Source organism: Melospiza melodia, chromosome 12 (assembly GCF_035770615.1).
Source record: "Melospiza melodia melodia isolate bMelMel2 chromosome 12, bMelMel2.pri, whole genome shotgun sequence".
NCBI classification, from domain to species: Eukaryota; Metazoa; Chordata; class Aves; order Passeriformes; family Passerellidae; genus Melospiza; species Melospiza melodia.
Genome location: NC_086205.1, coordinates 7,316,075 through 7,582,002, shown reverse-complemented (window position 1 = coordinate 7,582,002; position 265,928 = coordinate 7,316,075). Strand labels below are relative to the sequence as shown.

The following is a 265,928-nucleotide window of genomic DNA, read 5'->3' as shown; positions in this document are numbered from 1 at the left end:
TTCCTCTCTTTTAAAGAAAGTATTTTACCTAGCATAGTTTCTATTTTAACATTTTGTTATAACCTAAAATTATATTTAACACACTACTTAAGAGAATTAATACAGCATCACTTTCTAACACAACGCATATAACATTCATTTTAATATTTGTGAAAAGCCAATCATAAAATACACATTTTTCACAGGGGGTAATTTATTTTTTAATACCAGCAGAGGGAAGGGCCAGGGATTGAGCTGCTCCTCTGATCAGCCCTTCAGGGAGCTCCAGGGCAGCTCAAAGGCTCAGGTGGGTCAAACTGAAGGAGATTGAGCTGCCTGGAGCCGTGTCCAGACGTGCAGCTGCAATTCCTGCAGCTGTAGGAGAGGACAGGGAATCCCCTTATGGTTTTACACGCAGTAAGCTTCTTCTGTTCCTCCCTCGTCCTCCTCCTCCAGTCTTTTTCCCTTAACAGCCTTCAAGTTGTCAAACAGAGCCCAAGAGCAAAGCTGTGATAGGAGGGCAGGCTCTCAGTTTCTCCTGGAATGGACCCAGCACAGGACCCTTGGGAAAGGGGAAACTGCAACAGGAAACAGCAGCCCCATCACTGAACATGTGTTTTCCTGCAGGAAATGTGATTTATTCCCAAGTGGAATCACCAAAGGGTCACTCATGGTTCACTCAGCAGCAGGACCTGTTGAATGGGGGAAAAGAGAAACAGGAATATTTCTCCATGGGCTTCTTTGACTCCTAGTGGGATGGAGAACTGGCAAGAATTTAAAAAATGGTTCTGCAAGGGATGATGGTGCAAAGCATCCTTAATTTAATTTATTTTATTTAATCACCTGCTCAGGATAAAACAAGGGAAGTCTGAGGTCTCCTGTATCTCAGGAGCTGCCATCAGTTGTAGTTGCCTTCAATTTAAGAGGAAACATGAACACAAGAAAGAAAACAGAATTTGCTCCACGGGCAAAAGGGAAAAGCTGAAATGGACAGCTTGATGCCTGAAGGTCAGGGACACCTTCCTACAGCCCAGGGTGCTCCAAGCCCTGTCCAGCCTGGCCTTGGACATCCCAGGGATCCAGGGGCAGCCACAGCTGCTCTGGGCCAGGGCCTCACCTCCCTTGCAGCCAGGAATTTCTTGAGCATATTCCAGCTGTCAGCAATCTCCTGGCTCTTGCCAGGTTTTCTGATGGAAAGCAGGGCTCAAAGAAGACTTCTTTGAAGCCAGGATTAGTTCTGGGTTGTGGTGAGCAGAGCCCTGGGCTTGCTCAGCCACCCTGCTGCCAACACCAGAGGAGTTGGGGCTGTGGGAGATCAGGGAGGTGAGGGAGGCAAAAATCCCCCCAGACTGACAACATGCAACAAGCCTACAGGGATCCAGGTGAGCTGCAGCAAAAACAATTGGGAAAAATTATGTCTTTGGGTTTGGAGGACATTTGATCAAGGATCTAAACACCAATCAGAAGCTCCACAGCAAGAACTTCATAGAGGAGCCCACCTTTGACCCCTCAGTGCCCAAAAGGTGCCCATTTCCTCTGTGGGAATCAGAAGAAAGGAAGGGACAGGATTTAGTGGGAGGCAAACCCACGTTCCTGAGAGTGCAGGGTGGGAAGGGAAAAGGGATTTTTGACTGAACACTGGTATGGATGCTTGTGAGAGCTGCCTGCAAAGGGAGTGGACCTCCTGCTGAAGCCTCAGAGGGTGTGGAAGGCACCAGAACTCACCCAGCCTTCACAGTTAGCACCAACACCTTCATGCTGTTTTCTTTATTACCTGTTTATTATTCGTTTGGTTTCTCAAGTAAGGGTGATGTTTTTCATTTCCTCAACAACTGCTTTCCTTGCCAGGAGCATTTGTTGCACATGTAAAGCCACGGCAAGGACATTCAGATATTCACACACAAGAACAGTTTTTCAAATCCACTGTTGACAGCTCTGGCCTGGCATTACAGTGCTTAACACATCCCTGTTCAGTGAGCAAGGTGCTCTGTCCTCTGCTTCACCCTGATTCCAACAGGCAGCCATGGAGGGGCTTGACAGCTGGCCTGCAAGCAAAGCTGAGTTAATAGAAGAAATAACAATTGATGATTTTTGAGTGTATCCATAGCAAGGAAGAAGACAAGGCCATCAGCATGGAACAGATGAGAAAAGATACATGAAAATTTCTGTAAGCTAAACTACATGCATAAGTAGATGTGTATAGGTGCCTTTTAAATTTCTGTCAAACTTTTGCCAATTACATTGACGTTAATTGCTTTGCACCAATGAATATAATAAGTTATTGTGATGTAGTTAATGACTTAAGATCACGCTTTGTTAAGAGTATATAAACTGGAGAACACGCAGAATAAAAAACTTTTTTCTTCTTGGACCCTGATCACTTGTGTGTGTCACATCCAACCTAACAGTGACATTAGCAGCACAGGAGGGCTCTGTCCTGAGGTGGCTCAGTGTCTTGATTTGGAAAGACAGGAGTGTGCTAAGGAAGCCAGGAGCCTCCCCCGAAATGGAGAATGTAAACCCTCCCCACACCTCCAAATTGTTGTAAATTTTAAATTAAGGGGCTCTCAGGCAAAAATATGGGAGCAGGAAATAACAGTTCTTTAATAGGGAAGAAAATAAAAGGATAAAATAAACAATGCAGTGAACCAAAACAACACTGACAGAGTCAGAACCCAACCTGACACCCTGTGGGTCAGGGTGTTGGTGGCAGTCCCATTGGAATTGTGGCTCAGCCCTCCTGCAGTGTCAGGGGTGGTTCTGTTGGAGCAGGGATCCTGTAGAGAAGGATGGATTCTTCCTCTGGAGATCCAGTGGAAGGAGAGGCAGCTGCTGTTCCTCTGGGAATCCCATGGAGAAGCCGTGCTGGTGTCTCAAAACCTCTGGATTATATCTGGGTAGGAATGCTTGGCTCCTCCCTCCGGGCTCACATCTCCCAGTGGGATGTTATAGTTCTTATCAGCCATGCAGGGACATTCAATAGCTGTTATCAGCAGATGTTCCCTCCCCAGGGAGGAGTGACTGTGGAAGAGATAAGGCAAACTGCCCACTTGACAGAAGACAGCTGCCATACAGATGGTGACAGAACACAATCTGGAACACTGGGTCAGTGGCTGGGCCACAGCCCCTTCCCAGACCCCAGGCAGGGGTGGGCTCTGCCCAGTTCCCTTCCCACAGGCAGGTCCAGCCCAGGCAGCTCCACCTGTGGTCAGGGCTCTTCCTGCTGGGGCTGTAAATGAGGAGGAAGCGGCTGGAGAGGGAAAGCTGCAGCAGGGATCTCATTTCCCCTGCCCTCCCTGCAGCCCTGCTCACAGCCCTCACACTCCTGCTGTTCCCAGGCTGGGGTCTGGGGGCTCCTCTGGATCCACACCACAAGGCTGAGGTGAATTTCCCCTGGGAGAGCAGGAGAACATCTGGATCTCTTGGTCCAGAGTGCTGTGGTATTTTCTGGAGTCCCCCATCATTGGAAGGAAGGAATGATGAATCTGACTCCATGTTCTCAGAAGGCTAATTTATTATTTTATTAAAGAAATATTATATTATATTATATTATATTATATTATATTATATTATATTATATTATATTATATTATATTATATTATATTATATTATATTATATTATATTATATTATTATATTATATTATATTATATTATATTGAAAGGATACAGATAGAAGGCTAAAAGATAATAATGAAAACTCATTACTCTTTCCAGAGCCCCAACACAGCTTGGCCATGATTGGTCATTAAATAAAAACAATTCACATGTTGGATAAACAATCTCCAACCACATCCCAAAGCAGCAGAACACAGGAGAAGCAAATGAGATAATATTGTTTTCCTTTTTCTCTGAGGCTTCTCAGCTTCCCAGGAGAGAAACCCCGGGCAAAGGGATTTTTCCAGAAAATAGGGCAGTGACAGAGCACAGTGTGCAGCAGGATGTGTTGGATGCTGAAGTAGCAGAACCTCATATTCCTGAGCAACTGGAAGCCAACTGCATCCCCTCCCTTGTGGTGCAAGACAGTCCAGATTCTCTGGAGAACATCTGCAGGAGAAGCCAGTGCCCAAAGTCAGGAAATACCTCTGATCCTTTGCCAAGAGTGGCTGTGGCTGCCCCTGGATCCCTGGCAGTGCCCACGGCCAGGCTGGACAGGGCTTGGAGCAGCCTGGGACAGTGGAAGGTGTCCCTGCCCATGGCAGGGGTGGCACGGGATGGGCTTTAATGTCTCTTCCAACCCAAACCATCCTGTGATTCCTCCTAGATCTCCTCAGGGGCTGGAAAGCCCCACAACCAGGTTGCTTTCATCTAGTTTGGACTTTGACTGCAGTTAGAGCTGAAGGAGCTGCCCAAGCTTTTCCCACGGGATTGCCAAATGTGTGGATAAATTGACCTTTGTTGTACTGTACAATAAAATAAACCATTGAAAGCAACAAATCCCCCTGGCCCAGCTACCCCAGCACATTTACCAAAGTCTTTTATTACAGAATCATGGAATGGTTTGGGTGGGAAGGGACATTAAAGGCCATCTTGTTCCACCCCTGCCATGGGCAGGGACACCTTCCACCATCCCAGGTTGCTCCAAGTCCTGTCCAGCCTGGCCTGGAATATTTCCAGGGATCCAGGGGCAGCCACAGCTGCTCTGGGCAACCAGAGAGGGAAGAACTTCTTCCTAATATCAAATCTAAACCTCCTCTCTGTTGGTTTTTATCCTAAAACTCTCAAGGCTGGAGGCTTGAGAAGAAGAAGGTTTGGACAAGTCATTGCTGTGACATCATTCAGGAATGCAAATTTTGACAAAAAAAAAAAAAAATACCCCCATCTGCAGCCCCACAAACTCCCTCCCTGCTGCCTTTCTGCTGAAGAGAAGTGAGTAATTCAGTCACAAACCCAAAGGGAAGTGAAACTGTCTCAGCTCCTTGCAGAGCTCAGCATGTCCCACCCATCTTCCTCTCTGGCCACAAGGGCCAACATCCCTGTGCCACAGCCTGCTCTGGCAGGCAGATGTGGAAGAAAATCACCCTACAAAACCCTCTTTTCCCAGGTTTTCAGCCATGGGGCACAGCATCCCTGCATTTCTAGCAGGTTCCCTGAGGGACCAGGACAAAGCCTGTCTGTGGGTTTTGGGTTTGGAGCTCACTCTTGCACTCAGGACATATCCCTTGGTCTTGGGTAAGAAAAGGAAAATTGCCAGGATATTTCTGTGGGGCTTTAAAACAAACTCTGACACAGGACAGCAGTGTAACAGAGGTGACATCACTGCTGTATCTGAAATGCCATCCCTGGGAGAGGCTGAAAGCAGCTCCAGCTCACTCTGGGACCTGAATCAGCACAGGAGCACAGGAGGGGGAGGTTCAGGCAGACACAGGATCAATATCACAGCTCCCTCCTGCTCTCCACCTTCCTGCACAGCACTCTGGGGTGAGATGGCCACAAAAACCACCTGGTTTCCATCCTGCACCCTCTCCTGAGCCCCACTGATGTTCCAGCTCTGATCCACGCTGCTCATGCTGATTATTTACCCAGGAATAGATCAAACCTTGTGCTGAAGCTGAGATAAGGTCTTTTGGCTGCTTCCAAAGCAAGATCTCTGCTTTGGAATCCAAACCCCTCCACAAGAGCCCGTGGAAGGGGTCAGGTGCTCAATACAGATGGGACCTGGTGTGAGCAAAGTGGCCTCTGTCGCCTGAGCACAGAAAAACGAACAGAAAGCCATCAAAGAAACCCAAAAGGTGATTTGGGAACTGGTAAAAGCTGTACAGCCAGTGGAAGATATCCCTGCCCATGACAGGGGCTGGAAATGGATGAGTCCTTTCCAGACCAAACCAATCTGGATTCCATGAAAAATGCTAACCCCTGCAGGATTTGAATACAATAAAAAAGCATTTTGGCTAGCACCCATTTCCTTACTAGAAGGTTTGTCCAGCACTTTATAAAGCCACATATTGGGGCTGGTAGAGTTTACTGTCTTAGATTGCTTTTTAATAGTGATGGGATATGGCTGAGTTCTCCTAAGCAAAGGAAGCTCCACATTAAAAAAGGCAAAATAAATCAAACAGACATGAAACCACTGCAGGCAGCTCACACCACACCTGCCAGTGCAGGCATGGAGGGAAAATCCCTTCAATTCCTGACTTGGTAAAATTGCAGAAGAATGAACAACACTTATAATATACAATGAGTTTTATTTCAAAATCCCCTTTCAATTACTCTGATTTATTTTTTCAACTGAAATTGGTTTTTTTAAAATAATTTTTTGCTGATATCACTATTTCTTCATCATAAACATCTGAGGGGGAAAAAAGCAAGTATTGGAAAAAGTGGACCTTGAACAGCAACTCTGACATTTTGCTTGAGCCTCTCAAATCCCTTTCAGTCTTTTAAGGTGATCTTGGAGCTTTAGCTCGGTTTGGTGTCACTAAAAATAATTTTCTGAAATGCAAATATTTGCTCAGCCTATTTCAGGATGCAGGGTTCAAATGAAGGAGTGAATTTAAAAAAATTCTATGTCCATCATCCACTTCTGTTGAGGTTTTTTAGTTTGGTTTGGTGTTTGAAAAGAACAGGAAGTAATTGTTAAGGGGGAAGGTTCCACATTAAAAACATTTATTGTACTCAGCACTTGTTTGAGCATAAGTCCCCCACAACTTTGCCCTCTCGTGGGGAAATGGGAGAGTTCCTTTGGTAATCACACAGCTCCATCCAGCAGAAGGAAAAAACTGCTTAAGGGATGAATTAGCAGGTCCAGCAGGAAAAGCTTTCTGTGTTCATTCACTGCTTCATTGATTTTTTCTTTCAATCCCACTTCAGCACAAGGTGGTTTAATGTCACTTACAGAGTCAAGCATGGCCACTGCCAGCCCCCTAAAAACTTGCTTTTTAAATGTACAAAGGATCTTAGTGCAATTTCAATAATGCTGTTTGCTGTCTGCAGATTTCACTGCAAGTAAGTTAAAAAAAAATCACTTACACATCTAAGAGCTATTTATAACATGTAAAAACTGAAATATTCACATGGAAAACTGAAATATTCACATGGAAATACATAGCTTAAGGAATGACTGAGGACTGCTCACCTCTTAAAAACTTTGAAAAAATCAGTTTTGCATGATCAGACTATGATCAGGCCCAGGGTTATTTTAACTCATCGCTGCTGTCATCAACCCAGCCAAAATGGAAGAGGGAAAAAAAAATAGAGGCAGCCATCTGGAAACACACCCAGTGTGCTCAGGGAGTTTAGAAATGTAGATCAGAGATAGGCAGGGAGAAAAGTTGGATTTCTCACTGTCACATGGGGAGGCAGGCAGGGAAGAGCACAGCCACAGCACCGGGGCCATCTGCTCCTGCCTGGCTTTGTCACCTGAAACGTGGCCAGGAGGGACAGGACCAAGGGCCTTTGCCGGGGGAAGGTGCACACAGGGCTCCCAAAAATGTGCACCCACTGCAACCTTCCAGCTGGGACAAAAGCATTTTCCAGGAGGGAGTTTCCCAGCCCACCTTGATTGATCAGTTTGTCAGCGGCACCTGAGGTGTCACACAAGAGGCTCAGGGCCAGCACAAAGTGCCACCAAGGCCAGGAACAGCCTCTGTCCCCAGAGCAGTGACCACATGGAGCTCCTCACCTCCCCAGAGGTATGGCAGGGACAGAGGATTGACTGTTCAGCTGCCAACAGATTTCACAGCACACTCAAACCACAAGGAATTTTGGATTTTATTAAAATGACAGATAAAAGGCTCACTTATCCCGAAATCCTGTAAGAGTCTAAAGCCAAGACCTGCTAATCTGATTGATTTCTGCTATGGGGGCTGTGAACACTTGATGCTCCCCCTGACCAAAGCCCTTAAACCCCTTGTCAGGGCAGGAAAAATACCCCAAACAACTGCTCAGCTGACTCTGAGGTACCTCAGGCTAAAAAAACCAACTCTGCCTTCTTGGCAAACCAGCACAAACCTCTCTGCTCCTGCAGGAGGTGTGTCACAGACATCTTTGATGAAAAATCCTTTCCTTGGGATTTCTCCTCCTGAGAAGCTGGGAGGCCTCAGGAACACAATGTAAACATTGATTATCTGCTGCTGTGGAATGCAACAGGTGCATCTGTGATTGGTCTCATGTTGATTGTTTCTAATTAATGGCCAAACACAGTCAGCTGGCTCAGACTCTGTCCAAGTCACAAGCCTTTGTTATCATTCTTTGCTATTCTATTCTTAGCCAGCCTTCTGATGAAATCCTTTCTTCTATTCTTTTAGTATAGTTTTAATGTAATATATATCATAAAATAATAAATCAGCCTTCTGAAACGTGGAGTCAGATCCTCATCTCTTCCCTCATCCTCAGACCCCTGTGAACACGGTCACAGAGGTGCCAGCCAGGATTTACTGCTTAAAAGCAAACTCTTGGTGCAGAGAGTTTGGAAAGTGCCTCAGAGCTCAAACCCACAATAGTTCTTCCTAAAAGCACTGTGAAATATTGAACTTGCACAGGGAAAGCAAAGGACAGAGCGGGAGGCTGAGGGGGAAGGAGACCCCTGGGGGCAGCAGTGGTGTCCCCACCACCCCATCTCCAGCCCCGAGGCCCCCAGCAGGCAGGAATGCCTTTCCCACAGTCAGGAGAGAGCATCCCTGTTTCAGAGGAGGCAATTTCCCACCAGAGCTGTCAGATCCCTGAGTTTCCAAGCCCTCCTTAAGCAGTCACACAGCCCCAACACCTCTGTCCTCTTGGGGCACCAAACTGCAGCTCCCTTCTTCCCCCCATCTGTGGGGTTCTGCAGGTGCCATTCCAACAATCCACACCAACAGATCCTTCTGAATGATAGCAGAGTTTATTTTAATATTTTGTACAGCCAGCATTGGTCTCCAGGAATAAGTTATAATCTTACACAAGTGAGTCAGCCCAAACCCACCCTTAAGGAATGTTCAACTTTCAGCACTTCTGATTTAGAGGGAAATTATTTAGAGGGTAAGATGCAGTCTGAAGAATGGGAATCAATCTGAATTTGTGATTAAAACTCCTCAGAATTCTCGGGGTTTCCTTGCCTCTAACTGGATCATGGACAACAGCAGAGTTTGCATCTTTCAGGACTGCACTGAGGATACATTCATCCTGGGGACTATTTATTTTCCTAAACTGGGCAGGGTTTTGTTTCCTTTATCCCCAACTCTATGCCCCACGGTTCTGCTCTGCAGACACTTCACAGTCCAGTACAATCAATGCCTGTAACAGATTTGTCCAGATACTTGGATGCCTGTCCCACATCCTTTATTTGGCTGCTCTCAGCACCTCAAACACCTCCACTGCTCACAGCACATTCTGTCTGGTGCAGCAAGAGGAACAGACCTTGATTTGCCTTTCAGCAATGAGCACACAGAACAAATAAATACTTTTAAATCCTTTAAATTGTAACAACTTACACAGTTCCAGGGCAGAGCCTGGTGATCTACCTGGCCAAAAGCACTCCAAGGCAAAGCCTCACTCACTTCCTTGAGGAACAGGGAAGGGGATGAGCAACAGCCCAAGAGGAATTCCTCTTTCTTCCATGCTCAGAGAATTGCCAGTGTCTGGTACCAAGCAACTCACATTCTCTAGCACAAAAAAAAAAAAAAAAACCAAGCAAAAAGAAGTTGGATAAACATTTCCTTTCTCTCTCAAAAAAGCAGCTCTGAAACAGCCCAAGCAGCTCTGGGAGATGCCAACGAGCACAAAACCAGAGTCAGGAGCCAGCCAAGGGTGTCACAGCCTTCCTGTCCTGCTAAAGACCCTCCTAGGGCTCCCTAGAGACCTTCCAGCCTCACAGCAAAGTGGTTCCACCAGGAATTCCCTCCTCACCACACCTGGCAGCTCCCCAGCCTGCACAGGCCAGCACACAGACATGCCTGGGGGGGTCTGGACATGGCTTTGAGAAAATCAGTGAAGAGCACAAACATTAATGTGACCCAGAATCCCCATCAAAGGGCTGGTGAGAGTTTTACTAGTCCTGGGCAGGTGAATGTTGGGGTGCTGGGGGATTTCATTCAGTTAAGAAAGGTTCAGGCAAGCCTTAAAGCTTTATAAAGCCACTGAAGCTGAAAGTAAGGTCTGGTTGCAGAAGCCCAATGGTCCTTCCACATCAAGTTGAGACATCTCACAACAGTGATCAGCAAGTGAGAGAATGCTCTGAAAAGGTGCCATTTTTGACATGGAGAGGAAGGCAGGCTCAGTGCTGTGCTCAGCCTTCCTTCCTGAGGGAAACTCGGGGGGAAAACGTCTTTGTTTCCTACAGAGAACAAACCTGTCACTGAAGCCATGGAAACTTTCACAGGAAACAACCCAAAGCAGCACCTCACTCCACAAGAGCACCCCAAAACACATCACAACAGAACTGCACTGACATGAAGGCTCCACACCTGAACCAGCTGTGTGTTCTGGTGCCAGGGAGGGGGGTGGTTTTGTTTTTCCCCCTTTAAGAAATTCTGTCCCAGTTAGAATAAAGCAAACCCTTTCTTTTTAACTGTTCTTATCAACGTTTTCTTTATATACAATCCTTAAAATACACTTAAAAATAGCTGCACACGTGTTGTATGGTAATACCAGAGAAGGGCAGTTGCACAGACCGTGCCTCTGAGGACACTAAAAACTGTAAATACCCCCAGCTCTGCTCCAGCCCCCATGCTGGCCCCAAGGAGGGAAGGAAGAAGGGAAGGAAGGAAGGAAGGAAGGAACAAGCAGTTTGGAAATGGGAGTCTCTCACAAAACACGCCACTTACAAATCCCAGGGTAATTTCCTCAAGCATTTTTGTATCAAGTCCTTTCAGAAATGTTTGAGGTCACACTGCCATTTTAGCAATAAAATCTGCTGCGACATGCATGTGTCAGCTTCCCACTCAACCAACTGCAGCCCTGAGGATTTTTCTGGCCTGGCAGAAAGAGGAAATGTAACACAAGTTCTGAAGAACGGCTGGTCCTCCGTTTCCAAACTCCATGTGGTTCCCTCGATGGCTCTTGGACACACACCCACACTTTTTTGTTCTTTTTTTTTTCCCTCTAATACACGTTTCCCTCTAACCAACATGCAGATTTCTCCTCCCAAACATCCACATCTCGACGTCCCAACGAGACAATCCATGTCATCCATCCAGAGGCTTTCCCAGGTAGACCAAAGTCACTTCTGTGTTACCATACACAGCAGACACTGCTGGATACAGGCAAACTTTTGGCAGTCCTCTGAAGGCAACTCCCAAGAACTCATAGCCCCTCTCAAACGCTAATGTTTTGTCTTCCATGTCCAGGATCACTCGAATCCTTTCACCTATCTGGAAACAGAGACAGGAGGGAGAGTAAAAATAACACACAGAGAGGGTCAGCATGTTCAGATGGAAACAAAAATAATGCAAAGTGGAACACAGCAGAGAATTTTAAAGCAGGGCTGTCCTGTGTCTCATTATTGATTGCTCTTATGAAGGGAATTTCTCAGTTTCACCATGATCTGAAGCAGGACAGCATCCACCACCTGTCTATGATAATAAACATGACCCTTCCCATATGAACCTGTGAGAGCAGGCACTTTGTGCTGTGTGCTTTGGAAATACTGCAGAGCTCTGGAATCTTTGCAATGGGCTCCAAGTTACCTGAGCCCTGTGTTCAGCTGCTGCAATCACTGAGCAGCAACTGCTCTGTGAGGAGCATCTTTAAAGACAATGGGTTTAAGAAAGACAAGTGCCACCTACAAAAAAATCCCAGAATAGATTAATATGCAGGAGCTGTCGCTGACAGAGGTGTTCCTCCACCAAGGTAAAAGGAAATTTCGGTACAAAATGTAAAATGGAACACCGAAATAAATATATATGCTTGCTCCCTGCATATATCCAGCACACATTATTTCAGATATCAATGAAAGTCCCAGACAACAGGCACAAGCAGAGCAGGCACCACACAAACTCCTGACTCTTCTCCAGCCAGCCCCAGCACTGGGAATTTCTTCTAGCCAACACTAACACACACATGTGTTTCCTGCAAGCACATTTTCTATGAGCAGATCACTGCACAGGTCTTAATAAACACAAAATACATCAAAGGGTCACTGATTTGAACTTTCACACAAAATTTAGGAATATCACATGCAAGGTACTGGACAGATCTTCACCCACAAGTGAAACAAAGTCACAGCACTGGGGGTCACACTGGATTATTTTAAAGGCCTTTCTAACTCATTCTCTGAATAGGAGATGGAAATAACAATGATCCAGTTTAAGTTGTAACAAGAGCAAATCCAGCAGTTGTGTGAGCAGGCAGAATGACAAGACAAGCACTTCTGTAAGGACAAAAAGGTAGGGTGGCCGCTGCTCTTTAACACCCTGAAGTTATCTGAACATCAAATTCCAGATAAGAAATGTCACCCACAGAAGGAAGGTGGCCAGTGGGCAAAGCAGCAGCAATCAGCACTGCTGCAGGTTTCTGCAGGAAAACTCTCACCTAAGCACTAACTTCAGCTCACCCTGCCAGACAACAAAGGGGTACAAGCCCTCAGACACTCACCTTGCTGTGGGGCAAGTTGCTACTTCAGAAAGCTACAACAGTCTTTTCAGGTTTTATTCCAAAAAGCACCACGATGTCAAAGCAGACACCCACAGTACAGGTTTCACACTCAGAGTTTGAGATTAAAGTGTGGGAACAACCCAGGGTGTCAGGTGCACCGAGCACCAGACAGGTGTAGCCTGCACAAGCAGTAAATGAATGGGGGAAAGAGCTCACAAAGTGGAATCATTTGCCTTCTGCAGGGGAGGCAAAGAGACCTTTGAGAGTCACTTAGGAGCAATTCAGCAGCCAGCCGGGACAGCGAGTGACAGCCAGCACCCCCCAGCCCACTCCAAACCCCCTCACCTGATATTTGGGCGCGTTATTGCACTGGGGGAAGCTGCCGTTCACCTCCCCGTTATGCAGCAAGTTATTGTCCACCAGGTTCCAGCCCCAACTCTGGTCGTCGCTGCCCAGCAGGGCCACGTAGCCCTGGCACTGCATGGGGGCGCGCTTGGTGGCGATGCCGATGACGGCCACGGTGCCCAGCGGGCCCTCCCACCACACCTCCCAGGCGTGCCGGCCCTCGCTGAAGCCGATCTTGGTGCGCGCCCCGTCCGTGCTCTGCGCGATGGGGTTGCGGTGCAGCGTGAAGCCGTTCTTCTTGATGTACACGTTCCTCGAGCAGTCGTTGGTGCTGAAGGCGTGGTGGAAGGCACGGACCTGGGCGAGACAAGGCGGGAGGGGGAGATGGACGGCGCTGCGAGCAGCCCGCTCTAGTGGGAGGCGTCCCTTCCAACCCGAACCATTGTGGCTCTAGGAGATAAAACCCTGCGGCGCTCCCCAGCCTCCCGCCCCCTCGGTTTCCAATGGCGGGTGGGCCGGAGGGCTGCGGGGGCGTCCCCGAGCGCCGGGGGAGGCGGTGAGGGGGCGTCCCGGCGGGGCGGGGGTCCCGGCCTCACCTTGCCCTTGTAGGTGGGCACGTTGCAGAGGATGTCGGTGCGCAGGGCCTCCTCGGCCAGGCAGCGGGCGGCCAGGCTGCGCCACACCTCGCTGTTCTCGTCGCCGTGCAGGACGCGGTGCCACAGCTTGCAGACCAGCGCGCAGCTCCGCAGCTCCCGCAGCTCCAGGTACGAGAACACCAGCTCCAACACCCGCCCCGGCAGCCGCCAGCCCGGCCCTCCCCACGACGCCGCGGCCGCCCCGGGGCCGGGCCCGGGGCCGGGCCCCGCCGCCATCGCCCCCCGCGCTGCCCTCGCCCGCCCGGTGTGGCCGGGGCCGCCCGAGGCCCTCACGGCGCGGGGGCGCGCGGCGCCGCCATCTCGGCCGCGGGCACCGCCCCGCGCGTGCGCGGCGGGCGCGGGGGGCCGGCGAGGGGCGGGGGCGGCGGCGGAGCCGAGCGGAGCCCGGGGGAGGCGAGGGGAGCGCGGTGGAGCCGAGGGGCGCTGAGGTGAGAGCTGGGGGCCCCGCGCCTCCCGAGCCCCCCGGGACGGCCCTGGCAGCGCCGCGGGCCGGGCCGAGCTGAGCCGGGCCGGGGGGCGGCCGCAGGGCTGGGCCTGCCGGGACGGGGGCGGTCGGACCGAGCTGCCGCAGGGCCCGGGGGTTGGCGGGGTACGACTCACCTGGGACCCCCGGGGAGCGGCGGCCGCGAATGTGCCCCGATGAGAGCTGCGGGGGAGGTATCGGCCTTCTCTGTAGGGTTATTTGGTCTCCAAGAGCGAAGTTCCTCCTCTGGGGGAATGAATGGGCTCTGGCTGCTCTTTAGATCTGGGTCAACAAAAATCACATGGAAAACATAACGTGGTTGTAAAAAAACAAAAGAAGGTAAAACCACCAGAAACAAGCGTTTGTTGCCCAGTGGTTAAATAAATGCACGGACCTTAGGGCAGCGAAGCGGCTGCTGGGCTGTCACGCAAACCCCATGTGCTTTTATTCGCAGCGTCCCAGTCCCTCCAACACTTTTGTGCTACCATTTTTCGTCCTTATCTTAATTTTCTGCTGATGCGCTGCCCTTAGCAGTGCTGTGACACAGGCTGATGCGGGCAGTCACACCACGGAGGGTTAAGGTTGGTGAGCACCGTGGGTGTGCTCTGAGAGCCAATTAAATATGTTGCAACCTGTTTTAACTTAGTAATACTTCTTTTAAAAAGTATCATTGTGTTATTTAGGTTGGAACAGACCGGTCAGCGCCGTGGTGTCGTGAAAGCTCCGCTTGGGTACTGAGCTGTCCTGAGCTGTGGTGGTGCCCGATTTAACTGGACACGGGAATTTCAGGATGATCTTCTTGCTTGATGCGTTTCTGCTGCAATGACACCAGCAACCACCTCATTCGGGGCTTGTTTTTGTTTGTTCCAGGGTGTCCCTGCAGCATGGCGGTGCGGTGGAGCGGTGGCCATTCCTGCTCCGTGCTGTGCCTGGCCGTGAGCGCGGAAGGGCTGGTGGCCTCCGGCGCCGAGCGGGGCGAGCTGGCGCTCTGGGACGGGGCGGGCTCGGCCGTGGCTCAGCCGCGGCTCCCGCAGGCGGAGGACGTGGCCTCGGTGGTGTTCTCGGCCCGCCGGCCCAGCACGCTGTACGCGGCCCACGGAGAGACCGTCAGCGTGCTGGATGTGCGCTCCCTGCAGGAGCCCCTGCAGCGCTTCCACGTGAACGAGGAGGAGATCAACTGCCTGTCGCTGAACGACGCCGACAGCCTGCTGGCTGCCGCCGATGACTCGGGGGCCATAAAGGTTGTGGACTTGGAAAGCCAGAAAGTCAGCCGGTCCTTGAGGCACTCCAACATCTGCTCGTCTGTTGCCTTCCGACCTCAGCGGCCTCAAAGCCTGGTTTCCTGTGGGCTGGACATGCAGGTGATTTGCATACATGTGCACGGGTATTAATGAAGTGAAACAGTAATTAGCCACCTGTGTAGTGAGGCACCCACAGACTTTCACCGAGCACGAAGGTGGTCAGCCTGCAGTCACTGTGAAGCTCCTCACTATTCTGAAGTAGTTTTGGGGCTATTCTGAAATAATTTTTCCGCTCAGCAGCTTCTGCCCTGCTTTTATCTTCATTGATATTTACAATTCAAAAGTGAATGGGGTGAGGGGAATTCAGAATACACTGCAAAGCTCACTTGTGCTGTATTAGCTCTTTGTTGGACTGAGCAAAACCAGCAGCTGTCCCTAGGGATCAGTTGTGGCTGCAGATGAGATGCAAAGGATGGTGAGGAGAAGACACAGTGCTTGAGGCAGGCAGGTAGAGCAGCATCTTTCCAAGTAGAACATATCACTGTGAAGGCAAGTCATTTTTATCATTTATCCTTTGATCTGTTAGCATCTTGGAAGTATGAAATGTTCTTTGCCATTTAAACCTTCCTATTCTCATCAAGAGGAAACTTTGTCCTTTGCATTCTGAGAAGAGCCATGCTGGGAGTTAAGCCCAGAACAGATATTTTTCAGTAATTTCTTTCCAGTGGTTGAGGCCTGACCACATTCCTGGTTTAGCCCTATATGAAAACTGTCACTTCTCAAAGGTTTCTGTGGTTCCAGTGGTGTCAGGGTGAAGTTTGTGTGACAGCTTTGAGCAGTTTCACCTTCTGTTCTTGAAACCAAAGTACATCTCAAACCCATTAGAGTTGATATTTAGTATAAACTGTATTTTTCTGTGTTAAAGCCATGATGATAGATCCTGTTTGGGAGGAGTAAACACTCAGTCCCTCAGCTGGCTTAATTTTGGTCCCTAAAATGCAGATACACCAGCTTGTGGCTGGAAACTTTTAATCTTTTAATCAGAATTGTAAACATTTATGTACAACTCAGTACAAGTGAGCTGATTCTTTTTTGTGACTTTTTAGTGTTAGTTTCATTTATTGTAGCTCAGCAAGTTGGTTTTGGGGTGAAAGTCAGTATCCCAGAACAGGATTTCATTAGTGTGCTTTTGTACAGTGAAAATAGCATTGTTCTGCATTGAGGCTGCATTTTAAGATCTGTCATTTCCCAAAGGGGAGCTTAGCTGCAGAACTCTGAAGCCCTGTGCTGCCCCATGCCTTTGGACAAGTTATGAGCTCTACAAAACATGTTCTGGGCTTGTCAAACCCTCAGGGAAGCCATGGTTGATGAGAACTGAAATTCAGGTTGCTGGAGTTCTTTCAGGAGTTTTGATGAAGCAGGGGAAATACCATGAGGACAGAAAATACTTAGTTTGCAGAAAGCTCTTCAGCAGTTGATGGATTCATCAGATTGTTGCAGTCCTGTCTCTGATAAAAGCAGGAGTATTTTCTGTAAGCATCACCCAGCCCCTCTGATTTACAGTAAATCACAGTTGTTGTGGAAGTAGTTTTAGTGCAGCAGCCACAGCAGTAACTGAAACAGGAAAGTGACAGGAAATATGTTTCAGATGTTTTAGTGTGATTTGGATCCCAGAAATGCAGAGCCAGGCTCTTTTGTGAACTAAATTTAAAGACTCCTGTACTTATTGGTGATTACTACTGAAGGAGTATTTTTATTAATAACAAATTGAAGCTTAGCTTTATGAAACAAACAGTACACCAGTGCTGCATTAGACTGACTTGTGCTTTTTTGGTCTGTTGCCCTTGAGAGTGCTCATTGTCAATTCAGATCCTACAAAAAGTCTTGAGAGCATTATTTTTAATTCCTCAGCATAAATCTGTAGTGCTTGAACTGCTGTACAAGAGACACAGGATTCTTCACTGGGGGCTTGGATTTGGGGTGGCATTGGAAAAAGAAGTCTAAAAGTACAACCTGCCCCATCTCAGTAGGTAAAGCATGCCCTACTCTATAGCACAAACCAGATCTACCCACTGGATATAAAAATGAATTCAAATATGCCTGTTTAAAAACCACAGCCCCAACTGCTGTTTGCCTTTTGCTGTCCCATTTTTCAGACACGTTTGTGGAAGTGACTATTATAGGCCAAGTAGCAGAGACAGAAATGCAGAATGATAATGATCTCTATTCACTGCTAGGGTTTCCCTGTCCCTCCTTCTCAATAATTGATGTGCAGGATGTCATGATTACTACTGCTGAGATGAATGCAAAAGCTTTTAGAGCAGTGTTTGCATCTCTTCCGTGGTCTAAAGGTCTGAGTCATTGACTGCAGAGTGTGGTGGTGGTGGTGGGGCTTTGCAAAGCAGCCCAGAAAGATTTGCTACATTTATTAGAGCAAGTTTAACCACATGCTTTACACCCCTTGGAGTCACACACAGCCTTTGCTCTGCTAGGACAAGAAGTGTGGTTGCTTATGTTACTATTAAACATCCAATTTGAGTAAAATAAACAAACAATTTTTGGTTTTTTTTCCAGGTGATGCTGTGGAACCTGCAGAAAGTTCGTCCCTTGTGGACCACAAACCTGCAGGAGTGTGAGATGGAGGAAGAGAGCCCCCAGTCAGCTGGGCAGTTCTTCAACCCACCTCTTGCACATTCCCTGTCCGTGGCCTCCTGTGGCAACATCTTCAGCTGTGGAGCTCAGGATGGTAAAGTCCGACTGTTCCGAGTCACTGGGGCCAGGTTTGAGCATGAGCTGGAGTTCCAGGCTCACAGCCTGGGAGTCTCACAGGTGCTCTTTATGCCTGAGGGCTACTGCTTGTTGTCTGGAGGAAATGATGGGAAAGTCTTGCTCTGGGATCTCAGCAGCAACATTGGGAAGCAGCAGAAAAGTCCAGCAAAATCTCTGCACAGGAAAAAGGCCCAAGCAGCTGCTTGCAGCAGAAAAGATGGGAAGCTCAACAAAGCAGCCTCCAATGAACACCCTGCAGTTGTGCCAAAGCTCAGCATTGAGCATGGAGAGAAGGTGAACTGGCTGTCGTGTGCAGAGATCAAAGGCTCCAGGAGAGTGTTGGTTGCTGACCAGAGCAGCTCTGTATCAGTCTATCCATTGCCAGAACCTTAAGGCACCCAGGTGTTACAGAATCTGGGGGATTAAATCACTTCTGAGAGCCAGTTACATGCACTGACAGTGACCTGGGCAGGGAACCCCTCTGGTCCCTGGGAAGGGAAGGGGTTTGCTGTGCACTCCTGGTGTCCCTGGCCTCGTGCTGGTTCTCTGTGGCTCACACAGCCACTCTCTCTTGCAGGGTTGGCAGCTTGCTGCTGGAATTTCAGTGAAACGGGTCTCTATATTTAGGGGTAACATTAGTTCATGGCTAAGCTGACGTAATTAAGGCTGGAGGAGAAAATTAGTGCTCAGGAGACACCCACAATGCCAAGTGAGGCTGCTGAGCAGCAGCAGGGCTGTCACTGGCTCAGCCCTAGGTGGTTTGGGCTGTTGCAGTGCTCTGTGTGATTTCTCCCATAAAGCTGTGTCCCAGCTGGCTTAAACTGGGCATGGTGGAATCTGGTTTTCACCACACTCTGTCAGCAGCTGCATAGACTAGAGATGCATCCATTAACAAGTAATCAAATTTGTTTCCCTGTGGCTGCCAACTGAATTTTTTCACTGCAGCAAAAGAAGGAGCAGGGGAACTGTTACACCTGTTTGCTGGGTCAGCTGTCAGTTAGTTGTGTATATCAGGGAAAAAGAACTATTACACTTGTCTTAATAAATGCTTTCTCTCTCACTCTTCCCTTGTCCTTAGAATCACTCTAATAGTGCCAGACTCACACAAAATTGTGTCCAAAAGTTTGTTGTACCCCCATCACAGGGTGAATACCAAGGGCCAAAGGCACAGCTTCTCCTTAACCAAATACTTCCTGTCTTCCCAAAGGTTTGAAACACAATGAGCAGAACTTGGCTTGCTAGAAGCTTCCCTTCATTTGCAAATTGAAGGTAGGAAGACCTAAGTGGAAATGTTACAGCTCTGGGCATGTTCAGTTCATGCTGGATTTCCCATGAAGTGGGCAAATAATTTTTTAAAAAGGGGATTTTTCCTAGGTTATCCTTATCCTGTCACAGAACTGAATTTCTAGTGCTGGCTGAGGACCTGCTGCACTGGTGGGAGGTTTGGGTTTGTGCTGCTGTGTTTCACCAGCTGGGCTGTTACCAGACTCCTGTTATATTGGAAAAATTTTCAGCTCTTTTTTTTTTTTTTTTTACTTACCCAACTCTGGAATATCATTATCTGGTTGTGCTGCCTCTCTCCACCCTTTATGGAAGAGATTGCAACTGTCTTGGTTTTGCTCAAAGCAGCTCCCTGCAACCAAACACAACTCATTCTCATCCAAATCAGATTTTACCTTCATACCTTTTTAATTATAAAAAACAGGCAATCTGCTTGTACAGCCTTTCCCAGCAGGAAACTTTGGCCCAAGACATGATCTGGTGGGCACAACAGCAAATTGAAGCCAAAACACAGCAATAAAATAAAAAAAGCAGAAAATTGTGGTTACTCCCTTTTGTGTTAGCTGTAAATTAGCTCATCTGTGAAGCCATGGGATCAGTGGGGCAGAGGAAGGGGCTGTGTGGTTCAGTGTGTGACACGGCCATGGACGTGTGTTGGTGCATCCATGACCTATATTTGGATATACAGGCTATAAAAAGCCTGGAACAAACAACCTCCTGCAGGACTCGGATCCCCTGTCCCTGCTGCTGGCTGCAGGAGAGAGGAGTGAGCCCACTCCAGCTTTTATTCCTCCCCTTGGTTCTCCAGGACGATGGCGAAGGGCAGCATCTCCCTGCGCTCCCTGAACGAGACCCTGAACAGGTCCTGGGGGCTGGGGAGGGACAGGGAGGGCTGGGACATGGGACACCCCACCAGGGTCACCTGGGCTTCTCTGGGAACTCCTGTGGGCAGCAGGGTGGGGTGCAAACAGGGAGGGAGGAGCTCATGAACAGGCTCAATGTGTCCTTCACCCATTGGGGAGGAAAGAGGGACAGAGGCAGCAGCTCCATGGTGGTGTTCATTCCCTGGCTGCCATCCTGGCTGTTTGCTGCAGGATTTGGGCAGTTGCTCCATCACACATGGGCTGCAGCTGCATGAGGGCACTTGGGCTGTTCAGCCTGGAGGAGGCTGAGGGGAGACCTCACTGAGGTTTGCAGCTTCTTCATGAGGGGGGAGGAGGACAGACACTGATCCTCCTCCTGTCCACAGTGACAGGACCTGGGGGAATGGCCTTAAGCTGTGTCAGGGGAGGTTTAGGTTGGATATTAGAAAAATGTTCTCCCAGAGCATGGTCAGGCACTGAAGAGGCTTCCCAGGGAATGTCACCAAAGCTCAAGAAGCATTTGGACAATGCTCTCAGGCACAGGGTGGGATTGCTGTGGGGGCCAGCAGTTGGATCCTTGTGGATCCCTTCCAACTCAGTATATTCTGTGTTTCTGTGAAATTCAGGCTTGCTGTTCTAATTGGAGATTTGAGGTGAACTTCTGATTTTTAGACCATGCCTCAGAGTCTGGAGAGTTCAAAGATAGGGAGTAAGTGGTTATCATGAGCAAAAAAAAAAAAAAAAAAACCCAAGAATGGATCTTTCTTAAAAGTTTAAGGAAAGCAAATCACCATCACTGGGGAATCAGGTGGTGCTGATTCACCCTCCATTTCCAAAGCCTGCACTTGGCAGAGGAACGTGACCAACAGGTTCATGGACTTCCTGAAAAACAATCCAGCCTCAGCTGCCCCTGCTGGCACTGCTCCGTGCTGGGCTGTGCAGCAGCAGGCACCAGTGGGGGTGGCTCAGAGCAGACATGAAGATGTGAGCATGGATCTTCAGGAAAAAGAGTGAAAAGAGGGTCTGAAATTCGCAGCAGTTGAAGGCAGGCAGGATACTGTCCCTACTCTCTGGATTTTCACATTACTGGGAGGGTGGTAAGGCCCTGGCACAGAAGCTGTAGCTTCCCCTGCATCCCTGGAAGTGTCCAAGGCCAGATTGGATGGGGTTTGGAGCAACCTGGGATAGGGGAATGTGTCCCTGCCCATGGCAGGGGGTGGAATGAGGTGGGCTTTAAGGTCCTTCCTACCCCAACCATTCTGGGATTCTGTGACATATTACATTTAAAGGCAAACTATGCAGTGTTGAGACATTTAAAAGTCAAATCAGGTGTCAGACATACAACTGTGGTTTACCTGCAGTCAAAAGGATCCCTGTCAAGAGTATCCCAGCTGATGGGATGCAGTATTTCTGCTCAGGAAATGAATGATTATATGTTGACAGACAGGTGACAGACTTGGAAAGAAACTGCTCCTCTTGTTGAGATATTGCTCATACTGTTGGTTCACCCACAGTCTTTGTGACTCTGATTCACACAATGGTGAACACAAAAGTAGCAATTGGAGACCTGACCAGAGGGAGAAACAACTCCTGAAAGAAAAAAGTGAAAATTAATTCTGTGGGAAACTGCTTGGAGAAGTGTGTGTCTAACATACCATGGAGTGAGGGAATGGGGAGAGCTTGGAGAAGTGTGGGATGCTGCACTGGCCTGGAAAATCAAACCCACAGAGTGACAGCTCCAAAATGTCATTTTCTGCAAATGCCTGAATAGCAGAAATAAGGTTTCACATAGAACCACACTTGCAGAGAACTGGGAATGCTGGAGCTTCTACTGCATGGCTTCCAAGCATGTTCTGTGTGCTAATGACAGGAATTTGAAAAGCTTTCTGGTAAAGAATGGGGATGTGGTTTGTGTGTACACTAGTCAGAGGTAGAGGTCACTGACTTAGTGGTAACTTCACTTACACTAAAGGAAAAAGTGTTCAGAGGTCATGATGGAAATGAAAACAGGAGGTTTAATCCATTTCTTCCTCTTTTCATTCCAAACTTAGATCAAGAGGCAGCAGCACTCAGTCTACCAGAATTCACTTACAGCTGTGGGAATTTAGTGTGGATCTACTGTGGTATAACTGAACAGACATTCTTAGATCCAAAATCGGCAAATGCTGAACTGTTTGTTGCTTAAAAATACAGAAGATTAATTTACAGGTAGGCAATAAAAACAATGTTTGAGAGACAAAACTGGTCAAATAGTAAAGCCTTGGACTGGAGGCTGCTGAGGAACTGCTGCACTGAGAGTAACATTAGTGATGAGATCTTAGATAACTTCACTCTGACTTGCAGAGGGGGAAGCTGGAGAATGGGCTGTGAGGAAGCTTATTTACCATGATAAAAAGCTGCAAACCAGCAATTCACCGGGCAGAACACTCATTACCTGACAGCCCAGCTCTGAAAGTCACTCACAGCAAACCCCAACTCACCTCAGTTTCTGCTCTTGCTCTCTCTGTGCCGACAGATTCAATCCAATTATGACACATCAATCCTTCCAGTTCTTCTCAACTCCCTACATTTCTGCATGACACCAGCTTAGTTTTCCAATTAAAGTTCTATTTTTGTCCCAAAATTCTTGCTGAAGAAACAGGAGTCCTACACCAGAAAGAGGAACTTCACCAGGCTGCAGAGGAAGCCTCTAGCCTCAGGAAACAACAGCAAATCGTTAGACAAGGATCTGCACAATCGGCCAGACAATTAATTAAGGGCGGGGATACTTAGTAAAATATGCCACTGTTGAAGTCTTTATTTTCTCCTCATTCAGGTCAGCTGCAGACAGAATCCAAAGAAGGGTTTGGTTTGGAGAAGGGGGAGGCAGGAATAGAGGCCGGCAGGGAGAGGGAGGAGCTGCCGATAGGAAAAAATGGCATTTTTGGTCCATCTCTTATGACAACAGGCATTGAAATACCGTGGGATACATGTGAAAGAATGAGAAAATATTTGAAGGGTTTTGTTTTGGCTTTTTATCTTTTAATGTCATCACCAGCTGCTGAGTACTTTGTCCTTACAGAAGCAGTGGAGCAAACTAGGAATGAAAAAAGGGAAAATATGTAGGTAATAATATTTGCTGATAGTGAAGTTATTGTTAGCTGACACAGCCTGAAGTTTTGCCAGTAAAATAAAAAGAAAAATCACAAAAAATTTTGTAAGGAGTAGGTGATGCTCTGCTAGTAAATCACTATTGACTACATAGTACTGAGATAGTTGTTCAGTACTTAGGAATGAACTTTGAATTATTTATATTAGCTTTCAGATCCTCAGAATTCTCAACAACACACCTCCATGTCAATCAGATAACAGGAAAATGTGGAGAAAACTATGTTTATAAAAACCACCCGCAGTGACAGAAGCCCAGCACACCCTGTCTCCCCAGGAAAGAGAGAAATGGTACAAAAATAAATCCTGGCATTCCCTTGTACCTGGTCTCAGCACAGCAAGTTCTTTTAAACAAGGCAGTTTTCTTCAGCAAAAGTGGAATGGCTTACAACTCAAAACCTCATCTTTATAATTTACAGTTTTAAATAGGAGAAACCACAACAGATACCATGTAATGAAAAAGCAGTTAATAAATACAAGCTATGAAGTAGTTTTTATCACAGTCATTCCATGGAAGGACAGTCCTATTAAAAAAACCACTGTGGGTGGCTTGTATAATTTTTAACCAGACAAGTAATGGTAAGTTCTGCTCAATGTTAAATGAAAATGGTTCAAAAGACATTACAAATAAAAGCATAAATCACCTCAAAATGTGCTAGAGAAAAACCTATGACACTGATAATGCATATGGTTGAGAGCCACAGATATATCTACATACTAATTTTGCAGCTGTATTTGGAGATGTCAGGATCTTTGCACCAGGAAATAGCCAAAAAGAAGTGACAAAACTTTGACTTTTAGTGTTGTTTGCTCTCACAAACCATGGGAGGACCCCCAGAACAGGGTCTGAAGCTGTTCACAATGCAATGCCACAGCAGAAAGCTCCAATTCCTTCTGACATTGCCTTACTGTTGTTTTCCACCGCCCAGAGTAGAAAGCAGGCTGCTGTCCCTGGAGGCTCGGTTCGCTCAGCTGGACTCCAGCCTGCAGAGCCTGGAGCTCGAGTTTGACCGGCAGGAGGAGATGCTGGAGGAGGACCTGAGGCGGGATGTGCCCCGGGCACCTGCGGCCAGGTGAGCTCGGCCAGGGAACAAACCGGGAGAAACGCCAGTCACTTGGTTTTAACATCTTAATGGTAATAAAATGATTATAAAAATAGTAATATAATTAGAGTGGTAATAATTTGGATAAGGAAAATATGAGACAATAAAAACAGAGAGTTACGGATGTTTGGATACCTTTTTCTGGGCAACATGAGCCCGAAAAAGGACACACATTAACAGAGGATTAACCTTAAAAATAATAACCTGTTGCATATTAATCCATCTGTGAAAAATGCATGTATTATATTTTTGCCTTTTCGCAAATATTAAAATGAATATTATATATGTTGTGTTAGAAAGCAATGCTGTATTAATTCTCTTAAGTACTGTGTTAAATATAGGTTTAGGTTACAACAAAATGTTAAAAATAGAAAGGATGCTACGTAAGATACTTTTTTTACAGAAAGGACTCGCAGGGAGATAGCAGCCACAGGACACCTGAATCTTTCAGAGAAAAAGAAATTATTGCCCTCTTATGAGAAGAAACAAACTTCTTCCTGCCTTGAAGGCGCTGTTAGGATTCAGAGGAAGAAGCTGACACTGACCAGACAGAATCCTGTGTTTGAATGGAATTTATGCATCATGTATGAGGTGTATGAATATGCAACAGGTTAATGTTTTTAAGGGTTAATCCTTTGTTAACGGGTGTCCTTTTTCAGGCTCGTGCTGCCCAGAAAATGTACCCGGACGTCCGTAACCCTTTGTTTCTGTTGTCTCATATTGTCCTAATTCAAATTGCCCAAATTGTATTAATATTTTTATAACCATTTTATTACTATTAAACTTTTAAAATTCTAAAAACAAGTGATTGGCGTTTTTCACACATCTCATACATGATGCATAAATTCCATTCAAACACAGGATTCTGTCAGGTCAGTGTCAGCTTCTTCTTCCGAATCCTGACAGCTCTTCAGGGCTGAGCGAGGCAGGGAGAAGTACATTTCTTCTGATAAGAGAGCAATAAATTCGTTTTCTCTGAAAGATTCAGGTGTCCTGTGGCTGCTATCTCGCTGCGAGTCCTTTTTTTTAAAAAAAAGAAATTATCTTCCATAGCATAGTTTCTATTTTAACATTATGTTATAACCTAAAACGATAGTTAACACACTACTTAAGAAAATTAACACAGCATCACTTTTAAACATAACACATCTAATATTCATTTTAATATTTGCAGAAAGCCAATCATAAAATACGCATTTTTCACAAAGCCAGGGAGCGGAGCCCGGCTCCAAGCCCGCCCGGCCTTGGGCACTGCCAGGCCCGGGGCGGCCCCGGTGTCCCGGGCTGGGCACGGCTCCCCGGGCCAGGCTGTGCCAGGCCTCAGCAGCCCCACAGGGAAGGACTCATCCCTGCCATCCCACTAACGCTGCTCCCTGCCTGCGGGAAGCCATTCCCGCCCGACCTGTCACAACAGCCGAGCCCGCCTTCCCTCTGAGAGCCTCTGTGTCCCAGCAGGCTCGGCGGAGCAGGTGGAAGAGCAGAAGGAGGAGACAGAAGAAGAGGAGGGGAAGAAGGAAGGAGGAAAGGAGAAGGAGGAGAAGCAGGAGGCGGAGCCGGAGCCGTGAGGCGGGCGGCGGGAACAGCTCCCGAGTGAGGGGCGGGGCGCAGCGCAGCCGCCATTGCGGGAGCCGCGGCCCTTGGCGGCCTCCGGAGCGGTGGGTGCCGGGTCCGCGCTGGGACCCTCAGGGGCTGGGGGTGACGGGGCCGCAGGGGGACCAGGGACCCCTTTTCCGTGGGCACCGACCTCCTGGGGGTTGTTTTTTCGTCAATAAAAATAGCGGAAATAATGAAACTCGCCTTAACGTGTATTTGTCTCCATGGAGAGTTCTCTGTGAGGAATGGCAGCCTTTTTTTTTTTTTCCAAGAGCCTCCTGTCTTTGAAGCTGCCTGTTTAAGAAGCTTGTAGCTTTAATATCAGTGGGTTTTTTATTTTGCTGTATGTGTCTTTGTTTTCTCTCCTACAGTATTGCTGGGCCAAGTGGAAAAATCGCGTGAGGAGACAGATGACCCCCACAGTTTCAAGTCATACAAGAAGGTGCTGAAGTTTTAATTCTTCATTTATCTTAAGAACAAAAGGAATTTTAGCTTTGTAGTTCCAGCTTAAGCAAGCAAATGAATGAGGAAGAAGCTGCTCTGCTCTGTTGTGTTTCACCTTCAGAATAAGCTGGAAGCAAGCTTGTGCCAAAAGCAGCTCTCCAAGGATGTGCATATACTGAAAAAATGAGTGAATGGAAGGTGAAGGTAACTGGAGCAACATATCCAGCGCCTCTTATCATAGATAGGGAAAAGAGGAGAGTAACAGCATATGTGCATATACTGAAAACATGAGTGAATGGAAGGTTAAGGTAACTGGAATAACACATCCAGCGTCTCTTATCATAGATAAGGAGAAGAGGGGAGTAGCAGAGGTGGCTGGAAGAACTCTCACCTTCTTTTCCCCCCTCTCCTTACCACCTCCTTGCTATCCCCGAAGTATCTGTTTCAGCTCAAAGGAAAGTGCAGTAGGAAAACCTGCTACAGTTTTTCCATGACTTCTGTAAAGCTCTGCTTCTTCCTCAGGAATCTCTCAGGCCCAGAGAAAAGCAACCACTTAAGCAGGCTTCTAAATCCACTAACATTTTCTTGAAGTAGCTGTAAAACACTTTGTATTTTCCTTTTATATTTTACTTCCCATAAGGAACCTAAATGTTTCTTTCTGCTTTCAGGCCCTGATGCTGTCCTAGTGCTGTTCCTCTGCCTCGAGCCAGCATGTCGAAGAAATCCAAGGCCCCGCTGTCCTTGTCCGACTGCCTGTGCCAGATTTGCATGGAGATCTTTGTGGAGCCTGTCACGCTGCCCTGCAGCCATACCCTGTGCAATTCCTGCTTCCAGATGACGGTGGAAAAGGCCTGCCTTTCTTGCCCCTTCTGTCGGCGTCGGGTTTCCTCCTGGGCACGCTACAACAGCCGCAGGAACACTCTGATCAACTGGGAGCTCTGGGAGAAGATTCAGAAGGATTACCCGCAGGAGTGCGAGCGCAGGATGAACGGACAGGATTTGGATGAGGAAAGTAAGTGGAGTGTCACTTGTCCTGGCATGTCTCTGCTTTGTCACAGGAATTGCTGCGGGTGGCTTCAGAGCTGTGGGTAGGGATATGTGTTACTGCTGGCAGAGACAGAGCTCTCCTGCAAAAGGGGCAGGGGAGAGGTGGGCAATGCCTTCTTCATTTGTAGTACAAAAATTAAAAAAAACAACAAAACATTGTCTGGTGATTTCAGTGGGTATTTGTTCATGCCTTTGGTGTGGGCTATCAGTGCCTGGCCTTGTTCATTGCTCATTTGCAGCTGTTGTCATCCCCCAGTACTTTAAAGCCTTGATTGACCATTAATTTTTGAAGCCTGTGTAATATGCACTTGAAATCCAGCACCCACCATGTGTGCATGTTTTCGTTGTAGCATCTGCATACAGAGTGTTTGAGTCTGTGGGTGTGTTTCTTTATCACTGTCAAGCGAGTGCAGTGGTGAAAAGATTTTCATGTGTTAGTTAGTTTGGTTGAAATTCCAGGGGTTCAGTCAATGCAAGAATCTGTGAGCTGAAAATTGTGGTGTCAGAGAGAAGGAAGTGAAATCTGATTAACTTTTTGAAGGAGGATTTTGGGGTTTATGATGTTGCAAGCGCCCTTGGGGGACGTTTTGATAGGTTGGCCTTAGGGAAATGTGTTCCACAAAGAGAGTGAAATACACAAATTATGGTCAGGGTACCAACAGAGAATGAATGAGAGAATGATTTGGGTTGGGTGAGACCTTTCCACCCTGGCCTTGGACACTTCCAGGGATGGGGCAGCCACAGCTTCTCTGAGAAACTTGTTCCATTGTATTTGCTTTTTATACAGTGCTTGGGAAACACTGCCTGTTCCTGCCACTCTGTAACACCACACTTCTCTACTGTGTAAACTTTATTCCTTGGAATTTTTTGCTTTATTCCTTCCTTTTTTCAATCACAGCACTTGATTTAAGTCAAATCATTCCCATGACAGGGGAATAATGAATCCTTTGTTGTTGTGGTTAAAATCCTTTGTTGTTGTTGTTAAAACCCTTTGTTGCTGACTGTCATGACTTTGTGTTTGTTGACTTTGGTTTTTTCCTCTCCTTCCTAGTCTGTGTCCCCAAGCCACAGCACCAACTGAGCAAGCCTGGGGAGCTGAGGCAGGAATATGAAGCAGAGATTAGTAAGGTAAGTCTAAAAATATGTTTAAAAAGCATAAATGCTTTGTATCCAGTTATTTGAATTGTTCCTACAAACAGCTGTAATTTTATTTAATAATAAAGATACTGCAAGAATCTGCAGCTGCAAGAACATACTGGTCACTCCTGAATCATGAATTAAATTGGTGGGAGAGATTTCTTTGTATTTGACATGAGGTGATCTGTATATTTGACATTCTTGATCTATACCTCTTACCTCATCTCTCAGTCAATGTACATAAAAGTAGCAAATGTAGAAATTTGAAACTGTTTGGACTTTGGTTTTATATTTGTCTTCTTGACTTCCCTCCAGGTAAGAGCCTGCAACTAGATAATTTTCAGTAATGAACATAGAGCATTTTCCCTGTTCTTTGTTCACTCTGTTACCTTTGCATATTTGAAAATCATGAAAAGATTTTAAAGAATTCTCAATTTTGGCCTATTTAAGGATTCTTCCTCCTTAATTCAGACACAGTAGAATTAAGATTTAGAGCTGGAATGTGTGGGAATGCACCTTTCCCTGAGAGCCCTTGCTGGTGATTACAGGATCACATGAAGCAGAGGACTGGGGGGAATTTCCAAAGAAAGATTTATTCTTGAAGTGCTTTGCTGTCCTTGTGGAGTTGCTGGTAACTGATCTCTCTGCATGTCTGCTGTAAGAAAGGCAGATGTAAAATTCCTGGCCTGCTGCTTTGGGTTTTGTGTGTTTCAAGAGAGGAGCACTCCTCTAAAAGAGAGATGTGATGTCTTTGGGATATATAATGATAAAAGCAGGTTGAGCAAATGCTGTGGGACAGCTGGCATCCAGCCTTAGACAGAATTCTGATCCCACTTTCTCTGTACAACTTGGAGATCTTAGCTTTGTTACTAACACTTGGAGAAGGTGAACAATGGAGTTTAACCTTACAGGTTAACAGTATAATCTTAGAGAAACCAAAAAATTTGTCACTGTGGTCAAATCCAAGGCTCCACACACAGCACCCATGTGATCCTTACATCTTTGAGACTCCTGCAATGAAATGCTGCTGAATTTGGTGAACAGTGACTGGTTCACATTTAAGCAGTGTCAGCTGAGAGGTCCTGGTGTAAAGTGTGGCCCTGCAGTGGTGACCAGGTGGATTTTTTCAAACCCCTGCTGTAGGTGGAGGCAGAAAGGCGAGCACATGAACAGGAGGAGAACAAAGCCAGTGAGGAGTACATCCAGAGGCTGCTGGCTGAGGAGGAGGAGGAGCACAGGCTGGCAGAAGAGAGAAGGAAGGAGATGGAGAAGCAGCTGAAGCAGGATGAAGAGCTGGCCTGGCAGCTCAGTAACAGCCTGGTGAGTTAGGATTGAGTGGGACAGCAGCAAATATCAATATAGTGCAAGCAACTTGGACTGCTCAGAGCAAATGGTAAAATTTGGAATAGTTTAAATTTATTTTAGTTGTAGTTGAAGCTGGTGTCACTCCCCAGTGCTTTAAAGCCTTGATTGACCATTAATTTTTGAACCCTGTCTAATATGCACTTGAAATCCAGCACCCACCATGTGTGCTGCATGTTTTCATTGTGAAACATTTTAAAACATTGATTTTCTGCTGTATGCTTCCTTTTCCTCATCTTTTTAAAAACCCTTCTTTGGAAGAAATGAATATGTGTAATCCATACATACAGTGAAAATGTACCTTACATTTTGGGGTTTTTTTTTTTTGTTTTATTAATTTGTTTTGCTTAGTTGAATTTTTGCTACCCAATGATGAAATCTGTGCACGTATTTGAGCAAAGCTTCCTGTTCCTCAGTGTTAGATCCAGGAAGGTGTAAGGAGCAGGTAACATTTCTTTCTCTGTAACCATCTGTAACTCACAGTTCTAGAATTCTTTGGACAACAGTAACAGATTCTGCAGCAAAACCCAAGCAGTTCCCTGAGGTTTCTGCAGTTTGTGTTGTGTTTTGCTTTACCTAATGCTATTTTTACTTGTCTGGAAGAATGAAGATCCTGAGGGACACGTGCCTGGCAGCCCATCACCAGCACACAGCCTCTCCCTTCAGACATCCCCACTGATCCTGAGCAAGGCAAAGAACAAACCCAGCAACTCTGGAGACATTCAGAAGTAAGAGATTCAGCCAAGTGTTTCTTTAATTATTGGCCTTTTTCAGTGTCTCTCTGCCCCATTTGCTTCTTTAGAATGCTGTAGGCCAGCTTCCTGAGATAACTGGGGACAAATGTGAAGTTTTGAAGTTTAAAACATTTCCTCATAGGAGGAGAAGGGAAACACTTGCCTTCTTGTTGTTTTTTGTTTGTCAGAATGAGCCTGAAGACCATGAATAATGCAAAGGACTGACAATTCAAGGATAAAATGTTTATCTTTTTTTTCTTTTTAAGGTATCTGTCTCCAAAGAACTCTGGTATGTTGGGATCAGCATTGTTCTCCAGTACCACAGGAAGAGGAGGGAGCAACTCTGTGTCTGGGGTAACAGGAATAATTTTATTACAAATCTCACAGTTGGCAATTATGGGATATTTTCCCCTTGCCTGTAGGGTTCCAGTCCTCTATTCCCCTTGCACATTGGCACTGGGCAGGTTATACTGCCCTTTTTAAGCTACTTTTGGTATTCATGATTGGCAATTCTGGAGCCTCTGGAGGAGGGTGCACCCTGATTTACATCATTCCATGGCTGTCTGATCATTCCTGTAAGGCCTCCAAAGATGATGAGCAGGCTTGCACATTTAGTCTGAATCACTTACAAGAGAAAAATGCTGTAGAGGTTTCAGTCTTTTAGCTGGGATTCTGCATTATTATTAGTTATTTCAAATATTTTTATTATTATTGAGCAGTTATGTATTTTTTAAAAAGAGAAATATCTGAGTTGCTGTCCCAGAGCACTCAGGGGCAATGCAGCCATCAGAAGTGTTTGGGCTTTTGATAAATTTACTTCATTAGTGGTGTCTCCCTTTTCTTCAGGAGACCAACAGCAATGAAGGCAGCAGTTCTGCAGTGCAGGATGAGCAAGAGGAAATGCCAACCCTGTCTCCACAGCTGACCAGTGTAAATAAAGATTCTGCAGCTAAGGATTCATTTCTGGAATCGTGCATGAACTATTTCAGTGCCTCAGCTTCAGGTGAAACTGCCACAAAGCAGGAAGAAGCACCAGGACCAAATGGTTTAGAAGATGGAGTTCCAGATGCACTTCATGGAACCACAGAAGAGGAAGGGTCTAGGACAGTTCTTATATCCAATGGAGTTGATGATGGAATTGAGTCAGACAGTGGCAATTTGACAGATGTCCAAAGGGTAAACCTTGAAGAGGCTGATGAATCTTGTACCTCTGGTCAGTTAGGAATGAATTGGGTGATGTCTGACAGCCAGACTGTGTTGCCTGCTCTGGGGAAGGAGGCTGCACACTCAAATGAAGAGACACCACAAAGGCCACAGAACTCTAAGGAGACCCCCAAAAGGAAGCTAGTGGAAGCCCCAGCTGATGCCATGATTGACTTGGACGTGCTTGATAAGAGGAGAAGAACCTTTTCAGAAAGTGCAGAAGACCAAGGAGAGCAGATGAATGATTTTAACTTGCAGACACAAAGAGCCTTTGAGCAGGAGTTCTATGAGAGGCGCAGGCAGGAGGAGCAGGACAGGCTCTTGGCCCTGCAGCTGCAGAAGGAGCTGGACAAGGAGGAGAGGACACTGAACAGGCAGAAGGGCTCTCCTGACGAGTATCTGCTTCGTGCCAAACCACCTCGCTCTGGGAGAGACTCTGCTGCCAGGAAGGGAAGCTCCAAGGGGGCAAAAGACTCCAAAGGATCAAAAAGTCAGGCTGAAACCAATCACCACAAGTCTAGGAAAGGTTCCTGCAATGAAAACTGGCAGTCCCCTGCCAGGGTTCGGGTGAAATCCCCCAGCATCAAGGAAGGAAAGGTTTTGAATTGTGTGGTTAATACCAGTGACACTAATGATATTTGTTCACTGCCTAAGAGCAAGCAAAAGACAATCCTGCAGATGTTTAAAAGCCCTGTTGCAGAGTAGATCAGAGCCATGGACACCTGGTGGAATGGGAATGGGAACTGTGGTGGTGTTCTCCTGTGCTGGCAAAGCTTCCCTATGCAGTATTGAGTGGTTGCCTTGGAGGGGAACCACTTTGGGCAGCAGTTCTGGGAGTTCTGAGAAGTTTTAGCAACATACACTGCCAGAATGTAACATTTTTTAATTGTTCCTTTCTTGAATTATTGTTTTCTAGCACTTGCAGCACTTCTTGCAGGAATGGGAGTATTTCTTATTTTCTAACTTGCATTTACATGGTTTGGAGTGTGAATACTGGTAGTGTTGGAAAGCAATAAGTGATGGTCTGATCTGGAAATGAGAGTCCAAAGGCTTTGCTGGAAAAGATGCACATTCCATGGAGGAAACAAATGAAAAACGAGTTTGTATTCCCAGCTGGCTGTCAGCTGCAAGATTGAAGCTTCCCTCAGCACAAGCACTGTTCTGTACATTGAAGCACCTTGCTGGAATTCAGGCTGTTGCTGCAATTGCATTGTTGGCACACCCATTAACAGGAGTGTAAGCAGACAGCCACTCTTTCCCTCTCAGTGTTAACCCTCCCTTCAACAAAAAGGAAACAAACAGGTCATTGTCCCCTGCCAAAGCCAAGGATCTTCCATGGATGCCAAGGCCGTGGGCTCCCATTCACCTCTGCTCACAGACATCCCTCCTGCAGATCCCATTTTCCCTGTTAAGAACAAGATACTTTTGTTTTCTTGTTGTTAATGTCCTGTTAATGATACACATGAATGTACAATGCTGTTACTATACTTCATGCAGTTTAATTTTCATACTCAAACTGGTTTGAGTGTGATTAAAACAATATTCCAAAGCCAGTTACGATGGAGAAAGTTAAAAGGCAAAGAAGCAACTGAAGATTGGAGTTGTCAGTAATGACAAAACTTAATTAGAAATTCACATAACTGCCCTGCCTGGCTGTAATTGTTCCCCTCCATTTTTAGAGGCACTACTAAATACTGTTCCTGTTGGGTTTAAAAGTAAAACAACTCAAAAAGAACTGTAATTTAGACATGGAGGTGCTGAGGCCTGTAGGAAGTTGAGGCTGGGGAAGAGGCAACCAGATCCTACTAAGCAGATGAAGTTTTCTTGTTTCATCTGTTTTATGAAGCCATAATTTGGCTTTTCTTTGCTTCTTTGGAGCACTGTCTGTGTTTGAAATGGAGCCAAGTGCCAGCTGCAGTGCTGAAGGGTTTGTGTTAATCATCAGAGTCAGCAGATGTTTGAGTTCTGTCCTTTTTTTGAACCCCATTGATGACTTTAATTCTGTTCTAGGACATTCATGACAGACTTGTTTCTTCAGCAGCATCTTCTGATGGTTTAAGTTTAAAACACCAAATTTTATGAAAAGCATGACCAGCACACTGAGCCAAAAATATGATTGTTGGGATTTTTTTTTCCTCAAAGCCTGCACATCTCTTATCATTGGTGGGCTCCTCATAAATAAATAAATAAATATTTGTTCTGTTCAGAGATGTTTTTGGAGAAAATTACAACAGGTGACCAGTGGCAAATAATTTGCTTTTTCTCCTGCTGCCTCAGCCATTGTTCTGGGAGCTTTCCTTCAATATGGGTCTGTTTCTCCTTAATCCTTAACACAGTTGGGATTATTTTCTGATTTACCCATGATGTAAAAAGAAAATTAATTAAAAGGTTTTTTTTTTTTAAGGCAGAGCTACTGACTGTTTCCATGCTGGTGACTCAGCCTGTCCAGTCAGGGTAAGCCTGTAAAAAAAACAATCCCCATTTTCAAAGCTGAATGCAAAACAAAACAGGACTAAAAATTTAAAGATTGATTGTTAGATAAAACAAATCTTAACTGCAAAATGTACAAAACCTGTCACCTATAGCAGCAGCCTTATCTGAGGTGGGATGCTGCAAGCCCCCAAATGATCCCATTCCTCACTATATCCATGGCACAATAATGCTCACCAGGCATAATTTGGCTTATTCTTTTAGCTCTTCATTGTTAGAGGGTGGAATTTGGCTGAGTGGATTTTGGTTGTACCAACAGCTTGTTTCTGACCCTGTGGTCTGGAAGCTTTGAAGGAGGTGAGATCAGCTTTGTTTTACTGGTGTTGGTGAAGCAGGAGTCTGTATTTGAGATGTCTGGCTGGTGTTACAGTTCACTGCTGCTCACCTGCCTTCAGCCCTGGTGATTCATTTGTCTTGTTTGTGAACAAGTTCAGCTCATCCAACTGCCAGGAAAAACAAACCAAGTGCCAAAACCCCAAATACTTCACAGGCTTGGTTGCTTCTCTGAGCACCAGAGCTGTTGTGGGGATGGGAGGCAGTAAGAGAGGGAGCAGATGGACCTGTTTCCATGGCAGTGAGGTAATAAATTCTTAGAATTTTAGGGAAATCTCGGCTTTTTGTGGTACTCAGAGTTGACAAGTGTTACTGGCAAGGTGTTCAGCAGCAAGGCAGCCACATTCCTGCTGTGTCTGGAATTTGGAAGGGAGTAAAACATTCCTTTCCTGACATTCCTTCAGGTGGCCTGGGGATCAGAAACACCTGGTACAGTAGGTGGGGGACAAATTCAAGGGTTTCCTCTTCTGGCTTTTTGACAGTGATGGCAGGGGTGCCTTGTGGGTGCAGATGAGCTGTTCCTTGACCACCTCAGGTGCTGCCCCACAGAATCCCAGGATGGGCCAGGCTGGAAGGGACAGTGTGTCCATCTGCTTCAGCAGGGCCATCCCAGAGGCCATGGCACACATTGTCTGGGATATCCCCAGTGAAGAGACTCCACACCCTCTCTGGGCTCTGTTCAGGGCTCGGTCACTGCCCAGGAAAGTTCTTGCTCATGTGCAGGTGGAGCTGCCTGGGCTCAGTCCCTGCCCGTGGCTCCGGTGCCATTGCTGGGCCTGGAGCAGAGCCCGGCCCTGCTCTGCCCCTCCCTGCAGCCAGGGCCAGCCAGGGCTGAGGGCCCCTCTCAGCTGGGGCTCCTCTCCAGGCTGGGCAGCCCCGGCTCCCTCAGCCTTGCCTGGGCACCCACACGCTCCAGGCCCTTCAGCATCTCCACAGCCTCTGCAGCCCCGGCTCCCTCAGCCTTGCCTGGGCACCCACACGCTCCAGGCCCTTCAGCATCTCCACAGCCTCTGCAGGCCCAGCTCCCTCAGCCTTGCCTGGGCACCCACACGCTCCAGGCCCTTCAGCATCTCCACAGCCTCCCCTAGACCTGCTCCAGCAGCTCCATGTGTCTCATCTGCTGAGGTGCCCAGAGCTGGACACGGCACTGCCAGAGCTGCACAGAGGGACAGGACCAGTCCCTGACCTGCTGGCAGTGCTCGTCCCAGTGTCCCCAGGCCACCAGGACACTCTGCCGCCACAGGGACAGCTGGTTGCTTATTGGAACCCCGTGTCCTTCACCGCAGCGCTGCTGTACAGCGGGTCACCCCCGGCCTGTGCCGGTGATCCGGGCTGTTCCTGCGTGTCCCCCTGCTCACAGCACCCGGCCCGCCGCCTGCCCAGCCTCTCGCTGCGCCATGGGCCTCTGTGATGGGGTAAATCCGCGTGGGAACCCGGGTGCGTGTCCGTCCTGGCAGTGCCGCTCCGCCCGTCAGGCCCGTGTGCCCCGCTGGAAGCGGCGGGTCGGGAATTCCGGGGGCATTCCCAAGGAAAGCCGCTGAGGCAGCGGGGGGGTGTGGGGGGGGAAAGGAGGGCGTTGCCACGGCAACTCCCGCCTCCCGCGCGACCGGAGGGGCGTGGCTTGTTACCACGGCAACCGAGCCCCATTCCCGCCCCTCGGTTGGCGGCGGGCGGGGGAAGGGGCGCGCGCGCGGCGGGCCCCGCGCATGCGCAGCGCGCGCCGGCCGGCGGCGCGTGTGTTGTGGTGCGGCGGCGGCAAGATGGCGGCGCCCGGGGGCTCGGCGGGCGCCGCGGCGCTGAGGGCGCTGGTCCAGCAGTTCACCGCCATCACCGGTGAGTTCGGGGCGCGGGGCGCGCCGAGGCCGCGGGGCTCACGCGGGAGGGTCCCGCCCGGCCCTCACCGCCGGCGGGCCGGGGGCGGGAGGCGCGGGCCGAGGCGGAGCGGTTCCGGGCGCGCTGCCCCTGCCCTCAGAGCGCCTCCCGCGGGGCGCCGGCGGTGCCGGGGCGCGCCCCGGGCCCGGCCCCGCTCCCTGCGCGGCGGAGATCTCGCCTCCCTTTGAGCGGCGGCTCGGAGGCTCCTCGGTTGTCCCGGTGGCGCGGGTGCGTGTCCTGCTCCCTCCTGCCCCTTCCCTCCGTCCCTCCCGGCCGCGCTCCGCCCCGGCTGCCGCTTCCCGCTCCCGCCGGTGACTCAGACCCGGGAGCGGAGCTCCGAGCCCGCCTGTGAGAAAGCAGAAATATCCCACAACGCGGGCCGTTCGAGTCGGGAACGGGGAGAGCTGGTGGCTTTTCCGTGAAGTTCGCGTCAGGTGACAGCTCCTGCTTCGCGCTGTGTGCTCGGAGCTCTTGACCCACTTTGTGTTTAATCTGCTTCGCCGGAGTTACCCCTGGCTGGTGGCTGTGCGTGTCAGATGCTGCGGGAGGGGTTCATAAGATGTGTCAACTAAACAGCCAAAGGGAAATGAAACTGCTCTAATTCCGTTGTCCACACCAGCTCCGTTTCAGAATGTGTCCGTGTACTTGGACACACTCAGATCCTCGACAGGATGCTAGCAGGGAAATTATTGATCTCTCAGCTATTCCTACAGAATCTTTATAGAATAAACCTTTTGAAGAAAAAGAACATCCAGGAATTATATATCAGTAGTATGTGCCTATGTGTGAGATATTTGCTAAAACCTGACCCAGAACAGGCAGAGCTGTGCTGCTTTCCTCCTCCTGACACCTTTTATGTTTAGACACATATTTCATGCTGAACATAAGAGAACCCCTCTATGCTTTCAAAACCAAAAAAGAAATACCCTGCTGGGCTTCAACCATCCTCTGTTAAGTGGAGTTTTGAAGTTTTGTTTTTACCTTGAACAGAATTTAAGGTTGCATCTAGGAGTGTGTGGAGCTTGCCTGTGGTGTGACAGGTGCTCACACCTCAGTGCTTTGTGTCAGTAGCTTTTTCAGCTCAGAGTTGTGTTTCCAGTCACTCCTGTCTGTGGGGAAAGGCTGAGGGAATCATCTCCAGCATCAGGGATGAGGAGAAATAGTCCCTGATGCTTTTCTTTGATCCTGGTGGCAGAATTGTGTTTCTTTGGTGCTCTCATCCAGGAGAGTACTGCTAACAGGATGTAACTCCTCTGTGTCTTGCTGCCTCAAGTTTCAGTTTTCACATTTTCCAGATTCTGTTCTGCATTAGTGTATAACTCTGAACTTCACGTGAAGTGTTAGCAAGTTCTCCTCACAGTTTAGTCAGACAAAACAATCCTTTTCCAGCCCTGGAACCAAGGACACCATTGCAGCTTCAAGCCCAGAAGTACAAACAGCAGTGAATTGAGCAGAGCAGGCTGAGAGAATGGGACTGCATAACCTGAGGCTGTAATTGGACAATTAACCCCAATATGGAAATGGACCAAAACTTACAGAAGTGTGAAAACTTGTGACCCTGGATCCATCTTGGGTGTACCCACAGCCAGGCTCTTGTACTGCTCACAGTGTAGCCTCTGAAGGCCTTTAAATAAATCCCTACTTTATTCCTTTAACTCTGCCCAGCCTCTGTTCTAGGTGGCCTCTCAAGGCGTCAGTCTTCCTCAAGGAAATTATGGGATATTTGTGAAATTTGCTTTGAAACTTAACAAATATTTAGAAATTTCTGTTTCTGAAATGACTGAAAGCTTCAAATACTGGCACTTTCCTCAGGAATGATAAGGAGAAATCAGTGAAGGCACTTGCTGTGTCAGTGTCTCTTTTAATAACAGAGGGTTGAATTATCATTTTTCTCCCAGTTCTTGCAAATGACTCTTTGCATGACTCTGCAGGGAGGTGCAGAGTGGGGTCTGTGTGGTTTCATTGCTACAGTTAACATTGAAAAATGCTGAAAATGCCAAAAAATCGTTTGAGTGAAGAACCTGAACTTCTCATTGTTTTTTTGGGGTATCACTAGTTTTTATTTTGCACTTTCTTCAGCTCAGTTAAGGTCTTAAAAGCACAGCTGCCTGTCATCCCAGTGTGCTTGTTGTGGCAGGTTGGGTGTTTTGGGAAACCTGTTCCCTCAGTCAGTTTGGCTTTCTCCGTGGTTTGATGTGCAGGTTATTTAGAACTGCTTGATCTCCACAGTTTCAGAATGTATTCTGTGCTCAAACCAGAGCTTCTTGAGTCTTTCCCTGAAAATCTGAGAAATATCTGAATGTGTTTTGCCCAGACTGATATTGTCTGTGAGTCTGTTTTTGGGCAAAGTGTTGTCATTTTGGTGACTTGCTGTGAACTTAGGAACAATTCCTGCAGATCCCAAAGCTGCTCCCAGACTGGTTCAGCTGCATTTTAGCACTCTTCCTCTCTACCAGCCTTTCCAAAGGAAAAGAAGCTCTTGGGCAGTCCACCACCTAGGGAGAAGGTGCTGTAAAGAATTGGGATGTAGGAGAGCTTCTCCTGAGGGAGCTCCTGCTGATGGGATGGTTTTTGGGGAGAAGTTGGCACACAGAGGCTCATCCTCTGAGGAAAGATTTACAGGTGATGTTAGGAACTGTTGCTTCATCCTGAGCATTTTTTAAAACTGGGATTAGTTGCACTTTAGGTGTTCAAAGCCAGTCTGGACAGGGCCTGAAGCAGCCTGGGGTAGTGGAAGGTGTTCCTGCCCATGGCAAGGGTGTAGAACAGGATGAGCTTTAAGTTCTCTTCCACCCCAAACCATTCCATGATTCTGTGATTTGAATAAATGTTAGTCATTATTCAAAGAACTCTGTAGAAAAGTGTTACTTTCTCCCTCTTGGCTGCTTTTTTTCCCCCTTCTTATATAAACTGAACTTCTGCTGGTTTGATTTTGTCTTTCAGCAGAATCAGTAAATCAGAGTGTCTTTTCTTCCCTCTCTAAATGTCTGTTACAAGTGGATAAAAAAATTTTAGCAGCTGATTTAATATTCTTCCTGTTAAAATGTTAAGTCAGGTTTTCATTTTTCTTTCTGTCTGCCTGCTTGGAAAATCCATAGAATCTTGGAATGGCTTGGCATGGAAGGGACCTTAAAACTCATCTTGTTCTACCTGCTGTGATGGTCAGGGACACCTCCACTGTCCCAGGGTGCTCCAAGACACTTCCAGGGATTCAGGGGCAGCCACAGCTTCTCTGGGCACCCTGTGATCCACAGAATTAGAGGGTTCCTCTATTTTCTCCCAGGGAAGGATTTCTCCCCAGTATCCCATCTAACCCTGCCCTCTGTCAGTGCGCAGCCATTGTCCTTGCCTGTCCCTCCATGCTTTGTCCCCAGTCCCTCTCCAGCTCTCCTGGAGCCCCTTTAGGCACTTGCAAGAGGTTCTAAAGTCTCCCTGGAGCCTTCTCTTCTCCAGGTGAGCACCCCCAGCTCTCCCAGCCTGGCTCCAGCCCTCACAGCACCTTGCTGGTCTCCTCTGGACTCATGTCTGAAAATGTCTGACCTCCAGAAGAAAACCCCCATGGTGCTCAAAGCCCTCAGATGGTTTCCTGTAGGTTTTCAGTTGCTGACAGGAAGAAGCCTGGCAGTCCTGACTGCAAGATCCCCTTCCCCCCGAGCTGTGCACGTTTCACAGTTGTGCTTCAGGGATAAATGGCAGCTGATGAACTGTTCCTCCTAATTATTAATGCTTTGAGAGAGAAAGCTGTTCTGGGCACTTCCAGTCAAAATGCTGTTGTTACTGTTATATTTTATGAAAAATCCCTCAGCTAGGAGTTTTCTCCTGAAAAGCCTCAGCAAAGAAATATAAACAATAATTATCTGATTGCTTGCAATGTGGTTTAGAAGTTGCTTACCAACAGGTGCATCTTTAATTAGTTCCATGTAAATTGTTTTTGCTTAATAACCAATCCCAGTCCAGCTGTGTCAGGACTCTGGTCAGTCACTGTGTTTTTATTATTCATTCTTTTCTAACCTTCTGATGTCTCCTTTCTCTTTCTTTGGTATAGTTTTAATAGATCATTTTCTTTTAATATAATGTAATACAATATAATGCAATACAATACAGTGTAATGCAGTGTAATACAATGTAATATAATGTAATACAGTGTAAAATAATGGATATGATATGATATGATGTAATGTAATATAATGTAATGTAATATAATATAATATAATATAATATAATATAATATAATATAATATAATATAATATAATATAATATAATATAATATAATATAATATAATATAATATAATATAATATAATGGAATATAATGGAATATAATGGAATACAATAGAATGGAGTACAATACTGTATAATATAACAATATAATATAATGTAATACAATGGAATATAATATAATACAATACAATGGAATACAATGTAATACAATGGAATGGAATACAATACAGTATAATATAACACAATATAATGTAATATAATATAATATAATATAATATAATATAATATAATATAATATAATATAATATAATATAATATAATATAATATAATATAATATAATATAATATAATATAATATAATATAATACCATGTAATACAATGGAATGGAATACAATACAGTATAATATAACACAATATAACATAACATAACATAACATAATATAATATAATATAATATAATATAATATAATATAATATAATATAATATAATATAATATAATATAATATAATATAATATAATATAATATAATATAATATAATATAATATAATATAATATATCAGCCTTCTAAGAGCTTGAAGTCAGTTCTCACCTCTCACCTCATCCTAGAAACCCTCACCACACCACACCAATTAATAACCACACGTTGTGATTTCTTTCCCTTTGGCATTGCAGGTGCCAGTGAAAGCGTGGGGAAGCACATGCTGGAAGCCTGCAACAACAACCTGGAGATGGCTGTCACCATGTTCCTGGATGGAGGGGGCATAGCAGAGGAGCCCAGCACCAGCTCTGCAGCCGTGTCTGCTGCCCGCCCACACCCTGAGTACGTACCCTGGGCACGGCTGTGCCAGCCAGCCTGGCCCTCTGATGGCACTGAGATGGCACTGTGCAAAGCACAGCCAACCAGGCAGCTGCCCCTCCTCAGCACAGCATTGCACACTGCTTTGCTCTTGGTCAGTTCATTGCTCCAGTGTTCTGCTTTGTGAGTCTCTTGCACTTCAGAAGTTTTCTGGAGCTCTCACCTGCTGTTATTTACAAACAGAGCCCAAGTTGTTAAAGTAAGGATCCAGTAATAAGAGAGTCTCATTTTTAAATGCTTCAGCAATCTCGCTTTGCACTAATTTGGCAGTGAGAGAGTTCTCTTGGTTTGGTTCTTATAAACGCAGCCACCTTAGTCCCATTTCATAAATTCATAGAATTTAAGGTTGGAAAAGATTATTAAGTCCAGCCATCAACCCAGCACCACCACCACTAAATCATGTCCCCAGGTGCCACATCCATATGTTTATTGTGACTCCACCACTGCCCTGGGCAGCCTGTGCAGTGCTTTACAACCCTTTTCTGTGAAGAAATTTGCCATAATATCTGACATAAACCTCCCCTGGCACAGCTTGAGGCCATTTTGTCTCCTCTTGTCTCTCCTTACCTGGGAGAAGAGTCTGACTTGTGAGGGTTTTATTGTAGTGGTTTAACCAGTTTGGCACTGGAAAGCCATGCCTGTACACCAGTATGCAGAGGAATCAGCACCTTCACCAGTCTCTGACACATCAGGTGCCTGCAAAAGGAAGAGAATTTCCACTTAAGCATATCAGAGAATCTCAGTGCTGCCTATTATTGTGACTGCCTTACATAAAGGGAATATCTTGAGTGGTATAAATCACATTCATTAAATATGGTAAATTAAATACAAGCCAGGCTTTTGTACTTATGAAAATCTTCCACTCCAGGAAAAAGACAGCTGACTTATAAAGGAAAATCCTTGCCTCTCATACTTCTGAAGCACATGTGTAAATTTAAATTTAAATAATTCTTTTAGTGCTTTATAGCTGATGTGAGGTGCCTTCCTACTTGAGCCTTTAACAAAGTTAAAATAGGTATATAGGTTAGTGTTCTTATTTCTAGACAACTTCTGGCACATCAGTGACTCCAAATTTTTCTTGGAATACTTTCTTTTTTATACTCAACACCCTCCAGGTGCTGATCAGCTCAGTGTTCCTCCTAGGAGGAGAGAACAGTAAATGTGCAAGTGGAGAGTAACTAGCTGCACAGAGCATCAAAGATGTGGAGGGTAAGAGCAAGGATGTCCTGCTGACATCCTGAGTTACCTTTTGAAAGCTGCATGTTCAAAAGCTGCAGAGTGCACTCTTCATACCTTGGAAGTCTGGAGGAAGAGGGAGTTCACTGACAGGATGTAGCAATGGATAAATCCTTCTGCACAAAAATCCATGGGCCAGGTGACCACACTGTTGTCACAGTGATTTCTTGGTGATTTCCTCTCTTCTCCTAATTGTTGTTTTGGATTACCTGTGAGTGTCTGCAAGTATAACTGACTGAGCTGTTGACATGTGAGGGAGCCCAGTTATGTAAGCCAAGAACTGCTTCAGAAATGGGGGGAATGGCCATCTTGACCTGGTGTTCCTCCTTCTGGGAAAGAGAGAGCTGTCACTTTCAGGTGGAAGCAAAAAGTCTTCTGACAGACAAAAGCTGGTAATCAGGAAGATAATATTTTTTTCTATGTAGCTAGCAAGGAAAGTAGGATGGTAAGTGGATTATTTAACATCTTTTGGTAAGGTTTTAAACACTTCCAAGTTCTAACAAAGTTATTCAAGAACAAAAAAATGTTTAAATACAGATTGGCAAAGCTTGGGATCAAGTCACTCAGGGGTTTGTGTGATGTTTTATCAAAAGTTATCCATGGCAGCTCTCAGTGCACAGGGTACCAGGTCATGAGTGGGAACAGATTCTCCCTTGAGAACCCACTTAATCCCAAACCTCTTCATTCTCTGCAGTGGTACAGCAGCATCTTTAACTGGTTTGAGTTGCAGGAGCCTTGGAGCATAATGAGATGTGGTTTGTACAGTACTTGGAATATTATCATCTCTCTGATTTTTCTTTTGTTTCTTCTTCCTTGATAGGGATGAAGTACGAGCTCCAATTCCTCAAAAGCAGGAAATCTTAGTAGAGCCTGAGCCCTTGTTTGGAGGTAGGCTTGTGTTCTTATTTTGTTTCTGTTTTCTTTAACTTGAGGTGAGCTAAGTGCCTAAAAAAATCAAAACTTGTTTAATAAGAAGAAATAACACCAGTAGTATTAAAAATCTCACACACAAGAGATGCTTTATTCCCAGAGGTACTAATTTGTTAAATCTTGCTTCATGAGACTTTGTGAGGTGGCAGCCAATTAACTTAATTAAGTATACATCTGGGGGCCCAGAACTGTGGGGTACTGCTGTGGAAATGGGATGGAGGATGAAGCCTTGGCTGACAAGTGAAACTGAAGAGGACAAATTGTTGAGATGACAGATCAGAAAGAAGGGCTGAACTCTGTGATTGCCCATACCCTTCTCCATTTCTCATGCAGGAATTTAATTTACTCTTTCATTTGCTCTTGTCTCTGTCCTTCTCATGTGGAGCAGGTCATTTCTGGGCTGGCCTTTGCCATGTCAGATGGATTGAGAGCTTTGCCCTTTTCACCAAGGAAGGCTGTGCAAGTGCTTGTCCCTGCAGTGGTCTCACACCATGGGAAATGCTCCTTCCTATCATTTAGTAGAAAGGGGAAGGAGGCCAAGTTTCAGGTGTACCCTGGAACTGATTTTTCTTGACTGTTTTTCAGCCTCAGAGAGGTGTTTAGCCAGGATGCACAAGCTGAGGGTGGTTCAGAGGGAGCACACAATGCCAGGCAGTACAGGTGCACACCACTTCCCTTTTTGCTGTATTTGCAAAATACAAATAGCAGTATTAGCTTTTCTAGTTTTAGTGCTTCTAGCAATTTTTTTTCCTGTCTGTTTTGGGAGCTGGACAATTTTGACTCCTTTAATATGCTTCAGTCCCCAGTCCCATCAGGAAGTGTTTATTCCTTAGACAGAATATGAATCACTAAAATGGATTAACTTAACTTCTACTTCCTGATGTGAGATGCATAAAGTAACAACAATTTGAAAAACTTAATTTGCACTTGGGCAAAAAGGGAATGATGTACAAAGTATCTGCTTTCCTTGAAGTGTTTTTGCACTTCTGTGAGCTTCATTGGTGTAATTTCATGACATTCCCCTTGCTGCTGAAATGCCACCTTGTCAGCAGCAGTGAAGCTGGACTTTGAAAGTCTCAACCATAAGATGCAGTGACATGAAAACAAGGACACACTGTGTTTATCTAATCCTTGCACTTCCCATCCTACCTGGATTTTGGAAGTGGGGAGTTTAGTAGCAGGGGTGGTCAGTCCTGCAGCAGGAAATGTGCATCCAGAAGAGGATGCCCTGCTGATGCCTCTCTGAAGATAGAGGAGCTCTCTGCACTTTTTCCTGTCTCCCAACAGTGTTTTTGACAAAGATCTGTTCACTTCTGTGGGTTATTGGGATTCAGATCTGCTGATCCTAACACTTGGTGTTCTCATACCTACCTGTTCCACACTGATCTCAGTGACACTGTCACTGCCCTGGGTCAGTGGTTCCCTCCTGGCACTCTGTGATCCAGCAGTGCCATTTGTGTTCCTGGCACAGAGCAGTCTGGCAGAGGAGCTGAACCTGAAGAGATAATTGGTCTCAGCTGTAGCCTTACAGCAGGGGAGGTGGCAGTTTCTGTTTTTAAGGGTCATACTGAATGGTTGGATAAGCTCAGGTTTTTTCCAGCTGAAGAGGTGACCCTGTGTGTTTGTGCCCTGCTGGGTACATGGATCCCATCATTGAGTACAAAGGATCCTCCTGGGTTGCTGAGAGCCTCTTCACCTGTGCTGCTGGCAGGGACATGCTGCTTTTGCTCCAGTGCTCCTTCAGCTCCTGTTCCAGCTGAGTTTAAATTGTTCTGAGGTTGGCTTGTGCCTGAGCACTCAGAGTGAGGGAGACCTTACTCCCTGGAGTTGAGAGGTGTTATTTCCTGCACATCCCTTGTTCAGGCTTGCTTTCTTTTTCCATGATTGGCTGTTTCATCACATTTCCACTGGGTATAGGTTCTATTTATCTTACTTTAATTTGTTTTTTATTTATTATGTCTTGTAGCAATTGGGCTTTGAAAGTTCTGTCTTTCAGTTGATGGGAAAGGAGATAAGTGGCTGCAATAATCTTGACAGGCAGTTCTGTTTTCCTTCTAAGTGCAGTGCTTGTGCTGTACCTTAGGATTTTAGTGGGACTTGAGGACACTGTTTCTGATCCCATCCTGGGCTCTCTGTGCAGATAATCAGTTCTGAAGGTTTCCTTGCAAACAGCAATGCTGGATCTACTGGAAGAGTCTGGCTGGTCAGTCCAGCCAAGAAGCTGGGACAGGATCAGGATAAGTGTTTAGAAAAAAGTAGAAATGCATTGTAGAAAAAACAATATGTTTCTTCATTAAAAAAAAAAAAAATTCTCATGGAGTTTAATCTTTGGAAATTTTTCATCCCCTTGAAGGCCTTGGGTAAAATCTTGGCTGGAATTGTGACAAGATGATGCTGTGACAGCACTGCCACTCCATGCTGAAGGGTCTTGGCAAGCCCATCAGAAGGGGCTTTAATCCTCTCTGTATTTGGATTCATGTTTTGTTTCTGGGCTAAGGTTTGCTGGAGGGAGGATGTGCTAGGGAATGGAATTTACAAATTACCTTCTGCCTACTTCCATCCATCTCCAACCCTTCCCAATGACCTCTACTCCCACAGAGTCCCTGCTTGGGGTTCCTATTTCTCCTACACATGTGATGGAATGTACTAATATGTATTTATTTTGATAATATACTTTTCAATTAATTCTTTACTTTTTTTAAAGCTCCTAAAAGACGCAGACCTGCTCGCTCAATATTCGATGGCTTTCGGGATTTTCAGACAGAAACCAGTAAGTGTCTACAGATCAGCAAGCCTGATATTTTATTTTATTTTATTTTATTTTATTTTATTTTATTTTATTTTATTTTATTTTATTTTATTTTATTTTATTTTATTTTATTTTATTTTATTTTATTTTATTTTATTTTATTTTATTTCTTTTGATGTAAATAAGATGACAAAATCATTCCTGTTGTAGGCTAGGACAGCTTTCAGTTGTTGAAACATTTTTAAATTGCCAATTGTGTAGCAGGGTACATTATTAGAAGTATAGAATCGTAGAATTATGATTATCACAGTATATTCTGTCTGCTTTGGTGTTGCTAACTCTCAAAAAAACCCCTTTTTCTTCTCTAGAGGGAACTGAAAAGGGAGAAGAATCTTAGCACTCGGGCAGAAATTAAATAAATCCACTGGATATTTTCCTTGCCTAGGCAGTGGACATTCTGGCACTTGAATTACATTGGAGTAGCCCTGAGTCTTCCTCCTTGAGCAGGAAGTTCTTGTGGCTTTAGTTGCTGTTTGCCCTTGGCTGTTCATGCACAGAATCTCCAGATGCCAGAGCATGGCTGTTGTTTCATCCAGGAAGTGTCACAGAATGAGATTCTGCGACAGCACAGCACCAGGTGTTTCACATCTGGGTTATGGCTGTCGTGCTGATGTTGCTGGAACATTCCTGAGGTATAACCACAGAACCAGGAAAGTTGGAAAAGTCTTAGACTGAGTTCAGCTGTTCTCCCAGCACTGCCAAGGCCACCACTGCCCCATGTCCCCAGGTGCCACATCCACATGTCTGTTAAACCCCTGCCAGGGCTGGCCAACCCTTTCCATGAAGAAATTGTCACTAATATCCAATCTCAGCCTCCCCTGGTGTGACCTGAAGCTGTTTCCTCATCCTGTCACTGGGGTCCATGGACCATGTTCCCACACAGTTAGGGGTTGGCTGCCAGACTGAAAAGAGGTGTTGATAGTTACTTTCTTTCCCCTTTTCCAGTAATGATGAACACAACAAGTATTGAAATCACTGGCAGCTTTGGAAGTGAAATGTTCCATGTACATAATCAATACCCTTAAATTTTTTGTCACCATCTTCCAGCCTGGACTAGCAGAGGGTGTTCCAGCCCATGGCTGATCTTTAGGGTCTTCCAAACCAAACCACCCTGTGATTCCACTCTTCAGACATTTAGAGATGCCCAACATGTGAGAGATACACTGCAAAGATTTATGGTGAAACCTTATCATGTTTTTTGGCAGAACTTGACAGGTGGACATCACTGTCTGGCTGTGTCTGGAAAAGCAGCCCTGGACATGAAATTCCAGATTATCTCCTGGCTCCTAGGGCTGCTCCACAGGGATGCTTCATTCCCTGTGTGTCTCCTCAAGCATGGGTTTTATGCTTTGGCCCATTGACAGCTCCTTCCACACTGGAAAAGTTGTGGCCATGGGATTGTTATTGCCCATTTCAGCTGGCCTGGTTCTATAAAGTACATCGTGTGTCTGCTGTGATTTACCTTTATTGTCCATGGTCCTGTCTGTGTTGGAAATGTGTTTGGTATTATTTCAGATGGAATTGATACTCTTTAAAAGAAAATTGATACTACTTTAAAAGAAACATCCAAAGAGAGTTGTCTACCTAAACTAAATCTGTTTCTTTGTTTCTTTGCTGGGGGATTGCCCCACAGCCAACTAATGGCAACACTACAATAGAAATATCCTTTAAAAAGTTACATTGCTACAATCTAGCTCAGTTTCCCATTTAAAAGCATCACTGGGACAAGTCGTGGCTCTTTTGGCTCCTTTGTTTTCAAATATTGGTATGTGACCCTTCAAGTTTATTAAGATACAAAGTTGAGACAGGGAGGTTCTCCCATACACACCAGCCAATCTTGTTCAGTGGGACTGACCCTGGGAAGAGTTATCCTGGGATTTGCACTCCTTAGCTGCCCTAGCCCTGTTCTCCCCAAACCTCCTGGGAGCTGGAGAGGGTTTCACCCCAGCAGGTGTGTGTTTGGGCATTTCAGCTGTGTGTTTGGCCATTTCAGCTGTGTGTTTGGCCATTTCAGCTGTGTGTTTGGGCATTTAGGCAGTGGTGGATGCCCCTGGTGAGTGTGTGTGTGTCTAACTGTGTCCCTTTCCTCCTGGGGCCGTGCAGTCCGGCAGGAGCAGGAGCTCCGCAACGGAGGGGCCGTGGACAAGAAGCTGACAACGCTGGCAGATCTCTTCAGGCCTCCCATTGACCTGATGCACAAAGGCAGCTTTGAAACGGTGAGGGATCACCCTTGGGGGTCACCATGATGCATGGCTGCACAGTCAGAGGTTGCAAAAAGACTGGGCAGTGCTAAATGTTTGATGGACTGCCCTTGGGAATGTTGGTGATATGTTGAAGGAGTTCACTGGTGATGGTGTCACCTGGAATGGACCATCAGGATCATCAAGTCCAAGTCCTCACCTTGCAGACCATGTTGGTTTATGTTTCAATATCAATGTAGTGAAAGGCTTCATTGAGCAAGGGAGGCTGGTCAGAATGGGAAAATTGCATCCTTTGAACTGTGTCCATAGAGGACATAGAAAAAGCTGGATTAAGACTGCTTTGCACAGGTGAGGGAGGACTCAGCAAAGGGCAGTGTGGTTTGCAGCACAGCCCTGCTGGGAAGCTCAGGTGGAGTTAACATGGCTGAGTGGCTTCTGATACCTGAGTGTGTAGAAGTATTTCAATGTGTCTTTGCCATCAAGCCACAACTTCATCCTCAGTGGAGCTGTTCTATAAAATCACAGTGGTTGTCTTTTGCTTCTGGTGGTGCTAGGGGAAGTATCCCAGAGATACAGGACACTGTCAGCTTTAAACAATCTCAGGTGCCACCTTCCCTGACTGTGTAGGCATGTGTGTATCTATCCCTAAATTGTTAAGATGTGGATCAATGACTTAAGTAATGATTAGAGAACATGCAGATTGGTATATATTTTTAATTTCTGAGTGCATAATTTCCAGATATTTTTCAGAAATTCCAGTTACTACTAAACTTTCTCCTGGTCACCTTTGAATAGATGAGCTTGATGATGGAAATTATTTTTACTGCATGGGAATGCAAAGTAATGATTAAATGGTGCAATACAGATGTTGGAGAACCAACTGCACAAGTCTGCACAACTGACTGACTGAACAAAAATATGATTTACCTTGTTTTCACATGTGCCTTGACTGCTGTGCACAAGTACTAGATCACTGCTGGAGAGCTTTTGGTGAAACGCTGTGTGCCTTTATGGAGTTTCCAGCTCTCATCCCATTACCCATCTCTCTTTTTATGCTTCCCATATCACTGGGGATCAGTTGCCTTGTCACTAATTCCTGTGTTCTGAGGGTGCCCTCCACAATCTCCTTAACAGAATTCCAGCTGTGAGAGGATGCTGGCAGAGAGCAGCAGTGTCCAGCTTGGGGAGGAATTTGCTGCAGTGGGAGCAGAGAAGCAGCCTTAAAAGATGTGTTTCAGGTCTTCCAGCTGATGGTGCTTGCTGGGCCTGGGGTCCAGAGCTGTTGGTGACTGTGGCATTTTCAGAAACCCCCATTGAAGGGAGGAAATTATGTGAATGACTCCATGTTCTTAGAAGGGTAATTTATTATTTTATGATATTATGTTATATTAAAGAATGCTATTCTAAACTATACTAAAGAATAGAGAAAGGATACAGACAGAAGGCTAAAAGATACTACTCAAAAACTCATGACTCTCTCTTCAGAGTCTGACACAGCTTGGCCCCTGATTGGCCAATAAGTAAAAACAATTGAAACAAGAACCTGTTGGTAAACAATGTCCAAACCATATTCCAGAGCAGCAAAACACAGCAGAAGCAAATGAGATAATATTGTTTTCATTTTTCTCTGAGACTTCTCACCTTCCCTGGGCAAAGAGATCTTTCAGAAAATATGACAGTGACAGGTGACACCAGCAAATGTGTGGTTAAAGGCACCAGTGAGGGGAATTCACATGGCAGCAGGCAGTGCTGCTGCAGGGGCAGTCAGCAAGCACCCTCTGAGCTTTGCTGTGCAGTTTGAGATGGCTGCTGGTCTCTCCCTGGGTCTTGCTGGAAATGTATGAGGACTTCAGCAGTGTTGGTTGTGGCATCTGTCACAGTCAGAAGTGGTGTCAGAGAGAGAAATAAATGATTGATGGATTTGTTTGTCCTAAAGTCTCTGCATTCTTATTCAGTCTTGAAAGGTAATTTCAGAAAGGGGGTGGGCTGGGCTTGGGGAAGGGGTTTGTGTACACTCACATTGCCCTGTTCTGTGCAGTACCTGCACTCTAAAGACCTGCACACTTTCTGATGTTGGCACTCACCCTGCTGTGTTCCTGTACAGTTCCTTATCCCATGGGATACCCTTCATGTCACACTGATGCTCCTCAACTTCCTTGCAATATAACTCTTCACACCTTCTCACTGTGTTGACCATTTCCCTTTGCATTTTACCTTTTCTGACTGCAAACTGCTCTACTGCTTCAGCCTGGGACAGTGTAAGGCCTCAGTGACCACAGCCTCCCAAAATTCATCTCTAGCAAGCTGCTCTTGGCTTCTCCCTTCTCTGTATGCTGAGATAAATGGATATAAATGATAAACCAGAGATTACATCACATTCCAGACTATCAAAGACTAAATCCTGTCATTGTAATGCTCTTGGAGTTAAGCTTTGATCTAAGTGGGGTTTTCTTTCCAAGGTTGGTGTGTGGTGAGTTCCAGCCTCTGGAGGGGTGTGCAGGAACACTCTGCCAGGGTTGTGCCATGCACATTTACCAGAGAACCATTTAGGATTTAGAGCTTTGTTGGCAGGAGTGGTGACATCTGGTCTTATGTATCTTGGTCACTCATCAGCTGTTGCTGCTCTTTGGGTACTTTAAGGTTGGTTTTTCATACTAAGTACATGTAATTATCTTTAATTTTCCCCAAGAAACCTCACTTTTCTTGAGTTACAATGAAACCTTGTTACCAGTAAGGCCCAAAAAGTTGCTGTTTCATTTTGACTTAGTATTAACTAGCTTTAGGAATAGGTGGGGTTAACTCCATGGCAGAAAAAAATTTAAGTGTTTAGTGACTTTTTTGGGGTTTTTTTTACCTGCTGTATATGAAAAAGCATTGTGCTCCACATGGAGAACAGCTTATGATCACTGTGCTTGTAAAGTTCAGTGTGTGACTGACTAGAGTTCTCCCATGAATGTGGAATCTGTTAGAAATAAATCCCTCAAGTGAAATAAATAAACTACACGCCAAAGATGTCTGATACAAAACATTGTGGTTTTGTTCTCAGATACTTTCAAGAATTGCAGGTGTTCTCTCTACATACCAGTGATGTGAGAGATGATTGAATTTGAGGAGGACACACCAAATTGGTTTAGCTTGCACTTCTTGTGGGCAAGGATGGTTCTGGTGTGTGCAGTTCTGTGCCTAACACTCAGCAGGGTTTCAGTGTAGTGACAATGTCACATTGCAGAGTTTCAAGTCTGTCTATATGATTTCTTTTTCCCATTTAACAATAACCTTTTTTAGCTGATCCCTGCTTTACAGCTGAGACTCTGAGGGGTTTTTTGTTTCTACTTAAAAAGCAGCAATCATTTGGAAGCTGACCTTGTATTCAAATTGAGCAATTACCTGTACATTAGGTGGTTCTGGCCTGGTTTGGGGCAGCACAGCTGCAGGTACAGCTGTGGCTCAGGAGTGCCTGGGTGCTGGAAGGATCTGTGCCCTGCCCCAGGTAGGAAGGAGAAGTGTGACCAAATAGGAGATTTCTTGTTTGATTATGTCCTGCTCTGACTCTCTGTCAGCTGTTATTTTCCCCACTGAGTCACACAAATGTCCAGAGAATCACAAGGTGCTGGCTCCACTTCCTCCTTCTCTCTGCTGCCTTGAAAGGATTGCATTTCAACAAAACTGAGCCAGAAGAAACCACCCCAGCATTTCTAAACCATACATGTTCAGAGAAGTCAAATGGGAGGAAAAGTTATTTTTAGTAGTGCTGGAGCCAAAGTTGCACAGAGATCCAGCACTGAGCATGAAGCAAGACTTGCCTCACCAGGTTGCTGGTGTAGTGATGAATTATGTGACTGGGCAGAAAGGGTAAAGGCACACTTAGGGCAGATTGGTTTGGTTTGGGTTGGTTTTTGCATCTGGGCTCCACTGGCTCTGCTCTCAAAGAGTGGCTGTCCTGTACTGCCCTGTCTGTGGGCTCTGCCACTGGCCTTTATACCTCAAAGGAGGAGGGAAAGTTGATATTGGAAACAGAGGATCTAAATCCATCAGATCCCAGCTTTTGGGATGCACAAGCCAGCTCTTGAACCTTCCCTTGCTGCCTTGTCACTTACCAAAATGACCATAATATAATATAATATAATATAATATAATATAATATAATATAATATAATATAATATAATATAATATAATATAATATAATATCCAAATCCAGAGTGTTTCTTCTCCTCACACTGCTGTCCTTCCACCCTCTCAGAAAAACCCCTTGAGCCTTGTAAGAACTCTGTGTAAGAGATAGCAGCAGTTTAACTGTGTCTTTTTAAATGTTCAATCCAAAGCTTGCTTTTAGAAAGAAGTTAAAAGTAGTTTAAAAAGCTCTGGCTGTTCTGCAGGTGAAAACTCAGTTTTGTAGATTTTCTTTTTGGAATTTCCTGCTTGCATCCTTCCAATGCCCTCAGCTGGACAGAGGAATGGTAGAGCCAGAGGTTTTCATTAATATTAAAAGATACAGAGTGAGGATAGAAGAATAAGATGCACTTTCCAGCTTTCTAATTACATATTTTTGGGAATGTTCTTTTAACAGATTACCTGAGAACTCAGGACTAAGGCAATCCAATTGACTTAAATATTTAACACAAGGATTTGTGTTCCCTTTAAATTTGGGCAGTGCCTCTAGGCCTCATCTCATACTGGTTTCTTAGAACTAATTCTCAAAAAGCAGCTAGCTCAAAACAAGTCCTTTAAATAAAAGCATGACAATTATATTTAAGACCCTTGCCAGTTACTTAGGTGTCACCTTCCCCACTTTTCTCACTGGTGACCTGGATGCTGGCAGTGTAAATTTAGTGGTAAGTAATTAGTGTGAGGCCCCCTGTGGGAATAGGATTTTTCCATGCTTCTACCTTCATTTTTTTCCTATGAGTAATACAAAAGCTGCCTCTGCAGGGCACTTGGCCACATTGTAGGCTGAGATTCTTGCCTTGGTGAAGCTGAGTGTGCGGGGTTCACGTGTCTGTCTGTGACACAATGGACAGACAGACTGTTCCTAACTGCACAGGCTAAAATTCATTTCAAAAGTGAAAACTTTGGTTTGGGGAACAAAGTAATGCCCAAACAGCAAAATCTTCCATAACATCCTGATTCCCCTAAATTCTTTTATCCTTTGAATTCCTTTGATTACCAGCAGGATGGTGAGCGTAACTTCTAAATTTATTTTTTTTTAAAGCCAAGAGAGTTCCTATGCCAGCTCCAGTCTTTCCAGGTGGTAAGAGCATTCCTGCTGTTGATCTAGCCCTCTTTTTTTCAACAGGTATGACAGTTCAGCGATCAGAATTACATTCTTGATCAAACTCCTACCATTAACTTGCAACCAAGCAATCAGACAGTGCCAGCTTTGTGACTCAAACCAGTAAGATTTCTTCCTGCGCCTTCCTGTCTCCCTCCCCACTTGCAGTCTGGATAAGCAGCATCAAAAAAGGATGCCTAATTGGGCAGTTGGACAGTCACAGAGTAACTCAAAACTTGGAGAGAAAAAGAAAACACGCAGAGAAGGGGTGCTGTTGAATCAATGCAAGTCCTCTGTCAATTATGCAGCCTACTTAACTAGATGGTCCATGGGTTTATCTTTAGACTGAGCAGGTCTTTGTTGTCAGATCAGTGGGACTGACTACACTTTTCCCTGAATAAATACTTTATTCAGCAGTGCCATGTGTGTCCCCCCTCTGAGTTGCTTTTCCCTCCCTGTGCTTGGCTTGTTGAAATGCAGCAGCTCTGTTCATCGATGTGATTCTGTAATTCAACCAGGCTCATTTAAAGCAGATCCTTCAGCCCTGCCTTCTGTTTTGTGGGTGCCTTTTCACTAGCTCTGTCCATCCTCCTCACTGTGAAGGGGTTTGGTGGAAGGTCTGGCAGTGGTAGAAGCCATCTCTGATCATTGCTGGCATCGGTGCTGTCTGGTCCTTCAGCCTGATCTAACCAAACTTTTCCTTCTGCTTCCAGGCCAAGGAGTGTGGTCAGATGCAGAACAAGTGGCTCATGATAAACATTCAGAACGTGCAAGATTTTGCCTGCCAGTGCCTCAACCGTGATGTGTGGAGCAACGAGGCTGTGAAGAACATCATCAGGGACCACTTCATTTTTTGGCAGGTGAGAAAGTGCCTGGGGATGGATGTGTGGCTTAACTTGGTGCCTTGGTAGATGGGACACTGGGGAAAAAAATTGAATTATCTGGAAAAGATGGAATTCTCCAGGTGAACTTGCAGAAAAGGTGTGCTTCATGGAGTGTATGTATTTTATGGTTGGAGATAGAATTCATGGATATGCATTTGAAGACATAAACTGCCTTTCACTTCTGCAAACAAGATATTACCATGTAGTTTCTAGAGGCTTAATTCCAGCTTTTCAGAGTTACAGCTGTGTGTACCATTTGCAGTTTATACTGCAGAAGAAAGAAAAACTCTGTGCATTTTCAAGGTAGAGTTTGTTTTGTTCCCTTTTCAGCCACTAATGTGCCCCATTTTGTAGGTGTACCACGACAGTGAGGAAGGACAGCGGTACATACAGTTTTATAAATTAGCAGACTTCCCTTATGTGTCCATCCTGGATCCCAGGACAGGTAAGACAAGTGGCAGCTGCTTTGCCTGGAGTTATCCCATGAGTTATCCACTGGATATGGAGTTATCCACTGACAGTTGTAGGCTGGAATATCTTCCACTGCAGTTTGTGTTACTCTTGGCTGAAGAATCTCAAGGACTGACTCAGCATGTTCCCAGAGGAACTAAGGGAATTAAACACCCAAAACTTGCAGAAATTTTGTCTATTTGAAGCTTGGCGAGTATTTTGCTTAGAAAGTGAAAATAGTTCCATCTGGTGGAAAAACTCTGAATTCTTTTTTTTGAAGCCTTTCAAAAGCTTCTTGAAGTCATGTGATGAATAACTACAATATTTGTAATTGCTGCATGAATCTGCTTTCTGCTCCTCCCACAGAGTTTTGTGAGGCTCAGCAATGACTTTAAATTGCTTCTTAATTTTGAAATACCATCTTGGCTTTGAGTTTTTGTTTCATTTTGCTTGTTTTTTACCTGAACAATCAAACTCCTCCCTCTCCCTCCAGCTCTTTCAAAGTTGTTGCTTTTTCTTTTGTATCCAGCAGCTTCTTTTATCATCATATAATGCAGCTGCCTGGTTATGTAATGTTGGTCTGGTCTCCTGTTTCTAAGGACTGAAATGATAGAGATGAGATCTCTGTGTAGCTGACTTAAACCACCTGAAAATAAATACATTTTTTAATATTGCAGCTGAAGTTAGAATTCTCTTCTTAGCACTTTCCTTCTGGGAACAAATACTCTTTGCCAAGGGTTAGAATTAATTTGGCAAAAATGGAGAAATGCTTCTTCATAAACTTAATGGTTTGGTTTTGAGGCCAAATTCACCATTCTGTGCTCACATTCCCAGAGGTTAAAAGAAAAGAATGGAAATAAGCTGTGTCTGTATCCATGTCTGTCCCTTTTCAGTGGGTGGAAGGAGGAAGCTCCATAATTAGCAGGTGGTAGCCTGTGGGAAGCTGCAGTTCCTCAAATAAGGACTCTTGCAGCAGTGAGTTGGTGTGTTTGATGTGAAAAATGCCAATCACTTGTTTTTAAATTTTTAAAAGTTTAATAGTAATAAAATGGTTATAAAAATAGTAATATAATTACAGTAATAATATTTTGGACAATTTGGATTAGGACAGTATGAGACAACAGAAACAAAGAGTTACAGACAGTCCAGGCACCTCTTTCTGGGCAAAATAAGCCCAGAAAAGGACACACATTACCAGAGGATTAACCCTTAAAACCAATAACCTGTTGCATATTCATACACCTCATACATGATGCATAAATTCCATTCAAACCCAGGATTCTGTCTGGTCAGTGTCAGCTTCTTCCTCTTAATCCTGACGGTGTCTTCAGGGCTGAGCAAGGCAGGAAGAAGTTTGTTTCTTCTGATAATGGAGCAATGAATTCTCTTTCTCTGAAAGATTTAGGTGTCCAGTTACTGCTATCTCAGTAGGAGTACCTCATTCCTCTCTTTTAAAACAATATATCTTACATAGCATAGTTTCTATTTTAACATTATGTTATAACCTAAAACTATATTTAACACACTACTTAAGAAAATTAACACAGCATAACTTTCTATCATAACACATCTAATATTCATTTTAATATTTGCAAAAAGCCAATCATAAAATACACATTCTTCACATTTGACCACTAAACTGCAGCGTTTTGCTGAAATTTTGTTTGATGGCACCTTTTGTTCCCCAGGCCAGAAGCTCGTGGAGTGGCACCAGTTGGATGTGACTTCTTTCCTGGACCAAGTGACCGGGTTCCTGAGCGAGCACGGCCAGCTGGACGGCCACTCCAGCAGCCCTCCCCAGAAATGCTCCCGCTCTGTAAGTGTGGGGCTCCCTGGAGACAGCCTGGAGCAGCACTCTGACCTGGCCTTGTCCAGCTCTCCTCATTTCCCAGACACACTCAAGGAGTTTGTGCAGGGGCATGCAGAAACTCAGCGTGCCAGGGAATGCCTTCTCCCGGGGTCACTGCTTGTGCTTTTGGCACTTGGTTCGAGTTTAGCAGTCAGAGTGTGAAAGGAATATTGATTACTCCATGCAGAACTCCAAGGAGAAGCCACTGAGTAATTACAGCATGCTGTGCATTCCTGACAGGCTAAGTGCCTTCCCTTCTGGAAGACTGATGTCCTTTTGGTTTTCAGTGCATGTTTGCAGGCAGTGCGTGTTGTTGTTGAATTTGCAGGGTCCTTGGGATGAAGGAGGAATTGAGAATCTGACTCCATGTTCTTAGAAGGCTAATTTATTATGATATATTATATTATATTATATTATATTATATTATATTATATTATATTATATTACATTACATTACATTACATTACATTACATTACATTACATTACATTACATTACATTACATTACATTACATTACATTACATTACATTACATTACATTACATTACATTACATTACATTATATTATATTATATTATATTATATTACATTATATTGTATTACATTACATTCTATTGTATTACATTACATTCTATTACATTACATTATATTACATTACATTATATTACATTACATTATATTATATTACATTACATTACATTCTATTACATTATATTATATTATATTATATTGCATTACATTACATTACGCTATACTAAAACTATACTAAAGAATAGAGAAAGGATGCAGACACAAGGCTTAACAAGAATGATAATGAAAACTTTTGATTCTTCTCCAGAGTCTGACACAGCTGGACATGATTGGTCATTAAATTAAAACAATTCACATGGAACCAATCAAACACTGACCAGCTGGTAAACAATCTCCAGACCACATTCCAAAGCAGCAAACACAGGAGAAGGAATCAGATAATTATCGTTTTAATTTCTCTCTGAGGCTCCTCAGCATCCCAGGAGAAGAATCCTGGGCAAAGAGAAATGTCACTGTCATATTTTCAGAAAATATGCTGGTGACATGTTGTGTGCATCCCACAGGAGAGTCTCATCGATGCCAGTGAGGACAGCCAGCTGGAAGCTGCCATCAGAGCCTCCCTGCAGGAGACCCATTTTGATTCCTCCCAGGCCAAGCAGGAGAGCAGGTCAGATGAGGAGTCGGAGTCAGAGCTTTTTTCTGGAAGCGAAGAGTTTATTTCTGTTTGTGGCTCTGAGGAGGAGGAGGAGACAGAGATTCCAGCCAAGCTGAGGAAGTCTCCACACAAGGACTTGGGGTGTAAAAAAGAGGAGAGCCGGAGGCCTCAGCCTGAGCCCTCTGCAAGGACTGAGCCTGGGACAACATCAAACCACAGAGTCCTGCCCTGCATCGATGCAGGGGCTCTGGAGGAGTCACCTGACAAGCCTGAAAGCACCTTCCGGGGCCTGGACGTGAATGGTAAGTGCCCCTTTTTATTGCTTTTGTTGGGCCTTTTTTGCCTGAAACTCTTCATAGGCTGCCAAGCCTGGTTTCATCCCTTCTTTTAAAAAGCCCTTCTGATTTCCTCCCTCCTTGCCAGCAGACATGTGAGTGATCCAAGAGCAGCACCACTTGGGCACAGCCTGCAGAGCCCTCTGGATTCCCTGACTCGGGTCCTGCCCAGGAGTAAAGTCCACTCTGGTGTAACACAGCTGCTCTGGGCACTGCCTGGGGTCAGTCACTGCTGCTTTGGAAGAGTCTTGGGATAAAAATTTATCTCCACAGCCTGGAACCTTGTGTTTGTCTCCAGTCCCTCACCCTGCTGTGCTGTCCCACCTAAAATCTACCCAGGAGCTCAACTCAGCTGCCCTGGTGTTAACTTGTGATAAATTCCTTTGTGCAGGACCAAAGGCACAGCTGATGCTGAGGTATCCAGATGGAAAGAGGGAACAAGTTTCACTGCCTGAACAAGCTAAACTACTGGTGAGTGGCCTTCATGGGAATCCTTTATGAGTAGAGGAAAGATGAACCTGGAGAATTTCTGTGCCTGGGGAGACACTGTTGAAATTTGATTTAGTAGGAGAGGTGTATCCAGGGAGTGCCTGCCCTGTGATCCAGGTCATTCCTCTCTGGTAGCCACTGGCTCTGTGTGTCTCCACTGCAGCTTGGGTTTTATGTGCACTCCAGTGTCTTCCTGAATCCCCACACTGCTCATTTCCATTATAAAATTACTCTAAATGGTTTTTGCATTAATTGTTAATTACCATAAAATGCTCTCAGCTTTCTCATTTCTGGGGCTTTGTTTCTAAAAGTGGAACTCCTCATTCTCCATCTCTCCCATCATACCCTCCCTTCTGGACGTGGATGTTGGAGCAGACTTTGTAGGAAGTTCTCCCAAAACAAATGTATTACACAACGTTGGTGGTTTTGCATGGGAGGTAGAATTTTGGTCAATTATTGTGCCTCAGATGTGTCTCAGCTGTGCTTTGGCCTCCTTACCTTGGAGAAGTCCATGTGAATGGCATTTCCATCAAAATATTCCAGGGAGCAGAGTGTAAAGAGGTTACTGTGCTCCTGTTTGCCATGAGTTTTCAGGACACAGTGGCCAGTTAAGCTCATTTAAATTTAAATGTAGTCAGTCTAACAGCTGGAGTCATAGGGAAGGCAAAAGCACACCTCATCAGAAGGATTTTGTGTAGATTTGGCAGAAAAGTGTCCTGTCCCTTAAAAAAATGGGGCTATTGCACAGCCAGCAGCTCTAGGAATATACAGTGTCCTCAGCCCATGTTCTCATCCTTGACTCTCCTGCTTGAAAATAAAAGGGAAAAAAAGCTTGACTGCCTTTTGAATGCAGCTTGTTAAGTAAATTTGCACATATTATTAGACATGTAGCACTTGTGAATACTTGAGCAATTCATTTAGGCAGTACAGAAGTGTTAAATTGAAATAAACCCTGACTTTTGGTTTTGACTGTGGAAGTTGAAGGAAATTTATCTCAGCATACGATTTCCCTTCTGCTCTAGAGTCAGCAGAGGAATTTAGCTGAGTCAAGGTTTGTGGGTAAAGACATCTTTTGGTTGCAGAGCTGAGCAAGCAGCATTTGTGCTCATCTCATGTCATCTTCTGGAGCCTTTCAGTCAGATCCAGATTGAGTCTCAGGTGTTTCTTTGTGAACATCATTTCCATGCTGATTTTTTTTTCAGCCTTTAGTTGCTTCCATTTTAAAGCTGGCCAGAACTAGCAAAAGAAATTGCTTAAGGAGAGAGTTGCACTTCAGGAGTTTTAACTGATGATACTGATCAGTTTTAACTGTTGATATAAAACATAAAAAAAATGTTTAAATTTTAATTATTGTGTTGATATTGATGAAGCACTGGCTGCTTTACATACATTATTCCCATGAGGTGCTTATGCTTCCAGTATTACCATGATGCCCTTTCTTCCCCTCAAGCCAAAAAAAAAAAAGAAATGGTGACACTTTTAAAAGGAAAACAGGATTTTTTTCCCATTCTGACTTCTGTGACAGTGGTTTGCTTTCCTTTCTCCCCAGGCTCTTGTGAAGCACGTCCAGTCCAAAGGATACCCCAACGAGCGCTTTGAACTGCTCACCAACTTCCCCAGGAGGAAACTCTCCCACCTGGACTATGAGATCACATTACAGGAGGCAGGCCTGTGTCCTCAAGAGACTGTCTTTGTGCAGGAAAGGAATTAGCACTGTGGCCTGAGTTCTCCCAGCCTTCCTCCCTCTCCTCTTTGCCTGGGACAAGAGTGGTTAAATATGCAGTTAAGGGTCGTGGGATTGCAGTGCTGGAATCAGGCAGCTGACTGGCCCTTCCTTCTCCCTCCTCCTCTCTCTCCCTCCCTTCTCCCTCTCTAGTGACCAAATGAGAGTGCTCAGAGTTTTATTTTCTTCCTCAGCTGCAGAGAGCATTGGGAAGAACATCTTTCCTCTGCTTTCCTGGAATAAAGTAAAACAGTGATCTGTGTATCCAGCATGCTGGAGCTTGGAGTGGCCATAATACACAAACCCTTCTCGCTGCTATTCTTAAATCTGTTTTGTTTAATTTATTTTTGAAAAGAGTGTGTGATGAGGCATGGAGGCATCTCTCTGTAAAGAGAGGGCATAACCTTCAGGGCAGTCTTTCCTTTGTTTGGATTCCCTACACAAAAGGTCTCCATTAACCTTCCAGCCTTCTCTGGTTTTGGAAAGGAGTTGGGTTGAGCCATGACAAAATGCTCTGCTCCACCTAATTCAAAGACTTCTAGATTGCCTGCATGTTTTCCTCCTGCTTTAAATTGCCAGTGGATGTAGTAAAAAAAACAACCAACCCCCCAGAAATCCAACTGTGCTCCATATGGGCTTGACTGCTTGGCCCAGAGGGAAAGCTGTGAGTGCAGTGCTGGAGCAGAACCAGCTCCTTTGTGGGGTGGGTGGGTTATCCATGTTCCCTTCCCTGCATCCTCAAAGTGTCTCCTTATTGCTCTCAGGATTTTGCAAATAACAAGGGTACTGTAAAGGTTTTGGATTCCTGAAAACACCTGCCACAGAGACCTGACAGTCAGTTGGCTTTTTTCCTTTTTTTCTAGGAGTGAGTGGCTTTACAGGGGTTTTACAGCACTGACAGCACTGAGCATCAATTAATGCTTCATAAAACACTTCCCAGCCTGGTGGCTTGAATTCCCTGGGATGAATTTTGTTCTATTTCCATATTCATCTACTGTCACTTACCTCTAAAGCTGCTCCTCGGTGCAGGCTTTCCTTTCAGCTCTGGAGGCTGGCACACAAGTCAGTGCCCTGGTTCTCCTCCAGTGTCTCCACCAGAATGTCATCCTTCAGAAGGATTTTGGATTTTTCTGGCGGAGCTCTTGGCCAGTTGGTGTTTCAGCAGATGGGACAGGAGTTAACTGGCACAGCCCTCAGCACAGTGTGGTGGATTTGTGTATTTACAGCTAAAAACTCAGTTTAACATCATCCTCAATCGCTGAGGAGAAGGCACATGGGACCTGGCATAACTGCTGACTTTTTCTGCCTCTCTCAGATGATTGTCTTTGTTAAAGACCTTAGTAGCCAGAAATTTACATTTTCCAGTTTTTCAAGATATTTTGCCTTTGATTTCATACTAGCATCTGTACTTTGGAACCTTTAAATGCAAGAAATCACAGAAAATGTCTGGCATTCCCCATGAAAACTTCAACTCGCAGCTGTCTCCTGCTCCTAATTGAGCTTTGACATGTAATCATGCAATTGTAGAAGTTGATTTCCCTTTCTGCTGCAGGATGTAGTGTCAGGAAAGCAGATTTTCATCTCAGTTTCCTGATCAGTGTTTGGTGTGACACCAGATGTCATCTTTGGTTTGTAAAGACCCCCAGGTGTGGAGGCTGCTCCCTCCATGGGGAGGTGAGGGGGAGTTTTGTGTTTGGCCTGTGAAGCAGCAGTGGCACCTCTGGACTGAAGGATCCTTTAGTTCCTGCATATCCAGACCCCAAACTCACATTTCCTTGTAATCCTAAAGCTTCCAAAGCAGCTCCAGCTGCCTGGTTGGAATAACAAGAACCAGGTGTGATTTATTGGCACTTTCCCTCCCCTGCCCCTCCTGGGCCTGCTCCTGTGTGTGGGGCTGGGCTGAACTCTGTGATGAGACCAGGAATTGCTCAAAGAGGGAAAAGAAGATTGGGAAGTTGAACATTTACACTGAAAATGGCATTTTCTCGTGGTTTCTAGGAGTTTGTTCTGTTCCAGGAAACTGGGTTGGAGTTTTTCTATCTGTTTCAGTGTGGGTTTTTTTCTATCACCTTTCTTTTGCTTTGCTTTGAGAGCAAGAAACAGAGAAAAAAAAAATTAAGGAATACATATCCCTGCATGTGGCTCTTCTCTTTGTTCATTCCTCTCTCTCTCTCCTTCCCACCCCAAACAAACCCAGTACCACACATCAGCTGTGCTGTGGGGGCTGAAAGCTGAAGAGAAACTGCCCCAACCAGGACACAACCTCTTCATCTCTTCATCCCTTGGGAGGAATGTGGTTGAAAACACGAATCAAGTCCTGCCTGGGACAGGACAGCTCATGGCAGTGAAGGTGATGGGTTGGGCAATATTTAAAGAGTCATTTCTAGATGTGAAATCTGAAGCTCAGATTGCCTTTGCTGGAAAAAATGTGTTAAATTTGGTTGGGAAATACAACGTTGAGCTGTGAAGGACAGAGGAAGCCAATCCTTCAAAAGCTGTGGTTTGTGGCTTCCTGTGGGTGTCACTGGGTCAGGATTTGCTGCAAGAGCAGCAGCAGTGCATGTGGGCAGTGCAGGTTTTTCTGAGTGAGAACTGTCAGGGCTGTTTTGTTTGAAGCTGGAGCTCCCTGCTGCTGCTGCTGATGTTCCTTTGCCTGTGCTCTTCATCTAACACAGCTTTCTTTTGGGATGTAAAACAAATCCCATTTGGTCACAACCAGGATCCTGGAACAGAAAGGGAAACAAGCTCTGGCTTTCCCTGCCAGGTGCAGCTGACACATTTACTTCCCACTTCAGAGGCCCACAGGAAGGTTTTGGATTTTTCTGATGCTGTGTGCTCTTAATTCAAGCTGATTGACCAGCCTCAACATCACAGCATTCCCCACTGACCTGAAAAGGGCAGGTAGAGGCTGGGCCAAACACTTCTGGCCATACTTTTGTTATTTTCTTTAGGATTTGAACAAAATTCTGTGACTTTTATGATTTCTGACATTCATGGATTGCAGTGCATTGCTTTTCCTGGTAAATCTCTTCAGATCTTAGAGGAATGTCCAGGATCTGCAGGTGGCTTTGTAAAATACAGTTGTCTGTAAAAAGCATCCAGATGTACCATTATTCCTAAGTAGATCTAAACAGGAATTTTCCATCAGCTCTTCCTAGAGCTCCCTGACCTTCTCCTCACTGCTAGGGGAAGTGACACCTCTCCTTTATCCAGCTTGTGTTTCACAGGGTCCACGTCCTTCAGAGCTGATTTGTGCACTCAGCCTGCCCTGGCACTGCTGCTGTGGTTGAACCTCTGCAGTAAAATTGAGTTTGGTGCAGGTTTTAGTAACTCAACCTCTCTGCTGAAGGGTCTCAAATTCCTGTTCCTGTCAGAGCAACTGGGACTCGAGCAACAAGGGCTAAATTAAAACCAGTTTTCTTTTGGGGACAGGGCAGCATTTTGGGCTGTTTGTCAGGGAGCAAACACTGCAGAGGTGCTTGAAATGTGGTGGTTTTTTGGTAAACCACATAAAAATGAAATATGAACATAGGGACCTGTGTAGGAATGTCCATGTGAGTGGGAAGATCTGTATCATTTCAGGGCCTCATCACTTCATTGTTATTCCTTTTTAGTTTGTACTAGATGTCACTATTTTCTTCTGGTTTAATCCCCGTTTAGTGAAGTTGATAAAACAGGTGTTCCAAGAGGAGAAGGGGTGGCAGGGATGTGCTTCAGGTGGGTGAAGGACAAAGTCTCTGTCCTTAAGGACTGGCTGTGCCCTGTCTGGCTGTTCCCACAGGCTCTAATCCAGCCTCTGCTCTCCCTCACCCTTTCTATTTATTTATTTTCACAAGTGATTTTCTAGAAGTGGAACAGCTCCTGTTTCAAAGACTGCACAAACTGATGCTGAGCCCTGTGCTGGCTGCGTTGTTGGAAGCACCCACAGGCCTGTGTGGGTTTGGAGCTGGTCAGGTTAATGGATTCCCTTTCTGTGCTGACTTTTTTTCCTGTCTCCTCTTGTCCTTGGGATGCTTGGTGTCTGTGCAGTCCCAACAAACAGAGCCATATTTATCTATTTACACCCAGAGACTGCTGCACCTGCCAGCAGTGCCTCCACCTGCCTCGGGTTATCCCCTGTGTTCCATGGGCACCCTGGGAGGGAGGGCACAAATTGGGGATTTGGGCACTGACAGATCACTGGGAGTGTCTGCAGTGCAGGGAAAAGTCACTTTGGAACTCTTGTGAAGGTGTGGAACTGAAACTGGGGAGCAGGGGAGGAGGTGCTATTTTACATCTGGGTAAAACTCAGCTCAGAGACACCAGACTCTAGGACAGATGGTTTTTTAAAAATGAGGCTGTTTCCTGGAACTGGGGAACATCCAGTTTCTAAGGGACAGCTTTTCACAATGGTCAGTTTATTCAATGATGGCAACTTCACATGGGAGGAGGGAGAGGATTAATTTGGAAGTTTTCAGCTCACTGTGCTGGGAGGGACCAAACTCAAGGAAACCTCTGATCTATATACACAACTGCTGCATTTTTTATAAATATATGTAAATGTCCTATTGTAATATTTGATCCTGGAAATAAAACAAACTGTTTTCAGTAGCTTTCTTCAGCACTTGATTTTTTGGGTTTGGGGTTTATTTGTTGGTTTAGTTCTAATGGAAGTCTGTGCCTGTGTTATTTGTGGAGTTCCTGAGTTTTTCCTTAAAGATACTGGGCTAGAAGGATTAGAAACTTGATGACAGCACTGCCCAGGAAAGTTTCAGGCTGTTGTAGAGGATAGAAAATCTTGAAGTGAGACAAATTTACAGGACCTTGACAGGAAAAATACCTGTATGAAAACTAATATAAAGAGGCAGGGCTGGGATTTCCCATCCTTCCCAATGAAGGAGCAGAGGAAATGGGGGTTTCTATTCTGAACTGTGTCCTCCTGGTGGTGGCAAAGCAGAGCCTCTCACGGAGTTTGGGCTCCTTGGGACATTCCTGTTGTGGCCTGGCATGAAATGCTGAGGAGCAGGGGCCCTTCTGGACCAGGACTTGGCAGGTACAGTGGAGAAACAGAAATTAAGAAATCAGTTTTGGGTCATCCTCATGTTCCTGACTGTAGGTGGGTCTCCACTGTGGAGCTCAGCCCTTCCAGGGTCTTGTAGCTGGAAAACCCTGAACTCTTCACACAGCCTAGGAAAATATTTCCAGTTCCAATTGAGTCGGGAATCTTTTTACATCAGTCTGCAGGTCAAGGAACTGCAGGGATACCTCAAACTCAAAATACCTCTTGGGTTTCATTTACTTATTTTTCCTTTCTGTAAACTTCCAACTTTTCAGTTAATCTGAACTGTAAATTTGGGTGACATTTCTAAGCCCTAAAAGGAATATTGTCCAGCATTGTGTGGGTGTTTCCTCAGTCAGTTTAGCCACAAACACCCTGCAGGGCTTTGTCTAAGGCTGTGTAGTGGCACAAACAGGTTTGCAGGTGCTAAGGAGGGGAGTGGGAGAGCCAGAGGGCTGCTGAACATCTTCCATCCAGGAGCAAGCTGGAGGCAGCTTTGGCACAGAACTTTTCCCTCTCACCAGGTCAGGCTCACTTCAGTCTCTTTGGTTCTCCTTGAAGTCGAACCACCCTTGAGACCCAGCCTGCTGTGCAGATTCCCCAGCCCCAGAGGAGCCTGGGGAGGCAAAGGGCAAAGGGAGCAGGGAGGTGGAAGCTCCTCTTCAGCTCTGAGGAACCATCAGGAGCCCCTGGCCAAGCTGGAATTGTTAGGTGGGACCACATTTGGCTGCACCAGGACTGGGTGACTTGGCAGCAAGCTCCTTGCTGTGCTGACACTTTCCCCAGTTGCACTCTGGTGTGAGGAAGGCAAGCACCCAGCTCCTCACGTGCAGGGCTAAAATTACCCTTCCATGAGGATTATTCTTATAAGGAAAAGATCAGCAGTGCAGGGAGGAGTGTCAGCTGGGTGCTTCACGCTTCCTGGCGTGGGGTTTTCTGTGGGTGATGGAGCAGATCATGTGTGTGCTGAGAGCCTCACTCTGCTGTGACGTAGGGAAGGCACAGGATGAGGTTGCAAAACGTTTTCTTCCAGCAGAGTGAAAAATGGGTTCCCCTCTTTCAAAGTGAGAAAAAGAGAGGAAGGAAAACTTGGATTCTGCTTATCCTGCATGCCTGGATAAATGTCTGACTTCATTTTAGAGACTGATTTGTCTTATTTAAGGAACAAATAGCCTAAGATTAACTCAGGTGCTTGAGCCCAGTGCCAAGGAATGCCAAGGTCAGGGATTCTCCTCTCCCCCATCCCTGCATGGGCCACTCAATTCAGTGTTGGGCTCCATGGTCCTGCTGGGTCCCTTCCCCCTCAGACTATTCTGAGATTCTGTGACTAAAATGGGAATTCCTCTCCTGGTGCCAACTCTGATTTTCCTTTCACAGGGACTGTCTGATAACCTGCTCCTCAGTTTATTTTTGCAAGAGGAATGGAATTGCCTGCTGTAACTCAGCCTCATCCATTCATCTTTTCCCATGGGGCTCTTGGAGGGCTCCCAAAACTCTTCTTTGAGAAGGTTCTTCCTTCTCCCTGCACAGCCCATGAGCAATTCTTCTCTTCGCTTGTGCCACCTGCAACTCCTCTGCCAAAAAAAAAACCTGCAGCTCTTCCTCCTGCCAACAAAACTGCCCCATTTTTGCCATTTTTTGGTGCTGTTGTTTCCCTGACTCCTTTTGTCAGACACAGAGATCATTGATGTTCTCCTGATCCTGTTCCTCACCACCTCTGTGGGAATTGGAGTTTCCCTGTTGCACGTTAACTGCCAGCCATGGCAGATAGGAAATGCTGATATCTGGTGATTTATAATAATGAAGATACCCAGAAATAACCTTCCTCTCTCAATTTTATCACCAAGGCATGAGACACATGGTGGTGGGGAGGCACTCAGCACCTGAGGAAAAGCTGAGACACCTGTGAGGAGCAAAGGGTGGGAGGTAGGAGCCAGTAGACACAGGGGAATGTTTATTCTGTAGCTTTTATTGAATATTAGAGAGGAAAGCATTATCCCAACAGGGTGTTGCAGGAATAACTATGTTCAATATTCAACCAGGCAGTGGTAGAACCCTTAAAATCTGAGGGTGTGCCAGTTTGGGTGAGCCCTGCAGGGTAAATTCTGAAATGGGGAAGAGCAGGGCAGAGGCTGGCTCATGCAGCCACTCATCCTTCCCTGGGATGGGGACATGGCCAGCGGGTCATGCCCTGGTGGGCGGCCCTTGGGGGCTGAGGTGTCACAAATAGCCACATAAATAGGGTGATCCTCGGGGCTCAGCAGGGCTGGGCACTGCTGCTCTGAGAGACATCACTCCAGGTAAGCTGGGAAGGGGGGAGAAGCTCCCTGGGCTCTGCTGGAATCTCTCTGTGCTTTTGGTGATGGGGCTGGGCTGGCAGAAGGACGCAGGACCAACCTGCTGTCCAGATGGACACAGGAGCACCTGCACTTGGGGTTTGTCTGTGGAGCTGGCTGAGAGCTGCGTGCTCAGGGGGTGTTTGGAAGGGACAGCATTCCCTGGGAGATTCCCAGGGGAAAGAGATTCCTGCCATCCCCAGGGAGAGGGCAGTGCTGGAGGGGAAGGAGTGCTTGGAGAGGTGGCAGAGAGAGGAGCAGAAAGGTGAGAGCCCAGGCTGTGAGCTCAGAGGGGCTGGAGCTGCTCCAGAAGGTGGAGGGGTGGTGGGACTCAGCACAGGGCAGGAAACAACCACACACAACCCCTGGACTGCAGGCAGGGATTGAAGGGGGGCAAAGAGGCCCTGAATTCCCTGCAACCAAGGCAGGAGGATGGAAATCAAGAAGGGTGGGATTTTAGGACACGTGGAGCTGATGGTTCCCCTCAGGTGTCTCAGAGCCCTGTCCCTCATGCTCAGCCCTCGCCAGTGCCCTGCTGGGGCTGGTCCTGAGCAGATGCCCTGGACTGGTGTCCCCCAGCCCCTGGGGCAGTGCCAGAGCTGGATGTGCTGCCCTGGGCTCCTCCCTGGCCCTGGGGCCTGCAGGAGGGGCTGGGAGCTCTTCCACAGAGCCAACCACGGTGCCACAGACGCTGCTGCTTTGCAAAGCCAGAGCAAGAAACAGCCTGACCTGGGAACCTGTGCAAAATGGGCTGCAATCAAGCAGGAAAGGGGAAAATGCATGAGCCCAACTTCAAGCCAAGAGAACTGAGGGTAGAGAAGAGCTGGGAGCCAGGACAGCAGCAAACCATGCTGTATTCAGCAGTGCCAGAGTGACCAAAGGACATCCTCTACAGAAAGGGGCTTGTAGGTGCAGAGGAGAGGCAATTTTGGACAAGGTAGCACCTGGAGATGGGCAGGTGCTTTCTAGATAAACTCATAACTTAATAGCTCATAACTTCCATGCTGGTGGAACTGGAGGATAATTAATAATGTTTTCTTAATTAAATTTAATCAGTTTCATACTCAGACCTCTGGCAGGGACAGGGATGGAATTGCTGTTGGATTAAATTGGAGGCTGATGTGCTTTCACAAGTCCTGTACAAGGATTTTATCTCTTTCCTGGCTCCCTCCTGCTCATTGTAAACCCTGAAAGCCAAGCTGAGCTGTGCTGGGCGCTTGGCTCCGTGCAGTAACATTTCCATACAATCTCGGACTGGGTTTGGTTGGAGGGACCTTAAAGAAAAAAAACCAAAACATCTCTCCCTGCCAGGAGCTGGGACACATTTGGGAAGAGCCACACAGCTCTTGGGGTTTGGTGTAGGAACACTAGTGGCCATTTGGCAAAGAAATAATAGAATTTCCATTGGGAATTGCCCTCCCTCAGGTCGGGGCAGTGCCAGCAGGGTGGGCTGGCACCCAAAGCACAACCCAGCAGCTCCCACGCACCCACAGCTGCGGGATGGGCTCGGGGTGGGGACCCCTCGGGGCGCTGCAGGGCCCAACGCGGCCCCTTCCTCTCCTCCTCCTCTTCCTCCCCGTGCCCTCACAGGACGGCCATGTGCGTGGGGAAGTGCAGCCGGATCGTGGGGCCGTGCCTGCTGGTGCTGGGCACGCTGTCCGTGCTGGCCAGCATCCTGCTGCTGTTCCCGGGCGGAGCATCCCGCTACCTGCTGCAGGGACACCTGGGCCGCCACGCCCGCGCTCTGCCGGGGCTCTGGGGCGGCGGCATCGCCGTGAGTACCGCGGGCACGGCGCCCTTCCCGCGGGACGGGATGCAGAGGGGCAGGGGAATGGAGCGGGGCCGGGGCATGGAGCGGGGCAGGCGGCTCCCCTTGGTCCCCCAGCTGTGGTTCTGTGCCCCTGGTCCCCCAGCTCCGGTTCTGTCCCCGCAGGTGCTGCTGGCAGCGATCCAGGTGACGGCGCTGGGCTGGCAGCGCCCCGGCTGCTCCGGCCGCCACAGCGTAAGCCAAGGGAGCCGGGATGGACCAGCGCGGGTGGGGCCGGGAACGAGTGGGGATGGGGCGGGAGGCAGCTCCTCCACTGTGGGACAGGGCAGGGACCCTCCTGTGCCGTGGGACAGGGCAGGGACCCTCCTGTGCCGTGGGACAGAGCAGGGATCCTCCTCTCCCCCGACCCCACCAAGACAGGGCGGGGATCCTCCCCTTCCATGGCCCCACCTGGGCCAGAGATCCTCCTCTGCCATGGCCCCAGGGTGGGACAAGGCGGGGATCCTCCTGTGCCGTGGAACCGCGGTGGGACAGGGCAGGGATCCTCCTGCGCCGTGATCCTGCCGGGGGACAGGGCAGGGATCCTCCTCTGGCCCCACCTGGGACAGGGCAGGGACCCTCCTGTGCCGTGGGACGGGGCAGGGATCCCCCTCTCCCCCGGCTCCCGTGGGTTGTGTCGGATCCCCCTCTCCTGTGCTGGGCACAGACCCTTTCTCAGGTGCCAGGTGGGATGTGGAGCGCCCCTGTCCCGCACGGCCCTGAGACAGGGAGCTGCTCTCCAGTGGCCCCATGGCAGGGTGCCATGGCAGGGTGTCCCCTGTGGCAGGGTGCCCCGGCAGGGTGTCCCCTCCCCAGGGCACAGGGCTCCAGGGAGTACCGGGATGGGCTCCAGGGAGTACCGGGATGGGCTCCGGGGAGTACCGGGATGGGCTCTGCGGGTCGCTGCCACCCAAGCGGTGCCTCCATCCCCAGGCACAGCTGGGCAGGGCCGTTCCCCTCCCAGACAAGCTGAGCTGGTTTGTGCCCGCTGACCGTGTGTGTCCCCTGACCGTGTGTCCCCCCTGACCGTGTGTGTCCCCCCTGACCGTGTGTGTCCCCCCCTGACCGTGTGTGTCCCCCTGACCGTGTGTGTCCCCTGACCGTGTGTCCCCCCTGACCGTGTGTGTCCCCCTGACCGTGTGTGTCCCCCCCTGACCATGTGTGTCCCCTGACCGTGTGTGTCCCCCCCTGACCGTGTCCCCCTGACCGTGTGTGTCCCCTGACCGTGTGTGTCCCCCTCTGACCGTGTGTGTCCCCCCTGACCGTGTGTGTCCCCTGACCGTGTGTCCCCCCTGACCGTGTGTGTCCCCCTGACCGTGTGTGTCCCCTGACCGTGTGTCCCCTGACCGTGTGTGCCCCGCTGACCGTGTGTGTCCCCCCTGACCGTGTGTCCCCTGACCGTGTGTGTCCCCCTCTGACCGTGTGTGTCCCCCTGACCGTGTGTCCCCTGACCGTGTGTGTCCCCCCTGACCGTGTGTGTCCCCTGACCGTGTGTGTCCCCCCCTGACCGTGTGTGTCCCCCCCTGACCTTGTGTCCCCCCCTGACCGTGTGTGTCCCCTGACCGTGTGTGTCCCCCTGACCGTGTGTCCCCCGCTGACCGTGTGTGTCCCCTGACCGTGTGTGTCCCCTGACCGTGTGTGTCCCCTGACCGTGTGTCCCCCCTGACCGTGTGTGTCCCCCCTGACCGTGTGTGTCCCCTGACCGTGTGTGTCCCCCTGACCGTGTGTGTCCCCTGACCGTGTGTGTCCCCCCCTGACCGTGTGTGTCCCCCCCTGACCTTGTGTCCCCCCCTGACCGTGTGTCCCCCCCTGACCGTGTGTGTCCCCCCTGACCGTGTGTGTCCCCCCTGACCGTGTGTGTCCCCCTGACCGTGTGTCCCCCCTGACCGTGTGTGTCCCCCCCTGACCGTGTGTCCCCCCCTGACCGTGTGTGTCCCCCTGACCGTGTGTGTCCCCCTGACCGTGTGTGTCCCCTGCTGACCGTGTGTGTCCCCTGACCGTGTGTGTCCCCCTGACCGTGTGTGTCCCCCCCTGACCGTGTGTGTCCCCCCTGACCGTGTGTGTCCCTTCTGACCGTGTGTGTCCCCTGACCGTGTGTGTCCCCTGACCGTGTGTGTCCCCCCCTGACCGTGTGTGTCCCCTGACCGTGTGTGTCCCCCCCTGACCGTGTGTCCCCCCTGACCGTGTGTCCCCCCTGACCGTGTGTGTCCCCTGACCGTGTGTGTCCCCTGCTGACCGTGTGTGTCCCCCCTGACTGTGTGTCCCCCCTGACCGTGTGTGTCCCCATGACCGTGTGTGTCCCCTGACCGTGTGTGTCCCTTCTGACCGTGTGTGTCCCCTGACCGTGTGTGTCCCCTGCTGACCGTGTGTGTCCCCCCTGACTGTGTGTCCCCCCTGACCGTGTGTGTCCCCATGACCGTGTGTCCCCCCTGACCGTGTGTGTCCCCCTGACCGTGTGTGTCCCCTGACCGTGTGTCCCCCCTGACCGTGTGTGTCCCCTGACCGTGTGTGTCCCCCTCTGACCGTGTGTGTCCCCCTGACCGTGTGTGTCCCCCTGACCGTGTGTGTCCCCCCTGACCGTGTGTGTCCCCCTGACCGTGTGTGTCCCCCCTGACCGTGTGTGTCCCCCCTGACCGTGTGTCCCCCCTGACCGTGTGTGCCCCCTGACCGTGTGTGTCCCCCCCTGACCGTGTGTGTCCCCCCCTGACCGTGTGTGTCCCCATATCGTGTGTGTCCCCCCAGACCGTGTGTGTCCCCTGACCGTGTGTGTCCCCCCAGACCGTGTGTGTCCCCTGACCGTGTGTGTCCCCCAGACCGTGTGTGTCCCCTGACCGTGTGTGTCCCCGCAGGCCCTGCTGTCCGTGCTGCTCTCCAAGCTGGCGCTGCTGGGCTCCGCCGCCTGCTTCGTGCTCTGCGGGGTGGGGCTGAGCACGGGCCCGCTCTGCCTGCACAACAGCACCGCGCCGGGGCCCGGGCACGCCGCCCTCTGGGGATACCCATTCCTGGACCCCATCGACCTGGGGGCTGGCGCCAGGTGAGGGCTGAGCCGCCGCTGCCTCGTTAATTCATTGCTAATTAAGTGGGTTGATGCAGGGGGTGGGATATGCGGGACCCTGGTAGCTCGAGGAATCCTCACCTTCCGTGGGTTTCCGCGTGCTGCTTTCCATCTTCATCATCCTCCCAACTCCCAGCTGAAGTAATTGTACTATCAAGTGACAGAATAGAACTTAAATAAGAAGTTGCAGCACTGTTTGCTAGCTTATTATGAGGTGGAATCGTCCCTTTGCATTCACTGTTTGAACCCCACTGCTCCCATTTCTTTACTTCAGACTCTTACCAACACTTCATCATATCTGAACCCATGGGCAATGTTTTATTCCAATGATTTTGCACTGGAATATCTTGACGCTAGCTTCCATGAGTTTTCTTCCAGTGGCCAGGTCAATTCTCAGAGAGATGGCAGAATTAGTCATTGTATAGGTTCCTTTCCCTCCTGTCAAAATAATTCTGTTCTCTTTTTAGATTCACACACGAGTACATGTGATTCTTCTAACTATTCCTTTTCTTACCTGCTCCTTGCTTTTTTTGCTTCTAAGCTTTTATTCTGCTTATCCTCCGGATGAAGGGTGGGATGTCTGGGGGATGTTTTGTGGATCCTGGAGAACCTTGTCCCCTTGCTGCCACCCAGGGCCGAGAATTACCTGTACCACCGGAGCTCCTGGAGCACCTGCCTGGAGCCCGAGGGCATCGTGGCCTGGCACGTGGCGCTCTTCTCGCTCCTGCTGCTCCTCAGCGCTGCCGAGATGCTGCTGGCGCTGCTCCAGATCCTCAACGGGCTCCTGGGCTGCCTCTGTGGCTCCTGTGATGGCAAGTAGGGCCCTGCCAGGAGGAGGTGCCACCCCGGTGTCCCTGGCTGCTGGCACAGAGGGCGCAGCCGGAGCGGTGACACCAGCCCGGTGTGAGACAGACAGAGCCCCCAGGGATGGATGGACACCCCGGGGCTGGAGCAGCTGGTGGGCATGAGGAGCCGAGGGCTGCTCCTGTGCACATCCCCTGGCCTGGGCTGTGTCCCCTCCCTTGGGGCCTTTGGGGCTGGGACTGGCCTGGTAAGGGATGGAGGGCAGGACCTGGCTGCCAGCAGCTGCCTCGGCCACTCCTTGTGATTCTGAAAGGAGAAGAACTGAAGGCAGAGAACCTCAAGATACTGAAAGGAGGCAGAGGACATTTCCTGACATAATTTGGAGCATTAGAGAGCAGGCACTCCTTATCCCAGGGCTGGACACACGCAGGGTATCTCCTCTGACCAAATGTGTGCCGTGGAGCCTCACAGCAGGGTTTGTTCCACCATGGTCAGACAGGTTCATTACAAGGGGCTTCCTAGAGAACACTTTGCCTAGAACCAGTTTCCATGCCTCCATCCCTTCCTGGAAGGGATTTTTGATCCTGGAGATTTGTCTGCAGGGGTGTCTGCTGGTTCTTAGTGCCCCAATGCCACGACCTTGCCTTGAACCTCTCTCAGGGCACTGCTGTTTCTTGTTACATAACTTTGCCACAAAAGTCACCATGTTCCAAAATGTTAATTTTTGAATCCAGAGGAGTTACTTAATCTGCTATAAAACTATAAATATAGCTTAATTATTTGAGGTTGACATCCTCACTAAAAGACAAATAAATCTGTGGCCTCACATCAGTGAACACCCAGCATTACATATTAGCACCCAAAAAGACAGTCAGATCTGAAAGTTCCATCAGAAGACTTGGCCATTTGTTGTAGCTTTGAGTTTTCCAAGAAAACCAACACCCTGAAAATAAATCTCCATTCAACACACACCATGTGCACTAAGCTCCCAAGATAACACAGCAACAACAGTGGTCAAGGGATTTGTCCTGATAGGGAAGAAACCAAGTTTACATGAAATGTTTTAGGGATTGTCAGCAACCATCAGGTGTAAATCAATCACCTTGACAGCTCATCTGTCTCATTACCTGTTTCTCCAGTGGTTCCAGATGTGTTTAGCATCCTGTGTGTGTGACTTTTACACCCTTTTGTCTCACTTCCAGTTAGTCTTTAAGTTCTATTTTGCAGCTTCCAGGGAACTGAAAATTTCTATTCTACACGTTGTCTGTCCCTTGCCAGCCTCCACCCACCCTGGTGGAAAATGAGGCATGGTGGTGTCAAAGACTGAAGAGCTGGACATTGCTGTTAATCAGTTTTGTTAATCAGTGCATATTTAGGGCAGTTTTGTTAATCAGTGCGTGTTTAGGGCAGCTGAGCTGGTGTTTGTCCCCTGCACAGGGCAGGGGAAGGAGCCTGAGGAGCTGGAGCTGTGCTGGGGGAGGCAGAGCAGGAATTGAGGTGTAACCCCCAAATTTCACCACACACAAGTGTCAGGAGCAGCTGCTGCTCGTTCCCCACTCCTGTGCTCAACACCTCCCCAAACCTTACAGCACCCAGCGTGGGCCTGATGGGCTGACGAGGGTCAGAGGAGAGCCCTGATGGCCCTGGCACATTAAAAACCCAAATCCCAGAGCAGACAAAACAGCAGCTGGGTCATTGGGGTGGCTGAACCCCAGCTGGCACCTGAGAACCACCCAGCCACTCACCTCCATGCTGTGGGAGGGGAGAGAATGAGAGGGGTAAATGTGAGACATCTCCTGGGTTGCCGTAAAAACACTTTAATAATTGAAATAATAATAATAATAAATTGTAATGAAAAGGAAAATAACAAAGAAAAATCACTAAAACCCCAGACAGACAGAAATGCAATAAAAATATTTCTTTATCATCAGCCCAAATATAAAACCCAACCCCATCCCAGCTACAATGAAGGAACAGAACTTTACCCCAACCCAAACCCCAGGCTGCCTCCCCCTGCACTGCTGCTGCTGCCCCCCAGTATTTGCTTCCAGAGGTGCCTCTTGCTTGGAGAGGAGCCTGAGGCTGGGCTGGGTGTCACAGACACATTTTATGAAAAATCCTTTCCTTAGGATTCTTTCTCCTGAGAAGCTGAGAGGCCTCAGAATTGAAATGTAAACAATGGTTATCTGCTGCTGTGGAATGCAACAAGTGCAGCTTTGATTGGTCCGTGTTGGTTGTTTTTAATTAATGGCCAGTCACAGTCAGCTGGCTCGGACTCTCTGGTCACTCACAAGATTTTATTATCATTCCATTCCTTTCTATCCCTTGCAAGCCTTCTGATGAAATCCTTTCTTCTATTCTTTTAGTACAGTTTTAATATATCATTTTCTTTTAATACAATATATATATAATGAAATAATAAATCAGCCTTCTGAAACATCGCTCAACATTCTCATCTCTTCCCTCGTCCTGAGACCCCTGTGGACACCACCAGAGCTGGGGGCAAAACCCTCCCCACCCAAAACAGAATTTAAAAAACAGCAATAAAAGTGAGACAAACCCCATTGAGGGGACAGTGACACACCTCCGTGTGCTGCTGCCGCGCTGGATGGCGGCAGGACCCAGCCAAGGGTTGATGCTCCAGGGTGGTGACGGTGGAAGCTGCCCTGGGCGGGCTCTAGGAGACGAAGCAGCTCCTCCTCCTCTTCCTCTTCCTCTTCCCCCGCGGGCGAGCAGCGGCTGTCAGGGGGATGTTCTGGAGCACGTCGTGCAGCGTGAACATGCTGAAGGAGATCTGCTCGTAGGGACTCCTCACGCCGTTCTCGTAGAGGCAGGCGAAGGCGGTGGCGGTGCCGCCGGCCGGGGCCGCGTCCCGCTGCGGCAGCTGCAGGCACGCCAGGTCCGAGTAGGCGCTCGGGCCCTCGTAGATGACCCAGGGCTCCGTCCAGCTCTCGGCGTCCCTGGGGAAGGTGCTCAGGTGGACGCCCATGTTCACCCGCGACATGGGGCTGGTGGGGTGCGAGTACAGGATCCACGTCGGCGCTTGGAAGAAGGGAGCGGGGCTGGGGCTGGCTGCAGAGTCCCCCCGCGCCGAGGCGACGCTGTGGGCATCACCGCGCTGCCCTGGGGCGGCACAGCGCTCACGGGGCTCACGGCGGCTGCCGGCGGGCAGCTCGGCATCTCCCGCCTGTTGTGTGGGCGAGCGCCCGAACCCGCGGAGCGCCCCGGGGAGCAGCGGGCACGCCGAGCCCCGGGAGGGCGCCCCGGTGTCCCGGGAGGCGGCGGGGACGTACACGAGCGGTGCGGGGAAGCCGATGACGCTGCCGTGGCAGCCGTGGGGCGGCTCCACCAGCCGCTGCACCAGCTGCCCCCCGTGGAACACGGCCCCGTCGTCCGTGCTCAGCGCCTGCACCCTGAAGCCCAGCGGGCTGCGGGCGTTGCAGTAGAGCACGTTGGACCCGTCCTCCTCATCCACCGACACCAGCTGGCACTCGCCCGACTGCAGGTTGGGGATGAACTCGCCGAAGCGCCAGGCGCGGCCGTGGTCGTCGCTGTAGAAGGCGAAGGAGTGCGGGGTGGTCTTGCAGAGCTGCCCGAAGCACTGCTTGCAGTCGATGTGGTAGCTGTAGGCGGGCACCAGCAGCCGCCCCGAGCGCAGCTGGATGCCGTGCCCGGGGCCCAGCGCGAACGTCGCCCAGTCTGGGGAGAGGAGGTGGCATCGGGTGAAGGTGGGGTGGGTTAAAGAGCGACCGCCGCGGTGCCCTGCCATGCCCAGCGTGGGAGGGTCCCCGGGGCTTCCTCTCGAGTGGGGGAGTGGGAGGGCAGCAGAGCCCAGTGCTGCCTAGCTGTCCCCACGCCTGCCTCTCCATCTTCTCCCCACTCCCAGTAACAGACATGGACACTCCCTCCATCCCTTCTCCAACCCCCTCTGCTTGAGTTCCTCCTCCACCTATTTGGAAGCTTGTGGGATTCCCATGTCAAAGTCACCCCCAGCAATGTCCCTGGTGGCTCCAGGAGAGCAAAAGCCAGGGCCAGCCCCGTGCTGGCTGCTGTCCCCTTGTCACAGACATCTTTTATGAAAAATCCTCTCCTTAGGATTTTTCCTCCTGAGAAGCTAGGAGGCCTCAGGAATAAAATGTAAACAATGGTTATCTGCTGCTGTGGAATGCAACAGGTGCATCTGTGATTGGTCTCATGTGGTTGTTTCTAATTAATGACCAACCACAGTCAGCTGGCTCAGACTCTCTGTCCAAGCCACAAGCCTTTGTTACCATTCCTTCTTTTTCTATTCTTAGCTAACCTTGTGATGAAATCCTTTCTTCTATTCTTTTAGTATAGTTTTAACATAATATATATCATAAAATAATAAATCAAGCCTTCTGAAACACGGAGTCAGACCCTCATCTCTTCCCTCATCCTCAGACCCCTGTGAACACGGTCACATCCCCTGTCCCCCAGCTGGGTACCTTTGATGGTGGCCCCGATGACCTGCTGTGTCAGGTCTGTGGCCGTGCTCCAGCTCAGGCCCTGGTCGGCGCTGGTGACACAGCACAGGCGGGTGACATTCTGGCCGGTGACAATCTGGTAGGCTTCGGGCGTCCTGCCCAGCACCGTGATGAAGAAGAGGAAGAGGGTGCCCGTGAACTCGTCGTAGAGCGGGCAGGGGTTCATGGAGCGGTGGTGCTGCAGCGTGGCCGTCTCCAGCACACGCATGTCTTCCCACTGCCCGCGGAGCAGGAGGAGGAGGAGAGCACACACAGGGGTAAGGACCACCCCAGAGCTGTGGCTGCCCCATCCCTGAAGTGTTCCCGGCTGGGTTGGATTGTCGGAACCCAGGAAATTCCTTGGACTGCCCTGGAGGACTCAAGACCCTGACAGGGGGCTCAGAGACCTTGGCACAGAGCCCAAGACACCCGTGACTTTGATTTTGACCCATGGAGCAAATGACCACCTTTATATGAAGAATTACAAGTCAAGAGAGCTTAAGTCGAATAATAGTTAGTTTGTCATAATAGTTAGTTTGTCACAGGGTGAAAAATAGATTTTTGAGGTTTTTAGAATGAGGGCTTGGAGTCCCAAGATGGAGGAATTTGGGCAAACCCTGTCCTTCTTCTTTCTTCTTCCTAGCCTCCATGTTCCAGGTGGTGCTGGCACTTTTAGATTGGTTTAAGGTAGAAACTCACTGTCTAACATAGGTGATAGGTATTGGGAAGATATGGTAAATAATGTACAAGTAGATTTTAGTATAAAAAGATAACACCACCGCTGAGGCAGGCAGAGTGCCTCAACCCGACCTGCCAGACATACCTCAGTGGGTCAGAGAAAGAATGCGATAGATAAGAAATAACAAACAACCTTGAGAACGACAACAGAAGAATCCTGACACTCCTTATGATTGCCAGGCTGGGAAAAAGAGACTTGTACATATCTCAGAGTCACTGTGACCAGCAGAGATTCTGAGACTGGATGGGGCTTGCAGCAACCTGGGATAATGAAGGCGTTCCTGCCCGTGGCAGGGCACAGAGTGAGATGGCCTTTGAGATCCCTTCCAACCAAAACCGACCCGTGGCCCTGTGATTCCCGCCAGCCACGCTCCCCTCCCCGTGCGGCTGTGGCACACCGTGCCATGGGCACATCCCCAGAGCCATCCTCCAGAGCCCGCTGTGGCACACCGTGCCATGGGGACATCCCCAGAGCCATCCTCCAGAGCCCGCTGTGGCACACCGTGCCATGGGGACATCCCCAGAGCCATCCTCCAGAGCCCGCTGTGGCACACCGTGCCATGGGGACATCCCCAGAGCCATCCTCCCTCCCCGTGTGGCACACCGTGCCATGGGGACATCCCCAGAGCCATCCTCCAGAGCCTGCTGTGGCGCACCGTGCCATGGGGACATCCCCAGAGCCATCCTCCCTCCCCGTGTGGCTCTCCCCAGAGCCCGCTGTGGCACACCGTGCCATGGGCACATCCCCAGAGCCATCCTCCCTCCCCGTGTGGCACACCGTGCCATGGGCACATCCCCAGAGCCATCCTCCCTCCCCGTGTGGCACACCACGCCATGGGGACATCCCCAGAGCCATCCTCCCTCCCCGTGTGGCTCTCCCCAGAGCCCGCTGTGGCACACCACGCCATGGGGACATCCCCAGAGCCATCCTCCCTCCCCGTGTGGCTCTCCCCAGAGCCCGCTGTGGCACACCGTGCCATGGGCACATCCCCATTGTGTCCCCAGGCTGGCACACCGTGTCCCACCTCCACGAAGGTGCCGTAGACGGAGCCGCGGCGCAGCACCAGCAGGTTGGCGTGGGCATCGTCGGCGCTGAGGCGCTCCTCGGCGAAGGCCAGCAGCTTGGCACCGCAGGGCAGGTAGAGCAGGGCGGGCACTCGGTACGTGACACCGCTGGACTCCCTCTCGAACAGCACGGTGCGCGCCGGGAAGTGCCGGGAGCCCATGGCAGCGGCTGCGGCACAGGGATGCGGGGGGATGATGGATGAAGGCGAGGGGAGAGGCTGATGATTTTTTTAAGATTTTCCAAGCTTTTCTAAGCTGTCTAATGTTAACGTTCTTGTAGCGGACTTTCTCACACACTTTCTGTAAGTAACTCGTTGTTTTGCATTCTTTTGTGGAGGAGGAGAAAGTTGATAGACTGGTGGTTTGTCCAGTGTCATTGGAGAGGCGGCACTGTCACCCTCCAATCCACTGTCACTCTTGGAAAGCTGTAAATGTTGGAGTCAGAATATATAAACTTCCCTTTTCCTTCACCCTGAGAGCAGCTGTGTGTGCTTGTGTTCTTTCGTGTCCCATAGCGACTGCTGGGCATGGCCAGGGTTGTGGGGCTGTCCTAGGAAGGGTTTGGGGTTTATTTGGTGGGCTGGGGTCGGGGCAGCCCCCGGAGCAGGGATGGGGTGGAGAGGGGCTGAGTGTGTGCTGGCCACTCACCACAGCTCAGAGGTGCCAGGGCATGGGGTACCAGCGAGGAGGCTGAGCTGGGAACCCCAAAATAAATGAAATAAATGAATTTGATCTGAATTTAAGATGCCTGTCTGGGAAATCAAGGCCAGTGAGCAGAGAGCAGGGTGAGCCCTGCAGCTCCGTGCACTGGGAGGGCAGAGCCCACAGAGGAGACCCCGGAGCAGCCCAGGCTCATGGGGACAGGGTCAGGGGGTGTTCCTGTGTCCCTGCTGCCTCCAGTGACACGGACCCAGCTGAGCCCCTGTTCCCGCTCCTCTGGGGGGGGATCCTGAGCCGCACAGCACGGACAGGGGGTCCCCAGCTGGGCTGTCCCTGTGGCACCGAGTGAGAGCTGTCCCCAAAGCCTTTCCTTCAGGGACAGGCCAGCTGTGCCCTGCTGACATATCCCTACACTTCCCTGGAGATTATCACCGCAGAAGGAGATGGCCTCCACCGCAGGCTCAGCTGGAGCTGTCACCTGTGGCTTCATCAGGAGCGTTTGCTGATTCAATCCCCCCGAGAAAGCGATGTCACTCACCGTGTCCCGCTCAGCCGCGTGTCCCCTCTGTGTCCCACCATGGGGTGACGCCGGCTCCGGGCAGAGCTGTGCCCTCCCTGCTCGGCCCCCCAGTCCCGCAGGGTCCCCCCTCCGCTGGTCACGGGGTCCCCGCTCGAATCCCTGACTCAGCAGCGGCGCACAAAGGAGCCCTTATGGCCGGAGCGGGGCCCGAGGCTGCCCAGACACCCTGCCCGGAGCCCCGAGGGGAAGCGAGGGCAGCCACGGCATCTCCTGCCTCAGTTTCCCTCCTCCTGCAGGCTGGGAGAGGCCAGACAGGGGCTCCAGCCCGTGATCACCACAGTGCACCCCACTGTGAGCTCCCCAGCCCGGGAGCTGTGGGACAGAGGGGCTCAGCCCTCCCACGACCCCCAATCTTCTGTGGAGCCCCAGCCCTCCCAACCTTTCCATCATCCCCAGCACCACAGGATCCACAAACTGCCCAGGAACCTCAGCCCTGCCAGGACCCCCAATCTCCCGTGGAGCCCCAGCCCCCCCAGGATCCCCAGCACCACAGGATCCACAAACTGCCCAGGAACCCCGGCCCTCCCAGGATCCCCAACCTTCTGTGGAGCCCCAGCCCTCCCAGGACCCCCAATCTTCCATGGATCCCCCGCTCTCCCAGCCTTTCCAGGATCCCCAGCACCACAGAATCCACAAATTTTCCAGGATCCTCAGCCCTCCCAGGACCTCCAGCCTTCTGTGGATCCCCAGCCCTTTCAGGACCTCCTGCACCACAGAATCCACAAACTTGCAAGGAAACCCAGCCCTCTCAGGACCCCCAACTTTCCGTGCCCTCCCAGCCTTCCCAGCCTCTCCAGGATCCCCAGCATCACAAAATCCACAAACTTCCCAGGATCCCCAGCCCTCCCAGCGTTTCCAGGATCCTCAGCCCTCCCAGGACCCCCAGCCTTCTTTGGATCCCCAGCCTTCCCAGCCTTTCCAGGATCCCCAGCCCTCCCAGGACCCCCAACCTTCTGTGGATCCCCAGCCCTCCCAGGACCCCCAATCTTCCCAGGATCCCCAGCCCTCCCAGCCTTTCCAGGATCCCCAGCCCTCTCAGGACCCCCAGCACCACAGAATCCACGAACCTCCCAGGATCCCCAGACTTCCCAGACCTGCACACAGATCGGCTACTCAGAAACCATTTTTATACCTATATTCCGATATTCCATCTCTGTGATCAGTTTAGCCAAAAGGGTTTGACAAAATTCATATCAAAGCCACGGATCGGGAGCTCCAAGGGGAAAGCTGAGGTGGAGGCTGCAGAACTGCTCAGGAATGGCCCAGGGTGACCAAGTGTGGCTCCTGCAGCTCCACCTGGCTGCTAGAAAAGCTTCGGGTTAATTTTAGAGAGGCAAAGTGCTGTTAATCTGGGTTGTTCCTGCTGGGCTGGTTCACCCCTGCCTCAGCAGCTGCTGAACACAGCTGAGGAAAATCTGCTCCTCACCCCTGTCCCCCTGACAGCATCACCTTCCCAGCTGGGGCTGCTGCCCCACAGCCTCAGCCCCAAGGCAACACCTGGACCCCAGACCCACCCTCCCCACCCTGCCAGCCAGGGCCCTGCTGCCAGGAAGCTCTGTGAGGATGGCAGCACCAAGCCCAATGGATTTGGTGTCGCTGTCACCCGCTCCCAACACATTTGTCAGTGCCAGATTACACTGATAAAACCCCAGTGTCTTAAAGCTGGGCCAGCATCTCCTCCTGCTCAGGGCAGCAGCAGGGAGCTGGATGCACCAGTGTGCCCAAAGCTGTGCCTCACTCCATCCCCTCCTAATCTGTGCTGCAGAGTTTGGCCAACACAGCAATTTTTTGGAGCCCCAGAAAGTGTCTGTTTTGCCCCAAAAGGGCTTTGGGGATGCTGCACCCAAAGGAGCATCCATGCCCAGGCACCCTTGCCTGAGAATGAGGGGCAAAACCACAAAAGCTCCTCTCAGGGAAGCACTGAGCTCTGCCACAGGGGACAGAGGCACATGTGGTGACACCTGTGAGAGGCACAGCTTACCTGCCTGGGCAAGGGGCAGCCTGCCTGGCTTTGGGGAGATGCCTGGCACTGCCACAGCAAAGGCAGCTCCAGCAGAGTGTGGTGGTTTGCCCTCAGTGAGCGTGGATGCTGCTGGATGGGACAGCCACCACCTCCTCTGTGTCCCCTTGTCACAGCCCCCATCACCTCTGTGTCCCCTTGTCACAGCCACCATCTCCCCTGTGTCCCCTTGTCACAGCCCCCATCTCCCCTGTGTCCCCTTGTCACAGCCACCACCTCCCCTGTGTCCCCTTGTCACAGCCCCCTCACTTCCCTCCCCTAAACCCTCCAAAGTCAGGACCTGCTCCAGCGAGCTGTGACCAGACTGATGCAGCGGTGGATATCAAATAAAACCAAATGAAGGCAAATGATCATGCTCCTGATTAATGATTAAGAGGCTGGAATGTCTTGGCCAGCTGCAGCCAGCCGGGCTCCCTCCAGCCAGGAGCAGCCAGGTGGGATCACCCGGCAACTGGGCAATGCAAAGCCTTTGGCTCAAGGTCCCCAAAAAGAGACCAACCACCAACTTGGTGTCCCTCAACAAAGCCCCCAGTGCCTCCCCCTCATGCACAAGGGTCCTGTGGGGCAGTTCCATGTCAGACAAGGGGGGATGCAAAGCCCTGGGAAGCCACAGTGGGTTGCCACGCGTCCTAGTTGGACCCTGGGAGCTGCATCTTCTCCTGGACACTGGTCCACAGCAATGGCAACCCCACATCTTTCCTCTTCTTGTGAGGGTGTTGGACAGCATAAAGGTAGGAGGTGTACTGGAGCTCTGGAATGACCATTTTCTGGCAGGTTCTCAGAGTTGTGTTGTCCAAGTCTTGTTTGAGGTTGTAGCCCAGGATGTTTGCAGCCCCTGACTGGAAAGGCAGGAGAGCTTTGTTCTTGATGTGGTCCTTCCTCACTGCCTCCTGCTCTGACAGACAAGTCTCCATGAGCTCCCTCTGTCTGCTCCGCAGGTGATCCACCTCCTTTCCCAGCACCTCCAGCCCTATGGTCTCCTCAATCCTCCTCCAGAAGCTCTGGTTGAAGTGCAGGTAGAGCTTCCAGTCCAGCGAGCACCAGGCTTTTATCTGCTCCTCACTTTCCGGAGTCAGCGTCTGGACAGTGTCCTGGCTCCTGGAATTGAGCTTGAAGTAAATCACATCGTCCAGGTCCCAGCACAAAGTGTGCTTCAGGAGGACCATGGACTCATCAAAGTAGTCTGCGATCAGGATGAGGTGGAAGTTGTGCTCGATCTGCTCCAGGACAGCCTGGGTGTAGTTGGCGTCATCGTCGGCGTTGTTGTCGTAGCCGAAGTCAAACCACATGATGTTCCTGGCGTAGATGTTCCTCCTGTGATCTGCTGGCTGGTAATACCTCGTGGGTGACTCCAGGAACTCGTTCACGTCCTTGGAGCTCCTGAAGGCAGGCACGTAGTCCTTGTAGTAGATGTAGGAAGACTCCAGCAGAGGGATGGGGTTCCTCAGGATGGAGAAGTAGAAGGTGTTGGCTGCCATCACCTTTCTCACCTGTTTGTGGGAGGAAGAAGAGGTTAGTCTGTCACAGACATATTTTATGAAAAATCCTGTCACCCAGGATTTTTTCTCCTGAGAAGCTGAGAGGCCTCAGAAGAAAAGAAAAACAATCTGCTGCTGTGTGGAATGCAACAGGTGCATCTTTGATAGGTCACATGTGGTTGTTTTTAATTAAAGGCCAATCACAGTCAGCTGTCTCAGACTCTCTGGTCAGTCACAAGATTTTATTTTCATTCCATTCTTTTCTATTCTTTGCAAGCCTTCTGATGAAATCCCTTCTTCTATTCTTTCAATACAGTTTTAATATATAATTTTCTTATAATATATATCATAAAATAATAAATCAGCCTTCTGATATATATAATAAATTAATAAATCAGCCTTCTGAATCACGGAGTCAAGATTCTCATCCCTTCCCTCATCCTGGGACCCCTGTGAACACCACCACAGTTAGTCCTGTCCCACCCAAGTTTCTCCTCAGGTGTCGTGGCTCTTTCTTACCTCCAAGGGGTTAAACCTCAGGTGATTGCACATGATGTTGTAATTCTGGCCTATGGTTTCAAAGCCCTCCACAAAGCGGGCCATGAAAGTGCTTGGGTAGCCCAGGTGGACAAGCTTGTTAGCAGGGAGGGCCACAGTGAGGTTGTGCCTCTCTGCAAACCTGAACATGATGTTGAGCACGGTGCTGCTGGCAGTCTTGTGGGTTTTGAGGAACATGACGTTTGTCTTGGCACGGCACGGCGTGGGAGGGACCGGCAGCTCCTCGCGGCTCTTTGAGATCCTGCAGGAAGGCGACAGGAGGGGCAAAGAGGCTCTCTGGAGCTGCACCCCGTGTCTGAGAGCTGGCAAAGCCAAACCAGCTGCGCCTCTGACCCCACACCTGCAGCTGGTCCGAGGCTGCACCCAAATCAGCCACAACCCTCCAGTGTAGATGTTCTGCCCCTTCAGCTTTCCCCCATTTCCAGACTCTCACCAGACTTCATCTCAATCCCCTTTTCCCACCCAGCTGATTTTGGCCCAGAGAGGCTGAGCTTTGGCTAATTCCATTCCTTCCCCAAACCAGGACCTGGTTTTGAGCCACCCCCCCTTTCAACATCAGCCCAAGGCCTCATGAGAAGTAAATCAGGTGTCAGAGGCCATGCCCTGGCTGCTCCAGGTACAGGAAACTGCAACCTTGCTTCTGCCTCCCTTACCTGTAACTCTTACTCCTCACATGGAAGAATCCCGAGAGGCAGGAAAGTCCCAGGCAGAAGCTGAAAATGATGAGACACCTGGCATGCCTGGAAATACAGAAGAGTTTCAGTGGATTTTTACCCAACAGTCCTTTCCCAAACCGCCACATTTTGCATCTTGCCCTCAGGAATGTGAGCACAGTGTGATATTTCAGTTTTTGGCAGCCACCTTTGGACCCTGAGCAGGTGTTAGAGGCAAGGCAGTGAGAAAACTGCACTTTCACTATTACCCTGCTAATTTGGCTTTTGGCAAGACACAGTGTGCTTCAGGCAGAGCCCGAGCTCTTCCCACAGCCTCCTGCTCTGCTTGGCTGCCTTTTGTTTTGCTTTTCTTTTGGTTTTCTGGGGCTTTAGAGCTCATTCACTATTCAAACTCCTAGATTATTCACCAGAAAACGAGCCCTTTGTAGGGGTATAAAGACTTCCCTGGTGAGAAACCTGAGCAGCTCCTGTAATCACATCACTCCAGAAGATGGGGATTGGGAAAAAACCACTAAACTGAGGGGAAAAAAATCCACCAAACTGAGGTTCTCTTGCAATATAAATACAATTTTTCAAGACAGAAAGTCAAATAACCCAACAGCACCTGTAATGGATTTATTACACCCCAGTTTGAAATGGGGGATAATGATGAGGGAGGAATCTTTTCCAGCAATAATTAAGCAACCTGAGAGACAAGGATTCATCAAGGGTTCCTTGCACATTGCAGGGGGGTGGAATGGGCTGGTCTTTAATGTCTTTTCCAATTCAAACAATCCTATGGTACCATGATCATCACCATAGTACTCCAGCTGGGACACAGAGGGGTTCTGTTGAAGGTTTGATGCCCACCTAAAAGGAATTTTTCACCACCAAGTTTGATCTGGCTTCTCTCACCCTGGAAGGTTTTTTAGCTCTGTGTGAATGTCTTATTTGCAGACATGGCCAAAATGCAGCAGGTCTGGCTCAGGCTTTACACTGCTTTGAGAAGATATAATCCATATTTCCAGCATGGTGTGGTCACACTCGTGGTTTCCACTCTCCAAAGGGAGCAAACAAGCCTTCAAACCTTCCTGCAAAAACCCTTCCCAAAGCCAGGGAAGACCCTCAGCCATAGTTCTACCAACCCCTGACAGGAATTTGCAGCACAGCTTCTGCACAAAGACTTTCAAGACAGACCTGCAGGCAAGATTTCATCAGGATTTCCTTATCTTTTGGCCCCAGGCCTGTGAGGGGGATGACAGTGGGACAATCCCCTGTCCCTGGAGATGAGGTGGGAGAAGAAAGGCAGAGGAGCCCATGGGCAGTGAGCAGGCTTCATGCAAACCCCACACCAATCTTCCTTCTTGGTCTTTCATGTAAACTGAGGCTGCTTTATATCTGGTGGTTTTCCAAAGCACATCACCCTGCCTGCATGCCTGGGGCTCTTTCCTAAGCTGACATCCTCCTGCTGCACCTTTTCTGTCCAGTTTAATGGTGCAGTAACAGCCCATTTATTAATTTAGGTAATGTCCCCCAAATGGCAACTCTGAATGATGATTTATGGGGCAAACAAATCACATACACCCAAAACCACCCTGAGGGCAGATCCAGATCACAATATGCTCTAGAAGACCCAGAGCATAGGTCCCCCTTCTTGTTCCTTTGGCTCAAGCTGAAAATAACAGACATCTGCATCAAACTAACAAGGTTCTTTTAAATTCAAAGACCTGGAACACAGGCACAAAATACTAATGGCAAAATCCCTTCTGCTGCAGGAAGACAGGCTCTGTAGACCTCTGCACCTTGTCACCTCAAGGCATCCCTCAATATTTTAGAGTTATTTACTTAAATAAAGGATTACACAGTGCCATTCTGCCTCCAAATATTCACATACATTCAGCACACACTCCAGCCTAACTGAATGCTCCCAGAGACCCATTTTGTCTGGACATGCCCCACACCAAACAACAGCTAGATTTTGTCCCTGGAGACACAGGGAGGAATGAAGGTTTGAATTATCTAGGCCAAAACTATTTTCTCCTGGAATGGTGAGTTTTAAGGAGCAAGAGTGGCTGATCTCTGCAGGACATGGTCCATGCAGGTGCCAATCCTCACACAGAAATGGCAGGCTCCTTGTCCCAGGGGTGACAAACACTGCACTATCATGGCATGGTGCTTGTTCCTGGGATGGATGGATGGATGGATGGATGGATGGATGGATGGATGGATGGATGGATGGATGGATGGATGGATGGATGGATGGATGGATGGATGGATATCTGCCTTCCTGTCACCATGACATTTTCTGAAAAATCTTCTTTGCCCAGGATTCTTCTCCTGGGAAAGCTGGGAAGCTTCAGCATCTCCCTGTTTTTCTGCTTTGAAATGTGATTTGGAGAATTCCTTACCCAGCAAGTGAAATTGTTTTAATTTAATGACCAATCATGGTCCAGGTGTCAGACTCTCTGGTCAGTCATGGGTTTTTATTATTCATTCTTTTATAGCCTCTTGATGTACACTTTCTCTTTCTTTAGTATAATTTTAGTATAGCATACTATAATATAATATACTATAATATACTATAATATAATATACTATAATATAATATAATATAATATAATATAATATAATATAATATAATATAATATAATATAATATAATATAATATAATATAATATAATATAATATAATATAATATAATATAATATAATATAATAATCAGCCTTCTGAGAACTTGGGAGTCAGATTCTCATCTCTCACCTTATCCTGGGGACCTCACAACTCCACACCACCTTCCAGCCCAGGGAACAAGCAGGGAGTGGTGACATGGAGGGGACTCTGCTGCTCCTCAGCCCAGCAAAGGTGGGCAAGGAAGGTGTCCAGAGGAAGAGGCAAGGGCAGGGATGCAGGAGATCCCCAGGGAGGAGAGTGGGAAATGGAGACCCTGGGGATGAGAGAAGGGCTGCAGGTACACAGGGTCAGTGCACTCATGGAGTCCTGTCCCCATCACCCCCTGGGCTTGGCCACCCACAGTGGCACTGTCAGGGCTGTCACTGGCTCCAGGGTGACATCCCCACACACATTGGGGGAATGGGGGGCTGAATAAACAAATCTCCCACACAGCAAATTGATGGCACCTTTCTCTTGCAACAAGCCTCCCATCATTTCTGCACATCCACATCTTGTGCTTGGAAACAAATGAGCTCCTGAAATGTTTCAGGGTTTTTACTGACAGAAAGGGTGTAGGATCTTCACCTGGAGCATACACAGTGTTTTGAACACAGAGTGGCTGCTCTCCCAGAAAACAGCACAGGGCCAGTGTGGGATTTGCTACCAGACCTGCTTCCAGTGCTCATTCCAGAATAAGACATGACAACTGTTTGAAATTCTGCAGAGAATGATTACATCTCATGCTCTCTATGCTTCAAATGCATGCAATGGAAATTATGAGAATATCAAGGAGCATTTGGAAAATGCTCTCATGCACTTGGTGTGTGGTATTTGGGGTTGTCCTTTGCAGGACCAGGAGTTGCACTCAATGGTCCCTGTGGATCCCTTCCAGCTCAGAATATTCTGATTCTCTGTCTGCAAACCTGCACTGGGTATTAACCCCAGCTTGGCCCCCACCATCCTGGAACATTTCTGTGAGAGCCTTAAGCTGTGTTCTCTTAGTGTCACACCCCCTTTGTCACAACACTGCAGGTGTCTGACCTGCACAGCATCATGGAATTGTTTAGGTTGTGAAATACCTCTAAGATCTGGTGCAGAAAAGTTCAGGAGAGAAAGCCCAAATCTGAATGCTGTGCTGAACTTACCTGAACGAGCCTGGAAAACCTTTGAGCAGCACATGGGAGACACAAAATTCTAAGAAGCCAAAAAACCCACAGAGCACTTGGTGCCAGAGTTCCACCTGCCTTTCCAGCCTCTGCTGTGCTTTTATCCCTTCTGGCAAGAAAACATGGAAATCTACCTCTCTTACACAAAATCTACCTCTCTTAGAGGTGCAGCTATAGATGCTTTAAGGCTTGTGACCCCCTTATTGTTCCTTTGGCTCAAGCCAAAAATAACAGACATCTGCATCAAACTAAACAAGTTCTTTTAAATTGGAAGACCTGGAACACAGGCAAGAAATACTGATGGCAAAATGAATCCCTTCCCTGGAGCAAATTGTAACTAACTCTATGGTTATTTACAACTCCCAGGGATGTCTTGAAGCAGACCTTCCTGCAAAGCAAGTTTTAGTTGGGCACCCCCAGCCCTGAGCACCCTCTGCCCTTACCTTGGAGTGCACCCAGGGCTTTTCATGCTGCTGCAGGCTGGGAAATCTCTCCCTTGCAAACTGACTCCAGTGCCTGCTTGTCTCCTCTGGCTCTCAGTGGCCAAGTCTCTATTTCTAGCATCTGTTCCCTGCTATAAATGGCTGGGATAGGTGAGGATGAAGGAGTGGCTAGGTGTTCCCAGAAGGGGGTGGGAGTTAATTAATAAGCCATGAAAAGTGCTGGTATCCAGGACATCAGCACGGCTATAAAAGAGCTGCCTCGGGACACGGCGTTTGCAGCAGCTTTGCTGGGAAGGAAAGGCTGAACTGGGATTCCTCACAGGGAATCCTGGCTGCAGGAGGGAGGCTCACAGGGGCTGCTGGAGGGCACTGGACCTTTGTCACCCTGCACCAGGGGCCACGGTCAGTGCCTGCTGTCCCTTTGGTCTGCTTCTTGCTCGGTGGGTAAGGACAGGAATTCCCTGCCAGATGTATTTGGCAAGAGCAAATTAGGGACAACAGCAAAACAGGAATGGTGTTCACCTATGGAAAATTCCTCTTAAAACATTAGACTTCAAAATTTTGGTAAAAAGGCAATTGTTGTAGCTGGATGTTAAGAGCTTAATAGAGTTGGGATGTCCGGGCTTTGGGAGGGAGAAATCTTGCCCCTAAAGGGGCATTATTTTATGCTTAAACTTTAAATTATTAACAACTGTTACAATTGGTATTAAGCAGGAATTTTAGATTCCACTGAGGCTGCTGTACACCAGGACTCCACAAACTGGGTTTGATGGTGGCAGTTTGCCCTGGGAGAGCAGAATCTGTCCTGCGGGTCTGGAGGTGTCATCTCCCTGCTCCCCATCCTGGGATGAAGCCAATGCTCTCCTCATTTGGGCAACTAAAAGCGCACCCACACCTCCCAGCCAGGATTAGGGGGCTCTGAGCTGTTACTTTGGTCTTTTACAGCCATGCTGAGTTCCATGCACCTCCTGGTGGTCCCCTGTCCCTCCCCTCACACAGTGCCACCTTTCTAACCCTTGTGTGCTGCTGGCCCCTCAGCAACAGCCAAACCCTCAGCACTCCAGCATCCTTCTGCATTTGCAGAGCACCCAAACACACAGCAGCATTTCTTTGTAAATCACAGCTCCCCCAGAGCAGCCCCAGCCCCAGCGCTTACCAAGATGCAGAGATTAGCAAGGTGTAGGGTTGCTTTCCTTGAGTTTCTTGGTAGAAGCTGAGTCAATGTGCTCTTTTATGGAGAATTTCTAGGGTTACTCCTGGCACAGCCCCAGCTGCTGCTGGCAGGGGGGGCAGGTTTCAGCGACCTCTTTCTCCTGTTACATTACACACGTCAGCTGTGCCATTTCTTGCTACCAGGAGCTGGTAGAGCCCACAGATCACAAAAGCCCATTTTTTACACTTTTACAATTGATTCATTGCTCTCTCCTGGGGTGCCGTGCACGAATTGTCAGCTTTGGTTACACCAAAAAAAAAAAAAAAAAAAAAAAAAATTATGCCGGGCATGAATACTTGTCCTGATGTGGAGGTGGGCTGGGGCAGGGAAGGGCAGCCAGGTGACGCAGAATTGGTGAGCTGGGGTGGGATTCATCACTCCATCCTGCTCTGCTTCCTGTTGGGGTCAGGCCCTGGGGGAGTCAGCCCTTGCAGCAGGAGGGGGACAATCAGAAGGTGGAAATGCAATGTGAAAAATGCATGTAATTTTTATTGGCTTTTTGCAAATATTAAAATTAATATAATATGTGTTGTGTTAGAAAGCAATGTTGTATTAATTCTCTTAAGTAGTGTGTTAAATATAGTTTTAGGTTACAACAAAATGTTAAAATAGAAACTATGCTATGTAGGATACTTTTTCTAAAGAAGGGCTTGCACTGAGATAGCAGCCACAGGACACCTGAATCTTTCAGGGAAAAAGAATTTATTGCCCTCTTATCAGAAGAAAGGAACTTCTTCCTGCCTCAAAGGCGCTGTCAGGATTCAGAGGAAGAAGCTGACACTGACCAGACAGAATCCTGGGTTTGAATGGAATTTATGCATCATGTATGAGATGTATGAATATGCAACAGGCTGTTGCTTTTAAGGGTTAATCCTCTGTTAACGTGGGTCCTTTTTCGGGCTTATTTTGCCCAGAAAAAGGCATCTGGACATCCATAACTCTTTGTATTTATTGTCTCATATTGTCCTAATTCAATTTGCCCAAATTATTATTACTTTCATTGTATTACTATTTTTTTATAACCATTTTATTACTATTAAACTTTTAAAAATTTAAAACCAAGTGATTGGCGTTTTTCACATGCAAAAACTCGCGGGTTGTGAAAAGGGCAGCTTAACAGGCAAAGCAAAACCTGCACAAACAAGCGAATGGAAAGGAATTAATTCCCTGCCTCCTGCCGCAGGTGGGTGCTCAGGCACGCCGGGAGAGCCGGGCTCCATCACGCGTGAAGGTGATGTGGGAACACCCCCTTGGTCCCTCCTTCCTGCCGGGTTTTATTGGGAGCGCCGCCTGCTCCGGTGTGGGAGAGCGCTGTGCCCCCTGCCAGCCCCACGCTGGTGAGGAGCAGAACAGACCTCGGTGTTGTGTAAGCAGCGCTCAGCAACAGCTACAACATTCCTGTGCTTCCATCGCTGATCCAAACACAGATCCAGACCAGCCGCTGTCGAGAAAATTAACTCTATCCCAGCCATAATCCTGTACAGACAAAGACAAAACCAGTAGAGACAGCCAAGAGGACCACTGGTTCTAAGTGCAGAGCATTCACAGCATTCTAGTATTTAAGTCTGTCTCAGAAAAATTAGGCATTTCTTGTCCAAAAGTCTGTCACGATGATTCTTTTTAAAAATACACATAGATGTACCCACCCTGTCTCTCCCTGCTATAAACAACAGTGACCATTATGTGAAAGCATCACTGAGAACCCAGAATAAGGTTTAGGAAAGATAAAATAACCCTACACTCACTCCTGCCTTGTATTCCCCCAGGAACTGCTCTATTGTTCAGTGAAACAGTAACACTTACATGGAGCTTTAGGATCTCCAAGGGTAAGGAAGATGTTAAATGGAGCTGTGCCAGAACTTCCCTGGCCACAGCCAAGGGTTGTGTGTCTCCCTCCTGAGCACCCTCTCTGTACACAGCTGAAAAAGAGAACTATGGAAAGTTCCACTTCCCAAAAAGAGCCTTTCCTGTGGGAAGTCTGTATTTTACACAGGGATGGTCAGTAGTTTAGGGGGGAAAAAAAGAAAGAATGGTGTAGGAAAAGGGCAGAAAATATAAACAGCTTGATTCAGAGCGAGCTAGCAGCATCAAGCTATCCTGGCAGAAAGCAAACCCTGGAGATTTCTTTTCCAAGGACATCTTGGACTTCCCATGGCTTTTCATCACCCACACCCAAGCAGCACAGGCTGACTGTGTTGCACAAGCTGTCTTCTCTTTTCACAGAGCCACAGAATTCCACAACCATTTGGGTTGGGAGATACCTCCAAGACCTTTGAGCTCAGCCTGTGGCCAATCCCCACCTTGTCACCAGCCCTGAGCACTGAGTGCCACATCCAGGTATTCCTTGGACACCTCCAGGGATGGGGACTCCAGCACCTCCCTGGGCAGCCCCTACCAGTGCCTGACCTCTGTTTTCATGATAAAATTCTTCCTCTTTGCAAATGATGGCATTGTTCACTTTGCTTCAGCCCAGAAGAGGACAATCAGCTCCTCTCTGACTGGTCCTGAAGGATGGAGAGGTGGGGAGTGTCCCATAATTCAGAGAATGGGTTGAATGGCCAAGAGTGGAGAGCAGGACTAGGTACTGGCAGGCCATGGAATATATGGAGGTATTTCTGTCAAAAGCATCCATGTGGCCAAGCTGAGAGAGATGTGATCTTAGAACTGTATTGAGAAAGGCATTGCAACACATTGCTGAACACAAGCCAGCAGCCTTAGTGCAGTCTGACAGCGTGCAGCCTTGTAGAGATTGTGTTCTGCCTTAAAACAGAAGAAAACACTCCTTAGGATGGTTTTTCTTTGAAGAACAAGGCTCTGGATGGAACATTTATTTTACTGCTCTGTGGAACAGCCAATATCACAAAAAGCAGGTAGTGGAGAAGATGGCTACTGCATGAGATACCACCTTCCCTTCCCTACTCTCATGGCATCCAGTAAGGCTTTCCAAACCAGTACACCTGAGAAAAATCCACCAATGGGCTCCCTCTGAGCACAGCCTGAGCCAGCTTGTTACCTGTCCCACAGCTCACCCAGGCAGCCCAGGGGAGTCACAGAATCACAGGATGCTTTAGGTAGGAAGCTCACCCTGTTCCAACCCCCCTGCCATGGGCAGGGGACACCTTCCATTAGGCCAGGCCACTCAAATCCCTGTCCAGCCTGGAGAGGATTTGTGGGAAAGAGCATAACAGGCTTTGCTGACATCCACTGCTCTGCCCATGTTGACAGAAAACATCCTTTTGTTGTAAAAGATTATCAGCTTAGTGAGACTATTTACCTTTGGAAAATGCCCTGGCTCTTTCTCATCACCACCTGCTTCATTTGGATACAAGCTTAGGTTAGGAGTGACACGTATCAGTAAATAAGGATATAACTAACAAACACCAAGTAAGCCAGAAGATGAATGACTCACTGCCTCTGTGGCAGAAAGGTGACTGTGGTTTTGTACAACAAACCATAAATTACAAAACAGACACTGTAGCAAATAAAACCAAACCCCAAAGCCAACAAACCCCTTCATGTTAGCATAGAACAGTTCAGCTGGAAGGAACTTAGGACAATCATCTGGTCCAACTGCTTGACCAGTTCAGGGCTGCCCTAAAGTTACACCACTGCTCAAATGCCTCTTGAATACAGTCTGGGGCATCAGCCATCTCTGCAGGGAGCCTGGTGCAGTATTTGATTATGTGCTCTATAAAGAAACACTTCCTAATGTCCAGCCTGAGCCTCCCCTGGCCCTGCTTTGAGAGCAGCATTCCCATGAGATCAGCACTTCCCTCTCCATGCCCCCTCCTCAGGAAGCTGCAGAGGGGATGAGGCTGTCCCTCAGCCTCCTTCTCTCAAAGCAGACAAACCCAGAGCCCTCAGCCTCCCTCTCTCTAAATCAGACAAACCCAGAGCCCTCAGCCTCCTTCTCTCAAAGCAGACAAACCCAGAGCCCTCAGCCTCCTTCTCTCTAAATCAGACAAACCCAGAGCCCTCAGCCTCCCTCTCTCTAAATCAGACAAACCCAGAGCCCTCAGCCTCCTTCTCTCTAAATCAGACAAACCCAGAGCCCTCAGCCTCCCTCTCTCTAAATCAGACAAACCCAGAGCCCTCAGCCTCCTCTCAAATCAGACAAACCCAGAGCCCTCAGCCTCCTCTCAAAGCAGACAAACCCAGAGCCCTCAGCCTCCTCTCTAAGCAGACAAACCCAGAGCCCTCAGCCTCCTCTCAAATCAGACAAACCCAGAGCCCTCAGCCTCCTCTCTAAATCAGACAAACCCAGAGCCCTCAGCCTCCTCCTCTCTCAAAGCAGACAAACCCAGAGCCCTCAGCCTCCTTCTCTCAAATCAGACAAACCCAGAGCCCTCAGCCTCCTTCCCCCCAAAGCAGACAAACCCAGAGCCCTCAGCCTCCTCTCAAATCAGACAAACCCAGAGCCCTCAGCCTTCTCTCTAAATCAGACAAACCCAGAGCCCTCAGCCTCCCTCTCTCTAATCAGACAAACCCAGAGCCCTCAGCCTCCTCTCTAAGCAGACAAACCCAGAGCCCTCAGCCTCCTCTCTAAATCAGACAAACCCAGAGCCCTCAGCCCCCTCCCAGGTCACCTCCCAGCCCCAGCCTGGGTCTCCTCCTCTGGGCACACTCAAGCCCCTTCCCCATCTCTGACCCTGGAGCTCTCTGGGTGAGGCTGCCCAGAGCTGAGCACAGCCAGGCCCTGCCCTCTCGTGTGTCGGTGTCCCCAGGATGCCACCTGCCCTCCTGGCCATGGTTCCTGCTCAGCTGCTGCCCCAGCACCCCCAGACCCTTCCAGGGCTGCTCCCCAGCCTCTCCTCTCCCAGCTCAGCCTCGTGCTCAGCCTTGCTCCCCCTGGGTGCAGAACCCACACTTGGACTCAGCAGTTCTGTGCAGAGCCCTCTGCAAGGCCTCTCATCCCAGCACAGAGTCACAGAGTGGTTTGGGTTGGAAAGGACCTGAAAGCCCATCCCATTCTACTTCTCTGCTCTGGGCAGGGACACCTTCCACTAGACCAGGTTGCTCCAAACCCATCCTTCTGGATTATCATTCCAGGTTATCCCAGGTATTATCCAGCCAGGTTGGGAGGGATCATTTTACACCTCTATGTGAGAGCAAATCCAGAAGCTGGGTCTCCAGCATCCTCTCCTCTCTGGCCAGTCCTTCCAGCACTGCAAACCTGTACATGGGACAACACTGATGCTTATTTGGGACAACTTGGAGGTGGCACCACTAAAGAGGCCATGGCCAGATGTTGTTGTGGGCTTTGGGATAAGTGTATTAGATAAAACAAGAGAGGAAGTGTCTCAGGTTTAGCTGGGTGTGTATTAAATTACCATCTGTTAAAGGCAGGGCAGTTTTTCTCTGTTAATTGGCAGTTTATTTTATCTCTCCCCCAGCCAACCCTCCCTGCAGGAGATCTCTGCTGTCCATGGCCACTGAGTGTCCCTGCAGGGCTGATCCAACCCCAGCATCCCATGGGGAGATGCTCCGCCCAGGGGAGGAGCCAAGCATTCCTGCCTGGATCCAATCTGAGCCTGGCCCAGCACAGCAGCCTTTGCCCCCTGCACTGCCAGAGGAGCAGCTTTCTGCTGCCCTGCATGGCCAGAGGGAGCCCAGGCCCATCTGCAGCAGCCCTGGAGCTGCAGAGGAAAACTCCCCCCTTGTGCAGGATCCCTGCTGCAGCAGAGCCACAGCTGGCACTGCAGGAGGGCTGAGCCCCCCTGGGATGGGGCTGGGACACCACCCTGGCACAGGGGGCAGGGACTGCTCTGACTCTGTCAATGGTTTTGTTTGTACTATTGCATTTTTATTTTAATTTTCCTAGTAAAGAACTGTTGTTCCTATTCCCATAACTTTGCCTGAGAGCCTCTTAATTTCAAAATCATAATAATTCAGAGGGAGGGGTTTACATTTTCCATTTCAGGGGAGGCTCCTGCCTTCCTTAGCAGACACCTGTCTGTTCAAACCAAGACAGGAAAAGCAACACCTTCACTTGGAAGATTTACATCCACAGGCTCTCCTGTGTCTCTGATGCTTCACTTGCACAGCCAAGTGAGAAAATGCCTCCTTTGGCTGCTGTCACTGATAAATCAAAGCAAATCCAAGGGGACAGAGAGTTGGAATACTCATACATACACACAGTGTTTGGTTTCAGTGTTCAGACTAAGAGGAAACCCAGCAGTGTGTTCTTCAGCAAGAGCAACCCCATTCCTTTACTTGTTCCATCCCACTAACAAAATCAAAAAATCAAACTCCCACTCCATGTTCTTGCTGATCCAGAGTGCTTATGGCCCAAGTGCAGGTGCAGAGCTGGAGCTGCTCTGCTGCCTCCTCAGCACGTGCTCCTGTCAGGAGCTGAGGGCAGAGTCTTGTAGGGGTTGAGGATCCCTTTGGGGTCCAGCATGGCTTTGAACTGCTGCATGAGCAGCACTGCCTCGTGGGGTTTGCTGTAGTGAATGAAGTGCCTCTTCTTGAAGCCCAGCCCGTGCTCTGCACTGATGCTCCCACTGCACCTCGCAGTCCACTCGTACACGAAGGGCTCGATGGCCTCCAGCAGGGAATGGCTGTAGGACTCTGCAGTGATGTTCAAGTGCAAGTTCCCATCTCCTGGAAGAAAACATTGCACAGCTGGGTCTGGGAGAAAAGCCTGGTGGCCCTGCAATGGATACTCATTCCTGTTCTCAAACAACAGGGCCTTTGTTAGTCTGCAAGCAGTGCAAAAAGGACAAGCTCACTGTCCTACAAACGTCAGCCTCTCCGTGCACAAATAATTCAAATAGGATCTTTGCTTTTCCATGCTCCAAGTGCAATATTTGAGGAAAGGTTCTGAGGTAAGCTACTTTCAAACTCCAACTTTTGTGATTTTCAAATCCCCACTGTGCTGCATTAACGTTTGTGCCACCACCGTGATGCAATGACAAAGACTTGCCCAATGGCATTTCATAATGATTATTAGATTTTAACATGGTCCTTCATCACTTTTTCTCTCCCTATTATGTTTGTGCAATGCTCTAAATGTGCTTTGGCACTGTGTCAATAGAAACAAAGAAAGCAGAACAATTTCTCCTTTTGCCACCGTGTGTGACAGTATTTGATTAAGCACAGAGCTGCTGGGTACTCCAAAAGACAAAACACACAAAGAAAAATACAACTTGCTCATCCTCCTCCTGCATCCTAGCAAACCCTCACTGCACACAGCTTAGTCCTCAAAGAGCTACCAACAGGAAGCCTTTGTTATGCAACGTGTCTTTCAAATGATCCCTAATCAAGTGTGCTCATCAGTGTTCCATGGTGTTTTTTTGTAAGAGAACAGCTCTCCTAAATGCCCAGTTTACCTGCTTGTAAAATCAGATTTGTTTCCCAGCAAGCTGATGAATCTATCAGCCTTTCTGTGCATTTATCATTATCACTCTCTGTTGGAGAGATATAAAAAACTCACAAAAAAACTGATTTCCAGTAGGATTAATCACTTTGGACAATAAAGTGGTTATCTGCCAAATGTGTCTAAGTTAATCAACCAAATTGATGGTCCAATTGAACAAATCACATATTTAAATAGAAAGTACACAGCAAGAAGATACAGATGACCAGTTCCATGGCTCACTGGCCAGCAACCTGCCATCAGTATATGGAAAGCAATCTGAAAGCAGTGAAATTCAAATACCCTGATGCACCTTCCTCTTCCACAGCCCTCAATTTAAGCCTCTCACCCACAGCATAGAGGGGCCATCACCTCCTTTCCCAGCACCCCTGTGGCATTCACATTCTCTGACAAAATCCCTTTGCCCAGGATTTTTCTCCTGGGAAGCTGAGAAGCCTCAGAGAAAAGGAAAACAATTCTTATCTCATTTGCTTCTCCTCTGTTTTGCTCATGTAGGATGAGTTTGGAGATTGTTTACCACAGGTGATTGTTTCATTGGATTCTGGTGTGAGTTGGTTTGACTCATTGGCCAAGCTGTGTCAGGACTCTGGAAAGAGTCACGAGTTTTCATTATTATCTTTTTAGGATTGTGTAGGTATCCTTCCTGTATTCTATAGTATAGTATAGTATAGTATAGTGTAGTATAGTATAGTATAGTATAGTATTAGTATAGTATAGTATTAGTATAGTATAGTATTAGTATAGTATAGTATTAGTATAGTATTCTTTAATATAATATAGTATGATAAAGTGATAAATGAGCCTTCTGAGAACATGGAGTCAGACTTATCATTCCTGCCTTCCTCAGGGCATTCCCTGCAAATCCAACACACCCCCACTTACCCAAGTGGCCATAGCCCACCACGTTTTTGGCACTCTGGCCCAGCCGAGCCCTCATGTCAGTGACAAGGTCATAGAGCTTCCCCACAGGCAGGGAGATGTCGTACTTGTACACGTAACCCTCGTGAGTGAGGGCCTCGGTGATCCTCTCCCGCAGGCTCCACAGCACCTGAGCAATGAAGGATCACAGAAATCCAATTAGCTCTTGGGTTCCATGCATACACCAAGAACACCTCCCTATATAAAACACAAATCCACCCAAAGAGATTTGTGGGACAGGAAACACTGACTTGCCTTTATTTTCTTCTTGTCCGTTGCCACAGTTCCATCAGTGACCAAACCAGAAGCCATGGCCTGCTCTAGGAAGTTGTGCAATTTTTCTTCATCATGAGTTGAGTTGGAGCCCGAAGTTTCAATTAAAACATAAAAAGGGCTGTCTGAGAATGAGAGTAAACAAAGTAAGTAGATGCCCTGGGGCAAAACAGAAGAATTCAGGGCAGGTTTTGGAACTTTCCCCACAAGTTATGTGCCCAGACTCCCTGGTGCCAGAGAGAGCACTTCACTGACATGCTAGATCTTTTATTAAGCAACCACTTCCCAGAAAGCTAGCAGTTTTGTGAGGACAAATACAAGTAAAAAGTCTCATCTTAAAAGATAAAAGGTGTTTGGAATTTATATACTAGATACGAAAATTATGAGGGACGCCCACACAATCACCAACCTTTTAGAAGTCAGTGAGTCAACTTTTTAAAAGTTGAGTCACTTTTTAGAAGTGTTTAAAAGTAGTCTAAAAATCCCCAAGAAGGGGATTCCCTGCCCCTTTCTGCAGTGTGAATATCACTGGTACCTGCCACTGGGCTGGACAGCTTGAGGTGTGTCTCAACCAGTTCCATGCACTTCTCATCCATGAACTCGTAGGCAGACAGGATCTCACCCAGCATGGCTCTGCAGGTTGTGAATGTTTCCAGAACCTTGGCAAAACTCTGACACCCTTCAGACAGAACAAACAGCAATCAGGACCAAAAAAACAGACACCACCCCAAACCCTCTGCAGGTTTCTGAGAAGTAAAACAACCTCAGTGAAGGTCCCCACAAAGAATTCTGGACCTGCTGAGGGACATCCAGAAGCAGCTTTTAAGCAGCCTGGCCACATACTGATCCAGAGCCTGACCTGCAGATGTGATTTCTCAGCCTTGCCTCATCACCTGGTCACTCACCTGACTCCTGGATGGTGGCTGCCTCTGCCTGCTGTCACAGTTTTGTCCTGCTCATCTCCTGAGCCTGTCAGACCAAGGCCCTCCCTCACCAGTGAGGGGACTGTCCTGCCTGCCTGCTCACCCTGCTAAGCTCCTGGCTCCACTTTCCTTACAGAACAACCTACCCTTGCAGATATTTCAACAGATATTAAATACCTGCACAGGTATTTCAGCACAGAGAACTACATTATTTCCCAGAAACCAGTTGATGCTGGCAGTGCAGCTCAGCAGGCTGAGCAATGCTTTCTCCTCTCTATCCCTACTCCCAGCCTTTGAATTCAGGTGTGAAATCATTCATATCAGCTTCTACCTAGGAATGCCACATTCACAGCCTTAGGCCTCTGAGGACAGAGGATGGAGACAGCAGTGATAACTCCCAAGGTGCCCTCGGATCCGATGAAGAGCTGCTTGAGGTCATAGCCCGTGTTATCTTTGCGCAGAGAGGTCAGGCAGTCCAGAGCTGAGCCATCAGCCAGCACCTGTGGGAACAGGGGCCCAGTCAGAGCACCTGGATAGGAAACTGCTGCCTTTGGGAATGAACTTATCACCAAGTGATGGGAAATGTCACTCCCCTTGAGCTGCAGCCCATTCCCACACTGCTCCTCCATTCCCAGCTCTTCCCCTGTCTATAACCTACCCAAGCAGGATAGAGTAGGTATTTCCCTCCTATTTCTTTCCTTCCATCAGGACAAGTAATAACAGAAGATCCACTTTGCTTTGCTTTTCTTACTAATGGTGGAGAAGACCAGCCATTCTCTGCAGCCCTAGATCCCACTATCCAGCAGAAACAAGGAAAGCTACTTGAAACAGTGAACAGTTAAGCAGAATGAAGTAAACCCTCTGCCACTTAAATTAAGGCTGAGTATCTCCTAGACAGGTTATTAAAGGCTATTTTCACATTAGAGCCAAACTGACCTCAGACAAATGCTCTCCTTTCTAGTCTTCACAGTAAAACAAAGCCATGCTTTTGTTCCCTGCCCAAATTTTGTCCCCAGCCATAAAAACTTTCAGAACTCCTAATCCAGCCTTTACATCCCAACGCACTTGCCAGTAGGACAGGAGCAGCTGAGGAGCAGCAGAGACTCTAGGGCAACCAGCAGCCAAATGAACCCAAAGCAGACAGCTCTGTTATGGGGTGGGCTTTAAACCCTAAGGTAATCCTCAAAGTCCCATCCAACACAAACCAGTTTGTGATCCTATGATTCTATTAAAATCCGAGTGAGCAGCCACTAGGAGAGAGTGATGCAGGCCGGATTTAGCAGAGTATTCCAGAGGAACCAACTCCATGCAGATAACCTGGGATGCTCCAACCTTTCCCTACCTTCTTTTCACTTGTCTGGATCAGAAAACCACCTAACACCACCTCTGTCAGCAAGCACTGCAAGTCAGAAGCTGGAAACTGCAGCAGCAATAACATGCTACAAGCATGAAGATGTGCTGGCCCTGCTCAGAAGAGCCCACCAAGGAAAAGAGTGGGAGCCTGGAGAGGAACGTGGCAGTGTGTGCTGGATAGTCAGAAGAGCAGGAAGCAGCACAGCAGAGGATCACACAGGAAGGGAGCTGCCAGGTACTCGCCTTACCACTTGCAGGCCCAGCACGGTCCCTCGCAGAGAGCCGTACCTCAGCAGCCGCAAGCCGCCGGCGTTGGTGGCCATGTTCCCCCCGATGTGACAGCTGCCCTTGGCTCCCAGGTCCAGGGGCATGATGAACCCCTGCTCCTCCAGGTACTCACTGAGCCTCTCCAGCACACAGCCTGCCTGGCACACAAGGATTCCTGCAACACAAACACCATGCTGCAAGCTGACGGCCAAGAAGAAGGTGGTTCCTCAAGAAGCAGGAGCAGTTTGAGGAGATACAGCCACCACTTTCTTCAAAACTTCCTGGGATTCAGTTTAAATGCACAAATCTGTGCATGATCCAGGGAACTGCCCCCTCCTCAAGCCTCAGGGAGCTTTGATATTACTTCAGTATCTCATCACCCACAACTCTGGACTGGTAAAACACAGGCACATTAAATGCATCTCTGCCTGTTGTTCTCCCTCTTTGAACAGAGATTCTCACACCAGCCTGACCCCCCAAATCCAAACAAACCTCCCTATGAAGCTGCTGGGCTGAACCCTGCTGATCCTGCTGCTACCTGTTCCCAGGAAAATGCCTGCTTTGTGGCCTGGGGCTCATTTCTGTGCTTCACATCCCTGGAATATTTACCAGACACCTTGTCAAAGCTGATGATCTGGTTCATGAGAGCAGTGGAGAGAATGATCTCATCAAAGACAGGAACACTGCCCCCAACAAGGCCTGTGTTGCCCCCCTGAGGGTTCACTGCCAGGTTCCTCTCATGGCAGTACCTGGAAAGAAAAAGGTTTCCGAAGTTTTATGCATTTAAAAGCCACAATCAGTCTCTCAGAGAAGTTTCACCTCTACATGAATGTTGACTGTTGTGACAGCACTCCTTAAAATTAAGCAGCATTTCACAGAAAGATGAAATTGATGGAAGGAGAGAGTTTCAATGGCAAAGTGAGAAAGAGCAGCTCCTGTCTGAACTCAGCCCAGGGCTGAGAAAAGAACCAACACCTGAGGTTAGGGCCCTGTGGATCTACACATCTGGCACACATCTGCCTGGAAAGCACTGCTTATGTTTCTACAGCAGTCTGTTTTAACAGCTTGGGCTCCCCAGCCATCCTCTGGCAGTGCTTTCAGACATGCTGCCCTCCTCATCCCAAGAAATGACACCCTGTAGGCGACAAAATGTGCACCTGTGCCTCTGCACCTGCCACATCCCTGCCAAGCAGCACCCAGCACATCCCTCTGAGCCCACAGCAGCTCCTGCACAAGGCATGGCACAGAGCCCATGGCACCAGAGCTCCTTGAGCAGCCCTGCCTGCCTTCCCTGTGCCCTGCATCCCTGTTCTAGCAGAGCCAGGAGCACGTTCCTGCAGCTGTCAGCTCCTCAGCCAAGCAGTGACCTGGCACAGCACTGCCCAACCAGGGCTGTGCTCACACCAGTCAGGGTAAAACAGACCTTCAAACTGCCTGGCTCTGCCCTAACCTTCTTCATCTCTTCAAACAGACCCTCCTGAATCTTTCACAAAACTGCTCTTTTCTAATACCTAATTTTAGCCATTTATCAGAGCAGAAAAGTCACGAAGAAAACTAACTCAGCAACTTAAGGAATTGATGTCTGAACACCTACAAGCTCCCTTCAGGTGCTGGATCATCCCTGAGTCAACCCAAGCCCAGCAGAAAAGGTGTGTGTTACCTGAGAATCTGAGACACCTCTGCCGTTGTCTGGGGCTTCAACACCAGCTGGCTGCAGCCTGCAATGAAAGCAAGGGACTCTCAAGGCAAGCTGTGGCTCTGCAGAGGTCAGAAAGAAACAGGGGGGAAAAGATGAGGTGGGAAATAACAATGTTCCCTCCACTGTTAGGCATTTCAACCACTTTGATAACAAATATTTCAACAGCAGCCTTTCCCTTTAAGCCCTGCAAAAAACTATGCATGTATAGGTAGACTTGGCTGCCACTGGAGGCAATGGGAAATTATTTAAATTCTCATGAAATCTTTGAGAGAAGCAAGAGAGAATTCACAATGCTTGATTTGGAATCACAGGATGATTTGGGTTGGGAGGGACCTAAAAGTTTATCTCATTCCATGGGTAGGGACACCTCCCACTATCCCAGGTTGCTCCAAGCCCTGTCCAGCCTGGCCTTGGACACTGCCAGGGATCCAGGGGCAGCCACAGCTGCTCTGGGCAGCCTATGCCCAGGGCCTCAGCACCCTCACAGACAAGAATTTCTTCTCAATATCCCAGCCAGCCCTGCCCTCTGGCAGTGGGAAGCCATTCCCCCTTGGCCTGCCACTCCAGGCCCATTTAAAAAGTCTCCCTCCCTCCTTTTAATAAATCCCCTTAAAGTACTGAAAGGCTGCAATAAAGTCTCCCAAAAGCTTTCATATTCTTTTCTGAGGTTCAATCAAAACTGTTGGCTGAATCAACTTGTCTCAGGAAAAAAATTAATTATTAAGTTAGAGGGTTTAGATTTTTTTTTATTTTTGAGAAAGCCTTTAAGTTTACCAGCTATCAGGTAATTCTTAATGGAATCAATTTATGAGAAAAACTCGTTTTGGATGCGCAGGCACTCATCTCTTCTCTGGTGACCAGTGACAGGACCGAGGGAAGAGCTGGAGCAGTGTCAGGAAAGGCTTAGGGTCGATATCAGGGAAATGTTCTTCCTCCAGAGAAGGCTCCCCAGGGAACGGGCACGGCCCCAGGGCTGCCACAGCTCCAGGAGCATATGGATAACACTCTTAAGCACAGGGTGGGATTGTCGGAGTGTGTATGGACTCCATAATTCTCATGGCTCCCTTCCAACTCTACGGCCTGTACAGATACGATCCGCCATCAATAAAGATAAGCTTTCCTTTAGCAAACTCCTTAATTAACAGAGGCACGGAGGAGGTTTCACCCCGCAGCTCGCTTACCTCGCACCGACTTCAGCCAGTCCACATTAAATGGCTTCACCTCCTCCTCGCCGGTGATGACCCTGCCGGGCATGAGGCGCTCGAAGAACGCCACATCGCCATCCGCCAGCCGAGCAAAGGGCAGCCTGCGCACCGCGTACCGCTCGCAGGTCGGCACCACCTCCCGGGAGCCAGCACAGCCCCTGGCCCGGGGCACACCGGGCAGCTCCCGGTTCGCTCGGCAGCTCCTCAGCCAGGCGGCCCCGCGGCGCCACACGGCTGCGGCAGCCATGGCCAAACCCGCGGCTCCGCTCCGTGAGGGCAGCGCGGCACTGAGGGCAAGCGAGGCTCTTCCGCTACTCCCACCGCAGCCTCCTCAGCGTGGTTTAGCGCGGAGCGGGAAGGAAAATTCAGAATTATCCCGGTAAAACGGGAGATTCCAAGGACGCTCCGCGGCGGGGACGCGCCTCACTCCCAGCCGCCAGGGGGCGCTGCCGCCCGCCGCGATGAGCGCGAACGCGCTCAGCGCGCGCGGGCGGCAGCGCCCCCTGGCGGCCGGAGGTTGCAACAGCACCCCCCTCACACTTATTCCCGCCAAAAATAACACATTTATTCCCAAAAATACTTTATTTATAATATAATCCAACATCTCCAAGATTCAAAAATACAGATATACATTTTTTTTTCTTTTAAACTTTACATTCCTTAATTTTTTTTTTGTTTCGGGAATTGGGTGAAAGTCGGTACGGACCTCCAGTTTGGATGAGCTGCAGTAAAGCTGGGCCCCCCCTTCCTTTGTGGGTTTTTATTTTTGGGGGGTAATGTTTAGTGGGGTTTTCCTTATGTAGGAAATATTTTAACACTGTACATTCAAAAGTCAGAAGGTTTCAATCTTTTAGTAAGCAAAAATGAAGGCTGCTGGTATTTCTGTCTACAAGGAGTTGTAAAAATTCTCTACAACCAGGTGTAAAAGGGCAGGAGATGCTCCTGAGCCCATCCAAGCCCTGAACTGGCATGTTCCCAGTGGGAGAGTTTATTGCTGGTATCAGATCTCAGATGCTTTACACATCACAGGTGTTGTAAAGAACAGAATATTGTACCTCACACTAGTCATCATTCCTAGCAAATTATCCTTCCTTTTAAGGGCTCTACCTTCCAGAGCTTGTTTTCCTTTTTGCTTTGCTGGTTCAAGTGGAAAATGCTCTTCAAAACCCCAAAAATACTTCTAAAAATGTGGTTTTTTTATCCTACCTGACCAGAATTTTAGAGCTGAGGGAAGTCATCTCCACACTGGCTCACCCAGAGCTGCTCCCTTCCCTCATGGCACATTTCCAGCAAGATCTCCAGAGTGAAATTTTGAGATTGTTTCCAATCAAATGCTTAATCCACAGCAATAACAAAGCTTAGGAAAACCAGGAAGAGAAGCTGCCTACAATACCATTGTGTGGGAGGGGAAAGATTACAGGCTGGCTCATGAGGTACCACAAATTTGCTCTCATGAAGAGGCAGGAAGAAGAAGAAGAGGGCTCACTGAACCCCAGGTTTGTGTGACTGCTGCTCCTCCTCATTCCATCCAACACTCTGGCTTAATAATTTCCATGTGCTACTCTGAGGGAGAAATGACAAATGTGTATCAAAAATGTGCATTTTCATGCACAGAACTGTGGGAATTTCATCTCTCTGTGATACAATGCAGTAAAGACACCTGCAACACCACACTGGAGACAGGGATTTTTGCCCAAAATCCATCTCTTTTTCCTGCCATAAATCAATGTTCATGGAAAAGCTGCCTCACAACTGAGAAATTTCTTCTACATCAGCAGCAGGCACAAAGACCCACAAAGAGGGAAGGAGAGGTGGCAGGAGCTGTGTTCTACTTTCCTTCACTGCAAAACACGAGTAAGAGGCTCAGTGTAACAGGAAAAGCCTTCTTTCTTTTGAAAGCAGGTGCCAGAATCTGAGTAGAAGTGTTTTTAACCTTCTGTGCTGTTTTTTCAGCAGAAGAAAAATTTATCTGGGAGTTTCTTGGTGCCTTTTCCAGCAGCCTGTACCAAGAGCTCCTGCAGACTGGTATGGAAAGCAGCACACAGCCCTGCAAAGAGCTGCCACCAACACCCACTGGGGACCAGAGCCAGTAAAGTTCAGGAGTTTGGGGCTTTTTTTTTTTCCTCCTTTCACCAGCAGGAAGGAAACCTGGAATACTTTCCCCACTACATCTTTCACTGAAGGCAGGGAAGCCTCACGATGCAGGAGACAGATACAAAAGCAAGACTTTGCTCTTCCCTCAACCTCTGTATCTCAGAGGAAGGAAAACAGATTTTTGCTTTCCAGCTCCTGATTTCCTCTCTCTCTTCTGCTACAGCCACTAACACTGTGCTAATGCAAGGATTCACATTCATCATCTGAAAGGCAGCTAGAGAAGTCAAGAACATGCAAATGTGGCCAATTAAAAAAAAGACAAGAAGTTCTAACAGAACATTCCTGATGGCCTTCTTCAACAGCAGAGCCACACCATCATGGGAACAAACAAATACCCTCATGGAGCCTTTCCCTAAAACCTGATTTCCTGATTTACCCATGGGCCACACAGGCAATCACAGCAAACAATTCAGGCCTTCATCTTATTTGGTGAATAAATCCAACCTTCTCTCTCTCTCTCCAAGAATACTGCAGGTTTCATCTTCACAGTGATGTACTCAAAGAATCTTCAGGGAAATGGAAACAGCCAGAAAAGGCAACACCCTCCCTCAGTATTATTGTGCAAGGCTAACATAAATAAAATCTCCGTGGCAAAGGGATTTGGGACTCCCTCCCAAAGTCATTGTCTTAGGAAAGAACAGGAATTTCAACTGGCCACTGGATAATTAAATATCATACCAGAAAAAGATGGAGGATAGACTAACAAAAAAGAATCAAAGGTAATATTGCAACATGAATGAAGGAATATATTAAATTCTTCTTGCCTCGGCGCTGTATCCCCCTCTACTCCTTACTTCTTTTTCTTTCTTTCCTGAACACAACGAGGACAAAACCTGTAGGGAAAAAAAAAAAAAAGAGGCAGTAATTAGCTCCTGAAATTAACAGCACAGAGACTGAGAATTGTTTTTAACATTTGGGCACAATTAAGCCTATTTCTGACAGGCAATTTGTTAATTTGATTAAAACAGTCCATTAGATAAAAGTAACAACCCCACAATCCTTTCCAAGATAAGCACATAGTAAAATCCTGACAAGACTTCAAAATTTGCCTCCAGAAGTGAAACAAAGAGGCACCTGGGTCTGCTTTAGGCACAGCCACAAGCAGTGACAATGCAGCAAACCTCAAATGAAACATGTCCCTGTGTATACAAGCCTCAGGTCAAAACCTGCTCTGTTTATCAGGCAGTTTTGCTCCCATCAGTACCTAAAACTTCTGTAGAAATAGATTTTAACAAGAAGGTTAATCTTGTCTCTTCTACCCTCAAATTAATCCCCAATCACAGAGGATGCAAACTGTCTGCGTCACAGGAGGGTTTTAATTCTTTAATTCTGAGACAAACTGCAGCCTGATAAAAACCCCAAAGCTGAATGCTGTCACACTCACCATTTCCCTTTTGGTTTGGTGGTCAGGTCCACACATGCAAAGTGGAACCACTCGATTGGGCACTGCAAGAGAGAAAGGAAAAACCCACAGGGGAGATTGTTAGTGGCTCACAAACATTCCCATCATTTGGTATGAGCTTAGTGAGCAAGGACTGAGCTAACTGAGCAAGAACCCCCTCCTTGGACTGCACAGGGTTGGGAGGCAACAAACACCTGAAAATCACTAATTTCTCAAGTGCTTACATCTGGGTTGTCACAGCCAATCATCTCTCCATAGGACACCTGGTGACACAGGCAGTAGGTGGGCTCGTTGGGATCCACTGGCATGTCCAGGACATCTGAGGGGTGCACTGACAGGATGGTGTCAGCAAACTCAGACCTGTGGGCAAGGACAGAGTCAGGACAAAACACTTCTCAACTGCAGACAGCACTGTGTTACAAGGGCATGGCTCCCCACTGCCAGAGGGCAGGGTTAGATGGGATACTGGGAGGAAATTCTTCCCTGGGAGGGGAGGGAAGCCCTGGCACAGGGTGCCTGGAAAAGCTGTGCCTCCCTATTCATGAAATGCTCCTGGCCAGACTTGGAACAACACAGGTTAGTGGAAGGTGTCCCTGCCTACTGCAGGAGATGGAATGGGATGGTCTTTAAGGCCCCTCCAAACCCAAACCATTCTGGGATTTGATGTTTTCAAGATGTAAATCCTACTTGGGAAAATCAGTGTTTTGCAGTATCTTCCCTAAACCACACTAGGCCTGTTTTAGAGTTTGTTTTACATTACCACAATCCATAATTAAAATCATAAGGTAGGTTGGATCAAACACAGCATGACTGGAAAGAATTAAGAGAGGGATTTGTAGCTGTCATGAGTAAAGTAACAAAATTACCATATAGATCACTCCTGGCTGTGGGTACAATAATCTGTTTGGGGTTTTTCCCAACCTGTTTCAATATAGATTTTTTCTCATTGTCAGGTATGAGTGAACTCTCTTACCCTGACAGGGATGTGCTGACATGCCTGTAGCAGAGCACAGAAACTACTTTTAGTTTCCTGCCACCTGAAAATATCATAATAAACCAAGCCCCTATAATATAAATCCCATCTCAGAGAGGGGACAAGCTTTCCTCCTTGCCTCTCAAAATCAGATTATTCAAGGCTACCTAGGACACAATTCTGTGAAAACAACCCCCCAAAATTCTCCAAGATTTCTAGAACAGCAGCACAACATCAGTTTCTGTCCTGATGGCCAAGTGAATTTCTTTCACCATCACGACCACAAGCAACTGTTAAAAATAGCCCTGTGACAAAAATCAAAGCTATTTTCTCTCAGCTTGCCAACAGCAACAGGAGACTGATCTTGTCCTTCCAGTCAGAGTGTTCCAAGCATGCTAAGCTTCCACATGCCAACCAAGGAGTTAATTAACAATGCTGGCCTGTCCTAAGCAGGACATTAATGAAATGGAGTAAGACCAGAACACTCTTAACACTGCTCACCATCTGGACATGAGTCATAAACAGGGTAATATGAGCCTGTGGAAAATTCATCAAGTGTCAAGCCCAAGGCCCTGGAGCTGTGCCTGGCTCTGCCTTACCCTCCTTTGAGCTTCTTTTTCTTTGGTGTATCTTCTTCAGATGTTCTCCTGCCTCGACCACGAGAGCTCCTTTTGTCTTTCTGACTTCGTCCCTCTAGAAAGGAAAAACAACCCCATCACTTTATCTGAGTGGCAGAAACATCCCCAGCTGCTCTTTTGATGCATGAAATCCCTATTTAATATGCAACTGAGTAATCCTTATTATATATGTAATTGAATATGCTGCCTGAAATGCATCTATAAGCCACAAGTACACCAAATTAATAACAACTGAGCACCAAGCTCTTGTGTTTGTACTTTTGGCAACAAAGCACTGCAGCATGTCATAAACAGCATCACACTTGATTAGACATGCAGTGGTTTTTTTCATCTCAGTGTATTTTAAACACAGTTAATAGATTACTCAATAACTAACATAACTTTTATCTCCACCTTCTTGCTCCTACCCCTTATTTCATTGTTCAAAGGCATAAAGCTGCGCTTCTGCTTTTAATTTTAAATCATCTTTTAATTCCTAATTTCTCCCAAAGCTAAGACTGTCACAGCAGTGCAGTTTTGGCACAGCACCCTCTTTAGAACCAGTAACAAGCTCAGGATGAAACAGTGCCAGTAAATTTGATCCCAGCACCACATTTCTCTTCATCTCTTGCCCACTCTAAGAGCATTAAAAACAAACAGAACAACACATTTCTTTCCTTCCTCCACAAATAACAGCTTATTTTACATCTCAGCTTTCCTGCTTTGATACTGTGTGCTGAAAAAGGTTCCCAACTGTGTAAAATTCACCCACTTTTCAGGCTCCTGGATGCAGGGGTTTCAAAGTCGCTGCCTTCCAGTTTATCTTTGAGATCAGCTTCGAAGCGCGCCAGGTCCGCATCCAGCCGGCGGATGTGCTTATCCACCTGCCCCGAGAGGAAACCACAAACTGAACTGCACAGAAACACCCAAAAGCAGAAAAAAAAAGAGCCCCAGACAAAAACAGGAAGGGCTCAAACTCGGCTGTTATCAGCAGGAGCAGTGTGGTGGGGCAGAGCGAGGCAGGAAAGGGGTATGGGGTGGGAAAAGGGAAATGGCACACGCAGAGGGAACGAGGAGGAAAAGCACAAGGATCCAACCCCTCCACGAGCAGGCAGAAAGGAAGAAGGGAGGCAACAGAGAGTTAAAGCAACTCAAACTAATGATTTCCAGAACAAAACAAGATGAGAGATACTAAAAATAATCATTTTGTGCCTGCAATCTTCAAAATGGAAAGGTAGTCCTTGAAATGTGCGGAGCAGAGCAGTTTGGGTTTTTCCCATGGTATCCACTGTCATGTGAATCAATGTTTAATAATAAACACAGACAGAGGCTGGCTATCCTCAATATCAACTCAACACACACTAATTAAGTACCTGGTACTACTCTGGCTGCAATAAAGTGACTTTCAGAACAGGGATTTCAAGCCACCTCCCCCAAACTGACAGGCAATTTGTGAATTGTGCTGCTGAAACAGTTTGTTATTAAATGAGTTCATTAGTTATCCAGGGCATTGATATCCTGGGACATCATTCCCTTTTTTGCAGTGTTTGATAGCAGCCAAACACCTACTGCAGCTGCAGCAAAACCCCAAGCATCTCTGCAAGATGGACAACAAACACTTAATACAGTCAAAAGGATTCCCCTCACTCAAATTTCATCCAGGGGGTAAAACAAGTGGAGATGAGAATTATTCAATGGACAGAAGGAAAAAAAAAAAAAGTGGAAAGATGCATCTTAAGAAATGGGATGCATCTTAAGGAATAGAGTTTTCTCTCAAGGTCCACAGAGGAAATTTAGATGTCCAATAAACCAAGGCAACAGAGCAGAATTCCTGCTGTTCCTCCACTGGCTTAAAAAATAAAAACCAAAAAAAAACAAAAACCAATTTGCTTTCAACAGAGTGTGTCCCACATAAATTATCAGTGACAGAGAGCTGCTGGGGAGGAGGGAGTGGGGTAAATTTGCTGGCATTATCACACAGCAGAGGAGTACTGCTGATAAAGCCACCTCCAAGGGGGATAATCTCACTAATTCTTCAGCAAAAGAGAAACCTGGTGCCAAAGGAGAAAGTCTTTTGGGAATGGCAACAGAGAGAAACATAAAAAGGACTAATAATTTGTTTTGATAGTAAATGTAGGTCAGAAAAAAAGAAAAAGTGAGGGTAAGCTGACACTGTGAAGCATCTCCACGTGCAGCATTCCAGAGGATGCCCATTTTTCCATGGCTCACCATCTCATAGGTCTGCATGGCCAGCTGCACTTTGTCATCACTGTACTCCTTGCACTTGCTGTAGGCACTCTGGATCTTCCTCAGGTGCTCCACCCTCTCCTCAGGTACCATGTTCTTCACAGACTCAATGTAAGCTGCTGCCAGGCTGTCAATCTCTGCTTTCTTGTCTGGAAAAAAAAAAAAATCAGGTATTTTTGCTTTTCTATTTCCATTTAGGAGACCCTTCCTGACAGCTGTTATGCTCCCCTCAATTCCTTAATGCATTTTCTTTTTTAAAAACAAACCCAGTTATAAGCTAAAGGTGTTCATTCTTTGTCACTTGTGCTGTGATTCTGCTTTCTTGAGCGTTCTACAGCTAATTCAGAAGTTGATTTACAGTTAATTCACAGTTAAGATCATGAACTGAACCCGTGGGTTCACAAGTTTCAGAACATTTTACTAGTTGGGCCATCACTTACTGCTCTGATGGCTCCAAGTTAAAATAATTAATGTGCAGACAGATACCAACAAAAGCTTCAAAAAGGAAGAAAAATCACCCTGTAAGGCACACAGGAGTCTAGAACTTGTAAGATATGGAAACACGTGGAAGGAAGGCCACTGAGTAGAGTGATCACAGAGCTACGAATGTGAACTGCAAACAAAATCAAGTCGTGCCATGTGAGCTGGATCCTCACAGGAGAGAGGCAAACCCTGAAGAGCACTGAGCCTGAGAGAAGGAACAGCCATAACCTCTAAAGCCCGGCCTCCAGGGGGCTCTCCCGGCTCTGCCTGCCGGAACACCTGCACGTACCTTCCGTCCTCTGATCCAGCTCCCGCATCAGCTGGAAGTTCCTCTGCAGCTCGCACGGCAGATTCTCAATACCTACAATAAAAACGCTACTCAATTCTCTGAGCAACCTTGCCAATGAAAGGTGTCCCGGCCCATGGCAGGGGCTGCAACGAGATGAGTTCTAAACCAAACCAATAAACCAAACCAAACCAAACCCAGCCTGGGATTCACGCACCGTGAGTGCCCGCTCACCTCAGTAGGCTTTGAGTGTTGGAACCACCCAGAACCACGGCCCAGCTGAGGGGGCAGCGGAGCCGTGAGCAGAGCAAAGGGGCGTGAGCGGGACTCCGAGCACAGGGAGGGGACGGGAGCAGGATCCCCACCCCGCAGACCCCCACAGCCGCCATGGCTTCACTCCCACTCCCCAGCGCGCACCGCTGACGTAACCCGACGCCGGCTGATGACGCAATCCCCGTGCCGCCCCCCCCACTCCCCCGCGCTGCCCATGGCGCAGTTTTAATTCCCGCGCTGCCGCCGCCGCCGCCCTCATCCCGATCCCGCCGCCCCCGCCCCGTTCCCCGTCCCGGCCCCTCCGCCGCCCCCGCCCCGCGCTCACTGTCCAGGTAGTGCTCCAGGTACATGGCAGTCGCCATCTTGCGGCCCGCGCGCCGCTCCCCGCCGCCCGCCGGGCCCGCATGACAAGGCCCGCGGCCTCATCCCGTATTCACGGCGCGCCCGCCTCCCATTGGCCGCCGCCGCCGCCCGGGGCGCTGCATATTCATGAGGGGCGGGGCGGGCGGCGATTGGCGGGCGCGGCGGAAGGGGCGGGGCCGGCGGGCGGCGATGGCGGCGCGGCGCGGGGCGCTGATCGCGCTGGAGGGCGTGGATCGCGCCGGCAAGAGCACGCAGGGCCGGCGGCTCGTGGAGGCCCTCAGGGAGGCCGGGCACCCCGCCGACCTGCTCCGCTTCCCGGGTACGCTGGTGAGGAGGGAACGCGCGGGGAACCGGCCGGAGGATCTCCCGGCGCGCCCGAGCTCTGGGCGGGCCCGCGTTTGAACGGAGGGACCGCCCTGCTCTGAGTGATAGAGCCCTCCCACCCTGGACGGACAGACCGCCTCCCTCCGACAGACAGACCCCCGGGTGGATAGACCCGTCCCGGACAGACAGACAGACTAGGGTGGATAGACTCCTCCCGTCCCGGACAGACAGACGGACTAGGGTGGATAGACTCCTCCCGTCCCGGACAGACAGACGGACAGACTCTCATCCTGGGTGGACCGAGCTCTTCCCCCCCCAGCCTGTCACAGGCAGGTAGATCCAGCCCTTTATGGACTGACATTCTCCCACTGTGGCAAATAAACATCCCCCTCACTCTGGACAGACCTCCTGCCACTTCTGATGGACAGACAGACAGACTGATCTGAGCCCATCCGTGACAGACAGACTGACCCTGCCCTGCTCAAACCAGCCTCCCACCCCTGACAGACAGATCCCCACCGTGGATGGACTGACCTCATCCCATCCATGACACACAGACAGACGCTTCCCTGCTCAGACCAGCCTCCCACCCCTGACAGACAGATCCCCACCATGGATGGACTGACCTCATCCCATCCATGACACACAGACCAGCCTCCCACCCTGACAGACAGACCCCCAGACAGACAGACACCCCTCTGGGAAGAGCCGTTCAGGACAGCCTTTGCACGTTCTGTGTTTCCTGCAGACAGAACGACAGAGATTGGGCAGCTGATCAGCTCCTACCTGGGCAGGGAGAAGAACCTGGAGGACCACACCATCCACCTGCTCTTCTCTGCCAACCGCTGGGAGCACGTGTAACGTGGAGTCTGCTCACTTGGGAAAGGAAAAGGGCTGGGGTGGGGTCCCATGGGGTTTGAGCTGGCAGGGGGCACAGAAATACAAGAATGTGATCCTGTTGAGACAGAGGAACAGGCTGGGAATGGGGTCTTAAGGGCTCAGATTTAATGACAAAATGGTTTGGGTTGGAAGGGACCTTAAAGCCCATCCAGTGCCACCCTGGCATGGGCAGGGACACCTTCCACTGTTCCAGGTGGCTCCAAGCCCTGTCCAGCCTGGCCTTGGACACTGCCAGGGATCCAGGGGCAGCCACAGCTTCTCTGGGCACCCTGAGGTGGCAGCCCACCCTCACAGTGAAAAATTTCTTCTCAATATCTCATCTAACCCTGTCCTTGTAATCTTAGCTCAGATCCCACAGTTTGGGGTTTTTTTGGAATCATTGGTGCCATATTTCCAGCTCCTGTGCTGGATTAAAACATTGGGCAGCTGAGGCTGAACCAGTTCAGGCTGTGAATTTATTCTCTTTCCTGAAGGTGCCCTGCTTTGCCAGGCAGCCCCTGTGGGTGACAGAGCTTAAGGAATTGTGCCCAAATTTCCCCTGGAGCCAAAGGCTGTGTTCAGCCATGACTGGCTGTCCTTGCTTTAGTCACAGAGCCTGTGTGTGGACATGGGGAAATCACTGTTGGCTGTTGTTTTTACCTGGAAATACAGATTCCAAAATGTTCTCATTTTGCAGAAAAGCTCTGCTGGCTCTGCTGTAGTGGCAGTAGAAGACACACAAGTGAGCTCTAAGAAGAGGTGTCATAAATAAAGGTGGCAGAGCTGATCACAAAATCTGCTGTACCACCTACAAAGAGGACCGAGCTGTCCATGTCAATATAATTAATTTGTGATCTTGCTTGGAATCCCTGGAGCTGCCTAGAGCAGTGCCCAGTGCTGGCACCCTGAGTTTGGGTGTCATGAAAAAGAGTGTTTGGTCAGTGCCTGGTGGGGAATACAAACAGCTCTTCACCTGCATCACAGCTGACCTCCCTTAATGATGAGATATTTGGAGTTTTAGACTAACTCCTTTCATTCCTGCCACCATAGAGGAGTGCAGCTCTGTTGTTTTATCTCCCCCATGGTTCCAGACCGATGATGAAGGAGAAGCTGCAGCAGGGCATCACGGTGGTGGTTGACAGATATGCCTTCTCTGGAGTGGCCTTCACGAGTGCCAAAGGGGTGAGTGACACCTGCAGCAGCCCCTGCCCCTCTCTTGCCCCAGGCTGTTGGTGTGGATGGCCCAGGGGCCATTCCTCTGGGAGGTGAGGGCTGGGAGGGTCAGCTCAGATTTTAACATGGCCCCACGCACCCCCACAACAAACAGAAAAACTCATTTGGTGACTTTTTGTAAGTCTGGACTGGAAGCTGACCTGTGTGACTCTGGAGAATGATTCTGGAAGTTTATTAAAGACTCTGTGTACTCGCTCAGGCTGCTGGCCCATCAGTTTGTGGAACAGAACCACATGCATCAGAAGGGACCTGTGGAATTCAGCCTCCAGCAGGGCTGACAGGAGCAGGCTGCTTGGGCCTACATCCAGCCAAGGTCTGAGTATCTTCAGGGATGTGGATCCATTCCTTTCTCTGCTCACCTTCAGAGTAAAAGTGGTTTTCTTCATTTAGCCTGAATTTCCCACTTGTCCTTGCCATGGGCAGGGACACCTTCCACCATCCCAGGTTGCTCCAAGCTCTGTCCAGCCTTGGACACTTCCAGGGATCCAGGGGCAGCCACAGCTTCTCTGGACACCCTGAGGTGCCTGCCCACCCTCACAGTGAAAAATTTCTTCTCAATATCCCATCTAACCCTGCCCTTGTAATCTTAGCTCAGATCCCACAGTTTGGGGTTTTTTTCGAATCATTGGTGCCATATTTCCAACTCCTGTGCTGGATTAAAACATTGGGCAGCTGAGGCTGAACCAGTTCAGCACCCTCACAGGGAAGAATTTCTTCTCAATATCTTGGGAATTCCCCCTTGTGCCTTTTGGCTTTCAGAAAAGTCAGCTCTGTCAGCCTCCCTTGGAGCCATTCTGCACAGACACTTGTCCCACTCCCTCAGAAGTGTCCTGTTCCTGCTGAGCAGCCACCAATCCTCTAGGAGTGGCCCCAGAAGCTCCAGCCATGCCTGCAGCACCAGCTGTGACCTGCAGTCATTCCTGCCCAAGCCTTTTCTGCTTCCTGGAAGGATTGATGAGATCCTGGGCCCCCAAGCCCTGCACCCTTCACCAGCATCTTCTCCCACCCTCCTGCTTTCCTGGACATTGAGACAGATGTATTGAAGCATTTAGGTGCTAATTGGGTGTCTGCAAAAGCCCCAAATTAAGAGGCAGGATGTGTAACACAAGCTGATCACCCCAAAATCATGATCCCAAATCCACATGGGCACAGCAAGGAATGCCCTGCTGCTTTCTTGTGGGGGAAAAAGGGTGCTTAAAGTGTCTGCATTTCTTTGGATGTAGCTGGTGACCTGGAGGGCTCAGCCACCCTTGGGAACAGAGATGGCATTCTTTGCTGCTGGAATGGGCCTCCTCTGCTTCTTAAAAGATGGAGTTTGGCAAGTTTTTCACTCAATAATGATTCCCAGGAGAAGGGGAGGTGTTGATGCCCATACCTAACACAGAAGTCTGCTGGCTGCCAGATCTCACACCCAAAATGTTGTGGCACTTTCAGCTCCTCTTATCCCCTCATGGCATTGAAAAACCCACTGCACATACATCCCAAAAATACCCAATGACCAGGATACAGAACATCTGGGGAGAAACTGGAGGGCAGATGTGCCAGCTCCTCTTAGAGGGATTTAAGATGTGGATGAGCAGTAAGTGGACTCTGTAGTCTCACCAACATCATGGATTCATTCATGGATGCCCTGGTGAAACTCTTCAAACCTGTCAGCAAAATGCAAAAGCTGGCAAACTGCATCTGTTGTGTCTGGGCTGAAATTCCTGGGGAGGTGAGTATTGGGAAGGAGCCTCCATGGGCTCAGAGAGATCTGCATTGCAGCTGTGTGGTGTTTGTGTTTGGGAGCAGCTTTCTTCTGGACTCAGCAAGTTCTGGAGTGGTAAAGGCTGTGTGGAGGCTCAGAACGTGCCTTGGTGGAGCTCAGATGGGATCTGCAGCAGAGGCATGAAAAGATCTCACTCTCTCCAACTTAAATAGGCACAGGAGGTGCTGAACACCTGTCAAAACTTGCTCAGCCCCAGATGAGCAGGGCTGAATTCCCACATGCTCAGCTGGGCTATCCCCTGTGCAGTTCACAGCCTGTGCTGAGTTTTGGGTTGCAATCCCTGCCATCCTGGGCTGTTCCTTCCCCACCTCACTCTCCAGCCAACCTGCTGCTGTCCTGTCTCTGTGTCTCACCTCACACTCTCTTGTCCTTGCTTGGGGCAGAACTTTGGCCTGGACTGGTGCAAACAGCCTGATGTTGGGCTCCCAAAGCCAGACCTGATCCTGTTCCTCCAGTTAAACCCAGAAGCAGCAGCAGAACGAGGCAACTTTGGACAGGAACGTTATGAGACCAGCTCCTTCCAAGAGAAAGTTCTTCAGTGCTTCTATTGCCTCATGGAGGACAAGAGCCTCAACTGGAAGGTGAGAATTAACTCTAATGGGTTTGTCATGGACTGGGATGGGGGTCTTTAGTGAGAGCTCCCAGATTTTGCCTGTCACATCCCTGTGCTGCCCCTTCCCACTTTGCTCAGTGGGACACTGTGAGATGTGGCAGAGAGGGCAATTCCCTGTTCCAGGAGACCTGGGATGAATCCCCAGCTTACCTGCCTCTGTCACACACCCCAGACACTGCCACCAAAAAACATCCAGCAGCAGCTCCTTCTGTTTACCTTCACCCACCCTCACTTCTACTTCTTAAATGTCTATTCCTACCTATTTTGATTTCTCCAGAAACTGCAGAGAGGAGGTGTAATTAGCTCATTTCACTACTCAGGAAGAATAACATTGAGTAATGGGGGGTAAGCAGATGTTAACAGCAAGGTTTTTCTGATTTCTGTGTTCTCTGTTATCTGTCCTGTATTTTTGTTGTCTTGGAAACAGACAGTGGATGCTTCAAAGAGCATTGAAGACTTGCACAGAGAAATCAAGTCCATTGCAAAGGAAACTATGCAGGAGGTTCAGAATAAACCTTTGGGAGAACTCTGGAAATGAAACTTCTCACAGGTCTAAAAGAATAAAGGAAAGGTCACTTTTTGTATCTTCTGCACTTGGATGACTGTGACATGCCAGCAGCAAAGATCCTGTGTATTCTTTTGGGTCCAACATGCTGCTGATGTCCTTTTTATTTTCTGCTCCTCCCTTCCAGCCTGCAGAGTCCCTTCTGCATTTTTTAAATGAGCATGCCATGAGTGTGTATAAAATTCCTTGTCAAAACCTCCCTGTTCCAGCTCCAGTCCTGGAGTGCAGATGTGGATGTGGAGCTCAGGGCCATCCCTGGACACAGACAATTCCCATTTTTAGGGAAATGCCACATTTCTGATCATTCATCCTCTAGAAATGCATCCCCCCCCTGCTCAATCCAGTTTGTAGAGGATTTGCTAATAAATTACTCTTTTAAGCATTTGGCACAGGGCATTTTTTTCAGTATGATCATTTATCTTCTAAAAGGATATATGGGAGGTGAAAGTGCTGCAGTTTAAGCACTAAACCCGGGAAAACTGTTTGCTAGAGCTGTGGGAAAAAAGGGAGAGGTGAATTCAAGCCTTCTCCCCAGCTGTGAGCAGGTAAGAACCTGAAATAAGTGGATGTGCTCATATCAAGGCCAGTCTGGAGGACAAGTGGCACATAAATTATTTTAGAGTGGCCAAGATGAGAGGAACAGTCACTGGTGGCTCCTGCACACACCCCGGTGCAGTTTGACAGCAGACCAGCTGTGAATCACCTAAATCACCAGAACAAACTGGAATATTAATAATTTCCAAAGGACACTGAGGGATGGGCATGGCCAGGGGAGTTCAGATCTCTCTGCTGAATGTTTGACTCACCTTCCAGCAGGGTGGACTGCTCTGATCTCCACAGACTAAACCCTCTCTAACTCAGAGAGAGGCAGATTGATTCAGGAGCAGGAAGAGGAAGCTAAATATTTAAAACATTGCTAGTACAAGTATCAGCTATAATGGCAACAGCTTCCCCTCACTCCTGGTGAAGGAGGTGAGCCCTGCAATGCTGCATCAGGCCCTGACAGTAACACTGGGACAAGGCAACACTGAACAGCCAGAAATGCCTGTTAAAGATCTAAGGGAGCTGAGCTTAGCTCTGTCATTGGGGTTGTGTGAACACTCAGGTAAAATCTTGTCTGGCAGAGCTGTCCTTAAAACATACAACCATGAATGTGAATTAACAGTAGAATCACAGACTGATTGGGGCTGGAAAGGGATCTTAAGGATCATCTTTTTCCATGGTCAGGGACACCTTCCACTATCCCAGGCTGCTTCAAGCTCTGTCCAAGCTGGCCTTGGACACTTCAGGGATGGGGCAGCCAGAGCTGCTCCGGGCAACCTGTGCCAGGGCCTGCCCACCCTCTGAGTGAACAATTCATTCCCAGTATCCCACCTAAGCCTGCAGTGGGAAGCCATTCCCCCTTGTCCAAAGTCCTTCTCCAGCTCCCCTGGAGCCCTTTACACACTGGGCTCTCCTGGTGTACTCCATACCACCCACCACTGCCTTCAACGTGTGCAAGGACAACAGGACAGGCAAAGATTTTACATCTGTTTATTCAGATAGAAATTGAAAGCAGATGAATGGAGCACAGCCCCACTTCCTCTGCTGCCTCTTCCCCTGGCTACAAGAGAGAAGAGGAGAAGCAGGCAGAAAGCAGCAAATAATAATTTAGTGACAGAAGCATTGTGGTTCCCAGTTCAAACCTCTGCTTTCGGGTATCACAGGGACAGTTAGAGCATCAGTAGGTCAGTCACAGGGGAAACAGGACATTTCTAGCCTGGTGGCACCACCCATGGGCACACCACCATTATCTGACAGGTTCCAAACCTGAATGCACAAACCAAAGCCTTGTAAACAGGGTTGAAGTGTGCAGCACACACCGAGGAAACCATGGCAGCACTTCCCTAGCAGTGTGCATGGAGACAGCTCTCCTCCACCGTTCACCCTTCTCTCTGTGGAGAAGGGCCCCAGGCAGAGCTACCAGCTTAAAGTAGCTACAATTTCCAGTACATTTGGACCTTTTCAAGGCACTCTGCCGTTCCTGGGATGGTCACCTGACAGGGGTTTCTCCAGGTTAGCTCCTACAGCACCTCTGGGCACACTCCACAGGGAGGGGAGCTGGCAGAGGCAAGGCAGCAACACAGCTCAGAAACCTACTCGACCTTCAGGTACCTCTTCTGCTTTGGAAAGGGAATGTCTGACAGGAGGAGCTGCAGGAAGTGCTGACCAACCCACCCAGGGCACCTCAAGAGGTTTTACAGCTTGGGTTTCTGACAGGACATCACTCCCTAGTCACCATGCCAGCACACTGGTGGGCAGGCAGAAGTCTGGAACATGCCTGGCAGAGCTCTGCTGCCTTGTTTCAGCTCTCCCAGCTCTTTTTTCCAGGGCTGTGGAATTCAGTTTTCTGTTCAAAGCAGCTTTCCTGAAGGTACTTGCAGTAGAGACTATTCCATTGTAGAAGCACATGGACTGACTCACTGAGCAACACACACATTTTCTACTCTTCCATTCCTTCTGTTACTTAAACTGGGATTGAGATGCTCTCCAACAGCACAGCACTGCTCCAACACTTCACTTATTGAATTCTCAGTCACTTGGAAGTTCCCTCAATCCCCTTTCTACAGGCTGTGGACAGGAGAGGTAGTGCTGAGTGTCCTGCAGAGCATGAACAGGAGTTTGTACCGTAGGGACCTGCACTCCGGAGGCTTCACAGCTGTCTGTGGGACGTGGCTGCTGTTCCTGGCACTGTGAGCTGCAGTCCAGGCTGGCCAGTGAGAAGGGAAGCTGCTAAAGGCATTAACTGGACCTTTCTCCTGCTAAATGACGGGTGGGCTCTACTAAAGCTTCAGAGGGGAGTCCCCATGGGAGGATTCAGCGCTCTAACGATTTCCGCGCCTCCCGCGGAAGGCCCGGCTGACCTGCTGCTGTAACAGATAGGCTTGGAGCTCCTAAGCACCACTGCATCCACTTGCAGCAGCTGTTTGCTGCTGAGCCATTGCAACTGCAGCCAGAAAGGCTGGAACACCCTCTGGGTTCTTCATCCCACTGCAGACACCGCTCCGAGGCTGCACGGAATGCCGGCATGGACGGGAGGCAGGGATGGCAGCAAGCGCCTATGAAAACCGGTAGCCCCAGGCTCTCGAAGGAGCTTCCCTCCCCCCTTCTCCCCACACATACACAAATTTGCAGAGTCAGTTTCCTATTTGTTTTCAAAGGGACAGGATTTCAAAGTCTTCATCTTCCGAGTCAAAGAACCTTTCCAATCTGTCGGCATCAGAGGAGTCTGGAAGAAGAAGAAGAAGAAGCAGAAAGTGCTGCCTCAGTGGGATGCTGTGACTGGCAGTGAGACCAGCAACTGGAGGGCATCACAGTTTGAGTGCCAAGGGCCTACAAGGTCTAAAACTCAGTGACAAACCCTAGTGAGGGCTCTGAGGAGGATAAGAATGTGTCAGTGGTATGGAAAATGCTCTGGAGAGAATTACATGGAGCACAGAAGCACGGCATCTTTCACAGATCCAAACACATTTCTGCTGCCACTGTTTTGTACAGCCTTCCTGTGCCCCAGCTCTGCATTAGCAGGAGACTGTTCTGCCTCAAGAGGCTCAGAACAGGAGCACTTGCCAGGTCTGGACTAATACCTATGAAGATTTCTGTCCCAGTTAAGAGATACATTTACCCCTATGTGTTAGGGAATCGTTTCTGCTATAGTTGGTTTTGGTGCAACTGTTAGGATATGTAATTACAACGTGCACTCTCCTAAAAGCAATTAGCACAGTTCACTTTGTGAGGAAAGGTAATGTCAGTTGATCCCACCTCTCCATCTTCCAAGTATATGGTGAAGAAGGAGCTCACACTTAAAGCAACTTTAGCACAGGGGGAAGGAGAAACCTTTCTTAGTTCAGGCTGGACAGTTACAGAATCCCAGAATGGTTTGGGTTGGAGGGGACCTAAAGATCATCCAGTCCTGCCCCCTGCCATGGGCAAGGACACTTTCCACCATACCAGGTTGCTCCAGAGCCTGTCCAGCCTGGTCTTTGACACTTCTACGGATCCAGGGGCAGCCACAGCTTCTCTGAGCAACCTGTCCCATGGCCTCACCATCCTCACAGGGAGGAATTCCTTCCCAATATCCCATCTAAGCCTACCCTCTGGCAGTGGGAAACCATTCCCACTTGTCCTGTCACTGTGTGAAGTCCTCTACAGCTTTCCTGGAACCCCTTTAGGCCCTAAAAGGAGCTCAAAGTTCAATTACTCCTTCTAGTGAGAGACAGGACTAATAGAAAAAAATGGCCTTGGCAGATGGGAGAGGCTCTGCAAGCCAGGGAAGAGGAAGAAGGACAAGCAGTCCATTAAAAAACATTTTTAAGAGTAGGAAAGACATTAGGGACAATTTAAGACAGGCAAGGATCAATTGGCAGTTTAAGGGAATGGAGCATGCTTAACAACCAAGGACAGTGTGATAATGAAGGCTTTTAAGGAAGGAGGGAAGAGAAAGAGAGAGAAAGAGAGAGAGAGCAGAAGTGCAGGTTGCCAGGAGGCCTCTCCATGCCTGGTGACAGGATAGGCTTGCCCACACACTCACTGCTTTTGGCAGAAGCAGCCAATGGCTTTATCTCCTGCAATGTTTGCTCATGTCATTAATGTGATAAGCAGAGCCTGACAGGCAAGGTTAGGGCTCAGCACGTGTCCTTTTTCCCACTGGTAATGGTAATGCCAAGAAGGAGGGAGTGCCTTATGCTGGAACTGAGTGTGACCAGCCCTGTCTTGGAGCATTTTCATTACCCACAAACTCAGTTTTCAGCCTTTTCACTGGACACTTTTGATTCCTCCAAACATCTCCTCAGAAACCACAGAGTCACACTGCCATGACAGCCTGTGAGCTTGTTTGTTCTTCTGCTCAGTGAATTATTTTTAGAATAATTCCCATCCTGAGACACTGTGGGATCTGCAAACCTCTAGCTGAAAGCTGAAGAACGACACCAACTGACTCCAGGTTAAATTCCAGTGGGAACAGGAACATCCCAGCAGTCATAATGTAATTCCACATGATCTGCAGACAGCCAGAGGGAGGGGCTCACCCCCAGCTGTCCCTCCCTGGTGGCCTCACCTGGTGTGAGATTCAGGACGTCGGGGTTGGAGAAGTGGGAGGGCTGGCGTTCCACCAGCTCGAACATGGGCAGCGCTCCTCTGACCAGGGACAGCTGTGGAGACACAGCACAGCCATGAGCACCACAGCTCTGCACTGCTGGGCTAACAATCATCTCTGGGCACCTCACTCTAGCTTTTGAACCACATCATTAACAGGATTTCAGAGCTATGCTCCTTTAGGTAGTTTAATAAACTTTTTTAGTATGCTTAAAATGGGGTCATGCTACAGAGAACATGGTCTCTATGCAGTGGTTGGAAACAAAACAATACCTGATATTCCTTTCCCAGGGACAGAGAATCAGAGAGAGGGAGATCAACCATTCCCTCATCACTGCCAATGTCACCACTAAACCATGTCCCCAAGTGCCACATCCACAGGCCTTTTGAACACTTCCTGGGATGGGGACTCCACCACTTCCCTGGGCAGCCTGTTCCAATGCCTGACCAGATCTATTAACACAAACCTTTTTGATTTGCTGGCACCAGTCATTAAAGTCTGCCTCTGTGTTGCAGAAAAAGCCCTGAAAAAAAAAAAAAAAAGAAGAAAAAGACTTTATCTTTTTATATTTTAGATTGATCATCTCAGACTTAAGGCCCTGTGTCAACACCAAGGACCATGATCGGGATTGGGAGCAGTTACTACTCCTGACAGCCTTGCTTTAAAAATGTGCCTCACACTGCCCTGTTAAACTGAACAGTCCACAAAGGCTTGATGTGAGTGATTCTCCAAGGGCTGGAATCATCAGTATTTTCATTACTGCAGAAGGAAAACCAGGGGGAACAAAGGAAAGGCATCTCTGGTTCAACAGAAAACAAGCCATGGTGCCTCATCATATGGATCCAGGAATGGAATCAGATCTGCCCTTCAAAAGGCTGGAATCAAAGTCCAGACTAAACCCCAGAGAATGACACTGCTCCACGAGGAATGGTATTTAACTGCCATGCAAGGGGGATGCCACTGTCAAATTTTATGAAAAATCCCTTTACCAGGATTTTTCTCCTGAGAAGCTGAGAAGCCTCAGAAAAGAAATGTAAACAATAATTATCTGCTTGCTTGGAACGTAGTTTGGAGGTGGCTTACCAACAGAGGCACCTTGGATTGGTTCCATGTGAATTGTTTTAACTTAATAAGCAACCCAGTCCGGCTGTGTCGGACTCTGAGTCTGTCACAGGTTTTTATTATCATTCTTGTCTAGCCTTCTGATGTCTCTCTTTCTTTAGTATAGTTTTAGTATATAGTTTTCTTTTAATAGAATAGAATTTCTTAAATAATAGAATTTCTTAAACAATAGAATTTCTTAAATAATAGAATTTCTTAAACAATAGAATATCTTAAACAATAGAATATCTTAAACAATAGAATATCTTAAACAATAGAATATCTTAAATAATATCTTAGATAAGAAATCAGTCCTCTAAGAACTTGGAGTCAATTCTCATCTCTCGCCTCACCCTGGGGACCCTCACACCAACACCGCAACAACGGGTGACCACAATGGGACTTCCCTGACACAAGCCCCTGTCTGTGAGGAGCTGCTTTACCAGAGTCACCAAAACCCAGAGCAGAGCAGCCCAGAGGGCCCAGCCCAGGGGCTGCAGGACCCACCACGGCGATGGAGGGGTCGAGCTCGGCGATGCTCATCCTGCACGGGGGGTGCTGGCAGTGGAAGCTCTCGTCGGGGAGGCAGCCGCTGTCGCCGGGCTCCACCGCCGGCTGCGTGGTGTGGGGGTCCAGGTAAATGAGCTCCTCACCTGCCACCAAGGCAAGGACACATCAACAGCATGCCACAGGCTGAGGAGAGCTGATGCAAGGAGGAGGAAGAGCAACGGCAGAGCCAGCTCTCATAATCACACAGGGGAATTCACATTCCGTGGACGCCTTCCAGCCATTTCACCAAATGCTTCTCAGCCAGGCACAGCTGCCAGCACAACCACAGTGGCCACTCCACTGTGACACTGGCACTATTTGGGGTATTCCTGCTCATCCTTTTCTGGGTGAGCTCAAATAGACCCCAGGAATCTAAAGCACAAATAACATGAGCTCTCTGGCAGACAGGAAACCAGAGAGAAGGAGGAGAGTAACAGGAGTTTGTAGGGTTTGAGGAACACCTAAAGAACAGTTAAATCCAGCCAAGCTGCAGAGGGAGGTCAGCTCTGAATGCAGGAAGCAGGCTCTATGCACTCCACAGACCATATTTATGCAGTGGAAATTTATGGCCACTGCTCAAATCTACATCACTCAGCCCACAGCAGCCTCCCACACTTCCAGCAGCATGCACCACAGGCTAAGCAGGAGTGTGTGCCACCCCACAAGCATTTTTTAGCCAGGGGGAGATTCTTTGGACAGCCTTTGCAGGTCTCTGGGCACTCACCTACATAGCCAATGAAGTAGTGAGCACTGTTTGGCTTCCCTCCGATCACTCCCAGGGACTGGGGCATCATGAAGCAGTGCTGGAAAAGCAACACAGAAAACACACAGCTGACAGACAATGAAACAGCAGGTGGCAACAAAGGCAAACATCCAAAAATGCAGTGGGAAAGATGGACAGGGACATGGAAAATCAGCAACTCTAGCAGCAAGACCAGCCATTTCTGGAGAAAACTCCACACAGGGCTTTCTAGGAATGTGGAAGCAGCTCAAAAACACTTTAAACTGCTGACAGGAGTAGACAGGTGGACCAAGTGAAAGAAGCTGCACTACTCTAGGACTTGGCTCTGCTGCAATCAGTGGCAAGATCCCTGAAGCTGTCATCAGGTTGCAACAGTGCTCTCAGGAGAGAATTCAGGAAACAGTTTAAGTTCTTTATCCACCTGGAGCAGCCAAGCCTGATCTACTGAGTTAAGGGAAGTAACTTCCCACAAATCTGAATCTGGAGGTCTCTCACCCAAGCTCAGAGCTTGCTAGCATTGTGCTCCCTGTTTTGTGTACACCCTAAATTCTGCAGCTTCTCAATACTCCAACCTGCATCCACCTGACAGCTCTTAGCCTCAGTCTGTAGCACAAACTTCAGCATCTGAGCCAAGGGGAGTGTGCAACACTGTTAATTAACACTCAGGGTATAGCTGTGCTGAACAAAGGCTTCAGCAGGTTGGGACCATCTGCACACAAAGAGAGGCTGAGAGCTAAGCTGTGAAGTAAGATCCTCAAAAGCAAAAAAAACCCAACCCAACCAGAAAAGGCCCAACCCCTCAAGCCCTCCCATTTTCCTGACTACAGCTTGCAAGAACCCATATCCTGACCTCTGACAAGGACTGTCTCTAAACACATTTTTCTTTTGCAATAACTTCTGAGCAATTACTTAATTCATAACAGGATCCTTTAGCATCCCCCCAGCAGGAATTGAGCTCCAAATTCCCTACCTTTAGTGTTTCAATGTAGGCTTCATTGATCTCTGTGAGCCCGAGGCGGAGAGGTATCAGCAGCACCAGCGGTTTCCACAGGGGGAGCCTCCCTCTGAGCCCCAGGTCCTCTGGGCACCCATTGTAGAGCACATCTGACTCCAGGGCAGGGCATGCTGCAGCTCCAGCACATGGCACATTGGACTGGCACAGCCTCCCTGGGGGAAGGGAACAGCAGCACAAAGCATCAGGACTGCTCCCAGACCTTCAGCCATCCCTCTGATCAATAACTGCTCTTTACCAGAAACCTACAGCATTTAAACCCAAGAGGAGCTTGAAGAGGTTGAGTGCTGGGGCTGTGTGATGTGTGCTGAGCTCACACCAAGCCTCAGCAGCTTGTACTCACAGCTACCAACTGCTGGGCAGCAAAAATGCAAATTCTTCCAGAATGCAAATTCTTCTGAGCAACCACCTGTGCCAACAAAGCTGGAGGGGTTGATTAGCAGGTCAGACAACTGTCCTGAATTCACAAAGCTTGTAGGCAGAAAGAGGAAAGTTCTGGAGTGTTCAACTCCAGAGGAGTTCATGAATGGACTGTGTCAGGACAGCATTATGAGTTAACACAGGAAATACTCACCTGTTAAGTGCTGCAGCAAGATACAAACATGGTATTTGTCTAGAGTAGTTATAATCTTCCTAAAGGTCACAAAAAACTTCATAAATTTTCTTGGAGATCATTCACAAGCTACTCTACAGACCTAAAGCAGTATGGTCATTAAACTGTGCATTTTCAGCATGAGCTCTGCCTCTAAGATATGGGGCAGCAGAACTCCTCAGGGCATACACATGGCATAAGCACTCTGCATCCTCATCCTAAAGGCTTGGCAGACACACAGCCAGGCTGTAATGCACCCAGCTTATGTAAATTCTGGTCCAGAAACAACTCCAAGCCTACCTGTCTCACTGGCCAATTTAATTACTTGCTGGGTGTGTGGAAAAAAAAAAAAAACCAAACAAACCCAACCCAAACCCCAAAGAAACCCACAGCATGATTAAAGAATCATGAAGCCAAGGCAGCTGGACAGAATGCCAGAGGCTCATTTAATTTATTCCCAGCTTAACCTGAATGCCAGGACACTCTAGCAGGTAGGATGTGATGTAAACAAACACCTTAATCACCAGCCACTTGTCAGTTCAGGCTATTTGCTCACTACTGACACCTTCAAACCCAGCTGAATGAGGACAATATTATGCCCAAATTTAGAAGAAATAGGACTTTGATCTAAAACCTCAGGAGGAGAGACAACCTACACAGATGTTTGCAGTTCCTCAGGGAGAAGGTGTATGTGTGCATCTGATGCACAGACATGGTTACCAGAGGTTCTGAGGAAACTCAAAGCCATTATTTGTAGCCATTTCTCCTGCTAAATCAGGTTACTTGTTGCAGTAGCCTGCCTGTCCAGATGATGTGAAATCAGCTGCCAAGCCAGGGCTGCTGCTGAATGGGGTGTCACTGCAGGTTTCCTCATCTGGCAATCCTGCAGTGTGGATGAACATATTTACCTGCAGTTTAAGCAGCAGAGAGCTTGGCACAGGCTAAATTCACCTTGCTATCTGGCAGGCTTTGCAGTTCTGTGTCCCACAGCAAAGCAGAACCTACCTAAAGCTTCCCAGCTGGATCCAAATCATTTACTGCAAACATATTCCAGCAGATCTGACATGACACCTCTCCTGCTGGCAGGTGGATTCAGCTGCCTTGGATTTTCACCACCTTTGTGATTCTCCTCCCTCTCAGGTCTAGCTGAGATGCCCTTTCTCATGGATAAAGATTTATGTTTCTTCACTGCTGTAACAAAAGGCATTTCCTGTGAACCTTTGACTGAACCCTATCAGTGACAGAATGAACAGATGTATGAAACAACACTACTTTTATCCACAATGTTTGGGGCACAAGGTATCAAACACAAACCTACAGATATGTAACACATCAGAACCACTCTCACAGTGACTTTCAGGTCCTGAGCAGGTACATTATGATCCATTTTTGAGCAAAACAAGCACACACACCCCTGCCCATGACAAGTTGTATGGATATGTCACTGGAAGCAGCATCAGTGCTGAGCAGCCAGAGCCTGCAGCACACCTGAGCCTTGCAGCCAGCATGCTTCAGCTCTAGAAGTGATATTTGCAGGCTGAAGATGAAATAAAATCCAATTTCTGTTTTAAAACTAGCCTTTGTTTAAGCCAAGGGTATGAGCATATGCCTTCAGCTAAGGTTAGACTGAAGGCTGAGGCCCAACTGAGCCTACCTGACAAGAGATGTGACTTTACAAAGGGACTGTCCTGCACTCCAGGCAAAAATTGCCTGGCTATTATTGATCCTGGCCTGTGGCAGCCAAGCCAGCCTAAATGGTGCCTGCCACCATCTCAGCTGTAACCTACCCCAGCTGTTTGAGCCCTGCCCTGGCAGAAACACTGCAAGGTTTGTGCTGGGTGGGCTCACTGCCTCAGGAATTAGCCTGGAGCAAGGCATGGGAAGGCTGCTGAGGCCAGGACCGTGCAGGGCTGCAGCAACCAGCAGTGCAGGAGCTCAGCTTTGTAGCTTTGGTTACTGCAGTGCTGCAGGCAGGCTCAGGATGGGCAAGAAGAGCTGCTCCAGCCTCCAGAGCCAACCTGGGGGCAGGATGTCCAAATAGCAAAGAAGCAAAAAAGAAGAAACCACCAGTGAATATTCCTTAAAATGATGAGATTGGTGGATTCCCTTCTTATTCTCTCCCCTTGCCAATTTTGGCCCTTTTCTTCTTCAGATCTGTTCTGGCTTTCTTACTCTGTCCAATAGCAGAAACCCCCCTACCAATTATGTGAGAGCCATTTACTGCTTGCTCCCTGTGGCCATAAACAAGTCTGACACTGCCTACCAAGCAGCTCCCATAGGCTGTCTGAAGGTCAGCAAACCTCCTCTCCAGATCCAGAGGCATCACCAGATTAAATGGAAGTCAAACAAGGCCCTTCCTTGCCCTAAAACAGCAATTCTCACCTTGTTTTAGCACTTCTGGACACAGGTTTCACAATGAAGGGACCTTAAAGCTCATCCAGGCACAAACACCTTCCACTATCTCCCAGGGAAGTCTAAGCCCCATCCAACCTGGCCTTGGACACTTCCAGGGACGAGGCAGCCACAGCTTCTCTGGGCAACTTTGTCAGGGCCTCAGCACCCTCACAGAGAACAATTTCTCAAAGACAGAACATGTACTTCATGCTTGCTGTGCTCTCCAGCTCTTTTCTGGGCTCTTGCTGCCCAGGATATACCAACCACACTCCAGCTCTGGGTGACACTTACGGATTTCTTCCATCACCACTGTGTTGTCCATGGCTATGTGCACTGCCAGGGAACTCCACGTATCAAAAGTTGCAAGTTTTCTAGAGGAAAATTAAAAACAGGTAAGTAATGAAGGATTAATACAACTACAAGGCAGAGATGGTGGTGTATCAGAGTGGAGAAACTGGATTAGGAGAGACTGGTGTTATCAGTTAGGTGTGAAATGTGCTTTGACATGGGAAAGCTGCTGTTAGGCAACTCCAGCCTATTCCAAGGAGCTGCCTGCTCATCTACTGATGTGAGGGGAGGATGTGAGAGGAGGGAGGGTGTCATTAAAGGCAGAAGGTGCCAAACACCAACAGCCCCTGATGTGACAGAGAAAAGGAAAGGGCAGCACTTACTTGAGCACCTGTGCCACCGTGTTGGGGCCGTACCACTGGCCTATGGATTTGCCCTCCCCGACTCCCATCTGGGCTGCAGCACAACAAAAAACCAGAATAACACAGTCAATAACTTCACCCACACTGCATCCCCTCCTAATCAGGCTTGTATTTAATAGGGAAGAGTTCTCACTTGGAAACTTTATTGAATCAGCAGTATTTAGTGTTTTGTGGGGGTGAGAAGGAGACATCCTGAAGGACTGCAGAGCAAACCCTTTCTCTAAAGTGCAGCAGCACAGAAGTTCCAGGGCAGTGTTGCATCAGAAGAAGCTTTGATCACCAGACCACCCCTATGACCTGAGCTCTGTCCACCCCACAGGAAACACTGGATCAGGCTGCTTCTCTGATTTTCAGGGAAGTTTGTATCAAGGTGAGAGCCTTCCTTAGCCCATTTGCTACATCTGAGCATTTCTCTCTTCTTACCTATCTGATGAATGGAGTAGTAGCTGTCTTTTTTGTCAATGAAGGCATTAAGAACGTTGAAGTAATTATCCATCTGCCTCTTCCCTTTTATCCACCTCCAGTCTAGGACAGACAAGGGATATATGAAATAAACATGGTACTTATTAGCAACCAGAGGCTGCAAGCTGCAATTCTCTTCCTGTGTATTGACCAACTCAATTTTCACATTGTCATATTATTACTAAGCATCTGAGGCATTCCCAACAGTAAAGGGCTAATTTTAAAATAACAGAAAACATTCTTACAGCTGGGGTAAGATCCCATCACCCACAGAAAAGCAAATAAACAAACATAAAATCAGAAAATATAAATATCCCTAGAGAGTTCCAAGTAGACTATTCTCTTAGCAGCCCTGAATTTCAGAGAAAAAAAAGTTACAGAAGCCTCAGCAATTCCCAGCTGTGTCTTTGTTATCTCTGTTCTTCCAAGTGCTGCACTCCTGGGAGCACATGGCCCTGGAGGTCAGTGTGGGCTGTGCACTGCTTTACCTCTTCCCAAATGCCTGCAGACCAAGGCCTGAGCAAAGATCATCTGGCCACAGCGCAGCATGCAGCCCCAGCCTGTGTCAGAGGTGGGACCTGTTCCTCCTGCAGACAAGGACAGAAAATAAACAGGGGGTGAGTGGTGAGACAGAGCCAAGAGGGAGGAAAATGAATGGGCAGCAGGCTCACCAAGAGATGAGGCAGGGAATGAGGGCTAGCTTAGCTCACACAGCCAAGGCTGAGAACCAAAAATGTGATTATCGATGAGTAACTTAGTGGCATCCCTTAAAAACAAATAAATAAACTCCTCTAACACTATCTGAAAAGGGAAAAAATCCCAAGGGAAATCTAAACAGCCCAAGGGAGAGCTGAATTTCTCAGGAGAACAACAGCCCTTGATCCTGGCTGCAGACTCTCAGCCCAGTTCTGACATTCCTACATGAAGGTGTTCGTTAAAGATGACTCTTGCAATCCTCATCATGAGAAGGCAACTCACCCTGCAGAACAAACCAGTCCCAGGGAATTCCCACTTCAGAAGTGGCTACAAATAAAATTCTGAAGTGAACAATGTAGTCAGGCCAAAAAAACCAAGGCACCAGCCAAAAAAACCCCTACCCAAGCAGTGAAAAAATACACATCCTACATATTGTAGGAGAAACCTGGAAAATTTAAGACAAGCTTGTGCTGGAAAATCTAAGACAAAGGAGACAAGGCTGAAAGCATTTCCCTGACAGATCTTCCAAATGAAACTGCTGCTCCTCCATTGCAGCTCTGGCTGTTAGTACAAATAACAGAGATCAAATGTTCAGTGTGATCACAGCAGGTAATCTGTGCCTGGGCACAGCTTCTGCAAGTCTTTGTAATGCTGCTTTCTTCTTTTGGTCCCAAACAGGGAGAAAAATCACCTGGAGGACTATTTAATCAGCTTCTCAATGGTCACCAGTTGTATTCTATAATTTCACCAGTAATTCATAACATGTACAAATTCCAAAAGTGATAATGCTTCACAAAATTAGCATTAGAGTAATTAGTTCCCTAAGCCTTACAATAATTAAGTGGGCTAGCACAGAGGGAAGGGATGAACAGTAACAGGGGTGACTGGGAGAAAAAATACTGGAAAAGGTTTACTGTATATGACTTGCAGATCATATCTGTGGTGTAAATGGGAAATGACTCAGAAAATGGGGTCTGTGTTCACCCCACAGCCTTTAATGACTCACAAGGAAACCAAAACTGTGTCTGTGAGCCAGTTAAACATGTGCTAACCCTTTGTTCTCAAACATGTGTTTAACTATGGTGCACAAACATGAATTTAAAGGGATTAAACTGCATCAAAGATGTCTCAGAGCTTGTGAGGCAGGGAGCTTCCCATCAGGGAAAGAACAGCACAAGCCAGAAGGACCAGTTAGGAGGAAGTCTCTTTTCCAAAGCTGAGCCATGTTCCTTTCCCACTGACTGCAGGGCATGACAGGGACAGAAGGGGGACATGGAGTCCCATTTACCTGCTCTTAGATCTCCTCTGACACACCTTGCACCCAGCACACAAACACAAATCCCAGAAGAGGCCATGCAGAGTATCTGAAGGAACCCAGACATCCTCCTTTGAGCTCACTGGGAAACACTCCCCTGTCACTACAGCTCCTGTGTGTGACAGACACTGCAGGCACAAAACTCCCCCTAGACAAACAAAACCCCCACACAGAGCCTGGAGCAGATGCACAAAGGCAGCAATTTCTGCAGCATTCTCCAGGCTTCATCATTTTAATCCACTCAAGACCATCATTCAGCAAATATTTCACACTAGACTGATGTAGGATGTGATGAAGCACAAAAATCCTCCCATGTTGCCTAAAAAAAGAGCAGACTTCCCAAACTTCTCCTTATGTCCCTTTAAAAACCACTTCTATCCCTCCTACCCAAGGGGATGAGGAATTCTCATTATCAGATAAACAAAAAGCCTGTCTAATCAATTAGATGAAGCAGATTTCACACTCATGAATGGAAATGATGTCATGTTTGTGGGGACTGCTTTATTAGGGATATCCAGATTATAATCATTTATTTTAGAGTCCCCCAGAGTACATACCAATAGCAGGGAAGTTCTTTCTGTAGGTGAACCAAAGCCTAGAGGTCACATCCAGCAGGATTTCTTCCTTCTCTGCAAAGTGTTCAGCATGGAAAGGCACACACATGAGGGGGGCACCAACACTGCTAAACCCACATCCCACCCACCCACCCTCCCAAGGGATTCTGCTCCTTAGTCTGCAGACCCAGAGGCTGCCTGAGGAACAGGGCAGTACTGCTGTGCACAAAGTATTTCCTTTGCCCCCCAAAATAGCTGCCATCAACCCAAAGACATCAGGGCCAGAGGCAAATTATGAAGCAGCAAACCATCCTTCTGCCCCCTGGCTGCCCTCATGACATGCCCCAACAACTCCCACATGGTAACTTCCTGCACAAAAATATTCCTGAGCCCACGGAAATGGCCAGACAGACAGAAGCATGGCAGCTAAAACCCAAGTGCAACACTAACAAAGTCCTGTGGAGCCTTAAAGCATTGCACTGAGCACAGAAAATACCTGTAAAAACACTGTATTTCCTGCCAAGGATCCAAACAGGTTCTTTGGTCTCAGGGAAGTCTTCATACTCAAACCTGAGGGTGTCGTAGGTCAGCGTAGCTGGAAAGGAGAAATCACAGATATTTGATAGATTTTCCTTTTGTTTTTAAAACCAGACAAAGCTGCAGAATCAGAGCTGCTGTGGCCCAGGGAGTCCCAGACACCCCCAAAGGCCCTGGGCTGGCAGGAATGGTCCCAGGGCTCTGCACTCAGCTCTGGGGGGCACAGACCCAGCCCTGGCTCGCTCCTGGCTGCTCCACAGGCAGAAGAGCAGCAAGATTTCCAGGTTGGGCCAGCTCCAGGTTCTGCCTGGGGCAGAAAACATCTAAAGCTTCACCTGGCAGCTACACCATTCCCCAGAACAGGCAGCATCATGCACACCATCAGCTACAGCATTGATGTTGAGGGCCTCTTTTCCATCCAGCAAAGTGGCTCAAATCCTCTTGCAGAGAACACAGATTTTGAGGGAAGAACATGCAAAACACAGATCACATTAAGGGGGAAACTAAATCTTGTTCAAGAAGCACAATACCCAGCAGAAACTTATACAGGTGTCACCCCACAAAGTGAGGAACACAGAGCTGTGAAGATGTGCTCATGCAAAGGTGAGAGGCACAACTTTGGTCTCTTTTACTGATTTCCTTCACAGCCTGGCATCCATCAGTGCCTAAAAATCCAGGACCATGACAGAAGAACCCAGCAGCCCAGGCTGCCCTTGGATCAGGATTCAGCTGCTGTGCACAGGGTACAAACAACAGGGAGGAAAAACCAGAGGAGCTGGATGAGCTGTGCTCCACTAGATCTGTGTTTGGAAACATGGACTTGAAAGCAGTCTGGGAATTCTGGAAAAGACCCACATGATTTTAAAGGTGACAAATCTGTAACAAAGCACCTCTAAAATTCAAAGCAGAGCTAAGGCAGACTGTTAGAGTAGTGACTGAAAACATCTCTCACAGCAAATGCAATCTGTGGTAATGTGATGAGTTTAAAGCAGGACAAAGGAGCCACAAGCTCCTGTCAGCCTGGTTCTCTGCACAGCCACCCCTCTCCATGGGGCACACATTTTTGGCTTCTCCAGAGTAACCTGCTGCTACAAAAGACATTTTGGCCTCCTGAAGTAGCTCAGCCTTTTAACGTGGGCTCCCTGACCTGGAATTCCAATTCCAAATGTCCAAGAAAACCCTCCAGCAGATACCATCACTAAGACCAACAAGCAGGAATCACAGCAGCAGAAATAACAACAGGCTCCTACATCAAATTTTGAATCAGATTCTGCCTTAATTCCAGCCCACAAGACTTAAAGCACATTCTTTGTGTGAATTAGTCCTTAAGATTAACTTCAGGTACCTTTAGGATTGCACAGGCCACATGTTCCCATTGCCACCCCACGATGGGACTCCTCAGCAAGCTAAACAAAACAATTCTGCTTGCACAGAAATGTCCCAACAAATTACTGCTGCAGTCTGCTCCTCTAACAAACTTCAGCAGGGAAAGGAAGGATTTCTTTCCCATTTACTACCCAAACTTGCAAATGTCCAGATTTGAAAAGGTAAGTGACATGATTTTAACATAAATACTGATGTTCTCAGGAAGGTTTTGAAGCTCCAAGGAATATTCTGTGGTTTGTCAAGTATCCAATTCTCTGTCAGGAGTCTCAAATAGCCTGAAGAAAATGAGTGAAACAAGGATGCTACACAGGAACATCCAGCTATCCACAATCCCTCCTCCTCCTTCCCAGCAACGTTCCCTGAGCTGCTCAAATATCACAACCTCTGCAGCTGCACACTTTGCAAGGACAGGATTTGCAACTGGACCCCTCACAGCAAGGATCAGCAGCTGGAAAGGAGCTGCTGGAGTCTTTGCCCTCCCACCAAAGCTCAGAGAGGAAGGGGGCAGCAGATAAAGGGGGATTTCCAGCTGGACCAGCCACGTTGTGTTCAGGGAATGCAGCACGTGTGTCATGACACAGCACATTGGGGAGGAGAGTCCCAGGTTTGCAGCCCAACATCTGGCTCTGTACAAGGCTCTGTGTGTCCAGCTGTGCACCCCAAAGAGGTGGTCAGACATTTGTGGTGGCATCTGGGGAGAAAATATTTGAAAAGAAAGGCACAGATACTAAATGCAGGAGTTCAGGTTTCTCCTTCACAGGGATGAAAATCCAAGAGGTTGCTCCCAGTTAGTATCAAGGACATTCTAATGGGAGCAGTAAACTCCTCACAAGGCCTGAGGTCACTGAGTGCTTCCTTTACAAGCCTCCAGCACTTTTCCAAAGTCCATCTATTGTGCTATTGCCCAGATGGGTTAAATTCCAGCCAGTGGGACCCAAACAATTCAGGCAGGGCACAAAGAACATCACAGACTGCACAGGAGCCTTTCTCTCCTTCTTCTTACAGCCAGAGATGAAGAAGAGAAATCCATCTGGAAATTCACCAAGCAGAAATCCTGTTTGAAGCTGCTCCTCTCAGAGCTGCAGAAGCTGGGTGAGATCAGCACATTTCTCAGGCAGTGCTCCAAAGCTTCACCTTCAGAAAGCCCTCAGTCTATTTTAACTACCGACCTCTGAGCATCCAGGACAGTGGAGCAGCAGTTTCTGCAGAGAAGGATGTGCAGTCTCTGCACATCAAACACAGCAGCTCAACTTCACAAGGTTTTAGAGTTAAAAAGCAGAGTGTCAGCCCTGCACAGCTCACCCTGAAAGGCAGCCTTGCTTTCCAGGAGCCCTGCACGCACTGGGAGTGAGGGGAGGCTGCCTGGATTGCTGCCCCATGGCATCTGCAGAAAGCCTCAGCAGGAAAGGCAGAGCTTTGTACATGCCACAGCAGAATCCCAGGATGGTTTGGGCTGGAAGGAACCTCAAGGCTCATCTCATTCCACCCCCTGCCATGGGCAGGGACACCTTCCAATAGACCAGGGTGTTTCAAGCCCTGTCCAGGAACAATTCCAGGGATCCAGGGGCAGCCACAGCTTCTGTGGGCAACTGTCCCAGGGCCTCATCACCCTCACAGGGAACAACTCCTTCCCTATATCCCATCTAACCCTTTGGCAGTGGGAAGCCATTCCCTGTGTCCTGTCACTCCATCCTTTGTCCCCAGTCCCTCTCCAGCTCTCCTGGAGCCCCTTCAGGCCCTGGAAGAGGCTCTCAGGTCTCCCCAGAGCCCTCTGCTCTCCAGGTGAACACCCCCAGCTTTCCAGCCTTTCCTCACAGGAAATGTGCTCCATCACCTCTAAACACACAGGATTAGGGTAGAAAGCGACATTTCCCATTTCCCCTCCTTTCTCATAGCCTTAATCAGCACAATGCCACACTGGGGACAAAAACATTGTCCCAACTTGTATCGAGCACACCCAGAGGCACAGCTGGGCGCCGGGAGCAGCCCCTGAGTGCTGCTGCCAGTTTGCAAACCTGCTGGAGGCCAGGCCTGTGACAGCCCCTGAGGGAGCACAGCCAGAGCCATCTGCTTCAGCATCAACTCTGGGAAACAAGTAACAACAAGTGCAGGCTCGGGTGACTCCAACAGAAACACAGCAGGTGATTTTCACAGCACCAACCACCACGGGCAGCCTGATGCTGAAGAACTCCTCAGAAAAAATGAGAGAAGCTGAGCTTTGAAGCCTGGCACTGCCACACTTCCCTTCCCAAACTGCTCCCGGGGCTTCTCCCTTCTCTGAAAAGGCTCTCATGCCTTCCCAAATCCTTTCACATCCAACTAAGGATCAGAAATGAGGTGGATGATCTCTCCTTTAGCTGATACAGGCACCTCACCCAAGGCACAGGAGGAACACAAGTGGATGTGGAACATTTCAGAGATAGTCAAGAAGAGAAGGTAAATTTAACACTTTAGTAAAACACATTGCTGAAAAACACCAAACAGCTCAATGCCCCTTGCAGAAGAAAGATTAAATATTTTCAACCTCCTTCAAACAAGACAAATCCTGATTATCTGCGCACCAACAAGGAGTTAGGAGACAGACAGTGAGGAAAGTCAGGCTGCTGAAGGGTGGTGCTTTCTTGAAGGCCTGAAGCAAACAGTTCCAAGTTTTGCTGTCAGCTCGCTGACCATCTCAGGAGCACGGCTGGACACAGAGGTGCTTGAGCCTTGAGGGGCTTGAGAGATTCTCACAGAGAATTCTCACAGAGGGGCTTGAGCCCAGAGATTCTCCTCCTCCTCCTCTCCTCCAGCCCCACCACCCACCACAGCCAAGTTTTCCTTTGCCTTCACACCAAGGGAAAGCAGACACATCTCCCGGAGCAGGGTGCAGGCTCACATGTGACATTGGGGACGCTCTCAGCCGGACCACAGTGACACCAACAGCGGCACAAAGGCCGAACCAAGCCAGGAGAGCCCTGGGGAGGGACAGGGGACAGGGATCCCGGCACACCGTGCTGGCCATGCGGAGGAGGAGCCCAGGGAAGCGTTTGTTGCTGTGGAACAACACTTCTCTCCGCCGAGGGGGTGGGAGCCGCTACTACGCTCAGGCTGGAGGGAAGCGGGTCCCAACACAAGTGCGAACACTTATTTTTACTTTACCCCGCACGAAACCAAAATCTCTACCACCAGCAGCTTTGCTAGAGCCCTCTGTGAGGGTGATGCGTGGCTGGGTCGCCTTTTTACCCCCGAGGCACCTTCTCACCGCTCCAAAGTCCCTCTCTTACCCCCACGCTGCCCTCCTGCCCCTCAAGCACGGGGGAGACTCCAGCCCTGTCCCCGCTCCGGTTCCCCCCGGGCAGACCCGACCCGGCTCCGGCAGAGCTCCGAGCTTTCGAGGAACGACGGCAGCAGTGGAGCTGTGGAGGGCAAGGGGGACTCGCCGCCCGGCGGCCCCGCAGCCGCCGCCTTCCCCTTCGCCCCACCAGAGGGGCGGCCGGTCCCGGAGGGCCGCGGCTCCCAGGGCCGTGCCCAGGGCGGAAAGCGGCGCCTTGCCCGGGGAGGCCGCGCCGCGGAGCCGCGGGCCTCGAGCGGCCGCCGGGCCGGGCTGAGCCAGGCCGGGGAGCCCCGAGGGGAAGCGCGGCCGCCGCGCCGCGGGCAGGGCCCGCCCGGGACCCACCTGCGTCCATGGCGGCCCCACCGAGGCTGCGGCCGCCGCCGACTCTCACGCCCGGCGCGGCCCTGCGCGGCTGCTGGCGCGACGCGCCTCTCCCGGCCAATGGGAGCGCCGCTCGCCGCCGGCCCCCGCGCTGATTGGCTGTCGGTGGTCTCGTCACAGCACGGCGCCACGCGCCTGTGGCCGCGGGCAGGGAGCTGCCATGTTGCCGTACGGAGCGGCAAAGCGGAGCGCGGGGCGGCAGCGGGCAGGCGGAGGGGCTGAGGTTGGGGCTAGAGGGCGGCGCGGAGTGTGAGCGTTCGGCTCCTTGCGCAGAGCGCCGACGGGCGGGTCCTGTGACACGTACACCTAAGAATGATGTGATAAACGGGCGCCGCCATGGTGTTGTACGGAGCCGGCCCAGCCCCGCCCCTCCGTTCCCCGTGAGAGTAAGCCCTTCCACCATGCCCGCCCCACTCGGAGACGCCTTTCAGGGCTCGGCTGCCACGGACCGAGCGGCTCGTCGGGAGGCGGACGCCCAGCTGCGCCGACGAGGCAAGCGAGAGGCCCCGGGAGCGAACCCCCCTTTCCCCACCTACCTAGCGCCGTACAGCTGCAGCCCGGCCAAAATGGCGGCGGCCATGTGGCGGCCGCCATGTTGTGCCGTACAGAAACCCCTTCCCCACCGGCGAGGGGCGCCGGGGTGACCCGGCTCCGCCATCTTGCCGTACGGCGGCGCGGCGGGGCCGGGGCCGGGGCGGGGGCCGGGGCGGGGGCCGGGGCGGGCCCGGCCGGCCGAGGGCGGCGGCGGCGGTCGGAGATGGTGATCTGCTGCGCCGCCGCCAACTGCTCTAACCGGCAGGGCAAGGCGCGCCACGGCGCCGTCTCCTTCCACAGGTAAGGGCGGCCCGCCGCAAGTGCCGCGGCTGGGCCGCCCGCTCCCCGGTCCCAATCCCGCTCCCTTCCCCGGGCCCCCACGGCAGCGACCGCTCTTTGTTTCCCTCAGGGGAGACCGGCTCGGGGCTCCCGGATCGTGCAGCCCCGGGCGGGCAGCGGGAGCGCCCCTCGCCATGGGGCCGGGCCCTCCCGGCCTGTCACCCCGACCCTCCCCCGGTCCGTGCCCCGCCGCCTCAGCCCTCGCTGGGGATGCTGCCGGCCGTGAGTCCCCGGGAAAAGTCCCTGTCTCGGGAGTCCCATTGGAAACGGAGCCCGGCTCTCCTGCTCAGGGGCTTTCGTGTACTGCAGGCATTTCTACAGCTAATTAAATGTTATTAAGCACACTCGGTGTGAGCAGCAGCCGGGTTACGCTGGGCAGCGTGCTGGCTGAGCTGGGCGCTTTGGTGGTGGGCACATCCCCATTCCTTGGGGACAGGCTGTTTGTTCCTCCTGGGGCTGGTGAGCGGAGTAATGGATCGACTGCTGATGGAAATGGAAACAGCACCTTTGTGTCCTACGCTTGTTGTGAAGTGGAGCTGTTGACGCAGCGAATGAATATGAAATGTTTCAGACCAAAGTGAAATAATTCTTAAATGAGTGTAATTTCATTTGTAAATGAGCGTAACTTCCCAAAACACAACTTTCCCCAAAATCTCCTAAACCAAGCCGTCACCTTGGACTTGGTCACCTCAAAGGTCTTCTCCTACCTCAACAGTTCTATGATTCCATGGTTCTGCAATTCTTAAAGTACCAGCCCTTCTGATTCCCGAAATGTAGCTTGTTTTTTAGCGGGTTTTCTCTGTTCCCCTTTCAGATTCCCTCTGAAGGATTCGAAGCGCTTGATTCAGTGGCTGAAAGCTGTTCAGAGAGACAACTGGACTCCCACCAAGTATTCCTTTCTCTGCAGCGAGCACTTCACCAAAGACAGTTTCTTCAAGCGGCTGGAAGACCATCACCGCTTGCTGAAGCCCACTGCTGTCCCCACCATCTTCCAGCTGGTGGAGAAGAAGCACGGCAAGCTGGATTATGTCAGGAGCAGAAGGAAAATAGCCAGGCAGGTGCTGGTGAAGGATGGGGAGGCCCTGCAGGAGGGAGGCGGTGAGGTAGCACACAGGTCTCCATCTTCTGGCCAGGACTTCATGGTGATGCAAGGGACGAAAGAGATGGAGGAGGCCACTCTGAAAGAGGAAATAGGATCCGTGCCCAAGGAGGAGCAGGCCCTCCACAGCCAGCTGGACGGCCCTCGCAGAAGGACGTTAGGGGATCATTTGGGCACCAAGGCCGGGGTGCAGGTGAAGCCCGAGAGGTCTCCTGGCAAGGACTGTGCCAGGGGCAGCTGGGCAGGGAGCTGGGTGGCAGACAGGAGCGGCGTGTCCGTGGACGATTTCACCCCTCCGGCCTCCGGTGCCTGCAAGTTCATCGGCTCCCTGCACTCGTACAGCTTTTCCTCCAAGCACGCCAGGGAGAGGCCGTCTCTCCCCAAGGAGCAGCTAGAAAGGAAAAGGCCAAAGAGAGACGTGGAGCCCAGCTGCAGCAGCCAACCCTTGGGGCACGACAAGGCCGTCACTGAAGCGTCCCCGACGTCATCCCTCACGGCCACCCCCCAGAAACCCTCGCAGGGTCTGTCGGCGTCCCCGGCCGACCTGACCCCCCGTCCCGCCGCCGAGGCCGTGCTGGGGCGCAAGGGGGACACGGACGCCAACCCCATGTCCATCAACGAGGTGATCATGTCGGCCTCGGGCGCCTGCAAGCTCATCGACTCCCTGCACTCGTACTGCTTCTCCTCGCGGCAGAGCAAGAGCCAGGTGTGCTGCCTGCGCGAGCAGGTGGAGAAGAAGAACGGCGAGCTGAAGCTGCTGAGGCAGAGGATCAGCCGCTCCGACAGCCAAGTCAGGAAGCTCAAGGAGAAGCTCAATGAGATGAAGCGCAACACTTTCCCTTACTTGAACAGCCTGATATCCCAGGACTGTGGTCAGTATTGCCAGGGGTGCTGCACACTCAGGTGGAATTCCCTGCTTTCTTGAGTTGGGGGCTGTGAAAGGTGTGATGGGGAGAAGGTGTGACGCTCTGGGAAGGAGGAGTAGCAGCTTCTCTAACACCAATGGATACAGATTAAAACATTCACTCAGTGGGCCCACAAGTTAATTCTTACACCCCTAACCTTTCCAAGATGTGGAATCAGAATTTAGATTGTGGTGTTACAGGCAACTCTGTTCTTGAATTTATTTTCTTTTCTTTCTGAATTATTTTAACTTATTTGTGATACAGTGGCTCCTACTAGGATTTTCCTTCTTCCTTTGGCCATGCCTGTGATTTTTTTCTGGTGCTGTCCTAGCAGCAGGTATCTGGGAAATCTGTTATTGTCCTCAGTGGCATAAGAAATACTTTTGGTATTGGATTTCATATACTGCACTCAGTACTGAGGATACAGGAAATGCAAGTGAAGTGGGAGGTATCAAATATGACAATGTCATGAGGCACATTGAGGTCACAATTTGTGAGCAAATGTCTGATCCTTTCCTCCCTTGTAAGGCAGAAGAAGTCAGGAAACATAATAAAGCAGGGAGTGATGGAAGATACTTCTCTATCAATTACAAAAATAATAATTAAACATCATAAAGCACAGGGGAACTCAGAGAGGGATCAGGCCATGTAAAAAGTTTGTTACCTAGAAGTCAAATGAGGCCCTTCTTCTTCTTCAACAAAAAAAGTGTCTTTTAATGTACAATGTGTACACAGTGACTGATTGCAAGGTGCATTTCAGGGCAGGAGTTTGGGACCATCTAATGGTGGTGCGTGTGTGGCTGATGAGAAAACTTTGGGTTGCCTTGGGAAGGATTTGTGATGTGGGGCTTGCTTGGAGAAGTTGTCACCTGTGGAGGGTTGGTGTCTCCTGCTGGCTGATTCTCACCTTTCCTTTAGGAGAAACACTCCATGGCTTCTTCTGGGGATGTTGGGAAGTCAGAAAAGTGATGCTGGCATGGACAGCATGTTGTAGCATGGCCAACTTCCTCACTAGAGGAGGAAAGTAGACTCTAAAATTCATGAAGGTTGACACCCAGCACTACTTTTCCTATATGTATCTAATTTTTCACAATATGGGAAAACTCACACTTTTATTTGGGTGGAGAGGGGAAAAGTTTTGCCCTGGGAAATCAGCATAGTCTTGTTTGTACCTTCTGGTCTGTGTTTTTATATTGTTTAGGTGTCAAACTAAAGAAAATAACTAAATACAATTTTAGGGTTCCATAGTTGTCATTCATATATATACATATATTTATTTATACATTTATTTTAAAAGGGGTCTGCCTTTGTTGGAATACCTTCAATACTGAGATACTAATTGCAGAAAGAGTATCTTTAGAGATTTTTTTTTATTCTTGTAAGCACTATGATTTTTCTCCTTTTTCCCAAGATGAGTGTTTTCATAGATACATCTTTAAGAAGTGAAAATTTTATGTTCTTGTAAAGATATTTTTAATATATGAGTTACATACTCTATTTTATAAGGGAAAATGTAAGTTTTCCTAATGAACTGACCATTTCATTACCCATTCTCCCATCTTTTATCAACAAAATAGAGATCAGTGTATGAAAATGAACCATTTTGGCAGTTTTAGCTTGGCAGGATGGGAACTTTTTTAATGGGTTGGTTGGTGACTGACTGGCTTTTTAAAAATTTTTTTAGCTTCATCTTGGTGTTTTTCTGTTTTGGACTCTTTTTTTTGTGTGCTTGTAGTACCAGTTCATGGCAGTGAAAATAGCTGATGAAGTGCAGCCAGATGAGTCTGGTTCATGCCCAGGCACCAAGTTTTACTGTAACACAAAGCTGAGTTCAGAAAGGTTTTTCATATTCATAAAAATACATCAGGTAACACATTAGGTTAATAATAGTCTTTGTTAGCAGCCCTGTCTCAGTTGTCCCAGCTCATCAGATGTGTGGTTGAGGTGATGGCTTTAGCTGTGAACCTGAGCCTGCATATTTTTTTCTGCTGAAGGCAGTTCCTGGTGTGTAAGTACCAGCCTGGGCTGACCATGCAGGTTGTTACCTGTCTGCATCCCTCACCCTCAGCTGCTCCCACCAAATCCTGAGCACAAAACACCAACTTTAGGCCCACACCCACTCAGCAGGACTTCATTTCAGTGCTAGTTCTCACATATTTTCCTCTAATGAGCCCAATAAATTTCTGCTGGCTGTCTCCAAGCTGCAGCAGGCTGGGAAGAGCAGGTTTGTGCAGGGCTGCTGCCCAGCACTGCCTGCCAGCCACACTTGGGGCTGGGTGACTCAGGGTGCCCAAGTGGCTCCAGCTCCAGCTGTCACCATGTGCTTGAGGGCTGTTTCCCAACCTGTCTCACCCTGGTTTAGGAGAAGCCCCAGGCTGTCTACAGCACAGCTGAAATGGTGGCCTTTTCCATCTAAATTTTGAATTTAGGTGTTTGTTTGGTAGGAAAATATTTCTTTCTGCTTTATGAGGTCCATGGAGGCTGAGGAATGCTGCTGGTGGATGAGTGTGGTTAGGCACAGTGTGCCAGGCAGGACAGGGTGAGATGTGGCTTCTGGAGGATCACAGGATGCACTGGGAGAAATGATGGAGAGCCAGCAAACCACCAGAGATGTGTCCTGGAGAAGTCCTGGGTGTCCTGACAGCACTGTCTGACCTTCTTCTTCTGCATGAAGGTTTCACAGCTCTGCTGTGCTCACTCAGACAGGAGATCCCAGCAGCTCCTTCCACAGCACCACCTCCTCTTGCCTTGCCCCAGTTTGGTCTGGTTGCAAAACTACATCTCCCAGCAGGCAGCAGGATCAGTGTTTTACCCAAACATGAGCTCACTTCCCTCTTGGCCATCTTGGCACCCTGCACAGAGAGCTTTCTGGGGCAGGGGGGGGCTGCAGGTACAGCAAATAGCAAAATATCTGCAAACATGGCTGGGCATGGAGCAGACACAGGTAGGATTCCATGGCATTTGAGTTTCAGGTAAAACTTGGAATTCAGCTGTTTGGGGGTATGAGGAGCCTCTTCCATGCTGCATGTCTGTTTTCATGAAGGTCATATTAAAGGCAGGAGAGTTTGCAAAATGAGTTCATGTGAAAAACGGTTAGAACTTTACTAGGAATCAGTGGGAAATCTGGCTTGGATTTGTCTTTAAGTACCTGTGCAAAGCCAGTGTAGAAATGGGGTCATTTACAGTTTTACATGCAAATGAGGCATAGTTGGCAAACTTTGGGCAAGCAGAATAACAGAGCACTTAATGCATGGTTTTGTGCTGAGGCAGAGTCCTGAGACCTGGCCTGTGGGGCCTGAAGTGGTGGCAACAGATTTCATTCATGCTGCAGAAAAGGAAAAGCAAAATCCCATTCCTGACTGGCAATGAGAAATGGGATTGTGCATGGCTGGAGGTGCTGTGCTTTCATCTGAGTGGGGATTGAGCATGGTTGGAGGTGCTGTGCTTTCATCTGAGTGGGATTGAGCATGGTTGGAGGTGCTGTGCTTTCATCTGAGTGGGATTGAGCATGGTTGGAGGTGCTGTGCTTTCATCTGAGTGGGATTGTGCATGGCTGGAGGTGCTGTGCTTTCATCTGAGTGGGGATTGTGCATGGTTGGAGGTGCTGTGCTTTCACCTGGATGAGGGTTGTGCATGGTTGGAGGTGCTGTGCTTTCACCTGGATGTGGATTGTGCATGGTTGGAGGTGCTGTGCTTTCATCTGAGTGGGATTGATCATGGTTGGAGGTGCTGTGCTTTCACCTGGATGTGGATTGAGCATGGTTGGAGGTGCTGTGCTTTCATCTGAGTGGGATTGTGCATGGTTGGAGGTGCTGTGCTTTCACCTGGCTGGGGATTGAGCATGGTTGGAGGTGCTGTGCTTTCACCTGGCTGGGGATTGTGCATGGTTGGAGGTGCTGTGCTTTCATCTGAGTGGGATTGAGCATGGTTGGAGGTGCTGTGCTTTCATCTGAGTGAGGATTGAGCATGGTTGGAGGTGCTGTGCTTTCATCTGAATGGGGATTGAGCATGGTTGGAGGTGCTGTGCTTTCATCTGAGTGAGGATTGAGCATGGTTGGAGGTGCTGTGCTTTCACCTGGATGTGGATTGTGCATGGTTGGAGGTGCTGTGCTTTCATCTGAATGGGGATTGAGCATGGTTGGAGGTGCTGTGCTTTCATCTGAATGGGGATTGAGCATGGTTGGAGGTGCTGTGCTTTCACCTGGCTGGGGATTGTGCATGGTTGGAGGTGCTGTGCTTTCATCTGAGTGGGATTGAGCATGGTTGGAGGTGCTGTGCTTTCACCTGGCTGGGGATTGTGCATGGTTGGAGGTGCTGTGCTTTCATCTGAGTGGGATTGAGCATGGTTGGAGGTGCTGTGCTTTCATCTTAGTGAGGATTGAGCATGGTTGGAGGTGCTGTGCTTTCATCTGAGTGGGGATTGAGCATGGTTGGAGGTGCTGTGCTTTCATCTGAGTGAGGATTGATCGTGGTTGGAGGTGCTGTGCTTTCATCTGAGTGGGATTGATCATGGTTGGAGGTGCTGTGCTTTCATCTGAGTGAGGATTGATCGTGGTTGGAGGTGCTGTGCTTTCATCTGAGTGAGGATTGATCATGGTTGGAGGTGCTGTGCTTTCACCTGGCTGACAAGGACTGGACCAGTAAGGGGCTGGTGTCCAGCTCAGCTTGAAACTGAAATGTGTCTGAGGGGTCACAGAGATGTTCTGTCAGGAAAATTGCCTCCACCAGGGCAGGCACTGCTAGCCTGGCAGTTGCATGTTAACTTGGAGCTAGATTTTGGAAGAAAACTGCTTTTATTCTCAGACAGTTTGTGGTAGTTTTTGTGCCCTGTCTGGGGTGGAAATGGCTGGGGTAGAAAACTGGTCTGTAGGGTGAGCATTGCAAAGAACAAGAGAGCCATAAAGTAAACTGAGAGTGAGATAAGGAGTAGAAATATGTGTGCACAGGGCTGAATCCATGGCAGGAGGTATCTTGAGAGATTTCACTTGGGTGGGAGGTGAACTGTTTTGTGCTCAGCATGGTGCAGGCACACCAGCTTTGGGACTTGGTTGAGGGTGGTGGCTCTTTGACCTCCCCCTTGGAGAGAAAGGCAGTTGGAAGGGAGCAAACAAGACTTTTTGCACTGCTGTTGGTTGGGTTTTTTTCAGTGGGATGGTCTTGTTCTTTCCAGTTTTTTTTTTTTTGTTTTGTTTTTTTTTTGGGTTTTTTTTTTGCCTAATAGTCTATAGAGTTTGTGCATTAAGCATTTAATTTTGCAGTGAGTTGGCAATGACTCACAACAAAAACCCAGCTTGCAGCTAGGAAGCAATGAAACAGCAAACTAAGGAAAACTCGAGAGAAAGTCAGGCTGAGCTCAGGTAGGGTGTTTGGTTTCTCGTGATAGAGTAGAATTTAAAAAAATATTTAAATATTTTCTCTGTGTTATGTAAAGCAGAACTCTGGCAATGACTGCAGGCAGCGGAGCATTACCACCTTGGAACTTGGCTAGGAAATTAATTACTGAGTGTGAATATAATGCCATTTCCAGCTTTTGGAGCAGAGATGGGATGATCTGTTCAACAGCTGATCTGCTGACACACCTGGTGGGATGCATCTTTCTTGGGGGAGAAAGTTCTAGCACAGGAGCTGGGAGAGCTTGTTGATAGGGCCTTAAACTAGCTTGGAAAGGGGAAAGGGACAAAACCAGGGTCAACAGGGAAGAGCAATGGGCTGGAGTCCCTAAACTTGAGGGAAGCAGCACTAATAGGATCCCTGAATCTGCATCACCAGGTGCTGGTCACAGTGCACCACACCAGAAATGTCTCTGCATTAGTGCACCCAGCAGGAGGGACCAGTGAGGAGCTTTGGCCCAGTCTCAGAGATCTGGCATCAGTGGAACCTGGTGGGAGTTTTCCCTGTGACTGGAGTGCCCTGAGGGACAGTTCCAGGCTCCTCAGGAGGGACAGAGGGGTGGCACTGTGTGTGACAGAAGGGTTGGAGTGTCAGGAGCTCACAATTGGCAATGGCACAGTTGAGAACCTTTGGATAAGAATCAAAGGGCAAACAAATAATGCAATTTCACTGTGGGAGTCTGCTCTGGACCTCCCAGCCAGGATGATGACACTGACAAATTATTCCTTGAGGAATTAAGGGATGATTCCAAGTCAGCTGCCCCAGGGGACTTCAACCTGCCAGGAATTAAGTGGGAGCATCCCACAGCTGGTACAGCCTGGGCCAGGAGGCTCCTAAAACACCTGCATGACAACTTTATGGAGCAGGTCCTCAGGGAGCTGACTTGGAAGATGATCTTCATCTCCTGCTTGTCATCAGAGAGGATCTCATGAGCAAAGTGAACTTTGAGACCACAGAGCCATCACCAAATCTCTGGTGACAGGAAGAAAAGTGCCTGAAAAACCTCAACTCTGGCCATGAAACCTCAGGCTGCTCAGGGAATTAATGAGTAAGGTGCCCTGGGAAATGTTTCTGCTGAGGTCAGTGCTGGTCACTTTTAAACATCATCTCCTAAGGGCACAGGAACAGCAATTCCTAAATGTCAGAAGGCAAGCAGGTGAGGCAGAAGGCTTGGGATTTCTCTTGGAAATAAGATGGAATGGTGGAAGATGCCCAGTGGAAGCAAGGTCAGGTAATGTGGGAAGGACACAGAGGTGTTGCTCCCCACTGTATGAAAATTCATACAGGCAAAGCTCAATTGAAGTCAAAGCTGCCAAAACTGCAAAGAAAAATATTTTTTTCCAAATATATAAATGGCAAAAAGCAGTTTAGAAATAGCATTGCCCTGATCAAGGATGAGGATGGTCACCTCACAAACAGGGACAAGGACAAGGCAAAGGTGTTTAATGCTTTCTTTTAAACCCAGTTAGCAACTGTGCTGGAGGAAGAATTTCAGGGAACTGCCAGGTTGATGCTGCAGACCCCTCACTTAGAAGACTCAGGGATTTTGTTTTGGGGATTTTTGGTGAGTTTTTTATTATTGTTGTTGTTGTTGTTTGTATAATTCATTCCCTCAAGTTTTCTGTAGGAAGTGTTCCCCAGCCAGCTGAAGGAAATGGGTTAGCTGCCTTGTTAGCAACCAGCTGGCCCCTCACTGATAAAGCTGTGTAGAATTTGTGCCAGCTTAGCTTTCTGTGCCAGGGATCCCACTCAGAAGCAGGGAGAACTCAGCATCTCCTGGTGCAAAGCCTGGACAGCCAGTTCCAGTGCAGGGTGGAATTTGGCTTGGACACTTTCTGGGGATGGAAAAGATGTAGGAACAGTCTGTGAGTTTGGAGGGGTGGAGCAGGGGCAGGTGTTGAAATAGAACTGACCTGTGTGCTCAGGGCCTGGGTTGTGGCCTGAGTGACTTCCTGAAGGAAAGAGATCAAGGTGATCAGGTTGCTGATGGGTGTGTGGTTTTGTTTCATGAGTGTTGTGTGAGATCTTCTAGAACCACAGGATGGTTTGGGATGAAGGGACCTTAAAGCTCATCTTGTTCCAGCCCCCTGCCATGGGCAGGGACAACTTCCACCTCACCAGGTTGTAGAGGAATGGGGTCTTGGAGATGCTGGGTCCCTAATGGCTTCCAGGAAGTGCAGAAGGTGACTCCAGGAATGTTTTTGTAAAGAAAGAGGATGCAGAGAGAGCTTCCCTGTTAGAAGGCAAAAGAGGAGCTGTGCTTATGAATGCAAGAGAATCTGCATTTAAGAGCACCCCCTCTGAGTGTGAAGCTTTAAGTGTGCAGAAGGGTGACCAGGGTCTCTTCTTGTGCTGCAAATTCTCAGATGTCATTTGCATTCTTGATACTATCGTACACTTACCTGTTAAGCCATTAAGTGGGGTTTTGTCAAAATTAGTGGGGTTTTTGTAAAAATGATGTGCCAGGAGTTTAGACCTTTAAAAGGGATATACAGGCTCCTTCATCAGTGTCTTGACAGTGACTGTATCTATAAACCTGAAATTTGAAACAAAGCAGCTCAGCATAGAACTTCTTGTTGCTACAATAGTCTTGCATTTATTTACCTGCCCCAACCATGACATAAAAAAAGCAAATTGCTTTTCAAATAGCTGTGGGTTTCGTTGTTTTTTTTTTTTTTTTTTTTTTTCTGGTGGATTCAATCAGACTCTCTCCTGTCTGCCTCCCCTCTTCCTTTTCCACTCTTCCAGCCAGGAAGGAAAAAATTCTTAGTGCACCAGTGAGAGCCCAACACTGAAGGTAAGAAGAGCATGGGATGAGATCAGGATGTCTGCACCCACCACACTTCACTGAGCCCCTGGTCTTTACTCACTTCTGCTGCTCTTGACTTTTCCAAGCCACATGAGAATTAAAGAGCTCTTTAGCTTTGCTGCCATCTAGGTAGTTTAGAAAAGTAATAATGATCATTTGGCTGTGCTGTTTGCCCAAGTGTCAGAGACTTCAGGATGTACAGTTCCATCTTCACTTCTCAGCTGGCTGCAATTCCAGCCCTTTGGAGGTGAGACCAGCTCAGGCACCTCCAGCCAGGCTGGGTGCTGCACAGCAAGGCAGTGGGATGGTGGAAATGGCTTCCCTTGGCTTCTCTTGGTTTATAATCAAGTCTAAAGAGTGGGAATGGCTACAGCCATTCCTTTCATCTGTTGTTTGGATGCTTTTCCTGAAGTGCAAGCAGCAGAAAGTGAAGTGCCCTATGAAAGCACTGTGGTGACAGAAACTGTCCTGCTCCTGGCATGCTGACCCAGGAGAGGGCAGCAGCAGCCCAGGCTGCAGGCTCCTGCAGCTTTTCCAAAGCTTTGCTTTTCACTTCCATCATGGGAAATGAGCCTGCAAAGAGCTTGAAAAGAAATGCAGCAGAGAGTGAAAGGCAAACATCAGCTGGAGGGAGGAGCAGTATGCTGCTTATCCACAGAACTGTGTGTTCCCCTCATGGAACTGCAAAGGTGAGTACAAGGAGATGCTGTGCAGTACACTGACACTGCTGCACAGGTTTGGGAACCCCTTTCCAAGTCCTGGGGACTGCACAGTCTGCCAGGGTGTTCTACAGATCCTGGCTCTGATGCTGTGGACCTCTATCACTGACTTCCTAGTGAGCTCTCATGTTTCCTCATGTTGCTTCCCTTGCAAAATACTTCAGGATAGAGCAAAGCAAGTAGCAGCACTTTGCTGACGTGGGCTGGCTTTTCACACCTGCTGTCTGTGGGAGAATGGGTACCACAAGTGGTCTCTTTACCCAGGAAAGCTGCTCTTCCTTCTCCTCTGGCACTGCAGGTGTGGACTGTCCTTCCTCCTTGCTCAATCTTTTAGCCTGACATTTCATAAAGAGCACAGTGAAACTCAGACTGGTCAAGCAAATTTTGGCCACAGCTTTACTCTTAGGTTGTGATTTCTGCCTGCAGTTTAGTCTGTGCCCTTTAGATCAGCCAGGCAGCTTGTTCTTGTATTCTTGATCTCTAGGTGTGGAAACACCCCCCTGCAGCACCCACCTTGCCAGGATGAAATATTTCTGCCATGTGGGGGAAGAGGCCATGCTTTAAGCTTACTTCAATCATATTTCTCTGCATAACAGACTACTGAGAGTAGCAGGCAGCCTGTTTGTGTGGGAATCCATCTTTTCCAACATCCCATGGGTGATGTTTTGCTTTCCCTACTTACACCTTAGTAATGGATCTGCTCTGCTCTTCACCTGGCTTTAAATTGTCTGTCTCCATTTTTCTGATGTATTTTTTTCAGGTCACAGCCTCTGAAAGTAAAATGCAAAACTGTTTATCAAAACTCTCCTACAACACCAAGCCTGATACAGTTCAAGAAGCATTTGGACAATGCTCCCAGGCACATGGTGTGACTCTTTGGCATGGTCCTGTGCAGGGCCAGTAGTTGGACTTGGTGATCCTTGTGGGTTCCTTCCAGCTCATCTTATTCTGTGGTTCTGTAAAATGATTTGTTAAAGAAGTTTTAACTTTGTGAAATAGGCCTTGGTTGCTTTTTCATAACTGCAGTGACAAAGGGAAGTGTCTTTCTCTTTCGTTTACTCTTTGCCTTACAGGCACCCAGGTATTTTTAAGATGTTTGCATTAGTCCAGAGCCTTAGTAGAACAGCTTCTGAATGATCCTTCCTTGTCTCTTTGTACAAGTTCAGGCCATTGTTAACCTCTTAAAAAATACTATAGCCAAACTTTGATCTTGAATATGCACACAGCCTGATTTTCTTTTGAAATGAGGACTCATTTCCTGAGCCTCTGAAACAAACAGGAACAGTGTGTGCTCAGTGCTTGAGAGAGATTAGCCCGGAGTGTTAGAGGCTTCATTATCATTTAATGATTATTCTTTGTGCTGAGCTTTCAGTCATCTTCTTCCCTGCATGTGGCTGGGAGTGGGATTTTCTTTCAGATCAAGCTACAGAGAGGAGTCAGAAATGGACCCACCTGTAAGAGTGCTCTCTGTGTGAAAACAGACCCACTTTCCATGACTCCCCCTTGGAGCTGGCACTGCTCTGAACAAAAGCATTCCTGTGGTGTTGAACCATTTCTGAGGTGTTCTGTGTTCACCTTCAGCCAGCTGGAGGCAGCTCACAGCAGCCTGCAGAGCACAGATCCCTGAGTTTTCCTTCTTCCTTCTGTCTTTTGCTCCACAGAGACTCCCCAGCTGAACCCTGTGATGGAACCCCTGTCCTGGATGCTGGGCACCTGGCTCTCAGACCCACCAGGAGATGGCACCTTCCCTACAATGAAGCCCTTCCAGTACCTGGAGGAAGTGCACATCTCTCACGTGGGACAGCCCATGCTCAACTTCTCGTAAGTCAGGGGATCTGCCAGGCTTGGCAGCAGCTCCTGGATTGGAGCAGCCGTGGATTTGTTGGCTGGGTTTCTTTTCCAGTGGCAAAGAACAGAAATTTTCACCTTAATTCATCAAAGTACATAAATTTCCACCTCATTTTCAAAACGAGATGATGCTGTGGTGTGTGACTGCATGGTCTAACTTTGATTTTCCTTGAAAATTTGTGATTAATTAGCATTACAAATGCCAATTACAGTGGCCCATGAAGGGTAATTTTAGATGATTAGCTTTAAGGCATTTACAACATAGTGTGGCAAAAGCTGATAGGCCAAGAAATGCTTATAATATATTGTAATTAAGAAATAGCTTCTGATTGAGATAGCATGAGTTATAACATCTGTATTGTCTCACCCTTCACATTAAACTGAAAACGGAATAAAAGTTTTTAAAACACCTCTCAGTTGCCCCATCTCTGAGTCAGAAGAGGGCATAATCTGACAAAAACTTGTGATTAATTGGCATTCTGTGTGAAATTCCCACATAGAATAAATGGAGGAGCTGTGACATGGCTACCAGGTGTCTCCATTTTAAGCTGTCGTCCTCAGTTTTCACCACTGTGGAAATCTGAGAAAAATTAGTGCTTGTCAAACAGGAGGCAGGTAGCTTAACTACTTGCTTTGGCTTCAAGTGGTTGTTCTAAGAAAAATCAAAAGAAATCTTGAGGGAGGGAAGTGACAAGTTGGCTGCTGCTCAGTAGTGCTCCAGTGTTCCTTCAGCAGGGGTGAGTTGGAAAGTGTGTTGCTTTGAAAACCAAGAAAAGAAGAATTACAAGATGCAAGTGCTGTGTGAGAGATGCCCTGTGTTCCTGGAGTGTGCTGGAGCTGCCAGCTCAGCCTGGGACTGCTTTAGTCCAGTTTCCAAAAGAAACAAAGCTCTGACAGTCTTGCTCTGGCTGCACCTCCCTCCCCAGCTTGGGAACAGTTCCTTATTTGAGTCACCTTTTTCTTTTTGCTCCTCCTTTTCTTTGTGTCAAGAAGTTACAGACCTGTGAGCTGTTGAGCTTTAGGAAGCACCTGGAAAATAGGCAGGACAATCCCTGTATCCCTTAAATGCTCCAAGCACTGAAAACTGCCTGATTTAAGTTTGTTTTTTCTTTGAAAAGTATAATCACCCATCTTATGGGGGACCAAACCTACAGTTCTTAAGGCATCCTGAAGAATAAGTAAGAGTCTGAGCTGAATTTGTTATCTTTTTGAAGGAAGTGATGGGAGAAATATGTCTGCTCTGTTGCTTTCTACAGCAAGGAATATACAGACAAAACAACTTTTCCAGGTGTAAAAACTAAATAAAGATGATACAGTAATTCCAGATATTTATTTGAGAAAAGGAAGTTTTTGAGACACAGGTGGCTTCAGCATCTGTGTAACATCTGAGAGGTTTCTGAGCTAGTTCTTAGAAAGAGCCAGGGGTCATGGAAAGTCCAAAGCTTGAACTTGAACTTAAGGACTTAAGTCTTTAAGTTTAAGTTGACTTAAAGACTTCAACTTCAAGACTTAAAGGCTTGAACTTAAAGGCTTGAACTTAAAGGCTTGAACTTAAAGGCTTGAACTTAAAGGCTTGAACTTAAAGGCTTGAACTTAAAGGCTTGAACTTAAAGGCTTGAACTTAAAGACTTGAACTTAAAGACTTGAACTTAAAGGCTTAACTCCAGCTTTAAGAAATAGCTGTGCCTCTGTAAAGTAACCATATTTCTCCAGGTTTTCATCTCTCAACTGTGAACTGCTGTCAGTCTTTTACACTTCAAAGAATACTGCAGGCACTCATGGGGTTAAATAAGAGGAAAACAGGCCAGAAAATGTCTTTTGAGTGCAAAACCCATGAGATTTGTGCTCTGGTTTGCCCTCAGGTTCAACGCCTTCCACCCGGACACCAGGAAGCCCATGCACCGGGAGTGCGGCTTCATCCGCCTCAAACCCGACACTAACAAGGTGGCCTTCATCAGTGCCCAGAACACAGGTACACTCCTCATACCCACTCTGGGGAAAAGTAGAGGTTCTTACCCTGCTGGGCCATTTCATCACTTTTTCAGACAGTTCTTGCACCTCTGATGGTTTTATTTAATTAATTTTTCCCTGTCGGAATCGCTGCTCTTTGGTGCTGAACACACAGTGGTTCCTAAACTAAGGGAGCCTCCCAGTGTGTGGGGGTTTGAGAAAATTCTTGGCACCTCTCACAGTTTTATTTAATTAATTTTTCCTGTCAGAATCACTGCTCTTTGGTGCTGGACCCTCAGTGGTTCCCAAATTAGGAGAGCCTCCCAGTGTGTGGGTGCAGCACCTTGGTACTTCTTGCTTTATGGGGACTGAATGAGAGAGGACCACATCTCAGTAATTATGAGTGAAAGTGTTAAACCCCAGTTGATGCTGAAGTTTGCATCTAAAATGACAGATTTGAAGGGAGGAGTGCCAGTTGTGCTGTGACACTCATGCTACACAGTATGAATAAGTCCAGCTTTCCATGTCTGAGGTTGTGTGGATCTGCAGTTGTCAATAAATAAAATTAATTAGGGCAAATAAAACCATTCTCCACAGGGAGGGCTGGTCTGTTAAGCAGCCTAATAGAGCATGGAATGGTTTGGGTTGGAAGGAACCTTAAATCTCATTGCACCTCCCTGCCATGGTCAGGGACACCTTCCACCAGACCAGGTTATTCCAAGCCCTGTCTGACCAGACTTTGAACACTTCCAGGGATGGGGCAGCCACAGCTTCTCTGGCCTCACCACCCTCACAGGGAAGAATTTCTTCCCAATATCTAACCTAAATTTCTCCTCTTACAGATTAAAAACTTCTTCCTTGTCCTGTCCTTATCTGAATGCGTAAAAAATCCTTCTTCCTCTTTTTTATAAGCTTCCTCTTAAGTACTGAAAGGTCAAAATAACAATTGTGACATGCTTAAATAACCTTTGCAGCCTAATAATATGTGTGCCTTTGCTCTTCCCTAGGTCTGGTGGAGGTGGAGGAAGGGGAGGTGAATGGACAAGAGCTGTCTATAGCTTCTCACTCCATAGCCAGGATCTCCTTTGCCAAGAAGCCCCATGTAGAGCAGGTGAGTGCACACAGAGTGAGCCATTCCTATAGCACTGCTTGTCCCAGGAGGAGTCTGGTTGAGAGGATATGTTATTTAGCATGCTTTAATTACAGAATGCCATCAGAGGTTCTTGGAAGTACTGCATGCCATCCTGGCTTATTTCTGTAAGTGCCTTCAGAACAGATTTTGTACATTATGAGACCCAGAGGGATCATTATGATAAAAACTGACGGGCTGGATGAGACCAGCTAACCCAGAATCCTGTCTCCAGAATGGCCAGTAGCAGGTCCTTAGGGAAGAAAAGAGGAAAGTCTTGTCTAAATACTCTTTTATGGCAGTGGGATTAGTTATTAATGCTGGTTTTCTGGGTTGATTGCAGTATGAGGATGCAATTTAAGGTATGGTCAGTACTGGGCCTCATGAGGATATTTCAGGAACACCTGCAGTTCTTGCTCTGTACTTTTCAGAGCATTCAGACCTTGCTCTGGGCTCTTTTCCCCTCTGTGGCTGCAGGGTGGGGCTGGCTCTTGCTGTCAGCTCCACCTTTGGTTGGCTGCTTTTGGGGGTTTGACTTTTTGGGTGTGTAGTGGGGGTTTGTTGATACATCTGGAGGGGTACAGCCAGCTGTGAGTGCAGTGGCACTGCTGGAGTCAGTGTCAGAGGCATCCTGAGGTCACCTCTGGAGGTGTCACTGTCACATCTGAAGCTGTGGTGGCTGAGACAAGCTCTCACAGCCTGGTTTTTGTGTGCTGTAAAACTTACCCTTAGACAGCAGAGAGCACAAGTTTGTGCAGATGTAGACAAAAATTTGATTTGCTTACACAGATAGTGTCCTAACTTTGGGAAGTCCCATCTCCCCTGCCTTTGGGTGCATGTTTTCAGGTTTCCTCTTTCCCAGGAACAGCTGTAGTGCCTCCTTCCCGTAGCAAAGTAAATTAGATCCTGTGGGTGTCAGCAGGGAGGCAGAGCTCTGGATTGCAAACATTTAAATTAAAGGGACTGTCCTCTGAGTTGCTGCCTGAGCTGTGGGCAGATAGACTGGCAGGAGGAGAGGGCAAAGCACAGAAAGCCAGCAGATATATTCCTAATTGGGGGCTCCAAGGCTGGCCTTGGCTGGAAGAAGGAAGGAAGCTCTAGGATTAGAGATCTGTGCTCATCTGGCACCTGTGGGAAGCTCAGGCCCAGGGACTGGTCCTAGTGCGTGTCTGGGTGTGGAATGAGAGGAGTTGTCAGGAAACCAACTCCAGAGCCTTTTCTCCTTCACCAAGAGCAGCTTAAATTACCTGTGGAAACAAAGAGGCCACAGTTTTGTGAGAAGGACATGTGTGCTGCTGCTGGAGTTGCTCATTTTGAGAAAACTTCACCATATTGTTGCATTCCTGGTGGAAAGTGATTCAGGGTGGCTGTGGCTTGGCTGAGCTCTCACTGAGGGAGGAAGGCTCATTTCCTGCACCAGGCTGTCATGAGTGATTCAGGTTGCTCGAAGAATCACCTTTAAAGGTGTTATCAATGCAGATTTAATACAAATTTGTGAAAGCACAGCTTAATGAAATTATGGCAAGGTTCCCTCTGTTGCTGCTCGTGGATGAGAAGGGGCAAGGACAACCTCCTTTCTTTATTGGATGCAGGGGGAATATGCAGGAGAAGAGGAGGCTGAGGGGAGACCTCATCATCCTCTGCAACTCCCTGAAAGGAGGTTATAGCCAGGTGGGGGTTGTTCTCCTCTCCCAGGCAACCAGTGACAGGACAAGAGGACACAGGCTTGAGCTGCACCAGGGGAAGGTTAGGCTGCACATTAGGAATAAGCTGTTCACAGAAAGGGTGATTGAGCATTGGAAGGGGCTGCCCAGGGAGGTGAAATGGTGCAGTCACTGTCCTTGGAGGTGTTTAAGAAGAGCCTGGATGTGGCACTCAGTGCCATGGTTTAGTTAATAAGATGGAATTAGGTCATGGGCTGGACTTGGTGGTCTCAAAGGTCTTTTCCAACTCAGTTAATTCTGTGAACATGCCTTGTTCCATGGGTAATGGGCTTGGAGCTGGTGTTGTGGAGAAGGCTGCTTTCTTTAGGAGACAAACCTCCTTGTTCATTTGCCTGCTGTAGCGAGGATATCCTTGAGCAGGCAGGTGGATGGCAAAGGGAAGAAAGCCCAGGTAAGGCATTCACCTTGTGGACACTCATTGCTTGATTTCCTTATTTCTTTTCCTCCCCCCTGGTTTAGATTACCAGAAAATTCAGGCTCAATTCCGATGGGAAACTCGAACAAACTGTCTCAATGGCAACCACTACGCAGCCCATGACTCAGCACTTACACATCACCTACAAGAAGGTGACACCCTGACACCAGGAGTGCTGGGTCACCTCCCTGAGGGCAAGGAGCAAGGACATCATGCACCAAGAGCAGCAGCAGCTCAGGAGCACAGCATGGCAGACCCCAGAGCTGGCTGCCTGTGCTCATCCCTTGGGCCCCAGAGCTGCCTGTCCTGAGAATGTTACTCAGATGTTTCTGTAATGGTATATAAAAAAAAAAACAAATAAAAAGCTTTTATTTTTATGGCTGTGTCTTTGCTGTGACTGCAAGGTAGTGCTCATGGAGGGACTTTGTGCTGCCTCATCATCAGTAGGTGTTGGGGTGGAGATCCAGCCTCCTGGACAGCCTGGAGAATTTTGGGGGAGCCACAGGTTCTGGAATGGGTTTGCACTGCAGGGAAAGACCCTGAAAACTGCAGAGCCTGTCCAATGAAACTTGGCTTGAATATCAAGAGGGAGCACCTACACCTTGCTTTGGGAGTTTGTCCAGCAGTTTGAGGGGAATTGCTGCAGTGTGGGAAGGTCAGGGCCAGACTTCAGTGCAGAATATCCCAAGAGTTTGGGGGACAACTGTGAGCCAACAAGCAAGAGAAACTGCTAACAGTGGGGCTCAATCTCCAACTCTAAATTTCCAGCTCTGGAATCAGGATGCAGCCATTGTGAGACCTGTCATCAAGTCACTCAAAAATGAGGGAGGCAGAACACTTTGATCACTGCTGGCCTACAGCAGAGACTCTTCAGCAGTAATGGACCAGATGAGCTCTGCAGGTCCCTAGCAGCCTCAGTCACTCTGGGAGTGTAACAGTGGCACAGCCCCACCTCAGCAGGGACCACCTGGAAGGGATCTGGGCAAACACTGAGGTGTGCAGCCCACTGCCAGGTGGGCTGTGTGCCACAGGATCTGTCTCTGTGGATGGGGGAGCTCCTGGCTGTGCCCCTCAGAACCCTGTGATGTCACCAGAGCCAGGATCACTCACCTGCAGCGGGTAACCATAAACAAACTGTAACCCCCAGAGCTGGGCAGTGCCAGAGCGCTCGGGCTGTGACCCACAGCAGCCGAGGAGCTTCTGAGTGCTGCCAGAGACCGAGGAACCTCTGAATGACAGCAGCGACTGAGGAGCCTCCGAGTGCTGCCAGCGACTGAGGAGCCTCCGAGTGCCGCAAGTGGAAGCCGAGCCTTCGAGTCCTGCCGGCGGCCGAGAGCAGTCGAGCCCGGGAGCAGCAATGGCCGAGGTCAGGGAGGAGCCCCCAGCGCCCCGGGCCGTGCGGGTGTGCCGCATCTGCGTGGATTTCCTGCAGAGCCCCGCTGCCGCCGTGGAGCCCTGCGGACACGTGTTCTGCCACGCCTGCATCCAGCCCCAGGCCGGGCCCGGCGCCGCCGCCACCTGCCCGACCTGCCAAGGGCCCATCGGGGGCATCCGCGTGCTGCAGGCCCAGGAGAGCCGCGCCGGGCTGGCCCCGCGCCGGCCCCGCCGCCGCCTCCATCCCTTCGTGGTGCGCTGGCGCCAGCGGCAGCAGCGGCAGCAGCAGAACCAGAACCAGCAGAACCAGAACCAGCAGAACCAGAACCAGCAGAACCAGCAGCAGCAGCAGAACGAGCAGCAGAACCAGCAGCAGCAGGAGTAGGCAGCTCCTGGAGGTGGCCGGCACTGCACGTTCTCCCATGGGGACAGGGCCCCGAGCCCCCCCGGGCTCCGGCAGCGTTCCCAGAGAGTGTCGGAGGAGCTGGGCAGAAACAGCCGGGGCAGGCCTGGCCTCGGCACCACGTGCACCTCCTCCCCTTGATCCCTTTTGATGTGGATCCTCCACGGCCCCTCTGAAATGAAAACCAGCATGCTGAGAAGGGCCTCGCCTGGTTTCTTCTGCTCCTTTGCTCATTAGTGCAGGACTGGGGGAGTGGGAGCTGTGGGAGAGGGAGGGATATGGCTGTGGGAACTTGGGCAGAGGGTGGGATAAGGCTGAAGAACTGGTGGAGAGGAATAATGTGGATGTTGGAACTGGAGAGACACTGTCCTTGGTTGGTTCTGTGCTGCTTTGCCTATTCCTGGGGGGGATGGAGCTCAGCAAGAGAAGAGGAAAGGGAGAGCCCCCTGGATACCTCAGCAGATTCCTAAGGGAGTAGTGCCTGCTCTTTCTGAGGGCCAGGGTGACGACAGAGACTGAGATGGAGATTGGGGCAGACCCTCCTCTCCTTGCCCCACAACAGCTGGAGGAGGCAGCCCTGGCACAGCCACCAGCTGCAGGGCACTGCCTGTGGGAGAAGGGACAGCCAGCACAGACCTGTTCAGGGCATCTCCTCTGAGGAATCCCAGAGCTTTTCCCCATTTGGGGCAGCACCAGGAGCTGTGTGGTGGCTGTGCATCCTCATTGTCACCCTGCTCCATCCCCTTCCATGACCCAAGTGGCTGCAGAACTCCTGGCATTAGGACTGAGCTTCTGCCCACAGCTCCCTGCTGCTTTGGCAAACCTTGTTTCCCAGGAATAGCCCTCACACACTGGTGTCAAGAGTGTTGGAGGCTGTGTCTGCCCCAGGCAGGGCAGCCAAGCATGGGGTGAGGCTTCTCAGGGTCACCACAGCCTCACGGTGCCTTCTGCCCTGGAGATGGATGGAAATCTGGAGGTGTAGGTGGGAAAACCCTGGCAAGCAGGAGGTGGCTCTTTGGTGCTTCCCAGCACCCTCCTGCTGGAGGCCCCAGGCTGTCTGTAAGCGATCCCTTGGAAAGAGACATCCTTCATGGGAGCTGCTCAGAGACAGAGATCCAAATGATCACATCTTTGGGGCATGGAGCAAAGAGGCAGGAGGGATTATCTCTCCCTGGCAGACCAGGCATGTGTCAGGACATCAGAATGGCTTCACCCCTGAGGAGAGGGGAAGGGCATGGACACCCTGAGGTCCATGCTCTGCAGAGAGGTTCCCCCTTGGGAACACAGCAGTGCCAAGGCAGCACCACGATGGCTTCTGGGGGGATGGAGAGGGGTCATGGCTGAGAGAGGCTTGGAGTGTGATCCCAGCTCCAAAAATCCCCATGAAGCTGGTCCCAGCTCTGCTGTGCCTTGGCAGGAAAAAGCATCCTGGATCCCAAACATTCCTATGGCTGAATGTGACCTGGGGCAGGGGATGTGTGTGATGGGTGTGCAGGCACAGCCCCTGGAGCACAGCCAGCCCTCCATGCTCCCCCTGCTGCAAATGGATGTTAACTTGCTGGGAATTGCTCTCAGCCCTGCTGGTTCCTAGCTGGGCTTTTAGGAGGAGCAGTGGGAACCACCCCGGTGCTGGCTCCAGGCGAGTCCCACTGGCCCATGGTGGTTTTGGCATGTGCAGAAATGAAATAAAAGCGCTGTTCTCTGGGGAGCCAGCCAGCCCAGAGCGGATGAGCGCTCCCATTAATGTGTCATTAATGTGCAGCCCTGGCGTCGGCTCTCTTGGCACTGCAGAGGTAATTACAACCCAACTATAAAGCCTTGCACATGGATTTATTTACTGCCTTATTAGCAGCATCTGTTCTCCCACAGAAGTGGCTCAGCTGTTTGCTCTCGTTCAGGGGAAGCAGTGGAACTCACCTCCTTGGGCTGGGGAGTGAGCTGAGGGAGGTGAGCACACCACTGGGGTTCCATTTTCAGCTGAGGGAGGTGAGCACACCACTGGGGTTCCATTTTCAGCTAAGAGAGGTGAGCACACCACTGGGGTTCCATTTTCAGCTGAGGGAGCTGAGCACACCACTGGGGTTCCATTTTCAGCTAAGAGAGGTGAGCACACCACTGGGGTTCCATTTTCAGCTAAGAGAGGTGAGCACACCACTGGGGTTCCATTTTCAGCTGAGGAAGGTGAGCACACCACTGGGGTTCCATTCTCAGCTGAGGGAGGTGAGCACACCACTGGGGTTCCATTCTCAGCCTAGAGAGGTGAGCACACCACTGGGGTTCCATTCTCAGCTGAGGAAGGTGAGCACACCACTGGGGTTCCATTCTCAGCTGAGGGAGCTGAGCACACCACTGGGGTTCCATTCTCAGCCTAGAGAGGTGAGCACACCACTGGGGTTCCATTCTCAGCCTAGAGAGGTGAGCACACCACTGGGGTTCCATTCTCAGCTGAGGGAGCTGAGCACACCACTGGGGTTCCATTTTCAGCTGAGGGAGCTGAGCACACCACTGGGGTTCCATTCTCAGCTGAGGAAGGTGAGCACACCACTGGGGTTCCATTCTCAGCTGAGGGAGCTGAGCACACCACTGGGGTTCCATTTTCAGCTGAGGGAGCTGAGCACACCACTGGGGTTCCATTCTCAGCTGAGGGAGCTGAGCACACCACTGGGGTTCCATTCTCAGCTGAGGGAGGTGAGCACACCACTGGGGTTCCATTCTCAGCCTAGAGAGGTGAGCACACCACTGGGGTTCCATTCTCAGCCAGGAGAGGTGAGCACACCACTGGGGTTCCATTCTCAGCTGAGGAAGGTGAGCACACCACTGGGGTTCCATTCTCAGCTGAGGGAGCTGAGCACACCACTGGGGTTCCATTCTCAGCCTAGAGAGGTGAGCACACCACTGGGGTTCCATTCTCAGCTGAGGGAGCTGAGCACACCACTGGGGTTCCATTCTCAGCTGAGGGAGCTGAGCACACCACTGGGGTTCCATTCTCAGCTGAGGAAGGTGAGCACACCACTGGGGTTCCATTCTCAGCTGAGGAAGGTGAGCACACCACTGGGGTTCCATTCTCAGCCAAGAGAGGTGAGCACACCACTGGGGTTCCATTCTCAGCTGAGGGAGCTGAGCACACCACTGGGGTTCCATTCTCAGCTGAGGAAGGTGAGCACACCACTGGGGTTCCATTCTCACCCTGCTTGGTGGTTTAGTGCCTCTGCCCAGCACAGCATGAGGGGGGCACAGAGCTTCACCCCAAACCTGAAGCACGTGGCTGTGTTGGAGATCCAGCAGCATTTCTCTTCCCACCTGTCTCCCAGCACTGCCCCACAATGTTTTATCATCACAAAAATCACAGACTCATGGAATCATCAAGTGGGAAAAGCCCTCTAAGATCATTGAGTCCAACCATCAACCCAGCATTTCCACTGGACATGTTCACCACTAAACCATGTCCTCAAGTGCCACATCCACACATTTTTTTGAACACTTCCAGGGATGGTGACTCCACCACTGCACTGAGCAGCCCATTCAAATGCTTGACAAGCCTTTCAATGAAGAATTCTTCCTTAATATCCAGCTTAAACCTCCCCTCGTACAGCTTGAGGCCACTTCCTCTTGTCCTGTCCCTGTTCCCTGGGAGCAGAGCCTGATCCCTGCTGGCTGTCTCCTCCTGTCAGGGAGGTGTCGACAGCAAGAAGGACCCCCTGAGACTCGTTTTCTCCAGGCTGAGCCCCTTTCCAGCTCCCTCAACCATTCCTTGCAAGGTTTGTGCTCCAGACCCTTCACATCTCTGTTTCCTTCTCTGGACACAGCTCTCTCCTCCAGCAGGAGCCATGGGATGAGTGGCCCTGGTGCTGCAGACCCTCAGCTCTCTCAGAGCTGCAGTTCCCTGGGCTCCCAAGGCTTTTTCTGCTGCTGCTGAGCCACAGCAGCCAAATCACTGCTGCAGCATCCACTGCCTTGGCTGCTGGCCTGGCCTGGCTCTGCTGCTGAGCACATTTCCCAAGGAAAACGGATGCTGGGTTTGTTAACTGAGTGTTGTGGCAAATGCAAGTTAAGTGGCTGCAAATCCACCAGAGAACCAGTTCATTCAGGCACAGAACATAATGTCCAAAAGGCTTTTGTTGCCTGTGGTTCCTAAATAAAAATTCACATGTGGCCCATGCCAACCAAGGTGCCAGGTTGGGATGCAAAGCTTGGAATTACAAAGTGTAAATACTTATTCATGGGTGTGAGATGTCCCAGCCAAATCAGGGCACCCAGGTGGGGTTTTTATGAGGTTCTTTAGTCCATCACATCCTCAGGTACAGCACAAACACCCACACTAATGGATTTCCAGTCACAGTAAAACCTGGCAAAGCTGCTGTTTCTGCTCGTCCATGGATCCAGGTGTCCTTGACTCCCTCTGGCTGCAGTGACTGAGCTGTGACACCAGACCAGCCTGGGAGGGTCTCAGAGCCTGGGATGCTGTGGGACCTTGGTCATCCCAGGGATAAAGCTGTTCTTTATCCCTCAGAGACTGCTCTCAGCCTCCAACAGCAAAATCCTTCTCTCCAGGGTTTGTTTTACTTCAGCACAAACAATAGCAAAGTCTTCAACAAAGCTCCGCTTCTTCCTTATATCAGTGTTTAATTACTATATATAGTATATGTATACACAAAATTAATATACTTTGGTACTATAAAATGATGCTTGACAGTTAGAAAAGTGATTTTTTTTCATCACATTTACCAAGCCTGTCACATACCTGAGCCTCCATCAGCACCACCAGGCTGCTGCTTCTTTCTGGGACCACCCATCCCCCAAGCAGCCCCTGCTCATCATATCAGCTGTCAGAGAATTAAACAGTTTATGCCTCAAATATTAATATAGGTTTTTTTTTCTCATTATAAAAAAAAAACTGTATAAAGAAGCTACAACCAAAGAAACCTCCCTGAAGATGCCTGACTGGGACTTTGGACTGAAAGCAAATTGCTGAGATTAGATAAGGGGAAAACCCTGTCACAGCACATGTCACAGTTGAGATGGCCACAATACACAGAGTATCACCACACAATTTCAGAACGGTTCAACCCATACAGAGCAACACCTTACCTCCTCAGAAGGCTTCAATCTCTGCCCTTCTTGTTCTTTAGCTCAGCCTTTTATCCCCTCCTGTTGATGCCCTGCCCCTGTGTGCCCTCTGTTCCCTTTGGTGGTTGGTCAGTGCCCCTGGGCACTCCATGGCTCGTTGCTGTCAGTGCTGCTCCCCTGCTGCTCACAGCTGTGCTCATTGGGGCTCAGCCCCACTCCCAATCACCACAAACTCTGTGCCTACAAAACCCATTCCTCAGTCACCTGAAGCAAACAAGTAAAAAGGAAAAGAACGTGAGCCAGCCCCAGCAGCTGTGCTAAGAATCATCTCTGGCTTTCTTTGGGGTGGGGGAGGCTGTAGCCCACAGACCCTTTTGCTGGGAGTTGGTTTGCACAGATTTCCCTCCCAGCTGAGGTGGAGGAAGAAGTTTTGGTGTGCTGTAACCTCTGTTCAGGGGCACTGAACCTATCCATCCTCCCTTACACAGATTGCTGTGGAACCCCCAGCCCAGGGAATGCCACATCCACAGGACATTCATGTGAGAGGCAGCTGAGGTTAATTAATCCATTAATCCATCAAAGCCCCCCCCAAGTCATTCCTGAAGCCTTCCACCACAGGACTGCACGGGATGCAACAAACCCAAAATCTGTGGTGAGAGACAATGGCAAACTCCCCCCTGCCACCCCTCCCTTAGTGAATTACCTGGATTTTCCTACCTGGCCTGAGCATATATTAAACCACTGAATTCTATGCTTTTTGGGGGGACCTTCACCACCAAGAAGACTAGCAGGAGAGAATCAGCAGAACATCACTGACCATGGAGTGCTGATATTTTCCTTATTCTGTCCCTGTTTTTGTCCCTCTTTCTGTCCCCCCCTGTAGGAGTGTCGGGGGGTAGCACGGTGGGGATGGATGGAGAGCAGAGATCTCTGCAGCCAGGTCAGGAACTTGGGGTTCATTGCAAAGGGCCTGGGTGCAGGGCCCTGCTGGGATTTGGGGTTTATTGCAAAGGGCCTGGGTGCAGGGCCCTGCTGGGATTTGGGGTTTATTGCAAAGGGCCTGGGTGCAGGGCCCTGCTGGGATTTGGGGTTTATTGCAAAGGGCCTGGGTGCAGGGCCCTGCTGGGATTTGGGGTTTATTGCCAAGGGCCTGGGTGCAGGGCCCTGCTGGGATTTGGGGTTTATTGCCAAGGGCCTGGGTGCAGGGCCCTGCTGGGATTTGGGGTTTATTGCAAAGGGCCTGGGTGCAGGGCCCTGCTGGGAGCTGCAGCCACAGCTCAGAGCAGGCCTGAGAGAAGAGAGGGGGAGAGAGGATGAGGGGGTAAGAGAGCAAAAGTGTAAGAGCGTAAATGGGTAAGAGAGCAAAGTTCCCATTACAATACCATAAATCTTCTTCTGTGTTGAATATTCTGATTCTCACTGACCAATCTAGTACAATATACAAATCCTATAGCATTTACATACAGCCTATCAGAACCATTACATTACCAGACTGTGTTGCATTTTAAACCCTAAAAACTCCTCTTTGGGCCCCTTCTGCCAAGCTGTAGGGTCTGCTCTGACCCTTGGAGCTGTCTGCAAGCAGAGGGTGTTGTTCCATCAAAAGGGGATTGCCTTTAGCTGGCCACACCATTGTTTTCCAGTTGTTTAGCAACTAAGGTATCTCAAACCTTGCTTTCATTTCAATCTTGCCTATAGTTTCTATATTCTCAAAATCTTTTGCCAGGCAATCATATTTATAAGGCTTTCCTGTTTCATCTTCCCCAGCACCCCCCCCCCCCACACCTATTTCCTATTTATTTCTTTCCCTCTCTCTCTCCAGTGAATTTGATATTCACAGTCAGATAAACCCCATACCATTATCACTGGCCTATGTGACAGTGACATTTGCACCTTAATTCGGGCAGAGGCACTTCTGGCATCCTCAATAACCTCACCCTGACGCCTGCCCCGAGGGGTTTGGGCGCAGTGAGCCCTGCCCACCTGGGGCTAGGGGCATCGGGGCTCACTGCGGGCACTGCCAGGGTGACTCAGCCTCTCCAGCACGCTCGGGCCCGCCTGGGCTCTGCAGCTCCGCGGCTCGGATCGCTCCCGCAGCCTGATTTGCTGGGAAGCTGCCAGCGGCTGCCGCCTCCTCCTCTCTGCAGGCAGCGCTGCCCCGCTCCCCGCTCATCGCCGCTGCCTCTGGCGACAGAATGACAGAGTGACCCGGCGGAGCGGAGGGACACGGCGCTGAATGGCTGCGGGGGCACGGGGCGGAGAGCCGGGGATGCGGCCCGGGGATGCGGCACCAAAGGTACGGGCACGGTGTGCCGGGAGGGGCAGCAACCGGGGCGGCTCGCAGGGGTTTAGGAACAGGGGCAGATTTCAGGGGTGCAGGGTCACGGGTCGTTTTCAGGGGGTTTAGGAGCAGGGGCGGCTTTCAGGGGTGCGGGATCACGGGTCGTTTTCGGGGGGTTTAGGAGCAGGGGCAGATTTCAGGGGGTTTCAGGGTCACAGACAGTTTTCTAGGTTGGCAGGATCATGGGCAGTTTTCAGGGGGTTTAGGATGACAGGCAGTATCCAGAGGGTTTAGGAACAGGGGCAGTTTGCAGGGGTGCAGGATCGCGGGCAGTTTTCAGGAGGGCAGGGGCAGTTTTCAGGGGTTTTAGGATCAGGGGCAGTTTCCAGAGGGTTTAGGAACAGGGGCAGTTTGCAGGGGTGCAGGATCGCGGGCAGTTTTCAGGAGGGCAGGGGCAGTTTTCAGGGGTTTTAGGATCAGGGGCAGTTTTCAGGGGCTTTAGGATCAGGGGCAGTTTTTAGGGGGCCAGGATCAGGGGCGGTTTTCAGGGAGGGCAGGAGCAGAGGCAGTGTTCAGGGGGTTTAGGAGCGTGGGCAGTTTGCAGGGGGGCAGGATCAAGGGAAGTTTTCAGGGGGAGCAGGAGCAGAGGGGCAGTTTTCAGGGGGTTTAGAAACAGGGGCAGTTTTCAGGAGGGGCAGGATCATGGGCAGAAGCAGGAGCAGTTTGCATGGGGTTTAGGAGCAGGGGAGGTTTTCAGGGAGGGCAGAATCACGGGCAGTTTTCAGGGGCTTTAGGATCACGGGCAAGTTTCAGGGGGGGCAGGAGCAGGGGCAGTTTTCAGGGTATTTAGGATCAGGGGCAGTTTTCAGGGTGGGAAGCATCACAGGCAGTTTTCAGGGGGTTTAGGATCACAGGCGCTTTTTGGGGTTGGCAGGATTACCGGCAGTTTTCAGTGGGGGCTGAATCAGGGACAGTTTTCAGGGGCTTTAGCATCAGGGGCAGTTTTCAGGGAGTTTAGGAACAGGGGCAGTTTTCAGGGGAGCAGGATCAGAGGCAGTTTTCGAGGTGGGAAGCATCATGGGCAGGTTTTAGGGGGTTTAGGATCAGGGGCAGTTTTTAGGGGGCCAGGATCAGGGGCGGTTTTCAGGGGGCCAGGATCAGGGGCAGTTTTCAGGGTGGGCAGAATCAGGAACAGTTTTCAGGGGGTTTAGGATCAGGAGCAGTTTTCAGGGGTGCAGGAACAAGGGCAGTTTTATGGGGGGCAGTTTTCGGGATGGGAAGCATCACGGGCAGTTTTCAAGGGGTTTAGGATCACGGGCAGTTTCCAGGGGGGGCGGGATCAGGGGCGGTTTTCGGGATGGGCAGTTTTCAGGGGCTTTAGGATCGCGGGCGGTTTTTGAGGTTGGCAGGATTATACCGGCAGTTTTCAGGGGGCCAAGAGCAGTTTTCAGGGGGTTGAGGATCACGAGCAGTTTTCAGGGTGGCAGAATCATGGGCAGTTTTCATGGAGGGCAGGAGCAGGGCCAGCTTTCAGGGCAGACAGGATCAGAGGCAGTTTTCAGGGGGACAGTTTTGAGGGGGGCAGTTTTGAGGGTGGCAGAATCAGGGGCAGTTTTCAGGGGGACAGGATCAGGGTCAGTTTTCCCCCTTGCACTCCCTCCTGCTGGGTACTGTGACCACCCCGTGTGCTGAGGGCCAACCTGACCCCCTCAAGCTGGGAGGCAGGCAGTGTGTGCCTGTCCTTGTCCCCAAGCCCCTAAGGACAGGAATTCCAGGTACTGGAGGACAGACAGCTATTCCAGGTGCTGGAGCCCTTCCTGCATGGGTTTATGAGCTGTTTGTGGCCATGCCCCAAGCCCCCACGAGCCTGTCTGCCTTGTGGGGCCATGGACAAGAATTAGGAGTGCATTTGACCTTATTTCAACTGCTCTTTCTCCAAAAATCAGATCTGCTGGGGGTTGTGCTGATGCAGAAACCCAGCCTGCCAAAATCTGCCTCCCAAGGTCAGTGGGGCTGTGGGAGATCCCAGGAGGGAGGCTGATAAAAGAGCTTTACATTGCTACTCCATGATTTAGCATCAGCATCCTTGTTCCCACAAGGACTCCCCACCCTTGGGTGAAATGAAGGATTTGGCTTGAAGAAAGCAGAAAAAAAATCCTCCTTAAACACAGACCCCACAGCTTGAGCAGAGCATCACCTGAGCCTGGTGCTTCCTCCATTACCTAACCCTAGCTCTCCTGAGAGGACATCACCTCCCTTAGGCTCCAGAGACCCCAGGAGCATTTCCACCTTTGCCCCAGCAGCTCTCCCATCTCTGCAAAGGGGCTGTGTGTGTTCAGAGGGGCACAGGAGTTCTGCAGCAAGCCCATGTGCATCTTGGGGCTCTCAGGACACCCTTGCAGGGCACACAGGACTCCAGCACCCAGTCCCTGCAGCCTGCATGTCCATATTCCCAGATTTTCCATGCAGGGCCATGCTTAGACTGCTCACACAAGAGACCTAGTTTCTGCTCTCCCTGCTGCCAGAAATATCCCAGCTGCCTGCAGTGGAGAGCAGGTGAGGAGAGCCACAGGCTGGCAGTGCTGGGGCGCTTTGGGGATATTGAGGGGCTCCCCAGGGAATTGTGCTGTGGTCACCACAGACGTGGGGACACCCTGTGTCAGGATTGTGCTGAGGGGATGGCAGGTGGGCCACTCTCCACCCTGGCAGTGATGGATGGGGCACCTCAGTGCTCTTAGCTCATGGGCATCCTTTATTTCTTTGAAGGCCAGGTTGGAGGGTGTAATGGTGGTCACAGGGAAGAGATGAGGATCTGAGTCCATGTTACAGAAGGCTTGATTTATTATTTTATTATATATATTACATTAAAACGATACTAAAAGAATACAAGAAAAGGTTTCATCAGAAGGCTGGCTAAGCTAAGAATAGCAAAGAAAGAATGATAACAAACTTCTGTCTCGGACAGAGAGTCCAAGACAGCTGGGCTGTGACTGGCCATTAATTACAAACAACCTCATGAGACCAATCACAGATGCACCTGTTGCATTCCACAGCAGCAGATAACCATTGTTTACATTTTGTCCCTGAGGCCTCCCAGCTTCTCAGGAGGAAAAATCCTAAGGAAAGGATTTTTCATAAAAGATGTCTGGCTTGGAGGAGGCTTGGAGAAACCTGCTAGAGGGGCAGGTGTCTCTGCCCTTGGCAGGGGTGTGGAAGGAGATGAAATTTAAGGCCCTTCCCAGTGCAAACCATTCTGGGACTCTCTGATTCTCCTCCACTGCCCTCAGGATGGGGACGCTGAGGAGCTCCCAGCCTAGGATCAGGAGAGGGGAGGCTGAGAAGCCCCGGACGCAGGAGCCATGTCGGCGCGCGGGCGCTGCGCCAGGGTGCTGCCCTCCGAGCTGAACAAGGTGTGCCCCGAGAGGGGAGATGAGCCTGCCACACACCCCAGCAAGATGAGCGACTTCGAGGTGGTCCCCAACCTGCAGCAGAGCAGCAGCAGTGTCTCCAGGAGCAGGAGGAAGGCTCATTTCCCTGCTGGCAGCAATGAAAAGGCAAGTTCAGGGGGTGCTGGAAGAGGGGATGGCTGGGCACATGCGTGAAACAGCATTAATGAGTGGCTCACTAACAGGAGCATTAATAACTGATCAGGTTGGTTTTAGGGACAGACAGAAAACCTGCAGACATCTGAGGCACATGGCCAGCACTCATATCCCTTCTCCTTGGAATGCAACTGGCTTTGTGCTTGCAGACAACAATGGAGCTTTCGTCCTTCACGCCCCAAGAAGCGCCCAGATGTGCTCCCATCCCCATGGTGTCTGACCCCTGGAATAACTTCTGGCCCTTTCCAGAAACCCTGACCCGTGGCTGCTTTTCTTGCTCCACCAGGAAAATCTCATCTCCTGGATTCCTGAAAACATCCGAAAGAAGGAATGCACCTATTTTGTGGAAAGCTCCCAGACGTCAGATTCTGGGTAAGTGAGGCACTCCCTCCTTCCCTCCCCTGCAGGAGAGCAGAAGTGAGGGTTGATAACAAAGCTACAGCACCAGAAATCCCAACTTTCTGTCACAGGGATTCACAACCCCCTTTCTAACTGGTTGTTCAGCATGTGGTGAGTCACTACATGGCTGAGATTCTGTGTCCCAAAGAAAAACATTTCCAATGCTTTTGCAGGCAGTCATTTCCACCCTAAATATTTCCATCCTAAATCTCTACCGGTGGAAATATTTGGCTTTTTCCCCTTAATTTCCTCCCCAAACATTGCCCTTGTTTCTGCACAAGTTCTGAGCAGGGGGAGCAGCTGGGTGGGAGATGTGGGGTCCGTGATGCTCCTCGGGAGAACAGCACCTCCTGCCCAGGCTGAGGTTGGGGTTTCTCCATGGAGCTCTCGGTGTGTTTTTCAGGAGGATCGTTTGTGAGTGTGGCTATCTCAGGGAACAGCACCTTGACGATGCTGCCAAGCCTCCCATCTTCCTGGGGAAGGAGTGGGACCCCAGCAGGCACATCCAGGAGATGCCAACGGATGCCTTCGGCGACATCCGCTTCACAGGGCTGGGGCAGAAGACAGGGAAGGTGATCTGCTTGTCCCCGCCGTGGGTGTGTGGGGAGTCAGTGCTTGGGTCAGTGAAGAGCTCATAGGTGTCGTGGGAGAGGACACAGAGTTTCCTCTGGATCAGGGCGATGGTTATCTTGGCCATGGGTGGGTTGGCCACCTGTGCGATGACATAGGAGATGGCACAAGAGCATTTCCCTCCTTGATGAGAGGACATTGGGAAAGGGTGGAATTGCCCCAAAAGCAACAGTGACTCAAGCAGTGGAGGGGTTGGGACAGGACCCCTCCTCTCACCCTTAAACCCTTTCTGAAACCACAAGACTCATGATTCAAGGAGTGGCTGTTCCCCGTCCTTGCCCTCAGATTTGTCTGGGGAATGTTTCTTCCCAGGAAAGTGAACAGGAATAGGGTCATGGACATAGACCTGGACCAGCAGCAACAGAACTCTGCTGTGGAATGGTGTTGGGAAGCCTCTGGGGTGGGACGGGAGGAATTGTGCTGGAGGAGGTGTCCTGTTACCCTGACCCCGTGGTTTATACCCAAAATAAAAAATGCGCGCGGTCCCTTTTCCTGCAGTACGTGCGTGTCTCCTCGGACACCCCCCCAAGGGTCATCTACCACCTCATGACACAGCACTGGGGCCTGGACCCCCCCAACCTGCTCATCTCAGTCACTGGGGGAGCCAAAAACTTCATCATGAAGCCAAGGCTGAAGAACATCTTCCGGCAAGGGCTGGTCAAGGTGGCCCAGACCACAGGTAAGACACCACAGAATAATGACATTGCAGAGTCATAGAATAGTTGGGGTTGAAAGGGACTTTTAAATGTCATCTGGATGCAGAGGGTCTGTGGTGGTGTTCACAGGGGTCCTGGGAAGAGGGAAGAGACAAGAATCTGACTCCATGTTTCAGAAAGCTTATTTATTATTTTATTACATATATATAATGTTAAAACTATACTAAAAGGATTTTATCAGAAGGCTTGAAAGGAAAGGAAAGAAAATTAAAAGATAACAAAAGCTCGTGAGTCTCAGAGAGTCCAAGACAGCTGGACTGTGATTGGCCATTAATTAGAAACAACCACATGAGGCCAATCACAGATGCACCTGTTGCATTCCACAGCAGCAGATAACCATTGTTTACATTCTGTTCCTGAGGCCTCCAGGCTTCTCAGGAGGAAAAGTCCTAATGAAAGGATTTTTCATAAAACGTGTCTGTGACAAGGGTCTCCCTGTGGTTGTACCTGGCCATGCCAGGCTCAGGGAGCTGGGCTGCTCTGGTGGTGCTGAGCTGCTTTGGGAGCTCTGTAGGTCCTACCTGGACCACGATCACCAGGGATGGGCTGCTCCTGCTCAGTCACAAGAGAGGCTCAAAAGGTGCTGAAGAAGGCATTGCCTGTGCCACCAGGGCAGGGAAGGGACATCTCTTGGGGAACGGAGCACCCCAGGGACCAACAGCCACATGGGGGAGGCTGGGAGACGGCTGTGGGCAGAGCCTCTCCCTTCCCATGGCCCTCTGTGCCCCCTCCCAGGAGCCTGGATCATCACAGGGGGGTCCCACGCTGGTGTGATGAAACAGGTGGGAGAGGCAGTGCGAGACTTCATGCTGAGCTGCAGCCACAAGGAGGGCGACATTGTCACCATTGGCATTGCCACCTGGGGGACCGTGTACAACCGCGAGAGCCTCGTCTGCCCCATGGTGAGCCAGGCAGCCCAGGGAAACACAGCGGGGCACAAGTGATGCTCACAGAACTCCAGAATGGCTTGGGTTGGAAGGAACCTTATGGCTCAGCTTGTTCCACCCTCTGCCATGGGCAGGGAATCTTTGATTAGACCAGGTTGCTCCAAGAGCCATCCAGCCTGGCCTTGAACTCTTCCAGGGATGGCACCAGGCTGGAATTTGCTGAGAAGCCCCTCCACCCTGCCCAGTGGTTCTGCGCTTCTCCTGGGTGGACTCTTGTGGGTGTGAGGGACAGTGGAGCATGGGGCAAGGCTGACATGAGCGCTGTGGGGGCACAGGGACAGTTTGGCCAGACTGTCTCCAAGTGCTGACCCATTCCTGTCACCTTGGCTATCTGCTGCTCCTCTGCCAGGCTTCTCCCAGAGTGTCTCCTCCTGCTCCTTACAGGGGGGCTTTCCTGCTGAGTACGTGCTGGATGAGGAGAACCAAGGCAGCCTTTCCTGCCTGGACAGCAACCACTCCCACTTCATCCTGGTGGACGACGGGACCCACGGGAGGTACGGTGTGGAAATCCCCCTGAGGACCAGGCTGGAGAAGTTCATCTCTGAGCAGACCAAGGTGAAAGGAGGTAATGGCAACACACAGCCTGGCCTGAGGCAGGGATGGGCCATGCCCCTGGAATGGTGTCCTTCCTGGGCTCCAGCAAGGGGCTGTGGCTTCCCCAGAGGATCCAGGCAGTGTCTGAGAGGATTGCCATGATAAATGTGGAACCTGGTTCCTCCGTGACACAGATCAAAGAACCTTACTCTGCCAGACTTATGGGATCACTAAAGGAGTCCCCAAACCTTGTTATGCTGAGTTGTTCAGGGAAAGTAATTTCTCCCACAGGGCCAGGTCCCAATGGAGCTTCCAGATGTCACCTTCTCACTGTGCAGATGATCTCCTGCCATGGCACATGCACTCATGTGCTCACAGAACCCCAGAACCCCCTGAGCCAGAAGAGACCCATAAGGATCCTCAAGTCCAACTCCTTGCACAGAACACCCCCAAAAATCCCACCATGTGTCTGACCTGCCAGACAAACACTGGGCATGGTTTTCCTCCCCTCCCCTGAAGCCTGACGTGTCAGGGACACTGCTCCCACCTTGCCTTCTGCACTCCACCACTCAGAGGAGACCCTATGCGGGGATCAGCCCTATGGGAAGGTCACCCTGGGTTTGCTTCCCTGCAGGTGTTGCCATCAAGATCCCCATCGTGTGTGTGGTGCTGGAAGGAGGCCCTGGGACTCTTGATGTAAGGAAGTGCTTGTGGCAAGCTGAGGCAGGGGTTCAGAGGAGGAACAGCCCCTTCCCGGGGTGCTGCTCCCGTTGGTGCCACACGGACAGGAGTGCTGGCAGCAGCAGAGCGTGCCAGGCTCACAGAGGGCCTGCAAGTGTCTGGCTGGGATCCTGACCAAGCTCCCTGCTCTGCTGCAGACCATCTACAATGCCATCACCCACGGGACCCCCTGTGTGATCGTGGAAGGGTCGGGGCGCGTGGCCGATGTCATCGCGCAGGTGGCCAACCTGCCCGTGGCCAAGATCACCATCGCCCTGATCCAGAGCAAACTCAGCGTCCTCTTCCAGGACACCTACGAGCTCTTCACTGAGAGCAAACTGGTGGAGTGGACCAAGAAGGTGAGTCCCCTGCAGCCTTTGGGAGACCAAAGAGCAGCAAGGGTCCCAGTGGGGAGTTTAAGCCTCATCTGCCCCCAGCCACTCTCATCATTGTCCTGGTGGGCACCCCAAGGGCTCAGGCTCCCTTTGGGCACAGAGGGAGTGTTTGTGACCAGCCCACGGTGGAGGACACAGCCCAGGGGTTCTGCAGGAGATGGAGGGCAGTGAGGAATTGCCCAGCCCAATGGGGAGCAGCAGGGAGGAGATGCTGCTGCTCAATGCTTTGCCCATGGCTCTCCTGTAGATCCAAGACATCGTGCGGAGCCGGCAGCTCCTGACCATCTTCAGAGAGGGCAAATATGGCCAGCAAGACGTGGATGTGGCCATCCTCCAGGCCCTCTTCAAAGGTGAGGGCTGGGGGCCTCCCTGGGAGGATGGGGCAAGGTGAAGAGGACAGGGGTCAAGTCACCTCCTACCTCTGCTTGACTCATGGGGTCACCAAAGAAGTCCCCAAACTTGTTCTTGGGGAGAGATTATTATCCAAAGGGCCACACACCCAAGGAAGCTCCCAGTTGGTATCTTCTCACTGGGTGATGCTCTGTTCTAACCCGTTGACTTTGTGTGCAGCATCCCGAAACCAGGACCACTTTGGTCGGGAGAACTGGGACCACCAGCTGAAGCTGGCCGTGGCCTGGAACAGGGTGGACATTGCCCGGAGTGAGATCTTCACAGATGACCACGACTGGAAGGTAGGGCCATGCCTGTGCTGCTTGTCTGATCAGGCTTACAGCTTGGCGGGCACTTCTCACCTTGGCTGTGCCCAGAGTTTTCAAGGGGTTTCTCCTGGACCCTGAACTCCCAGTGCATTAACTGGGGCTGTTCTTCAAAAATGCTCTCAAACACCCAGAGCAGAGCTAAGCACACACAAAGGCAATTGGTATTTTGCTCAAAACCAGTGTTTTTAAACACCCACCTAGAACCTAAAGTACCTCTTGACAGCTCTGCCCTGTGGTCACTGCTCAAACAGAAATTTGTGTCTAAACTAATCCCTGCTCATACCTTATTGCAGAGTGGGGCAGCTCTGCCATCCCTGCCTGACCTTGCTGTTGAGAAGCCAAAGCTGAGCAGGGTTTTCTGTCCTTCCTGATGGGGCTGTGGAACCTGGAAGGGATTTTCTTATTGCAGCCAACAGTTTGGGTTCCCCCAGCTCACACACCTTTGATGAGACTGGGAAGGGATATTTATCAAGGATAAATGCCCCAAATGTTGAAGGTCAAGCTGGCAACCTGGACACCTGCAAGGTGTCCCTGCCCCTGGCAGGGGATTGGAATGAGATGAGCTTCCAACCCAAACTGTGCTGTGATTCTGTGATATTCCTGAACTTGGGGTAGGTGGTCTCTACCCTATCCATCCCTCTGCCCAGCAGCCAAGGGGGCAGAGGTCTCCACTGCCGCAGAGGAGTGCCCTCTTCTAACGCCCTGGGAACATCCCACAAGTTTTAGTGCATGCCTTGTGCTCTTTCACATCCAAAGATTCCTCCTGTGCTCAGGGATGAAATCTCCCCCCGAGTGAGGAGCACAGTAGGAGCTCTGAGACCAGGGAGCCCCTCACCTCTGCCTCTGCCCTGCCAGCCCTCAGATCTCCACCCCGTGATGGCAGCCGCCCTGATCTCCAACAAACCCGACTTTGTGAAGCTGTTCCTGGAGCAGGGAGTGCGCCTCAATGATTTTGTCACCTGGGACACGCTGGTTTACCTCTACGACAACCTGGCGCCATCCTGCCTGTTCCACAGCAAGCTGCAGAAGGTGCTGCTGGAGGAGAGGGAGCACACGGCCGGCTCCAAGGTGCCGAGGCAGCAGATGCACCACGTCTCGCAGGTGCTGCGGGAGCTGCTGGGGTGCTCCACGCAGCCCCTGTACCCCAAGCCCAAGCAGGCGGAGCGGCCCCGGCTCTCCATCCCCGTGCCGCACATCAAGCTGAACGTACGCATCTCGGGTTACCGCTGGGGAGGGAGGGACACCGCCTCCGGGTCTCTGTCCTGCTGTCTGCTCACAAATGCTCCTAAAAGTGCCTTTTAGTCGTCTAAAAGGTGCAGCTTCCTACAGCTGTAGCACTGTGTGGATGCGTGATGCTGGTGGGGTGGGTGCACGGTGGATGCACAACTCCACCTGATCCCGCTAGAAAAAGTGAAAATCCCAGGATTAATCCAGTCCTGGGAGGCGGGCAAAGCCCTTTGCATGGGTGCTGGAGGCAGCAGCAGGGGTTTGAGCATGGCACACCTTGCAGGTGCAGGGCTCCAGCCTGAGGTCCCTCTACAAGCGCTCTCCTGGCCGAGTCACCTTCACCATGGACCCCGTGCGCGACCTGCTCATCTGGGCCGTGGTGCAGAACCGCAGGGAGCTGGCAGAGATCATCTGGGCACAGGTACTGTAGGAGCCAGGGGGGTGGGATGGTCGGGATGGATGGAGGTGAGAGATCTCTGAAGCCAGGTCGTGGAACTTGGGGTTCATTGCAAAGGGCCTGGGTGCAGGGCCCTGCTGGGATTTGGGGTTTATTGCAAAGGGCCTGGGTGCAGGGCCCTGCTGGGATTTGGGGTTCATTGCACAGGGCCTGGGTGCAGGGCCCTGCTGGGATTTGGGGTTTATTGCAAAGGGCCTGGGTGCAGGGCCCTGCTGGGATTTGGGGTTCATTGCAAAGGGCCTGGGTGCAGGGCCCTGCTGGGAGCTGCCAAACACAGCTCAGAGCAGGCCTGAGAGAAGAGAGGGGGAGAGAGGGTGAGTGGATAAGAGAGCAAAAGGGTAAGGGAGCAAAGTTCCCTTTACAATACCATAAATCTTCTGTGTTGAATATTCTGATTCTCACTAACCAATCTAGTACAAGACACAAATCCTATAGCATTTACATACAGCCTATCAGAACCATTACATTACTATTCTGTGTTGCATTTTAAACCCTAAAAACTCCTCTTTGGGCCCCTTCTGCCAAGCTGTAGGGTCTGCTCTGACCCTTGGGCCTGTCTGAAAGCAGAGGGAATTGTTCCATCAAAAGGGGATTACCTTCACCCAGCCACACCATTGTTTTCCAGTTGTTCAGTAACTGAGGTATCTCAAAGCTTGCTTTCATTTCAATCTCACTTATTGTTTCCATATTCTCAAAATCTTTTGCCAGACAATCATATTTATAAGGCTTTCCTGTTTCATCTTCCCCAACAAGGTACCACAGCCCAGAGCTGAGGGGCTCACATGGAGCCAAACCTCACAGCCCCACTGGGATTTGGGGTAGTGGGAGAGTTGTCCTTAGCCTGACCCCAGCCAAAGAGGAGCCAGCCAGCCTGAGGGCACTTAATGTCCATCTCCAGCCACACCATGAGGCCAGATCTCTCATTTCCTGGGCAGAACAGGCAGAGGGGATGTGCTGAGCCAGAAGTGGGCTAAGTCAGGCTGAGAGAGCCCCCAGGGACACGGCAGCTGGGGTGGAGGAGTCTTCCACTCATAAACAGCATTCCAGGACAAGGGGCAATGTAACTGGTGGCACAGTGAGCATGCCAAGGAGCCACCCTGTCCCATCAGCCAAGGGCAGGGCTGCTCCCATATTCCCCAGACAGTGGGTTATCCACAGGTGAGCTTGGGTCAGCCCTTGTCGTGGCAAGCTGTCCATCCTGAGCACCATGGCAAGCTGTCCATCCTGAGCTTGGCTCAGCCCTTGTCGTGGCAAGCTGTCCATCCTGAGCACCAATCTGCTTGGGCCACCCTCCCTCCTTCCTGTGGCAGCTGGGCAGATCTTGTCAAGGCTTCTGGGACGTGACAGAGTGCCCATGCTTTCCATATCCTCTTCTGTGCCAGAGCCAGGACTGCATGGCAGCTGCACTGGCCTGCAGCAAAATCCTGAAGGAGCTGGCCAAGGAGGAGGAGGACACGGACACCACCGATGACATGCTGGCCCTGGCCGAGGAGTACGAGCACAAAGCAATCGGTGAGCAGGAGGGCACCAGCACCCCAGGGCTGCTCCTGCATTCCAGGGCAGCTGAGCTTTACCCAGGAGATGTCTGGGGGGTGAGAAATGAGGGTCCCATCCCCACAGTTGGGGATTATGGTCCACAGGCCGTGCCCACACGCTGGTAGGAGTATCAGTGTGTGGTGCCATGTCCTGATCCAGCTCAGAAGGGTGGCTCTGTGGGCCCCAGAGCTCAGCCTCCTCCTGCTGGTGCTGGCCCTTCCAGGTGTGTTCACAGACTGCTACCGCAAGGACGAGGAGAGAGCCCAGAAGCTTCTCACCCGTGTCTCTGAGGCCTGGGGGAAGACAACCTGTCTGCAGCTGGCCTTGGAGGCCAAGAACATGAATTTTGTGTCCCATGGGGGCGTTCAGGTGGGCTCCCAGCAGTGGTCCCTGGAGGGAATGTGCCCAAGAGTTCCTCGTGGGTGGCTGTGTCACTCTGCCCTTCAGCCTCTGTAGCCAGAACTCCTCTTTCTCCTCTTCACTTTTTAGGCTTTTCTAACCAAGGTCTGGTGGGGGAAGCTCTCAGTGGACAATGGCCTTTGGAGGGTGATCACCTGCATGCTGTTCTTCCCCTTGCTCTACACCAAGCTCATCACCTTCAGGTATTCTGACAGCTGGGACACTCTTGCATTGTCACAGACATGTTTTAAGAAAAATCCTTTCCTTAGGATTTTTCCTCCTGAGAAGCTGAGAGGCCTCAGGAACAAACTGTAAACAATGATTATCTGCTGCTGTGGAATGCAACAGGTGCATCTTTGACTGGCCATTAATTAGAAACGACCAACATGGACCAATTGATTGGCCGTTAATTAGAAACGACCAACGTGGACCAATTGATTGGCCATTAATTAGAAATTACCAATGTGGACCAATTGATTGGCCATTAATTAGAAATAACCACATGAGACCAATCACAGATGCACCTGTTGCATTCCACAGCAGCAGATAATCATTGTTTACATTTTGTTCCTGAGGCCTCTCATCTTCTCAGGAGAAAAAATCCTCAGGAAAGGGTTTTTCATAAGACATGTCTGTGACATTGCACTGAGGCAGGGCTTCCTCCAGCCTCCCGCTGTGGCTGGCTGGGGCTGGGGGAGCTGCTGTGGCATCTCCTGAACCCACATCCATCCCTCCTGCAGCAGGGAGAAGAGGCTGCAGCCCCCCATGGGCTGCCTGGCGCGCCTCCGAGCCTTCTTCACAGCGCCCATCGTCATCTTCCTCATGAACACCCTGTCCTACTTCACCTTCCTGCTGCTCTTCGCCTACGTGCTGATGGTGGACTTCCAGCCCGCGCCCTCCTGGCGGGAATACCTCATCTACTTCTGGCTCTTCTCCCTGGTGTGCGAGGAGACCCGCCAGGTGTGGGCAGGCTGGCAGGTGGCACAGGAGGGCACACAGCCCTCTGGGTGCTCCAGGAGGTGCCACCACACAGCTCGTGTTCCCATGCTGCTTCTCGTGTCACCCCCTGTTCCGAGAGGTCCTGGCACGTGGAACCAGCAGATTCCTCATCTCTGAGGCCAGGGATTCTCATTGGCTGCTGTGTATTTGCAGGAGAAAATGCTGTAGGGCTGGTGGGCTTTTCCCAGGAGGTGTCTGGTGTCTGTTTTGGGAATGTAAGGAGATGGAGGAGCTCTTCCTTTGGTTGAATTCCCAGTAGGATTTCCAGGTTTTGCTTGACGTTTGAGATTTTCCAGCTTTTGCTTCAGCATCTCAGTGCCTTTCTCCTCCAGCCTGAAGAGCCCCAATGTCCCTGGTGTCCCCATGCTCCTTCCCAGATGTCCCCATGCTCCTCCCATGCCCCTAGAGCAAACCACATAGGCTCAGGTTGCCTTTGGTACAGTGAGAGTATCCATTGATGGCCAGATGATCTGTGTGTGCTCCCTTCCATCCCTGAGACACATGAGCATCTTGCACCCAGCCCCTTTTCTCTTCCCAACAGCTCTTGTATGATCCAGATGGACTTGGGATTGTGAAAATGGCTTCCCTGTACATCAAGGACTTCTGGAACAAGCTGGATATCTGTGCTATCCTGGTCTTTATTGCAGGGCTGACTTGCAGGTGAGCTGCAGAGCTCAACAGTATTTTCACAGAATTATGGAATCTCAGAGTGATTTGGGTTGGAAGGAGCATTAAAGCCCACCCATGGGCAGGGACACCTCCCACTTTCCAGGTTGCTCCAAGCCCTGTCCAACCTGGCCTTGGACACTTCCAGGGATGGGACAGCCACAGCTTCTCTGTGCCAGGGCCTCACTTCTCTCTCAATAATTCCAACCTAAATGATTCTATATGGTTCTATGGTGGCACTGAGGTGTTTCCTTTCCTCTCCTCCGTGGCCAGGCTGATCCCATCAACGTTATACCCCGGGCGCATCATACTGTCCCTGGCGTTCATCATTTTCTGCCTGCGCCTGATGCACATTTTCACAGTCAGCAGGACACTGGGGCCCAAGATCATCATTGTGAAGCGCATGGTGAGAGCTCCCCCCTGTCCTGGGGGGTGAGGCTGGACCCTCCTGCTGCAGCAGCTGGATGTGCCACCCCTGTCATGTCATCCTGGAGAGGGGCTTGCTCCAGGACACAGCCATCCTCCCCCTGTGTCTTTGCAGATGAAGGATGTCTTCTTCTTCCTCTTCCTGCTGGCAGTGTGGGTGGTGTCCTTTGGGGTGGCCAAGCAGGCTATCCTGATCCACAACGAGGAACGTGTGGAGTGGCTGTTCCGTGGCGTGGTCTACCATTCCTACCTGACCATCTTCGGGCAGATTCCCTCCTACATTGATGGTACAGGACACTGGCTGTGGCAGCCGTGGCCTAAGCAGGGTGGCTGTGATAACCATGGCATGAGCAGGATGGCTGTGATAACCATGAGCAGGGTGGCTGTGATAACCATGGCACGAGCAGGGTGGCTGTGATAACCATGGCAGGGTGGCTGTGATAACCATGGCACGAGCAGGGTGGCTGTGATAACCATGGCAGGGTGGCTGTGATAACCATGAGCAGGGTGGCTGTGGCAGAGCTGATGTACCAAACTCATGCCATGCTGACCCATGGAAGTGCCACAGAGCTGGCAGTGAGCAGAGCACCTGGGATGGCACAGATGGAGGTTTAGTCCCTGCCTGGTGCTAAGCTGCCTGGATGCTGGCTGCTGTCTGGGAGCAGAATGTGCTCCAAAGTACACTCAAGGTTTGGCCACCACAGAATCACACTGTGCTCTCCCACAGGGGTCAACTTCAACATCGACCAGTGCAGCCCCAACGGGACCGACCCTTACAAGCCCAAGTGCCCGGAGACAAACGGGGACAACAACACACCCATCTTCCCAGAGTGGCTGACAGTCATCCTGCTGTGCCTGTACCTGCTCTTCACCAACATCCTCCTCCTCAACCTCCTCATTGCCATGTTCAAGTGAGTCTGGGGGGCTCTAGGTGTGGTGGAAGCGATGGGATCCCATTCAGGGATCATAGATGTGGTAGGAGTAGCTGCAGCTCGGGGCTGATGAGGGAGCTGGGTAGAGCTGGGACACCATCCAGCCACGCTGTGCCCCCTGATCCGCCCGGCACGGCTGACACCTGGGCTGTGCCCCAGCTACACCTTCCAGCAGGTGCAGGAGCACACGGACCAGATCTGGAAGTTCCAGCGGCACGACCTGATCCAGGAGTACCACGGCCGCCCGCCCGCGCCGCCGCCCCTCATCCTGCTCAGCCACCTGCAGCTGCTGCTGCGCCGGGGCCTGCTCCGCCAGCCTGCCACCCAGCACAAGCTCAGTGAGCACCAGCACCCCCTCCTGCCCTCTGCCCCCTCCCCAGGGCACGGCACCGCACACCGAGGCACGGGGCTGGGCACGGGGGCTGCGCTCCTGCGCTTTGGGATGGATGGCCAGGGGTGGGACAGCACTGCCGTGCTCTTCCCTGGGCAGAGGAGAAGCTGGAGAAGAACGAAGAAGCTGCCCTGCTCTCGTGGGAGATGTACCTGAAGGAGAGCTACCTGCAGCACCAGCAGTGCCAGGAGAAGCAGAACACGGAGCAGATGATCCGGGACATTGCACAGAGGTATGGCTGCCCCCTGGGAATAGGATTCCTTCTGTCCTTCGGTGTCCTGGGCATGGAAGAGCTGGGATCAGGGCAAGGGTGGCTGCTGAGGGTGTTCCAGCCTGCACTCTCTCTCCAGGGTTGATGTGCTGGCAGAGCTGCTGGACTTGGACAGGGTGAAGAGGACGGGGGTAGTGGAGCAAAGATTGGGCTCTCTGGAGGACCAGGTGAGGAAAGATGAAATTTTTCCAGGGTCTGAGTCAATTGAAAGGTGAAATTTTTCCAGGGTCTGAGTCAATTGAATCAGAACATAGAATCTCTCTGAATCAATACCCTTTGATGTGACGGTGTTCACAGGGGTCCGAGGATGAAGGAAGAGACGAGGATCTGAATCCATGTTTCAGAAGGCTTGATTTGTTATTTTCTGATATATATTATATTAAAACTGTACTAAAAGAATAAAAGAAAGGATTTCATCAGAAGGCTAGCTAAGAATAGAAAAGGAATGGAATGATAACAAAAGCTTGTGGCTCAGACTGTCTGTCTGAGCCAGCTGACTGTGATTGGCCAATTATTAGAAACAACCACATGAGACCAATCACAGATGCACCTGTTGCATTCCACAGTAGCAGATAATCAATATTTACATTTTGTTCCTGAGGCTTCTCAGCTTCTCAGGAGGGAAAATCCCAATGAAAGGATTTTTCATAAAAGATGTCTGCAACAAACACTAGGGCACAGCCAGGATCACAGTGTGCGGTGGTTGATGCCCAGGGTGGCGGTGCCAGGGCAGGCTCCCGTGGCACTCAGGGGACAGTGGGGCAGGGGGTGACCCTGTGCTGTGCCCTGCAGGTGCACCAGAGCGCCCAGGCCCTGCGGTGGATGATGCAGGCGCTGCGGGGCAATGGCTTCAGCCCGGCAGAGGATGTGCCGCCCGTGGGTAAGCACAGCCCGCTCCTCCCCAGCAGCGCCAGGCTGGGCAGCCCTCACACCCCTCTGACAAGCAGGGAGACACAGGTTCCTTTGCTCCTGGGAGGTTTGGTGTCTCCATGAGCTCATCCAGCCCTTCCTGAGTCCATCCCCACCCTCCCTGGGGTTTAATGCCAGAAGAGAAGCCAGGGGACACCAACATCCCCATGGAGAGACTCAGCAGGGCCCCAGCCCACAGTGCTGGACGTGGGGCCCTGCTCTGTGGGACCCTGCTGTCTGTGTCTGCCCCACAGGCTCCTCCACAGCCCTGGGCACCAAGGAGCTTGCCCTGGAGGGGAGGCCCGAGGAGAGGCAGCCCCCGTGCCACGTGCTGGCCCGGAACCTCCTGTACCCGGGGTCCCACATTCTCCGCTTCCCTGTGCCCGACGAGAAGGTGCCCTGGGAGGTAGGAGCTGTGAACAGGGGCACTGGGGCTGGCAGGGGAAGGTTTGAGGCACATCCTGACAGTGGTGGGAAGAGGAGCCCATCATCCCATTTGGGAGCTGTTGTTCTTCCCAGCCCTGGGAGGGACCCTTGGCTTCCCGGAGTCGCTGCTTGAGTGACCCCAGAGAAAAGAGCTGGGATCCATCCCTGCTAGGGCCTGCAGTGCCAGGAATGCCTGGGGATGCTTGGTGGGACACAGGGCATACAAGCACCCACCTGTGCGTTTCCTGAAGCATGGCTGGCTCAGGGGCAGGGGCAGGATCCAGTACTGGCTTCCACGGGGGTGTGAGCCCTCCAGCCAGGACTCTGAGCTCAGCCCCCAGCAGAGCCTGGAGCATCACCTGGGCAGCATCCCACGGGCTGGGCAGAGGGAGAGGCTGGGCCCTGAGGTGTCCCTGGGGTCCCAGGGGGACTGACAGCCTGGGGGCTGACCCAGCCATGTCTGGTGCAGGTGGATTTCCCGCTCTACGACCCCCCGGCCTACTCGGCTGAGCACAAGGACATGGCAGTGCAGGACCCCTTCAGCCTGTGAGTGTCCCCCCAGGGTCCCCAGCCCTCCTCCCTGCCCTGGTGGCACAGCCAGCCCTCCCAGCCCGGCTGCCTCCCACCCTGCAGCTCCTTGGAGTCTCTGCTCAAGATCAACTACAACACCATGGACGGGCTGATCGACCGGCAGAGCTTCCACGGGCTGTACACCGTGCAGGACGGGCTGCCACTGTGAGTGCCACTGTCACTGTGCCACTGTGAGTGTCCCTGTCACTGCCACTGTGAGTGCCACTGTCACTGTGCCACTGTGAGTGCCACTGTCACTGTGAGTGCCACTGTCACTGTGTCACTGCCACTATGAGTGTCCCTGCCACTGTGAGAGCTACTGTGAGTGTCACTGTCACTGTGAGTGCCACTGTCACTGAGTGTCCCTGCCACTGTGAGAGCCCCTGTGAGTGCCACTGCCCCTGTGAGTGCCACTGTCACAGTGTCACTGCCACTGTGAGTGTCCCTGTCACTGAGTGTCCCTGTCACTGCCCCTGTTACTGCCACTGTGAGTGCCACTGTCACTGAGTGCCACTGTGTGTGCCACTGTCACTGAGTGTCACAGCCACTGTGAGTGCCACAGTCACTGTGTCACTGTCACTGTGAGTGCCCCTGTCACTGAGAGTGCCACTGTGAGTGTCCCTGTGAATGCCACTGTGAGTGTCCCCGTGAGTGTCACTGCCACTGTGTGCCACTGTCACTGTCACTGTCACTGAGTGTCACAGCCACTGTGAGTGCCACTGTCACTGTGTCACTGTCACTGTGAGTGCCCCTGTCACTGAGAGTGCCACTGTGAGTGTCCCTGTGAATGCCACTGTGAGTGTCCCCGTGAGTGTCACTGCCACTGTGTGCCACTGTCACTGAGTGCCACTGTGCGTGCCACTGCCACTGTGAGTGTCACTGACACTGCCCCTGTGAGTGCCCGTGCCACTGTGAGTGCCACTGTCACTGTGAGTGCCACTGTGAGTGCCACTGCTACCATGAGTGCCCCTTCCCCTGCCACTGAGTGTCCCTGCCACCACGAGTGCCTCTGCCCCTGTGAGTGCCACCGTGAGTGCCCCTGCCACTGAGTGTCCCTGCCACCATGAGTGCTCCTGCCCCTGTGAGTGCCACCCCCATGGCAGCCGCCTGGCAGGACAAGCACGGGCACACAGAGAGGCCAGAGCTGCCTGGGCACATCCATCCCATCCCCACTGTCCTACGGGGCAGGGATAACTGCATGGGCTGACCCCCAAAAACAGCCCCAAAATGTGGGATGCAGGGGTAGGGAAGGGTTCTGGGGTGCCCAGAGGGAGCCCTCACTGTCACCCTGCAGGAACCCCATGGGCAGGACGGGGCTGAGAGGCCGTGGGAGGCTGCACTGCTTCGGGCCCAACCATGCCCTGCACCCCGTGGTGACCCGGTGAGTGTGGGGAGGGAATGTGGGGTGGAAAAGGGGCCATGGGGTCACCCCAGAGAGCTGGCCAAACCCCAGCACTGCTGGGCAGAGGGGAGCCACAGCTGCAGCGTGACAGGGGCCTCTCCCACAGCTGGAGGAGGAACCTGGATGGGTCCATCATAAGGAAGAGCCTGAAGAAGATGCTGGAAGTGCTGGTGGCCCAATACCCCCTGTCAGATGTGTGGGCACTGCCTGGGGTGAGAAAAGGGAAAAAACAGGGAAGGGGAAAGGGAAGGGAAGGGAAGGGAAGGGAAGGGAAGGGAAGGGAAGGGAAGGGAAGGGAAGGGAAGGGAAGGGAAGGGAAGGGAAGGGAAGGGAAGGGAAGGGAAGGGAAGGGAAGGGAAGGGAAGGGAAGGGAAGGGAAGGGAAGGGAAGGGACCCACAGAAAAGGGGGAATCACAGGTGTGTGTCACAGCCTGGTTCAGGAGGTGCCTCTGCCCCTCCTGCAGAGCCCCTCTGTGACAGTGTTCACAGGGGTCTGAGGATGAGGGAAGAGATGAGGATCTGACTCCATGTTTCAGAAGGCTTGATTTATTATTTTATGATATATATTATATTAAAACTATACTAAAAGAATAGAAGAAAGGGTTTCATCAGAAGGCTAGGTAAGCATAGAAAAAGAAAGAATGATAACAAAGGCTTGTGGCTTGGACTCTGTTCGAGCCAGCTGACTGTGATTGGCCATTAATGAGAAACAACCACATGAGACCAATCCCAGATGCACCTGTTGCATTCCACAGCAGCAGATAATCATTATTTACATTTTGTTCCTGAGGCTTCTCAGCTTCTCAGGAGGAGAAATCCCAAGGAAAGGATTTTCCATAGAAGATGTCTGTGACATACCTGCATGCCAGGCTGCTGGGGCAGCAGTGCTCTCCTGACATTCCCCCTGACCCCCTGCCTCTCCCTCCTCCTCCCCATGGCTCCATCCTCCATGTGAGCCTGTTAAGCCGTTGGCAGAGCATCCTTTGGCAGACACTGGATCAGGCAAACTCAGACATAGACAGGGGCAGAGCTGAGGGCTCTGAGCAGCAGAGGGAGGGTGGGAGGCACCAGCAGCCCTTGTGGCACCTCCTGCAGTGCTGGCAGGCCTGATGGCCAGGCTGGTGGCAGGGAGGGAGGCTGCAGTGTGCTGGTGGCAGCCCCAGTGCTGACATCTGCTTTGGCACAGGGCTCCCTGGAGCCAGGGGAGACGCTGCCACTGAAGCTCAAGTGGATCCTGCGCAGGGAGTTCTGGCCCCAGTTCCAGAACCTGCTGAAACAAGGCACTGAGGTGGGGACACACAGGGGGTCACAGGAGGGCTCAGACACGTGGGCATCACTATGGATGGCACACAGGGGTCATGGGGACATCACCACGGCATGGGGACATGTGGGCATCACCATGGATGGCACACAGGTGACATGTGGGCATCACCCTGGGTGGCACACAGGTGACATGGGGACATCACCGTGGCACGGGGACATGTGGGCATCACTATGGATGGCACACAGGTGACATGTGGGCATCACCCTGGGTGGCACACAGGTGACATGGGGACATCACCATGGCACGGGGACATGTGGGCATCACCCTGGGTGGCACACAGGTGACATGTGGGCATCACCCTGGGTGGCACACAGGTGACATGGGGACATCACCATGGATGGCACACAGGTATCATGGGGCCATCAGCATGGCACGGGGACATGTGGGCATCACCCTGGGTGGCACACAGGTGACATGGGTACATCACCATGGCATGGGGACATGTGGGCATCACCCTGGGTGGCACACAGGTGACATGGGTACATCACCATGGCATGGGGACATGTGGGCATCACCCTGGGTGGCACACAGGTGACATGGGGACATTACCGTGGCACAGGGACATGTGGGCATCACCCTGGGTGGCACACAGGTGTCATGGGGACATCACCATGGCACGGGGACATGTGGGCATCATGGGCCATGTGGGTGGCACAGTGTAGAGAGGCAGGGTGCATCACCTCTTGGCCACTGCTGCCACCAGAAAGGAAGGGGCAGGGGAGGTGAGGATGTGCCATAATTCGTGTCTGGGGGTCAGGGAGCAGCACAGAGACCGCAGGGAAGGGGGCCCACACCAGGCTGTGCCTGCAGCAGTGGCTCCCCATGCCACTGGGAGTGGGGCTCTGGTCTCCAGCAGGGCAGACCTGCTGGGCACTGCCCCACCCAGCCCAGGGTGCCCTCAGGGGGGTGCTGAGGGCTCTGCTCAGGTGCCATCCCCACACACAGGTGCACAAGGGCTACCTGGACGACCCCCGGAACACAGATAATGCCTGGGTGGAGACGGTGGCCATCAGCGTGCACTTTGACACCCAGCACGACCTGGAGATGAAGCGGCTGAACTCGGTGAGGGGCTGCCACCCCCGGGGCTCCCTGGGCACAGCAGCCACATCTGCACAGCCACAGCTCCACAGGGCTCTGCTGCATGCAGTGGGGGAGAGCAGGGGATGAACGTGGGGTGGCACCAGAATGTGTGCCCCAAAAACAGGCAGGGTTGGGGATGGGAGGTGCTGTTGAGTGTGGCTGGCAGCACATGTGTGACGGTGTTCACAGGGGTCTGAGGATGAGGGAAGAGATGAGGATCTGACTCCATGTTTCAGAAGGCTTGATTTATTATTTTATGATATATATTACATTAAAACTATACTAAAAAAAAGAGGACGAGGGTAGCGGAGCAAAGATTGGGCTCTCTGGAGGATCAGGTGAGGCAAAACCAGGACAAGTACCCAAGAAAAGTGAAATTTTTCCAGGGTCTGAGTCAATTGAAAGATGAAATTTTTCCAGGGTCTGAGTCAATTGAAAGGTGAAATTTTTCCAATTTTTCAATTTTTTCAATTGAATCAGAACATAGAATCTCTCTGAATTAATACCCTTTCATCAGAAGGCTGGCTAAGAATAGAAAAGGAAAGAATGATAACAAAGGCTTGTGGCTCAGACTCTCTGTCCAAGCCAGCTGACTGTGACTGGCCATTAATTAGAAACAACCACACGAGACCAATCCCAGATGCACCTGTTGCATTCCACAGCAGCAGATAACCATTGTTTGCATTTTGTTCTTGAGGCCTCTGAGCTTCTCAGGAGGAAAAGTCCTAAGGAAAGGGTTTTTCATGAAAGATGTCTGTGCCACACACACCTGTGTGACATCTGTCCCCCTGCAGTTCCTCCAGGGCTGTGACCCCGAGCTGTGCATCCGCTGGCAGGTGCTGGACAAGAGGATCCCCCTGCACGCCAACCACAAGGAGCTCCTGCACAAGGTCTCAACCCTCCTCGGTGCCTACTACTGAGGCCTCCGTGGGCACACACCAGGCTCTGGCTGGGCCCTGCAGCTCTGAGAACACGGGAGCTGCTGGAGCTGAGGTGCTCTGGGTGCCTCTGTGAATGTACGTATGCCGCAGGACTCTGGGAGGAAAAGTGTCCCCTCCCTGCCACCTGAGCCACCAAGTTCAGCCCCAGCTCGTGGCTTGGTGCTTCCACATCAGCCCACAGCACTAGCCCAGAGCTTGGGGCACACAGAGCCATGGGGTTTCCCTGTGAGATGGGATCCTTCTGTCCACCCCAGCCTGCTCTTGGCTCAGGGTGGGCACGGGGGGCTCACCAGCCCCAGCTGCTCCTCCTCCTGAATATCCATCCCTGCTCCTGCTCCTGCTCCTGCTCTGAGCCACTGCCACAGATCCCAAAGGATTGCTCTGGGCAAGGCCTGGAGTCCCTCCTGTGGTGGCTGCACCCGTACCTCTGGTTGCCTCAGACCCAACAACATGGTCCTGAGCTGTGAGCCAGCATTCCTGAAGGTGTGAGCAGCTCTTGGCTTCTGTACCTATGGATTCACAGCCCTGCCGTGCCCCAAACTGTGTGTGATCCTGCTTGTGTATGCTGAGCTTGTAGCTAAACCTCCCTCCTCTCCCTGAGCTGAATGTCACCTGCCTGTCCCCACCCTTGTGCGCATGGGTGGGAGGTGGCAGCTTGCTGGGACACAGGTGACCCCTGCTCTGTGGCTCCTTGGGCAGGTGGGGACAGGAGAGGGGGCATCTGTGTGTCAATCCCAGACGTCCCTGCTTTAAGGGGTCTTTCACTCACGTTTTCTGCTGCCTGCCCTGGGGAGAACAAGGCACTGTGGACACATTTTTTGATCATCCAGAGGAGCCCCATGGTGGTGTGTTGTGCCTGGGACTGCTCAGGAAGGGATTTTGGTTCCCCAGTGGATCAGACCTGGCCAGCCAAGGCTGCTCATCCCACACTGGTGCCCACCACGGCACAACTGCAGTTTCACCAGGGCTGCACGTGGCTTTGGCAAGGGGAGGGGCTCAGTCTGGCAATGTGTTCAACCCAGCTCAATAAACCATTATTAAACACTGCAGGCTGCTGGTGTCTGACAGCTGTTTAAGCAGGGGCTGCTCCTGGGGGCCATGCTTGGAGCACACCCCCAGGATGAGCCCAATTCCCACCCCAATCCCACTTTGCCCGCAGCGATGGCTGAATCACAGAAGGGTTTGGGTTGGATGGGATTTCAGGGATGGTTTCATTTCAAGCCCCCTGCCGTGGGCAGGAGCAGCTTGCAGCAGCCCGGGAGAAGAGAACCCGTTTAGAGCTGATGTGCTCGAGAGGACTGGCCCCGTTCAGAGCTGAAATGAGAGCTGTGCTCTGAACTGCTGCAAGGCCCCTTCTTCCATCGCTCCTGGGCTGAAGTCTGCTCCTGGACTGATGTCTGCTCCTGGGCTGAAGTCTGCTCCCGGTTTCCCATCACCTCCAGGCCGGGGCCCGGCTGGGGAGGGACGATTGCGCCTCACAGCAGCTGATGAAGGTTCTAGACGGGCAGCCCGGACCGCCGCCTCCCAAACCTGCGGGAATCTCATTAGCAGCACTCAATTTGTGCGCACTGGGCTCGGCGCGGCCACTCTCCCGCAGCCCCTGGCTGTCCCACCACGCTGCTCCTCCCGTCCCCATCCCCATCCCCGCCTCCATCCCCATCCCCATCCCCGCACCGCTCCCATCCCATCCCATCCCCATCCCCGCACGGCCCCCGTCCCCATCCCCATCCCCGCACCGCTCCCATCCCATCGCATCCCATCGCATCCCATCGCATCCCATCGCATCCCATCGCATCCCATCGCATCCCATCCCATCCCATCCCATCCCATCCCATCCCATCCCATCCCATCCCATCCCATCCCATCCCATCCCATCCCATCCCATCCCCATCCCCGCACGGCCCCCGTCCCTGTCCCCATCCCCGCACCTCCCGGTGCTGCCGCGGCGGGACCGCCCGGCCCGGGGAGCGGCCGCAGCAACAGGTGGGGCCGGCCGGGACCGCGGCTGAACCGAACTGGCACCGACACCGACACCGACACCGACACCGACACCGACACGGTAAGCGAGCCCCGGGCTCCGGGGCAGCGGGGCCGCGGGGTCGGTGGTGCTGCGCGGAGGAGCCCCGGGTCCCCGGCAGGGCAGCGGGGTGGGCTGGAGCATCTCCCCCGACAGCCCCGGTGCGGGGAGGCTGCGGCTCCTGAGAGCCCCGGAGCCCTTCCACGCGGTGGGACCGGCCCCGGAGAGACGGAGCTGTGAGAGCTGCCATAGCCCGGGGCATTTTGCGGGGCCGGAGGGAGTCCCGGGAAGCCCAACTTCATATCCCTGTGCAGAATCCACTGCTGTGGGCAGGGCTGCAGGCAGAGCTGCAGATAGCATCTTTCAGGTATGAGCACACCTCGGGTGTGAGCATCCCTCGGGCGTGAGCATCCCTCAGGTGTGAGCATCCTTCAGGTGTGAGTATCCCTCAGGTGTGAGTATCTCTCAGGTATGAGCACACCTCGGGTGTGAGCATCCTTTGGGTGTGAGCATCCTTCAGGTGTGAGCATCTCTCAGGTGTGAGCACAACTCAGGTGCGAGCATCCTTCAGGTGTGAGCATCCCTCAGGTGTGAGCATCTCTCAGGTGTGAGCATCCCTCAGGTGTGAGCATCTCTCAGGTGTGAGCATCCCTCAGGTGTGAGCATCCCTCAGGTGTGAGCATCTCTCAGGTGTGAGCATCCCTTAGGTGTGAGCATCCTTCGGGTGTGAGCATCCCTCAGGTGTGAGCATCCTTCAGGTGTGAGCATCCTTTGGGTGTGAGCATCCCTCAGGTGTGAGCATCCTTCGGGTGTGAGCATCCCTCAGGTGTGAGCATCCCTCAGGTGTGAGCATCCCTCAGGTGTGAGCATCCTTTGGGTGTGAGCATCTCTCAGGTGTGAGCATCCTTCAGGTGTGAGCATCCTTTGGGTGTGAGCATCCCTCAGGTGTGAGCATCTCTCAGGTGTGAGCATCTCTCAGGTGTGAGCATCTCTCAGGTGTGAGCATCTCTCAGGTGTGAGCATCCTTTGGGTGTGAGCATCCTTCAGGTGTGAGCATCCCCCTGTGGTACCCTGGGCACACCTGAGGGATGCTGCTGTTGCCAGGGGAGTGCCATTAGCAGAAGGATTCTGGTACCACAGGGACAACAACTTGGTGCCCATAATGACACCACATGGGACATTTAATTCCCGTGAGAAATGTTCCCGTGGCCTCTCAGACCTCCCCTCAGTGAGGGTCTCTTCTGCCAGGCTGGCCAAGGCAGCAGCAGGGACATGAGCAGCACCAAAGGCAGAGGAAAGGTGCCCCACCTGCCTCACCTCCCGCCTTGCCCCTGGCAGCACTGGGGTGTCCTCTGGGGCTCCTGCATCACCCCTTTACTGTGCCAGGCAGTGGCTCCTCCCTTCCCCTCCCAGCCCCACAGTCAGGCTGTCAAAACACACTCTTCATTTACTTTAAAAACACAAACTCACCTCCAAACACTTCTTTGGTGAAACTCGCGGAAACCTGGCTTGTACCAGCTCACAGAAGGGAAGGGAAAGCAAAACACATCTTGTTATTTCAAACCCTGGTGGTGATTAAATCACTCTGATGATCCTCGGAGTCTGACTCATCACTTCTTTTAAAACACTCAGGGTTGGTGAGACAGGGATTTGCTGCTGCTGCTCTCCAGCAGCAAATTAATGCATCCCCCCTGGAAACGGGCAGCAGGATGGGGCAGAGGCTCCCAGCCCATCTCCACTCCCCATCCTGAGCTCCCTTTGTCCACTGCGGTGGTCCCTGCAGAGACAGGGGTAGGGCAGCTGGGGTTTCTATTTCTAATTAATCCCAATTAAGCTGTCCTGGGAAAGACAGCCAGTGTCACTCCAGTCTCATGAGCCCAGCCTCTCACCCTTTTGCCAGGCACACCACACAGGAGCCATGCCCTCTGTTCCAGGCAATAATGCTGACTCCATGTTTCAGAAGGCTTGATTTATTATTTTATGACATATATTATATTAAAACTATACTAAAAGAATAGAAGAAAAGATTTCATCAGAAGGCTGGCTAAGAATAGGAAAAAAGGAAATTATAACAAAGACTTGTGACTGACCAAGACAGTCTGGACAGCTTGGCAGTGATTGGCCATTAATTAGAAACAACCAACATGGGCTAATCAAAGATCTACTTGTTGCATTCCACAGCAGCAGATAACCAATGTTTACATTTTGTTCCTGAGGTCTCTCAGCTTCTCAGGAGGAAAACCTTAAGGAAAGGATTTTCCATAAAACATGTCTGTGACACCCCATCCCCTCCACCCACAGCTTCCCTCCAGCCATGGCAGAGCCTTTGCAGGGATGCCCAGGGACTCTCCTGGTGCCCAGGAGCTGCTGCCATGCCCGGGGAGCTGCCAGGGGCCGTGCCCAGCTGCCTGCCTGCAGGATGACCCTCACCAGCACCACCAGCATGGCCCAGGCTTTCTTCTGCCTCCTGCTCTGCATCCCTGGGGCAGCTCCTGCCCGCCCAGCTGCCAGTGCTCAGAGCGGGCCGGGGCCAAGGCTGTGCTCTGCAGCTCCCAGCACCTGCAGGAGATCCCCAAGGACATCCCCAGGGACGCGGTGCTCCTCAAGCTGGATGCCAACAGCATCCCCAGCATCCCCAGCAACGCCTTCAGGCACCTGTCCCGCCTACAGGAGATCGACCCGTCCCGGAACGCCATCGAGCACATCGACCTTCAGGGCGGCCTTCAGAGGGGTGGCAGCTGGGCTGAGGAGCCTCGACCTGTCCGGGAACCGCATCCGCAGCGTTCCCAAGGAGGCACTGCCGGCTCTCAGGGCCGAGCTGCGGCTGGCCAACAACCCCTGGCACTGCGGGTGCGCCCTGCAGGAGCTGCTGGGGGCCACCCCGACTCCGTGCGGGACATCGCCTGCCACACGGCCCCGCCACACGAGCTCGTGGGCAAGCCGCTGCTGCAGGGCTGGGCAGCGGGGCCAAGCTCTGCAGCGTGCCACGCAGGAGCACGGATGTGCCCGTGCTGCTCGCCTGGTTCGCCATGCTCGCCGCCTGTGTCACGGGCTACGTGCGACACAACCGGGAGCACTCCCGCGGGCACTGCCAGGCACACAGGAATGGGCAGAGAGCGCCAGCACCGCCCTGTAGTGAGGGGTGGGTGCCAGCTCCAGCATCTTCACATGGAGCCCATGGCAGAGAGCACCAGCATCACCCCAAAGGGCAGAGCTGGGTGCCAGCTTCAGGCTTATCCACCGGGAGCCCATGGCAGGGAGCACCCGCACTGTCCTGTAGTGAGGGCTGGGTGCCAGCCTCCAGCATCTTCACATGGAGCCCATGGCAGAGAGCACCAGCCTCGGGGTCTCTAGCTGCTCAGAGTGACCCCAAAATATGTTAGAAAGTGTGACTGTGTTCACAGGGGTCTGAGGATGAGGGAAGAGATGAGGATCTGACTCCATGTTTCAGAAGGCTTGATTTATTATTTTATGATATATATTATATTAAAACTATACTAAAAGGATAGAAGAAAGGATTTCATCAGAAGGCTGGCTAAGCTAAGAATAGAATAGAAAAGAATGATAACAAAGACTCTGTCTCAGACTCTCTGCCCAAGCCAGCTGACTGTGATTGGCCATTAATTAGAAACAACCACATGAGACCAATCACAGATGCACCTGTTGCATTCCACAGCAGCAGATAACCATTGTTTACATTTTGTTTCTCAAGCCTCCCAGCTTCTCAGGAGGAAAAATCCTAAGGAAAGGATTTTTCATAAAACATGTCTGTGACAAGAAAGTCTCTTTTCCCAGCTCAGCACTCAAAGGAGTCACAGCTCTTCATTTCTCGCTCTCAAGGTTGTTTATTGTATCTTATCTATAAAATTCTTTCTCCTGCCCTGCTGAGGTCCATCCAGCAGGACAGTTCCAGGCACTCTGCCTGCCCCAGAACAGTGTTATCTTTTTATACTCAAAACTACCTGTACAATATCTACAATTACTTTCCAACGCCTATCACCTATGTTAGACAGTGAGCTTCTACTCTAAACCAATCTGCCAGTGCCACCATCACAGCAGAAGATGGAGGCCAAGAAGAAGAAGGAGAAAGGCTGGACACACCCAGTTCCCTCCATCTTGCCTGCTGAACCCCCATACCAAAACCCTAAAATCTACTTTTCCACCCCATGGTAACTTCATTATTATTCTACCTAAACTGTTGTGGCTTGCTGATCTTCATCTAAGGTTGGTAATTTGCTCCATGGGTCATAATCAAACCCACAGGTGTTTTGGGCTCTGTGCCAGGGTCTCTGAGCCCCCTGGCAGGGTCCTGGCCATCCTGGACAGCCAGAGGGGTGCCCTGGGTTCCCACACCATCACAGCAGAAGAAGGATGCCAAGAAGAAGAAGGAGAAAGGCTGGACATGCCCAGATTCCTCCATCTTGCCTCCTGAACTCCCGTTCTAAAAACCCCAAAAAAATCTATTTTTCACCCTGTGATAAATTCACTATCATTCTACTTAAACTTTCGTGGCTCGTAATTCTTCATATAAGGTGGGTAATTGTTTTTTCCAAGGGCTAAATCAAAGGCACAGGGGTCTGGGGCCCTGTGTCAAGGTCTCTGAGCCCCCTGGGCAGGGTCTCGAGTACTGCAGGGCAGCCAGAGGAATTTCCTGGGTTCTGACACACCAGCACAGCCCTGTAGTGAGAGCTGGGTGCAGCTTCAGGCTCACCCACAGGCAGCCCATGGCAGGGAGCACCAGCACCACCCAAAAGGGCAGGGCTGGGTGCCAGCTTCCAGCATCTTCACATGGAGCTCATCACCACCTGGCGGGCATCAAAGCTTCCTGGTGGGATTCTCCAGTGCTTTCTCCAGACCAGCGCCACCAATCTGCCCTCCCCAGCAAGGCTGCACAGGGCAGATGACACGGGACACCCCACACGGGCCCGTCCGTGGTGACAAACAGCCTCAGGCAGAGCCTTTCTCCCTGCCAGAGCTGGGCTGGCAGGGAATGCAGCCCCAGCACACCCTCGTGGTTGGGAGAGGTGGGTTGTGGGGCCAGGAGGTCCCGGCAGGGGTGCAGAGGGGTCACTCCATGCTGGCTCCAGCGAGGCACCAGCCTTGCCAAGGGCAGCACAGCCTCCCCAGGGCCCTCAGCACCAGGGAACTCCAAAGCCTCTGCTTCCTCAATAAAGGAAAAGCCCTCAGGGTTTGTGCTGTGCTGGGAGATGAGCATCCAGGGAGGGTGGTGGTGCTCATGGTGCTTGGGGGGGCTTATCCTAATGCAATCTGCCTAAATTCAATGTACCAGCACAACTCCCATTAGGCACCATCCCCTCCCACCCTCAGCCGAGTCCCAAGCAGGGACCAGCTGCCCAAACACATTTGATCTTGCCTTATCTTGCCCTTCTCTGGCTGAATTAGAGTTGTTGCTCACAGCTCAGTGATGGAAGCAAATCAAATTGTCCCTTTTCTCACAGGGGAGAAATGGTCCTTCCTGGCAGAGCCAGCTGCATTGAGCAGGGAGTGTTCAGTGAACAGGGAGGGAAGGGAGGGATGCAGAGGTTCCCCTGCAGGTCTGGACCCTGCAAAAGTTCAGGCTGTGACCCCTCCCCAGCTCTTCTTGATGGGGCTGGCACCTCCTGAGTGCTCCCAGTGCCAGGATGGGTGTCCCAGCTCAGCAGGAATCCAGCCTGGCTCTGGGAAGGATGAGAGGGGCTCTGGGACACCCAGTGGGTGGAACAGAGGGGCACCCCCAGCCCAGCCCACTCCTGAGCTCAGGGCCACCCCATCCTCACTGGGCTGGCCATGGCCATTCAGGGGTGATTTGCTGGGTGAAGGGATGCAGAGCAGCATGTGGGGGAAAGGCTGGGTGCACACACTTTATTACAGCTCTGGTTAAGCAAAAAAGAGTCCCCCCAGCAAAGGTGAGGAAAAGAAAAGAGGCCACAGTCGCACCTGAAGCAGGTTTGGGTTTTTCCCCACTCCCATGGCAGCTGGGTGGGTCCAAATGCAAAGCAGGTTTGCTCAGGGGTCCCTAGCCCCAGGCCTGGAGCAGTGCTGGCCCTGGAGCACACCAACAGCTCTGAACTTGTTGAAAGAGAACCAGCCCAGAGAGGGAGATGGGCAGCACTGCGGCAGTGGCACAAAGGTGACATGAAGGATGGCTTCAACGCCAAACCAGCTGTCCCCAGGAACATCACAGCCCAGGCAGGCAGAGCCAAGCCTGGACACACCGTTCCCCCACAATTTCTCACGTGTTTACTCCCCTGTGCCACGCACCCAGCCCAGCAGCTCCTGACCTGCTCCGCCTCTTCCTTCCCTGCCTTTGTGCAGGCTCTGGGTCCCTCCTGGGCACTGGAAATTGCCTGGAACCACGGTTCTGCTAAGCCAGGGGATGCACCCACGCTCCACAACCTTGGCTAGGACATGGTGGTGGCAGAGCTTTCCCAGGAGAAACAGCCCCTGGACAAGGCTGCAGAGAGCCTGGAGCTCCCTCCTCCTCTTCCTCCTTTCCCGCAGCAGCCCCTGCCCGGCTGATGCTCTGATGCTGCGGCCATTCCCGGGCTCTGTGTCCCTCTCCCGCGACGGGCCGGGCGTGTCTCGGCTGCCTCAGGTGGTTTTCAGCCTGAGCACCTTGGAGAGCGGCTCCCTGGCGCTGGAGTAGAGCAGGAAGGAGCCCTCGGCGGTGTGGAACGCCTCCCAGTCCCGGCAGCCCACCGTGGGCAGCTGGTGCGCTGCCACGAAGCCCTCGTAGCCCTGCCACCTGCACAGGGAGGGCAGGGTGCCACGGGGATGCCATGGTCCAGGGCGGGATGTCCCATCCCTGCCTGGAAACAGGGAATGATCCTGCCCACCCTCCCTGGGCAGGTGCAGCAGGGTGTGCCCAGGGTTGTTCCTGTGGCAGCAGCCCCCAGCCCGCCCTGTGCAGTACCTGTAGATGATGCTGTTGACAGAGAAGGTGAAGCCATCGAAGGAGTTGGCCACCACCAGGAAAGAGTCGTCTCCCACCGAGAAGAACTCCCAATCCAGGGCACTGGGGAGGGAATGGGCAGAGGGACAGGTGAGATGACCTCCATGTGGCCACCCCACCCCAGTCTCTGACACATAAAAAGCCCTGCTCTTTCCCCCAGGCTGCTCCTGAAAGAAATCCACCCTCATTCCCAAAGCTAGGCCCTTCTCCCAGCTCCCACTGGGGTTTGGTGCCAAGGAGCCATCACCCAACACCCTCCCCACCAGCCTCAGGCCCTGGGAGTGTGAAGCCTGCAGGAACCCTCCAGGAGATAGGCAAGTGCAGTTTTACACTGAAAGAGAAGAAGCCCTGGCACAGGTGCCCAGAGAAGCTGTGGCAGCCCCTGGATCCCTGGAAGTGTCCAAGGCCAGGCAGGACAGGGCTTGGAGCCACCTGGGGTAGTGGAAGGTGTCCCTGCCCATGGTGGGGATGGAATGAGATGGGATTTAAGGACCATTCCCACCCAAACCATTCTGGGATTCCATGATACCTTTGGGGTGCTCAGGGGAAGGACCAAGGAGCACCCTGAACCCTTGCCCAGGTACCTGTAGGTGAGAAGGTCCTGGAATTTAACAAACATCTGGGCCGTGACGTTCAGCTCATAGATGGAGGAGTTGATGGCATAGAAGTTGGAGGGTGCTGGCATGCCGCTGTCATAGCTGTGGCTGTTGGCCACGGCCAGGAACACTCTGTCCCCAATGTGGAAAACCTCCCAGTCAGCTGCACCAAACGTCTGTGGGGAAGGAGGCCGTGAGGAGCTGCATGTGGCTGCCCTGTCCAAACACAGAGGAGCAGGGGCCAAGCCTTACCAGGATGGACTGGAAGAGCTGGAAGGAGCCCCTGAGCCAGATGTAGATGTGTGAGTAGATCCTGGTGGAGGTGCCATTGAATGTGTTGGCCACAGCCAGGAAGGAATATGGCCCAATGGTGAAGAACTCCCAGTCGTAGGCTCCAGAGGTAGGAATGGTCTGGTTGGTTTCAAACAGCCCCGTCCTGGGGTTCCACCTGTATATCACACTGTCTATGTTGTGGTTGTTCCCTGGGGGAGACAGATGGGCGCCATGAGGGAAAGCAATTCCTGCTTTGTGGAGGAAACAAGACCCCAAAACAGGCTCAGCTCCATGAATATTTGCCAGCAGGTCTCGAGGCTGTTTGCAAGTGACCTGCTGCTCCCCAAGAAGTAGCCAAAGAGATTCTACAGCCTCCATCCCTACCTAAAGACCCCTCCATCCCTATCTAGTGTCTCCATCCCATGGAACACACCAACAGCTTGGCCCAAGTGCTCAGCAGCAGCAGCAGCTTTGTGGCAGCCCAGGCAGAGGAGGGACAGGCAGGGGCTTTGTCCCCACACAGGCAGCACTCCAGAGGCTCCCTGCCAGCAGCCCAGGGTGGACAAGCTCTGCTCTGTGGCAGGGATGTGTCCCTATGCCACAGCACTTGTCACAGTTGAGACAGCCACCATACACAGAATATCACCATGCAACTTCAGAAAGCTTCAGCCCATACAGAGCAACACCTCACCACTTCAGAAGGCTTCAAGCATTGGCCCTTCTTGTTCTTCAGCCCAGCCTTTTGTCCCCTCCTGTTGATGCCCTGCCCCTGTGTGCCCTCTGTTCCCCTTGGTGGTTGGTCAGTGCCCCTGAGCACTCCATGGCTCGTTGCTGTCAGTGCTGCTCACCTGCTGCTCACAGCTGTGCCCACTGGGGCTCAGCCCCACCCCAATCACCACAAACTGTGTGCCTACATCCCCTAAGCTCCTGAAATTGGGGGCTTCCCCCTGCCCTAAAGCTCCATCCAGCTCCTCCAAGGCTGAAGATCTGGCTTCACCTGCAGCACTGCCAGGTTACGTAGTACTGGGGATAAAACTGAAAATCAGCAGAAAGATTCAGCACAGACCCTGTCCCCACTCTTTCTTTGTCCCCTGCAGTCAGAACCCAGAGGGTGACTGTGTCAGCCACTTGCTCAAGAGCTTTTCTCTCCTCCCAAGGCCTTGGGAGTCCCGGGGGACCCCAGGCTGAGTGTTCAGCTGCCCTGCACTCCTGGGCATGCACAGGGAGCCTGCTCTGAGCAGGGCACTGCCAGGCTTCCAGACTGCTGGGAAGGATGAAAGTTTGACAAGAAAGACTCACAGATATGTGTGCTTAGCAGAAAGATTTTTGAATGTCGAATCTGAAGAAGGAATAGAAATGAAAGCAAGTTTTTATATAGAAGAAAAGAATTGCTGAGCCAGTTTTACTGGATAACCAAGGAAGCAAAAGGTGTGTTAGTTAAAAGGGGTTTTTATGACTTAGAGCAAAGGATAAACCCATCTCAAACAAGATGTTTTTACCAAGCAGAAAGATAGCACAGGCAAACAAGTCAGCAGATGTTGCAAGTAGAAAAAAGGTCTCAGAATTTTCCACTGCAAAAAAGCTGGAAAAACAACTTCTAGCTTAAGCTGTAATGTACTGACTTTTAGTGACTGGAGAATAGTAACATGAATATGGTAATTACAGTAGTTATGATAGGCTATAGGTAAAAGTTAAGGTATAGATTGGTTCTGCTGTATTAAGATGCTCAGCAAAGAAAAGTCTATAATGCATTGTAACCAAAAGAAAAGTATATAATGCAATGTAACCAAAACCAAAGGGTCTCCAGGCTTGCCTGCAGCTGGAGCTGACAGCTGTGGGCACAGCTCTGTCACCCATGACCCTGGGCTGCTGTAATGTCTTGGATGGAATAAACTGCATTTTGTATACAATAAACTGCATTTTGGAGAGCTGCCTGGAGTCCCACATCCCTCATTTCAGCTCTTACAGCAGATACACCCCTGCAGGGAGCCCTGAGGGCTGGCTACCTTCCCTGTGGTTGACCACAGCCAGGAAAGCCTCTCCCTGGATGACAAAGGCCTCCCAGTCGCGGGCGCTGTGCGTGCTGATCCTCTGGTACGCCAGGAACTTCGCCTTCCTGCGGCTCCACTTGAAAATCACTGAGAACTCCTGGCCCCTCTCGTTCTGCTCAAAATTGGCCACTGCCAGGAAGATCTGGAAAAGGAAAAGCCAGGGTGGCTTGGGTTTCTTCTCCTCTCAAAGCAGCATGGGCAAGAAAATGCAGGGGGAGGCGGGATGGAGGTGGCTGGTGTGGGATGAGATGGTCCTTGAGCTGTCCCCATGCCACACAAAGTGGGGACAGGGACCCAGTGGCCTCTGGGGGTCCTTGTGCATGGCAGGGGCACAACTGGCAGCCAGCAGCTCTTAGACAAGGGGAGGGAGAGCTGAGCTGTCTGCACTCACACCCTCCAGGCCCAGGAATGGGGAGCATGGACGTGAAACGCACTGGGGAAGGAGGGAGGTGACAAACCCCTCTGTAAGCAAAGCTGGCTCAGAACAAAAAAAGGCATAACAATGACAATAATGCTAACAATTCCCTGAGACAAAACATTTCCCAGACCAAGAAACCCTTGTGGAAGTGTAAGGGACAAGAGTGGTGCAGCAGAGGTGGCCAAGTGCAAGGCAGGGAGCACATCCGAGCTCTGTCCCGCTGTGCCACCCCAGTGTCCTTCAGATGGAAGGACATTATGCAGAGATTGTGGCCCAGTTTGGGCCACAAAGAGGCACAGGGACACGGCCCAGAAAGCGGAAAGAGTCAGTGGGAGTGTCTCCTGCCTCCTGGCCTGTACAGGACCAAGGCTTTGTTCAGCCACCCCCAAGGACAGAGCTGGGCTGGGCTGTCCCCCCACAAAAGGTGAATCCCCAGCCCTGCTCTCCCTGCAAGCACCAGTCCATGGAGCCCCTTTGGGGCATCCCCAGAAACAGCTCCAGTGGGAAGAGAAAACCCTGGGGACAAAGCCAGAATGGGTCACAACAGAGGGGGAACAGTCCCAGCTTCCCTGGGGGCCCTGCACAGAGCTGGCTCCCAGCAGATGGCTTTCCTGGGCTCCCCCCAGGTGCTAAACAGCTTCCCAGGGAGAGAAACCAGGCAAATCCTCTGCTCAAGCCCCAGGGCAGATTGCCCATGGGAGAAGAGGCAGCTCTGAATTCCTGGAATAATTTAAAAGCAAGAGAATTTTAAAATGCAACAAGTTGGACTCAGCGGGCCTCAAGAGGGAAGTGCAGGCCCTGATGGTACTTCAAGACCATAGGCAGACCTCTGAGACGCAGCTACCTGTATTCTCTAAACCTATATTCTCCAAAGTGATATTTTCTAAACCATGTCCAAGACTCCAGGCTTCAGAGAACCCAGTGCTGGGCACCTGCAGTTTATACTTTACACCTTCCGTTTATACCTTCAGCTTATATGCTGCAACATGGGAGCACACCTTGCTGGCAGGCTCACCTTCTTCCCAATGGTGAAATACTTCCAGGACTGTGCCTGGTGTGTGGGGATGTTCTGGTAGTGCACAAACTTGCCATCAGTCCACCTGTAGATGGCTGACCCCGGGGGTGTCAGCCTGTTGGCCGTGGCTGCAAACAGCCCCAGCCTGGGGATGGTGAACACCTCAACGCCCATGGTCTCCGAGTTGGTCACCAGCTTCTGGTGCTCCTCCACGTAGTCCAGCCTGGGTTGGACTGGGAGCACACAAAGAAAGAGGGATGAGGTTAAAAACAGGTGGGTTTTAGCTGGAGAGGAGCTTATCGTGGATATTTTTGCCCCCAACAAACAAGAGGAATGGTGAGGAGGACTCCATTTATATCAGAAGGCTAATTAATTACTTTATTATACTGTATTATTCTATACTATATCACATTACATCTAAATTGAATTTGCCAAGCACTCAACTGCCCAGAATTGCAGTCATGATATTTTCTGAAAAATCCCTTTGCCAGGATTTTTTCTCCTGAGAAGCTGAGAGGCCTCAGAGGAAAAGAAAAATCAATAATTATCTGCTACTGTGGAATGCAACCGGTGCATCTTTGATTGGTCCATGTGGTTGTTTTTAATTAATGGCCAATCACACTCCAGCTGTCTCAGATGCTCTGGTCAGTCACAAGATTTTATTATCATTCCATTTCCTTTTCCTGTCAAGGCTTTTGATGAAATCCTTTCTTCTATTCTTTTAGTATGGTTTTAACATAATACATATAATAAAATAATAAATCAGCCTTCTGAAACATGGAGTCAAGATTATCGTCTCTTCCCTCGTCCTGGGACCCCTGTGACACCACCACAGAGAATCTGGTGACTGTCAGCCCACAGTCCCAACACACACAAACCTGGATTCTAATGGTCAATGAATCAAAACACTCACACCAGAATCCAATTAATTACCAATTCCCTTCAGGTAAACAATCTTCCACAATGCATTCCATTTGTGAACAACACAGGAACAGTAAACGAGATAAGAATTGTTTTGTTTTTTTTTTTTCTCTGAGGTTCAGAGGGTGTGAAACCCAGAAATATTCTTGGCCGGAATTTTGCTTTGCTTTTCTCTGTGAAGAGAAATGTGGTGACCCTGCCTCAGTGGCACCTGCTGCTGTGCAGGGCTCTGTGGGGCACATGAGGGTCCTGGTGCCACTGGGGGTGAAGGGCCAAACCAAGGGGTGGGAAGAGGCTGACTGCAGCACATCCAGCCCTGTTCTCCCTGGGAGCAGGGAAGAACCCCATGGCACAGATTTGGATCACTTTGGTACATTCATCCTCAAGAGAGCAAGGAGGAGATGACAGCCAGAGAGGTTAGGGAAGGCTAAGACAGAATTAATGCCAGAAATTGGAGCAGAAACCTCCAGAGTGGCCCTGATAGCAGGCAGATGGGCACTGGAAGGGACAAAGGGCAGAAAGGGCAGTGTTTGGTGGCACCAAGGGGCACAGGTCAGTAAGACCCCAGCATGAGCTCTCCTTGGGAAAACAAGGACATCATGGCAATCCTGATGGCTTCCAGAGGTAGGGAAGGATAGAGGGTCCAGTCACTGCTGTGGGGAACAAATGGCTCATCCAAACCCAGAAAAATGCCGGGAGAGGAGGGAAGGGAAGGACAGCTCAGTTAGGGACTTATCCCATCCTCCATGTCCTCTCCAGCGATCCTGGGAAGACAGCCTGGAGTGAGTGACAGTACCAGTAGATGAAACCCATGTAATTAAAGAACACCCATCCATCCCAGGCTCTGGTTGGCTTTCCCACCTTGGTACTCCCACTGATTTCCTTACCAAGTGTCCCACCAGGGCCCAGATGACATTGAGGCCTGTGTCTGCCACCCTCCCAATCATCCCTGGTACTTCTGGCAGCTTTTGGGTCTCTTTGTTTCCTTTTATTCATCCCACAAACACTTCTGCACTGGGGCAGCACCCCAACACCCTGAGCATGGCTCTCTGGGGGGTGAGCTGTCTGAGCAGACAGGTCAGGAGCTCATCCTGCTCAGAAAACTCCCAGGAGGGACAGATAACTTGGAGAAGCAGAGAGGCACTTGAATCCAGAGGTGCTCTGGAAGCATCATGGGCACTGAGAGCAAAGCAAAACCTGGCCAAGCAGAGCACAGACAGGGGCACCCCCCAGCCCCTCATTGCTGCTGACTCCCACCCCAAAGGGGTTTGGGGGGCAAACTGTGGCATTCACATGCCCTCTGAACAGAGAGAAGCTGTGAGACAAGCAGAGAAGAAGGAAAACACAATTCTTACCTCGCTTGTGTTGTGCTATAACAGAATGCAATATGGAAATTGTTTACTCAAAGTGAGGATGTTTTGTTCTCTTGGCCTATCAGGGTCAGTTGTGTGTGTGTGTGTGTGTGTCAGACTGTCATGGGAGAATCAGAGATGAGTGCAGTGTGAGCAGTGGCGAGCAAGAGTGAGTGCATGGCAGATTCAGTTTAGATGAAATATACATAGTATGGTATAATAAAGTAATTCTTTAGCCTCCTGATGATGGAGTCAGATGCATCATTTTCTCTCCCCTTTGTCAGAGTCACCTTTGCAAAAGCAAAGCTCAGCTCCTGCTCTGCTGCAAAGCTCTCCTTCCCTCCCCAGAGCCTCCCCAGGTACCTTCCAGCATGGAGAGCCAGGTGCTGCCATTGCACAGGTAGAGCCCTCGCCGGGAGGCGTTGAACCAGAACTGAGCCTTCTCCTGCTTGGAGCAGCGGGGCCGGGCGCCCAGGGTCACCTTCATGTCAGTCTCTGGGCACAGAGTGTTGTCATTATATTGCAACAGGTCTATTGTCACTACATTGCAAGGGTGCTATGTTGCCAGAGTTTTGTATCCCCTTGATGTTTCTTGTAGGCAGCTCCTCTGGGCACTGACTCTTCCTCATCCTCACAGCAGCCAACTGGCTCCAGTTCCCACCAAGCCACTCTTTTATAACACTCTTCCTACTGGCTACAGCTGTGGCCTGTTAACATCAGGCCTGCTCCTAATCCTTAATAATTGGCTCAGCTGCAACTCTTTAGGGGGTAAGATTACTTTCTATACCACCTTTATTTGCTTATGTTCTATCCCTCTACAGGAAAGGAGCCAGGCAGGAGTCTCTCAGTGCACAGAGGCAGGGAGGACAAACATTTTGGTCTCATCCTCATCAGGCAGTGGGGAAAATAGAATCCCAGCACAGATCTGGGAAAGCACAGACTGGGAGAATCTGTGTGGGGTCACTGACATGAGCCCAGGGAGCCAGGCAGGGCCACCCTTTGTGTTCAGGGAGATTTTGGACCGGGATCCCAACACACACATTGAGACACAGAGAGTGCTGGGGACAGGAGCACCCTCCTGCCCTCTGCTCCTGCTTCATTCCCAGCCCCTTCCTCTCTCTGCTGAGAGAATGTGCCATGGGGCACTGACCGTAGGGGTATTTGAGCACCTCGTTGCTCACTGCCTTTGCAGGGACATCCTGGAGGACACTGGGCACAGAGAGCGTTGCCACTTTGAAGTTCAGGCCGTGGCACATCCGGGGGGTGGCATCAGCTCCTGGCAGCAGCACAAGCTGTCTCAGCAAGCCCTGGGAAAAGGGAAAAGCGGGGGCACAGGGATGGAGACCAAGTCCCACGGATCACAGAATGGGAACTGCAGGTAATCCATGCCTTGGATTTCCTGCCTGACTTCTGCTTGTTGCCCTACCTCCTGGCATGCAGAAGGGCCCATGGGATTTGTGCACATCTGTCAGATCCCAGATGCACAGCTGGGGCAATCTAACAGCTGGAGTAAGGGGAGCACTGGCATGGGGCTTGGAGCAGCTGCCTTGCTATGCCTCCACATGGCAGGGACCCACAGGAGGGACTCTGCCTCCTGTGCCATGGCCCAAGCCCTGCCAGCATAGGGGACTGGCTGTGGGTCACCCCAGAGCCAGCCCGGAGCCCCTCTGGGCACCCTGGACAGCCCAGAGCAGGGGCACCTACCGTGAACACGCCTTTCCTCCTCCTCCTGTTGCCCAGGTAGAAGCTGGCTCTCCGCACCGACAGCGAGGCTGGAAATGGGGTCTCCACCACCCTGGGGATGGGCAGAGGAGAGGTTTCACAAAAAAGGGCAGTTTCAAAGCAGTGGCCAGAGGAGGTGTGGGTTAAAAGGGAAAATAACCTAGGTGTCAGTTCTTAATTGGACAGTTTAGCCTTAAAAGACCTTGTAACAAGAGATTGTTGGCCATTTTGTGCCTTCTAATGAAAAGCTGCCCAACTCACAGTAGTGGGACTGTTTTACTGATAAGAAACAATAAACACCTGAGTCCCAACATGAAATACTGTCACAAGTCTTCAATCCAGACCCAGAAAAACCCACAACTGGGACCCCCACAGTGGAAGAACATCACCCTGCTCGCCCTGATGAGCCCCCAGCACCACCCCCAACCTACACATCCCTGGGGTTCTTAACTGGATAGTTTAGTTCTTAATTGGATAGGTTAGTCTTAAAAGACCTCGGAACAAGAGATTGTTGGTCTTTTTGTGTCTTCTACGAAAAGCTGCCAAACTCACAGTAGTGAGACTGTTTTACTGATCAGAAATAATAAACACCTGAGTCCAAAGATGAATTACTGTCTCAAGTCTTCAATGAATTATGTCTCAAGTCTTCAATCCAGACCCAGAAATACCCACAACTGGTGGAAGAACATCACCCTGCCCGCCCTGCCGAGCCCCAACCTACACATCCTTGGGCACGCTGCAATCCACCGTCAAGGAGAAGGACTGTCCGGACACCGCCAGGACGAGCGTGTGCCAGCGGCTGTCGGAGAGGGACACGTTGGGGAAGGTGACGCGGCTCTGCCATCCCCCGGCGCGCTCCTGGCTCCAGAACATGAAGTGCAGCTTGTCGGGGGCGTAGCGCATCCCCACCAGCACGCCGGGGCTCTCCTCCACCATCAGCGTGAAGATGTACTCGTTCCTCTGCAGAAGGGCACGGGCTGGCACCAGCGGGGCCGTGCCAAGCCGTGCCGTGCCCAGCCGTGCCCGTGCTCACCTTGGCGGGGCGGCGCAGCGCCCGAAGGGTGACGATGATGGAGAACTCCTCGGGGAAGCGGTCGCAGTGGATGAAGAGCCGCGAGGCGGGGAAGGCCAGGGCGCGGGGCCGCGACGCCGAGAGCTGCAACCCCCGCAGCCCCTGCACCTGCAGGACCCGCATGCCCCGGGCCAGCGCCCCGGGCGGCACCGCCTCCGACAGCACGTCCAGCGGGCGCAGGTCTGTGCCGAGAGACAGCCCAGGGCGTTACCCCCAGGTGGCATGTGTGGGGATTTATGAAATTAGAGGGTTTTGGGAAAGCTGAAAAAGGCAGGCTTTAGATGGCGGCAGAACTGGGAGTAGAGCTAAAGCAACAGCCATGAGATAGGTCAGCAGAAAAATTATTTGAACTGTAGGAAAAGCAAAGGCAAATAGAATAATAGCTTGTGTATTAATGCTTGTCTCAATAGCTTTCTAAGCTGCAGAAAGTTTATCTAGCAAGATATTAAGAAGGTTAAAGCTTAATAATGGAGCTCTGTGCATTGTGTTTTAAGGCTTATAAACAGATATTGTACTGGAAATAAGCAAGCATTGTTTAACCAAAGGTACGTGTGCTTATGGTGATTGGATAGAACTACTGTCAATATGCTTTTGCTTTGTGTAATTAGTTGAGAAGCTTATAAAGTAAGTTGTAACATTAAGTTTTTTGGCCTGCTGCCTAGATTGTGAGCTGCTAGCACCTTCCCATTATCATAATCATGTAATGAGACTGATGCTGAAAAATAAACAGCTCAAAGCACTTTCCACAGCAGCCCCGTCTCATTCATGTCTGTAAATAGCCCCCCTTGCTGGTGTCAGGATGGGGTACCCGGCGCTGGGATGGGCTGGCGTGCTGCAGGAGCGTGCCAGTCCTTCCCTGGGGTCTGCCCCGAGCCCCTCTCCAGGGCCAGAGCAGAGATTTGCCCTGCAGACACAAGGCTGGCATCTCCATGGCCACAGCAGGAACAGCGAGAGAGCAGAACCGTCTCACTGAGGCAGCTCTGGGTGCTGACACTGGAGCTGGGACCTGCCAGCCAGGCACCCCCTCGGGATCCCCCCGCCCCAGCAGGCAGGGATGCAGTCTGATCCCTTTGGAATCAGTTGTGAAGGGGATGGGGGGAATTGTTCTCAGGGTGACATCCCCAGGTCACAGTTCCCCAAACCACACTGGCTTCAACAATTGGAACACCTTCCTCAGCATGGTGGGATGAGGGGGACATCAGCCCTTTGGCATCAGTTATGAAGGGCATGGGGGGAATTGGTCTCAGAGTGACATCCCCAGGTCACAGTTCCCCAAACCACACTTTGGGTTCAACCACTGGAACACCCCAACATGGTGGGATGAGGTGGACATCAGCCCTTTGGCATCAGTTATGAAGAGAATGGAGGGAATTGTTCTCAGGGTGACATCCCACACGGCAGTTCCCCAAACCACACATTGGGTTCAACAACTGGACCACCTTCCCCAGCATGGTGGGATGAGGTCTCCTTGCTCAGCTGCTTCCAAGGCTGCCACAGCCCTGCTCTCAGGGCAGTGGGGACAGCTCCACCCCTCCGGTGCCGTTCGGGCTCTCCCAGCCCAGCCCTCATTGCACACACACACTCTCCCAGCAGGCACCAAAACCACTCATTATAAATAATTACCCTCTCCCCAGAGAAGGGAGCGCCGTGCCCAGCCCCAGGGCATCGCCCCGGTGAGAGCGCACAGCACAGCAGCACCAGAAAGTGCCACCCCATGGAGCAATGCCAGCTCCAACATCGTGGCACAGGCAGGGCTGGAGCAGCTCTGGGGGTTTCTCCTGCTCTGGGACCCTCCTGGTTTTATTTTGGAATGGTTTTCTGGCAGAGGAGGGAGATGGTGCCCGAGAGATGAAGCCGCTCTTGGCAGCACAAACCATCCCTGATTCAGTCCCACCCCGCTGAGACCTGGCTTTTAGCTCCAATTTGTACTAATAAATCCGGGCTGCTGGGGCACAGCAGGAGGGCTGGGAAGGAGGGAGCTGCGAGCAAGGCTGGGCTGTGTGTGTGAATCCAAACCAGCTGCAGAAGGGAAGTGCTTCCTCCAACACCAGCCCCGTTCCAGGTGGGCAGAGCCAGGAGGAATCTGCTCGTGTGGCTCCATCCAGAGCAGAGCAGGGACATGGGTGAGATCCTCCCCACCCTGGCAGCTCTGTGTGCCCCCTGCCCACCCCACCGCTGGTTTAAGCAAAGTCCTGGTGGGAGGGGGGGTTTGACTGGAACAGCTTATTTCAGAAATGCATCGGTCAGGCAACAGCCAGTTCCTGTTTTCCCCAGCAGAAAGTACAAGCTGAACTCAGGCTTGGATTTGCAGAGGGGTTTAGGAGCCCCCAGCTGCCCCTGAGATGCTGAGGGTGAGCTGGGGGAGAGCTCAGCTGGGGCTGGAGGCTGTGGGCCAGGAAGGGACCAAACCCAAACCCCCAAATCCAAAGGGCTGCCCCCCACATCCATCACTGCCAAGGCTGGCAGGGCAGCTGGGGGGCTCCAGCCCAGCTTGGGCAGCACAGGTGCTGTCAGGGGACCTCGTGCCAGGGTCCCCAGGATGGTGCTGGGGCCTCAGCACCCCCAGCCAAGGCTGCCTGGGGACAGCAGGGACATTCCCAGAGAGACTGGAACCCCTCAGGGAGGAGGCAGAAACTCTCCAATCTCTCCCTGGTTTTCTTCTCACATCACCTGGGCTGGAACAAAAAGCAAACACAGTTGCCATCAAACTGGGACAAGCCCTAAGCAGCCCCAAAAGCGGAGCCCAGGCTTTGCTGCCCACCCAGCACAGGCGTGGGGAGGGGATGGCAGAGCTGGGGCACCAGGGCCCTCCTGGGCTCGGGAAATGAGGTGGGACGGGAGGGTGGGGATTGTGCCTGTCAGAGCACAGAAAATCCGGGCAGGAGGGACTTCCCAGGGGACTTCATGGCTTTTTCCAGTCCTTCCCCTCCCCTCTGCCTCCACTCCAGCAGAACCTGGGACAAGGCCTGTGCAGCAGGGACGGGCCCAGCTCTCCCTGCAGCTCCCACAGGGCTGGATGCTCCCCTGGTGGCACTGTGGGGGCTGCAGCCACAGCAAGGACACCATCCGTGGTGCTGCCATGCAGCCCCTGAGGCACCTCTGTCACTCGGTGCATTGAGCGAGCACTGAAACACCTGGGCTGGGATGCCAGGAGAGGCTGACCCAAATCACAGCACACTTTCTGGGCTGTGCCCCCCAGAACAGAGCTCACCTCTTGGGCTTTGCCCCCAAATCAGAGCTCACCTCCTGGGCTTTGCCCCCCAAATCAGAGCCACCTCCTGGGCTTTGCCCCCCAAATCAGAGCTCACCTCTTGGGCTTTTCTCCCCAAAAACAGAGCCACCTCCTAGGCTTTGCCCCCCAAATCAGAGCTCACCTCTTGGGCTTTTCTCCCCAAATCAGAGCTCACCTCCTGGGCTTTGTCCCCCAAATCATAGCTCACCTCCTGGGCTTTTCCCCCCAAATCAGAGCACACCTCCTGGGCTTTGCCCCCCAAATCATAGCACACCTCCTGGGCTTTGTCCCCCAAATCATAGCTCACCTCCTGGTCTTTTCCCCCCAAATCAGAGCACACCTCCTGGGCTTTGTCCCGGCAGCGTGGGGAGCATGCCAGCCCGGTCCCGGCAGGTGAGCCCGCCTGTGCCCGGTGCAGCCCCCCGGCCCCGGCTCCTACCTGTGCAGTGCTGCCAGGTCCTGCCCGCCCGGGTGAAGCCCCCGCCGCTGGCCCAGCGCAGCAGAACCACCCAGAGCAGCAGCGGCGCCGCCATCGGGGCCGGCCCGGGGGTGTCCATGCACCGGGACCTGTCGTGGCAGCCCCGTGTCGCCCCGGTGTCGCCGCCGGTGTCACCTGCAGCCCCGCTCGGTGCCCGTGCCCGGCCCGGGCATCGCCCCCGGGGCACGGCCGGCCCGGCACTGCCGGCTGCAGCCTGCACACAGACATTTAAATGAGAGGTCGGTGGTGGGAGAGGAGGAGTCCCGGCTCCTCCGAGAGCTTTTATCTTTTGCCCAACCCTCTGGAAGGCGGCTTTGGGGAGGGATTTTTAAATTTTTTTTCTTTTTCTTTTTTTTTTTTTTTTTTTTTTGCTTGCTTTCTTCGCTTCCTTTAATTTTTGGTGATTCAGTTTTCTGAGCTCACATGGGAGTAGGTGAGAGATTCACCCCTGCCTGGAGAGAGCCGGGGTGGGAACCCTCCTGCCCCTAAGTGAATTGGTTTTCAGCTTGGATTGGATGAGAGACCAATGGCCAGATCCCAAAAACTGTGTATTGTTCCCTCAGAATTGTCCCGGGCAGGTGATGCACACCCCATGCCCCAGGCAAGGCTCCATCCCCTGCCACCAAAGTGCCACCAACTCAGAAACCCTGCAGGTTCTGCTGCTGCAAGGGAAGCACCAGCAGTGGGAAAGCTCCCTGCTCACAGCGAGAGCTCTGCTGGGCTCCACCACCCACAGAACCAGCCTCTTCCATTCCCCAAACAATTGAAACAGGCTCCCACCCCCCTCATCCCCACAGCCTCCCTGCGAGGCGAGCGCTGCAATGGAAAGCGGATTTTTGGCGAGGACCAAACGCCAAAAACTGTGTCGCAAACTGGGGGTTTTGTCAGCGAGGAGGAGCCAGAGCTGGACCCACAGCCGTGTTTGCTGTCAGTCTGTCCCCACCCCAGAGTGCTGGGAGTGAGAGTGCAGCCCGAGGAGTGCAGCACCATGCCCACACCTTGGTCCCACAGCCCAACAGGAGCTGCGCTGGGCCCCACGAAGGGCAAGACAGCAGAACCTTGGTGCCTCTGTCTCAGAGCTGGAGATGGCTGTGTGTCTGTCCAACAGCCCTAGCAGGGCTGCATGGAGCCCCCCATCCCAACAGCCTCCCTTGGGCATCCCCCAAATTAGGGTTCTACCAGGATTGTGCTTAAACAGAGCTTGACCTCTCTGCAAGAGAGGAAACACTGCTGTCTCCTCATCCTCATCCTCGCGCTGGGGATGTGTCCAGTGGCGCAGCCATAACCAAACCTGGGGGTCCTGAATGGCACCTGGGAGTTCCAAATGGCCCCTGTGAATTCCAAATGGCAGCTGGGGGCCCTGAATGGCAGCTGCTGGAGGTGAACACAAGGCATGCAGGAGGACAAACCATCCCCTGACAGGCACAGTCCCTCCTGATACTCCTCACAGCCCTGAGGGCACCCACCAGGCCTGGGACTTGGAGCAGCCACCCCAGTGGAGCCCCAGGCCATCTCCAGGATGGAAATTGGTGTTCTTGGTGTTCCAAGCATGTCTGGCAGAGAGGTGGGCACTGGAGGGGAGGCTCCTGTCAGGTTGGAGCCGGGGAAGGCATCACAAACAAGAATCAGAGCCAGCACATTTCCCAGGGCTGCACACATGTGTCAAGTTAAGCGTGGCTTTGGGAGCTGGCAGAGCTGCCCTGAGCAAGGGATGGATTTGGGGAAGGCTCCTGCTGAGGCTCTGCAAGGGTCCAGGGAGGGAGGGAAAGTCCTGGCGGAGATTCTGAGTCCGTTTGTTTTCCAAAGGGGATGCAGCTACCTTTCAGTGCTTTCTTGGCCAAAAAAACCAGTCAGTGGGGACATCCTCAGAGCCAAGGACACGCTGTGAGACACAGGGAGACCTGTGGGCGTCCAGGCCAGAGGTGGAGGGACTGAAGCCCCCCAGTGATGAGCACAGAGGACGTGGTGGGCTCAGGCTGCTGTTCAGCCACGTTAATGAACATTCTCCAGGTGAGGACAGGGACATTGAAGGTCCTGAAGGGTTTTGCCCCTCTCTGGGCTGGGATGCTGGCGTGGCAGGAGATGGTGGAGTGGCTTGGCCAGGCCTGGTGCTTTGCTCCTGCCTGGGGAGCCAAGCTGTGATGTGAAGTAAGGACAGGGACACATCGCTCCCCGCTGTCACATTGGGTCCAGGACCTGCTCCGTGTCCCCAGGACAGTAGGAAGTGGTCTGCAAAATATCTCCTAAGCACACAGGCACACATTCCTGTGTGCAGCAACAAGCACGAGGGGATGAAATAAAAGAGACAAACAGTGAGACGTTTGCCTAATTCGCATGGGGCGTAAATAAAACCATGTGGTGGCTCCACAGAACAAAATGATCCTTGGGTTTTCACCAGAAAGGTTTGGCCCTCCCTGGGCTAGGAAAGGTTGAGAAAGCCATCTGCAGGCAATCCACTGGGAGCAGAGCTTTCCTGCAGGGGACAGTGTGAGGAGGGCACCTCGCTGACGCCAGGGGCCGGCTGGACCCTGCGCACGGGGGAACGTTCCTGCCCTTCCAAGGCTGTAACTCATTCCTTATTATTTGCAGACACAAAGCCGTGTTTCAGGGCTTCATGCCTTATTCATTTCAGTCTTTATTCCTCACATCTGTATATAATCAGAGGATCCTTTAGGTTGGAAAAGACCTCTAAGTCCGTCAAGTATTTTTCCTCTGAAACGCAGCGCAGGCATCAGCAAGGGCAGAGCTTTGAGGGACCCCATAAGTGACTGATGGAAAAATGCCCATCCCATGGTGTCCCCAAATTTTGTCTGCACCAGCAGGGCCAGCAGAGCCTGCCACACATCCACGGGGAGAGAGCTGAAGGTCAGTGATGAGTCCATGGAGTTGGTCTCACCTGTGTGAGCAGCAGGGTGGGCATCAGCCCTTTGGGATCAGTTATGAAGGGCATAGGAGGACTTGTTCTCAGAGTTACATCCTAGATCACAGTTCTCCAAACCACACTATGGCTTCAACAACTGGAACACCTTCCCCAGCATGGTGGGATGAGATGGACATCAGCCCTTTGGCATCAGTTATGAGAGGATGGAGGGGAATTGTTCTCAGAGTGACATCCCAGATTGCAGTTCCCCAAACCACACTGGGTTCAACAACTGGACCACCTTCCCCAGCATGGTGGGATGAGTTCTCCATGCTCAGCCACCTCCAAGGCTCCTCCCTTGTCACCTCTGCCCTTTCTCCCAGGCTGAACATCTTCCCTGGAGCAACCTGAGCTCCCTGAGTCCAACCCAGCACCATGGAACAGTTCCAGCAAGAGATCCCCACCCCAGGAAACCTGTCAGCGTCGTACAGAAGCGCAAATGTCTTTAACCCCAACGCCTTTCAAAAGCTGAATTCCCAGAAGTTTTGGAGAGGTTCTGCCAGGAAAAGCTTTTTGAAAGACTGGGAGGATTGCAAAAGGCACAGTTTTTAGGAAAACCACCAAAAAAAAAAAAAAAAAAGCACAAAGCCGCCCCAACGCAGCAAGTCCTGCTGCCAGCTTCGCAGCATGGAGCTGCCTTTGGGAGCAATCCCTGCCAGCCACCAGCATCGTGTCCCAGAGCCCTCCCTGGCCCCACACCCACTGCCAGCCCCGGGGAAGGAAGGAGCTGGGAGCCCCCAGCCTGTTTTGGCCATGGCTTGCAGCCCATGTGCCCGTCCAGGCAGCCAGGAGGAAGCTGAGCATCCTGCCCTGCATTTGGAGGACACATGGCAGCTGAGCTGGCAGGCTCTGAAAGGGCTCCAGAAAGCAGACACTTAACTTTCACCAGTACAAGGGAAGACAGGCTTTGAGACCATGCTTGGAGACCATGCTTGGAGACCATGCTTTGAGACCACACTTCCACACTTCCCAGAGCTGTTTCACATGGGGCTGTGCAGCCCCCACAGCTGCGTCTCCCCTCATTTCGCCCTGCATGTGACCAACAGCTCTTCACTATTGCCTGTCCCTTGCTGATGTAGTTGTTTTAATTTTTGTCACCTTCCCCGAGTGTGCCCAAACCTGTTGAAGAGGCTGAGCCTCCTCCCCACAGCTGCAGGATCCCCAGACTCACCACTTTGGATGGACAGCATCCAACCCAAGCACGCTGACTGTGGGAACAGTGCTCTGGGTGTTTTCTGTAGATCTCAGGGGCAAAAGGGCAGGACAGGGGCCTGCAGGTCACTGGGTGGTGGTGCAGGAGATCCAGGAGCTCTGCCTGAGCCCCCTGCTCCACCTGCAATGGGAAAATTCTCCTTGGCTTGGAGCTCAGCTGAGATCTGTCCACAAAGGGAATAAACAGAGTTCAGAGGCCAAGGGGAAGGAGGCAACACTCATGTTCCATGCTCGCTGCCTGTGCTTTAATCTCCTTCAGCAACTCTTGTCCCCACACCTGGGGTTGTGCAGAGCAGCTGGGGTTTGGAAATACCTGAGATTTCCTCCCTGCATCAGGATCAGCAGCTCAGCAGGCTGAGCATGCACACCCAGGGGCTCTGAGTGGGGAGATGCCAGTTTGGCCGAGCAAACCCCATGGCAATGCTCTGTGCTGACCTAGAGATGTGGGCTCTCCATCCCTGAAAATGACCAAGGCCAGGCTGGATGGGGATTGGAGGAACCTGGGCTGGTGGAAGGTGGATTGGAGTGAGATGAGCTTCAATATCTCTCCCAACACAAACCACTCAGGGATTCTGATGCTGTGATCTCTCTCTGTAGGCTGCCTTGGAGCTACACCTGAGCCCCAGGGCTGGCTCTGGCACGGGGAATCTCCCTTGGCAGGGCAGGGGGAAACCCTCCCACGCCTCTGCTTGCAGCCCTTTGATCTGGGCAGTGACCACAGCACCAGCTCTCAGCAGGCAGATGGCTGTCAGCAGCACAGGGAGCCACAGCAAGGAAACCCAGGGATTTTCCCCACGTGCTCGGGCCCACTGAGGGCTGGCAGGGATAGAAAATGGGAAGCACAGTGCTGAAATGATCCCATGGCTGCCAGGCTAGGGTCCTGTCAGCAATTTCTGTGCCACAAATCCACCTCAGACCGCCTGCCCATGGAGAGTGTGGGCACCACAATCCCCAGTGCTGGCAGCAAATCTGGGCTGAGATCACAGGCTGAGTCCCTGCAGCAAACAGCAGCTTCAGCACCCACAGCCATAAGAAACCTCCTGCCCCAGACACAGAGAATCACTGGCCAATTTTATCTCTCACTGGCATGACAATGTCAAACTTTAATGTGAAAAGTGCATATTATATGGCTCTACGCAGAGATTTACTATATGTATTTGGTTGTATTGATTAGTAGTGCTGAATTAACATTGTCATAGTCTGGTAAATTTAGCTTTGTAGTTAAAAGGTAACTTTTGTAGTTAAAATAGGAACTATGGATCTAGGATATATATTTTTTTTAAGAAAGGAATGAGGTACTTGAACCAGATAGCAGCCACAGGACACCTAAATCTTTCAGAGAAAGAGAATTTATTGCTCCATTATCAGAAGAAATTAACTTCTTCCTGCCTTGCTCAGGCGTGAAGACACCGTCAGGATTCAGAGGAAGAAGTTGATGATGACCAGACAGAATCCTGTGTTTGAATGGAATTTATGCATCATGTATGAGGTGTATGAATATTCAACGGGCTATTGTTTTTAAGGGTTAATCCTCTGTTAATGTATGTTCTTTTTCAGGCTTGTGCTGCCCAGAAAAAGGTACACTGTCCGTAACTGTTTGTTTCTATTGTCTCATATTGTCCTAATCCAAATTGTCCAAATTATTATTACTCCAATTATATTATTATTATTTTATAACCATTTTATTACTATTAAACTTTTAAAAATTTTAAAACCAAGCGCTTGGTGTTTTCCACATTAATTCCCCCAGGAGCAGCGATCCCGGCTCGGAGGAGCGGGGCAGGCGGCGGGACAGACGGGCTCTCCGTGCCCACCCGCCGGCTCCCTCTCCTCCGACATCCGGCAAGGAAAGCGAACAAAGGCAGAGAACAATTCCTATTGTTTTCCATGACTTTCTTCAGGGCGGCTCTTCCAGCGCGGTGCTGCTGCCCAGGCTCTCCGGCTGCGGAACCGCGGCCCGCTGCGCTCTGCGGATGGGGTTCCCCTGCCACCGACCCTCCGAGCCCTCCAGCAGCACACAGACAGCTCTGCCAGCAGGGCTACCCACCCACCACGGCTCCTCTCCTACTCCACAAGGAGCCACAGCAAGGAAACCCAGGCATTTTCTGGGAAAATTCCCACTGGGAATCCCTGAGATGCCCAGGCGTGGGAATATGTGTGCAGTGCTGGGTTGATGGTTTGGCTCCGTGATCTCAGAGGTCTTGTCCAAATGAACGATTCTGTGATGACACCCAGATTCCTGTAACCAGCCAAGGAACAGAGCCTGTGGTGGGGAAGGGGTGAGCTCAGCATGGGCTAAAAGTGAAGGAGATCATCGCCCTGATCACTTCTCCAAGTGAAGATCACCCTGATCACTTCTCAAAGGGAAGGAGAATCACCCTGCTCACTTCTCAAAGGGATTGAGACCACCCTGATCACTTCTCAAAGTGAAGATCGTCCTGATCACTTCTCAAAGTGAAGGACAATCACTCTGATCACTTCTCCAAGTGAAGGAGATCACCCTGATCATTTCTCTGGGTCTCCAAGGGGGAACAGAAGCATCTACAGAAGAATCATAGAATGGCTTGGGTACGAAGGGACCTTAAAGCTCATCCACTGTCCCAGGTTGCTCCAAGCCCCATCCAGCCCGACCTTGGACACTTTCAGGGACTGGGTAGCCACAGCTTATTCTCTGAGCAAAGAAGGAATCTACTGTGTGAGAGAATTCAACCTATGAGTCTTGTAGGATGGTGACGGATGGATAAAATAAAGCAAATGCCCCTGGTCACTTACTGGGTGTTCCAGGGACAGATGCTGAAAGTTTCAAATGTTAAGTGAGGCTGGACACATTGGACAAGTGGCTTCTCCAATAATACTGATGTTTTTGTAAAGCCACACTTCATACAGAGCCTTGGGAGCTTCCCACAGCCCACAAACACCGGGCCTCCCACCAAGGCCATGGTTCCAAGGAGAAGATCCCATATCAAACCAGGATCTGGCCAAGGACAAAGCTCAACTTCTAACTGCCTCTCCAGACAAATTGAGCTTGAAAACACCTGGACTCCAGCCTGCCTGTCTGCCATCCTCCTCCATTGCAAGGTCTGGTGAGAAAAGCCGAGCTCTGGGTGAGCAAGGCCCCTCTGGAGCCACCCTCACAGCAAGCCTGTCAGATACCAAGGAAGGATCTCCAACCCCAGAGGTTTTTGCTTCAGAACAAGTTCACCTGATCCAACCCACTCCATATTTCACCATTTCCTAGTTCCCAGAAGGATGAATGGCAAGGGGAAGCAAGGGGATGAGCTCTGCTGTTCATTTTCAGCTTGGGGACCTGGGCATGCCTCTAACACACCTGTCTCACAGAGGGAGATCCCCCAGCACCTGACCTGCTGAACAAGCTTGGAGGGATCCAATCTGATCAGATCTCGGGGATCTAACATGAAGATCCCTCAAGACAGGGATCCTGGTGGAGCACCACACCAGGAGAGCAGTCTGTGTGAGCCCATTCCAGGCAGACTTGGCAAAGAAACCCAGATTCATTCAACATCCCCATGCCAGCCCAATTGGGTTCAATCTGCCAAATTATTTTGGCATGGGGAGAACTGTTTGGGGCCCAAACTTCCATCCCAGCTGTGGGTGGAGAGCCTCCCCATGCAGGGCCCTGCACACAAGTGTGTGGGTGCCCCCCAACCCCTGCATGTTGCATCCTGCATTTCTCTGCTTTGAACCCACCCTGGCTGCAGCAGGAGTGTTTGCCTTCCCTCCTCAGGGAGCTCTGGCCCAGGACAGCCCTTCCTGGCACTCACATTCTCTGAAATAAGTCCTTCAACCAAAGGGTTTTTGTCCTGGGAAGCTGAAAGGCAGAGAGAGGCCTCAGAGAAAAGGAAAACAATTCTTATCTCATTTGCTTCTCCTGTGTTGTGCTCATGTGGAATGAGTTTGGGGATTGTTTCCCACAGGTGATTGTTTCATTGGATTCTGCTGTGAGTTGTTTTGATTCTTTGGCCAAGCTATGTCAGGACTCTGGAGAGAGTCACCAGTTTTCATTATTATCTTTTTAGCATTCTGTAAGTGTCCTTCCTGTATTCTTTACTATAGTGTATTACACCTTAAAGCCCATCCAGTCCCACCCCCTGCCATGGGCAGGGACACCTTTACACTATCCCAGGCTGCTCCAAGCCCCACCAACCTGGCCTTGGACACTTGCAGGGATGGGCAGCCACAGCTTCTTCTCTCAGCTACAGTTTCTTCTCTTCCTTCTGTATTCTTTAGTATAGTATATTATACTATAATTACTATATTATACATAATAAATTAGCCTTTTATACTATAATATAGTATAATAAAGTAATAAATTGGCCTTCTGAGAACATGGAGTCAGATGCATCATTCTCTCCCTCCATTGCTGGGTGTCCCTGGCTGGAGGGACTGCCAGGTATTGGAAAATGCAGATCTGAAACACCCAGGTATTTCAGATCTGTGCTGCTTGTCCTTTCCATCCTCACAGGGGTAAAACACACGGAGCATCCTCACCAGGAAGGCACCTGGCACAGAGCTTCCCTGCTGCATCCATCCCAGTGCACAACAGCACCTTCCATTCAGGATATCACCCCAGAAAGGCAAAAAAAAGCTGGCAGGGAGCCCAGGGCTGGCTCTGCCCACGAGCTGCAGCCCTTTCATGTGGCTCCAACGCCTCTCACACTTTCAAAGGCACACCAACCCACTTAATGGATGTCTCACAGCCCACTGTGTGTGTTCTGACACAGCCCCTCTGCCAAGGAAAAACAACAGTGAGCGTGTGTGCATGTGTGTATACACAAAGGATTGACAGAGGATGTTGCTTGCATTTTTACAGCTTTGTTGTAGGGTTTGGTTGGGATTCTTTTTTTAATATAAAAGCCTAAAGCAAATACAATGCAGAGAAAAGGATTTTTTTAAAAAAAATCTTTAATACTTTACCTACATGCATAACACCTGTAGAGCTCTGACACTCCCCAAGGAACATGTTTTATAGTAAGTGTTTCAGGCTGAAAAAAGACAACTGCTCAGAAAAACATTGCTACTGGCCACTACTGCACATCCTGCCAACATGAGTGCTCATTCAGGGACACAATTGAGTCTTTCAGGGATGTCTATCCCGGGAGCTACACACCAGCTTTGCAAGCTTTTACCTTCAGGTGTTCCCCAGCTGCAGGAGCTGAACCCTCCTGCTTCATGCAAGGATTCTGTTTGTGGCAGAATAATCAAGTTTTAGGGTATTTTGGCAAATATAAGCAGGGAATCTAACCTTTAAACCTTCCATAGAATTCCAGAATGGTGTGGGTTGGAAGGGACCTTAAAGCTCATCCCATTCCATTCTCTGCCATAGGCAGGGACACCTTCCACTATCCCAGGTTGCTCCAAGCCCTGGCCTTGGACATTTCCAGCCTGTGCCAGGGCCTCACCTCCCTCACAGGGAGAAATTCCTTCCTAAAAGATCACAATGAACAATGAATTTCAATGCACACAAATGCTCACCCTCTGCCTTCAGCTGAGTAAACAGCCACCAGGCAGGACAGTTCTCAGCTCAACACCAAGTTTCAGTCCTCTGAGGTGAACTTCTGCCCACATTTTGTCACCTTTAAGACTGAGAGGTGGATATGGTCACTGGGTGGCTTCAAATGCCCATCAGCAAGCCCACTGCATGTCAGTCACTTAAAAAGAAAGGTTTTTCTACTTTTGAACAGAGATTTGAGGACTATGGGAGCTCTGAGCTGGAACTGGGCATCTGAGAAACCTGCTTGAGTGGAAATTATCCCTGTTTGTGGCAGGGGGTTGGAACCAGATGGTCTTTAGGGTCTGTTCCCATCCAAACCATTCAGTGATTCTATGATCTACATGTTCTCCTCAAATCCAAGTGCTGATACCAGCACATTCTGAATGAATTCACCTGTTGCATGTTCACAAGAACTTCCTAGGCCAGATACATGGATATAATGACAAACTACACATCTGCCCACTGTCAGATTTTTATAGTTTTCTTTGAATCACCCACTGCCAGCATTAGAGACAAGACATTTGCCTGGAAAGCCCATGCAGTCATGTCAGCTCTTTCACTCGTAAAGTATGCCACGTTTTAGCTGGGTTAGAATGAACCCTTCCACCCCTTTGGAGCAGGTCTCTTGGCTGTGTGGTTACTCACATACAACACCCACTGCAATACATTTGTGTACAACTGTAAAAGGAGAAAATAGAAGCACTTTATTTTCAGTATACAGACTAAATCCCACCATAAAATCAAGATAATGAGCAAGCACACATGAATAAAACACTCAGCACTTAAGCAAACCCCACTTTTGCCAGGTCTGTGTTTCTGCAGTGGATCCTGCAGCTTTCCAGGATTGTTCCCAAAGGTGGCTGCAGTACTCCCAGGAACAATCCTCCCTCTACTACACAAAACACTCCCAGTTTGCATAAAGTGCTACATTTTCCTGTATGCCTTGAAATACTAGTTAGGTACAACACTATTTCATCATCTCTGCTCCCAAACTATGTCCAGTCCCACTTCCATCCTGACATCAAATCCACAATTATTTCTACAAGGAGGTAAAATCAGCAGGTTGTAGCAATACAACTCTCCAGAGGTGCACAACAATGGCCAAGTGTGATCTGCAGCACAGACAGCAAGACAAAAATGCTGAACAGTTGTACCACACACATGCACACGATCACCTCTGCAAAGCTTTCTTCATGGTGTGACTCCTTCCACATCACACTTTTTCACATTTAAAAAATAAAACAAAAAACCAGCCCTTGTCAAATTTAGCCCATTTAAAGCTGCCAACAAAATTGGGTTCCATGTGCTATCAATGGGCATGTTATTGCTTGTAGTAAATTGGAGAAATTTGGACCTACACATGAGATTGGTTTGCAAAGCAGAAAGGTCAGCAGAGGCCCCTCAGCAGTTTTAGGAACTGAGCAGCTGGAATTTCCTGCACACTGGCTACAACACTGCAATGTCCAAAGCACACCTAGTACCATCCTCCAGCAAACAGCCCATCCTCTCTGGCTCCTATTTAACACACAGAGCACTCAGTGATTTTTGCAACTCCATCATGCTCACCTTGGCTCATTCACCTGAAAATGGGTGACAGGTGTGATGGCAGAGCAGTGCCAAATCCTCTCAGCACTCACATGTCACCAGAGTGAGCTGGCATTCTTGCAGAGCTGTGAACATGCCCAGCAGAACAAAAACACCCTCACTAGATTTTCCAGCTGCCAGTGACCCACCTCAGCCAGGTGACCTTGCACAATGCAGCCTTCACAGCTCGTGCCTCTGAGTGTGGAGTTTGCAGCTGAGTGTCCTCAAGGATTAATGAAGCAGCTCTTGGGATTGCTGCCAAGCCAACAGTGACTCAAAGGCTCAGTACAAGCTCATAGAGGTACATGGGAACACCATTCCAGGCCATTCCAGACCCCAGCCAGCCCTCACACTCACAGCCTAAAGCTCCTTTCTTTGCTAGCACACCTTGACTACAGCTCTGCTTTACAGCCTCTCCTGCTAACTACACTCTTCAGATCAGCTCTGACTGCAACTGCTGCCCTTAACCTACCAAGTACAGAATGGATAGAGTAATTCCTGTCTACTGCTGCTCCTGATGCAATGCTACCTACAAAAACACAACTAATTCTGCCAGCAGATGATCCAAACTGCTCTCCAACAGCAGATGGGTGAGGGAGGGCTGCAGATTGCCAAATCTCCAGGCTTTCCACACCACAAAGGAGGGTAGCAACAAGCAGCCTTTGAAACAGCATTGTCTCTGTATTTTTCTCTACCATTGAATCCCTTTTCCACACAATTTAGTGAGTGAACTAGAGGCTTCTCTGGAGCAGTGGAAGAAAAGAAATGGTAAATAAATTATGAATTATAAGAACTAGGCCAATAGTTTTACAAAGTTTTCCTTTTTGGTACCAGCACTGAGCACTGCTCATTTCCAGGTGGAGAGAAATACAAAACACTTCAGTCTTTCTGTGAGCTTAAAGTCCAAGTGACTTCTGCACAATCTGCTTGGCAATTTTGTTAAACTGTTCTCTGTCTTCCCGCCACATCTTGGAGGCGTCCACGTTGGCTCCACTTTCATCATTTGGCTCTGAAACAAGAAAGACAAAGGCAGGTGGGCAATGGAGCCTCTTGCTTCTTCAGGAATGTCACTTCCCCAAGGCTTTGAAACACTTCTCCTCCTTGAGGCTGCAGAAACACCACTGCAGCAAATCCAGTGACAGCTCCTGCATTCCCAGAAGGCTCTGATTTAACTGACCACAAGAGAAAGGATATCACAGCAAGTTTGAGTTTAGGCAAGAAACAAGTGGCACAAGATGTGGCACCCCCAGTACTGTCAAGGGCTTTTAAAACCACGTGTTTCTCCCTGCACAACGTTTTTTTTTTTCTTGTTCTCCAGCTTCCCAGACACAAAACCTCTCCAAGCAGGCCACCCAAACAGGCTGTCCCTTGTTGGGATGGTTTGTTCTATTAAAAAACAACAAAATAATCTGAGGAAACCCATGGAATATGCTTTCACTTCTGCAACATCTTTCATCAGATGATTTCAGAATGCTTTATGAGTGCTGAAGTCCCAGGGGCTCCCTGTTTTTTATGGGGGTAAGGTGAAACCCAGGACTTACAAGGTCTGTGGGCAGCAGGACACTGTCCTGGCGTTCCAGAAGGCACTACCACACTCTGCTCACCTCTCTTGTCACACCAGTCACACCCACCCCCACCCCAGCCCAGTTCATGGCAGTATCTGGGATCCATCCTTCTCCACATGGTCCTGATGGTGCACCTTAAAAGCCAGCAGGTGAGCAGGTCCCCAGCCTGGAGAACCTGGGCTTACACCACCTGCACAGCCAGGGCTCACAGGTTTCCAGTGCCCTGAAAGAAGCTGGCCACTGGTGTTTTAGCCTAATTTCTCCAAAAGCCATGGGAAAAACAGGATGCAGAGGCAGAGAAGGAGACCAGGTGGCTCCCACACTTCCTAGTCCAGGTGAGGCTGCACCACAAACCAAACCATGGGAATCCCATGGGTACTGTTTGTCTGCTCAGCTTCCCGACTGCAGGTTACTATTCCAAAGCTAAAATAGCCCCTTGCACGAATCTGTTGCTTGCTCTTTGGTCAACTTTGCAGCTTCTAAGCCCATTTATCCTTCACAACCAGTTCTGAGGGACATGGCTCTGCCCTCTTCAGGCAGTTCAGTGGCTCTGTCCACTGTCTGGAAAATGATCCATTTTCCAGAGAGCTGTACATGACACAGCTGATCCACAGCCCTTGTTAGATTTAGGAAAAAACATCTGAAAGGCTCCACAAAAAGGTTTTCACCCCAGGTGTTTTCTCAAGAAGCCTTCCTCTGAACCAGAGATGGCAGAGAGGGGAACAACAAAGACAAACAGTGTGCTGGCTTCTGAACCAGAGGCCATGGGCTCCAGTTTACTGTACTGGTTAGGTCTGATAGCCCTTCAGCTGCCAAAGCCAAATCCAACACAGGCTGTAATCCACAGCTCTAAACATAAAGAACAGCACAGCAAATACAGAGAGGGCTTTGTCCAGCTGAGCCTTTGGGACCACCTCATCCATCTCTACTGTCCCAGGTGCTACCAACCTGGAAGGAAAGCCTTGCAGTAACCCCCATTACTATTTCAGTTGCATTTTTTCCAACCCTTCTCAGAACACTGGTTCACCAATAAATAAATAAATCCCAAAGCTTTAAGAACTGTGGCTGCTGCTGAGCAGCTTTCCACATGCTTTGCTCGGTGAACAAAGCAAAAAGCAAGATGCTACACTGAGGAAGGGCTGCCAGGACAGCAGTGCTCACCTGCCAGCATGCTGACAACAGACAGGAGGATCTTCTCCACGCTCTGCACGGGGCTCCACCGCTCCGCACTGCTCTCGTAGCCCATGGGATCATCCCCAGGAGCGTGGAGGATGGAGATGCACACCCTCCCATCTGGGTAAACTGCACAAAAAGCACACAGGGTTGCTTGTTATTTAGTGGAAATGATCAGCATCTCCATCTCTTGGGCATAGATCAGCCTTAAGACTTAGCTCTTCTATGATTAAAACTAAATCCGGGTTTAAATTTCCTCTATAAGCAAGCGGACACAAAATATGAAAAACAAAACCCCAGGAAAAATCTTCTTTAAGCAAACTCCTTCCCCAAGTGCCTGTTGGGAACACTTGTGTCATTTAATAACCAGAAAGGCTCCGTGGAAGAAATGAATGATGCAGCCTGGTGGAATAAGGCAAGAATTTATGCACAGACACAGCTCCAAGCAGGTAAGCAGTGCCACTTAAATGGAAATGAATGCACTGAATGCACATTGGAGTCCTCCACTGGACTGTGACCATGAAAAGCATTACACAAAGGAGGGAAAAGTGTTATGTTATATATATTATAAACATGAGAAAAAAATAAAGTGTTATGTTAAATATATTATGAACAGTAGGACTGATCTTTTTTTGAATATTACTGAGGTGCACTCAGATGAATTCCCACTACTTTTTTTTTTTTTTTTTTTTTGCTTAAAGCCCAGCTGCATTAAAGCACCTGGAAAGAGAGAAACCTATGAATTAAGGATCCAGGTGCTTCCCCTCCCACCTTTAGCATAAGCAACAGTACAAGTTGTCTTCACAGAGACTGGACTCCACTGACTTGGTAATGAAGCCAAACAAAGGTTGAAGAGGCACCTCAAAAGAAAACTGCTCTACCAACATGGCCTAGTTCTCCTGCATGGCAGGCTCCTGAGGAATGACAATTTTAATGCAATAATTTCAGGGCTTCTATTCCTCAGGTGACCAAGCTGGTGCCATTGCCAGGGAAGCAAGACAAAACAAAAAGTGGGAATGACTGCTGGAAGCAGCTGTGCTCATTTCCAGCTCCTTCCATTCACCCAGCTATGCCCAAGCACATAAACACTGCTTGGAGCACTTTTATTCCCAGTCCTTCCTGCAGCCCCAGGCTGGGGACTGCAGCTGCTCTAACCATAGCTGGAAGAGGTGAAAACAGCAGGGCAGGTGCTGAATCAGCACTTCCTGCAAGCCAGGAACCCACTGGCAGAAGGGATTCACTCCTGTTCCTGTGCAGTGCCTCATTTAAAACAGCTGGAGCACAGCAGCACAGGCAGGACATCAAAGGCTGGTTGCAGGAAGATGTATGGATCCTCTCTGCTCTGCTCAGGTGAGACACACCCCTGTCCAGCTGTGGGGCCCCAACCTGAGTACGTGGAGCTGTTGGAACGAGTCCAAAGGAGGCCACAGAGAGATGCCCCTGAAACAGGCTGGGAGTGCTCAGCCTGGGAAAGAGAAAGCTCCAGGAGACTTCAGAACCCCTTCCAGTTCATAAAGGGGTTCCAGGAGAGCTGGAGAGGGACTGGGGACAAAGCATGGAATGACAGGACACAGGGAATGGCTTCCCACAGCCAGAGGGCAGGGATGGATGGCATATTGGGAAGGAATTGTTGAATTGTTCCTTGAGAGGGTGGTGAGCCCTGGCACAGGGTGCCCAGAGCAGCTGTGGCTGCCCCTGGATCCCTGGCAGTGTCCAATGCCAGGCTGGACAGGGCTTGGAGCAGCCTGGGACAGTGGAAGGTGTCCCTGCCCATGGCAAGGGGTAGAACAGGATGGGTTTTAATTTCCCTTCCAATAATCCTTCCCAAAGCACCTGTTACCTGTGATCTCCCCACACTGATGCTCAGTGCCAGTGCAAGCAATACCATTCATCACTTTTTAGTTACTTTTGCCAGGGTATCCAAGGTCATTTTAGTATAACAGAAAACAGTTCTGTGGTATCCCAATTCCCCCTTGACATAAGATAAATTGCAAAGATGAGGGGACACAGCAGACTTTTAAAACATTTTCCTTGTGATTTCTCACAGGGGGAGAAATAAACAGAAAAAGCACAGCCCAGCCACCCCTTTCTGGGTAGAAGCAGCCCACCACAACCCCAGTGAGAAGAAACATTCAAGTGTCTACTTCAGGTGATCTCAGCCTCAGACTGAGAAGACTCAGAGACACAGGGCTTTAAAGAGCTGAGCTGACCATCCAGTGTGTTCCAACTATGCCATGGAAGAAACACCCATGTGTAAAGCCACTCTTCAACACAGGAGTCAGGCAATTTGTGCCTCTCCACACCCCACTCCTCCTGGCAGTGCTGCACACAACACAGCTGCAAGCAGTGAACTTCAAGCCAAGGCCACAGCTGGAGCTGCAGGGACAAGGGTTTTCTCAGGGAGACCAGTCCTGGCAAGAAGTTTGGGCAAATTAGTCCAGCTGGAGCAAGGTGCTGACATGGCCACACTGCTTCCAACGCCAAAGTGCTCCAGATGTGGTGCCACAATGCCTTGGGCATGTCCACACAGTTCTGTGCTGGGACATGCTGGTGTGTCCTCTACAGGAGAATAAAGATGTGGATTAAATGGGCAAGAACCTTCACAGGTGTTGCTTCCAGGAAGGAATAACAGAGAAACTTCAAGAAATTGCAAAGTTCCTTGTATATAGGGTGAAAGAAATTGATTCCCAGCTGAGATTGTCACCTGTGTTTTCCAAGTGCAAGAATGTCAGCTGAAGAGGCAGCACTAGGCAGGAGCACAGCATTTGCCTTTTCCTTAAGGAACTTCAAGGGTTTTTAACAAAAACTTAAAATTTTTTTTCATGTCCAGGGCTCAAACTTTTGAGCTGTATTTCTTGCCACTGCAATTACTCCCACTGAAGAGTCTTCAGATAATATTGTCACCATCACAGACTCACTAAGGCTGGAAAAGGTCGCTAACTCAATCAGCATCACAGAGCAAAGGCCAGCAAATTCTAATATTAAACACCTGTAAATGTGTTGTCTGCTTGGACAGAGCACTGTATTTCAGAGAGATCCCCTCAGAAATGTTTCACCTGTGATTTCATGGGGCAGAAGCCATGCTGCCTAATAAAGCTGCACCCATGAACAACTTTTCAGTCATTAAAATAACACAAAAGTACCTAAATACAAGCCACAGAGCAAGACTGAGTTCATGGTATGTTGGGACAATGCTTTCAGGCACATGGTAGCATTCTTGGGGTGTCCTGCATACAGTCAGGAGTTGAACACCATGATCCTGATGGGTCCCTCAGGATATTCTATGATTCTTTGTCTAGAAAGAGCCTGCATTAATTCACTAAGTCTCACATCCTGTACAGAAGATTTAGAGGTATGGAATTTGCTGGAATCCTTTTAGGATGAGCAAAAATTTTATGAGGAATAATGGGATAAAGATAAAAGACAGAGCAAAACTGTTGGGCAGCTGAATGCTCGTGCTGCCTGCTCCAGGTTGGGGAGGGAGAGAACCACCCTTGGGAAGGATGCCAGATCTGCTGCTGCAAAAGGTTCTTTTTAAGCTGCACAAGCAACTCCAACCCCCCCTGTGCATCCTGCTGCATCAGACTCACTGTTGGGATGGAACATCTCACAGGTGAACCTCATCTTGGGAGGGCTCAGCGGGTAATCCAGCGGGAAGCTCAGGATAGCAGGGAAAACCCCATACTCAAAACAGGTGTCTTCAGGACCCCTGGAAACAGAGAAAATGTTATCCACCAAAGTTTTAAACAGCTCTTTCACCCAAATTCTTGTCTCATGAGATGTTTGAGGCATGGATTACATCGTCTTCTCCAGGAAGCAAAGAGTTAAGGTGCTCTTACCCCACACCTCATAAACTTAAATCCAAATATGAGGCTTGGGAGGCAGGGGGGAAATCAAAGCTTGCACGCTAAATTACTAGGAAGGTCACAACACTGTTTAATTAGCAGGGTGTGTCTGGATATAATTGGAGTATCTGGCTCCAAGGCATGTTCCAGGATTTGAGTGTCTGCACGTCAAGTGAAAGCAGAGGCAGGTGTGGGACTCCTGTGCCTTTGAAGATACTGTTATGCTCTGCAAGACAGAGATGTCAAATGCTGGAGCTCAAAATTAATTTATAAATGCCACAGAGATCCCAACTGCCAATATCTAGCACAACCACACAAACACTTATCACTGTCTGATGCAGAAAGCACAGCAAAGGTTTGGAAAAATAAAAACACAGCTCAGAGACCATAATTGTCAGAAGACATGCAGGACAACAATGTGTCTTTGCAGACTTCAGCTATTGAGTTTGCCCTGCCTCCAGTGCAGGTGGAGAACAAATGGCTTCATCAGGGCTCTTGTAGGAACATTTCCTTATTGTGTTCAGAATCTAGTTCAAAGTGCAGCCGAGTTGAGAACATAAAGACAACTATTTTACCCTGCCTACATAAAACACTTGTGGAAAGTGAGCAAAAACCAAGCTATTTGTGAGCAAAAAACAAGTAATAAATCATTAGCCATGATGTATTCAAACTTGATGAACCATCTGGAAGTTGTAACACAAACATGATTTCCCTTGATTGGAAAGATGACGAAAAAAGCTTCAGCACTAAAAATTGTTGCCAAGGAAACCTCATGTATTTAGTAAAAAGCCATTCAAACAAAGGTTCCACTGTCTGGGAAATAAGGGTTAGGAATATATTCATGCTTCCTCCTCCCAGTCCACATTCTCCATGCCAGAAAGAACATTAAAGTTGGTGAGCAGCAAATCCTAAAGCACTGGAAGACCGTCTCAAACTTGGGGATTCAAAAGACTTGGCTGGCAGATAAACACAAGAACTTGGCTTAAATCACAAAACCTATGTGATTTAAACATTAATATTGACACAGGCAGGTAAGGTAAGAGAAATGCACCAACATTCTGCAAGAATGAAAGCTAAACTGTCTCAACCACTTTGTTCCCTTTCTGGCCTTTTCCCTAAATTTAGTCAGGATTCAATTCACATCTGAGAGTAAACTGAATGCATTTTTTCCTGACCATTTTAATTCCAGCTGCATTTTAAAGGCTTATTGTTGAACTTCTGAGAGTATGTACATACAGGCATTGAAAAGCTGGTGGGTGTCTATGTTCTGTTTTGAGAGCAAACCCACAGCCTTAAGGGCTCTTCTGTCAAATACACTCAACCCAACATACTCCATTTTAGGCCCTGTATTATGTGAGCAAAATGCTTTTGTTTCAGCCACTCAGCGCTGCCAGGATCAACTTCAAAGAAATTATTAAAGTTAATCCAAGACAGCATTTGCAGCTACAAAACACTCAGCATTTGAACTTGACAGCATCACTTTGAGCTCACAAAGGACACTGGCAGGGCCAGGGAGGTAAGGGCATGGCAGCTGCTGCAATCACCCCCTGCTCTGCAGTGATTCCAAAGCTGACAAGAAGACAAAACATGAAAATGAGAAGCTCTGCCCTCCAGGAGCTGGCTGTAACTCATGCAAGGGGCAGAGAAGACTGGTGGGGATCTTCCAAATAGGAGAGAGAAGTACCTTGAGGAGAACAGCTAATGGAAATTTGGAGAAAAGGCTCCTCAGGGGGGACCTTCTACAACTCCCTGACAGGAGGAGGCAGCCAGGTGGGGGTCAGGCTCTGTCCCAGAACAAGAGACAAATCAAGAAGAAACGGCCTCAAGTTGCAACAGTGGAGATTTAGTTTTGATATTGGGAAAAATTTCCTCCCTGAAAGGGTTTTTCAGGCTGCCCAGGGCAGTGGTGGAGTCACCATCCCTGAAAGCAATCAAAAACCATGTGAATGTGGCACTTGGGGACATGGTTTAGTGGTGGATTTGTCAGTGCTTGGGGAATGGTTGGATTTGATGCCTTAACAATTCTGTGATTCTAATTCTATAATCACAGCTTCACATACATTTGCAAACAGCTTATTTGTGAAAAGATGCTGGAAAAACACCAAACCCCACAATCATCAGATGCCCAAAAGGGGAATGGAAACAAAAGTCATATGCCTAATTATAGATCTAATTACCTTTCTAAACAGCTTTGTGATAAGTTGCCTTCAATTTACGCTGTTTAGTTTTCAAGCAATCTTTAGGCTACTAAAGTTCTTAACCATTGCATGCTTTTGTGTCTTTTGGGGATAAACTTTAATAGCAACACACACTTGTGCATGCCAACCAGAGAGGGCAAAACTTGGCCTTGAAATGTTAAATCCATGAACACAACACAGCCTGGAGGACCTCACGCAGCGCCAGGGAATTGAGCAACACAAGGCAAACTCTCCTGAAATGATGTTGCAAAGACCTGGCTTTCAACAATGCTCCCCACCTCTGGTCTTCAGAAAGGTTTTCACATGGGTATTTTCAGTTCTGTGCCCATCACACTCATTTTGGGAGTGTAAGATTTGTTCTCTCCTTTATTTATTATGGTCTCAACATTTATGTATTTCACATTCCTCCAGCATTGCTGCTGCAGACAAGAACATTGGAGATACAAATAATTATTATTTCCATTATGTAAAAATGCTTTGTTTTATCTCCAAGTCAAGCTCTTACATCAATCTATGTAACATTACCCAGCCTACCTTTGAATTGACAAATGAGAGATGTCTTTTTTTTCTTAGGTCTCTTTTTTTAAAGATATGTGCCATTATATGAAGCTCTAGCTTTATATAAATTTGGTGAAGGAAAGAAAGTATTCTGCTCTTTTCACAATTATGTTTCTTACCATTTGCACTTCATCTGTGGAAAAATTTGCAGGCAGCTTTACTCCCATCTTTACTTCTCATCTGCACACCTCATTCCCTGAATCTCACACAGCACATCTGAGATTACACAACACTGGAGGAGACCACCACAGACAAATACAAACAAGTCATGTAACTTACTTTCCAAAGGCATGGCAAACACTGCTACTAACAAGATTTGTAAAGAGATGAAAGTAACCCAATGTGTTTGGGGTAAACATGTTTCTATTGTATCACACCTTCAAAACTGAGCAGATCTTAAAATATAACTTTATTATGACACACACACAATGCAGAAACCAAAATTAAAGCACCTCCGCCTCTCATTTTACGCTGACAAAGACCTGAAGCTCAACACTCAGCACTTTAAAGGGCTTTCAAGTCTGCAGAGCAGCTCCTCTGCTCTTTAAGGATGTGACAGGAAACATCAGAAAAGGTGTTTTCTAGGCAATTCAGAAGTACCTCTGAGAGTCTCTCAGGAAACCTCTACTCAGGCACAGCACTTTGCTAGGAGGAAGCACCAATAAGCAGGAATTTCCTTCCATGTTCCAAGAAGTGCATCAAACCCTCTGGGATTTCCACACTGCCAGCAATCACAGCTGCCTGACCTGAAATCTGGCCCATTACAAAGCAGATGTGCTGACTATGCCTCTCACAGAAAGCCCAAGACCCTGCAGCCAAAATCTCTGATGTCAGCCAACAGAACAACCAATTTCCATGCCAAGTGTTTCTTTTCAGGGAACTGAGCTACCAGGAAGCACAACCTGTTATCCCAGGAGAAATCACTGCACATAAGCAGAGGCATTTGCCAACTCTTGCCATCAATGAGCAAAACAAGCAGTGGTAATCCAAACCTGCACTCAGCAAGGTCTAAAATAACTCAGAGCCATGCAGCAGCATCACCCACACAGCCACTTTGTGTGGAACAGGGAACTCAGCTTTTGGATTGGTTGCACCCCTGAGCCCAAGAGACAGAAATCTTGGTTTTCATCCCTAGATAACAGAGTCCAAGCAAACCCAGCTAGGAAAACTCTGCCACCCACACCAGCTGAGAATCTCCCCAGTCAGCACTGGTGGTTGCAGGGAAAACCTGCCCAGATGAGAACAGGCACAGAGAAAGCAGGGTCACAGCCACTGCCAGTCCTCTGGGACAACCCAGGCCTGGCAGAAGGAAAGGAAATCCCCAATTCCTACCAAAGGAATCCTGAAATACAGAGCCAGGATCCACCCCAACAACAGACCGCCAGCTTCAAGGTGGACTCAGTGGTCTGGAACTTCTTCATCTTTTAATTGTGCATAAACTGTCAGATGTGAGTGACAAGCATCTTTTTACCTCTCCTCTAGCATTTTAGAAGTTTATTTTGTAAAAATCACCAGTTTTTCTATGTACTCAAAGTTCCCAAAGAAGGTACAGCATGAGTAGGAATACAAGAAAGAGAGAAGACAACCTGTAAGATGCTGGGCAAAAAGATTTTGTCTTTTTCATGGCAAATTGTCTTTTTCATGGCAAATTTTGCTACCAACAACCACACCCACCAGCTGGGGAGTGGAAGAGAGAGAACACAGCTTTGTAAAGGAGTTTTCATCAGCCCCAAAACACAGCAGGTCAGGATCAGAGCTATTCACCAACACAAGAGTGAATCTTTTTCTACACAAAACCACTGCATCCAACCCTTGACAACACCAACTGATTAATGAACTGTAAAGAACTTCAAAAGAATTTTTACTTAAATTTCAATACTTTTTCTGATTAGAACATTTCAATATTTCAAAAAAAAAGTAAGTAAACTAATTTTAGACATTGATTTTAACTTCAAAAGAATTTTTACTTAAATTTCAATACTTTTTCTGATCAGAACATTTCAATATTTCAAGAAAAAATAAATAGTAAATAAACTAATTTTAGACATTGTTTTTTCTCTCCTGTCACTAATAATTTGTGTATTTTGCTCCACTCAAAGCTTGTCCTGCACTTGCAGATAGGCAATGTTCCAACAGGTATGTGTGATCTACAAGAAACTGTTTGTTTCCTACAGTGTTTGTAAATATAAATAATATCCAAGGGAGCCCAAATGAGGATTCTTGACAAATTTGTGAGCTTGTTATTATGACACCTGTACAAGAAGTTATGATAACAAGTTGTACACATCACCAATGTTGCCTCTGTCACTGTTTAAAGTCCAAATTAAGTCCCTGTTTGGATCAGAGGAGTTTCCACCCCAAGGCAGGCCAATGCTGATGTCATACAGAACTGACAGTACTTTTTAAAATTCCTGCTCTCCTAGAAGCTCATCACAGCATCACAGCTGATCTCAGACACCAAACAGAATTTAACTCACATGATCAGGGCCTCCCATTCAAAGAAGTTCTCTTCATTCATGGGACCTGTGAAACAGAACAGAACAATGCTCAGGGCTACCTGAACACAAGGTCACAGCTCCAGAGGGCACAAACCCTGCTCAGCTCCTCACCTGCCACAATCCCTTCTGGTGGGTTCAGGGTCAGCTCTGCAAAAACACAAACACAAGGAAGATTGAGGTGATTTGTGAGCCCAAGCATTTCAGGGGGTGTGTTTGAGTGGCCATGGCTTAGCACAGGGGCCCCACCACCATTGCTTAATGCAGCACAGTGTTCTAGACAAAATTATTTGGCACTTTGGGGTTTTCCAGGCTCCTAGAACTAGCCTTGGAATCACAGAATTGTTTAGGTTGGAAAAGACCTCTGGGATCATTGAGTCATCTGTCTTCACAGAGGCAATAAATTAAACCTGAGAAGGAAGACAAAAACATTTCACAAAGCCTGGGAAACACTTTTTTCTTGCACCTCCGTGGTATCTGCTGCAAACCATAACAGCCTGCAGTTTGTATTCCTGTAACCTCTCCAGGTTTGATGCACCTCAGTGCAAAACCCAGAACAACACAAAAACAGGAGAAGCAGACACAGGAGAATTCAATCCAAGCTCCTGCATGGCCTGGAAAATGTGAGTTAAAAAAAAAAAAAAGCAGCATCAATAAAACAGCCATGGCTGCACAGCAAGTTTGGATCCATCAATCCTCACTTTCTGTAGGAAACTGATACAATTTAAAATTCATGAAACAATCTTCAGCAGCACCTCAAGCTGTTGAAGGCCAGTACAGCACATGCTGATAAAATAACAAGCACATTTTCTCTATCTAGTGGACTGACCATCAGTTTCTAGGTTCTGATGTTCTGCAGGGAGGCAGCAGCAGCTGAGGCACAGCTCAGCCACAAACAGGCAACCAATTCCTGGGGGCTCAGCACCAACCCCAGGGCTCTGAGTGAGCCATGGGGCAGGAGGGGACACTCCCAGCTGCTTATCCAGCACAGTGTTTCCTCATCAATGGCCTCTGGAGCACCTCAGTAACACACAGAGCACAGCCAGAGACACTTGACCTAATTTCTGTCCAGGCTGTAGGTGAAAGAACAGATTTCTGTCTCATAACTGCTCCTTTAGTGCAGCATTCAAAGATGCTGAGATGCACTGCCAGGAGAGATCTTCAGTTTGCTCTGAGTGCCCTTAACCTTGGCACAGCCCTCTCTGAAGTTCCAAACCCAGCAGCAGACTGAAGCTCAGCCCTGCTGTTTTCCACACGTCCTGGCATTCCATGGCAGGTTTTTCCAGCTTCACAGTGGGTCTCCAGTAGCTTTTCTTGTTGATGTTTTTAGACAGAAAGAGGGAGATGTCAAACACAGGAGCTCCTGGAATCATTTTGCTCCATCTTGTGGTTCTCTCTAGGAAGAAAATGCCTCTGATGGTTCCCTGGAAAAGCTGGTGGGCAGCCACATGGAATTGTGTCATACAGCACTCCTAGGAGAACAGGGGCAATGGGAATAAACAGCCAAAGCTCACAGAGCAAAGGATCTTCATGAGGACAATTCTCCACTTCCTTGCTCAGCTCCCCCCTCAGAGAAAGGTTTCCATCCTCAAGGATCAGGTAAAGCAGAATCTGGGAACTCGGGGGCACAGGAACGTTGATTTTCCATCGGAGCTTTGATTTTCCATCTTGTGGTTCTCCCCAAGAAGAAAATCCCTCTGCTGTTCCCCTGGAAAAGCTGGCAGCAGTCCCTGTGGTGGGCAGCCACATGGAATTGTGTCATACAGCACTCCTAGGAGAACAGGGGCAATGGGAATGAACAGCCAAAGCCCAGAGAGGGTTTTCAGGAGGACAGGGGTTCCATTCTCCACTTCCTTGCTCAGCTCCCCCCTCAGAGAAAGGTTTCCATCCTCAAGGATCAGGTAAAGCAGAATCTGGGCACTCAGGGGCACAGGAACGTTGATTTTGAGTGGCTGCATGTGATCACTGAGAAAGATCTCCATGGGAATGGTGACTCCTACCCTGTGACTTTCCCCAGAGCTGTTCAAAAGGAAACTGAGAGCCCAGCTGAACATGAAGCACAGGAGCTGACACAGCATCACTCACCAGAGCCTCCAAAGCAGGGTCACTCCAAGGGAATGCCAGGGAGGTGCCCAGTTATTTGTGAGTGAGCAGCAGAAAGCAGTGAAAGGCTGAAATCAGTGCTCTGATCACATGCAGAGTGACTCTGACAGAGCAGCTAGGCCAAACTCAGTGCAGAAACTTTCCACAATAGCCAATCTAAACCTCCCCAGGTGCAACTTTTTATTTGTTCCCTGGGAGCACAGCCAGATCTTGTGAGCTTAAAACAGAGCTGACACCAGACAAGCGTGATGCCTCCATCAGGAATTCAGGGCAGGTTTGCTGCACACACAATCAGCCCTTTCCTTTTCATTTCTCTGCTCTTTGTGGAGTCGTTATCAGCCAATTCCACCGTGGAGATGGTTCTCAGGAGAGCTGAAAACACATCTTGTTAGAGAACTGAAGAGACTGAGATCATCCCTAAAACAGAAGTTCAGCAGTGTGATTCCTAAAAACTGCAGCAAACCTGCAAGGGGATTAAAAGCCCAGGATTTAGGAAATATTATGGGCATGTGCTCAGTGCAGTATCTGACAGCATCTGGACTGAGAAAAAGTCAGTTTTCTTCTGATTCCACACAATCTCCCCAGGCACTAAGGATGGGAGGTACCCCCTGAAGCCCTGCCAGGTTCAGAAGGTTTATCATTTCTGTGACTTCCCAAATCTCACAATTAACATAAATCTTTTATTTTCAGCCTGACAGCACTTCCAGAGAAACCTGTTGGCATTACAATCCACTGCCCTGCTGCCTGTTTGTGGCAGGAAGGAAATCCAGTGCATCCAGTCAGGCACTGCAGTTCTCAGGTCTCTAGAGATTTAATTCTTCCAGATTTAATTCTTCCATTTTAGACTTGAAATTTCAGCCAGCACAAGACATCTTCAAGATCTGATACTGTTTCTTTACTTCAAGAAACAGTAAACACGGAAAAATAAGGTTTCCATCTTTTAACTCTCACAAATATAACTTACTGAGAGACTTAGGTCAGGCCTTAATACTATTATACATCTATAATTAACAACAGGCACATGTGTAATAAAAATGATGCCCTTTTTATATCTGATTTTTTAAAGCTTTATCCAAACTAGTTCTGGCAGAGTAGACAGTAAATCTGAAAAAGAAATAAATCAAACAAAGATCTAAATGAGGACAAGAAACCAAATCTGTGTCATCTGGATGCCCACAGCTTCCCTTCCTTCTTCAAAAGGAAAGAAAACCAGTGCAATTTCACAGCCTCTCCCAAAATGCAGTAATATATCTGGGCTCCAACAGGTAGAAACTCCTCACAATCTCAAGAATTTTTCACAGAAGGAAACGATAAATCTTTAAATTAAGACTTAGACAGAGTGTGGGCATGCAGAGAAAAAGATGAAAGACAAAAAATTGAAAAAATGGAAAGAATCAGAAGTCTGGTAAGGAAAATACACCCACCAGCAAGGCACTGAGTGCCAACACCACTGTTACTACTAGAAGTAACTAAAGGGAAGAGATGGAGGAGAAGAGGGACAGTAAAGAAAAAAGAAATGTCCACAGCTTTGTAGATAGCACACACAAGATTTCACCCAGGGAGAGCAGGCAGGAGAGGGTCACTGAAAACCATTCCCATGCCCACATTCACCCAGGGCAACACAGGTGGGAGAAACTTCACACTGAGCTGAACCTCAGGCTCCAGCCCTGTCCCAAGGCAGGACTTGCTCCTTCTCTGCAAAAAGAGGCAGCAGAACTGCCTACAGCCAGGAGCTATTTTTATTTTTCGTGATAACTTTAGCTGGAAATCTCTACAGAGCTAAGAGATTCTGCAGAGCTACAATTAACTGCCAGCCTTTAGAGAGAGACAGGGAAAGGTTGTGAGTCCTAAGTGATTCTGGGGTTTGTGCTAAAGGAAAATAACAAAGCACAGACACCAAAATGTCTGTTTTACTGCACTGCTGCAGCTCAGGTTTCCAGAAAGCACTGTGCACTCAGCCAGTTACGTTCATTTTTTACAATACTGTGTTTTATTGGGCATGGGAAAGTGCTTGTAAAGGCAGATCACAGACAAAACATTATCTCTGCTCCTGCCTAGTGTTACCCTGGGAAACTAGGCAGAGAAGCTTCACTTCATGCCTGCCTGTGGCATTAAGTAAAAATCTTTCTGAGATCATTTAATATCATTTTTCCTAAATACTTTGTTCATACAAGACACTCCAGTAAGATCTCTGTGCTCCTCAACAACAAAGGATCACAAATGTTTCTTTGAGACTTAGGGCACTGATATGAGAGGACAGAAGCAGTGCCAAGATTTTCCGTGGTTGTTTTTCAGGTCACTGCCTCTGGATTACAACAGGAAAATGCAGATTTCTAGGGCACACATTGTCAGCACAATCTTCAGCTGGATGGGGAGCCCTAGGTGCCCAAACCCTGTGTGACAGCTCAGCTCAGAGAGCTGCAGAGCAGCCTGAGAACAGCACAGTGCTGGCAGAAAATGTGTGTCTATAAATACTTTCATAAAGGCTGGAGTATTCCTCTGAATGATGACAGAAACAAGTCCCCATGCCTGGACAGAGCACAGGAAGTGACCTTCCCTGGAGCAGAGCCTGTTCTTACAGCCCAGCTCCCACCAAACATTTCTCCTCTCCATTCTACTTCCTTGCTGTAAATAAAACCCAGAGCATTAAAGCCCAGAAGCACCTAGGTACACAAACAGGTATTTCTTGCCAACAAAAGGCACTTTTGGACACGTCTCAAACCCATCAGGGAGCAGATGAGCCATCCCAGAAGCTCTGGGATTCCCAGAGGTTTGGTCTCTGGTCCCTGTGGTGAGCATCACTGCAGCCACACCCCACAGTGGTTTTTAAACAAACAAGTCTACTTTTTCACTACTAAATTCGAGTTTAAATCCTTTTACTAGCCATTCTGCTTCCATTAAGGACTTCACAAAATTCCAGAATCATTCAGGTTGGAAGGGACATTAAAGTTTATCTCATTTCACCCCTGCCATGGGCAGGGACACCTCCCAGCAGCCCAGCTCGCCCCAAGCCCTGTCCCACCTGGCCCTGGACACTTCCAGGGACCCAGGGGCAGCCACAAGCAGAAGGATCTGCCCTGACAAACACCTCGCATTACCTCTGTTGTAATAACAGAGATTTCTGTTAGCTGTATTCTGTTCTATCTGGAAAATGCAACAAGGAAAACCACCAAAATTACTGGCCACATGCCCAGGGCTCCCAGCCTCCCCCTGCAACAGCGGAATCCCAGAGGTGTCACCGCACACCGAGCTGTCCCCTCGGTGTCCCGGCGGGACAGGGGGCAGGACTCCCTTCCCACAGCCCCCTCAGAGCCGGCAGTGCCCCGTGCCCGTCCGTGACCCCCAGCCCGCCCGGGAGCTCTGCACGGAGCCAGAGAGGAGCCGGGGCACGGCGAGGCCCGCGGCCCGGCCTGCCCAGCGGCCGTCACGGCCCCGCCCGGCCCGCGGGTCCTCCCGGGCTTTGGGAGCGCCCCCCTTTGTGAGGGCAGCGCCAGGGCCCCGGGGAGCGCCACTCACGCTTGTACTCGGCCATGAGCCGCTTCAGCGCCGTCCCCGCCATGGCGCGGCCCCGCCGCCGCTTCCGGGTGCGCGGCCGGAGCGGCCGCGGGCGGGGCGGGGCGGAGGGCGGCGCTCTATCCGCCCGCTTCGCCTCTATGGTAGCGGCCGGTCCTCCCGCCGGTACCGGGCAGAGCGGGAAAACCTCGGGAATTCCCTGTGGGAAACGACGGGGAGGATGCAGGAGAATCCGCAAAATGCCCCATGGAGCGGGGGTATGCGGGGCGGATTGCCCGGAGCGGCGCCCACACGGCATTTCCTGCACAGAGAGCGGAGAGCCCGGCCCGAGTCCCTGAGGGGATCCGCGGGATATCCCAGCCCAGCTACCGCCACCCTGGAAAAGGGAATATGCTGAAATCTGCCTCTCCAGCCAGATTTCAGCAAGAAGAAGCATAGATAACGTGAATAAATGTTAAGAGAAAAGGCTGGGGATGATTCCATGGAGCAGCAGGACAGCCTGAGTTAAAATTCCTCAGGAACGGGCTTCCTGGAGCCCAAAACACCACACAAATAATTAAACCTCAGCAAGGCTGGAGGGACAGGACAGCAGCTTATTTGACGACACCTAAATGTCTCTCCTCACTGACTAACTCTTCTGCACAGTTTGGTGACATTAAAAGACATTTTCCCCTCTCATTTACCAAGTTTATATACCAAAAAGAGGTATTAAAAAGAAATCTGAGGCCACAGACTTCCAGTGCCCACAGAGAAAGACTCAAAGTTAAGGGAGCAGGGCAAAGGGACCGATGCTGCCCAGCCCTCAGCAAACACTGGAATTTCAGTGGTGGGGTTTTTATCACCTTGCACAACAAAAAAAACACACCTACTCTATCACAAGCATTAAGTTTTTGGACCAGCTGCCTAGCTACCTCCAGCTCTGCAATAGTGCAGGACAAAAAAAAAACCAAAAACATTTCTGCATTAAAAAAGTATATTTTGGCCTACTTTATCATAATATGAAAAACCACATGCAAACCTGATGTATTTAAACCCTATCCTAAGCATTGTATTGTGTTCTAGCCCCAGTCAAGGGCAGGATGCTGCCCAAGGGATTGAATGAATTTGTAACACGAGCTAAAAACTTAAAACCTGTATCTGTTTTCCTTCTCTCACGCACATCTTAAAAGGAAACTTTTACACTCACACTTGGCATGAAAATACATTGAACTATTTATATATTTTGAGTTAAAACAGAGGGACAAGACGAACCAGAGACAGGAACGAACACTCAGTGTCCCAACACATGCATGAATGCTTAGGCCACAAGTTTAAATAAAGAAAAAAAAGAGATAATACAAACAGTATTTTTTTAAGGCTAACAACAGAGAGACAACATATATTACTTAATCTGAATTTTAAATGGTGAAATTCCGACATAGCTCAATCCCTGCAGATACTATTTTGACTTGTGCACACAGAACGTCAAAGACAACAAGCAACTTTGGTAAATATCCTGAGAAGTTTCAAAGAACCCTGTGTGATTGGCATGTTCATCTGTTCCCTAATAAAACAGCAAATCCAAGGAGAGATGAGAGAGCGGAGTGTGATGAGGACCCTCAAACTGTTCTCCAAAAGATGCTGTGTCTTAGCAGCCTCCTCCTGTCTGCTGCTGGTACACTTCGATCGTGTCATCATGTTCCATCTCCAGCTGTGGGAGTAACACAGGAATGATTTTAACATCTTAAAAACATAGAAATGACAAGTAGTACAGAAAAGTTGAAAAACACATGCTGACAAAAGCACGTGGCTCTCTGCTCCTAATCAGCATTTCAGGAATAACTTTAATTAACTAAGACATGAAACACTTTCCATCAGTCACTGCACAAATTTGTTGGAACATGCTAAACTCACAGCAACTATTTCAGGATCATTTTGATTTCAAGCCCCTTTGATCACCACTCAGACACCCGAATATCTGTGTAGCAATTTGCAGTAAGAGTGTTTTTCATACCTGTGCAGGTGTGTCTGCTTCTTTAATGGGCTTTCCATCAAACAGGAACATAATGTACCTCATTGACAAGCCCTGCAAGTTCAAAGTTATAGATGAGAAACCACACTTGATTTCTGAATGCAGACTAAGTGCTCATGGATTTACTGTCAGAACACATGGTAACAAAATTAACACCCAAAACACAAGGGGGATGACACGAGATAGATTTAGATTAGGTATTGGGAAGAAATTCTTTCTCTGTGAGGGTGGGCAGGCCCTGGCACAGGGTGCCCAGAGAAACTGTGGGTGCTCCTGGATCCCTGGAAGTGTCCAAGGCCAGGTTGGACAGGGCTTGGAGCAACCTGGGACAGTGGAAGTTGTCCCTGCCCATGGATGGGCTTTAAATTCCCTCCTAACCCCAAACCATTCAGTGATTCTCTGATTAAGATTTAATCACCAGGACACTGAGCACATTTGTCTTGCTGTCTACATTGAGGAAGGTCAAATGCTGGTAACTTTACATTGCCCTTAAAACCTGAGTTACCACACTACCAAATCCTGTTCTGACAGTGTTTAATCACGTGAGGAAGTCTTTATTCCCTGCATCAGGGATTGAGGACCTTGCTCTGCCCTCTAAAATCCATGTGATTCACACTTGTGTCACACACAGGAATGCTAAAACTCCTGTGCCTCTCCAAAACCCCAGATGTGTCAGGGTGCAGCAGGCACAGAGCAGGGCAGAGTGTAAAGTTTGAATAAGCAAAGAAAGGATCCTGCAAGTAACAAAGGACAAACAAAATCTGACTCTCTTTCCAAAGCCATTCACATGCCCACCCTTTGCTCTGTGTAAAATTGGGAGCTCCAGGCTCAGGAACTGAGCTGTGGGATTCATCCTTCTGTTCAGTTCAGGATGGCACTAAGGAATAGCCTGTGACACCTGTGGGACACAGGTCACAACTGTGCAATAGGCAGCAGGAGACACAGGAGGGGCGAAGTAAACAATGCATGAGGAAGCTGTGGCATAGAAGAATTTATTTTGTGCCGTTTTCCAAACAGAAAATGCACTCAAAGTTGATGAAGTTTTTGGAGATGAGGGTTAGTGCATTGTCTCTGAGTCAGGATCAGAACTGGAGGAATTTGTGTAACTGTGTCACGGGACATTAGGGAGCATCTGAAGAGGAAGAGGCAGCTTCCATTCAGCATCCCAGCTCCTCATTCTCCCACACACCTGGACACCCTCAGCCTGCCCACAAGCATGTTCCACGAAGCGGGCAGAGAAGCAGCGAGGGTTCCACCAACACGGGGACGCTTCCCCGGGGTGTCGGAGCCCTTTGGGTCCGTGGGAGTCCCCACGGAGCCCCGGGCCGTGCCCTCGCCTACCTGTCGGCAGCAGTACGCCTGCATGAGCTTGCTCAGCGGAGTGTGCCGCTTGATTCTGAACTGCACCACGGAGCCGTCCTGCCCGGCAACTCTCAGGTCGATGTGCTCGTTCTCCGTTTTCACACCTTCCTGGACGGAAAACTGCAGGATGCGGCGGGCTCAGAGCCCCGCTCGGGGCGGACAGCCCCCGCCACATCCCGCGGCACCTCAGCCGCTCCTGCTGCCCCCGGCCGGGACACCTCGGCGGCCTCGCGCCGCGGGCGAGGCGGAGCCGCACCACAGTCCCGCCCCGCCGGGACGAGGAGAGGCGGCCGCTCCTCGCTCCCTCCCTGCTGCCCGCTCCTCCCCTCCCGCCGGCTCCTCCCGTCCCGCCTTCCAGCCGCTCCCGTCCCGCCGGCTCCTCACCGGGGGCTTCTCCTCCGACATGGCGGGGGGCAGCGGGGAGATTGCGTTGGGGGCGTGGCCAACGGCCAAGGGGCGTGGCGGGACCGCGTGCAGGCGCGTCCCCGCTGGGCCGCAAGGGGGCGCTGTGCTCCGGAGCGGGGAGCGGCGTGAGGGGAGCGCCCGGGACGCCCCAAAACATCCTCGGGACGCCTCGAAACAGCCCCGGGACACCCTCAAAACACCCCGAAACAGCCCCTAGACACCCCAGAACAGCCCCTGGACACCCCCGGGACCGCACCTTCTCGGTCGCACGGCAGCTCCTGCGTGAGGGGAAACAGGGGACGAGAAGCCTTCCATCAAAGCACCCAATGTCTCCAGTCTAGCCCAGACCGGTGCTGGCGTGTTCAGATCCCCCTTAAGGGGAGGAGAGGCAAGTTTGCCTCGATCCACAATTGAGGAAAGAATTAGATTCTAAACACACTCGAAAGCGAGATTAAAACACAAACGAGGTTAAATGTTGGGATCCAAAGCGATATTTCAACCTTTATTTTTTTTTTCATAAAGAAAAGGGGATAGCCAAGAACAATTAAGTGAAGCAGAGGGAAGGTGTTACCACCATGGGTCCAGCCCTGCCTCACAGAGTGCAATGGGTCTTTAGATTCTGAATTCCATCTGACAGCTGCCAGTGGAGGCAGCTGGACCAGCACTGTGGGAGGGCACGAGCAGACAGCAAAGACTCCCACACTTCGTAGATTTAGCAGCTGCAGCTTCTGTGGCACTTCCTTATAGAGGGTTTTGAGAGTGGCAATGTCATGTCCACCTCAAAGCAACAGCACACCCGTGGGCAGATTCATGTTTGCTCCCTTGAAGCTGGTCGTTGGAATCCAGCCGAAGTTTGCCTGATGTATAAAAAAATTTATTGCTTGATTTTCTCATATATCGAAGATTTGCTGTTTGGTACCCTGATGTATCAACTACAAGCTCTCTTTGTGACTTCAAACAGGGTTCATTTTCCAAAATAAAGCAGGATCTAAACTTTTTGCTAAAAGCAGAGTAAAACTTTAATTTTCAAACTTGAATCTTCGAAGAGGCAATGAAGAAAAGCATTCCTTACTTTTTACTCGGTCACTACACAGGGCAGGGTGAGAGCAGGGCAGGAGGTTGGTCCTGAGGGAGCTGCCCCTGCATGGAGGGGCAGAAAGGGATCCATCCGGGTTTCTTCAGAGGAAAGCCCCTAAATATGAGATCCACCTCAGCCAAGTCCATTTCTCCCACAGGCAGTGCCCTTGAGCCGGTGGCCAAGGCTGCCTCCTCCAGCCCCACGGGTGTTGTGGGGCCAGGAGAGAGGAGGAGGTTCTGCCCCAAACCTCAGCCTCTGTCCTCACCCTGGCCGTGAGGAAAGCAGATACCGGTCCCTTCAGAATATGCTCAAAGTCTTAAAGGATTTTTCCTTTTCCATCCCCTTTCCCTGCTGTGCCCTCTCAGAGATGAGCAAAGAGGCACAGAATCAAGCAGGAATGGCCCCTGTTGGGATCTTAGGAGCTGGATTTTTTTGGTTTTCTCTTGAGGAATTTTCCCCAATAAGTGTTGCCAGGATACAGTAATGAACTGGATACTTAAGAGAGATGAAAGAAGTTGTCAGTTCAGGGGAAGGGTACACCTGGCTAAGTTCTCTTTACCTGAGGCTTCCCGTGGAGGGCAGAGATACCTCAAGATTTGGACTGGGAAAACGGTGTTGGGTCTGGCCTCTGTCTTGTGCTCTCAATATTCGGAGGGGAGAGAGGCTGCGGTCGCTGTGGGGAGAATTCATCACCACTGTGGGGTTCTGCCTTCTGCTGCCTTTCTTCTACCGTGAGTGGAGCTCTGCTCATAAGCTCCTTGCATTGGGACCCTATTAACACCCTACCTCACTAAAGAAGGGGCTTTTCACCACCTGCTTGGCTGCCTCAGGGGAAAACCCCGGGATGCCAAGCCCGCCTTTCCCTGTCCCCGCCGCTTCTTCAGCACTGCTCCGAGCATTCCCTGCACTATAGCTCTTCGTCCCCTGCCTGCTGAGACGCCCCGTGGTTCCCGCTACAGCTGTGGAGTTTGATAAATCTCATTTACCACCACGGCTTGTAAAGCAAGCCTTCCTTCCATCCCGGCCCGTCTCGGTAGAGCCACCATTAATTACCGCGCTGTCGCCGAGCTGGCAGCGGAGCGCCCCCTGCAGGCGCGGGGCAATCACCGCCCCCACCCCGTGCTGCCCGCCGGGAGCCAGCAGCGCCCCTGCCGGCCGTGCCCGGAACTGCAGCGCAGGGGAAAGTCACCCTAATCATTGTGTGTACTTGTATTAACTGTTATAGTTGTTGCAGCACTTTGGGCTGGAAAATGAAGTATTGGGACTTGCCTAAAAGAGACAGTCTCAGTAAAAGGGGGTACTTGAGAAATAACACAGAGACTAGAAATTTTCAGTTCCTCTGAAGTTACTGAATAGAGCTTTAGGGCTAACTAGCAAAAAGGATTAAAGGTATGCATAAAGGAGGATAAATGTAGCTGGAACCAGTGGAGAAAAAGATAGAGGACTACAGAGGAGTTTTTTTTTGCAAATTACATAACAAAAAACAATAGTGCATGCCCAAAGAAAAAGTTCAAAAAAGGTATATTGAGTAATACTGAAGCATTCAGTGAATATGACCACCAGGCCCCCCCTTTAGATGACCTCCAGGACCAAAAAAGGAATTCCAGTAAAAGGCGAATGCATGCAAATTAGTTCTAGGGAAATGGTGTTTGCGTATTAGCTGGGAGGTACATTGTAATGAATATGTATGATCAGGATGGAATAAATACCCTGTTGTGAACTTTCACCACACACATCAGATTAAAGGAGATACACTTCTGTGTGTCCAGCGCTGATAAAGAATGCCGCTTTCTAACACTTCAAATTGAATAAAAAAAAGTTTATTTCAGAGCGAACATCCTAACAAACATCCGAACATCCTAACAAACATCCTAACAAACATCCTAACATCCTAACATCCTAATATCCTAATCTCCTAATCTCCTAATATCAATATCCTACTCTATCCCTAAGTTTCTAAAACTATATGCTTTCCCTCCCACAACTCCCACTCTCCTAGTCTTGAAGTAATGTGCAAACAACGGGCAGAAGAAATCAGACGAGGCCCTTCTCAGCATGCTGGTTTGCAGTTCGGACGGGCCATGGAGGATCCACATCAAATCAGAACACGAGGTTGCGGTGCTGGTTGTCCCCTGCGGCCATAGCTTGAATTCCCCTCGGTGGCCGCTGTCCCAGCCCGTTTCTTCGCAGGTCATCCAGCTCTCTCCGGGGACGCTGGCGGGGCACAGGGCTCGGGGCCCTGTCCCCATCGGCCAGTCTGCGGCGCCGGCCGCCTCCAGGAGCCGCATCCTCCTGCGCCTCCTGCTGCTGCCGCTGGCGCCAGCGCACCACGAAGGGATGGAGGCGGCGGCGGGGCCGGCGCGGGGCCAGCCCGGCGCGGCTCTCCTGGGCCTGCAGCACGCGGATGCCCCCGATGGGCCCTTGGCAGGTCGGGCAGGTGGCGGCGGCGTCGGGCCCGGCCTGGGGCTGGATGCAGGCGTGGCAGAACACGTGTCCGCAGGGCTCCACGGCGGCAGCGGGGCTCTGCAGGAAATCCACGCAGATGCGGCACACCCGCACGGCCCGGGGCGCTGGGGGCTCCTCCCTGACCTCGGCCATTGCTGGTCCCGGGCTCGATTGCTCTCGGCCGCTGGCAGGACTCGAAGGCTTGGCTTCCACTTGGGGCACTCGGAGGCTCCTCAACCTCTCGTGGGACTCAGAGGCTCCTCAGTTACTGGCAGCACTTGTAGGCTCCTCAGTCACTGGCAGCACTCAGGTTCCTTGGTCACTGGCAGCACTCAGAGGCTCCTCAGTCACTGGAAGGACTTGGAGGTTCCTCTTCACTCACTGTCAGGACTCAGATGGTTGTCTTCACTCACTGGAGTAATTCAGAGGTTCCTCAGTCACTGGCAGGACTCAGAGGCCCCGTCAGTCACTGGAATAACTTGGAGGTTCTTTGGTCACTGGAAGGACTCAGAAGTCCTCACTCACTGGAGTAACTTGGAGGTTCCTCGGTCACTGGAGTAACTCAAAGGCTCCTTGGTCACTGGAGTAACTCGAAGGTTCCTTGGTCACTGGCAGGACTCGAAGGCTCCTCGGTCACTGGAGTAACTCGAAGGTTCCTCGGTCACTGGAGTAACTTGGAGGCTCCTTGGTCACTGGAGTAACTTGGAGGCTCCTCGGTCACTGGAGTAACTCAGAGGTTCCTCGGTCACTGGAGTAACTCAGAGGTTCCTCGGTCACTGGAGTAACTTGGAGGCTCCTCGGTCACTGGAGTAACTCAGAGGTTCCTCACTCACTGGAGTAACTCGAAGGCTCCTCGGTCACTGGAGTAACTCAGAGGTTCCTCACTCACTGGAGTAACTCGGAGGCTCCTTGGTCACTGGCAGCACTTGGAGGTTCCTCCTCAGTCAGGGGCAGACTTGGAGGTTCCTCACTCACTGGCAGGACTTGGAGGCTCCTCAGTCACTGGCAGCACTCAGGTTGCTCGGTCGCTGACAGCACACAGAAGATGCCCACACGCTGGTAGCACAGAGGCTCCTCAGATGCTGGCAGCGCTTGGAAGCTCCTCAGCTGCTCTGGGTCACAGCCCGAGTGTGCTGGCACTACCCAACGCTGGTGGTTATAGTTACGCAGGTGGTGTCACAATGACCATGAGTGACGTGGCCTGACATCACAGGGCACTGAGGGACACACCCAGGAGCTCCCCCATCCACAGAGACAGATCCTGTGGCACACAGCCCACCTGGAAGTGGGCTGCACACCTCAGTGTTTGCCCAGATCCCTTCCAGGTGGTCCCTGCTGGTTTCCATGCCATGTGCTGGGGTCTGGGGCTGCACCTCCCCAGGGAGAGGACTCTGCTCAGCCCTTGGTTGAACTTCAGGAGGTTCCATCAGCCCATTTCTCCAGCCTGTTGAGAAATGTGGGACCACAAGACCTGTTGAGGTCCTTGTGGGTGCACAAGTCACCCACTGGCATCTCAGCAGCTCCTCCCATTGTAGGAAAGCCAGCAAAGTTGCTGAGGGTGCCCTGGGCCCCGTTATTCAGGCCACTATCAAGAAGGAAGAGGAGCGGTCCCAGTACTGATGCCTGGGCTACACTGATGAAGATGATCAGCCTCTATCTCAGCTTCATGCTGCTGATCAACACCCTCAAAATAAAAACGAGTATCAGCAGTTAAAATCACTTCCTCGCAGGGCAGAGCTTATTTGCAAAGTTCTGCCTCCCCCAAGCCTCCTGCTTTCTCCAAACTCATGAGAAATATCTGGCGGATCATTTATCAGCCCCAGTGAGCATTTTCCCCTTCAAATACAGCAGCTCTGGAATACAGCATAGGATCTCTTGAATCTTTTGCCTCTTCCACCACTTTTCCTGAAATATACCTGGTATTTTCCTGAAAATACCATTGTAGCACTACACACTGACACCACCTCTTGGAATCATTTGGTGCCCTTTGCAAAGAGACTGGGGTTGTTTGGCAGAGGCTCTCCAGCACCAGGCACCTCCAGGGCCCTGTTTCTAGCAGAGGAATTTGACCTGAGTGGTCTGCTGCCACCATAGCCCTGCTGTGGATGGAATGGAAGAGACTGTGATGACAGCAGGCCACCCCAGCACAGTTATCCACCTGCAGCTGGGCAGCCTGTGCTCACAGCTCAGTCTTGTCCCTGGGGTTTCACCTCCCAGAGTGTTGGCTGTTTGTCCCACCTTTCCTATCACATGGCTGGAATTGGCCTAGTGCCACCTTTTTGTGGCTTTATGTGCAGGGCTGTAGAACTCTCCTTGGGCTCAAAGCCAAGCTCCCCATTAGATGTCATTAACCCCTTCTTTCCAAGTTCCCTTGTGCATCCTCCTGGTACCCACTGCAGGTGGTGGGGCACTGTCCCACTCCTCAGCTGCGGTGTCCCCATCACCATCTGCTTCCCCATCCCACTCAGGACAGATTTCCATCATGGCAGCCTTGCAAAGGACCAGTTAATCCTCATGAAATATCCTTTTAGCTGCCAGGCTCCACTCTCAGTTACACTCCCAGACCTGAGTGGCACCTTGGCCACCCAAGGACACAGCTTCACCTCCCCACCATGGCCCAGCCAAGCCTAAGGGTTCACCAGCTTTTCAGTGCCTCAGCCACATGATCCCTGCCCACAGCAACCTTCCACAGGAGGAATTAGAAACATCAGGGGTAGCTCCATGCCAGGCTATGGGAGGCAGCCCCTGGAAGGAGGATGCTGGAGCCCAGGATGAGAACAGAGGACACAATGCCTCTGTCCAGGGACACTGGGTGCTGCCCTAGCAGCATGGCAAGGCCTCTGCTTGTCCCCAGGACATGGCCACATTCCATCCACCATCCATCCTGGCTCCCAGCAGGTCTCTCTGCTGCCCTGGCTCAGCAGAGGAGGACAGAGCCAGTCACAAGTGGGGTTTCAGGAAGAGGAACTGGCTTGCAGGGGTCCCCCATCCCTGATAGGTTTGGAGACATCACCCCTTAGTGCTGGGAGCAGGGCCAGTGGGAGCCCTCAGGGAACACAAAATGAATTTACTGGTCCCAGTCCCAGGGCAGGAGGGGGACAGGAGCCTGGTGCAGGGGAAAGGCAGCTCAAAGGGCTTTAGCACCAGCTGTCCCTGGGTGTTGGTGCCTCTCAAACAAAGCCCCCACAGCTTTCCCTGTACCTTTGGTTGGCAGAGGCACCACGGGCCCTTTGGTCCAGCACAACCAGGACCCCTGTCAGCACTTTCCCTTCTCTTTACTGGGCTCCACAGTTCATCCTCCATGCCCAGGGGGATTCCAGCCAAACAGGGATCTCTTTGGATCATCACCTCCCACCTCCCACTCCTGGCTCCTGCCGGGCAGCACCGAGCGCAGCCCCTGCCCGGACACAGGGTGGGAGAGCAGCCAGCAGAGAGCCTGGCAGGGCCAGTCCCTTTGTTCCTCCCACCCAAGCCTCTTCTGGCATAGCCAGGGACAGTCTGGATCAAAAGTCATTCACAAGTCCTGTCCTTGGGTGTGCTGGCATCAGCCAGGGCTCCCGGCCCTTCAGCTCCCAGCTCAGCTGGAGCAGCTCTGCTGAGCTCCCCAAACATTCAGAGGGAGAGTTTGATCCCAGCCAGGGCTCCTTCAGCTCCCAGCTCAGCTGGAGCAGCTCTGCTGAGCTCCACAATTCCAGCCCTGCACAGGGAGAGTTTGATCCCAGCCAGGGCTCCTTCAGCTCCCAGCTCAGCTGGAGCAGCTCTGCTGAGCTCCCCAAACATTCAGAGGGAGAGTTTGATCCCGGCCAGGGCTCCTTCAGCTCCCAGCTCAGCTGGAGCAGCTCTGCTGAGCTCCACAAGCCCAGCCCTGCACAGGGAGAGTTTTACCCCAGCCCATGGCAGTCCCCCCCAGGCAGGAGGCCACGGACAGCTTTCCCCAGCCCAGACTCTCCCATCCTGCCCAGCCTCACACGGGGCTGTGGGTGCTGCATGGGCAGCCCTGGGCAGCTCCAGAGCAGCAGCTCCATCCTCCTCCCCAGCCCAGCTCCCTTGCACTGCTGGGGCTGCAGGCTGAGCCCCCAGGCCCCCCACGTACACAGGGGCTCTCTCCTAGAGATCCCAGGGACAAAAGGCCAAACTCTTGCCAGAACACCCAGCTCCTTCCTCAGAGAGCAGCCTTGCTTCCATCCCCAGCTCTTCCTAACACCTGAACATCTCTGGGAACTGACTCCTCCTTTCAAGCCCAGCAAGAGCCCGAGGCAGCCTTGCTTCTGCCTCCCCCAGCTACCCCCAATGAGTCAGAGCCACATAACAGTGACAACTCCATCTGCCACTACTCCCAACCTGTGCCTGCTGTGGAAGCAGAATTAAACTCTTTCAGACCAGAACAGTAATTGAATCAGTTTAATATACAGTCAGCAAATTGTAAATGCACTTGAAACTTACGGTATTGCTAACAGATGTGGCCATTGAGCCCAAGACCACCTTTCTAGAAAGGCACAGAGAGGTAGGAAAGGTGGGGCATTTCCCCAGATTAGTTGCAAGTGAGAAGGTGCACATAAGGCCCTTCCTCCTGGAAGCACCAGATCACCAGAAACTTGTGCTCTTTGAGAGGACTGCTAATGTGCTGGGATAAGTGCAGGCACCTGGAGTGACAGCCAAAGCCTCCTGCTGACCCTTATGTCAGAAAACTCTTGCTGGCTTTTGCATATACTAGAAGAAAAAAAAAAAAAAGGAGCAGAGCAGAAGAGCCTAGCTCTGTGTGCATGAAGTGTTCTTGGTGAGGCAGGAGTGAGTGAGGGAGGTGTGACATTGCTTTTGCCCTTGGCTGGGACAAGGACTGTTCTGTGCATTGCTTTGGACACCACAACCACCCTGGGGTGAGTGAGAAGAAATGCTCCATCCTCCAGTATTGCCACCATGGCTTCTTGCACCAGCAGGGCAAGAGCAAAGCCCTGACCAGACCGAGCACCTGGAGTGGGGACAATGGTGTCACCAAGGATTTGGGTCATCTTCTGTGGCAGTTGAAGTGGCACCATGGTGGTGGGGAGAAGCTGGAGACTTTTGGCTCTGCAGAAGGCACTGTTCACCAGGGTGGGTGGGTGTGTCTGGAGATGCTAATTCTCAAATTTTGCATAAGGGTTCTCTTCCTTGAACAGGCCTAGAAGAGAGGAGACATTTGTTCAGACAGCAGCTCCCACAGTGGTCACAGCCAGCAAGAAAACCAGTCCTGGGAAGCAACTCTTTGTCATTTAAGCCTCCTCAAGCCTCCCAGCTGCAGTTCTCCCAAAACGCCTGCTCTTAATTGAGCAGTGCCCACAGTCAGCACTGTTTCACTCTCTTTCTCTACAAGAGGAGACATCTATTGAGAAGATTGACCTGATGGCAAGCTCCTCTCCCAGGCAGTCCATGTACAGTCCAGGTAAAGCAGCCTGCCTGATCTTCCAGAGTGCTCCCTCTGCACACCCCTTCTGTCAGACTGGACTTACAAGCAGACTCCCAAATTAAATTAGAACTGTTCTTAGACTTGTTTCCCTGCTCCTGCATTGAGACTGGGAAGCAGCAAGGCAGGGTATGGGGCTGGAATCTGGGCTACCAACAAGCCACATGCCATGCTGTTTGCTGCTTTCCCAGCTCAACACTTCTGAAGAACAGTCACAAAGGACAAGACTGCAAACTCTGGGGTCAGGCTGCAGCCAGACAACCTTGGCATGGCAAGACAGGCCCAGAACACAGCTCTTCCATAGGAAGATGCTTCCCATCCAAGAGCTCCTTCAGGCACAGCTTTGCCTGCTCTTTCTTCCCCAAAGGAGCCTGCCCATCCAGAGGCCCTGGGATCTCCTGCCTAACCTGGACCTGCAGCAGGCAGCAGCTGCAGGCAGAGAAAAGATCTCTAGTTTTCCCTACAGCCTCCCCAAAGCCAGAGACCACCAAGTGCAGCATGCATGAGCCCAACTGCCCCACAGGCAGACACTGGCAAAGCCCCTGGCAGTCCCAGTGGGCAGGCTGTCCCATGCACAGAGCAACTGGCTGTTCCCTGCTTCCTTCCAAGCTGATGTTCCCCTGGCCCAGGTCCTTGGGACTCACCTGAGGGACAGGCCAGCCCCAGGAGGGAGGCTGTGCACTCCCATCCCCAGGGGACTGAGACACCACTGCTGGCACAGAGGACCAGAGGGATTGGGGTGGGATTGGTGCCTGCTCTGTGCTCCTGCAGCTCTGGGCATTCTGATTCCTACCTGGCCCCACAGCCCAGGCTGCTGGCTCACCACAGGGCTACTGGAGGGCTGTGCCTGAAGGGTAACAGCATCATGATGCTGCTGTGTCTGCCAGCTTCTGCTTCTCCCCTCCAGTCAAGCTCCATCAGCTTCTCCCACACGAAGGACACATTCTGGGGAACATTATACACTTCCTCTTCCCCGCCCAGGGAAATTAGCCCTGTGTGGGCTCACACACCATGAGCCCAGCATCTCTACACTTATTCTGAGCCAAGAGAAGCAGGGACCATGTTTTCCCTGCTGGCCAGGTCTCAGTTACAGCTGTGACCATGGCAAGGAGCACAGTTACAGAGGCTGCCTCATCTAAAGCTTAGTTTGAATCACTCATGCCAGCACTGTACCATATTTCCTCCGGATTTCATCATGCCGTGATTTCATCTCTGCTCTCCTGCGAGAGGCAAACAGAAAAGCCATGAGTCAGTAATTGCTGGTACAAAAGGGAACAAAAAGAGCCAGAGCTTGCTTATTCCCAAGCAAGGGAGCTCCAGGCTGGCAGGTTTGCTCAGCCTCCCACCTCAGGGAGGCTCTAGGGACCACCAGAGCCCACATGTCAGCAGCCCTTTGGGAGCTGCATACACAATACTTGTGATGCTACATCCACGAGTCACCCCAGCATGACATTCCTAATGTCATGACATTCCTTGTGTGTGAGCTAGGGCTGAAGCAGCCACTGACTGCATGTGTTGAGCCCCATGTGCCTCCTGGCATCATGTTTGATGGCACAGACAGAAGCCAAATCATCCTGCAGCCTCAGGGCCTGTGGTACAAACTCACCTCTCCTCCTGCCGCACCCGCCGCTTCTCCCGCTCCCTGGCTGCTCTCTCGTCATCCTTGTCTGGCCTGGGAGACAAAAAAGCCCTTTAGTGCTCTCAGCACTCAGTTCTGCAGCAGCACATGGCTGCATCTGAGCTGCCCCACAGTCAGAGGACCCCCTCCAATACTTGCTTTTTGCTCTTTTTCTTGCAACAGCAGCAGCAGCAACAGACCCCCAACATGATCAGAAGCGTTCCTCCCACCACGGACATGGCAATGATCAGGGCTTCAAAGTTCACTGAAGGATTTGACAAAAACATGTTTAGCACACACAGACACAGCTGCCTGGGGTGACAATATAGGATCACAGGATCATTAATGTTGGGAAAGCACTCAAAGATCATCAAGTTCAACTGTTCCCCCAGCATTGCCAGGTCTTCCAGTAAACCATGTCCCCAAGTGCAACAGCTCTGTGTTTTTTGAATCCTTCCAGGGATGGTGGCTCTACCACTGCCCTGGGCAGCCTGTTCCACTGTCTGATCACCCTCTGAGTAAAGAATCTTTTCCTTACTATCCAACCTAAACCTCCCCTGGTGCAACTCGAGGCCATTTCCTCTTATCACAGCCATTTTCTCTTGAACATACAGCTACTGTCACCAGCAGCTTCAGTCACTGGGCTGGAGATATGCAACCACCTGGGAAAGCAAATGGACATTGTTAGCTGTAGATAACAATGTAGATATACCAATGTAGATATAGCAAGTGTTGGTACCCACAAATAAACACCAGCTGAGCACATGTCCCTGCTGACAGGAGTGCTCAGTTACTGGCTGTGAAGAAAGGCAAGGACAAATGCACTCAGGTCAAACTCCTCTGGCAGAAACAGGAGCAAAACTATCTTAATCACTAAACCAGGTAAAAAGTAACCATCAAGGGAAAACACCCAACAACTGAAGGCTTCAGGGTTAAGGAAGGATCTCTGACAGGGTGGAATTGCTGTCCATGGGAGCCAGCCTCAGAAGTCATCTCTGATGAGATGAGCACTTAGAGGTGTCTGAAGTCCTTGGGCAAGAGATAAACTGAAATAAAATCTGTTGAGATTTATCAGCTTGGGGGCAGCAGTGCTGCTCAGGCAGCTGAGGGCCAAGTCCTGCTTCCTGCACTGACTGCCACGTCTCCCCAGGGCTGGGGGGCTCTGCTTGCCCACACACACAACAAAACCTGCTGGAACACAGTGAGGCAGCAGCCACAAGCCCTGGCCCCTGCTCATCCTGTTCAGCTCCTGCAGCAATGGCAGCAGAGACACCGGCCAAAAATGACACTTCTAGATGCCAAGGATTTCAGGCAACAACAAAGAGGAGTTTATTCCAAGCATGGTTCAGGCTGTTCAGAGACTTGTGCCTGTGGAAATATTTGTTTAGGAGCCACTTTGTACACAGCAGCCAGGCTACAGAAATCTCAGTGCACCTGAACTTGCTCAGAGCACTTTTGAAAGTCATTCAGTCCAACTCTCTGCCATGGGCAGGGACATCTTTCACTAGACCAGGCTGCTCACAGTCTGACCTTGAATGTTTCCAGGGATGGGGCATTCACCATTTCTCTGGGCAGCCTGTGCCAGTGCCTCATCACCCTCATTGTAAGAGATTTCTTCCTTTTATCTGCTCTAAATAGATCCTCTTTTAGGTACTCCAGCCTGAGCTGACTCCACCACTGAAGTGGTTTTCAAAGCCTGCAGCAGTTTCAGTGCTTCTGAAACCCTTTTGGGGTTTCAGGATGAGCCTGGGGTTCAGCACCCCCCTTCCCACACAGAGAGGTCTGTGCAGAGCACCAGGCACTCCTCCAGCTGATGACAGAGGCTAAGTCACACACACCAAAAATGCAGAATCACACAAGAGCTAATCTCCCACGGGACTAATCTCCTCATAGCAAGTTCTGCAAGCCAAGGAATGTGATCTTCTATAATGAAACCTTTTGTGACGCTACTCACATCAAAACTAGTATTTCAAGGTCTTACAGAAGTTTCAGAAAAGCATACCACAGGGCTCACAAAGAGGAGATTCTTCCTCCACAAGCAGAAGAGCAGTGTGAACTCTTGTGGGCAGACAGGAGAGCTCAGCCTCGAGCACAAGAGATGACAGGCAACAGCAATTCAGCTCCAGGCTCCTCATCAAGGGGGTGGGTGAGAGCAACCAGCCCCCAGCTTGTTTCCTTCCTGCTCCAGCCCCCAAAAGCTGGCTCCTGTCTGAGCATGAACATGCACTAAGCTTGGTCTAAACAAGGCACCAAATTCTCCAGAAATCCTTCAGAAAACAGAGCAGGAGGGAGGAGAGGCAGCTGTCCACCAGAAAAAGCTCCCAGAGGAGAGCTGCACATGCAGGGGTGGTTTTAGAGGAGGTTTTTTCTCAGGTGGGTAAGAGCTGAGCAGGACTGTGGGACACTCAGCACTAGAAGCACACACAGGTTCCCAGAGAAGTCACCACACCTCTGGTTCCAGGAGCCCACGTGGGACAGTAGCCACATGAAGAGCCAGCAGCGGTGCACAGAGTGACATGGCAGCTGCAGGGGAGAGATCTTCTGGGATTCAGACACCAGCAAGGGCTGCACAGGCCCACAGAGAACCTTCCACTGCTGCTCCCAGGCGCCAGCCATGTCTGGAGCCTCCATCACACCACAGCAGAAGGGATGTATTTTGGAGCAGCTAAATCCTCACGGGTCCTACTTGCCAGAAGGCAGGAACTGCTCATACTCTGCTTCCCCACCCACACTCCAGCAAGTTTGCAGAACCTTGACTGCCTTCAGCCTGTCACTGCTGCACTGGCAGAGAGATGGGAGGCAGGGGAACCTCCCACAGCAGCAGGCAGGCACTCCCACAGTCACAGCCAGGCTGGCACTTACCCCAGCAGACTCCCCAGCGAGCAGAGCGCAGCTCACACAGGTCAGCCGGGGGGAGGATCCTCCTGACAGGGTACTCCATGCACCTCCTGCTGCTGGCACACCACAGGCACTAGGAGACAGGCAGCAGGCAGCACAGAGTCACTCCTGCACTGCCAGTGACCCACACTTTGCTTGGCAGCCACAGCACAGGCTGGCTCACCAGGTATCACCCAGCAGACACAGGGTGCTCAGGAGTAAGAGCTGTGTCAGCACAGATCACACCGCGAGAGGGGAGTGCAGAGTAAAGATGCTGAGACTCCTTTTCCTGCCTTAGAATTGTAGACTATCCTGAGCTGGAAAGGACTCATAAGGATCATTAAGCCAACTGCTGGCCCTGCCCAGGACAGCCTTAAGAACCCCACCATTAATAACACAAATCCTTTATGTTTGTTTTTGGGATAAGAAGAAAATCTTTGAGATAAAGCACTCCACACACACAAAGCTGATGAGCAGGAGAGGTGTGCATGTGCCCAGCTGTCACAGACATCTTCTATGAAAAATCTTTTCCTTAGGATTTTTCCTCCTGAGAAGATGAGAGGCCTCAGGAACAAAATGTAAACAATGATTATCTGCTGCTGTGGAATGCAACAGGTGGATCTGTGATTGGTCTCATGTTGGTTGTTTCTAATTAATGGCCAATCACAGTCAGCTGGCTCAGACAGAGTCTGAGCCACAAGCTTTTGTTGTCATTCTTTATTTTTCTATTCTTAGCCAGCCTTCTGATGAAATCCTTTCTTCTATTCTTTTAGTATAATTTTAATATAATATATATCATAAAATAATAAATCAGCCTTCTGAAACATGGAGTCAGATCCTCGTCTCTTCCCTCATATCAAGACTCCTGTGAACACCTTCACACCCAGCCACTACAGACCATCTGCAGAGCTTTGCATGCTCCTCTCCTGGTGGCACCAACCCCTAACCCAGCATTCAGAAGGGTTTGGTCAAACTGGTTCTGGCCACATCAGCTGCAAGATCTGACTCAAGTTCAAGTTTGCTGATATCTGTGATAAGGCAGCAGGGACTGGCAGGACAGCAGTACACATCCTGCACCCACCCAGTGCCACAGCCCAGCTGCTGCAGGGGAACTTGACCAGCCAGCCCAGCCCACTCAGTCCTTTCTCCAAGCCCATCCATGAGGAAGCAATTCCATTACTCTAATCTAAAAGCACACAACAAAACGCACCCAGTTTCTAGCAACCTTTCTCCAGAGCACCAGAGAGGGATTGCCCTCTCACCCTCGTAGGTGGGTGGAATTTGCAGCATGTCTGGGACAAGGGACCAGCCCTGCTTCCAGGAAGGAAACTTTTTCAGGTGTGGTGAGAGGTTGGCAGTCTCACTGCTGCTACTCACAGTGACATTTTTCAGGCATTCTTCACAGCTCCTGTTCGTATACTGGCGGCAATCTGCAGGAAGGAAAACAAGAAAGACACCTCAGGACTTTGAAGAGCTTCAGTGCTTTAAAACTCTGGGCTCCTCCAAGCCTGCTCCTGCCCACCACTGGAGCTGCTGCAAGAGCCACCAGCTTCAGCACGTGCTCCCTGTCATGGTAGGAAGCCCAAATGCAAGGCAAGTTCTGCCTTGCTCTGCTGACAAAGCCCTAAACTGTGAGTTCCTCTCTTGGGTTTTATTTCCCCAAAAGCCTGAGCATCAGCTGTGACAGTAGGGCAGCCAAGGGACACAGCTAGAGTCTGTCAGAGGGACCCTGTGAGGATGAGGGCAAGCAGTGGGTGGGTGATACAGTCCTGTGGCACCAGATGATGGAGCAGCTCCAGCAAACAAGCCCAGACACAGAAGTTGCTACCAGGAGAAGCAGAGGAGCACACAGAGCTCCAGATCCTGCAGGAGGCCTGCTGCTGCACATGAGGGCTGTGCCCTACCCCAGCCAGTTCATCCAAATCTTCCTCCAGCAGGACACAGTCCAGGCAATGGGAGCAGCACTGCAGCCAAAATCTGTGCTCATGTTCAGAACCTGTTTCCAAGCCCACCTCTTTCCAGACCTCAGTTCTACAGACACAGGTGGCTCTCAGGATCAGAGCCACCATGGGTGAAGGCATCCAGCTGGGCAGGGGAATGGATAAAGTCTGAACACAGGACAAGCTGGCCCCATTCTGAGCTTAGCTACAGCTCCCAGCAGTGCTCCTGGAAAATGTCTTCCTACAAGATATTCACCTGCAATTCACTGGTGTGCTTCCCCAGATCTGCAGGAAGGGTGCTTTGCCAAGCCCTCAAGAATGAGCCGTTTAAAACTGACTCCTGCTCAAGAGTCTAAGCAGCAGCCTGTTTGACAGTGGTTTAAAAGGAAAACTCAATTTGCCTGACCACTCACTGCTGGCTGAAGGATCATTGCTTTGCAGTGTCGTAATCAGGAAAAAATCAATCCCAGAGGTGCTTGTTTTCCACTCTCACAATCAGCAAAGCTGGATTTTCTCCCTCCAGCTGGCAGGAACCCTCAGCTATGACCCACTGTCAGCAGTCACATGCTCTGTATAGCCTTCCAAACAACTGGGCAATTGATTAACATAGCTCAGATAAGGGTGTTTACACACCAGAGAGGCTGAGATTGCAGGTTTTAAACACTCTGAAGCTGCATCTTCTCCAGCCTCAGTTGAAGAAATAGGGAAGCACAGCGGTGCCTCTGCTGCTCCAGGAGTCACAGAACACCCTCCCACAGCACAGGAGGCCAGTGGTGGGCAAAAGTAGAACTTGTGGGTTTAAATAGGCTTTGCTTTCCCCCAGGATATCCCCTCTCCCTAGCTTGGGCCATCATCCTCCAAGTCATTAAGTCAAAGGCAGCGAATTACAGCTGTTTGGGAATGGGCTGCTTTGAGGACAGCACAGCCCTTCAGGATTTGGTTTGTCCCAATGTCCCATCCCAGGTGAGCAGACAGCTCCCATGGCATGGCACAGGAAGCACTGCACTCCTCAGGGACAGAGACACCACAGCAGCTCTTGCTGTGCTAAAGCCACCTGGGTCATGCTTTTGACAGCTGGCTACAGGAGGAGTGAAGTGAATGGAGAACAGCTCCTGGCTTGGAAGAGGGGGCAGACTTCTTAGGACACTCTGAAGGCAGTCATCCCCACCCTCTGCTACAGCTTCTTCTCCACCTGGAGCAGCACCTCTGGGAGCTCTGCTCCATCCCCAGGCACTAAGGAGGAGCAGCTGGACACCCACCCATATCCAACAACACCCACCCATGTCCGACAACACCCATCTTCTTCCTGGTCTGAGGCTGCCCAGCCACTGTCCCACACCCTCCACAGGGCCATCAGCAGGAGCCTGGCTGTCCCGTGGTCAGGACAGGTAAGCAGCTCTCTCACCTGAGCTGTTATCATCACTGAATCATGGAATGGTTTGGGTAGGAAGGGTTTTAAGCCCACCAGGGGCAGGGACCCTTCCACTATCCCAGGCTGCTCCCAGCCCCGTCCAACCTGGCCTCGGACACTTCCAGGGATGGGGCAGCCACAGCTCCCCCGGCTATGGAAGTCCCAGTGGAAGCCGGAAAAGCGGCGAGCAAAGCTCCACTTGCAGCACCCACCCAACTTTCCCCACCTCGAAGGGACACACCGTGAGGAACTGTCCCCGAGGGACACGGCCATCCCTCCCTGCCCTCACTGCCCACAGCCCCTGACCAGCGGCCACCCGCCCCGCTGCTGCCGGCCTGCTTCCCGCCCGGACACCCACAGAGCCGGGCTCCAAAGCCGCTGCCCAGCCGCGATTTTGGGGTGCTGTGCGCGGAGAGCCCTCCAGCCGCACGGCGGGGCCGCGGTCACCGCTTACCTCCGGCCGCCTCCTGCGCGGCCACGGCGGCGGGCAGCAGGGCCAGGGCCAGCGCGCAGAGCGGCAGCGCCGGGGCCATGGCGGAGCGGGCCGGCACCGGGGGCGGCCCCGCCGCTATGTAGGGCCGGCCGGGGGCGGGCCGGGGGCGGCCCCGCGGGGCGGCGAGGGCCGGGGGCGGCGGCCGGAGCAGCTGTCACGGGCAGAGAGAGCCTCGGGGCTGCCGGAACTCACCGAGACCCTGCTGGCCCGTACCCTTGCCGGACCTTACCGGGGACCCGCCGGCCGTTACCGAGACCCCGCCGGCCCTTGCCCTTACCGGAACCCGCCGGCCCTTACCGGGACCCCTCAGCCCTTGTCTTTGCCCTTACCGGGATCCCACTGGCCCTTACCGGGAGCCGCCGGCCCTTACCCTTACTGCGGACCCGCGACCCTTACCGGAACCCCACCAGCCCTTGCCCTTACCGGGACCCCGCCAGCCCTTACCGAGACCCGCCGGGCCCTTGCCCTTATCGGGACCCCACCGACCCTTACCGGGGACCCGCCGGGCCCTTGCCCTTATCGGGACCCCACGGCCCTTGCCCTTCCCGCCTGCCCTTGCCCTTACCGGGACCCGCGACCCTTACCGGGGACCTCGCCGGCCCTTGCCGGGACCCCTCGGCCCTTGCTCTTGCTCTTACCGGGACCCGCCGGTGCCGCGGCCGCCCGCAGGAGGGGGCCAGACCCCCGCGGGAGGAGGAGCGGGACAGAACCGGCCTTTCCACCAGCTGCCCGGTTAATCTCCCCAGGAGACCCACCCCCAAAGGGTCCCACATCCCTTCCCGCACCGGTTCATCGATTGTTACAGCACGGAGGGGTGTTAATGTAAAATAAATGTTAGTTCTCGTGACACACTGTGATGTGATGGGGTAGAGGAGTTTTGTTGGAGAGTTTGGGATTGTTCGTGGTGAAGTAAAACAAACAGCCCGGCCCTGGAGAGAAGGATTTTGATTTTGGAGGCTGAGAGCAGTCTCTGAGGGATAAAGAACAGCTTTATCCCTGGGATGACCAAGGTCCCACAGCATCCCAGGCTCTGAGACCCTCCCAGGCTGGTCTGGTGTCACAGCTCAGTCACTGCAGCCAGAGGGAGTCAACGACACCTGGATCCATGGACCAGCAGAAACAGCAGCTTTGCCAGGTTTTACTGTGACTGGAAATCCATTAGTGTGGGTGTTTGTGCTGTACCTAAGGACGTGATGGACTAAAGAACCTCATAAAAACCCCACCTGGGTGCCCTGATTTGGCTGGGCCATCTCACACCCATGAATAAATATTTACACTTTGTAATTCCAAGCTTTGCATCCCAGCCTGGCACCTTGGGTCAGCACTGGCCAGGTGTGACTTTTGTGACACACAGCGTGCTAGGAGCTCCCTCCTGGGCAAAGCCCTGGCCTCACACCCATGTGCTCCAACATTCAAGACATGAAAAGCTGCATCAATATAAACAAAAATATAAATATGAGGATTTTCACATGCTGTAGGTCAAGAGTGAGCTGGGCACTGCCCTGGCACCCCCAGATGCCCTCTCGAGGTGCAGGCAGGAGCAGGCAGCCTGGCACGGGCAGTGGGATGCTGAGGTGTGAGTTACCCTGGTACTGGCTCTATGGCCAGACCCTCCCTTGGGTTTTGGCTGAGGGACTGAGCACTGCAGGATGTTCTCTCTGGGAAAGCTAGCTGGGTTTTGGAGGGCAGGCGAGGAGTGAGGGGTGCTGTGAAGGTACCTGTAGGTGAGGATGGGAGGCAGCTCTGCAGTGGGTGCCAGGAAAAAGCTCTGGCTTGGAGTCACTGACACTTCACCATGGAGGCAGCTCAGGGAGCAAGAAGAGAATATTTTAGATTGCCCTAAACAAAATGAAGAGGATAACCAATATTTTTCAGCAAAACCCCAAAGAAAGCAATCCCATATCTTGAACAAACAGTGACACTGGCCACCCCTGCATTGTGGAGCTCACCATCCATCTGCTCAGAAAGCTTTGTCCTCCCTGCCGTGTTCTTGGTGTCCTTGAGAGCCAGATGGGCTGGCTGCTGGTGACAGAGCTCCTGCAGGCTGGGAGCACGAGTGGCCAAAGGCGCTGAGGGTCGGCATTGTCGGGGAAGATGAAACAGGAAAGCCTTGTAAATATGATTGCCTGGCAAAAGATTTCGAGAATATGGAAACTATAAGTGAGATTGAAATGAAAGCAAGCTTTGAGATACCTTAGTTACTGAACAACTGGAAAACAATGGTGTGGCTAGCTGAAGGTAATCCCCTTTTGATGGAACAAGACCCTTTGCTGGTCCAAGGGTCAGAGCAGACCCTACAGCTTGGCAGAAGGAGTCCAAAGAGGAGTTTTTAGGGTTTAAAATGTAACACAGTCTGGTAATTTAATGATTCTTACAGGCTGTATGTAAATGCTATAGGATTTGTATATTGTACTAGATTGGTTAGTGAGAATCAGAATATTCAACACAGAAGAAGATTTATGGTATTGTAATGGGAACCTTGCTCTCTTTACTCTTCTTTGCTCTCTGTTTTTCTCTTTACCACGCTCTTGCCTTCTCTCTCTTTCCCACTCTCTTTACTTTTCTCAGTCCTGCTCTGAGCTGTGGCTGCAGCTCCCAGCAGGGCCCTGCACCCA

The 265,928-nt window shown here is 50.3% G+C and overlaps 18 protein-coding genes and 1 non-coding gene across 29 annotated transcripts; 9 read left to right on the top strand and 10 right to left on the bottom strand.

Annotated features, from left to right (window-relative positions):
• Positions 1–8,777: 8,777 nt before the first annotated feature.
• Positions 8,778–13,702, bottom strand: FBXO45 (F-box protein 45). Its single transcript, XM_063166633.1, has 3 exons — positions 13,427–13,702; positions 12,831–13,187; positions 8,778–11,263 (listed from the first exon to the last, which is right to left on the bottom strand). The coding sequence occupies exons 1-3, from the start codon at positions 13,700–13,702 to the stop codon at positions 11,078–11,080; spliced, it is 819 nt and encodes a 272-aa protein (XP_063022703.1). The 3' UTR covers positions 8,778–11,077.
• Positions 13,703–13,869: 167 nt separating this feature from the next.
• Positions 13,870–19,019, top strand: WDR53 (WD repeat domain 53). Of its 2 annotated transcripts, XM_063166632.1 has the most exons (3): positions 13,870–13,914; positions 14,820–15,310; positions 17,765–19,019. In XM_063166632.1, the coding sequence occupies exons 2-3, from the start codon at positions 14,834–14,836 to the stop codon at positions 18,350–18,352; spliced, it is 1,065 nt and encodes a 354-aa protein (XP_063022702.1). In that variant the 5' UTR covers positions 13,870–13,914; positions 14,820–14,833; the 3' UTR covers positions 18,353–19,019. The 2 variants fall into 2 exon arrangements, with proteins under 2 accessions (XP_063022702.1, XP_063022701.1); XM_063166631.1 differs by lacking the exon at positions 13,870–13,914 and having other exon boundaries at positions 14,089–15,310.
• Positions 19,020–19,963: 944 nt separating this feature from the next.
• On the top strand, positions 19,964–33,746 carry RNF168 (ring finger protein 168). 3 transcript variants are annotated; one of them, XM_063166628.1, is made up of 10 exons: positions 19,964–20,102; positions 24,180–24,323; positions 25,809–26,008; positions 26,318–26,388; positions 27,059–27,402; positions 28,489–28,565; positions 29,718–29,894; positions 30,540–30,664; positions 30,937–31,024; positions 31,517–33,746. In XM_063166628.1, exons 5-10 carry the CDS (start codon positions 27,102–27,104, stop codon positions 32,576–32,578), a joined length of 1,830 nt encoding a protein of 609 aa, XP_063022698.1. In that variant the 5' UTR covers positions 19,964–20,102; positions 24,180–24,323; positions 25,809–26,008; positions 26,318–26,388; positions 27,059–27,101; the 3' UTR covers positions 32,579–33,746. The 3 variants fall into 3 exon arrangements, with proteins under 3 accessions (XP_063022698.1, XP_063022699.1, XP_063022700.1); XM_063166629.1 differs by having other exon boundaries at positions 25,806–26,008; XM_063166630.1 differs by lacking the exons at positions 19,964–20,102; positions 24,180–24,323 and having other exon boundaries at positions 25,997–26,019.
• Positions 33,747–36,456: 2,710 nt separating this feature from the next.
• On the top strand, positions 36,457–65,599 carry UBXN7 (UBX domain protein 7). Its single transcript, XM_063166627.1, has 11 exons — positions 36,457–36,529; positions 41,465–41,612; positions 43,705–43,772; positions 46,519–46,584; positions 48,727–48,839; positions 54,808–54,954; positions 55,333–55,423; positions 57,117–57,244; positions 58,371–58,764; positions 59,189–59,268; positions 60,836–65,599. The coding sequence occupies exons 1-11, from the start codon at positions 36,457–36,459 to the stop codon at positions 60,995–60,997; spliced, it is 1,470 nt and encodes a 489-aa protein (XP_063022697.1). The 3' UTR covers positions 60,998–65,599.
• Positions 65,600–69,980: 4,381 nt separating this feature from the next.
• Positions 69,981–74,136, top strand: TM4SF19 (transmembrane 4 L six family member 19). Its single transcript, XM_063166403.1, has 4 exons — positions 69,981–70,157; positions 70,317–70,385; positions 73,040–73,224; positions 73,879–74,136. The coding sequence occupies exons 1-4, from the start codon at positions 69,981–69,983 to the stop codon at positions 74,063–74,065; spliced, it is 618 nt and encodes a 205-aa protein (XP_063022473.1). The 3' UTR covers positions 74,066–74,136.
• Positions 74,137–75,425: 1,289 nt separating this feature from the next.
• NEU4 (neuraminidase 4) lies at positions 75,426–80,547 on the bottom strand. The gene is made up of 3 exons (XM_063166625.1): positions 80,297–80,547; positions 78,516–78,771; positions 75,426–77,748 (listed from the first exon to the last, which is right to left on the bottom strand). The coding sequence occupies exons 1-3, from the start codon at positions 80,495–80,497 to the stop codon at positions 76,727–76,729; spliced, it is 1,479 nt and encodes a 492-aa protein (XP_063022695.1). The 5' UTR covers positions 80,498–80,547; the 3' UTR covers positions 75,426–76,726.
• Positions 80,548–83,933: 3,386 nt separating this feature from the next.
• Positions 83,934–90,681, bottom strand: GAL3ST2 (galactose-3-O-sulfotransferase 2). 2 transcript variants are annotated; one of them, XM_063166402.1, is made up of 4 exons: positions 90,565–90,681; positions 86,286–86,372; positions 85,594–85,873; positions 83,934–85,086 (listed from the first exon to the last, which is right to left on the bottom strand). In XM_063166402.1, exons 1-4 carry the CDS (start codon positions 90,588–90,590, stop codon positions 84,226–84,228), a joined length of 1,254 nt encoding a protein of 417 aa, XP_063022472.1. In that variant the 5' UTR covers positions 90,591–90,681; the 3' UTR covers positions 83,934–84,225. The 2 variants fall into 2 exon arrangements, with proteins under 2 accessions (XP_063022472.1, XP_063022471.1); XM_063166401.1 differs by lacking the exon at positions 90,565–90,681 and having other exon boundaries at positions 86,286–86,434.
• Positions 90,682–97,558: 6,877 nt separating this feature from the next.
• D2HGDH (D-2-hydroxyglutarate dehydrogenase) lies at positions 97,559–106,234 on the bottom strand. 2 transcript variants are annotated; one of them, XM_063166623.1, is made up of 9 exons: positions 105,770–106,234; positions 104,550–104,607; positions 103,499–103,638; positions 102,871–103,064; positions 101,601–101,769; positions 100,882–101,025; positions 100,329–100,471; positions 100,038–100,203; positions 97,559–98,380 (listed from the first exon to the last, which is right to left on the bottom strand). In XM_063166623.1, the coding sequence occupies exons 1-9, from the start codon at positions 106,038–106,040 to the stop codon at positions 98,106–98,108; spliced, it is 1,560 nt and encodes a 519-aa protein (XP_063022693.1). In that variant the 5' UTR covers positions 106,041–106,234; the 3' UTR covers positions 97,559–98,105. The 2 variants fall into 2 exon arrangements, with proteins under 2 accessions (XP_063022693.1, XP_063022694.1); XM_063166624.1 differs by having other exon boundaries at positions 104,550–104,647; positions 105,770–105,909.
• Positions 106,235–106,356: 122 nt separating this feature from the next.
• On the bottom strand, positions 106,357–114,655 carry ING5 (inhibitor of growth family member 5). Of its 3 annotated transcripts, none has more exons than XM_063166620.1 (8): positions 114,554–114,655; positions 113,959–114,030; positions 113,169–113,335; positions 111,712–111,823; positions 110,922–111,015; positions 109,574–109,709; positions 109,332–109,393; positions 106,357–108,780 (listed from the first exon to the last, which is right to left on the bottom strand). In XM_063166620.1, the coding sequence occupies exons 1-8, from the start codon at positions 114,588–114,590 to the stop codon at positions 108,738–108,740; spliced, it is 723 nt and encodes a 240-aa protein (XP_063022690.1). In that variant the 5' UTR covers positions 114,591–114,655; the 3' UTR covers positions 106,357–108,737. The 3 variants fall into 3 exon arrangements, with proteins under 3 accessions (XP_063022690.1, XP_063022691.1, XP_063022692.1); XM_063166621.1 differs by lacking the exon at positions 114,554–114,655 and adding an exon at positions 114,190–114,317; XM_063166622.1 differs by lacking the exon at positions 114,554–114,655 and adding an exon at positions 114,173–114,191.
• Positions 114,656–114,780: 125 nt separating this feature from the next.
• DTYMK (deoxythymidylate kinase) lies at positions 114,781–120,355 on the top strand. Its single transcript, XM_063166619.1, has 5 exons — positions 114,781–114,910; positions 115,664–115,772; positions 116,886–116,976; positions 119,179–119,376; positions 119,836–120,355. Exons 1-5 carry the CDS (start codon positions 114,781–114,783, stop codon positions 119,944–119,946), a joined length of 639 nt encoding a protein of 212 aa, XP_063022689.1. The 3' UTR covers positions 119,947–120,355.
• A 1,135-nt stretch (positions 120,356–121,490) lies between these two features.
• On the bottom strand, positions 121,491–140,877 carry ATG4B (autophagy related 4B cysteine peptidase). Its single transcript, XM_063166618.1, has 13 exons — positions 140,813–140,877; positions 135,728–135,826; positions 135,235–135,306; positions 133,155–133,253; positions 132,628–132,729; positions 132,166–132,238; positions 131,786–131,865; positions 128,467–128,663; positions 127,479–127,557; positions 126,713–126,858; positions 125,571–125,627; positions 125,066–125,159; positions 121,491–123,241 (listed from the first exon to the last, which is right to left on the bottom strand). The coding sequence occupies exons 1-13, from the start codon at positions 140,820–140,822 to the stop codon at positions 123,168–123,170; spliced, it is 1,182 nt and encodes a 393-aa protein (XP_063022688.1). The 5' UTR covers positions 140,823–140,877; the 3' UTR covers positions 121,491–123,167.
• A 693-nt stretch (positions 140,878–141,570) lies between these two features.
• On the top strand, positions 141,571–160,090 carry THAP4 (THAP domain containing 4). 3 transcript variants are annotated; one of them, XM_063166614.1, is made up of 6 exons: positions 141,571–141,685; positions 142,539–143,695; positions 154,309–154,468; positions 156,358–156,467; positions 157,453–157,556; positions 159,758–160,090. In XM_063166614.1, the coding sequence occupies exons 1-6, from the start codon at positions 141,609–141,611 to the stop codon at positions 159,875–159,877; spliced, it is 1,728 nt and encodes a 575-aa protein (XP_063022684.1). In that variant the 5' UTR covers positions 141,571–141,608; the 3' UTR covers positions 159,878–160,090. The 3 variants fall into 3 exon arrangements, with proteins under 3 accessions (XP_063022684.1, XP_063022685.1, XP_063022686.1); XM_063166616.1 differs by lacking the exons at positions 141,571–141,685; positions 142,539–143,695 and adding exons at positions 146,539–146,672; positions 146,999–147,122; XM_063166615.1 differs by lacking the exons at positions 141,571–141,685; positions 142,539–143,695 and adding an exon at positions 146,530–146,672.
• An 8,636-nt stretch (positions 160,091–168,726) lies between these two features.
• Positions 168,727–192,505, top strand: TRPM2 (transient receptor potential cation channel subfamily M member 2). Its single transcript, XM_063166613.1, has 33 exons — positions 168,727–168,853; positions 172,126–172,392; positions 172,727–172,812; positions 173,243–173,411; positions 173,968–174,148; positions 174,921–175,087; positions 175,517–175,697; positions 176,301–176,362; positions 176,545–176,745; positions 177,029–177,131; positions 177,352–177,473; positions 178,356–178,706; positions 179,011–179,148; positions 180,567–180,696; positions 180,944–181,089; positions 181,210–181,322; positions 181,860–182,079; positions 182,660–182,778; positions 183,058–183,190; positions 183,326–183,497; positions 183,938–184,121; positions 184,302–184,480; positions 184,633–184,765; positions 184,884–184,971; positions 185,597–185,684; positions 185,968–186,119; positions 186,609–186,685; positions 186,773–186,874; positions 188,004–188,090; positions 188,218–188,323; positions 189,298–189,399; positions 190,381–190,497; positions 191,310–192,505. Exons 2-33 carry the CDS (start codon positions 172,198–172,200, stop codon positions 191,433–191,435), a joined length of 4,530 nt encoding a protein of 1,509 aa, XP_063022683.1. The 5' UTR covers positions 168,727–168,853; positions 172,126–172,197; the 3' UTR covers positions 191,436–192,505.
• Positions 189,257–189,341, top strand: LOC134424000 (Z6 small nucleolar RNA). Its single transcript, XR_010029293.1, has one exon. It is a non-coding gene; the product is annotated as a Z6 small nucleolar RNA (small nucleolar RNA).
• Positions 192,506–195,787: 3,282 nt separating the features above from the next.
• On the top strand, positions 195,788–199,992 carry LOC134423883 (leucine-rich repeat-containing protein 3-like). The gene is given in 6 exon segments (XM_063167381.1): positions 195,788–195,947; positions 195,950–196,185; positions 196,187–196,346; positions 196,349–196,423; positions 196,426–196,568; positions 199,879–199,992. Coding segments are annotated over 6 exon segments (888 nt in total).
• On the bottom strand, positions 199,322–213,610 carry TSPEAR (thrombospondin type laminin G domain and EAR repeats). Its single transcript, XM_063167380.1, has 12 exons — positions 213,517–213,610; positions 209,807–210,027; positions 209,495–209,733; positions 208,756–208,846; positions 208,202–208,358; positions 207,415–207,546; positions 204,779–205,011; positions 203,301–203,487; positions 201,274–201,503; positions 201,010–201,197; positions 200,387–200,488; positions 199,322–200,218 (listed from the first exon to the last, which is right to left on the bottom strand). Exons 1-12 carry the CDS (start codon positions 213,608–213,610, stop codon positions 200,065–200,067), a joined length of 2,028 nt encoding a protein of 675 aa, XP_063023450.1. The 3' UTR covers positions 199,322–200,064.
• A 10,272-nt stretch (positions 213,611–223,882) lies between these two features.
• On the bottom strand, positions 223,883–242,312 carry UBE2G2 (ubiquitin conjugating enzyme E2 G2). The gene is made up of 6 exons (XM_063166612.1): positions 242,237–242,312; positions 236,732–236,767; positions 236,600–236,645; positions 231,112–231,230; positions 227,510–227,650; positions 223,883–225,792 (listed from the first exon to the last, which is right to left on the bottom strand). The coding sequence occupies exons 1-6, from the start codon at positions 242,277–242,279 to the stop codon at positions 225,680–225,682; spliced, it is 498 nt and encodes a 165-aa protein (XP_063022682.1). The 5' UTR covers positions 242,280–242,312; the 3' UTR covers positions 223,883–225,679.
• A 1,338-nt stretch (positions 242,313–243,650) lies between these two features.
• On the bottom strand, positions 243,651–246,011 carry LOC134423424 (small ubiquitin-related modifier 3-like). 2 transcript variants are annotated; one of them, XM_063166398.1, is made up of 4 exons: positions 245,991–246,011; positions 245,586–245,714; positions 244,227–244,298; positions 243,651–243,923 (listed from the first exon to the last, which is right to left on the bottom strand). In XM_063166398.1, the coding sequence occupies exons 1-4, from the start codon at positions 246,009–246,011 to the stop codon at positions 243,861–243,863; spliced, it is 285 nt and encodes a 94-aa protein (XP_063022468.1). In that variant the 3' UTR covers positions 243,651–243,860. The 2 variants fall into 2 exon arrangements, with proteins under 2 accessions (XP_063022468.1, XP_063022470.1); XM_063166400.1 differs by lacking the exon at positions 244,227–244,298.
• Positions 246,012–253,920: 7,909 nt separating this feature from the next.
• PTTG1IP (PTTG1 interacting protein) lies at positions 253,921–263,353 on the bottom strand. The gene is made up of 7 exons (XM_063166611.1): positions 263,275–263,353; positions 260,847–260,899; positions 259,455–259,563; positions 256,752–256,857; positions 256,581–256,646; positions 256,148–256,194; positions 253,921–254,692 (listed from the first exon to the last, which is right to left on the bottom strand). Exons 1-7 carry the CDS (start codon positions 263,351–263,353, stop codon positions 254,649–254,651), a joined length of 504 nt encoding a protein of 167 aa, XP_063022681.1. The 3' UTR covers positions 253,921–254,648.
• Between the last annotated feature and the right edge of the window lie 2,575 nt (positions 263,354–265,928).

Bases quoted from the DNA above. Each gene is read 5' to 3' on its own strand.
- FBXO45 (XM_063166633.1), bottom strand. From the start codon at position 13,702: ATGGCGGCGGGGCCCGGCCCCGGGCCCGGCCCCGGGGCGGCCGCGGCG. The intron at 13,188-13,426 runs GTGAGGCCGGGA...TGTCTCGCCCAG, and splicing joins TGCCCACCTACAAGGGCAAG to GTCCGTGCCTTCCACCACGC. The intron at 11,264-12,830 runs GTGAGGGGGTTT...CTCTGTTTCCAG, and splicing joins ATAACGCGCCCAAATATCAG to ATAGGTGAAAGGATTCGAGT.
- WDR53 (XM_063166631.1), top strand. From the start codon at position 14,756: ATGCGTTTCTGCTGCAATGACACCAGCAACCACCTCATTCGGGGCTTG. The intron at 15,311-17,764 runs GTGATTTGCATA...TTTTTTTTCCAG, and splicing joins CCTGTGGGCTGGACATGCAG to GTGATGCTGTGGAACCTGCA.
- RNF168 (XM_063166628.1), top strand. From the start codon at position 27,102: ATGTCGAAGAAATCCAAGGCCCCGCTGTCCTTGTCCGACTGCCTGTGC. The intron at 29,895-30,539 runs GTGAGTTAGGAT...CTTGTCTGGAAG, and splicing joins GGCAGCTCAGTAACAGCCTG to AATGAAGATCCTGAGGGACA. The intron at 31,025-31,516 runs GTAACAGGAATA...CCTTTTCTTCAG, and splicing joins GGAGCAACTCTGTGTCTGGG to GAGACCAACAGCAATGAAGG.
- UBXN7 (XM_063166627.1), top strand. From the start codon at position 36,457: ATGGCGGCGCCCGGGGGCTCGGCGGGCGCCGCGGCGCTGAGGGCGCTG. The intron at 46,585-48,726 runs GTAAGTGTCTAC...GGGGCCGTGCAG, and splicing joins GGATTTTCAGACAGAAACCA to TCCGGCAGGAGCAGGAGCTC. The intron at 48,840-54,807 runs GTGAGGGATCAC...TTCTGCTTCCAG, and splicing joins ACAAAGGCAGCTTTGAAACG to GCCAAGGAGTGTGGTCAGAT.
- TM4SF19 (XM_063166403.1), top strand. From the start codon at position 69,981: ATGTGCGTGGGGAAGTGCAGCCGGATCGTGGGGCCGTGCCTGCTGGTG. The intron at 70,158-70,316 runs GTGAGTACCGCG...CTGTCCCCGCAG, and splicing joins TCTGGGGCGGCGGCATCGCC to GTGCTGCTGGCAGCGATCCA. The intron at 70,386-73,039 runs GTAAGCCAAGGG...GTGTCCCCGCAG, and splicing joins GCTGCTCCGGCCGCCACAGC to GCCCTGCTGTCCGTGCTGCT.
- NEU4 (XM_063166625.1), bottom strand. From the start codon at position 80,497: ATGGGCTCCCGGCACTTCCCGGCGCGCACCGTGCTGTTCGAGAGGGAG. The intron at 78,772-80,296 runs GTGGGACACGGT...CTCCGCGGGCAG, and splicing joins TCTACGGCACCTTCGTGGAG to TGGGAAGACATGCGTGTGCT. The intron at 77,749-78,515 runs GTACCCAGCTGG...TCCTCTCCCCAG, and splicing joins CATCGGGGCCACCATCAAAG to ACTGGGCGACGTTCGCGCTG.
- GAL3ST2 (XM_063166401.1), bottom strand. From the start codon at position 86,434: ATGTGGCGGTTTGGGAAAGGACTGTTGGGTAAAAATCCACTGAAACTC. The intron at 85,874-86,285 runs GTAAGGGAGGCA...GCCTTCCTGCAG, and splicing joins GTGAGGAGTAAGAGTTACAG to GATCTCAAAGAGCCGCGAGG. The intron at 85,087-85,593 runs GTAAGAAAGAGC...TCCCACAAACAG, and splicing joins TGAGGTTTAACCCCTTGGAG to GTGAGAAAGGTGATGGCAGC.
- D2HGDH (XM_063166623.1), bottom strand. From the start codon at position 106,040: ATGGCTGCCGCAGCCGTGTGGCGCCGCGGGGCCGCCTGGCTGAGGAGC. The intron at 103,065-103,498 runs GTAAATATTCCA...TTTGTGTTGCAG, and splicing joins CAGCTTTGACAAGGTGTCTG to GAATCCTTGTGTGCCAGGCA. The intron at 98,381-100,037 runs GTAAGTGGGGGT...GTTTTCTTCCAG, and splicing joins GGTGGGCTATGGCCACTTGG to GAGATGGGAACTTGCACTTG.
- ING5 (XM_063166620.1), bottom strand. From the start codon at position 114,590: ATGGCGACTGCCATGTACCTGGAGCACTACCTGGACA. The intron at 109,710-110,921 runs GTAAGGCAGAGC...CCTTGCCCACAG, and splicing joins AAAAAGAAGCTCAAAGGAGG to GTCTGAGTTTGCTGACACCA. The intron at 108,781-109,331 runs GTGAGTGTGACA...TTTTCCCTACAG, and splicing joins ACCAAACCAAAAGGGAAATG to GTTTTGTCCTCGTTGTGTTC.
- DTYMK (XM_063166619.1), top strand. From the start codon at position 114,781: ATGGCGGCGCGGCGCGGGGCGCTGATCGCGCTGGAGGGCGTGGATCGC. The intron at 116,977-119,178 runs GTGAGTGACACC...TGCTTGGGGCAG, and splicing joins CCTTCACGAGTGCCAAAGGG to AACTTTGGCCTGGACTGGTG. The intron at 119,377-119,835 runs GTGAGAATTAAC...TCTTGGAAACAG, and splicing joins ACAAGAGCCTCAACTGGAAG to ACAGTGGATGCTTCAAAGAG.
- ATG4B (XM_063166618.1), bottom strand. The intron at 133,254-135,234 runs GTATGTACTCTG...CCTTGTCTGCAG, and splicing joins AAAGAACTTCCCTGCTATTG to GAGGAACAGGTCCCACCTCT. The intron at 132,239-132,627 runs GTAAGAAGAGAG...GTTGTGCTGCAG, and splicing joins CTACTCCATTCATCAGATAG to CCCAGATGGGAGTCGGGGAG.
- THAP4 (XM_063166614.1), top strand. From the start codon at position 141,609: ATGGTGATCTGCTGCGCCGCCGCCAACTGCTCTAACCGGCAGGGCAAG. The intron at 156,468-157,452 runs GTACACTCCTCA...GCTCTTCCCTAG, and splicing joins CATCAGTGCCCAGAACACAG to GTCTGGTGGAGGTGGAGGAA. The intron at 157,557-159,757 runs GTGAGTGCACAC...CCCCTGGTTTAG, and splicing joins AGAAGCCCCATGTAGAGCAG to ATTACCAGAAAATTCAGGCT.
- TRPM2 (XM_063166613.1), top strand. From the start codon at position 172,198: ATGTCGGCGCGCGGGCGCTGCGCCAGGGTGCTGCCCTCCGAGCTGAAC. The intron at 178,707-179,010 runs GTACGCATCTCG...CACACCTTGCAG, and splicing joins TGCCGCACATCAAGCTGAAC to GTGCAGGGCTCCAGCCTGAG. The intron at 184,766-184,883 runs GTATGGCTGCCC...CTCTCTCTCCAG, and splicing joins ATCCGGGACATTGCACAGAG to GGTTGATGTGCTGGCAGAGC.
- TSPEAR (XM_063167380.1), bottom strand. From the start codon at position 213,610: ATGGCGGCGCCGCTGCTGCTCTGGGTGGTTCTGCTGCGCTGGGCCAGC. The intron at 208,847-209,494 runs GTAGGTTGGGGC...GCCCATCCCCAG, and splicing joins TGCAGCGTGCCCAAGGATGT to GGTGGTGGAGACCCCATTTC. The intron at 201,504-203,300 runs GTAGCCAGCCCT...TGTCTCCCCCAG, and splicing joins TGTGGTCAACCACAGGGAAG to GGAACAACCACAACATAGAC.
- UBE2G2 (XM_063166612.1), bottom strand. From the start codon at position 242,279: ATGGCGGGGACGGCGCTGAAGCGGCTCATGGCCGAGTACAAGC. The intron at 231,231-236,599 runs GTGAGTTAAATT...CTCTGTTTCCAG, and splicing joins GAATGGGAGGCCCTGATCAT to GGGTCCTGAAGACACCTGTT. The intron at 225,793-227,509 runs GTGAGCACTGCT...TTCTTGTTTCAG, and splicing joins TGTTGTCAGCATGCTGGCAG to AGCCAAATGATGAAAGTGGA.
- LOC134423424 (XM_063166398.1), bottom strand. From the start codon at position 246,011: ATGTCGGAGGAGAAGCCCCCG. The intron at 245,715-245,990 runs GTGAGGAGCCGG...TTTTCCGTCCAG, and splicing joins TGTCGGAGGAGAAGCCCCCG to GAAGGTGTGAAAACGGAGAA. The intron at 244,299-245,585 runs GTAGGCGAGGGC...TTGAACTTGCAG, and splicing joins AGGCGTACTGCTGCCGACAG to GGCTTGTCAATGAGGTACAT.
- PTTG1IP (XM_063166611.1), bottom strand. From the start codon at position 263,353: ATGGCCCCGGCGCTGCCGCTCTGCGCGCTGGCCCTGGCCCTGCTGCCC. The intron at 256,647-256,751 runs GCAAGTATTGGA...TTTGTCTCCCAG, and splicing joins TGCAAGAAAAAGAGCAAAAA to GCCAGACAAGGATGACGAGA. The intron at 254,693-256,147 runs GTACAGTGCTGG...CCTCTCTTCTAG, and splicing joins TGAAATCCGGAGGAAATATG to GCCTGTTCAAGGAAGAGAAC.